At 46.2% G+C, this 258986-nt stretch overlaps 1 protein-coding gene and 1 long non-coding RNA gene across 3 annotated transcripts; one reads left to right on the forward strand and one right to left on the reverse strand.

Annotated features, from left to right (window-relative positions):
- Positions 1-23578: 23578 nt before the first annotated feature.
- LOC115085272 lies at positions 23579-49370 on the reverse strand. Its single transcript, XR_003854774.1, has 3 exons — positions 49195-49370; positions 47448-47550; positions 23579-23738 (listed from the first exon to the last, which is right to left on the reverse strand). It is a non-coding gene; the product is annotated as an uncharacterized LOC115085272 (long non-coding RNA).
- THOC1 (THO complex 1) lies at positions 49294-240773 on the forward strand. 2 transcript variants are annotated; one of them, XM_029591099.1, is made up of 21 exons: positions 49297-49527; positions 57041-57114; positions 57203-57263; positions 74394-74460; positions 85205-85323; positions 93665-93713; positions 94747-94842; positions 103699-103781; positions 108871-108947; positions 124993-125101; positions 126172-126303; positions 127778-127878; positions 147265-147331; positions 147626-147676; positions 172319-172389; positions 174337-174432; positions 205535-205600; positions 215015-215098; positions 216530-216677; positions 238284-238359; positions 240359-240773. In XM_029591099.1, the coding sequence occupies exons 1-21, from the start codon at positions 49480-49482 to the stop codon at positions 240649-240651; spliced, it is 1968 nt and encodes a 655-aa protein (XP_029446959.1). In that variant the 5' UTR covers positions 49297-49479; the 3' UTR covers positions 240652-240773. The 2 variants fall into 2 exon arrangements, 1 of the variants encoding a protein (XP_029446959.1); XR_003854773.1 differs by lacking the exon at positions 216530-216677 and having other exon boundaries at positions 49294-49527; positions 240359-240495.
- Positions 240774-258986: the final 18213 nt, after the last annotated feature.

A 258986-nucleotide genomic window follows, 5' to 3' on the forward strand; every position in this document is an offset into this window, starting at 1 on the left:
TGACTTGGATTGGCTACTGTTGGAAACAGGATACTGGGCTTGATGGACCTTTGGTCTGACCCAGTATGGCATATCTTATGTTCTTATGTTCTTAGAGTGTGCTGCTTGATAGCACAGACTAGACCTGGACTACCATTCTTAATCACAAAGTCACAGGATACAGTGATTTACTTACTATGCTAACTCAAATCAAATCAATAAGAAAGACTGATTTCCTCACACCACCAATTTTCTGCAGTCTACAATGTTGCTAGTGTATGTCTCAAAATCTAATTGTTGCACCGGAGGTGAACCCTTGGGCCGAGGTGGGGTTGATGCAACCCGTAGGAAGGGTCCTACGGGTACCCACCTTCGGCAGGCAAAGTGGGCTGATGGACAGAGGCTGGCTGGTGCTTCACCAATACCAGGCCTCGTTCCCCATAGGTTGAGCCTTTGGGTGCCAGGGCCGACTGGACTTAGGTGGGCCTCCATATGTTGTCGTTGATGGAGGGATCGCGGTCAGCCCAGAGACAGCAGCAGAGGTATGGTACAGTCTTGGGCATCGAAATGGCAGATGAAATTTAATGTGGATAAGTGCAAGGTGATGCATATAGGGAAAAATAACCCATGCTATAGTTAAACAATGTTAGGTTCCATATTAGGTGCTACCACCCAAGAAAGAGATCTAGGCGTCATAGTGGATAACACATTGACATCGTCGGTTCAGTGTGCTGCGGCAGTCAAAAAAGCAAACAAAATGTTGGGGAATGGTGAATAAAACGGAAAATATCATAATGCCTCTGTATCGCTCCATGGTGAGACTGCACCTTGAATACTGTGTACAATTCTGGTTGCCGCATCTCAAAAAAGATATAATTGCAATGGAGAAAGTACAGAGAAGGGCTACCAAAATGATAAGGGGAATGGAACAGCTCCCCTATGAGGAAAGACTAAAGAGGTTAGGACTTTTCAGCTTGGAGAAGAGACGGCTGAGGGGGGATATGATAGAGATGTTTAAAATTATGAGAGGTCTAGAACGGGTAGATGTGAATCGGTTATTTACTCTTTTGGATAATAGAAACACTAGGGGGCACTCCATGAAGTTAGCATGGGGCACATTTAAAACTAATCGGGGAAAGTTCTTTTTTACTCAACGCACAATTAAACTCTGGAATTTGTTGCCAGAGGCTGTGGTTAGTATAGCTGTATTTAAAAAAGGATTGGATAAGTTCTTGGAGGAGAAGTCCATTACCTGTTATTAAGTTCACTTAGAGAATAGCCACTGCCATTAGCAATGGTAACATGGAATAGACTTAGTTTTTGGGTACTTGCCAGGTTCTTATAGCCTGGATTGGCCACTGTTGGAAACAGGATGCTGGGCTTGATGGACCCTTGGTCTGACCCAGTATGGCATTTTTTTTATGTTCTTCTTATGTTCTTATGGACGAGGTAGAGTCCCAGAGACCTGGGCACCAAAGGAACAAAGTCAGATGGGGGCACCCGAGCAAGAACAGGCCAAAGCCTAAATAGGCCAAGTCCAGGACATAGGCTGAAGAGGTGTCATAGAGCAAGCTTGAGTCAGGGCTGGCGGAAATCTGGAAGTGGTGGCAAGCAAGGCTGAGGTCTGGGCGCGGAGATAGTCAATGTAGTCAGGCAAAGCAGAAGTCTGGGTCTGGAGAGAGGCAACGAAGTAGTCAGGCGAAGCAGAGGTCCGGGTCTGGAGAGAGGCAACGAAGCAGAGGTCCAGGTCTGGAGAGAGGCAATGGAGTAGTCAGGCAATCCAGAGGTCCGAGTCTGGAGGAGGCAACGGAGTAGTCAGGCGATGCAGAGGTCCGGGTCTGGAGAGAGGCAACGGAGTAGTCAGGTGATGCAGAGGTCCGGGTCTGGAGAGAGGCAACAGAGTAGTCAGGCAAAGCAGAGGTCCGGGCTTGGAGAGAGTCAATGGCGTGGTCAGGCAAAGCAGAGGTTGAGATCCAAGAAGGCAATCCAAGCATAGGTTGGAGAAAAGGAACGAGGAAACCAGGAACAGGAGTCAGCGAGGATCAGGAACACAGGAACGAGAAGAATCTCTCAGAAGGCAACGAGTACTCGACCAGTGAGAAGACCTGTTGCAAAGGCAAAGCTAGGGAGCGGAGCCTGGGCTTATATACCAGTGCTCCGCTAACATCATCATCCGGGCCTGCGGCTCGGTTCCCGCTGAGGGCCCTACTTAGGTTTCAGTGATGCGCGTGCCTAGGGAGGGGCACAGCGCCAAGTAGCAGCATCTCTCCGCGGGCCACACGGAGAGGCCTGATGCGGAGCAGCATGAGCAATGGCTGGACTGGAGACACCAGGGTCTGTAGCTGAGCTGGAGGCACCAGGGCTGGCCAGAGGACGGAGCCGACAGTCTACCACCACCAGAGACGAGGGACCAGGCACTGGAGTCACTTGAGAGAGGTGAGGGGGCCACGCCACGGGTCTGCCGCAGACGGCAAGTGTAACACTAATTGAGACTGGAGTTCTTACTAACAGAAATCAAAAGATAATTATATCAGTCCTGTCTGATTATGAAGCTTTTTGAGAATTTATAGAATAAGATAATTAATGATGACTCTCTCTTACAAATTCCACAATTATAAGTTTGCCAGTAAAGACAGGAACAAGTTCTGGGATTTTTACAATCCAAATTCCAAAGATTTTTCCTCTAAGGAACAACACAGAAGTGCCTTTACCTACAGGTCCTGTGATCAATACTGCAACACCTTTATCCACAGGTGGAATGTACATAATTTAAATATTTTGGATTTTATGAAATATTTTTTTCTGAGGTAGAATGTATTTCAGTTAAGTAAATTAAGAATCAGATCAACAATCAATCATCCACTTTACCTCACATTCACTTAGCTATCATAGCTGACAAATACCACAGGCCATCTATGAAATTAAATTTACTTATACTAATTCTTACATCTGTCAGCAATAAAGTTACACATACTGTCATACACTGTCATACACAAAACTAGTGTTTCCTGAGGTATTTGATTGCTCTTCCACTTAATCTAGGCCTCTGTGACAGGAACCTGCAACCTGGCTCTCCTCTTTAGTCTTCAGCTCAGCTCTGCCTATAATTTCATAATGTACTCAGTGAAAATCCTCAGCAGAGATCCCCACTCGTCTGATATCATTTTTAGGAAATAGCACTTATCTACTTCAGGAAACCAGCTTATCCTCCTAGGAACCATTTTTAAAAACCCTTAGCTAAGGAAAGCATCCTCAAAAATAATTTTTAGTAAGCTCAGAGCTATCTTTTTAGGTAATTTACTTCTCAAATCTTCCTGTGCTTTGGCTTAATTTAGTATTGTTACGCAGACCTGATCACTTAACTGCTTTTCATAAACACTGAGATGGTCTAGCAAAACTATAGCATTGCTACGGCACTGCCTAGGGGATGGCTTAAAGAGTTTTTTTTCCTCTAAGAACTGAATGGATCTTATTTTTGACCACTGAGGCTTTGACTACTGCCCCGACCCTGTCTGTCCCTTTCATTTTGGAGTGGCAGCATTCTCGCGGCTGCCAGTGCCTTCTGGGCACAGCTGCATTGAAGCGGCACTGATTTAAAAAATAATCAGGGGAATGTGGGCGTCTTCTTCAGGCCGTCAGGAGCTCCACAGGGCCCTCCTGGCAGTGGCCCAGTTGCTCACTATAGTATTCCACAATGTGCAGTCGAACTGCCAGCATCATGGCTCCCCAATGCTATTTTTATTTGCAACTTGGCGCTACCAGCAGCAGGAGGCTACCTCTGCTCCAGGCCACACTTTAACCCTCTGGGGTTAAATGTGTCTTGGTGCCACTGGCTGCTAGAAACTGCCTCTCCCTCCAGGCCCCAAAGAAAATTAAAAATAAAACATTGGGGAAACTTTCCCATGGGCCTCCTCTGTCCTGGCAAACACTGGGCCACTATTGCTGGGTTTCCCTGGCCCCAGAACCACTGGGCAGGTAATAATTTATTTTATTATACCCTTATTTACACTTGAATGCAAAGGTTTTATTTACAAGACACCAGTTTCTTAGTTTCTTTACAAGTGGTGCTGAACCCAGTCCAGAAGTCTATTACAAACTGTGAAAGTTAATCCGAGTCTGGTCATACCAAGTTGCTTTGCAGATGTCTCATTTTACAGTCCAGGCCTATGGTGCAGCAAGAAAGCTTCGCCTTCCCATTCCCCTGTTTAACCCTCAGCCAGAACACTGGGCTTTTCCCAGAAACCCCTTTAGGAACCATGAGGATCAATCCTGATCCTCAGGTCAGTGGAGACAATTTAAGGCTTCCAACTAAGCAGAACCTACCAAACACCCTTTTTGGCCTAACCCTCTCTCTTTTCCTTTATTACCAATGCCATACCTCTTTCTGTTTTTCTCTATTTCTCACCCTGCTTCTTCGCCTATTGACACCCCCTAAACCCTCTCTCTTTTCCTTGCTGGCTGTTAGTCTTCCTATCCCATATCTTCCTCTCCATCTCACTCTATTTGACTCTTCCACCCACTTCCTCCCCCTGCACCTCCCAGCCTTCCATTTCCCTTTTTCTAGTTTCCCCTCCACTACTCTCCCCACAACACATACACACCAACATTCCATGTGGCTCCCCCTACTTCTCAGCCATCCATTAGAACATAAGAACATAAGAAATTGCCATGCTGGGTCAGACCAAGGGTCCATCAAGCCCAGCATCCTGTTTCCAACAGAGGCCAAAACCAGGCCACAAGAACCTGGCAATTACCCAAACACTAAGAAGAACCCATGCTACTGATGCAATTAATAGCAGTGGCTATTCCCTAAGTATAATTGATTAATAGCAATTAATGGACTTCTCCTCCAAGAACTTATCCAAACCTTTTTTGAACCCAGCTACACTAACTGCATTAACCACATCCTCTGGCAACAAATTCCAGAGCTTTATTGTGCATTGAGTGAAAAAGAATTTTCTCCGATTAGTCTTAAATGTGTTACTTGCTAACTTCATGGAATGCCCCCTAGTCCTTCTATTATTCGAAAGTGTAAATAACCGAGTCACATCTACTCGTTCAAGACCTCTCATGATCTTAAAGACCTCTATCATATCCCCCCTCAGCCGTCTCTTCTCCAAGCTGAACAGCCCTAACCTCTTCAGCCTTTCCTCATAGGGGAGCTGTTCCATCCCCTTTATCATTTTGGTTGCCCTTCTCTGTACCTTCTCCATCGCAACTATATCTTTTTTGAGATGCGGCGACCAGAATTGTACACAGTATTCAAGGTGCGGTCTCACCATGGAGCGATGTTCTTATGTTCTTAACCGTTCTGTTTTTCTATTCTAACACTGCATACAGAGTCTAGCTTCTTGTGGTTTCTAGTTCAGTTTTTGTCTGCATGTTTGAATTTCTACTTTATGGTCTCTCTATTCTACATTTGGTGAGGGTCTGTGTTCTGCTAGCTTGTAGTTTCTGTATAGGGAGATATTGCAGTCTGACTTGTTCTGTTTTCCTAATAGGAGGCATATTAGGGTTTTAGGGTCTGATGTAATATTTGTAGTGTTGCCTTTTCATAGGTAGGGTTCTTACTGTTTGAGTCAGGGTGTTATGGTATGGTAGTATAACCAAGAGCGATTCTTTGGTTACCAGTATGCCCAGGGAAGCACTAGGTAGAATAGGTTAGTGAATGGGGAGAAGACCCATTCAAATTCCAGTCCCTCCCTTTGAGGGGCCTGGGAATGGCCATCTCCTAGGAGACAGCTTTCTCCTGAGACTCTAGAAGCAGTCCAGTATAGGTTTTGGAGAGTTAGGAGGTAGTGAGGAGTTTACATTTTTGTGCTATTCAGGCCCAATCAGAGGGAACAGGCTAACCCAGCTTGGGATTCCTGACCAGGGTCGGGAGGGTGATCCTGCCAGTCTACTTTCTAGCTGGTTTGTATACCCCTCCGTGTTGTTTTTGGGATTTTGGTTTTGTGATAGGAGCCTCACTAAACACCTGGGTCTTTCTTGGATTCAGGTCACAGGGAACCCTGTGTGTGTGGGATGCCCAGAGATAGGGAAGATCTACCCTCAGAAGTGGTGACCAACTGTGAGGAGTAACTCCAGTATTATATTCAGTTAAGGGTAAAGGACATTAAGTTAAGACATCCAGGAATAAAACTTTTTGGCTGTCCCTTTGTTCCTGCATTGGAGCAGGGTAATAAACCTGCATCCAGGGATCTCTCCCATAAGGGATCCAGAGGAGAGACTGAGTCTGTATAATTCTGAGGAAGTAGAACTGCTAACTGTGAGTACAAGAACTGTAAAGATCCTGGAGGACACCTAGCAAGAGTCTTCAGGCCCTGGGGAAAGAGACAATTTAGTCTCTGTGTAAGGACAACATTTTTGGCCATCCATGGAAGGGGTTTTCCTGACCAGCTTAAAGGTTACCCTGCCTACTGGACCCACTCCTCCCCTAATCCAGGATCCTAATCCTGGATCCCTTGCCTGTTGAAAGATTCCTACACAGATAGAGCTGAAGATGTAACCAAGGAGAGAAAAGACTGTGGTGCTGGAATCATTTATTGTATAATAAACAGTTTGGGCATTTGTGACACAATTAATATTGCTTATTAACTGACATCATAAGCACTGTGTAGTGGATTATCATAACACCCTTAAGTGTGGAACTAATTATTTGCTGTCACACATGCACCGGGTCGTGCATAGTCATTGGTCCTAAATATTTAGAGGAAGAGGTCCTCTCAATCAAGGAAGAGGTCCTCTCAATCAAAGAAAGAAAAAAAGAACATTTTGACCAAAGGGTGAGAGGCTCTCTGAATCAGGGGTAAGACTGAGTTCTCTTAGGGCAAAACCAGTACAGAGGCCAGCATGAATATCAAGAAAGCATAAGGAGAAAACCCCTAGGATACAGTAGACCAATATTTCAAGGACAATTATATATTGGGTTAAAATGAATTGCATCGATTATCTGAAACTCTATAAAGTTCTCCCTGATAGCTCTTGAGTCAGAGGGATCTAGTTCCTGAAATGTGTATATTACTATTTGATGTTTGAGTTAATTTGGCTAATAGCGGCACTTGGATGTGAAATTAAGTTTTTACTTACTTGTTAACCTAACTTTACAAAAGGGCTGATGTTCAGATTGGCTAAATTAACTAACCCAGCTCCTCCCAGTTATGCTCCCAGAATGCCCTTGACTTATCAAGTCAAATTTTAGCTACATAAGTGCCCAAATGTTCCTTAAGCTGGATAACTTTTGAGTTATCCTGTTGAATATGGACTCATCAGGGACGACATTAATTCTTAGTGGGGAGGAATATAAGCCAGGGGCTTATGATATTGTTCTGTCTCTGCCTGGCATGGGGAAATTAAATTATAGAGGAAATAACCCTTGTTTGTTTCTATTTTTTAAATTTCAAAATGCCAGGGGAGAACAGGAAAGCTACTTAAAAGAACAAATGGTGCTTTGCAGTCCTTTCCTTTAGTTTAGAAAGAGAGATGCGAATGAAAATTCTTTCCTTTGAAGCTGACCGAAGTAATTTCCAAAGGCAATTTCTATTGTGGATTGCCAACTGATTAAAAGATAGAAAACAGAGAGTAGGGCTAAATGGTAACTTTTCCCAATGGAGAAAAAGGAATAGTAGAGTGACTCAGGGATCTGTTCTTTTTTTTTTTTTTAATTTGTTTATGCAATTTTACAACCATTATTTGACAGTATACATACATGTCAATATTAGGGCATTCATAGACATAAGTAAACAATACTAATCTTCAACCTAATTAAAGAAATCTCTGCTTAACCCTGTTATAAGGAATCTGAAAATCCTAGATATAATTTCTAAGGGAGCAATTAAGGAATAGTTTCAAGAAAAAGGTGAATTAAATGTCACTTTCTAATTGCCTAAGATCAACCTGGATATATATGTCTTATTTAACCAATCTAGAATCTAAGAATTTTCTAAGCTCAGATGGTTCTAAAAATACAAATCGTTCACTTAGATGTTTTATAGCGCATTTACAAGGAAAATACACTGTCATCTGGGCTCCTAGTTGTTTTACTTCAGGGCCCATCTGGATAAAATGTTTCCTTCTCATTTGGGTGTTCTTTGTAATGTCAGGGTATATCCAAATCTTTTCAGAAAGATATAATTTTTCTCGGTTCCTTAAGAACAGTTTTAAAACATTGTCCCTATCCTCCATTTTTGAAAACCTCACACATAAAGTACCTCTTGCAATAACCTGATCTTCCATAGATTCTTCTAAATAACTTGTAAGATTTTCTAATTGTTGGGATTGATTTACTGGATTACCATCTTCCCTCTTTTTTACAACAATAAAAAAGATTTTTTCTATTAAGGGAATCTTTTCTGGGGAAATCAGGGATCTGTTCTAGGACCACTGCTTTTTATATTTAAATTAATTTTATTAAGCATATGTAACATGATACATATACAGAAAACCCAGAACTGGTATACACTTCCCAGCTCAGATGACACTGAAATTGGAGAAATTACTTACCTGATAATTTTGTTTTCCTTAGTGTAGACAGATGGACTCAGGACCAATGGGAATTGTGCTCTCCTGATAGCAGATAGGAGATGGAGTCAGATTTCAAAGCTGATGTCACACTATATATATCCATGCAGCAAGCTTAGCTCTTCAGTATTCTTTTCGAAAAGCCAGTGTGGATATATGTTGCTTAATACTTAATTACACTTGATTAACCTTGAACTGGTTCAACTGATTATATTTATTTATTTATTTAGAATTTTTATATACCGAAGTTCTTGTTGGGAAACAAATCAATCCGGTTTACATGGAACATCAAAATGCTTAGGGCCTAGAATCATTGCCCATGGCTTTACAAGAAACAGATTAAACAGAACGATTCCCTAGAACAGTAATATGGTAACTCTCTCAGGGTATTGAGACAAACCCGAGGCTTTAAATAAACTGATTAATACAAATTAGTTAAAATTAAAAATGATAAATCCCTAATAGATACAATATGATTAACCTATATATATATTTTTTTTAAACTGGAGACCGCCAGTGCACACAAACAATAAAAGCAGACACCAGACAACTGAGGGTGCCTTGAACTAGGGGTATGCCGTGGGTAACCCGTATCTGCTTAGTCTCGAGATTTATTATCCGAGGGTCTCGATTTCTGGAGCAGCCATGGGCGGGATGTTGAGTCCATCTGTCTACACTAAGGAAAACAAAATTATCAGGTAAGTAATTTCTCCATTTCCTAGCGTGTAGCCAGATGGACTCAGGACCAATGGGATGGACTCAGGACCAATGGGAACTTTACACTGTATTTCATTATATTGTATTTCGCTGTACCAGACACAGTTATTGTTAAATGATTTTTGGTTTTTAGTATCAGTCTCAGTTAATGTTAAAATGTAAAATAGTATGACCTCTAATCTTACTATTCCAACTGTTGTGATGTGAACTGATGTGATGTACGCCAACAAATGTCGGTATATAAAAGCAAATAAATAAATAAATAAATAAATGTACAAAAGCTACTCCCCTACAGGGTGGGAGGCTCCCCGTGGCCCACTTAGTACTGCCCTTGTGAAAGCTGTATCCTCCCTGGCATGAACATCCAGGCGGTAGAACCTGGAGAAGGTATGTAGGGAGGACCATGTTGCCGCCCGACAGATCTCGGCTGGCGAAAGCAGCTTGGTTTCAGCCCAGGAGACTGCCTGGGCCCTTGTAGAATGCGCCTTGACCTGTAGAGGTAATGGTTTTCCTGCCTCTATGTAGGCTGCCTTGATTGCATCTTTGATACAGCGGGCTATGGTCATCCGCAATGCCGCTTCCCCTTTTCTTCCCACTGTGAAGAACGAACAGGTGATCTGTTTTGCGCAAGGGTTCCGATCTTTTCAGGTATCGGACTAGGATTCTGCCGACATTCAGGTGGCGAAGGAGGCATGAGTCTTCCGAGTCCTTGTGCTCATCTGGAGATGGTAAGGATAAGGTTTGGTTCATATGGAACTGGGAAACCACTTTCGGTAGGAAGGATGGTTCCCGAAAGGATAGTGCTTGAAGTTTGGAGATGCACCGAGCTGAGCATATTGCGACCAAAAATGCTGTCTTTAAGATCAGGAGATGTAGAGACAGACCACGTATTGGTCTGAAGGAATCCCCTGCTAGGAAGTCTAGTACTAGGTTGAGGTTCCATAGAGGCACTGGCCATTTTAGGGATGGTCGGAGTTGCTTAACTCCTTTCAGGAAGCGAGACACATCAGGATGAGTTGATAGTCTGATACCGTCCACTTCGGACCTGAAGCAGGCCAGTGCTGCAACTTGGACCTTGAGGGAGTTGAGAGACAATCCCTTCTTCATGCCGTACTGTAGAAATTCCAGGATCATGGGAATCTTGGCTGTCCTCGGGAGGAGACCATAGTCTTCACTCCATGCTTCGAATACTCTCCAGATCCGTATGTAAGACAGAGATGTGGAGAACTTGCGTGCCCGGAACAGGGTGTCAATCACAGCTTTTGAGTAACCACGTTTCCTCAGGCTAGTCCTCTCAAGGGCCATACCGTAAGAGAGAATCAAGCCGGGTCTTCGTGGGAGAGGATTCCCCACCAGTAGTGGCAGAGGATTCCCCACCAGTAGTCTTTGCATGTCACGTACCATGGTCTTCTTGGCCAGTCCGGGGTGATTAGTAGAACTAGCCCCCTGTGTTGCTCTATCTTGTGGATGATCCTGCTCAATAGTGGCCAGGGTGGAAAGGCGTACAGAAGGTCTTCCTCTGGCCAGTTCTGGATGAGAGTGTTGATTCCCTGAGATTGTGGTTCTCGTCTGCGGCTGAAGAACCTGGAGATTTGGGCATTGAGATGAGTTGCCAGTAGATCCATGACTGAGGGACCCCATCGCTTTACTATCAGCTAGAAGGCCATGTCCGTCAGTGACCATTCCCCCGGGTCTAGGCTCTCCCTGCTAAGGTAGTCCACTGAGACGTCTTTTCCCGCGATGTGGGAGGCCAAAATCCCTTGCAGATTTATTTCCCCCCACGCCATGAGGGGGTCTATTTCCAGAGACACCTGCTGGCTCTTGGTTCCTCCCTGGTGTTGATGTAGGCAATGGTTGTCACGTTGTCCGACATGACTCTGACAGACTCGCCTTGGAGTCTGTGGCTGAATCGTAGGCAGGCTAGTCTGACCGCTTGAGCTTCCAGGCGTTTTATGTTCCATCTCACCTCTTCCTTGTTTCATTGTCCCTGGGCCATCAGTTCCTGACAGTGGGCTCCCCACCCTCGCAGGCTCACATCCGTAGTGAGCAAGATCCAGTTCAGTGTGGACAGGTTTACTCCTCTGCTTAGGTGGTCTTCCTGTAGCCACCATTGGAACTGGTCCCGAACCTCTGTCGGTAGCTGGAGGCGAATAGAGTAGTTCTGGGATGTTGGGTTCCATCTTGACAGTAGGGAACGTCGTAGCGGTCACAAATGGGCCCTTGCCACGGAATGACTTCCAGAGTTCATGTCATGAGGCCGAGGACTTGAAGACAGTCCCATACCTTGGGGCGAACAGAGGTCAACAGTTTTTGCAATTAACCCATCAGTTTCCTTCTCCTTGGAGGGGGGAGGCAGACCTTGTTCTGTTTGGTATCGAACCGGACTCCCAGGTATTCTAGTGACTGAGAGGGCTGTAACAGCTCTTGGCTGTGTTCACGACCCATCCGAGTTCCTGTAGTAGATTCTTGACTCTGGTGGTCGCGTGGCAACTCTCCTCCGGAGACTTTGCCCTGATCAGCCAATCGTCCAAATAAGGATGTACCAGGACTCCTTCTTTCCTCAGTGCTGCCGCCACTACCACCATAATTTTGGTGAAGGTTCTGGGGGCAGTAGCTAGTCCAAAGGGTAGCGCCCGGAATTGGTAATGATGACCCAGTATCGCAAAGCGCAGGAAGCGCTGGTGGTCCTGATGGACTGGAATGTGAAGGTAGGCTTTGGATAGGTCCAGGGAGGTTAAGAATTCTCCCGGTTGTACCACCATTATAATGGAGCACAGGGTTTCCATGTGGAAGTGTGGTACCTTCAGGTAATGGTTGACGGCCTTGAGGTCCAGGATGGGCAGGAATGTTCCTTCTTTCTTGGGAACGATAAAATAGATGGAATAGTGGCCAGTATTTTGTTGAAGCGTGGGCACCGGGGCTATTGCCTTCAAGCTGAGTATTCTTGCTAGTGTGGTTTCCACTGCCAGCCTCTTGGAGTGGGAGCGGCAAGGTGATCTCGTAAATTTGTCTGGAGGGATGCTTTGGAATTCCAGAGAGTACCCCTTTCGAATGATAGTTAGGACCCACTTACCCGATGTTATCTCAACCCATCTTTGGTAGAAGAGGGCAAGTCTGCCCCCTATGTCTTCTTCCTGTGGATGGGTCTGCATCTTCTCATTGTGGGGTAGGGCCGGAGCCCGCCCCTGAGCCTGCTCCCCTCTTAATGTGTCTGTTCCGCAAGGAATGAGACCTTCCTGAAGGGCGAGGTGCTTGGGACTGTGTGTTCTTGTAAAGTCTAAAATGCTGTGATCCTCTGCCCTTAGCTCTTCTGGGGGAGGAGCGCTATGTTCTTTTGTTCCTGTCTTCAGGTAGTCGGTGTACTGGAGATTCGCCCCATTTGTTGGCTAACTTCTCCAGTTCACTTCCAAACAATAGAGATCCTTTAAAAGGCATTCTTGTGAGGTTTGCTTTGGATGTCGCGTCAGCCGACCAATTCCAGAGCCATAGTTGTCTTCTGGCCCCCTCTACTACGGCGACACCCCTGGCTGAGGTGCGCACGAGATCTGAGGTAGCATCGGTGAGGAAGGAGCCCGCAGGCTGCATCGTTTCTCCGGGAGTGGTTGCGTCCCTGGAGAGGAGCAAACAGGAACGTACCACCAAAGCGCAGCAGGAAGCAATCTGTAGCGTCATTGCTGATACATCAAAGGATTGCTTAAGGATGGCTTCCAGCCTTCTGTCCTGGGTATCCTTCAGTGATGCTCCTCCCTCCACAGGGATCGTACTGTGCTTTGAGACTGCACAGATCATAGCATCCACTTTAGGGAAACATAGGAGTTCCTTAGCCGTGGGTTCCAGCAGGTATAGGGCTTCTAGGGCCCGCCCCCCTTTGAAGCTGGCCTCTGGAGCATTCCATTCCAGGTCAATCAGTTCCTTGATGGGCTCCAACAAAGGAAAGTAGCATGAGGCCTTACAGAGGTACACCAAAATGGGGTTCTTCTTTGGTTCTGGTATAGGATCCATGACTGGAAGGCCCAGTGTCTTCAGAGTCTGGGACATGAGGGCTGGTAATTCGCTCTTGTGGAAGAATCAGAGCATGGTTCGGTATGGCTCCATCCCTGGGGGAATTCCTCCTTCTTCCAAGGAGTCAGTTTCGTCTTCTGAGGTGTCTGGAGTCCCATCAGGGAGGCTCTTGGTTAGGAGAGGCATGTCTCTAGGAACTTGGGAGGTGCCGGGAAGGGTTTGTGCTTCCGGCAGGGGTTGAGTCAGGTGCGCAGCCCTTTAAAAAATTCCACCCAGGAGAAGGTTCCTGGGTCCATGTTGATCCCAGGAGGGGTTGCAGTGGAAGCCCCAGAGGTACTTTCCTGTGGGGGCACCGAGTTGGAAATACATAGGTCCGGGGTGCCATCATTAGTGGTCCTGGATCCCTCTCCTGGCTGTAGGGGGTCTTGTTTTGGTTCCCCCTGAGCCTGTTTACACTGTTGGCATAGGAGGGATTCCAATTCAGGTTGCACGGCTCTTAAGTGGCAGGCTGGGCAAAGGAAGTGTCCCTTGGCCTTCTTGGATGGCGGTGCCATTGTTTGTGCACATGAAGAGCTTCAAACTCATCTGTGCGTGGAGGTATGCACATGGATGCGCTTAGTTGTGTGCGCCAGATGCGCAGAAGTTATGCGCACGGGTTACGGACTTTGTGCGTCCGACTCCGATGTGCGTGCCGTTGTGCATGCGGCACAGTTATGTGTGCAGCTGTGTGTGCGGTACAGAGAGATATCAAATTGCTGACACACCTCTGGATAGGATAGAATAGACCTCTCATCAGACAACACATGATGTAAAAGATACAGCCCCTTTTGTCCACAATCCCTAAAAACCCAAGATTGTGAACCAGGTGAAAAATCATCATTCCCCACTATGGGCAATAAATTAGAAATTTGCAAATTCATCCCTGCCCTCCTACAATATCAGTACCAAGCTTTAATTGTCGGAGTTAATAGGATATTTTGCTGAAGAGACTTTGGTAAAGTTAAGTGTGAAAGATGCAGGATAAACCATAAGACCTTAGGCCTCACCAAACACTTCTGCATATCCAGGGGAGTGTAAAAGTTTGTCCCCATAATCCAATCTCTGACATGACGTAAATTACAAGATCTATGATAGTATTTTATATTGGCTAATCCCGGGCCCCCATGTTTCCATTTCCTAGTTAACATCGCAAGCTGTATGCAAGGCTTAGCCTTCCACCATACGAACTGTCAAATCTGTCGCTCTATACCTCTAATTTCCCCTGGATTCAACCAAACAGGCATCGTTTAGAGCAAGTACAACCACTTCAGAGTATCATCAACTGGTATAAATTAATTTGCCCCATTAACAAAAGAGGCAAGTCCATCCAGGTACTTAAAAGGTTTGTGGTTTGAAGCAATGTTCATTTATAATTCTCCCTTTGTACCTTGGACACGTCTCTACACAAAACCACTAAATATTTAAAGGAATCCCTTGCCCAACTAAAAGAAAATTGACTCCCATACAAGATCCAAACATCCTGTTGCACTGGCAAGACTACCGATTTATCTAAATTAATTTTAAATCCTGCCAAATTCCCATACTCAGTGAAGTTATCTAGCAATGCTGGCAGGGAAGTCTCTACTTCCATAATGTGGACTGAAATGTCGTCAGCAAACACCAAAAGTTTAAATACTGGAGCATTACCATTCCCTAACCTTATTCCCTTAATGACCAAGTTATCCCTAATCATAATTAAAAGAGGTTCCAAGGTAAGAATGAATAATAAAGGGGAAAACGGACAATCCTGACGAGTGCCTCTCTTCAGTTCAAAACTCTCAGATTGAGCTCAGTTTGCCAACACCAAAGCAACCATATTTCTGTAGAGCAACCTCACCACTTTTTAGAAGTAACCCTCTATTCCCACTGCTTTGAGCACTGCAAACAAACTTCCAAGTCACTCAATCTAAGGCTTTTCAGCACCAAAACTCAAAAGCAATGATGGAAGTTGTTTCCCAGCACTGATCTCCATGGATACTAACACTTTCTGAACATTACGGATTGAGTATCTCCCATTAACAAACCCAATTTACTCATCTTTAACCAAGGAAGGTAAATGCCTAGCCAATCTGTCTGCCATTATTCCTGCTAATAATTTAGTTTCAAAGTTTAGTAGCAAAATAGAACTATAAGAGCCTTGCGTCAAAGGATCTCGATCCCGGTTATGTGTTACCGTTATAAACACCTTGTTGGATGATCAAGGATAGTAACCTAACTCAATAAGTTCATTGAACATAGCCCCCAATGGCAATAATATATTTTTTCCCATCAATTTGTAAAATTCCTTGGAGTAACCATCAGGACCCGGAGTCTTAAGATGAATCTGGCAAATGCCCTGTTCCATTTCATCTAATTGAATAGGGGTGTTCAGTGCTTCTCTATGGAAACTGTTAGTGTAGGCAAGTGAACCCTCTGCAAATAAAGCAGAGTTGCTTACCTGTATTAGGTGTTCTCCCAGGACAGCAGGATGTTAGTCCTCACAGATGGGTGACATCATCAGATAGAGCCCTGTCACAGAACACTTTTGTCAAAGTTTCTAGAACTTTGGCTGGCACACTGAGCATGCCCAGCATGCCACCAACCCCGTGGCCACATGAGGTTTCCATCCAGTCTTGCTTCATAGCGGAAAATGTGAGCAAAAAATAAAATAACAAAACTTAGTCCTCATGAAACCCGCCCGCCACGCGGGGTGGTGGGTGGGTTTCATGAAGACTACCATCCTGATGTCCTGGGAGAACACCTATTACAGGTAAGCAACTCTGCTTTGTCCCAGGATAAGCAGGATGGTAGTCCTCACGGGTGAATAGCAAGCTGCAGGCTGCTCCCAGAATATCCTGGGCCATCAGTCACTCAATATGTGCAACAAGCACAACAGGGGTGCTGTTGGCAACAATCGGGCAGCCTGAATATCACACTGGGTCCTAGGTAGGAAGAGTTGGGTTCTTACTCTGGAAACAGAGGCAGACTGGCCAAAGACGCTGTCCTGTCAACCATCCTTTTCCAGGCAGTAATGGACTGTGAAGGTGTGGAGGGAGCTCCACATTGTGGCCCTGCAGATTTTGGCAATAGGGACTGCCCGGAAGTGTGCCACTGATGCTGCCATGGCACTCACTGAGTGCGCTTTCACTCGTCCCTCGAATGGAAGGCCTGCTTGCTAGTAGGAAAAAGCAATACAGTCTGCCAACCAGTTTGACAGGGACTGCTTGCCCACCACAACTCCGAGTCTATTTTTGTCAAAAGAGACAAAGAGTTGGGTGGACTGCCTATGGGCTGCAGTGCGGTCTAAATAAAAGGTGAGAGCACGCTTGCAGTCCAAGGTATGCAGAGCCTACTCACCTGGATGGGAGTGTGGGCTCTCAAAAAAGGAGGGCATCATGATGGACTGATTTAGGTGGAAGTCAGTTACTATCTTTGGCAGGAATTTAGGGTGAGTGTGGAGTACCATCCTGTCGTGGAAGAACCTCGTGTAAGGTGTATAGGTCACCAAGGCCTGTAGCTCACTGACTCTGCGAACAGAAGTACCTTTCACTAGGAAGATGACCTTCCAGATGAGGTGCTTGAACTCGCAGGAGCACAGGGGCTCAAACGGAGGCTGCATGAGCCGCGTGAGCACTATGTTGAGGTCCCAGGCCACGACAGGGAAGCTTCAGTTGTAGTAAGCCTCTCATGAAGCGCCCCATGTAGGGTTACACCGACACTAGAGCCCTAGGGGAGGCCCGATAGCTTTCCCTGTTCCCTCCAAGGCCGCTCTGAAATCGGAGCGGCCTTGGAGGGAACTTTTTTTTTGGTCCCCCACACCTTTCCCTTCCTTCCCCTATCTAACCCACCCCCCAGCCCTACTTAAATCCCCCTCTACCTTATTTTGTCAAGTTACGCCTGCCTCTGGCAGGCGTAACTTGCTAGCACCGGCCAGCTGCCGGCGCGCCATGCCCCAGCACAGGCCACTGTGCCGGAGCACTCAGCCCCGCCCCCGGACCACCCCGGACCGCCGCCACGCACATAACCCTTTGAAAATCTACCCCATGTGTATATTCTTTCTCCAAAGGGTGCAGTGTGCGCCAAGCATCCACCAGGTGCAAAGTGTTACATACATATGACACACCTCTCAATGGATGATCTCCCGCCATGTGAATACCAGATGACCTGTCCATATTTGGTTCATGAACACAATTAAAATCCCCACCAAATACAAGAAACCCTTGAGATTCACTAGTCAGTAGCTTCACCAGTTTAGAGAAAAAGTAGTGCTGGTAAACATTCAGGGCATAAACATTATATATCATTACAGTCTGACCAAATAAGTATCTCCCTCTGGGTCTGAAATAGTCTTAATGGCTTGAAAAGAAAGTTGTTTCCCTATAAAAATCACCACCCCTGCCTTTTTATTAAGAGATGGAGAAGAAAACACATCCCCGACCCAGTCCTGCTGGAGTTTCCGATGTTCCTTTTCATCTAAACAAATTTCCTGCAGCAATGCAATTTGTGTTTTCTGTCAACGTAAAGCTTGCAGTATTTTATAGTTTTTTTTTAACTCTTTATTTATCATTTTTTAGACAGTTAACAAGTTAAAGCACTTGACAAGAAATGGTATAAAGAGACCAATACAAATTGGAAGAAAAAAAACATATCAAGTACTACATAAATCTCAATAAATCCCTTTTAGACTACCAAAAAGGAAGGTACTCCAATTGAAAATTTGTGAAGAAATTTTAAACAAGTATATATATAAACAACAAGTCACCCCATGCTAAAGTGTTGAGCTCTCTAAATCATTGTGTCGGAACAAAATATTTAAGAGCTAGTCACAATGGAAAATGAATCCTGTCTTATTCTATCATTCAAAAAAGAATTTAGCTGGGATGGATTAAAAAAGACATATTTGACCCCAGCATGCTTGATAATACATTTACAGGAAAATATAACCAGAAAACAGTGTCCATGTTAACTACTGCAGGGCGCATTATCAGGAAACTCTTCCTTTTTAACTGTGTTACTTTAGCAACATCCGGAAACATTCGGATCTTATATCCTAAGAACATTATATCTCTCTTTCGGAAAAACATTTTTAATACAAAGTCCCGATCTGAGTCCAAGGCAAAAGTAGCAATTATTGTTGAAGATGTTATTCCTTCTTCCTTTGAACTCTGTAGGAAGGAGGATAGATGAGATATATCAATTGGAGCCATATCACAGTTACATTTAATTGAGTTTATGAAAGTTCTCTTTTAATAGTTTTCCTGTATACTTGTGTTAATGTATTCTGCCTTGAGGCGACTGTTTTAATGTATTTCCGCCCTGGAGGCGACTGTTCAGTTCCTTGTAAACCGGTGCGATATGTATTCTTTACAGGAACATCGGTATATAAAAATAAATAAATAAATAAATAAATAAATAAATAAATAAATATCTACAGACCTGTTGTTCAATTAAGATGATGTTTTATTCGGCAGGTAATAAGCTTTGGAAATAGGTGGAAGCAAATTATCTTTAATGGATAATACTTCTGAGAAATATCTCCGAAGCATCTCAACTGGTGTTGTGAGCTTTTTCTTAGGGAAATTTAAAATTCTAAGATTGCATCGTCAAATATTATTCTCCAGATTTTCCATTTTATTCTGCAGAAACAAATGACCGGCCGAAATAGTATCTACAGATTTTTGCATAATTGTCCCCTTGGACTCCAAAGCTTCCACTTGAGCTTTAATATCAAAAACTTGGGACTGAGAGGAATTAAATGTATTAGCCAAATCATGTAGTTGAGAGACAAATTGAGAAATTTGGTTTGAGAGATTTGTAATAGCTTCCCAGATTATATCTAAAGTATTATTAGGAGGTTTTATTAAAGGAACAGTTATTACCTCCGAAGCAAGCACTGTAGATTGCCCAGGCGTCGAAATTATCGGGGAAATATTCGGCAGAGATTAATTTCCCTTGTTGAACCGGCAAGCTGCTCCTTCCACTTGCTCCTCCATGCTGGCCCCTCCCGACACTGTTACTGCCGGCTGATTTCAATCATCTCTGTGCGACGGGAGCAGGCTGCTCACATCAGCTTTTCCTGCGGGGGGGGGGGGGGGGGGGCCAGGCTGAGGAGGAACCCGACACAGCTCTGGTGAAAAAGATGACTTAGGGTCCGGGACCGACAGCAATGAAACATCACTCCGCTGTCCTCCCAAGGACGACTCCATGGAACCCTGTGAAAACTCCTGGCTCCGAACAACATGTTGGTCCATCGGGCCTGAAAACGACAAACCATCCAAAGCTTCGGGGAACGCTCTAGCCCTTCCTTTCCTATTCCCCATGTTGCAGGTACTCCAAGAAGTGTAATAATAGAAGAAATTTAGGGGAATAACGAGAGTTTGGAGCATAGCAAATTAGCGTGTGGCCATCTTGGAATCTGCCCTGGATGTTTTCATTTTATAGTATTTATAAACAGACCCTATCTTAGACACATTCCAAGTTGCATATCGCACCAAGGACTGAAAGATTTTAACTATCTATCCTACACTGTAGGTGTAGGACATTATCTGCAGAAAATCCCAATTCACGATTTGCGCCTTCCAGCTTGAACTCGAACCAGCAACTAACCCCTTCCCAATGAGACCTCACTCAATATAATCTTCCTTGCACCTTACCTTCCATTTTCCAGAATGCCCACCCCCAGTCACCCTCCCATTCCCTAAGCCCAGCAACCCCTCCCACACCCCTGCACCACTCTTCTGAAACCCGTCTACTCGCATCCTCCTTTTCTTAATGCCCCTTTATCAAAGGTAAAGAAGACCAAATGTGACCTCTAGATCCCCACCTCCCATCAGCAACCCAATCAAACAATCATTCAGAGATCATCAATGGAAAATATAAAAAAACCCAAAACTATAAATCACTCTGTCCTATCTGGATCCTCCAGATCGGACCAAGACAATATGTCCAGTAGCAAAGTGCAAACCATCCTCTTGTTAGACTGTTTCACACCTGCAGTCCCAAACTGCTAGAGAACCAAGTTACATGCTATCCAGCATACTTAAGACAGTCAATATAAGGAGCTTCTGACACACACTGACCCTCGATATATTCGGCCAGAGCACCAAGAGGCAGTAACGCAAAACTTCTCACCCCACATGGAAGTTGGTTAAACTACAACACAGTCACAAATAAACTTTGCCAAGTAGAAAAAAAAAGCAGAAGAGAGAAAAAAAATGTCCTAGAAACATTTCTCATAAGAGACACTGCTGAGGCTTAACACTCCATCTTCCTGCAAAGTGTCTTGCAAACCATGCTCCCCTACATCTACAGCTGACCTCAACCCAACTATTATATATCGGCCTCAAAAGGCCTTGCATTCTGTTACGTGAGGTCCTCAAAAGGCCTTACATTCTGTTACGTGACGGGTGTTTTAGTGTGCTCTTGGGCCTCTGCCCAACCCCAGATGGATCCAGGACCGAACCGAGGGTTGACGGCGTGTTCCAGCATGGCAGACGGTCTTACCCTCTGCCAGGCCTGCAAGCTCCCAAGGCCAACAACATGATGATGTTGGAAGTTGAATGGTCCTCCGACCATTCCGAGCCCTTTCGGACCCACCGCTTAGATCGGCATGGAGCAGCAGGCCTGGCCTGAGGACGAGGGCAGACAGGCCTTGACACGAAGACATGACACCAAGGTTGATGCAACGGCATCACAGATGAGGATTGAAGCGAAGACATGACACCAGGACTGTAGAAGACATAACACCAAGGCTGATGCGGATGGCATCAGAGATGAGGGCTGGAACAAGACATGACACCAAGGCTGATGCGGATGGCATCAAAGATGAGGGCTGGAACAAGACATGACACCAAGGCTGATGCGAAGACATCACGGACCAGGGTCAACAAGACATGACACCAAGGCTGATGCGAAGACATCACGGACCAGGGTCAATGCAAAGGCATCCCGGACCAGGGTCAATGCGACGACATCAGAGACGAGGAACTTGACGAAGTCCAGACCAGACGAGAAGCTGGGAAGGTGGACATTGGCACTGTCTCTCAGGGTGCCCTACTCAGCCCACCTTCACGGGCGGACCCAATGGGCTGGTCGTGGACCACCCTGTCCCACTGCGCGCCCTACACAGCCCGAGGAGACTGGACGCAGACCACGCGGAGAGTGGGACGAGCGCAGGGAAGAATCCAGCCGAGGCAGAACTTCGATGACGGAGCCATAAGTCATCCGGAGCTCCACAAAGGCTGGCAGGACATGACGGCTCAGGAGCACAGGAACAAATTCCACCTGCAGGCCACTCCACGCTCTGGAAAGACATCAACCGAGAGAACAAGGCCTGACAGGACCAGAAGGCTCAGGAGCGCTGAAGACACAGGAGCAGGACACCAAGGAACCTGGGACATCAGGAAGCGGAAGATCAAGACGAGACACCAGGACACCTGGATGAGGACCTCAGGCACGAAGACTTGACTTGACATGACATGAAGACGAAACAATGAGAAGCTCCACGAAGAAGACCTGATGGAGCTCTGGCAGGCAGGAGCCTCCAGAGTGAAGTAACTCCAATGCAAGGCAAAGACGTAGTACGAAGACAGTCCTTTTATAGGGCTCAAGCAGGAAATCAGGCCATAGATGGGGCCAGCAACACTTCCTGTGGCTGGCCCTTTAAATTTAGTAGAAAGGCGCGGCCACGCGCCTAGGAGGAAGGAAGCTGACTGTGCAGGACCGTGGACAGTGGTCATGCACCGACGATGCTGATGCAGACGCAGGGCTGGGCCTGGAGGCATGCCCCAAAGACAGCAGCGGCTCCAGCCGCTGCAGGAGGCCCCGAGGGCGACTCCAGTTGCTAATCCAGGCCGGGGCTTGCGGCCTCTGGCCGCAAAGATGTAGAAAGTGGCAGCGGTGGCTTCCAGCCACAAAGAGAGGCAGGGAAGTCCGCAGCTCCGGCCGCGGTGAAGACCAGCAGAAAGGGCGGCCTCCGGCCATGTGAAGAAGGCAAAGTCCGCAGCTCCGGCCGCATAAGAAGGCCTGATAATGGCGGCGTCCGGCACTACAGCAGAAGCAGCATGGGGTGAGGTGAGCAGAACCTGCTCGCGGGGGTTAGCTCCACGGGCAGGGCAGGGTTCATAACACCAACTGACCAGAAGGCAGGGAGTTCAGAAAAGGGGCTTGTGTCAATGAACAACATTCAGTTTCACAGGAAACTGTAGCATGAAGTGAATTTTCTTTTCAACTAGATGAACACATATGGGTGCAAAGGCCTTGCGTTTTGCTGCAACTATAGCGGAGTAATCCTGGAATATTAATATCTGGGCACCTTCATATATAAGCGTGCAATTAGCCCCGTAAGCTTGCAAAATATCAATCTTATGCGCAGAGTTCAGCAATTTCACGATGACAGGACGTGGCTTAGCCCTTTACACAAGTTTCAGCCCAATTCAATGCGCTCTATCTATTCTGAGTTTGCCATATTTCTTGCTAAGTTGCAGCACCCGGGGTAGCCAAGCTTCCAAAACACCGGCCAAATCTTAATCACAAATAGACTCAGGAAACCTGATGAAATGAAGGTTATCTCTATGCGATCGGTTTTCTAAATCATCTAAGAGCTTGCTGAGCGCGGTCTCATTTTAGCCTATTTACTTCCGATTCCAGTGTATTTATTTATTTTATTTATTTAAAAACTTTTCTATACCGTCATTAAGTTAGGTACCATCATAACGGTTTACAATAAGGCACAAATATTAATATTGGAAACAGATAATAAATTATATCACTAAACATGTGCCAAAACTTTACGGTAACATAGATCATTATAATTATTCATAATTGGGTGTGTTTATATCATGTCCATACTTTTTGTAACAGGTTTAAAATAGAGAATTTATATAATCTTATCCTTTGGTGGTGCGTAAAAAATTTAAAATACATATAATATATACCCGTATAGTTTGGGGTAGTGTGCTTGGGTGTTCTGCAGATCGCTTTTCTTTTTTCCCTGTGTTCTACTCTCTTTTCTCTTTGTTGAATGCTTGTTTAAATAACCATGTTTTTAAATTTTTACTGAAGGTTTTGATGTCTCTTTGTAAACGGATCTCAGCAGGACCTGCTAGGGAAAGCGCTCTTTCCCTTACTTGGGTTAGTTTAGCTGTTTTAATTGAGGGGATGGTCAGTAAAGCTTTATTTGCTGATCTCAGGTTTCTGTTAGGGACGTGTACGCGAAGGGCTGTATGCACTCAATCCATTAAGTCTGACACACTCGCCTGCATTTCCACAATTTGTTTATTGGAATCCATGAGCATCAGAAAAATATCATCAAATTTGGCATAAACCTTATCAAATTTGCCTCTAAAGCAGCAACCACCACGGAAGCTACCTCCATACTTCTAGCGTCCACTACTTCTGGCGACGGAGGGGCACTAAAGGGAGCCACCATCTTCTGAGTCATCATTTTAGACCATTCCTTTTCGCGACGTTGTGGGTTGGAGGCCATAAAACTGCCAAAGTCCCTTGAAAAACAGACAACACAGGCACTGAAAAGTCTGTGAGACAGGAGCAACCGGCAATACCAATCAAAACAGAAAATAAACCCAGTTTAAAAACCAAAACAGGAGGTGGGGATCCGGAGCTATGCAGGCACATGTCCTACACATCCATAGCATCATGTGACACCCCCCCCCCCCCCCACCACCACTACTACTGCTTTTTAATATATTTATAAATGACTGAAAATGTGAACAAGTGAGGTGATCAAATTTGCCGATGACACCAAATTATTCAAAGTTGTTAAATCACAAGAGGATTGTGAGAAATTAAGAGGACCTTGCAAAACTGGGAGAGTGGACACGCAAATGGCAAATGAAATTTAATGTGGACAAGTGCAAAGTGATGCACTTAGGGAAGAATAACCCAAATTATAGCTATCTGTCACAAGGTTCCATATTAGGAATCACCACTCAGGAAAAGGATCTAGGAGTCATTGTTGAAAATAAGTTGAGATCTTCTGCTCAGTGTGCAGCAGAAGCCAAGAAAACAAACAGAATGCTAGGGATTATTAGGAAAGGAATGGAGAATAAAACTGTTGCGATCCCCCCTGCTGCTGCGCTACAGGAGGTCTCTTGAAGCCAGGGCCTCGCCTGTGTTCCATCCGGGACTTGCTCCAGGGCCTGAGAGGCCTAGCTGTGCCTGTGGCTTGCATGCCTCATCTATTGTGGGTGGGGAGGAGGCGGGGACGGCCAAAGGCCGCCCCGCCCCTTAAAGAAACAGGGAGAAACAGACAACTAAAGAAAGGGAAGGAGAATCCATTGCACCCCAGCGCCCCTTTGCGAGGGCGCCGGAGACCACCAGCACGGGACAAAGGAAGGGAAGGCAGGAGGGGCGACAAAACAAGAGGCCACCAGGACACACGCGGCCGAAAAAGCAAGCAGGAGGCTGGAAGCAGGAAGCAGCAGCAGCCGGAACCAGCAGGCAGCAGCAGCAGCAGGGCCCAGGAGCAGCAGCAGGGCTGGAGGCCCAGGAGACCCAAAGCCACAGGGCCGGAGGCCCAAGAGAGACAGCACCACAGGGCCGGAGGCCCAAGAGAGACAGCACTACAGGACCGGAGGCCCAGCAGACACAGCCCCAGGGCCTGTGTTCCATCCGGGACTTGCTCCAGGGCCTGAGAGGCCTAGCTGTGCCTGTGGCTTGCATGCCTCAGCATTTGGACTTCCTGTTGGGCGACGCCCTTCCCTAGGGGCTGGCCCGCAGCTCTCTACCCTAGTTATAGGACCAGCGGTGGGCGGTCCTGGCAAGCTCCTCCCAGGGAGTTGCCTTCTACCTCCAGTATTTAAGGACTGTCTGTTCATTTGCACCGGGCCTCCGGATCGGGCTCTACAGTCGTCTGTAACTTTGCCGATCCAGGTCCCCCGGTTTCGCCTATGCCTTGATGGGTTCCTGTCCTGTGTCCCTGCCTAGATGTATGTTCCTGTTCCTGCCAGCTGTAAGGACTTCGGATGTGAGTATCCCAGCATCGGAGTTCCTGTTCGCCTGGGTCTTCCCCGCACCCTCCTTCTCAGCGTGGTCCGCGACCAGCCTTCCTGGGCTGTGTAGGGCGCGTCTGGGACAGGGTGGTCCGCGACTCAGTCCCACGGGTGGGCTGAGTAGGGCGCCCTGATGGACAGTGCAATGTTTCCGTCCAGCCTTGTCTACAGTGTCTGCTTCAGCCCTTGCCCGGATGTCTTCCTGTCTCTGCCTTGACCTACGTCCTCGTCTGGTTCCTGAGCCTTCTGTCCTGTTGGGCCCTGGAGTGGCCAACAGGAGGGATTCGTCCCACGGGCTCTTGAGCTTCTGCCAGCCGAGGGGGCTTCGGATGTGAGTATCCCAGCATCGGAGTTCCTGCTCGCCTGGATCTTTCCTGTGTCTCGCTTCAGCCCTTGTCCTGATGTCTCCGTCTTGCTTCAGCCTGCTTCAGCCCCCGTCTGACGTCTTCTGTATAAGGACTCTGTCTGCCCTCGCCTCTGTCCGGCCTGCTGCCCATTGCCGTTCCCTGCGGCAGGTCCGAAAGGGCCGGGAACAGTCGGAGGACCGTTCATTAGTCAACTTCCCCGTGTTGGCTACCATGGGCATGCAGGCCCGGCTGAGGGTCGGACTCCCTGCTTCTGTTCCTGCCTGCCTGGCTCACCATGCCTGCTCAGCTCACCTCCCACGGTGTGGCTGGGGCTCCTCCCTAGCTTTCGCCGTGGCCCAAGGGCTCACCACCCGCCCGAGACGACCGCGCCCGCGAGCGCTCGTAACAAAAACAGAGAATACCATGCCTTCTGGTCACCTCATCTTAAAAAAGATAAAGCATAATTCGAACAGGTACAGAGAAAGAAGACCAAAATAAAGGGTATGGAACAATTCCTCTATGAAGAAAGGCTAAAGAGGTTAGGACTCTTCTGCTTGGATAGGAGATGTCTGAAGGGGAGATATGATAGAGGTCTACAAAATAATGAATAGTGAAGTACGAGTAAACATTAATCAGTTGTACTTTTTCAAAGAGTACAAAGACCAGGGGACACACAATGAAGTTACTAGGTGAGACATTTAAAACTAATAAGAGAAAATATTTTTTTTTACTCAATGCATAATTAAGTTCTGAAATTCGTTGCCAAAGGATATGTTGAAAGCTATTAGTGTAGTTGTGTTTCAAAAAGGTTTGGACAAGTTCCTGGAGGAAAAATACATTAACCATTATTAAGGTAGAGTTGCAGAAATCCACTGCTTGTTCTTGGGATAAGCAGCTTGGAATCTATCTACACCTTAGGATCTTGCCAAGTACTTGTGAACTGGATTGGCCACCATTTGAAACAGGATACTCGGCTTCATTGACCTTTGGTCTGACCCAATATAGAAAGCCTTATGTTTTTATCTTCTCTCCTGTGTTAATGTTAAATTACCCCGTCTTACTGCAGGAGTGGGGTCTGCTATGGCTGGAAGCCAGTGGTATTATCTCCTGGATTGCAGTGACACCTAGTGGACATGCCTGAAATTGCTAGGATTAAATAGATATTTTTCCAGGATGTAAAGTTTTTTATTCAAATTGGAATCAGAACTTGGGTGTGTAGTACCTGCCTAGAGCCAATAAAGATCAGGGAATCGATTGCTAATGAAACTTTTTCATTAGATATAAATATAATGTTGCCTTTTGTTTAAAGTCAGACAGAGAGAGAGAGAGGGAAGGGTAGAGGGACTTAGTGATGAGATGAGGTTTTTGACCAGCCTGCTGGCTGCTATAACGAAGAAAGAAGCCGTTTCAGGTGGCTAGAAATTTCCCTTGTACCCATTTTCTAAACAAAAGTACTTATATAGCAGTACTGAGACAGATGTTTGTCATTTTGTAGTGAGGGGAAGAAATGTGAGTTTAAAATATTTCTTGACTTTGTATTTCTAGCTAGACTAACAGTATTCAGAATAGTATCTGCACACATTTAGTATTAGACTGATTCAGTTGCAAGAAACTTTGTCGCAAGTAGAGAGGTAATTCTAATTTTTCTTTTATATGAGAGTTTGGACATTTTAATCCTCAGGCAAGTTGATCCTGGATCCAACTGATGTGCTTTCCGAGCAGCAGCTGCTTCAGTTATCAGCTGGCAAAGGAGTTCATCGCAAAGATTCAAAGCCATTGCGAGATTTAACTGAGAACTTGTGCTATTATTTTGGCCAGAATTTAGGTGGGAATTTTGAACTATTTTGCAAGTGACCTGAACTGAAATTCAGGGCCAGGTTAGTGATTTTCTTCTATAATTTACAAAACTAATTTTTCAAATTTTCCAGTAGTAAGAATGTTTTGCTTTTACTATAATGCCATGTGTCTGTTTGCTATAGACTATAAGAATCCTGCATTATGTAAATGTGTATGCACTGATTTCATATGAAATACTTGCAATAGTAATACATTGTGGGATTTATGTTATTGTGTGCCATTTTTATTTTCTGCTTCGGCCTCTTCGTCCCATCCCTGGGAGGACCTTTAGTTGTGTGGGAGTTACACGTACCCCATCCTATTTATATGGCCCCTCTCATAGAGGGTGGGAGTTTACATTTTGAACAGAACATACATGGGTTATTTGTGCTTGGGGAAGTGGTTGACCTGTTTCAGGCTTGATTGTTTCCCGCCATACAACACTGTGCTGGAAACTTTGCTTTCCCTTTTCTTGTGCTCCCTATACATAGAAACCACTGGAAATGCTCTCATTCCACCCTAGGGGATAAAACTTAACACTGCATTTGACTTATAGAGCCACTTTCCAACACAGTCCATTTTCAGGCTCCCACAGCTGCAGGGCTCCCCACCAAATCCAATCACCGCTACATGTCTGTGTCTCGCAAAACACATCAACCCTAGGCTTCTGAAATTCAGAATCAGACCCCTGGACCAACTCTCCAGTGCCACCTCATCATCAGCACTTCACAAACTGATAAGAAAACTGCCCCTCCTCTACTCTCTCTCAGGCCGATACAGTACAGTGCGCTCCAACGGAGCGCACCGTTAGCCTGCTCTTGGACGTGCGTTTTCCCTTACCCCTTATTCAGTAAGGGGAGGAAAACGTGCATCCAACCTGCGGCACGGAATAGCACCCTCAACATGCAAATGCTTTTCTGTGCCCTCAACAAGCAACTGCTTTTCTGTGCACCCTCCGACTTAATATCATAGCGATATTAAGTCGGAGGTCCCAAAGAGTGTAAAAAAGTTAAAAAAAAAAAAATTGAATTCGGCCCGCTGCTGTCGGGCCGAAAACCGGATGCTCAATTTTGCCGGCGTCCGGTTTCCGAGCCCGTGGCTGTCAGCGGGCTCGAGAACCGACGCCGGCAAAATTGAGCATCGGCTGTCAAACCCGCTGACAGCCGCCGCTCCTGTCAAAAAGGAGGCGCTAGGGACGTGCTAGTGTCCCTAGCGCCTCCTTTTGCCCGTTTTTACCGCCGGGCCTAATTTAAATACAGAATCGTGCGCACCGGCGGACTTTACTATACCGGCCTGTCTGTGAGCCTCCCCCTGGTCCCCCTTAGCTCTTCCAAGTCCCTGTCCTTGTGCACGGGGCAAATTTGTTTCAGTAGCAGGATCTTATTTAAAATTTTTAAAAATTGAAACTGGGTGGACTGATGCAGTCCATTTTGATCATGCTGGCAGTTAGTGCTGTTTTGTTATGGGAGGTTTATTATACTGTGATTCAGTTTACTCATTGCTTTCTGAGGGTCACGCATGCACTCATCATTTCTTACATTAGACCTAATCCCATATGAGCTCCAAGTGTCTTTTTTGTAGTGATTTCTGGATGGCATCACAGCAATGCTTGTAAATATAATATAAGTGATCTTTTTCCCTCAGAAGACTGTACTGTGTTCTTTTTTTCATGTAAAATCAGTTAAAAATCCATAATTCTTAATTGTGTGCGTGGAGAGTCAGATAGGGGTGTGTGTGTGTGTGTGTACAAAGTTACAAAGGTCACCTAGGGTATCTAATACCCTTGCGCCAGCCATAAGGGGCACTAAATTACATGGGGGCGGGGGGGAAGAAGAATGACTAGCCTGCCCTGGGCACCAGTATGTCTCATCTGGCCCTACATGTCTGTGTCCAGTACTGGGAGCAATACTTGATGTAGGGTGAGTTACTAGTGTGCACCAAATCTGACGGAGCTGCGACCTCTCCTGCTCACCTCCTTTCTTCCTGCACCATCAAGTCTGGGAAGAATGGCGGTCTCTGCTAATCCCCACCAACCTCTCCGGCGTTCCCTGGACAGCGTGGGCGCTGCCGACTGCCATCTTGGATCCGGAATTACTTAGGCACACGCACACGCGCAAGGGCCTCCTTTGTACACGTCATGGCGGGAACCTCGGGGGCGTCCCCTCCCGATGAAGTCAATCCAATAATGTATTTAACCTGACCAGTCCTTGCCTTCTACGAGTTTCCAAGGAGTTCCCTCTTGCTGAATCCACCTCCTTCGAGGACTTCCTGTTCCTGACCTTGGTCTTGGCATCTGACGCTCTGAGTACCTGCTCCTCGGGGGCTCCCCTGTGTTTCTGGCTATCCGCTCCTCAGAGGGCCTTCCTGCCTGACTGCTACCAGACCTGCTTCTCAGGTATCTCTCTCTCCTGGAACAATCTCTTGTGAGTACCTCTACTGACATCTACATTATGAACTGTATTGGGATTCGATCCTCAGGCCACTGCCGCCTCTCCTCCAGTAGAAGCTTTTTAGCATTTCCTTCGCTGCAGAGCATTGTCACACCAACTGCGGGAGCCACTTCCGGGTTCTGACATCTCTACCAGTTCTTCAACATCTAACTGTACAGACATCCTCGGCATACCCCGCTCTGCGGGCCACTACCGTATCTGTATTCCTGAGGTGCCTACACTTGTCAGAGGGGATCCCCAGCCTACCTCGCTCTGCGGGTCACTACCGGATCTTCTCACCTGTGGCAAACCTCTGGGTATCTCCCACTGCTCTGAACTGTACTATTATATCTCCAGCTCTGTGGACATTACTTTTTCCTTCCTTCATAATAAAGTCTCTACCTACAGTTGTGTCCCATGCCACCGAGACTACGCCTGCTGATGGTGAGGCTCACAGGGCTCCTCCCTGTGGGCGGAGATACCTCTCATCTCAGCCCAGGGTTCACATTCTTACAAAAACATAACACTCAGAGCAATCATCTGATGATCTCTAGCTTGCAAAACAGTGCAACACGGCAGTAGTGAGAGCCAGGGAAAAGTCAAAGTGCCTAGGGAAACGTAAAACCAGTAGAAAAAAAAGGAGGTGATAATGCCTCTACAAATTATTGCAGTTTTTTTAAATATTGCATTCAATTATGGCGACTGCATATCCAAAAGAATATTGATATAAGCAATGCAGAGAAGGCCTACCAAAAACATAAAGGAGGTAAAAGGAATTTTCTCCCATTCTGTGCCTACAGAAAAAAAAAAATCTTTATTCAATAAGACCCTAAATATGTATAATCCTTGAGGAGAGGAAGGAGAAAGAGAATATATCAGAGGCATTCAATCACCTCAAATAAATAAATACAAATAACGCAAGCATTTTTTCAGTGGAAAGGAAGTTCTAGAACAAGGAGTCATAATATGAGGTTTAAAGAGGGTGGGAACTGATGAGAAATTAAAGGAATTTTTTTTTTTTTTTTTTTTGCAGAAAAGATGGTGGATTTGCAAAACAATCTTCCAGTGCAGTATAGCCAGAGAGCAAGTAGGATCTGGAGTAGTACAATGAAAGAGAAAGTGGGGCAAACTAGATGGACCTTATGGTCAGTATCTGCTCTCATATTCTATGTTTATGTTTCAGAAAAAAAATAACATTGAAAAGCTCGTAAGCATTCATGAGCAAGAAAGTCCCTAAGCAGGAAAGAAATCTTTAAAAAATTTGCAATTAGACCCTAAGAATACACTCCCACATTCACAGCAGATTTGCATATGACTCTAATAATGTCAAGGCAGTAAAGCGTTGCAGAGCATAAGATGTCAAAACTAAACAGACTGTTTATGGAATCACGGCCTTTTCAATTTGTTCATGGAGTGCCGAGGATGGCGACATCAACTAAAATAAGAAGTATTTCATCTAGCCTTCCCAGTAGACCACAGAAGCAATCTGGCTGCAATGGCTGATTTACTCCAGAGCTGTACATTCCATATGATTTATCCAATAAAGGTGGCAAAGCACAGCCTGACTAAGGCTGACGCTGGCGCTGTTGAACAGATGAGGGGTGACATGCAGGGTTTTATTCTTTGTAACTAATGGATTGAAGCACGTTCTGAGAGCCCTGACCAGTGACCCCTGAAAGAAAACAATTTACTCATCTGAGGTGTCAGTTTGGATTAGGAAGCAGTACAGTTTTATCACAGAAGGGGGAAGGAAAAAAAAACCAAACCCCCAAGCACAAATGCTATGTTTCCAATTGTCACTATAAATCTTTCATTAAGGATACTTTGACATGAAGTTTCCATATAGGCAATCCAAAGTATAGCAATCTATTTCCCACTTCTCTCAGCTGAGGTCACGCTCCTGAAAAAGATACATTGATTACACTGTGAACATTTATCTTCCAAAGACACTGCTATAATAAGAATGTGACGATAGAATGCGTACACAAGGAGCTATAATAGTGAAAAATAAATAATGTGACTCATACGGCCCTCACCAGATGCAATACTATTGGGGGACAGGCCAGGTTATTGTTCTGTTACATATGCAATCTCTTCCTGCCAGAGGTCACAAGCCAGATCTTTTTCCCTCCCTAGCACCTGCAGATATTGCTGCCAAAAATAAAAAGCCCCAGATTCTCTTCTCAGTTTTTTAGATACGAAGTTTGAGCTGCTTCTCACTAAAAGGTTATTTTGATTGCAGGTGTCTCTTGGTGATGTTTCTACTCAGGAAGCTTATGTGCATAGTTTAGGGAGCACCAGTATGAGTCTCCTACAAATAAATGGAGTTACATAGAAATACAGAACATGACAGTAATGACCAAATGGCCCTTCTACATCTCCTGCTCAGCTTTATAGTCCCTACCTCTCCCTCAAAGATCCCCTCTGCTTCTCCCAGGCTTTCTTGAATTCTAATACTAACCTTGTCTCCACCACCTCCACGGGGAGGCCATTCCATGCATCCACCACCCTTTCTGTAAAGAAATATATCCTTAGATTTCTCCACAGCCTCTCCACTTTCACCCGCATATAATACAAAACTCAAGCAGAAATCTACAAGTACAGGAACAAAGATCTAATTAAGCTTAATGGAAAAATAAAAGTAATAAAGCCACACTAGAACAGATCAACAATTTGCAAAAAAACTGATATAATATTAACATGACTAGTTCTTAGTCTTGGTCCCTTTCTAGGATGCCCTTGTACTGTAATATAGAAGATGTTAAGGAAGGTTTAACTGCATTGCAATCATGCAAAGTAATTCAAAGAACACCTTAAGCAAAATTGTAGCAATAAGTCTTCAATCTGGTCTTTCCCTAACTATTCACTTGGTATAAATAACTTTCTGTAACTTGTGGTTTTGTCCTAATGTCTTGGTGACTTGTGCAGGGCTCCATGTACGTACAATTCTACCACTAGAGGGAACTAGACTGATGTTGTCTCAGGTGGTTAGGACTCAGGAAAGATCCTTTATCCATCCTGTAGCAGTAGTGCATGATTCCTGTAGATCAAATGAAACTCAGGAATTGCGGTGCATCAAGTAACTGACTACAGGTCTTGTGAGGGTAGTAGAGCTCACAACAAATTGGCCCAAACACACAGTATACTCCAGAAACCTTACGTACAAGTACAAAATATCAAAAATGGTTTGCTGGTAACTCTTTATATCAATACAATTGGCCACACCAATATTAATTAAATGTAATACATTTTGTAGTTTTGTAGGACCAATACGCAAAGAGTCTGTATGTCAATCAGACCCACCATGGAATGGTCACATTACTTTATTTTATATTTGAACTATTTTTAGAATTTTTTGTATATTATGTCTTAAAATGTTCCATACTGCCACAGGAGACCCAGTGCAAAACAGACAAATAAGCAATTTTGGTCAAATAATCCAGACGTCAAAACAACCCTAATAAAATATCCATTCAAAAGGACACAGTCACAGTACTTAACTCAAGGTAAGATCCCAATGCGATCGCATTTTGAACCAACAATTCTGCTTCAGGGGAAACAAAGAAATCAACACATCTTGCAGAAACAATCTTCTCTTAGTGGCATAGACAGTGGCTGCTTAAGTCCTTCCTCAGCGGTCTGCTTTCAGACCTGCAAACTTAGAAAACATGGCGAACTACAGGGCTTTTATACCTCCTCACTGTAGAGCTCAGACAGTGAGCAGCGACTTTTTCTGCTTCTGTTTCAGACTTTCCACTGGTTTTCAGGGACTACATTAGGATACAGAAGACTGAAGCAGTGAACTGTCCTACTGTCATTCATGGACTCTCCTTTCTAGGGGCCCTCTATAAGAAGCCCTAGTCTTCCAGCTGCCATTCAGCCCAAAAATTCTGGGCTTTTCTAAGCACTTCTCTTTGCACATCAGCAAGGAACCTGTTCATCAACATCCTCCTTTTGGGGTTCTTTTCCTCTTCTTTCCCCAGTCCACTCTCAGCTCTTGCGCGTATCTGAAAAACTGGAGGCGTCACCCAAACAAACGCTGTCACTGCCTCCCTGCTTTGTTGCTCCCTGTAGTCTCTCTCAGTGATGGTAGCCTCACCAGCTCTACTACCCTCCCTATCATGGAGACAAAGGGATAAAGTGAAAGCTCTACAGGCTGCTGCCATTATTACTCTTTCATTAAGCCTGATACTCAGACTTCAGGTTATGGCAGGAAGGTGAGCAAATGTGGGATGTAGGGCTCCTGTATGCTGCTTGTGCATCTGGCTTCCCTGGAGCCCTTCTGATCTCCTAATCATGCTAAATCAACAGGATAAAGCACAAACATTAAATATGTAGTTTTAAAAGTGCTGAGAATTTGGGACATGAGCCCAAAAATCCTACGAAGCAACTGGGACAAATCGAGAAACACAGACACTGTCATGGCACACACAACAGCAGAGGAAGGTGAAAAACTTGTCAGTGCTCTCCGAAGAAATGGTCACACAAATTTCTAAAAATGTAACATTGCACTTGATAAGAAACTGATTAAACTACAAGTGGCTATAGAAGATATAAAGGAGGGCTTGGGAAGGACACTCGAAAAGATTAGAAACTGCTGAATGTAGAATCTCCTCTCAGGAGGAGAGGACCATGCAATTAGAAAGACAAGTTGCAGAATTACAAACCCAAGCCACACGACTGTTAGAGCGGGCAGAAGATCGAGAAAATGGGCAGCACAGAAACAATCTCCATATTATCGGACTCCCCAAGTCAATAAAGGATGCTGAATTGCAAAACATAATTGAAAACCGGCTGCCCAGGGTGAATTGTGAACGCACACATCATGTGAGCACGAAAGACAACAGAGGAAAATCGCCCATGAACTATGGTAGCTAAAACACTGAATTGGGCAAACAAAACAAAAATTTTGAGAACTTACCAAGCAGCTGGAGAGCTGTTTAATGATTACTTGGTGCACGTGGCTGCACAGCGAAGAGACATGGCACCGATCTGCACAGAGCTCTACAAGATAGGGGTGTCATGTGCTTTGTTGTACCCAGCAAAGATAAAGATGCAGCATCGGGGTACGATATGTGGTCTAACGACAAGGAGAGAAGCGAAGAGTTCTTCGCTGCTTTGAACAACAATACAGAGTGATGTTACTTGCTGAGCCAGTATGTCTGTGATTTCTTTTAGACAAGTTTTGCTCTTTTGGAAAATGACACGGAAGCAACAAGGATAGAGAAAGCTTGGCGCATGGTGCTCTTGCTCTTCCTCTATTGATTCTCTGAGCAGCATTGTTGTCTTCGGTTAACGAAAGAACTGCATGCAGCTCAACTTTACAAATGAAAACATTTTTTGCTAACTTGGGGCTTTCTACATTTATGGATGTACACTAGAATTTAAGCCTTGGGCTATTTCTAATGTTGCAATGTTAGTTTGATGGATGCAGAGCGATTTTTGTTAACTGTGCATACAAAGGTATGATTAGCAGAGGTAGTAAATGCTGGGAGTGTTCTAAGGGAAGTCAACAATAATATAGTACTTTTTATATAATCTAGTAGGACAAGAGAGCTTTTGCCTGGGCACAATTCAGTGTGGGAGGAGGAATATTGGGGTGTTGGTCCCTTGGGAAGCTGGGATGTAGGAATGATATGCTTATACTGTATGGTGTGGTGTGCAGTGTGGATGGTATGTATATGCGTGTATGGGATTGATGAAGGAAGCAAGTAAAAATTACAAGGAAGAGATAAATGTTATCAAGCTGAGGGGTGGTATGGAACTTTTGATCAGCACGTTTTCCTCTTGGGGGTCTAGGCTGGGAGGCCTCTGGGAAACTGTTTAATGTAAATAACAATTACCCCCCACAATGTTGGGGTAAACAAATGGTAGCATAAAAAGACATAATGGTAGGAGTTAATGTTATTACTCAAAATGTATGTTGTGACTGTCGAAATCCGGAAGTGGATCCTTGGGCCGACCAACGCAGAAGGACAGTCGGGAGGCAGAACACACGCTGGAAGGACTGAGACTTCACCTGGAAACCCGTGACCCCTCCAGAGGAGCTGTGGGAGCCCGGGTTGCTAGGACTTAGGAGTCTTCGCCCTGGAAGCCCGAGGTCCCCCCAGGAGGAGCCCGTAGGGACCCGGACCGCTGGGACTTAGGAGAAGGAGCCGAAGGACCCAGGAAGCGGAGACACGAACCGGAGTCAAGGCAGGCGGCTGGTAGGCAAAAGCGGAGTCACGGACCAGAGTCAAGGCAGGCGGCAGGCAGGCAGAAGTGGAGTCACGGACCGGGGTCAAGGCAGGCGGCAGGCAGGCAGAAGTGGAGTCACGGACCGGAGTCAAGGCAGGCGGCAGGCAGGCAGAAGTGGAGTCACGGATTGGAGTCAAGGCAGGCAGAATCCAAGAAACCAGGCAGGTAGGCAGGAGTCAGAAATCAGGCAGGCAGGCAGGCAGAGATTCCAGGAACGAGCAGGCAGGCAGAAATCAGGAACCAGGCAAGCAGGAACGGCAACTAGATACTCAGCGAGTGACCACGTTGCAAGGCAAGGTAGGGAGCGCAGGGCTCGGGAGGCCCAGGTTCCAGCGATTCGCGGCGCTCGGAGGGAAGGTAAGGGCCCGGTCACTAAGCCAGTGACCGGGATCGTAACAATGTAGATGGAATTCATGCTCCAGTAAAGGGGAAAAAGCTGTTAAATACGTTCAAAAGGATGAAATCACAAATAGCGTTCCTACAAGAGACTCATCTTTCACATACAGAGCACATTAAGCTAAAAAAAGACTGGGTGAGGCAATGCTATTTTTCATCTTTTTTCTCGGCGACAAAGAGACATTGCTACTCTAATATATAAACTTCACTTTCAATTAGAAAAAGTTTCAAGATGAGGAAGGCAGATATATTATTTTGCTGTGGTCTGTGCTTAATAAAAAATTGGCTTTTTGTAATATTTACACTTCAAATTTACATGAGCATTCTTTTTTCCAAAATGTAGTGATGATCCTGCTGGATCTACACATCATAGCAGGGGGGATTTCAATGCAGTAGCTGATTGGGTTATGCATGGATTGTTAACCCCCTAGGTAAAAAGAATGAAAAATCTATGGGAGCAAATTTTGTATGTGCAGAACTGGGTATGATGGATATCTGGCGTGTCTTCCACCCTGGTGAAATGGATTGCTCATTTTATTCTAATCCTCACGATGCCTACTCCAGACTCGACTATATTCTTAGGGGTAGATTTTCAGAGCCCTGCTCGCCTAAATCCGCCCAAAACCGGGCGGATTTAGGCGAGCAGGGCCCTGCGCGCCGGGAAGCCTATTTTACATAGGCCTCCCGGCGCGCGCAGAGCCCCGGGACTCGCGTAAGTCCCGGGGTTCTCGGAGGGGGGCGTGTCGGGGGCGTGTCGGGGGCGGGCCCGGTCATTGCGGCGTTCCGGGGGCGTGTCGGCAGCGTTTTGGGGGCGGGTACGGGGCGTGGCTACGGCCCGGGGGCGTGGCCGCGCCCTCCGTACCCGCCCCCAGGTCGCGGCCCGGCGCGCAGCAGGCCCGCTGGCGCGCGGGGATTTACGTCTCCCTCCGGGAGGCGTAAATCCCCCGACAAAGGTAAGTGGGGGGTGTAGACAGGGCCGGGCGGGTGGGTTAGGTAGGGGAAGGGAGGGGAAGGTGAGGGGAGGGCAAAGGAAAGTTCCCTCCAAGGCCGCTCCGATTTCGGAGCGGCCTTGGAGGGAACGGGGGGAGGCAGCGCGGCTCGGCGCGCGCAGGCTATACAAAATCGATAGCCTTGCGCGCGCCGATCCAGGATTTTAGTGGATACGCGCGGCTCCGCGCGTATCTACTAAAATCCAGCGTACTTTTGCTTGAGTCTGATGCGCAAGCAAAAGTAGGCTGATCGCGCTTCTTTTAAAATCTACCCCTAATTGCAGAAAGTCTTTTTCCTAGACCTAGAGTGTCAGATTCAGAAATAGGCACTATTTCTATATCTGATCATGCACCAGTTAAAATAAGGCTAGAAATAGGGGGCTCTACGCAAAAAGTGTTCACTTGGGGGCGGATTTTCAGAGCCCTGCTCGCGTAAATCCGCCCAAAACCGGGCGGATTTACGCGAGCAGGGCCCTGCGCGCCGGGAAGCCTATTTTATATAGGCCTCCCGGCGCGCGCAGAGCCCCGGGACTCGCGTAAGTCCCGGGGTTCTCCGAGGGGGGCGTGTCGGGGGCGGGCCCGGTCGTCGCGGCGTTTCGGCGGCGTGTCGGCAGCGTTTTGGGGGCGGGTACGGGGGCGTGGCTACGGCCCGGGGCGGTCCGGGGGCGTGGCCGCGCCCTCCGAACCTGCCCCCAGGTCGCGGCCCGGCGCGCAGGAGGCCCGCTCGCGCCGGGCCTCCTGCGCGCCGGGCCGCTTGCGCGCGGGGATTTACGCCTCCCTCCGGGAGGCGTAAATCCTCCGACAAAGGTAAGGGGGGGGTTTAGACAGGGCCGGGCGGGTGGGGAAGGGAGGGGAAGGTGAGGGGAGGGCAAAGGAAAGTTCCCTCCGAGGCCGCTCCGATTTCGGAGCGGCCTTGGAGGGAATGGGGGTAGGCTGCGCGGCTCGGCGCGCGCCGGCTATACAAAATCCATAGCCTTGCGCGCGCCGATCCAGGATTTTAGCAGATACGCGCGGCTCCGCGCGTATCTACTAAAATCCAGCGTACTTTTGTTTGCGCCTGGAGCGCAAACAAAAGTAGGCTATTCGCGCGCCTTTTAAAATCCGCCCCTTGGTGCATGTATCAGCCTGTATCAGACTGATGCCTTTCAAAACTATTTGCAAGAAGCATGGAAAGATTTTATGGCTAACAATGATCTACTGAACACATCTCCTACTACCTTATGGGAAGCAGGGAAAGAAGTGATGAGAAGGAACCTAACAGCATACACAGCTGAACGGAACAGAGAATTAATCAGGTTAACTAAGCTTCTGAAGCAAGATCAAGATTAACATCTTGATCTTGCTTCAGAAGCTTAGTTAACCTGATTAATTCTCTGTTCCGTCCCCCCTGCTATGATGTGTAGAACATTAAAAAAAATCTTTCCATAGAGAACAAAACAGAAGGTTACCCAAACTAGAAATATGCTAAATAATCTTCTATTTCAAAGAGCTGTGAAATCACTAAGGTATTTTCAATACAAGCTGTACAAATACGGAAATAAGGCAAATAATTGGCCATTTTAGTAAAAGGGAAAGGGAAATGGTCGATCATAGCAAATATAAAGGATAAAAAGGGAAGAGCACAAACCAAAATCCCAAGAATTGCACAAAACTTTATAGACTATTATGTAAACCTATATAGTGCGTGCGTAATGAATGAAGAGCAACAGGAACGTTTTTTTGCAGGCTTCCGTTGGCCGCAAGTTGTGCAAAAGAAGTTGAATAGCTTAAATCTGCCTGTCCAGGATTCTGAAATTTTTCAGAGTATCCAGCGTGTTAAATTAGGGAAGGCAGTGGATTTAGACTGCCTGGAGACAGAATTTTGCAAAATATTAAAATTTTCGATACGTTCTCACATGACAAAGTTTTACGATGATTTTCTTAATCAAAAAGCACTGCCTACTGATTTAAATCAATCAGTAATGGTGATCCTTCCAAAAAAGAATAAAGATCTTCAGGAGAAAAAAATCTTATCGTCCTCTCTCTAATCAATGTGGACTTAAACATTTTTGCTACCATTCTGATGAGTAGGATCAATACTATTCTGTGGAAGTTGGTGCATCTTGATCAAACAGAATTTGTAAAGGGGAGTAAAAAATGTCCACAGGTTGATAGCAGCATTAAGTCAATTTAGAAATAGAGAGGCAATGGTTCTTTGTCTAGATGCTGAAAAAGCTTTTGACTCTGTCTTCTAGGAATACATGTTTTGAGTACTACAAAAGAATGGGTTCCACAGTGAGATGTTGGTCTGGCTTAAACAGTTATATAATGATTCATCTGCACACTTTCTTATGAATGGTAGTTTTATGGTAAAACGTGGAGTACACCAGGTATGGCCCCCTTCGTCTGTTTGTTCTAGCCATAGAACCCTTGGTGATAAAGCTGTGGTTCCTTCCAATGTATAGTGGTATACAGATTGGCAAAATTCAAATGCAATTATAACTTTTTGCATTGTTGTTTGTGGGTGACCCTATAAAAGAAATTCCAATAATACAGTCATTTTCACAGTTTCAAACATTTGCAGGATTAAAAATACATTTAGACAAATTGGAGGCTATGCCTCTGGATCCGAAGACTTCAGAGGAATAGCCAGGTGTCTAACCTTTCAAATGGGCTTTAGATAAACTAAACTTTTAGGGGTGTGGATTCCAAGGACGGTCTTCAACCTGTATAATCTAAATATTTTCGAGGCCCTCAAAGGTGTACAGATGCAGTTGTGTACATGGAAGTATCTCCCGATATCCTTTATGGGATGCTGTGCTCTTCTAAAGATGATTATTCTCCCTAAGATACTGTACAGGTTACATATGCTTCCATGTTGGCTGACAAGAAAAGATCTGAATTATATTAAATCCATGTTTTTCACTTTCATATAGAGAGGGAAGAGGGCAAACGTTGACTTTGATAAATTAACTGCATAAATTAAGAGATCCCATCTCTGGGAGAAGTTAAGTATAGGGCTATGACTTGACACTGGGGGCATCAATTTTAAAATATACTGAAAATTTTTGTTGACACATAAAGACACTTGTTTCATCACAGTTTGCTAAAAAGCAAAAAGACAGGCATATGATGACATGGGGTGGAGTTCTTCACTGTAAAAATTCATTTGGTGAAGCTCCAGGTTTGATGCCATCAAATATTTAAGAGGTTTCTGATACAAATAATTAGTGATTATGTACCCACATTATTTTTATTATCTAACATTACTGGTATGTGGTGAGTCAGTTACTGATTTACTTTAACATTACTGTAATATTGTTTCACCATCATGCGCATGACGCTTTGGAAAGAAAGTTGGGAGAAGTATTGATTGATTTAAATGAAAAGCAGAAACCACTTTTGGTAAAAATTTGGGATATGTTCTCAGCACTACCTTATCATGGAAGAATTGCATGTATGGTGGGTAATGAACTAGAGCTTGCAGATTACTAACTCTTCAAGTAGAAGTGATTACTATGAAAAAAAAGAATCCTTCCAGGTTAGGTACTTTAGAGATGCAGTTTCTAAGGACTCAAATGGAGCTTTCATCAGACAAGTGAGAACTATGTTGATGTCCCAAAGCACCAGCAGTTTCCAAACTGGAGGATGCAAATGTAGTAGACCTTTTATGAATCTTGAGAATAGGGAATGCATGGAAATAGGTGCTCTATTCTCTGGAGAATGGTAAACTACAATAGTGCTAAGATGTACGAACACAGATGAAATTACAAGTCCAAATTGTGAAAGATGGCACAAATAAGACCGGAGATGTTATGGTTCACAACTGAATAGGTTTAGGTTGTGTGAAGCATACCATTCCAACTAGCATTTCCATTTAAAAGAATAACTGCACCTGGTGGCTATGCCATCTGCTTGAGCACAAACTCCTTTCTCTTGATCCCTAGGAGTTGGTGGGGTTTCCTCATCTAACCCCCTAATTAATTGCCTTTATTTACTGCAGCTGAGTTCTAAGGAGAGCTGAAGTGTTTTAAATCACCTAATCTTACCAGGAGGAGATGGTGAACCATACTAAGCGCGTAGGATTCGAGAAGCCGTTGGCGGAGAAGATAAAATGGCGGCGGAAGGCCTGAACACAGATGGCCTCTCCGAGGTGGCGATCAAAGATCTTACCCGGGCCATCTCTGCTGCTCTCGCTGACCAACTGCAACGCATACAATCCTCCGTCGAGATTTGGGAGAAAATGGAGAGTTATGAGTCGGCACTTTCAGCAGTACAGCAGAAATTAAGTGAGCATGAGGAGCGAATGTCAGCCTTAGATTCCGAAGTGGCTGAGCTGGGAGGCACTGCAGGTCCATCAAGGATAAGCTCGAGGACCTAAAAAACTGCAGTAGAAGGAATAACCTGCGGTTCGTTGGTATCCCAGAGGCTGTACACAAGAAGATCTGACAAGACTTTGCAAAAAAAAAATCATACAGGAGCAGTTGCAACTTGATTTAAATATTCATCTGATGGTCATAGAATGTGTGCAATGTCTTGGGGCCGAAGGCCTGACCAGAATCGGCCCCGGCAAGTGATTGTCCTTATTTAAATTATTCGGACAAAGCCAGGAGTCTGCAAGCTTACCAAGCCAAAAAGATCTGGTAATCAATGAAGCGAAACTACTGCTATTCCCCAACTTCTCCAGCAATGTCCAAGCAGCGCAGAGGGAGTTCACACCATATTGTACCCGATTATTTCAGCGTGGGATTAAAATTTCCTTTCAATATCCCGCACGCTTAAATATTTTTCACAATGGTGCACTCAAGCTGCTTTCCTAAGTTCAGGAAGCCAAGGCATTCATGGATCAGCTTCCGGCGTGATGTGGTCATTTGCGCTTTTTTTTCCTGTCACTATATTACTGCATTTCAGTAACGCTCACAGGGCCGGATTTTAAAAGGGTTACGCACATAAGGTACGCGCATAACCCTTCTAAAACGACCCTGCGCGCGCCGAGCCTATATTGCATAGGCTTCCGGTGCGCGCATAAGTCCCGGGGCTTTCTTGGGGTGGGCGTGTCGGAGGGCATGACGCGATCGGCGCGTCATCTGGGGGCGGGGGGGCATGACGCGGTCAGCGCGTCATCCGGGGGCGTGGTTTCGGCCCGGGGACGTGGCCATGGCCTCCGGACCAGCCCCTGGACCGGAACATGGCATGCGGCAGCTGGCCCGGCGCATGCAAAGTTACACCTGCTTCGAGCAGGCGTAACTTGTGAAACAGAGGTGGGGGGGGGGGGTTAGATAGGGCCGGGGGGGTGGTTAGGTAGGGGAAGGGAGGGGAAGGTGGGGGAGGCTGAAGGAAAGTTCCCTCCGAGGCCGCTCCGATTTCAGAGCGGCCTCGGAGGGAACGGGCAGCGCTCGCCGACCCCGGATTTTACAAGATACCGCGGCTACACGCGTATCTTTTAAAATCCAGCGTACTTTTGTTCGCGCCTGTGCTGTCTTTTAAAATGTACCCCACAGTCTTTTTGAGGGTAACCGCCATTTTTAGATCTGCTCCCGGATTGTGTTAGTTTGGATTCTCTCGGGTCTTGCATGATGACAAAGATTTTTTCTTTTCATTTCTTTCCGAGGACCTTCTGAGATCTGTGACTGCTTGTGCAAATCTTGTTTGTCTCCTGGATGATCTGGACTGACATATGTTTTTTGCTGCACTTCTTCGCGAACCTACTCCTTTGGGAAATTTTTCTTTTTCCTCTTTTTTTTTTGTCTCTCCTTGGTGCCCAGTGAGTTGCCGGTGGGTTGGCGGGGGACCCTGCCGGTTCCGAGAGACCTCTACTGAGTGTGGTTGTCCTTCGTCAGTGGGGAAGAAGTGTCTACTTCTTCACTGGAGCAACGGGGATGCACCCCCTTGGGCTGGGGTTTGAGAGTTTGAGTTTCATACATGATGGGGGTTAATCAGGGTGTGCATGGTTTTGTGTGTATGCTGGCCTACTTGAGTTCAACAACATCATTTATTTTGTGTATGTGTGTTCAACGGGGGGGGGGGGGGGGAGCGGATATATGCTATGGGATCCCTCCTCCTAAGTTGTGCAGCTTACCGTTTTGGATTTATGCTACTGTTGATTTTCATGTCTAACCTTGTTTTTTCTTCCATCAATATCAATGGACTTCATTCCCTGATATAAAGGAAGAAACTTCTCAATGATTTGCGTAAACGTGGAGTTCATGTGACTTTCCTTCAGGAGACCCATCTGGATGACGCTGAACACAAGAAGCTGCAGCGTGAATGGATTGGACACTGTTTCTTCTCCTCTTTTTCATCTCGACAGGGGGGGGGATGGCAATATTGATACACAAGTCGATCTCATTTCAGAAGGACAAATGCTATTCCGATCCCAACGGTCAATTTGTCATTGCGGTGGGGGAACAAGGGATAAAAGTGGTTCTGGCCAACAGCTTTTTTTCTACAATCTCAGCTTGGGATGGCTATGCAGTAATTCTGGGAAGTGATTTTAATGTGGTAGACAACCCTTTGGTGGGTTGTAAACCAGCTAAGACGCCTAAGAAAAACCAAGCTGACCTGGGGGTGGGTTTCCTGTCCCAAGAGTTACGTCTAATTGATACTTGGTGTATTTTACATCTGGAGGACTGGGAATTTGCCTTTTACTCCCACATGCATGTGTACTCTCATTTGGATTATATTCTCATTTCTAAATTTCTTTGTAATAAGTTAGTAGTTAGTGAGATTCATGACATCCAATTTTCAGACCATACTATAGTTTTTATTACACTCAATCTGGTCCCATTGCCCCTGGGACATTTTCACTGGTCAATGCCCCCTTATCTATATCATGATAAGCACTTCGCTGTCTATCTTCAGGACAATTGGAAAGAGTATATTGAATTAAATTTGACACCCAGAATTGAGCCTATTCTTTTCTGGAGTGCGGCTAGGGCAGTCATAAGGGGTCATATTTTAGCATACCACACTCGCATTAAACGGGACAGGAACTCTGCTATTCTGGATCTGACTAAAAAAATTGTCACTACACCGGGCTCATGTGAAGGATCTTGGACAGGCCACTAAGGAGCAATTAGATGTGGCCCAGGGAGAACTCAGTTCTTTGTTAGATCTCAAGGAGTGACAGAACATATTATTTCTCAAATACAAACTTTATCAATGGGGTAGCAAATCTGGCAAACTGTTCGCTAGATCGGTGAACTCTACTGGTCGACCCAAGGGGCTTATTACCCATATTCAGGAACAATCATTGAATCTCATTACTATTCCTTCTATATCAAATGCTTTTGTTAGATACTATAAGTTATTCTATACAGCCGGGCCTATGAATGAGCAGGCTTATCAAGCTCTTTTTCGGGGACTGCAGCTACTGCAGCTGAGCATACGAGCATGAGATTTGCTAGAGATGCCCATTAACAAGGTTGAAATAAGTGGGGCTATCTGCATATTGAAGCTTTTAAAGCGCCTGGGCCAGATGGTCTTGGGCCAGAATTTTATAAACTATTGGGTGATTATACTCTTACCCCTTTAAAGAATATATTCCATTCTGTGCAGGATCAGGGTGAATTTGAGAGAGGGCATAATCTTGCTACTATAATTTTGCTCCCTAAATCTGGAAAGGATACCACTCTTACCTTGTCCTATAGTACTATATCCCTTCTTAATCAAGACATTAAACTGCTAACTGTAATCCTGGCCCAGCAGGTAAATGTTATCACGGAGGTGGTAGCACCGGACCAAATCGGTTTTATCAAGGGAAGGCTTTCCATTTCTCACCTTCTAAAAACCTTGATGGCAGATCTTTTTCCCAAGGTTGGCGATCGTAATGGCCTTCTTGTAAGTCTTGACGCTGAAAAGGTATTCAATCACGTGGAATGGCCGTACTTACTTCAGGGTCCTTGATAGTTACAAATTTGTGGATCTTTTCTTGTCCTGGGTCAAATTTTTGTATAAGCTCCCCCAGGCACAGTGTTACGCTTGGGCTCCGGTCAGGAGGCGTGAACACCACCCAGCAGGGTGGCTCCAGGTGGAGAGAGACAGGAAGCTAGAAACAGTGTCTGGTTCCAGGCTGGGTCAAGGCAGGCAGCAATAAGCAGTGTCTAGTTCAGGCTGGGTCAGAGCAGGCGGCAAGGAGCAGAGTCTAAGTTCAGGCTGGGTCAGGGCAGGCGGCAATGAGCAGAGTCTAAGTTCAGGCTGGGTCAGGGCAGGCGGCAATGAGCAGAGTCTAAGTTCAGGCTGGGTCAGGGCAGGCGGCAATGAGCAGAGTCTAAGTTCAGGCTGGGTCAGGGCAGGCGGCAATGAGCAGAGTCTAAGTTCAGGCTGGGTCAGGGCACAGTAAGCAGGGCAAGGCAGGTCAGAAGGCCCGTAGGCCACACACACACAGAAGGCCCGTAGGCCACACACCATAAGCGGGGCAAGGCAGGTCAGAAGGCCCGTAGGCCACACACACACAGAAGGCCCGTAGGCCACACACCATAAGCGGGGCAAGGCAGGTCAGAAGGCCCGTAGGCTCCACACACACAGACAGAAGGCCTGTAGGCCACACACCATAAGCAGAGCAGGGCAGGTCAGAAGGCCCGTAGGCCACACACACACAGAAGGCCCGTAGGCCACACACCATAAGCGGGGCAAGGCAGGTCAGAAGGCCCGTAGGCTCCACACACACAGACAGAAGGCCCGTAGGCCACACACCATAAGCAGAGCAGGGCAGGTCAGAAGGCCCGTAGGCCACACACACACAGAAGGCCCGTAGGCCACACACCGTAAGCAGAGCAAGCAGGTCAGAAGGCCCGTAGGCCAGGTGAGAACAACGAGGAAGGAGGCCCGAAGGCCGCGCAAGGAAAGGCCCGAAGGCCGCGCAGGGCTAGAGCAGGGAGCCCAAGTGAGCTCGATGCCGAAGCACCGAGGCAACTGTCAGACAGGGTTATAAGGACACACCCAGAGCACAGAGTGGACAGATAAGATGGACTGGGCCTGTCCGGAAAGCCAGCACTAGAGGGACCCCTGGTGGTGAGGCGGTTGCACTGCAGCCAAAACTGTAACACACAGCTGCTGGTAAATGGGACTCTTTCAGAAATATTTTTTTTTGGGTAGGGGTACAAGGCAGGTTTGCCCTGTCTCCCTTGTTGTTTGTCCTCACTTTGGAACCGCTGGCAAATTGCAGGCTCTCCGCTCCTTTCATGTTATTCAGAAAATTGGTTAAACTGAGTCTCTTTGCAGATGATCTGCTGCTGTATGTGGGAAATCCTGCTGACTGCTTGTAGGATATTATTGCAATCATTAGTCAATTTGGGTCTTTTTCTGGCTTCTTGATTAATTATGAGAAGTCTGTGGCATACCCATTATCCCCATCTTTGCAGCATAATTGTGCTGGCCCCTTCCCATTAACCTGGGCCGGAACCTCCTTTCGGTATTTGTCATTCAGGTAGCAAGATCCACTGAGAAACTATAGACTTAGCCCTACGTAACATTAAGGCCCTATTGCAGAAGTGGAAGGCTCTCCCTCTCTCCATTCTGGGCCATTGTGCCTTGGTCAAGATGGTTATTCTCCCTAAACGTTTATACCCGTTACAAATGTTGCCGTTATGGCTCAAGTCTTCGACTGTATGAGCTTATCGTTCTATGGTGGGGTCATTCATATGGCACAATCAGTGAGCAAGAGTGGGCTTCGATGCACCCAGGAATGAAGTGGGGTTGCCCTCCCTGACTTACGCATTTATAATGTTGCATGTCTCCTCTGATATGTACAAAAGTGGGTATCCTATCGACCCAAGTTTGATCTGGAGGGCTTGATGACTGATTGGATGGCACCTTACTCCCCGATCAACTTGGTCCATCTAAGCTCCAGTAGACTGCTATCCCTGAAAATTTCCACATTCTGGCTCACTGCTTTGCGTAAAGCCTGGCTGTGGTGGAGGGGGTTAATGGGTCGGAATGCATTGGTCTCACCCTTTTTGTAATTCATTGTCAATCAGGAATTTTTACCTGGCTTGGGAGCCTCTATTTTTCAGGAGTGGGTTGCCAGGGGATTCATAGTCTGGCTCATTTGGTGGATTCTGAATCCTCTTGTCTCTACTCGTTTCAGCAGCTGTGGGAAGAGTGTGATATATCAAGACACAAATGTTTTGCTTATCTACAGGTCCGCCATTACTGCCTGTCTGAAAAAAACAATGTGTTGCTCATCTCTCTAATGGATGCTGAGGATAGCTTTTTAGAGACTTCGCCAAGGTTTAACAAAATTGCCATTTGGGGACACAGCTTCTCTCTGACTTGCCCGCCCCACACTTGATTCGTCTAGCTGTGAAATAGGGTGCAGATCTGGGTATTGAGATCTCACCGCATTTAATGTCCCATGCCTTTAAGCTGGTAAGGCATTACTTAATGGCTTCTATGAAGGAAATTCAGTTTAAATTAATACATAGAACCTACATTACTAGGGTTCGGGGCGTCTTGATGAAATTGTGGGATTCAGATATCTGATAAAATGCAAAGTTGCTCTGGGAGACCTTTGTCATATGTTCAATGGGTGTTCTAAAATTACAGCCTTTTGGAACCAAGTCACGTCTTACCTAGACATGCTGCTGAGTTGTAATATTTCTTGGTCTGGGGAATCTGTATACTTATGCTTCTGGGATAAACGGTAGGGGTGTGCATTCGTTTGCAACATATTGGCAATTCACAACGTATATGCCATATTCGTTGTATGCGTGGGGGTCACGAAACATATGGCGAATCCCCCACCCTCCTGACCCGAAGACTTGCCAAAAGTCCCTGGTGGTCCAGCGGGGATCCTGGAGCAATCTCCTGCACTTGGGCCGTCGGCTGCCGGTATTCAAAATGGCGCCAATAGCCTTTGCCCTTACTATGTCTCAGGGGCTATCGGTGCCATTGGTCGGCCCCTGTCACATGGTAGGAGCAATGGACCGCCGGCGCCATCTTGTGCTCCTGAGACTCGTTTCGTGCCTTGGACCCTGTCTGGTACCCGCTCCTCGGGGGCCAGAGCACACATTGGGGACTCACTCTCCTCACCTACACCGCTCCTCAGGCTGGCTTGGCATCTCTTGGGTTCTACCCACAAGACCTCCCATTCCTTGGGACTATCTCTGGAACATCTCAGCTATTATCCACTATGATGCCTAGATCTTTTTCCTGGGTGGTAGCTCCTAATATGGAACCTAACATCGTGTAACTACAGCAAGGGTTATTTTTCCCTATATGCAACACCTTGCACTTGTCCACATTAAATTTCATCTGCCATTTGGATGCCCAATCTTCCAGTCTTGGAAGGTCTTCCTGTAATGTATCACAATCCGCTTGTGATTTACTCTGAATAATTTTGTATCCTCCACAAATTTTATAACCTCACTCATCGTATTCCTTTCCAGATCATTTATATATATATATTGAAGTGGCCCACACTTCTACACTTGCTTACGAGGTAAACCCGGCCCTGCTCGCCAAAGACATTGGGGCCTAGTTTCCAACTCATCACCGCAAATACCTCAGCTATCGTACATTTGGCAGTTTTTAAACGTGATCGTACATGATATGATGGCTCCAATCATCGCATAAACGCGATAATTATCGTACAGCCCCCATCTCCGTTCTTATATAAAGAATAGCAACACGATGGATCCAGTGACCAGAAAAGCCACGCTCTGTTGTGCATTACATAGTCGCCCAGCCACAAGAAGCCTTCAAACGTTAACATCTAAAAATCCTTGTCCATCACCATTGCACGTTCTTAAATTAAGCGCCTGACACGCCCATCCAGTAATAAATAATACACGTAATTATAATAATACTAGGACGTGCTTACGTCCCACTTCCTTCTCTAAAGTTCGTAAGCAGACTGGCTACGTGAGTGCGTGCCTCTGGACGTCTCCTTCGTTCCCACCCCCAGGCGTAGCAGCGGCCAGACGCTTTGACATCACTTGCGTTCGTATTCGCGCATCCAGTTCCCGGCTGTACGATAAGCGCTGGGAGATGTCGTCATCAGTGGGGGACCAGATTGAAAATGTCTCCTCCGTTATTCAGTTTGCCCGAGGCGCGAAGCCGCTTCACGGTAAGACGCGGTGGGGGAGCGGGAGAGGTTCCCAGCCTCTGTTGTACCTCGCTGCGAGGCCGCGTCACTCCCTGCGTTCCCTTCATCGCCCCCCCCCCTCTCTTCTCTAAGGAGTTCCGAGCTGAGGCCGTCGGTTTCCCGGCGCTGAGTTCCGTGCCGCTGGCGCTCGTGTCTGGGTTATCGGGTGTGCAACTGCGGTCCTAATCTCAGATTCTGAGTCTCGTGGTGGGGGCGCTGTCAATGTGCCAGTAAGGAGCCTGGCGCCCTGTCCCTCCCGCGTAAAATGCTCAGTGTCCCTGATACGCAGCTATTCGTTACTATATAGGAGTTTCCCCCTACTCAAAGTGCTTAGAGTCTAAGCAGGGATTGCACTTTAGATGTCATGTTTGATTACGAATTTGTCAAGTTCACTTATCGATAAGAGTTGGTATTTCTACGGCTCACAAGCTCTGTGACTTAAGGAGTGAGAATAAACCTTGTACTTAATAGTAAGCACAACAGTTTCTTAACTCCTAATGTAATTGTTTTTGTTTGATTGTAAGTGCCACTACACATCTAACGTCCAATTTATTGGATATGTTTTGGGTTATTACTTTCAAATTCAGACCAGCTATTAAAATACTATAAAGTACTTTTTTTTTTTTTTTTACTTTATTGGACACATATAAGGGGGATATGATAGAGGTGTTTAAAATCATGAGAGGTCTAGAACGGGTAGATGTGAATAGGTTATTTACTCTTTCGGATAATAGACTAGGGGGGCACTCCATGAAGTTAGCATGGGGCACATTTAAAACTAATCGGAGAAAGTTCTTCTTCACTCAACGCACAATTGAACTCTGGAATTTGTTGCCAGAGGATGTGGTTAGTGCAGTTAGTATAGCTGTGTTTAAAAAAGGATTGGATAAGTTCTTGGAGGAGAAGTCCATTACCTGCTATTAAGTTCACCTAGAGACTAGCCACTGCCATTAGCAATGGTGACATGGAATAGACTTAGTTTTGGGGTACTTGCCAGGTTCTTATGGCCTGGATTGGCCACTGTTGGAAACAGGATGCTGGGCTTGATGGACCCTTGGTCTGACCCCATATGGCATGTTCTTATGTTCTTAAATTCCAATTTGGAAAAATTGAGCATGATTAGGTAGATAATCAATAATAGAAGTATAGGCTTTAGAACCCGTGAACCGAGAAATCCCTCCCTTGATTTGGTGTTTCTGTATTTAACATGTAAATCTCTGGGCTAGTATCCTAAATGAGCACAGCTCTAATACGTTTTCCTTTTGTTAAAGTCCTCGCTAGGTCTTCTACAGTTTGAATGTCCAAAATTCCCTGATAGGGGAAGATGATCTTCTGGGCCCAGTAGATGTTTTTGTAATTAGCATTAAAGCAAAATTGTAGACAGCATTAATAATCACATCATAAATAGCAATAATAAGCATGCTGGAAGTTGGTGTGGTTTCCAACTTAACTTTTACAGATAATTGATGGAACACTTTCTTACAGCTTTTGTTATATACAAATCCATTCTTATAGCTTTAGATCTTGAATACATTTGTGATCTTATTTTTCCAGTAAAGTTAATTTGTTAAATGTTTTTTTAAATGGATATTTGCCTATAATTGTAAACCAATATATGTGCACATGAATGTCGGCATATAAAAACTAATAAATAAAAACACATTCTAATTGTTCTTCCCCTTTCCAGGCCCTGGACACTATTAAGCTTTTTCCTAACTGCTGGTAATAGGACCTTAACCCAATTTAGTTATAGTAATTAAAAGTCCCACTTTGCAAACCTTAACTGCAGTTATTACCTCCTTCCTTTGTTTTTACCTGTGTGCTACCCTCAGGCATTTTTCTTCCCTTGATGATCATGGATACCCTTGATTGGTGCTACTGGTGTCTTACTCTTCCTTTCCTAGGCATGAATGAGAATTCATTCCTCTTCAAGGATACTAATGGATCGCAAGTTCTATTAAAGGGAGCAACACCTCTTCCTTTAAAATGGTAGCAAAACTGAACCTTTGGGCCCTAAGATGCTCAGAAATAAACGCTAAAGCTCTCTTAAAGGGGAAACCAAAACTAGAGGCAGGAAGGGTGAAGAAAAGAAAAACCTCCCTCCTTATAATAGATTTCCAACAAACATGACAGAATATTTATTTATTTATTTATTTATTTATTTATTTAACAACTTTTAATATACCGACGTTCGTATGGCACATCACGCCGGTTTACAAGTAACTCAATTAAAGGAGGAAATTACAATGAACAGGGGGCAGGGGATGGGAGCAGGCCAGAAAAAAAGGGAGACAGGAGAAGAGAGAGAAAGATAGGTAGCGTGAAAGAGAGTAAGGAACAACTGTCAAAAATAAGAAATAGGAGGAACTTATTTACAGAAGGGACTATTTACAGCAGTTACAACTAGCAATAGATTAATTACATCGGATACAATGAGCAATTTTGTAAAATAGTAGAACGAGGGCGGGCAAAGGAGAGGCGATAAGGAGGTGCCTTAAAGGGCTGGCAGGGTGTGAGGGATTAAGGCTGGGGGGTGTAAGAGAGGAACTAGGGTAGGAGTGACTAGGTTTGATTGGTTTCCGGATAGGCCTTTCTGAAAAGCCACGTTTTTATGCCTTTTTTGAAGGTGGCCAGGCAGGGTTCAAGGCGGAGAAAGGTGGGGAGAGTGTTCCAGAGTGAAGGGCCTGCTATGGTAAAGGCCCTTTCTCTCGTGGAGGTGAGATGAGCAATTTTGAGGGAGGGAGTATGTAGGATACCTGTGTGGGAGGATCTGGTAGGACGATTGGTTATGCGGAAGTGCGGTGAGTCCTTGAGCCAGGGGTTGGATTTGTAGAGGAGGTTGTGTAGTATAGTGAGGGTTTTATACTGTATACGGAAAGAGATGGGTAACCAGTGGAGGTCCTTGAGTATGGGGGTGATGTGGTCTCTTTTTCGGGTGTTCGTTAAGATTCTCGCCATCGCATTCTGCAGGATTTGTAGGGGTTTGATGGTCGACTGTGGAAGGCCAATGAGGAGGGAATTGCAGTAATCCACTTTGGAGAGGATAGTGGTCTGCAAGACTAGACGGAAATCTTGTGTGTGGAGCAGTGGTTTTAGCTTTTTCATGATGTGGAGTTTGTAAAAGCCTCCCTTAAGAATGGATTTAATGTGGGCTTTGAAGTCGAGGCGTTGGTCAAGTTCAATGGAAAAGATACCCTTCTTCTTCTTCCCTGTACCTGGGACTCAGTTCCAGAGACCCAAAGGGCTCCCCCCCAAAAAAAAAAAAATAGGGAGCAGTAAGGGGGCCATGTTGCCCCAAGAGGATCACTTACAAATTCCACAACTCAAAATGGTTGCAGGGTTTTATGTATGCTGGGAAATCACCATCTCTGGTTCCCACATTAGGGCGCTAACAACCTCATTAATTCTATGTCTGTTGTCCCCTTTAAGGATGGACCATTCCTCCTAGTAGGAACTCACAAGGGTCTCAACATTTTGCATGCTTTCTGTAATCTGGCATTACTTTTGAATGTTTTAACAAAAATACACAGTTGGGCCTGTAACCACTGATCAGTAGTGTTGAGAATCATTGTTTTGTAATGCTCTAGTTCAGAAGAAGAGTACAAGTAACTAGATCAAACATGTTGAAATGCTGCAGAGTGGGGTCCTGAGGCTTTCAGTGCAGTAATATCACCACTGAACATTTGTTATCAAAGATAACCTGTCAAAGCAGAATGCTGTAGAAAATACTTTTGGGGAAAGGCTCCCATTTACTTTCAACAGTTCTGAACATTTTGGTTAAACACTTACTTACTAAAAATCTGGTAAATTTATAAAACCACTGGATTTTATTTGCACCAATTTTTGCTAACTTCCTCAAATTTCTTTGCAGGGCTGGTACATAGGGGCTTCATTGCCTAGTAGCGGTACAGAAATGTTAGTTTTCTCAAATTTTGTTCTGCTTCATAGTAAATAGTTGTATTGGAGCATGATTCAATGCATCAAGCTGTCAGAGAGAAAAAGTATACATAGAAACATAGAAATGACTGCAGAAGAAGACCAAACGGCCCATCAAGTCTGCCCAGCAAGCTACGCACTTTATCCATTTTTTTTTTCCCTTTTTCTCTCTCCCACCTGTTACTATTGGCTTCCAGTACCCTCCAGCCCTAATTTCCCTCCACCCAATTTAGAGAGCAGCTCTGTATCTGCATCCAAGTGACATCCAGCTCAATTAGGGGTAGCAACCGCTGTAACAAGCAGGCCACCCCCTTGCCCCATACTCTTACCCACCCCTGTTTTTATTTTTTTGTTTTGTTTTATTTTTTTTTTTGGAAATAGCAGCCCTCCATCCTTCCGCTCTGTGAAGGTGGAACACCAACTACTGGCCACTGGCATCCCGCTCCGTGAATGCCTCTGTACAAAAGTAAACAAGCAAATTCTAAAAAGTGCAGAGAAATTACCCACCCACTCCTTGGGGGAGCAGATACGCTGCCCTTCACTTAAATAGTTTGGGGATCCCTGCTTTAGAGGAACCATCCCTCAAGAGGAGAGAGTAATCTGTCTCTATACCTGTGCACCTTTAGTCTCTCTGCTGAGCCAGCTGGCCACTTAAGTCCCATTTGTGATAATGGCTTTAACGATGTGGACATCTGCTCACTGGGAGTTGAGCTGAAACAACTAACTCAGTGCTTATAGGTGTCAAACATATGACATTCATATATGTGTAATCCTTTGTTCTGCTTCCCAAGGGCTCACAAACAATTTTTTTTCACGGGGGCTGCTCTGGCCAGCGCTTTTCCCTTCTTTGTCCTGGGGGGGGGGGGGGGGGGGGGGGGCCTTAGGTCTATTTTGTGGGGGAAAGCTTAAGCTTGTGGCCCAAGTGGTGGTGTTACTAGCTCCTTATTTACAGCTCGATACAGTAACATTCATTTGAAGATTTCTCGTCTGTAACGAGCTCGCTGCGCACAATTCGGACGCGTAAGGCAAACCAGCGATACAGTCTCCAGTTTCGCTCGTCCGTAGCGCTTCTTAAAACAGACGCGTAACCCTTCCCCACCCGGCATGTAAATGAACGAATTAGCTGTATAATGAAGGAATTAGCTATTCCCCTCCGATACCGTAACGCGCGCTCAGGTTATCTCATTAGTAACGCACTGTTTTGCCGCGGCCGTAACGTGTTAGTTTACCGCCTCCCCCTAGTAGGAGTTAGGACTGTGAGTCTAGTAACAAATCCATCGACACCGCTTAAGACACTCAAAAACAATAAAACACAATAAAAAAAAAAAAGCGATACAGAGATGATCGAGAAAATGTAATGATGTGGGACACATAAAACCTGTCAGAAAAAAAAAAAAAAATTTTTAAATACCTGTCGGAGGGCCGCGTGGGTCCAGGCGGCGGCGGCGGGAGCCGGGTGGTCGCGTGTTAAATCTAGGCCGCGGGCGGGTGGGCGCCTGTTCCAGGCGGCAGCGGCAGTGGGGGGACACGCGTTAGTTCGAGTCGGGCGGCGGGTGGTCGCGTGTTAAATCTAGGCCGGGTCCGCACAGGCGCGCATTCATTCATCCAGGCGGAGGAGCCGGCGGCGAAAGCTGCCGGCTCCGCCTGAATGAATGCGCGCCTGTGCGACCCCTGCGATTCGGCGCTCAAGGCAGTCACATGCCGTGACGTCACGGCATGTGACTGCCTTGAGCGCCGAATCGCAGGGGTCGCATTCATTCACTGCCAGTGGGGGCTGCCCCGGCAGCCCCCACCGGCAGTGAATGAATGCTGTGACTGCCTTGAGCGCCGAATCGCAGGGGTCGCACAGGCGCGCATTCATTCAGGCGGAGCCGGCCGCTTTCGCCGCCGGCTCCTCCGCCTGGATGAATGAATGCGCGCCTGTGCGACCCGGCCTAGATTTAACACGCGACCACCCGCCGCCCACCGACCGTCTCGAACTAACGCGTGTCCCGCCGCTGCCGCTGCCGCCTGGAACAGGCGCCCACCCGCCCGCGGCCTAGATTTAACACGCGACCACCCGGCTCCCGCCGCCGCCGCCTGGACCCACGCGGCCCTCCGACAGGTATTTAAAATTTATTTTTTTTTGAACACTCAGGTTTTTACATATTTTGGTATTTATTTTTTTCACTTCATGGTGCCTGTCATTTGAAATGTCATTTGAAATGACATTTGAAATGACAGGTACCAGCGCACCCTGGTTACTGTATAGGCGCTGTATTAAGCGCCTATACAGTAAAATGGGTTACGCAGGCATAACCCTTCCCTACCGCTTTAAAGCCGCGGCATGCATTTGCATGCGATTAGAGGAGAGTATCGGGGAGTTAGTGAAGAGAACTGTGCGTGCGGGGAGGAAGGGTGCGCCTGACACTGCCGCACTGTTATTACCGCGGCCTTACAGGATCGACCTGTTAATAACTCTTTAATGCTGTTCCTGGCACAAACAAGCAGGACAAGGAACTGGGTGTTAAAATACGTTTATCGATTCTTTAATAGTAAATCAAAGTCCAATTTATCCAATAAGTGAATGTAAAGCTGTGATGTTTATAGATGTCTCTTTTCTGGGTAGCTGTCCTTTCTCTTTTTCCTGGGGTTTTAGTTTACCACTTTTACTGTAAAGTGTATAAACTGTCCTAGTACTATAGGAAAAATCATATGGGGTGGGATCCCCTTTATCATGGAAAAATCAGATGCTCATTCCTGGTTATCCAGCCTGTGTCCTGGTCCCTTGGGGTGGAGATTCTGTGGGGGTCTCCATGGTCTTGATCATTCTCTCCCACATACCAATAGAGGGGACATCTCAAAAGGAAGTGTCAGAACAGGAAACTAGCTATACCAGCCTAATTCCCATGTGAGGAGAGGGTGAAACAAAAAACTTCAGCACAAAACTGGAATACTTTCTTTGTTTCAAAAATATTTGTAGCTGATGTTATGCTGTAACTGGTTCTTGCTTCTTCTAGGGAGTAGAAAAAGACTCACAGGTCTCAGTTTTTGTCCTTTGTATTGGGGGGGGGTGGGGGGTTGCCTGCTCCAAAAGGGGGGAGCTCTTGCTTCTTCGCAGGCTAACTAACTGAAAATGACCACACCGTTCTTTCTTGTTACCTCACTAAGTACCCTGAGACAACCAATCACAGCCCTCTAGATTGGGAGGGGATGGAAAGGAGTGGAAATCTCACTAGGTTGTGTTTCTTGATAAAGGATCTAGGGCCAGGGGTCTGCCACATATGGAAATACATTCAGTCACTGCCAACCTGAGGCATATTTGTAACAGTGACTTATAGGTGAAAGAGACTGTGTAACCCTGTTCCAGGATCTTTTGAGCTATCCATTGTCCTTCTCTTCCCCTCCACCCCCAGTTTCCTCAGATATTAAACATTTTTAATACAGTTGATAATGTTTGTATCCATACCATTCTTGTTTTCCAGGTTGTTTAAAGGTAAATTTTTTGTCAAGAATGAAGCTAGTTTATTTTCTAAACTTATTTGAAGACTTTTTTTTTTTCCCCCCCCTTTTCCTTCAGAGCTCAATCAGAGATGCTTTGACTAGCAAAACTACCAAACCTTTATTGATAGCATTCAGTCAGCTGCCTGGAAGGTAAGGACTGGAAAGTGCCTTTTAAAGTTTTGCTGGAAAATATTTGGGGAAAAATGCAGCCTTTTTTTTTTCTCTCTTCCTTTCATAGTGAAAATGAAAAGAAGTGTACCCTGGACCAAGCCTTCAGAGGGGTTCTAGAGGAGGAAATTGTAAGTACTTCCTTTGTCCAGTATTAGATTGACATTGTGTTTAACAGAGAGCAAGAGGTTTTACGTGGAAGTTAGTGCCTCTGTAAGTTAAACATTGCATAAGGATTTACATGGGGTAAGCAAATGTGGATATTTCTTACTACAGTGCTGAGAATGTACAAGACAATCATAGACAGGACAAATAACAATTGTCATAATTATTAGCATAACTGAAATGCAACTTTTTCCATTGACATTTGGGGCTGAATAAACCATGACATGCGGGTGATGTCATCTGACAGTGCCGAATAGACCCTTCTCTTCTAGCTCATAGACCTTTTGCTCTACTAAGCATGCATAGGAGTTCCTCTGTGATCCCCTCTGTCTTTTTTTTTTTTTTTTTTCTGAGCTCCTGCATGGATATGTACCCTTTCTCTCTCCTAAATTTTTGATATTCTAGTTTTTTCTCTTACGAACTCATTTTTGAGTGACTCTCTGCCTCAGCTGCCCCTCAACAGCACTTTTCAGTACTACCTAAAAAACCAAAAATTATAAACATCTTGTTCAGCTTAAAGAAGACTGCACCCAGTGGCTTCAAATACTGCATGTATAAAGCAGAAAGATGTCTATAACTGACAGCCATGGTATTTGTTATATATTTGGGGCCAAATCACAACACAGCTAATTAAGAGTGTGACTGGATGTCTTTGAGAACCAGGGCCTGGAAGATAGAAAAATTCCACAGGTTGGTGAAAAGATGGAGTTGTTTCCCCTCTGAGTGGCACCTCCATACAAAGGTGAGAAGGAGCTCTTTGAGCAAAACTCCCTCTTGTGGCTCAGATCCCTGAATCTGCTGCTCCTTTGGGGTTGAGCAAAGCATGGAAGCTCAGGGCAGAGTGGTCTATAATACCTTCACATGCCCCGGGGCTCGTTGGCGCATTAAAAAAAAAAAAAAAAGCACTAGAGGAGGAAGAGTCGTTATGCTTCCAGATGTCCGCTTGAAAAGAGCTCTTGATCCTCAATTCTCATCACTGCCATCCCATGATGCTGTGAGTACTTACCTGAGGCGAGGGAAGCCCAAATGATATCTGCCCAAAAAAAATTAACCGATTTTTAAGGGTCCAGAAGTGGTAGAGGCCTGCAGTAATGGCACAACTGAAATATGCCGCATTTTCAGGGAAGCGCTGGCGAAGATTTTAAATAGCTCCAATCAGCTAAAACGAGCTGACTTTCAGTTTCAGAGCTGAGGCAAGACATGGGCACAATTGAGGCTAAGATTTTGGCTCAAGCCATTGATCTCAGAAAAGAACTCACTGAGCTGGGAGCATTTTGTAGAAGAATCAGAAGGCCAACTAGATATGCAAGATGCAGGGTTGCAAAAACAGACTGTAGTGGCTGATATAAAAAAGGATTTACTGATCTGAGTGATCACATTGAGGATTTAGAGAACAGAACAAGGAGGGGAAATCCTCTATATTAGGCGTTCCAGAGGAAGCTGCTTTCAAGGACTGTTCTCAGGTAGTAACAAGCCTATGCATGATGGTCCTCTGTATGGATGAAGAGGCAGACTCTACCTAAAATTGAACTTGAAAGGGCATATAGAGCCCTGACTAAACCCAAGAATAATAGGGATATAATAATCTGCTTTCATAAATTCAGTCTGAAAGAAAGTTCTAACTAGAGCCAGAAAAATGGATGAGATCCAATGGAAGGGACACTGAGTGGAGATATTTCAAGAGTATTCAAAGATCTTTTGCAAATTCTATGAGGAGAGCAAATTTAAATATAGATGGCTATTCCCATTTGGAGTGTTTACTATCAAAGGAGTGACCTCTAGAATAACAGTGGTGGAGGAAATGGATATACACCAGGCAGTGGGGCTTTTGCTACAACACTATTAAGCGCAGGTACACTTCACCAAATACAGTTGTAGAGGAAGTGGTCAGATGGCAGTGCGTTCAATATATAGTAGATAACAGTCAGGAGGATCTTTGTCGAGAGAAGCCTAATCGATTTGCTGAGTGGCAACAATTTTAAATGCTTTAGGGTTGTCTGCAAATAATTGAAGGACATGAGACATTTCCATGAGAATTCTGATTTGATCTGATCTGGCATGGTTAGCAGCAATATTCACAATGGTGGATGGCAACAGCAATATGAAAAAAAAAAGTTTGTGTTAATTTTTTATATCGTAAGTGAAGGGGATTTGGGGCGGGAGAGACTAGTAGGGATTTTCTGAGGGTGTTGACATCATTCCTTAGGAAGGAATTGTACATGGTAAAAAGAAGGGGTGGTGGGATGGAGAGTGGAAGGGATCTAATATCTTGCCTAACCTGTTTCGATTATGGTAGGATACATATTGTCTTATATCTCTATGGTGAAACATTGTGGGTCAAGTGAGGAGAGTTTGGTCAAGTCAGAGACACCTTAATATAAATAGAATTGGATTTCTTTGTACAAAATGACTAGGTTCAAAATAGCTTCTTTAAATGTAAAAGGGCTGAATACACCTTTACTTAAAGAAGCATTGCAAATGAAAGCTGGTATCTTATTTTTATTTTAAGAAACACACTTAAAAAAAAAAAGACATGAAAGTTTAATGATATCTCAAGTTCTCCCAGCAGTTTATTGCTTCTGCCTCTAGTATGTGTGAATATTCAGGAGTGGGAATCTTGTTAGTCAGAAACTTAGTTGCAGAGGTGAGATCTTTGATCAGAAATGTGGAAGGCTGTTATGTACTTGTCAAACTAATAAGAATTTATATACATTGCTCAATGTATCTGCTCCAAGGTGTATCTTAACTTGATAAATGATATTCTTGGAAGATGGGCCGAAGGTCATTTTAATTCTTGGAGGGGATTTTACTGTCTCCAGATATCTATATCTGGATAGTTCTGGAGGTGGGCAGCATCCTACGAAAGCTCATAGAGCTCAGCTGAAATCTCTGATGGCCGAGTGGAGATTTTTTATTTACCCATTTTCTATACCATCTTTCCAAATAAGCTGTAAACCATTACGATCTTAACATACATAAAATATGTATAACATTAAACATAATAAAATATTAGATCTTTGGAGATTGTCATGCATCAGAGTATAATTATACCTACTATTCTGCAGTGCACAAGGTATACATTAGAATTAATTACTTTTTAATAGAATAAGCATTTGTGTCACAAATACATGAAACTGATATTAGCTCAATAACATGGTCTGATCATGCTCCCATATGGGTAACTTTGGATATCTGGGGGGGGGGGGGGGGGGGGGGGGGGGTGGTATGCTGAGAAGCATTTCTGGAAACTCAATGAAAATCTGTTGAAAGATAAGGCATTTTGTGACCAGTTGAGAACAGACCTAACTCAGTATTTGTAGGAAAATATGGGAGATGTGGTATTATGGGACTCTTTGAAAGGGGAAACTTAATTTCCAGGGTTGCATATATTAATAATAGGTTAGATTGACTGCAAAAAAAAAAAGCTATTTTAGAAGTTTGCCATAAGAGGGTGCCAGCAGACTGTGGATTACAATGACTGAAGTTTGGTAAGGGAAGACTAAAAAAAAACCCAAATTGGATCTGGGAGATACTGCCTTTCAGTTGGACTGGGTTAAACAAGAATACTTTGAACACAATAATAAAATCAGCTGGTTATTAGCCTGAAAATTAAAAGGTATCGTAGAATAAGATATTAAAGATAAAGATGGGGGGGGGAAGGCCATACTAGATCCGGAGATTATTCATGAACGTTTTTCTGAATTTTATGTAGAATTGTATTCCACAATCAGAAGATCCAGCAGTAAGATATACAAAAATCTTTCAGATATTGAGTTCCCCATTTTAGGTCCAGCATGCAAGGCAACTGTAGACTGGTAGACCACTTATTAAATGCATGTCTTACAGTGGCTCAGATATGGAAGAGATCCCCCAACGCTTACTGTCTGTAAGATCAAGGTGGAAGACATTGCTCAAATGGACTTAAATATGTGAGCTTTTCCAAGCCGACATGACAGTGGGGTGCTTATTGGTCATGAAGAGGAAAAGAAATGATTTCTTAAAGTTCATAAACTTAAACAAGAACAGAGGTGGAAAGCATAATTAATTGTCACCGTCCAGTGATGATGTACATCCTGGTTCTTTCAGTTTTGTATATGAAAGATGTTAATATCTATTGAATGGTGAACCTAAATATTGTAGTGTATGGTTAAAAATAAAAACATTAAAAAAAAAAAAAAGGAAGTTATAGTGCTCAAAGTGGAGCAGATGATCTCAGATCTTAAAAGAAGCAATGCACCAGGAATGGATGGCTCTTCTTCCAACTTTTATAAACTTGTGCAACCAGTGATTACTGGACTATTGGTCACTATGTTCAGTTCTCTACTATATGATGATGGGATTCAGGCAGATTCAAATCTGGCTGGAATAAGTTTTTGGTGAACCCAGGCAGAGATGCTAATTTGTGTGGGTCATATAGGCCAATTTCCCTAATGTCAACTTAAGATAATAGTGAAAATATTGGCATTGAGGTTGGGAGCAATAGCTCCAGCCTTTACACAATGACCAAACCAGTTTAGCATGAACTAGATTTACATTTGCTAGTGTGAGATGGGTACTTGGTTTGCCTAGCCCAGACTAAATTAATATTCCAGCCATACTGCTGACTGTAGATGCTGAGAAAGCAGTTGATATGGTTCACTGGAAATTCTTGTTTGTAGTAATTTCTAAAATGGGTCTAGATTTGAATTTCACTTGGGTACACAAATTGTATTCTGGTCCTTCTGCTTGTATCAAAATTAATGGAGGGTGTTTACCTTTTCCTGTGTATGGAGGGACAAGACAGGGTGCCCCCTATTACCCCTGCTTGCCTTTTACCTGAAACTATTAGCAGAATGTATCAGATGTTCCCCAGACATAAGGCGTATTCGAGTGGAGAAAGAGGAATACAAACTATCCTTGTCGGCACTCGCGTGCTCAGATGTGTCTCTCTCCATTGCCTGTTTCTGGAAATTGAGGCGATTGGAAGGTTTCTGGTTATAAAATAAATGAAGAAAAAATCTGAGAGTAAATATGTACTAACGGGGGGGGGGGAATGTCACTAAGGTTTTCTTATAAAATGGTGAAGGGGGGAGTTAAATACTTGGGGGGGGGGGGTAGAACTATAGCATAATTGTATCAATTATTTAGATTTAATTTCGTAAGATTGTTGAAACATTATCCCAGTGATGTAAATTTAGCTCAGAGGGGACTTCTCCTGCTTTGGTAGAATAGTGATTATAAAAATGAATATTTTACTGAGATTCCATTACCTGTTTCAAAGACTCCCTATAGATATCCCAGATGTTACTTTGCAGCTGTGGCAGAGAACATTGTTTAGTTTATCTGGAAAAGGAAACCTCCTGGAGCGGCCAGTGAGGTTTTACATCAGACAAGGAGCAGAGGAAGATTGGGAGTACCATGTCTTCAATGGTACTATGTAGCAGTACATTTACATGCCTTATATTGGCATAAAAATTTGGAAACCAATCAATAGGTTCAGTTGGCGAGATGATGGGTGACACTCTTAGAGGGGCTATGCTGGTTAGCTCGGAAGGATTGGTTGCTACCAATAGATACTACCTGTACCAGTTTTGAGGTTGGCTGTATGGGATAAATGGAAACATGAATGGTGGGGACAAAAATTTTCTACATGTGTCTGTTCAGTACACTAGAAGGTTCCTCCCAGGATTCACCTCCGCTGTCTTTGTCAGATGGAAAAATAGTGGATGGTCTAGGTTGGAACACTTATGGGAGAGCAAGGGTATGAAAACGTTTGAGAAGGGTCAGTTGGCATTCACATTACCAAACAGAAACAAGTTTAATTTACAGGTCGAGTATTATATGAAACAAAAGTGGGCAGACAAGACCACTTCAAAGGGAAGTCATTATTGAGGAATTTTGGAATCATGCTGACAGAATGACAAGACTCTCCCCGAAAATTTATTCTGTACTCCATTGAAATTTAAAGTCAAACCTAAACCTCAAGAGGGATGGGAAAGAGATTTGGGACAATTTAAAACAAATCTTGGGAGAACTGTTTTATACATACAGGGAAAAGCTATTTCAGATCTGCTAATGGAAAACAGCTATAAAGTTCTGTACCATTGGTATCCGATGCCCAACCGCTTACGTAAGTTATACCCAACAATAGAGGATACCTGCAGGAGAGGCTGTGGGGGAAAAGGTACATTTCTGCATATATGGTGGGCTTGAACTATTGGGACACAATTGTAGTATTAATGCATAAAACATAGGGATGAGTGCTAAAATATCCTTTGTTCTTATTAAATATTTCTTCTATGCATCAGGATGTGCCACAGTTGGCTCTTCTCCAACATATCCTAGTGGCAGCGAGATGTGCTTTCAGTTGAAAGCACGAGGGAGGTGCCTTGGAAAGAGCAAGTTTTAACAGTGTATTATTTGAACAAGTTGATGGAGAACTTTTAAAACATTTTGAATTGATCTGGAATTCATTTGAATTATGAAGAGTATTATAATAATGACCACAATTTTTAATTTGTGATTGTGCAGCTCAATATGGTCCTCTATGGAAATTATTCTTTTTTTATATATTTGTTCTCCATATTGTTCGTTTGGTCTGTGACACATTTGGGGACCACTTGTGTATAATATGAAGAGACATGGGGTGGAGGGTAGAATATTAAGAAGATTATATAGGGGTCAGGGGAAGGAGATAGGATTGGCAGGGGAAAATTGGGTAGGCTTGGGTCAGCCTATAATTCAGTTTTGATATGTTTGATTTTGATCATTTAGATAATTGTTAGAGCTTTCTTGTAAAGAATGTACAGAAACCAGTGTATCTGACAAATGCTGTACTATTTGAAACTTCAATAAAAATTAATTACAAAAAAGAAAAAAGCAATATGCGTCAGAGCCGGTGGTGCAGTTGGTGCCACTGAATCTGAGGTTAAAATCTGTCCTGTTGCTGCACCCAGCATACCTAGAGCATTAAGCTTTAGTGTTAATGCATCAGAGCCTGGTGCCACAGAAGCATTTGTCATTAACACCATTGACCTACTCAGCACCAGCAATTCACCAGATGCTGTTGACACACTGGCCCTCGGTACACAAGTTCTCAGTATCATCCACTTGGTGCTTCATGCTTTGTTTCAACTGGTGCAGCTGTTACACACCATATTCAATATCTGATCCATCTATGCTCCTGGCCTCAGCACAACCGAAGCATCGATTACTAGTGCTCTGAATGCATTTGAGAAGGCATCAGTCAGCAGGAGAACCCAAAGGGGATTCACTTCACTTACCTACCACCTTCAGTTAGTATAGCTGTGTTTAAAAAAAGGATTGGATAAGTTCTTGGAGGAGAAGTCCATACCTGCTATTAATTAAGTTGACTTAGAAAATAGCCACTCCTATTACTAGCAATGGTAACATAAAATAGACTTAGTTTTTGGGTACTTGCCAGGTTCTTATGGCCTGGATTGGCCACTGTTGGAAACAGGATGCTGGGCTTGATGGACCCTTGGTCTGACCCAGTATGGCATGTTCTTATTTTGAGAGTGATATCTCAGAGACTTCTTGAACAGGGGCTTTGCTTCGCGATGCTGGATCTGATATGTTCCATGGTACCTCTGGTCTTCCTGCATCCACTGGCTAAGCTGGTCCAGTGAAGGCTTATCAAGATAATGAACCTATGTTGGTTTCAGAAAATGTCTTACCCCCCCAGTGCTTGGTCAAATGATGCAGCAGCCCACAAACCAGGAACAGGAATGGATGAAGACTCTACCTTACTGGCAGCTAGGAACAAGGCGATCACTCTTCAACCTCTCCTGTCCAGGGTGCTGGACATGTTCCCTCAAGGATGTTCTATTAAAGGCCCCAGGTATGGCATCTACTCGCTGACCTGCTACAGTGTCTAGCCAGTCTGAGGAAAGAACCCAAGACTACAGCCTAGTGTGCCTGGGAATATTCCCCTCCCCCAATTGCCTACATACACACTGGGGTTCTGGGTTGAAAGGATTCCTTTTGACTTTGTGCCCCCCCTTTTCACCTAATCCACCAGAACATTCTTCATCACTGGAAGACTTCTTATTTCAAATTCTTGGGCAAATTAGGACAGGAATTGGGAGTCAATGTACACAAGGACAGAAACTCTCATGCTGAAGTCTTTGGTTTTCTTCAAATTCTAGAAACTCCCATCTGAGTGTGCAACCATCCACAGTATCCCGTGATTCTATGGGATTTCCAAACAAGGGTCTGGGTGAATCTGGCATCCTGCCTCCCTGGTAGCTAGGAAGCTGGGCCTTTTTAATATAGTGTTCAATAATCTGGTTTTGGGTTAGTGCAATTACCACACAAGTCGGTGGTAGTGGAATTAGCACTGAAATGGGCAAAAGACTAGGATATTCTCCAGCACCCCACTGGGCCAGGACCCTTGGCTGTTGGACAACTTTGGGGGGCAAAAGATCTTTCAGAACTCAATGCCCACATCATGGCCCACCAATTCTACATGGTGCATTACTTTCACAATTACATCAAGAAGCTGAAATCTGTCCGTCCGCTGCATGAAAAATAGATGGAATATCAGCAGGCTCTTAGGAATGCAGAGGAGTAAGAGTGTCATAGTCTTCACTCTCTCTATTCAAATCATTTGATACTGCAGCCAGATTCTTTAGCGACCATTGAAGCATGCTAGATGGCATGATTGAGAACACAGTCTGCGAGAGGACTTGCACAACAAGTTGGCTGATAGATTCTCTTGAACAGGGTAGTTATATTTGGAAACCAAGCTCAGAAAAAGTCACTCAAAGTAAGGAACAGCATGTTGCTGTCGAGTCTCTCTCGACAGGATCTGAACAACTGTCATTTCTGAGGCACTCTTACTTTTTCTTGTATGTGTGCCTATTTCCATAGGTACCAATTTCAGGAATATAGTGTACCACCTGTGATTTCTTAATGGTTTTCGGTTTGCCGGCAACAGCAGAAGGTGCCACAAGCAGCCAAGCCAAGCCTGGAGCTAGTTTATAACCAGACTCGACTTCCACCCCCAGTATGGGAGAGGATTCACCTTTTACCTGGAGGAGTGGTGGAAAATCACAGAAGATTAATTCCTTGATCGTGGACTCTGGTTATTGTTAACACTTTTTTCCTACCCTCCAGTGCTGCACCATTATTCGGCCTTCAATGTGGCTTCATCTCGATGTGGAGACATTTCTCGGCCAGCCAGTGAATGATAGAATTTGTTCCTTTCAGTCACCATGGCAGGCGTTTCTAATCTTGCTATTTCCTTATGCCTTATTCCTTGATTCCTTATTCCTTAGGGACACTAGCGCCTCTTTTTTTTTTTTTTTTGACAGGAGCGGCGGCTGTCCGAGATTGAGCGTCCGGTTTTCAAGCCGCTGGCCAATTTTTTTTACTTTTTTATTTTTTTAATGTTTTTACTTTGGGACTTCCGACTTAATATCGCCATGATATTAAGTTGGAGGGTGTACAGAAAAGCAGTGAATCGCGTGGGAATAACTAATAAGGCCATCAACATGCATTTGCATGTTGCGGGCACTATTAATTTCGGGGGGGTTAGATGGCGTTTTTGCGCGCTATTACCCCTTACTAAATAAGGGGTAAAGCTAGCGCGTCAAGCGCGCATCCAAACACAGGTTAACAGTGCACTCCACCACTCAATCCGCCAATCCTTCTGAGACTGATAAGACTTTCTCTGGAATAGGACCACCTGTAACATCCAAACCTTCTCTCTTACTTGACAGTATGGATGTTGAACACTTGCTAATTTTATCGATGTCCTTACCTAAGCAAATTGAGGATATTGTAATCTTTGCTAGGAAGCCTTCCAGAAGAAGAGCGTACAGTGTTTTAAATGGAGTAGATTTTCTTCTTAGTGCCAAACAAGGTCCCTGTACCTGTGAGCTGAAGGAGTTGCTTCAGTACTTGTTCTTTTCTCCTCGGGCCTCTGTACGTCAAAGTGCATCTCTGTGCCATTGTAACGAGCCGTATCCAAGTAGATGGAAAACAGCTATCCATAGATCCTTTAGTGTCAAAGATCAAGAAAAGCTTATAGCATTCAAATATTCTGGTCGCCAAACCACTTGTTGCCATGGGATCTCAATGTGGTATTGGCACAACTCATAAAGCCACCTTACAAACTGTCGACTTCCTTGAAATTTCTCACCTGGGCAGTAGTATTCTAGTCACAGTTATGTCAGCTAGAAGAGACATTGAGCTTCAGGCATTGATTCATTACTTGCCGTAATGCAATTTTTCACAATAGAGTGGTGCTGCACATCTATCCAATTTTCTGCCAGAAGTGGTTTTGGCTTTCCATTTGAATCAGGCCATTATGTTGCCTACCTTCTTTTCAAGACCTTGTACACACAAAGGGGAGAAGCCTTATCTTCATTGGACTATAAGAGGGCCTTGGCTTCACATTTTGTTTCTTATGATCCTAATAGACTGGGAATAGCAATTGCTAAGCATACATTGTCCAACTGGCTAGTAGATTGTATTGCACACTGCTATAATCTGGTTGTCCTCCAGGTCACACACACTATCAAAGCTCAAAGTAAGAACCATGGCTATCTTAGTGACTCATTTGCAAGCTATGCCCATCGAAGATGTTTGTAACACTGCAACTTGGTTGTCAGTTCACACTTTCATATCCTACTACTGTCTGGGTAATCTATCAAGAAGTGATAGTAACTTAGGAAAGCAGCTTTGCACAGTCTGTTCACCTAGTAGTCCACTCTCCACAGTAGGGTTTGCGTTAGCTTTTCAGTAGTGCTGCGCTGCACCCCTTAATTTGAGACACCCTTCATGTCTTTCTAATTCAGTCCTGCTTATTGATGGAGTAAGCAAGCTTGCTTACGATAAATGGGGTTCTCTGTAGACAGTAGGATGAATTGGCCATACTAAATGCCTGCCTCCCTGGAGAGTAGACTACTGAGTGAAAACTAAATTTTACAGTCAACTCAGGACTCATAAGGCAGTGACTGTACAGGAACTCCCACGCATGCTGAGCAGAGCAAAAGGCCTATAAACTAGAAGATAAGTGTCTGTTCAGTGCCATCTGATAACCTCACCCATGTGTTATGGTTAACTTATCTTCCCACCCCATTTACGATGAGCAAACTTGCTGGTTCTGTTTGGTAAAAGAAGCTTATGTGAAGCCACAGTCTAAACTGTAAATTGCAGCATAAAGTATTTATTTAAGGAGGTAGTAACAGCTGTTTAGCAGCTTCAGGTCTTACCTTGAACACACCTTGTTCTTACCTTGAACACAACTTTGTTCAAGGTAAGACCAAAATAAAGGAAAGTTGTATGTTTTATCTGTTTGAGCATATAGAGGTTAAGCTGTGAGCTTGCTTCATATTACATAAGCCATATGGTCTTTTTCTCCTATCATGTTTCTATCTAGTCTGTCCATCCACACACTGCTCAGTTTTATAATCCTTAACACTCCCTCAGAAGTTCTCTGTGCTTCTCCTATACTTTCTTGATTTCAGATACTGTCCTTGTGTCCACCTCCACTGGAAGGCTTTTCCATGCATTCACCACCCTTTCTGAAATGGTAGGGTTTGATTGGCAAATGAATCCAGAATAAGTGGGTTGTGCACCTCTACCAGCAGATGGAGAAGGAGCAAACTGATGTCACAGTAGATATACCCCTGCAGTGACATGAGCCTACCAGTATTTTCCGTCTCGAGCAGATGATGGATGTGCATCTTCCCATTGGCGATTGCTTCAATTTGAAAAGGAGAAATAAGGAAAACTAATTAGCCCCGCTCTCCGGCGGTGATACCAAATAGTCCCTCCCCCAGTTGAGAATTCATGAGGTGATTTCCATGGTCCCTCAGAGGTGTGCCTTGGTCCGGTAGCTGTTTTTCAGCCGGCGTGGACTTTGCTGTTTGAACAGCTGAAAGGCAGAGGGTGCAGGAAGCCTAGTGTGGTGAGGATGGCACATGCCCTCTCCCCCGCAGCTGGAGACATTCTGTACTCAGCCAGGTAAGGCTGAGCTCAGGTAAACTTAAAAAAAAAAAGTAATAAAAATACAGAGACAAGAGGGTTTTGGTTTTTTGTTTTTTTGTTTTTTTTTTTTGTGTAGGGCTTCCTCTTTCCCTCTGTCTCCATGCTCAGCATGCCATTCTGATGTTTGTCCCGCTCTGTAGGAGGTCAAGGGATGGGGGCAGCCTAGCGGGTTGAGCAGCCTCTGTAGGCTAGGCCCCACTCTGAGGCATTTTCACTGCACAACGTGTGTAGGCCTCAATGGCGCTTTGCGCACTTTCTTTAGGCTGCCCTCTATAGGATTATCATTTCAGTGTGTGCATCTAGCTATGCAGCCAAGTTGTGCATCCAGTTTTGTTTTGCCTTTTTTTTTTTTTTTTTTTTTTTGGGCACTTAGGTGGGCCTAGTAGTCTGTGTGTCCAAGTTAAGCAGCGCCGAAGTGGGCATCCTCTTACCTGTGCATGCAAGTTGAGCTTTGCTATGTGATTTTTTTTTTTTAAAGGCACCTATCCTAGGGATGCCTAAGTCTCTTGGAAGCCTAGGCTTTGGGATGCCTAAAATTTTGGACGTCTTTTAAAAAAAAAAAAAAGCTAGACGCATGCCTCCAGTCACTGGTCAGCACGTTGCCAGCCTAATGGCGCGGCCTATATCTAAGAAAATTAAACGCCTTTCTCTTTGTATGGCATATCATATTCGGGCATCTCAGCCAGGAGTGCCCACTGACTTGTGCCTGCGCTGTTTAGAGGCTCAGGGAGATTTAACTTCCTCTGATCTTACTAGGCCTTGCTCTTTCTAGCCGCATGTAGGTCTGGGTAAAGATGATTCAGGTGGGAACCTGATTTTGGACCTCCCCTAACTGATTTGTCAGCAGGGTACAGTGGCTCAGTAGTGCACCTCTGGTACCTCCTGGTAGAATTTTCCAGGGATTGCTGTCTTTCCCCCAGGGTCAAAAGTAGGAACCTTGCCTGGATCTGCTGTTAAGCACCGGAGGCCTCCTAGAGTGCAACTGTCTGGAGATCCGGATGGCACGAATGATGATGCCAATTCTGACTCTTCTGAGGATGGTGAAGTTCCTCCTGGACTAGAACCATATTAGGACTATGTGATGGTTCTTTCATAGAGATGAATTACTAGCTCTGTTTTCCCAGACTTTGGAAAATGCTCGGGGTTCCTGAGGCAGATTCCGTGTCTGAGCCAAAGAGAAATCCCATTTTGGTTTCTTTGCATAAAGCACTAATGGAGGCCATTCAAGAATTGATTTTTGAATAGGGTACCCCCAGAGGCTAGTTTCACAGGGGGGTCAGAGTTTGGAAGGCCTGTACCCCTTTGATTCGAAAGCAGATGAACTTGTGGGGGGGTGTGTGTGTGTGTAGTCTCTGAGCAGAACACTATTCCTTCCCATGGAAGGAGGAGCGGCCTTGAAGGATGATCATGATAGAAGGATTGAAACTAGCCTTAAGCAGCAGTGGCAACGACTTTGCACATAGTTTCTTGTTGTTCCCTGGTGGCTTTCCCTTGTTTACTTCTCTCTTGAGTTTGCTAACTCTGGGGTGAATTCCAGGGCAGTTATGGAGCCCACGGCCGCCTTCTTAGCAGATGCAGGCTGCGATTGGTCCTCACTTCAGCCAGAGTGGCTTCAGTAATAATGGCCAGGCGTCTATTATTGAGAAATTTGTTGGTTGATGCGACCTCCAAGTCCATTAAAGGCTTGCTCTTATTTGGGAGTGAGTTGGAGAAACTGGCCAGTAAGTGGGGCAAATCACCGGTTCTTCAATTACTGCATGATAAGAAGCAGAGGCCACACTCCTTTTAGCATGAGAGGCCAAGCGTTTTCAAATCTATAAGAGGTGTGACCTTTCAGAAGTCTCGACTTTTTGGTAGGTCTCTGTCCTTTCGTCCCAGAGGGGGCGCAGGCTCGGGTTGTGGATCCTCCTAAGCCTCCCAATGAAGGTTTTCTGATCCACCCCCATGAACAGGAGATAGGGGGGATGCCTCTCTTCTGTTGGAGGTGGGTCGAGATCACATTATCTCATGGAGACCTTGCGCTTAGTGATAACAGCCGTTAAGTCGTGGGAATTTCTGACCTCTTTGGAGGTCCTATCTTCACGTTCCCATTCGACTAGAGCTTTCTGCGGTTTGCAGTTCTGGGATGCCATTATCAGTTTTGGCAGTGCCTTTTAGTCTGGCCACTGCTGCAAGGACCTTTTTCAAGGTAATGGTGGTAGTTATGGCAGAATTGAGAGGATGGGATCTTAGTACATCTGTATTTGGATGACTTGCTGCTTCAAGCCAAGTCGCTGGAAGAGAGCCGCCTGGTGACCTACAGGGTGATCTCCTTGTAGGAGCTTGACTGGGTGATGAACCTGGCCAAGAGCAGTCTTCGGCCTGCTCAGTCATTGGAATACCTTGGGGTTCGGTTTGACAAAAAGCAGGGCACAGGTTTCCTGCCAGAAGCTCATATTCAGAAATTGATGGCACAGCTACGTCTATTGATGGACACTCTGCGCCTGACCATATGGTTCAGTCTGTAGGTACTTTGTTTAATAGTGGAAACCCTGGAAGTGGTACCATGGGCGAGAGCACATATGCATCCTCTTCAGTGCTCTCTGTTGTCTCTGTGGAACCCACAGTCTCTGGACTACTCGATTTGGTTCCACCTTCCAATGGAGGTCTCCTCCCAATGGCAGTGGTAGCTACAGCCGGATCAACTAAGGAAGGGAATTTCCCTAGCACTGCCAAACTGACTAGTAGTGATGATGGATGCGAGCCTCCATGTTTGGTGAGCTTACTGTCAGGAGCTGTTTGTGCAAAGGCGCTGGGATGCAGAAGAGTCTCTCTGGAACATCTGTCATTTGGAAGCCAGGGCAATCTGGCTGGCATGTTTGCAGTTCGGCAACAGACTGCAGGATCAAGCGGTCCAGATAATGATTGTCTGTGGTTTACATCAATAGGCAGGGAGGACTTGAGCCATCGAGCGTCGCAGGACATAGATCAACTTATGAAGTGGGCAGAAGTGCATCTCCAGATGATCTCAGCCTCTCACATAGCAGGAAAAGACAATGTAAGAGCAAACTTCTCAGAAGGGCAAGTCTGGACCCAGGAGAATGGATATTGTCGGTCGAGGCGTTTCAGCTGATTCTGGAATGCTGGGGTCTCCCATTTCAAGGCCTGTTGGTGACTTCTTGAAATGTGAAAGTTCCATGATTCTTCAGTCACAGGAGCAATCTGAAGTCATTGGGGACTGATGCCCTAGAGTAGAAATGACTAGAAGACAAGTTGCTGTATGCCTTTCTGGGTTGCTGTATGCCTTTCTGGCCTAGGACACCATGGTATGTGGATCTGTGGCAGCTCCTGGTGGACTTGCCCCTTTGACGTTCAGCACACAGGAACATGTTGCGACAAGGACCAGTTCTTCATGAAGATCTGACTTGATTTTGCCTTCCAGTATGGCCCTTGAAAGGGCTTGCTTGATGAAATGTGGATTGTCGGCAGCAGTGTTTTCCACTTTGCAAGTTATCCACTTTCTTGGCCTATGTGTGAGTTTGGTAAGTGTTTGAGGCCTGGTGTGAAGATCAAGGTTCTCTTCCTTGTTTGGCCAAAATCCCATTCATTTTGGAATCTTTTGCAGGATGGCTTGGCCCTCAATTGCTTAAAGCCTTTGCCTAATTCAGGGGTCAGGTGAATGGAGGTTCCGTGTCAGCTCATCCTGATGTTGGGTAAAACATCCTTGTCCTCCTTTTATGGTTTCTGGTGCCCTTTAAGGAGTCTTAATTTGGTGTTGGATTTCTTAGCGGACCCTTTGTTTAGCCCGCTGCATACCATGTCCTTGCGGTTACTGACCTAGAAAATTTGTGTTTTTTCTTGTGCAATTTGTTCTGCTCATAGGGTTTCTGAACTGCAGGCCTTGTCTTGCTGTGAGCCTTTCCTCTGGGTGATTCCAGGGTAAGTACAGCTACTTACAGCTCCTTCTTTTTTACCAAAGGTGGTAACTGATTTTCACTTGAATTAGTCCATCTCCTTGCCATCTGGACAGAGAGAGAGATGTCGATGTGTATTATCTGTTGTGATCCTTGGATGTGAAGACACATATTGTCAGGAATCTGGAGGTCACTAAGCCTTATGGAAGACTGATCACCTGCTTGTCCTTCACGGCGGTACTAGGTAAGGAGAGCTGGCTTCAAGGGCTACCATAGCTTGCTGGATTAAGAAGGTAGTTACGGCTGCATACGTTGATGCTGGAATGCAATTACCTAGTTAGTTCAGGGCTCATTCCACTAGGGCTCAGGCAGTGTCATGGGCGGAAGTGATTATCTCCCATCAACATTTGCCAAGCTGCGATGTGGTCCTTGTTACACACTTTTTTTCTAGGTATTATAGTCTGGATGTGCAAGCCCAGGAGAACGCAGCCCTTGCACATGCAGTTTTGACTGGACCGCGGGCAGCCTCCTGCTCTATTTGAGAGTAGCTTGGATACATCCCACTTGTTCTGGATTCATCTGGCTGTCCTAAAGAAAAAAAAATTATCAGGTAAGTAGTAATTTCTCATTGTTTAACTTTCTCAACTATGTTTGTGCACTTTACATAAATATGCTTTTGAACGTTTCATGCTAGGTGCAGAAATCATGTATAGTACTTTGAATAAATATGTTGAGCAAGTTAAATAGGACATTTGCCAAACAATCCCTACCACTTCAGAAAGGGTGGTAAATGCATGGAACATCCTCCCAGGGGAAGTGGTGGAGACAAGGATAGTATCTGAATTCAAGAAAGCATGGGACAAAAACAAAGGGGCTCTGAGAGGAGTGATAGTGATTGTTTGGAAAATGTTTAGCTTGCCCAGCATATTAGTGCAAAATACTGTATAATCTGTGCATATATATATCTGTTGAACAAACATTTTTATATTTTCTGAATATATGTTAGAGAAGCAGTACTGGAATAACTTGACTGTGTAACCTTCAGATTACAAATTCCTTTCAGCCTAAAATTCTGCATGCAGCAGCATGATCATTAACCAAAGATTACCACCACTCAGCTTTCTTGTATAAATTGTTAGTGATTTTCTTTAACCTCAATGGTATCTTTTTTTTTTTTTTTTTTTTTTTTTTTCCTGTTTTATACAGATAATCCATGCAGCTTGTGAGAACTTCTTGGCCATCATTTCTCTTGCTATAAATGGAGTCACAGAAGGTGAATTATTAGGGATGAATGCCCTGTTTTAACATATACTGTAATTTTTCATTCTCCCACTCCAGTTTGCCCACTGAAGCCAGCTGCCATTATGTATCTTTTGGCTGAGCAGTGTTGAAGGCTTGCCACAGGGAAGCTGTAAACCCACTTTGGTAGCTTCCATCTGTGTAGCACAACTCGTGTCTTTTAAAGGTTGCAAACCAGCCTGGTTTTTATGCTCTTTGTAATAAGAATTCATTAGACATGTCTGTATACATTTTATCTGTGAGCAGGCTAATTCGTACAATTTGGTTATCCTGACCACCACAACTGTTTACCCCAGAAGATTTTTTCATGTCCTGGTGCATATTCTACTTTGCATGTGCCTGCATCCTTCTCTAGACACTTCTTAGTGATTACATTTTCCTCATTGTAACTTGCCTTTACTCAAATTGGAATAAATCCTTGAGCCATGCTAGTTGTAACTTGTGGTGGCTCTATTGCTGCTGCAAGCCATAAATCCTGTTGGGGTATGATCAAGAGATCTACAACAAAAAGCCCCTATATCTCAGAAATCTGAGGAAATCATCATGAAGATTCCAAAACACCACAAAACATTCCTCAGTATAAATATTTAATACTTATTGAAAATATATATGTAGGACCTTCTTGAGCACAGCTTGAAAGTGTAGACAAGCTGTATTCCCCTCGAGTCTACTTTTACTTTATTTATTCATTTATCAAAACTTTTTACTTTTTTTGTTTTGTTTTTCCTAAAAACAGTCACAGTCCATGAAGGTCCCTACCCGGGTCATACGTTAGAACTGTCTTATTTGAACACATTCATCAGAGCACAGAAATCAAACACACTTATCTTCAGCACACTTATCTTCGGGACTTAGCCAGACAAAAACCCCACAGTTTAAAAATCCTGCCATGTTGACAGGTTCTGAATTATGTAGATATGTTTTATCTGGCTAAAAACATAACTGGATAAATTGGAGATGTTTTGGATTGAGGCTATCTTAACTTGGTACATTAAGTTAGCCAGATACATTTTCTGGTTAAGTCTGATTGTGCCATAGAGTAGTCCTAAAGTTGGCTAAGTTTATCTGGCTGACTAGGACTTGGTCTGGTTATATTCAGTTTTTCCTGCAAATTTTTGCTGGAAAAATTGTCTACTTTCTGCTTTGAATAGTAACCACAAATTGAAACTAATAGTCTCAGTAATAACTTGCCTCATTGTTAATTTAATTCTAGGATTTATAGTTTGGCTAAAACCTATTTCAAGGAGGATTATATTCAGGAAAAAAATTATATATAGATAAATATATTATACAATACATTTTTATGTAATATATAACATGATAAAAATATAAATACATAATATGCAATGTGTGTTAAAAAAAAAAAAACAAACAAAAAAACAACCCTAATCCGATTATCGCCTAATATTGTAATCCGGATATAGCTTCATTTCAGTACTTGAGATACAGCCAATAATTACTTGATTGTAGAGGCAAAAACAAAATGGACAAAGGACGGGGACTCTTTTTTTTTTTTTTTTTTTTAAAGCTTTGCAGCTTGCCCCCTTTAATCATTTGGAAGCACTTCTGGAAACCTGGATCAGTCCAGACAGTGGGTTGAGCCTCCTGTCCAGCAGATGGAGACTGAAAAACTGAAAGGGTATCCTATATCAGGACAGAGCCCACCCTGCATCCCTTCAGTATTTCTCTGTCTCTAGCAGATGCAGGCAGCTGAACCTGCGGTTCCCTTCTTTTCCTCAATTTCTCTTTCCATGTGTTTTTCTTCTCAGATTTTTGCAAGATCAAGCAAGTATTCACAATCCTTTTATAATTTGAAGAAAAAAAAAAGAAAAGGATACAAATTGTTTTTATGCACAGTTTCTCTGATTGCATTCAAAACTTCTGCACTGATGGAGACAGCTCTCTCCTTGCTCTGCTGGGAGCCTAGGGGGGCTTGCCCCTTGACTAATCAGCCTAGGCTACCTTTCCTGGTGACCTGATTGTGGTTTGGGGTAATATTGGTGGTCCAGTCACTCCCCCTTTCTGGCTGCACTGACCTTGAGAAGCTAATTCCTCAGGTCTCCCAGCAGGAAGATCAATTCCCCTGCAATTGCTCCAAAAATAAAAACAATTATTTGGCAGACAAAGCAGGTTTAATTTCTCCCTGCTCTGATTAAGTAGAGGTTGCGTGCAGGGTTCATTCGCCTGCATACGTTTACCCTTGCAGCCCGGCTCAGCTGATCGTCTTCGCGGCGGCTCCCTTTGATCATGCCATGTTCTTCTGCCTGCCTAACCTGCGGGGAGCCTGCCTTGTGGCTCTCCTGTGACGGGCTCTGCTCCGGGTGCCTGCTGGCTGGGGAGGGTCCCTCTGCGGCAGGACAGAGATAGACGGCCCAGGGTCGGCTTTCCCAGCACATGGCTAGGCTGTTCCCTGCCCGAAAAACTGTGGGAACGGTGGCCATTTTGGGGGAGGTTTTTACTTCAGATGTAGGGCAGGAGGAAGAAGGAGAGTAGGAGAGTGGATTTAACTGTTTCCTCGCCAGCTTTAAGCCCCATTCTCCTCAGAGGGGATCTCTGACGCTACCTCCTCCCCCCCCCCCCCCCCCCCCCCTTACCCGGGAAGCCTAAACCTAGTTTCTCAATGGAATTTGTGCTTTTAATGCACAAATCCTATTTAGCTAGCCTGCAGGAAGAGGATTATCCCTCCCCAGCACCCCCCCCCCCCCCCCACCAGCTAAAGTCCCTCGAGTATATGCTCCACAGCCCCCTGCTGTTCCGGATGGGCAGGGCTCCATCAGGGTGGTGCCGTCTGCAGAGGCGGTGCAGGCAGAATGACTGGAGGCAGCAGTGGCATATGGGCTGATGCCCTATACGATTTGCTCAGAGTGCAGGCCAGAGCTATGGTTTCAGCGGTGTCAGCCAGGCATCTCCTCTGGTTGCATAGTTGGTCTGCGGATTCCTCCTCTAAGTGGCAGTTGGGCACGCTTTCCTTCAAGGACAAGTTGCTTTTTGGTGAGGACCTTGAACAGCTTATCAAATCCTTAGGAGAGAACAAGGTTCATAAGCTGCTGGAGGACCGCCCGAAACAGTCTAAGTCCTTTTTTCCTTCATGTTCTCGTTTTAGAGGTCAGCGCCAGTTTAATAGCAGAGCGCGGGGTTCATTTCCTAGAGGTACCTCCTCCAGATCCCAGTCCTGGGCTCATTCCTTTCGTGGCCGACGTCCCTTCTGGGAGGGAAACCCACAACACTCGGCCACAAAGTCCTCTTCCCAATAAAATACGGCCGACCCGTTCCTCCGTTCCCAATTTAGGTGGACGTCTGTCCCTGTTTCTCGAGGAATGGGTCAAAATCACGTTGGACCAGTGGGTCCTCGAGGTGATAGAAAAAGGTTATGTTTTAGATTTTGCTCGGGATCTCCCAGACCTCCACATAATCTCTTCCTGTGGAAACCGGAAGCATCCAGCGGTCTGCCAGACTCTTGTCAGGTTGCAAGAGCTCAGAGCCATAGTCCTGGTGGAGGAACAAGGATCCAGCCAGTATTCCATCTACTTCGTCGTGCCCAAAAAGGACAGTTCTTTCCGTCCAATCTTGGACCTCAAGAGAGTCAACCGGGCCCTCAAGGTTCCCCATTTTTGAATGGAGACCCTGAGGACAGTGATAGGTTCGTTCAGGCAAATATCTGGCCTCACTCGACTTAACGGAGGCTTACCTGAACATACCGATGCGTCGCGACCATCAGAAGTATCTCCAGTTCAAAATTCTGGGGCAACACTTCCAGTTTCAGGCTCTTCCGTTCGGGCTCGCCACTGCGCCATGCACTTTTTCCAAGGTCATTGTGGTGGTGGTGGCGGTGGCTGCTCTCCGCCGGGACGGTGTCCTGGTTCATCCTTATCTGGATGATTGACTCATCCAAGCCAAGTCGGAGGCTCTCTGCAGGTCGGCAGTTGACAGTCTTGGCTTTCCTCACCTCCCTCGGGTGGATAGTCAACTTTTCCAAGAGCAATCTCCAGCCCTCCCAGGTTCTGGAATTCCTGGAAGCACGCTTCAACACCCGGGTCGGCAAGGTGTTCCTGCCGGACGCTCAGGCGATCAAATTTATGGATCAAGTGCGCGATTTACTCTCACTCTCGCTACCCTTGGCCTGGGATTACCTTCAGGTCCCTGGAGTCCATGGCTTCCACTATCGATCTGGTTCCTTGGGCTTTTGCGCATATGCGTCCATTACAGAAAGCTTTGCTGTCCTGCTGGAAGCTGGTGTCTGAACAGTTTCTGATGCTCCTCCCACTCTCCGACTACACCATCGCAGACATACAATGGTGGCTCTCGCTTGCACACCTCCTGAAGGGGATGCCTCTACAGACGCCTCAGTGGATCATTGTCACGACGGATGCCAGCCTCTCCGGCTGGGGAGCAGTGTGTCAAACTCAATCTACGCAGGGATACTGGTCCCCAGTCCAATCCCGCTGGCACATCAATTGCCTGGAGGCCCGAGCAGTCCGTTTGGCCCTCAAGGTCTTTCTTCCTCTGATCCATCGCAAGGCAGTGCGAGTTCTCTCGGACAATGCCACCACTGTGGCCTACATCAATCGACAGGGAGCACCAGAAATTGCCTGATGGCTCTGGAAGCCAGCAAGCTGTTTGCCTGGGTGGAGCGTCACCTGAATCGCTTGACAGCTTCCCACGTTGTGGGGAAGGAAAATGTTCAAGCCGACTTCCTCAGTCGTTAGCGTCTAAATCCCGGAGAGTGGGAGTTGTCCGGAACGATGGCTCTGATCGTCCGTAGGTGGGGTCCCCCCCACCACTTAGACTTGATGGCCACTCTGAACAACGCAAAAACTCCCAGGTTCTTCAGCCGCAGAAGGGAGCACTGCTCGGAAGGAATGGATGCCCTGGTTCTTCCTTGGCCTCACAATGTTCTCCTGTACATGTTTCCCCCCCCGTTGGCCCCTGGTGGGAAAAGTACTCAGAAGAATAGAACTTCATTGAGGACTCGTCATTCTTGTGGCACCCGAGTGGCCCCGCAGAACATGGTACACGGATCTAGTGAACCTCGCGACAGACTGTCCTCTTTGCCTCGGCCATCTTCTATACCTACTCAGACAGGGTCCAGTATTTTTCGATCAGGCGGATTGCTTCTGGCTAGCGGCCTGGCTTTTGAACGGCAGCGACTAAGAAAGAGAGGATATAAAGAAGAAGTTATATTCACCCTGTTGCGGGCCCGTAAGCCTTCTACGTCTCTCGCTTACGTCCGGGTTTGGAGAGTATTTGAGAAGGTCTGTGCTGACTCCGGAGTGCCGGCACACAAGACTCCTGTATCCCAGGTCCCCTCTTTTCCCCAGAATGGCCTTTCTAAGGGACTGTCTTTCAACTCCCTACGGGTACAGGTTTTCACACTCTGGTCCTTCTTAGGCAGTGTCGATGGTTATGCGGTGGCGGCTCATCCGGATGTCGTTGGATTCCTCAAAGAGGCCAAGCATTTGAATCCGCCTGTCCGGGCTACTTGTCCCTCGTGAACCTTAACTTGGTGCTTCGAGGGCTCTGCGAGGCGCCCTTCGAAACCTCCGGCAGGCTACACTCAAGGATCTGACTCTTAAGACCATTTTCCTTGTCTCTATTTGTTCCGCCAGGAGGATGTCTGAGCTCCAAGCGTTGTCTTGTAGGGAGCCCTTTCTACGATTCTCTGATTCCGGAGTCTCTCTTAAATCAGTAAAGTCATTCTTGCCGAAGGTTGTGTCGTCTTTTCACATCAGTCGGTGGAGCACCCTGTTTTTCTCCTGAGTACATTGTGAACACGCCTGGTGGTGATCTGCGGCGCCTTAATGTGAAAATTGTGTTACTTTGATAACCCTTGCTGTAGTTACATGATGATAGGTTCCATATTAGGAGCTATCACTCAGGAAAAAGATCTAGGCATCATAGTGGATAATACTTTAAAATCATCGGCTCAGTGTGCTGCAGCAATCAAAAAAGAAACAGAATGTTAGGAATTATTAGGAAGGGAATGGTTAATAAAACGGAAAATGTCATAATGCCTCTATCACTCCATGATGAGACCGCACCTTGAATACTGTGTACAATTCTGGTTGCCGCATCTCAAAAAAGATATAGTTGCGACGGAGAAGGTACAGAGAAGGGCAACCAAAATGATAAAGGGGATGGAACAGCTCCCCTCTGAGGAACGGCTGAAGAGGTTAGGGCTGTTCAACTTGGAGAAGAGACGGCTGAGGGGGGATAAGATAGAGGTCTTTAAGATCATGAGAGGTCTTGAACGAGTAGATGTGAATCGGTTATTTACACTTTCAAATAATAGGACTAGGGGGCATTCCATGAAGTTAGTAAATAGCACTTTTAAGACTAATCAGAGAAAATTCTTTTTCACTCAACGCACAATAAAGCTCTGGAATTTGTTGACAGAGGATGTGGTTAGTGCAGTTAGTGTAGCTGGGTTCAAAAACGGTTTGGGAAAGTTCTTGGAGAAGTCCATTAACGGCTTTTAATCAAGTTTACTTAGTGTTTGGGTAATTGCCAGGTTCTTGTGGCCTGGTTTGGCCTCTGTTAGAAACAGGATGCTGGGCTTGATGGAACCTTGGCCTAACCCAGCATGGCAATTTCTTATGTTCTTATTTACAGGTTACAAACTAGTTTTAAGTCTCTGATCATTTCTTTGTCTTATGGAGTGGTCCAAAGAGAGGAAACAAGGCTTCTAAGGCTACGATTGCTCCCTGGATAAAGGAGGCAATTGCGTTGGCATATATCTGTCGGGGCCGGACAGTTCCAGAGGGCTTAAAGGCCCATTCTTTGCGTTCACAAGCTACTTCTTGGGCAGAGAGTCAGTTGGTCTCTCCGCAGGAAATTCGCAGAGCGGCTACTTGGAAGTCTCTGCATACTTTTGCTTGTCATTATCGCCTCTGTGCAGGCGCCAGTCTTTGGCTCCTTCAGAAGACAGGTGCTTCGAGCGGGACTGTCTCGGTCCCACCCTGTTTAGGGAAGCTTTGGTACATCCCACTGTCTGAACTGATCCCGGGTATGTACAGGGAAAGGAAAATTGGTTCTGACCTGCTAATTTTCGTTCCTATAGTACTACGGATCAGTCCAGATTCCCGCCCGGGTACTGTTGCTATGTCCCCTCGAAGTTCTTTCTCTTGTTTGTTTCACAGCATTTTGGAGGATCTATCTGCTTCCTATCAGAATTTCAAGGCACCAGAATCATCTGTTAGATGAATATGAATATATATGTAAGAGCAGTTGTTTACAGAGTTTTGAATTGTTCAATTTCCCACTTACCTGTTGCTTGCTTGATCTTATGCTGGTTATATTTCTATTTCTCTGCTTTGATAACATTTATACTGAAGGGATGCAAGGTAGGCTCTGTCCTGATATAGGATACCCTTTCAGTTTTTCTCTGTCTCCATCTGCTGGACAGGAGGCTCACCACTCTAGACTGATCCATGGTACTACAGGAACGAAAATTTGCAGGCAAGAACCAATTTTCCTTATCCATGATGGCTTTAGGTGTGTTGAAGTAAGCTAATACAGGGTGGCCGATGGAAAAGTAGCCCCCCCCCCTCCAATACCAGTGCATTGAAGGCAGGTTACTTTTCCATGGGCCACTCTGTAGTATTTTAATGCATCTGGAAGTAAAAATGCACAAACTGTAAAATGGGTGCAAAGAAAAGCTTAGAGCACACAAAAACATGGTGTATGCACAAATTGTTTTCCGCGTGTAAAATATATTTATGTGCACAAAAAATGCTTTCTGCATAAGAGAGCATTTTTGCGTATAAATCATACATAGGATGTGTTAAAATACAGAGTACAATTACTAGCACCAGAACTCCAACTTCTGCCTATAGATTAACATTAGCCCTGGAAACCTTACTCCACCTCAGACTGTGTAAAATATCCAGTGCTAAAAAGAAACACCAGGTAAGCCAGCAGATTTCTTTGAATTGGGAGGTTAATAGCTATTGCCATTATCAGCATGGAATTTCCATGCCAGGGCACTAACTTACACACATGGTTATGCATATTTTGTGTGCACAAAACTCCTTGCAGCATCGGCTATTAATGAGTAACATTCAGTAGAGCACGGTTTATCTTATTGCATCAGCTAGTTTTAACAACAGGAAGCAAGTAGTATATGCCACATCTTTTTGTTTGGATGGATGAAATTTTAGAAACTGGCTCATGCAGTGTTCTTAGCTAGATGTAAATTGTACCCTTTTGGATAACTGCACCCTGCTAGCCATCTGATCACTGCTAGTCACAGCCCAACCTAACCAAGTGGAAGCAAACACGCAGGCTGACATCGCCAAACTAGAAAGCTTTGATTTAAATAATTGAATTTAATCGTGTTATCCATTTATGCTTTATATTTGTAATTTATTTTTAGTAAGCTGTATTTGTATGAAATGTCAAACATACAAAAAATTATACTGAACAGCACTTCAGTACATCAGATTACATTACTGTATGACATTGATGGCCTTATGTCAAATCATGTAGAAACACTACTTTTGTATTTTTTAAACAATGTATACTTATAGGTTTGATATAGCCATAAAAACTTGCTATATCATTTGTTTCCCTAGAAGATACCCTATAATTTAAATTTTTAAGAGCTTGCAATTTTAATTGCACAGTAAATCGAGAATTATTAAATTTAAAAATCCTTTTGTACTCATATCTTTGGGATATACCTGGAATTTAATTAAACATGTAAATATGTATTTTAAAACACTCTCAAATGATTTGTTTGAATTTCTATATACATGTGCAGAAAGATAAAACAGTCATTTCCCTGAAGTAGCTAAACCTGATGACTGAAGTTTCTGAGCTGCAGTGTAAAATCATACATATTTGTAACTGAATACTGAGCAAGTAGACTTCCCATATGGAGAAATAATCTGGTGGGCTCTATGAGACCTGATGGCTCTGTTAAGTAGAACAAAGTCTACCGCCAGTGGCTGCCATCACTTCATTTGCTTCTTTATTCTGTCCTATGGTGCGGTGCTTCTATAAGCATTTAACTCAAGTTAAATGAGTTCGTTTTTGAGCCTTTGTATCAGAAACTACCTTTAACTCAGAAGTTTTAATACACGCATGAATTCTGTGTAAAGATTTTTATTTTAAGGTTTTAATAGATACAATTAAGTGTCGATTTAAGAGAAACTAAAATATGGAACTCCCTCCCAAAAGATTTGAGAACCCAACCTAACCTCAAAACTTTCAAAAAAGATCTTAAAACGTGGCTGTTTTACAAAGTCTACAATGACAATCAACCATTACACCTTCCAAACACCCAATAGAACTACCAACCGAATGCACGAAATAACTTGTCACCAACCAGCACCAAACAAACCCTTCTCACTCAAAAATGATTTTTCTGGACTGTAAAAAAGATTAACTTTTCGTTTATAATATGTATCCTGTTATACCTTAATTCACAATTGTTAAGAAAATATCTTTTGAATCTTGTAAACCGTTGTGATGGCTTCACCGAATGACTGTATATAAAATTCAACAAATAAATAAACAATTGCTATGTAATTGATTTAAACCAGTATTTTGAAAGAACTATAATTTTTTAAATATTTTTTGCTATAAATATATGCCTTCTGATAAATAGCCTCAAAGGTTATCCATGGCAGACATTTGGAAAGAAGGCTCTGCATAATAGTGTTACTGTAATATACAATTTTGTTATATGCCTGTCTATAGTATTCTCAGTTATGGTGGAAGATTCTCATGTCAAAACAAGCCTCAACTGGGCCATGCACCACAGAGTAGGATTTCACCTTATTGCTAAGCTTAATACACACCACAAAAAAATACAGCATTCAAAACTGTTCATTTATGCAGCATATATGAATTGTTGAAGAAAAGGACCTTCACATCAGTAGCACAGGGCAATTCATATATGCTGCATAAAATGAAAACACAGTTTTGAATGCTGTGTTTGTGCCACTTGTACTGCTGTCTAACTTTTAGACTCTGAATTGTAATGGGCTAATACACAGCCAGCTGCTGCCTGCAGTTTTATTAAGAATTTTTCCTTCAGCTTGGTGAAAGTGATTCTCTTCTGTTGTCTGTCTAAGAGTGGTTTTCAAAATGTTTCTTGGAACTCAATGGAAAAGAAAAACCTTCTTAACCCCCAGTTCCCACTGCTCATGAAAACTTCCCTCCCCGATCCTTATTAATGTCCATTTCAGACACTCGTGCTGTCTCTGTGCAGCTCTTGGTCATGTTTCGCTCCGCGATGCCTGTGCTGCTCAGCAGTCATGAGCACAGTGTAGAAGTGTGGTTAATGCAGTACTCCAACTTCCTGAGAGCCACACAGAGGCCCAGAATCAGTAACACAATGCTGTACACCTGGCGAAGTTCTGGAAGGGGAGGGGGTGACCCAGTAGTGGGTTGCAGCCTCCAAGTTTGAAAACCAGTGGTCTGTGGATATGTAACGATTGCTTTTTTTTCTTTCTAAAAGCAAACTCTTTGCTTTTACACAATACATTTGTTTGTTTAATTTTACCCTTTTCTGATAGTTTATTTTAATTTTGAAATTAGTTATCCTGCACTGGCCCTTCAGCTATAGACTGAAACCAGTAATGTTTTCACACTTAAATCAAAAACTAAGTACTGGGGTGCTGTCTGCTCTCTGCTTTATTCCATTATGTCACAGTGTGAGGATGATATGGAGGTCTGTGAACAGTTTATTAAATGGAGCTTGTTTTCATGTGAAGGTATCTGCACAGCGTCCACACCTTTCGTGCTCCTGGGGGATGTCCTCGATTGCCTTCCCCTTGATCAGTGTGACAGAATTTTCACTTTCGTGGAGAAAAATGTCACCACCTGGAAGTCAGTAAGTTCAGTATTGATCATTTCTTCTTTTGTTCTGTCAGGGTTTTCTAAATAAGTGAAATAAATGGCATTGCTTATGTTCGTTCCCCCCCATAGTGTAGAAGAGGTTTACTTTCTGCAGGTTGCATGTTCTGCATACAGCAGGGGAGCCAGGTTTCTTTAACATCACAGAAGCTCTTAAGCACAATATTTCAAGAAACGGTCAAGTCCTGTGTTTAGCCTACTTTCCAAAGTAAAAGAAGGTTTGAGATTGCTTTGTGTGTATCCCCTTAGTTTGTTTCATGTCCTGTCAACACATTTTTCAGGACATGTTAGGGAGTCAAGAGGAATTGGATATTTTTATTTCAATCCACATTTTATTCCATAAAACTTAATTATACACTTCTCATCAAATATAGAACAAAGTGTGACACAGTAGCAATTGCTGAGTACTGAATCCCATCAAAACCCTTCCCTAACTATCACATAATGTGTAAAACCAGAGATCAAAATCCTTGCTCATCTCCAACGTATACAGAACTAAAACCATAAAATCATCAAATGAATAATCTGTCCTATTAAACTCCAGCTGCACTTCTCCATACATCAGAAGGTCATCAAATCTTCACAAGAGTGCACTGTTCTGTTTGTACATCGCACTCTGAATGTCAAAGTGACCCCTAACCCCTACACTAATACCTAAACCTCACCTCGAGTAACTAGGTGGGCCTCATACAGAGGTATAAATACCTAACTATTAGGGCCTTATAGCCCTCATATGAGGGCCCTGATAGCTTGGCTAGCTCTCTAGCAGCTTAAAATACTAAAAACGGTATTTGCGAGAACATCACAAAGCGCGATAAAGCCATATCGCACGACTTAATGTAAATGAAAAAGGTGTAGTCAAAATATGCATTAAAGCCGTGCGATATGGCTTTGCAAATTACGAAGCCAGTCTACTTGGTCACAAATCCTGCCCCAAACTCCTCCCCTTTTCATAATTTGCATTGTGCTATGCCTAATGGTGTTTTCGCATGCATTAGATGTGTTTTCTACACTAATACCTAATCCTCAGCTCAAGTTACTAACGGGCCAATACAGTAAAGTCCGCGGGAGACAGCTTTCTACTTCTTGGCAACCCCTTTTTAACTGAGCCCCAGCCAATCCCTGATACCTAGAGGTGTGGCTTTGAAGGCTTTCTGAAGCAGTTGGTGTTTTTTGGGCTTTTTTTCCCTACTGCTTCTGTTTGCTTCAGGTTCTCAGCTGGTCTAGGACTCCATCCAGGCTCCACTGGCTCAAGCCCCCATTGGTGTTTTGCCTTTACAACTGGCATAGCAATTTCATTTTAACATCAAAGAGCCTGCATCCAGTTTAAACATTTTAACAGGCAAACCAGTGCAGCTTACAAAAATTGGAGTGATGTGATCATGTTTCTTGAATCCTGTCACTAACTGTGCTGCAGTATTCTGAATCTGTTTCAATTGGTGTGAATTCACTCCTGCTAAACCCTGAAAATTACTATTAAAATTTGCGCAAGGTGGCTGTATGGGGGTATATTTTATGTCAGAACACTCCACACACAATCTGGTAAAGCAAAACTTAGTTTACTAAGGCCTGGATTTATCAAAATGCACTAAATATCACATGCAATAGAAAAAGGGGCGTGTTTTATGGTAATAGGCAGTTTATCGCAATTTGCGTTAATACCTATGCGAAGTGCTGAGTTACCGCAAATTGCGATAACTTTTTCACACTTCGAGATAAGTGCCAGAATTGTGGTATTTCCTACATACAACCACTGGGGGGACCATGTTTACTATCGAGAGGAGAGACTAGCCATAATGCACTCACACTAGATATAAATACCTCTCTCTATGGGAGGCCCAATTATGGGCCGATACAGTACAGTGCGCTCCAGCGCACTGTTAACCCGCCATTGGACGTGCATTTGATGTGCTAGCGTTACCTCTTATTCAGTAAGGGGCCGAAAATGCGCATCCAACCCCAATAGCGACCGCAACATGCAAATGCATGTTGATGGCCCTATTAGGCATTCCCGCGCGATTCAGAAAACAAAATGTGCAGCCAAGCCGCACATTTTGTTTTCAGAAATTAGCGCCTACCCAAAGTTAGGCGCTAATTTCTTCGGGCACCCTCCGACTTAATATCATAGCGATATTAAGTCAGAGGTCCCAAAAGTAAAAAAAAAAATTTGAAGTCGGCCCACGGCTGTCAGCAGGCGTAACTTTGCGCTCGTCGCCGGCAGCCCCGCTCCGTCCTCCGGTCCCGGGGGCTGGTCCGGAGGCCTCGACCACGCCCCCGGGCCGGTGCCCCTCCCTCCCCTTTTCGAAAGCCCCGGGACTTACGCGCGTAAATCTGGAAGGATTTACGCTCGCGGGCCTTTTAAAATCTGCCCCTATATGTATTTCATTGAGCAATTTATATTGCCTTTAGTTTTTTACCTCCTGAGTTCTTTTTTTTTTTTTTTTGAAGAGTATATCTTTTTTTATATGTCCTTTGCCATAAGCACCTGGTTTACTAAGGTTTGATTTTTGAGGCCAGTTCTACAAATTATTTCTGTCACTTGTGCACACTATGCCCTTTAAATTTTCTAGATTTGTCCTGCAAAGAATTCAGTTTTTAAGCACTGTTATGAGCTGGTTTTCAAAATGGCTTTTAAGTAGATCTCAGCCCACAGTGCTGTAACATGACCTGCTGCTTTAAGTATACGCAGCCCTTTTGATTTGTATGTGTAAAAGCCATTGTCTCATTACATGTACTGCCTGCATGACACATGTGCAGCCAGAGATCTATAAATATTGGTTCATCATCAGGTGATGGTGAAATTTTTTGAATAGCACATTTTCACTTTTTTACCCTTTTAGTATTCTTTGTTTTATTATAATAATTTACAATTCAAGTAAAACCCAGACCTTATTCTATTTATAGGTTGGTTCTTCCCTCCTTTATTTGAGAATACAATAGCACAATTGAAGCATTTATAAGATTTTTAGAGTTCTCATAGATATTCTGTGTCTGTTTTACAAATATGCTACAGTTGCGGATGTTTTATCAAGAATTTATGTATTGCAAGTAAGATTGGTTTAAGACCATACTAGGTCCAAACTCATTAATCAGAGGTAATTCATTGTCTAAAACTTTTTTTTTATATAGTAATTCAAATAGAGAATTTTTATTGAAATATATTTAATTCAAAAATCTTTTTTACATAGTAATTTCAATAGATAATCATTTTACTTAAATTTATTGAAGTTAAAATTATTTTTTAAGATTCTTGCAAGACATTTACTTAACATCTTACTTCATGACGTATATAGGTTTTACACTTACCACATTTTAGACATATGTAGTTGCTCTAGCTCTTGATCTCCTTTATATGTTCTGTTTCATGTCACCATTTTAAGTGTCCTTTTATGTTTGTATATTAATATTTTATAGGGATGTGAATCGTTTTTTGACGATTTAAAATATCGTCCGATATATTTTAAATCGTCAAAAATCATTAGGGCCACGATACAATACCAATTCCCCCGATTTATCGTTAAAAAATCGTAAATCGGGGGAAGGGGGAGGGCAGGAAAACCGGCACACTAAAACCCCCTAAAACCCACCCCCGACCCTTTAAATTAAATCCCCCACCCTCCCGAACCCCCCCCAAATGCTTTAAATTACCTGGTGGTCCAGAACGGCGGCGGTCCGGAACGGCCCCCTCAATTGAATCCTTTTGTCTTCAGCCGGCGCCATTTTGCAAAATGGCCGCCGCAAAATGGCGGCGGCCATAGACAAAAACGATTCGACGCAGGAGGTCGTTCCGGACCCCCGCTGGACTTTTGGCAAGTCTTGTGGGGGTCAGGAGGCCCCCCCAAGCTGGCCAAAAGTTTCTGGGAGTCCAGCGGGGTTCAGGAAGCGATTTCTTGCCGCGAATCGTTTTCCGTACGGAAAATGGCGCCGGCAGGAGATCGACTGCAGGAGGTCGTTCAGCGGCGGTCCCCGCAGCAGATCAGTCTCATCTGCCACAGCTTTGCCTGAAAGTCCAATCGCTTCTGCAACATCAAACGATAGAGCCAATCCCTGCATATCCACATGTATAGGGTTCTATTCCTGATGTTTCCTTATTTCCAAGAAAATGCGGAGGATTTTGACCCATTCTGGACTTGAGACATCTGAACAAACACATCCTGCGATAGAAATTCAAAATGAACTCCCTTAGCACAATTTTCCCTTACAATTAGAAAGATCAATGGATGTGTGCCCTAGATCCGAAAGATGCATGTGCTTACGTAACATCCACTCTCTGCTGCCCATTACCTGTACAAAATACTCTTATTTTGGACTGTCGTCAGCCCTAAGGGTCTTTACAAAATGTCTTGCAATAGTGGTGGTTCATCTATGTCTCAAGGGAATACAAATATTCCTGTACCTGGATGATTGGATCATTGCAGCAAAATCATGATTGAAAATACTCCACTCTTTGTGCATAGCGATATGTTTTCTGTATCACCTAGCTTTTTTGGTAAGCTTCAAGAAGTTGAGCCTAGAGCCTATTCAGAAACTCTAGTTAATCTGGACTTGTATAGACTCACTACAGGAGAGAACATTCCTGCCTTCCAATCGGGCATAAATCATGACATTGTTCATTCTCAAACTACTGTACTCACCAAGCTAGACAGCCAGAAAGCTCCTTATTCTCTGTTAGATGGCTGCCATCTATGTGGCTCTGCTGACCTGGCTTCATATCCGCTATCTCTAGTGGGGTTTATGTACCCAGTGGTATCAATCACTCTCCAGTGCAAATAGCAACAATGAAATGGGAGCTGCATTGGGAGATGCATCCCAGTTTTTTCAGGAAGGATCCCCTCTTTGCTCACCCCCCTATCACGTGATACTGGTGATGGGTAGCGCATACGCTGTCACTTGAATCCAGGTCATATGGTCTCTTTGAGAGAGTGGTTATCAAATTTAATCTATTGGAGCTGAGAGCAATCGGACATGCTCTATCAGTGTTCGCATCTCTTTCAGGAAAAGAGCATCTGGATTCAAATTGACACCTAAGTTGTCATCTTTTACATCAGCAAGCAGGGAGGAACAGGATCATGGCATCTCTGCCAGGAAACCCTAAAAATCTGAAATTGGGCAGAAAGAAATCAAATTATTCTATAGGTCAAACTGTTCAGCTTATGGGGTCTACCATTGGACCTATTCACATCACAATAAAACACACAAAATTAAATCCATTCTGCCAAGCTAGGACAGACTAGCTCAGGATGCTTTCCTCCTCTGCTGGAACCTTAAGCCTCATGAACACTTTTCTGCAGTTACTGCCTATCACCAGAATAGTGCGAAAGGTTCATTAGGACTGTGCTTGGCTAATCCTCATTGCTGCAGCTTGGAGCAGACAGGTTTGATATGCATATCTCGTAAAACTTTCCAGTAGTCCTCCCATATATACTAGTGCGAAGGTGGCGGTCCTTGCGTGTTGCCTAGATAGGATTTTAGACAGTACTCGAGAGGAGTCGGGTGTTGTGGTACATATGGGCACCAACGACATAGGAAAACGTGGGAGGGAGGTACTGGAAGCCAAATTTAGGCTCTTAAGAGGAAATCTGAAATCCAGTACCTCCAGAGTAGCATTCTCTGAAATGCTCCCTGTTCCACGCTCAGGTCTTCAGAGGCAAACATGGCTCTGGAGTCTCAATGTGTGGATGAGACGATGGTGCAAGGAAGAAGGATTTAGTTTTTAAAGGAACTGGGGAACCTTTTGGGGAAGGAGGGAGTCTTTTCTGAAGGGATGGGCTCTAACTTAACCAGAGTGGAGCCAGGCTGCTGACGCTAACCTTTAAAAAGGAGAGCAGCTTTTAAACTAAATCAAAGGGGAAAGCAAATAGTTGCTCAGCAGCGCATGGTTTGGAGGGAAGTATTGTCAAAGGATACTAATGAAGCATTAAAGTTAGGGCATCCCAACAGAGGTAATAAGAAAAAGTAGCTCATGTGCCTATAAGTAAAAAATCACCTGAGCTAAAAGATTCCAATTTATCCCTGTCAACTGAAAAGCAGAATATTAATAGAAACAAAAAACACACTTTCAAATGTTTGTATGCTAATGCCAGAAGTCTAAGAAGTAAGATGGCAGAGTTAGTGTATAGCACCGAATGATGACAGACTTATTTGGCATCTGAGGGTAGAAAAAGGATAACCAGTGGGATAGTACGATACTAGGGTACAAATTATATCGAAATAATAGAGGAGCAACTTGGTGGAGGGGTGATGCTTTATGTCCAGGATGGCATAGAGTCTAAATGCACAGTTGAATCTTTATGGGTAGAAATCCCATGTGTGTTGGAAGAGTATAACGATAGAATAACATCCAATAATTAAGAACTCCTATAAAAAAATTTTTGTTTTTAATTATCCAAATGCCAATAAAATGTTTCAAACCAGCAGACGCATCAAACGACTAAGGAATTTAAAAAATACCCCTCTCCATGCCTCTATCTCTGTCACACACACAAGCACCCATGCATGCCCTCTCTCTCACGCTCGGCGCAAGCAGCCCTGCATGCTTTTTCCTTCTCCTGTTCACGTACGTGCCAGGCCTTCTTTCTTAGGACCATCAACAGAAAGGGCAGTGCTGATAGGTATGCAGGGCTGGTCTGAGAGCTCTGCCAATGCCAGGCCTGTTTTGGGGGGTTTTGTTGGGGTTTTTTTGGGAGGGGGGGGGCTGCTGCTTTGGGCAGCCGACAGGATGGATTCACCAGCCTTGCAGGGCTGCTTCTTTCCTTCTGCCAGCACTAGACCTCTCTTGTTCTTTGCACCCATGGCACTGAGGGGCCTCTCTTGTTCTTTGGCTGATGGTGAGCAGCCACATTCTCCACCAGGCAGACCAAAGCATGCCTGCAGTAGCAGATGCAGCAAGAAAAAGCTTTGTGCACAGCAAGCAAAGGGAGCATGGGAATGAACAGCCCTGACACAAAGCTCCCTGTACAGCCACAGAAGACTAGACGGTGTTTTCACCACCTCTCTCATCAAACTGTGTGGGAAAAACCCACAGCAGATAATGCATAGTCCAACACCAAGAAAAAACATTCAGAGGACTAAAATCCAGACTATTTCCAGACATTTTAGCTGTCCCTTTGGATTCCAGACAAGAAACAAAAACTCCATACAGTCCAGAAGAAATCCAACAGCTGGTAACATTGTTGGTTTGGGACTCCACACGTATATTGGCTAATTCAGGCTGCTTATCAACGGAAAAAGTAAATTTGCTTACCTTTTAAGCAGTGTTTTTTGTAGATATTACGATGATTTAGCAATAGCATACCTGCCCACCTCCCTGGAGACTTGACTACCTAGCTAGATTTAGCTCTGATATAGACTGAGGAGGTTCACAAGGCAGCGCCTGCATGAAACGTCCTGCACATGCTCAGAGCTTAAAGCTCTGCTATCTTGAGAGAGAAGTCCAATTCTGCTGGATGATGTCACCTGCATGTAATGGCTATTTCATCCTATCACCTATGGAAAACACCGTGACAGTAAGCAAACTTGCTTTCTATAGGAACACTGTGGTGGTTAGAACAGGATCTGCATATGCTAAGAGAAACTTTCATCAGTATTCATACTGGTGATAAACATTGGTGGGAGATTGTGCTGTGAATAATACATAGTGCATCCACATGGTGTGAAATACTGTTTGTATTTTCACGTTCCCCCCTTTTTTTTTTCTAATTTAAATTTTATTGTTCAACACAGAAATAATACAAAAGTTCGGGCTACAATAATTGCCCAACTGTAACAAAGAAGAAACATCAGGAAGCCTCGTGACGACAAAACTAATGCGCACATCAAAAACAAAGTATCAAATTCTGCATGAATTTTTATCGCTGTATACCACCCCACCCTCCTTGGTTAATTCACTAAGTGTATCGTGTAACTATCCTTACAATAAAGGAGATTATGGGAAGTAAGTAGATTTCACGTTCCTTTTGACGCTCTGAATATATTTTGATCCTGTTCTTTCAAGCCACATGGAGGACAGGTATATTTATTTGTTCACACTTTTGCTAATTTGCGCTGCCTAGGTACACATCTCAGTCAGTCTGGGGCTAATTTCTTCTGAAGCCAGATTTATTTCAGCTCAGAGGAGAAGGGTACTTTCTGAGACTGAGCTTTAGTGCAGTGTCTTTAGACCACCTTGGCTCTTGTGGGGTTTATTCTATGTGCACAGAATTCACACGTCGTCATGTCATGCTTTCCAGATTTTAAGGTTCTTGTGTGTTTCATTATTGCTGGTGATTTGTATCTGTAAGAAGAGAGCAGTTGGAGTAACAGTGCTCTTTTTATTACAGAGTACATTTTATTCAGCGGGGAAGAACTACTTGCTGAGAATGTGCAATGGTAAGATTTAATGTTTGTTGTTAGTGTCATTAGGAAAACTGTGACAAGCAACAGTGTTATTGCGGTGATTGTGAAAGAACTAAAAACTGCAGCAAGACTGCCAACAAACTAAAGCAGCAGCAGTTGTACAGGAGGCAAAACTAGCTCTGTTTTACTGCTGTGGCCTCTGAAGACTGTGCCCATTGTCATCTCCAGCTTTCTCCACTGGCCATCAGTAAGACCTTGACGGCCAAGAGAACCTAGAATGTTCTAACCTCAAGGAAACAGTTTAAAAAAAAAAACCAAAAAACATTTTGCATAAAGTCAAGTTTCATACCTTTTTGATTTTGTGGGAGGTTTTTTAGCGGATAATTGGAAGTAGTTATTCATGCTCTTGCGGCAGGAAAAAAATCATCTCTGAGCCAATTCAAACTATTGGTAGCTGGATCCCTGTGTGTTTGAATGCAAAGGCAGACTAAGCCAATGGGAAAATAAAGGTAACAGGCTTGGCTGTGTATCAGCCATGCAAATAGTTTGAACTGTTCTTCCTAATCCTCCTCTGTGCTAGTGTTTTGTAGTCTGCTGCTTTAATAACAGCAGCGGCCTCAGGGAAGAGAACATTGCATAGCACTGAGACTAGTACAGATGGGCCTTATGTCTGGAGCTGCTTATTCTGCTGCTGACACATGATTGACAACAGGTTCCAAACTGCTTCACTTTGGCATGAATGTAGGAAAGAGATTTCTAGGCAACTTCTTAACAAGCGTATCTCACCTGCGGTCAAGGATGAAAGATTCCCATGTTTTGAATTGTGGGCAGGGAAATTCTTATAATAGAAGTCTGGAGCTTAGAGCAGCAAAATGTGCAAAAGGCCTGAAGAAAGAAATCAGTGTTCCTGTCCTGTGGAAGCATATTTCGTATAGACTGACGCCCCAATTATGGAATGTTTTTTGTTTCTTTGCACTGAATGCCACAGTAGAAAAAGAAAAGGTAAATACAAAATAAGTGTGATTAGAGAGATTCATGCTCTGTGTTTTTGTGTTTTGTCCTCTAGATCTCCTGAGAAGGTTATCAAAGTCACAGAATACAGTGTTTTGTGGAAGAATACAGCTCTTCCTTGCCCGGTTATTCCCACTATCTGAGAAATCAGGTGAGGTATATTTTATCTGATGCTAGCATTTATAGGTCCATGTAGAATAGTATGTTAGTGGGACAAGACTGAATGGATAGTTTTTTCTAGGACAGGGCGGTCCAGGGGCATATAGAAGATAGCACTGTTCCAGTTAGTATGGTCTTGTTCAGTGGGACAGCAACCTCTCTGAATATCACAGACAAGAAGTAGAGATTTAATGGAGGATAACACAAAATTGCTATGAAAGGGGAGGTACCATTGCGGGAGGATTTCAATCTGCCAGATGCTGACTGGGACATTCTGGTTGCAGTGTCGTCTAAGAAGCATGGAGATCCTGGATTCTCTGCAGGGAGAACTGTTCTGGTAACAGAACCCACATAGGAGGGGCCAGTACTGGACCTGGTGCTTACCAATGGGGGGACAGTATCTCTCTTGTAGTGGATGATCATTTGGGATCTAGGAACACCGGTTGGTGTGCTTCAGTATTAGAGCACAAGAGATGACGGCTCATTCAAAGGCGAGGGTCCTAGACTTCAGGAAACCTAACACACAGTTAGCCCCTGTTTGGCTGTGCGTTTTTGACACGCTATTATTACTCCTTATACAGTAAGGGGTAATAGTGTGTGGAAAATACATGGCCAAACCCCCGAAACTAATAGCGCTCATCACATGCAAATGCATGTTGATGAGCCTATTAGGTAGTCACCCGCAATACAGAAAGCAAAATGTGCGGCCAAGCTGCGCATTTTACTCTCAGAAATTGACTCCTGCCAAAGGCAGGAGTTAATTTCAGACGGCACCGGGCAAGTGTACGGAAAAGCAGAAAAAACTGCTTTTCTGTACAATCTCCGACTTAATATCATAGTGATATTAAGTCGGAGGCCCCAAAAATAAAAATCTTCTTTTAAAAAAAAATAAAAAAAAAATATCTACCTGCGGGTGGAAAACAGACGCTCAATTTTGCCGGCATCCGTGTTCCGAACCCCTGGCTGTCAGCGGGTTCGACAACCAACGCTGGTAAAATTAAGCGGCGGCTGTCAGCGGGTTGCTAATATTAGCGCGGGCCCTTATTTAAATACTGAATCTCGCACCCAGGAGAGGTGCCAGGGCGCGCGTTGGGAGAGCAGGCACTCGCCTCGGCGCCGGCTCTCCCGCGGAATTTACTATATGGGCCTGTTTGTTAAAATAAGGGAGTACTTCAGGGAGGAGTTTTCTGGATTGGAAAATCTAGGGAAAGTAGAGCAGTGGGCAAAACTAAAAGGAGATGATATAAGGGCACTAATCTTATTGTTAGGGAAATAAAAGGTAAGAGGGAAAAAAGGCCACTATGGTGTTCTAATGAAGTAGCTAAAAAAGTAAGGAGAAAAGGTTCGCATTCAGAAACTACAGGAGATCACAGAAAGAGGAAAAGTGGCAACACTACCTGAAAAAATTGGGAAAGAAGTCAGGAATGCAAAAATACCAAACAGAAGAAATAGCAGATATGGTAAAACAAGGAGCTAGTTTGTTTTTTTTTGTTTTGTTTTTTGTTTTTTTTTAAATATGCTAGTGATGAAATTACAAAAGTGGCATTGTGAGATTCCAAGGTAAAGGGGAGCAATATGTAGAGGCTGATGAAAAAAAATTGAAATTGCTTAACATATATTTCTGCTCAGTGTTCACTGTGGAAAGACTAGGAGCAGGACTAAACAAAACAAATTCAAATAATATTGGAAGTGAGGTAAACCTCTATCAATTTTCAGAAAAGTGTGTTCATGAGTAGCTAATTAATCTTTAAGTAGATAAGGTGATGGGGCCAAATGGGATACATCTGAGGGTACTAGGAGAACTTAGAGAAGTCCTGGCAGCTCTGCTGGCGGACCTTTTCAATGCTTCTTTAGAATCTGTGGCATTTCCGGAGGACTGAAGACAGGCGGATGTGGGTTCCTTTCATAAAAGTGGAAGAGAGGAGGAGGCTGGGAACTACTGACTGGTTTTTCTGACTAGACTAGTTTTTCTGGAATTGCTGCTAAAACAGAGGCTAGTGCAGTTTCTGGAATCCAGTGGATTGCAAGATTCAAGACAGCATGGCTTTACTAGAAGTAAATCTTGTCAGATTAATCTGATCAATTTCTTTCACTGGGTGAACAGAGTTGGATCAAGGGAGAGTGTTAGATGTAGTGTACTTGGAGTTCAGTAAGGCCTTTGACGTGGTTCAGCATATAGGCAACTTGTAAATAAATTGAGTGCCCTTGGTATGGGTCCTAATGTGACAGACTGAGTTAGAAACTGAGTGGGAAGTGACACAGGGTAGTGGTAAATGGAGTTTTATTAATATTCTACTTCAGGGTTTGGTCCTTGGACTGGTTCTTTTTAACATTTTTGTGAGTAACATTGTGGAAGGTTTGGCTTTTTGCTAAAGATATAAAAATCTACAACAGGGTAGATAGCCAGGAAGTTGTGGAAAATATGAGGAGGGATTTTGCAAAGCTCAGGGATTGGTCTGGGGTCTGGCAGTTAACTTAAATCTTAATGTAGAATTATGCATTTAGGATGCAAAAACCCAAAGGAAAGTTACAGAAATTCTTCTAAGCAGGATTTTGGGGTGACTGCATCTGATCCTAAGGCGGCCAAACAGGTACATAAAGTGACAGCAAAGCCAGAAAGATGGTTAGCTGCATAGGGAGAGGAATGGAGGGCAGAAAGAGGTGATATTGCCCCTGTTTAGGTCTCTGAGACCTCATTTCGAATACTGTGTACAATTCTAGAGACTGTACCATCAACAGGATGTGAATCCAGAGGATGGTTACTAAAATGGTCAGTGGCCTTGGTTGTAGAGCATATGGGGACCAACTTAAAGATCTCAGCATATATACCCTAGAGGAAAGGTGAGAGAGGGGAAATATAGTAGAGACATTTAAATAACTCCAAGGTTTCCATGCACAGAAAGTGAGCCTTTTTCAACAGAAGGCTTTAGAATGAGAGGTCATTGGATGAGGATAGATTCAGAAATAATCTTTTGAAATATTTCCTTACAGAGAGTATACTAGATGCATGGAACAGCCTCCCAGTGGAGATGGTAGAGATAAGAATTTAAGAAAGCATGGAATAAACTCGAGAGATCGGAGGTAGCGATGGGAATTGTAAAGCTAAATTAGTTGGGCAGATGAACATACTAGATAGGCCATATGTTCTTTTTCTGCCATTATATTTGATTTTGTCTGTCCGTGTCTCCCCCCCCCCCCCCCCCCCCCCCCGGCCCATATCCATTTCTTCTACTTCATCAGTAATGCATTGAAAATAGACCCAGCTTCTTAATGGTTAAGCTGACAGAGTCTCCATATGCTGACCTTTGAGCACCAGGGTGGGACGCAGGAGACAGCATGTATACAGGTTTCATAGCTGTACTTGGAGCCAGAGGAACTGTTATACTAGCAGAAAGCTCGGAGGCTGGGCTCCATTTACATAATCTGCAAACCTATAAACAATTAGAGGGCTAAAGAAGTTTGGAGAGGAGCATTTGAGGGGAATATTTCCTCCAAAAGAGAATCTATTACCCTAGGGTCCCTGATTTCCAGCAGTGCCATAGCAAGGACTAGAAAATCTGACTCTTGCCATGGAATCAGGGGAGACTAGGTTGGGGTGGGTTGGCGGCTGGCTGGATGTGTGAATGAGATCCAGCAGCAGGAGAAGAGCAGCACTTCATACTGTGTCCTCCTGTTACCTATTCGAGTGAAAGGCAACAGCAGACAATGTTAATTTGACTCCATCCCTTTTTCTTTGGAGTTGGTGCTGTTCGATATTTGTATAAGTGATATTCCACAGGAGTTGGGAGGGAAGGTTTTGTCTTTTTGTCAGATATCTACAGCAGGGTGGATATGTCACATTGTATAGAAAGAGAAGCATGGTCAAGAATTTGACTAAATACACTAGAGACATGCATTATCAAAGAAGTATAAGATGGTGGGTGAGCTATTGTATACAAATCAACAGAAAGACCTTGGGGTGATTGTATCTGATCTTATGGTAGCAAAACAGAGGAATGGTAGGGCACTTAGGGAGCGGTTTGCCAGTAGAAACCAGGTGCTGCCTGTGTACAAATCATTAGTACCCCATGTAGAGTATTATGTGCAATTCTGGATATATACAGAGGCTGTCCAGAAAGACTACCAAAATGGCCTTTTCTACATAAGCCTTATGTAACTAGACCTAACTAACAGGGCCGATGCAATACAGTGTGCTCAGCTAATCGCACTGGCTAACCTGTGGTTGGACGCAGGTTTTGGATACGCATCCACAATCCCTTATTTTACAAGGGGATTAGCGCATCCAAAACGTGCATCCAACTCCCTGCAAAGCTAATAGCGCTCATCACATGAAAATTCATGTTGATAAAGCTATTAGCTATTTCCCCCTGATGCAAAAAAAAAAAAAAGTGTGCCCGATACACACATTTTTCTGTCCAAAATTAACACCTGCCCTGGAGCAGTCGTTAATTTTTGAGGAGCCCAAAATGTGTATGGAAAAGTAATAATTTCTGCTTTTCTGTACTTCCTCCAACTTTCATCGGAAAATTAGAACTGTCAAAAAAAAAAAAATAAAAATGTGCCGGCGGTCAGGTTAGGAAAAGGGACGCTTGTAAATATGAGCATCCGTTTTCCTAACCCGCAGACAACCACCTCTCCTGGGCGCCCGCTGCTGAGGAGGTACTAGGGGTGCACAATTTCCCCTAGTGCCTCCTTTTTACCACGGCAGCCTATTTAAATATTAAATCAGGTGCCCTGGAGAGGTCGATCCGCACACATTAGAGCAAGCACTCAATCATGAGCGCCCATTTTCTGTGTGCTGACATTGCATCGGCCTGTAAATATGGTAGAGGCATTTGGATACCTCAAAGGTATATATAATGCACAAGAAGCAAACATTTTCTAGTGCAATAGAAGTTCTAGAATAGAAGATCATAATATGATACTCAAAGGGGCCAGACTCGGGAGTGAGAATATTTGCACCCAGAAAAGATGGTGAATACACGGAATAATCTGCCAGTGGAGACGGAGGAGGCCAAAATATTAGCAAAATTAAAGAAAGCATTGGATAAGTATAGAGGATATTTAGATTTGCCAGCATGTAAGTCTTGATGTTGAATAGGTGTGGTGGTATTGTATGAGATCCCTGAAGTCAAGCAGTTCCCTAAGTCACATGTAAGACATTGGCTGTGCTCTCTGTCAAATGGACACACATTTTCCAGTAAGGACATTAATCATTTAAAGAAGTTAACCACACAAACTACTCTGAAATTTTAAATGGTTAAAACTGTTTAAACAATGTATACCTGGAAGAGCTGCCTGCAGCTTCGAGGAGTGCTGGTGGTGGAGTCAGGATCCCCTCCCTTGGATATGGCCGTATGCTCTCCAGGCTGGCAATTATCTGTTCAGTCTGCCTCAACATGGGGAACTGTGCAGCATTCCAGGAAGGAGGAACCTGGAAGCTAGCTGTGGGCTGTATGTGATGAATGTGTCATCTGATTTTGGGGTGTTAACTGCATAACAACAAAAATCAAGAACTATATAGGTTTTACAAATGGAGGAAAAAAAAATCCAAGCTGCATTGGCTGAAGGTAATCTCTGAAATGACTGACCTGGCTGAATTAATACTCAGTATTAAATAATAGGTACACCTTATCATCTATTATAAATTAATTGGAGATTAGCTACTATATATTTTTGTGGGACCTCTCCTCCCAGGGTCATGGTATTTTTACCAGACTCTTATTTGTGGTCTGTGGTCCATTTTACTTTATATTTTTTTAAGTATTTTTATCCATTTATATCACCACACTTTTACCCTTAAAAACTATTATTAAACATTTGTTAAATTTTTGTCAAAAAACTAATGAAACTTTCAAACCACAGTCCAATTTGAAAAAAGTCACTTTAGCTTGGTTGCGGGAAACGCTGTATTCTGCAAAAGTACTTATCTGCATCACCCAACGCGATCGCGTTTCGGACCCCCTCTCTTAAGGTCCTGCTTCAGGGGAGAAACATTTCCATTTTTTCTGTGACAAAAAATTGGTAGGTAGAGTTCAATAGCTATATTCAATCCTTCTGCTAGTTGTAGCCGCGATCCCAACGTAGACCGCCGTTGTTTGAAACATGGCTCACTCTGGACACAATTTAAGGAACTGAATGCGGAAGTACCTCCCTCGTATTGAATTCCTGATAGGTCAATGAAAAGTGTCAATCAAGTTAAACCTCACCCCAGGCTCTCTTCAGCATAGTTCTCTCTCACGTCGTCACGTCATTCAGGATAATCGGGAAAAGTGTGTGCCCTTGAAATAAACTGTGTGTGTTACGAATGAATGAGTATGAACAAATAGGTGGGAGACGACGTGAGAGAGAACTATGCTGAAGAGAGCCTGGGGTGAGGTTTAACTTGATTGACACTTTTCATTGACCTATCAGGAATTCAATACGAGGGAGGTACTTCCGCATTCAGTTCCTTAAATTGTGTCCAGAGTGAGCCATGTTTCAAACAACGGCGGTCTACGTTGGGATCGCGGCTACAACTAGCAGAAGGATTGAATATAGCTATTGAACTCTACCTACCGATTTTTTGTCACAGAAAAAATGGAAATGTTTCTCCCCTGAAGCAGGACCTTAAGAGAGGGGGTCCGAAACGCGATCGCGTTGGGTGATGCAGATAAGTACTTTTGCAGAATACAGCGTTTCCCGCAACCAAGCTAAAGTGACTTTTTTCAAATTGGACTGTGGTTTGAAAGTTTCATTAGTTTTTTGACAAAAATTTAACAAATGTTTAATAGTTTTTAAGGGTAAAAGTGTGGTGATATAAATGGATAAAAATACTTAAAAAAATATAAAGTAAAATGGACCACAGACCACAAATAAGAGTCTGGTAAAAATACCATGACCCTGGGAGGAGAGGTCCCACAAAAATATATAGTAGCTAATCTCCAATTAATTTATAATAGATGATAAGGTGTACCTATTATTTAATACTTTGTTTACAAGTGGGGTACCCGGAACACAGAAAGTGTAATAGAGCCTATTTAGTTTGTGAATTAATACTCAAGCATACAAAAGAAATTCAAATTCAATTGTCATCTCAGTAACTGTGATACAAATTCCCTTCACTACCAGACACTTTTTGTGAAATAACATGAAATCCTAAAAATTGATCACATTTGATTTGAACACATGCAAATAAAAACTGAACTTTCTTTGCTCTGCTGTCCACTCCAGCCTCAACCCCCTCCTTTCCTGATCTCCCCTCATTAGGGTGGGGACATAACAGGAGGGGAAGAGAGAGATTGTCTCTTCCTTACTCTCCTGCCTCTCCTCCTGTTCCCTGCACACTGGCGGGGAGGGGCAGGAGCAGAGAGCTGTTTTCTGCTGCTGGTGGTTTGGGGCACTCGCCAGTAGTCATTGGTGTACCATCCTGTGTGCTCATGCCTTGCAAAGTCCCATGGTGTTGCCGTCAAAACTGGTATTCTAGTCAGACGCCTAGTTTGTGTAATGGAAGAACCAGCTCTGTAGATAGGTAAATTGTAGTCATGGTTCTGATATCCCTTGTCCTTGTGCAGCAAGACCTTTAACCTCAGGCCTGGTTTAAATAGAAATTCTAGGTCCATGGCTCCTATCCAGTTTCACAGGAGTTCCCAGTGGGTTACTTAACTTTGCCACTGCCTCTTGGATCTCATGGTTTCTGGTATTCTCAGCTTGCATCCAGCCAGTGCTGTGCTCACTTGGTTCCTTAGGCTTACAGCAGTACAGGTTTCTCCTTCTTTGCACATAGCCAGTTCATGGCTCAGCCACATGCAGCTTCTGGTAGCTTGCAAGCTGAGGCTTAAACTTTCTGGCTAGCCACACCCCCATTCCTAGCTGGTGGCTAGGAGGTACTTCAGTCCCACCTCAGTTTGGAGAGTCGTGCTCTCAGGCATCCAGTCAGACTCTGGACTGGTTCTTGACACCTTTTCTTGATATTTTTCTTTCTCTGCATTTATGCAGGGCCTTCAAGCCCTGCCACAAGGACCCATGTATATGACTCGTGAACTGCTGTCTTCAGAACCCATTTTTTTTGTGTCTACGTATAGCAGTTTCTAGTTCAACCTGGGCATTTTTGTTGGAATTTTTATATTTATGCTTTTATGTAAGGTGATTTTGTACACAGCCACGAACTGTGCAGATTATATATTTTTAAATAAACACTTATTTCAGGAGTCAACTTCACTAAATGAGCAGGCTAGTTGAGGCTTGTGGGCCTTCTCTGCTGTAACTTTTTTTAGTTTTGAGGAACAACTTTTATTTTATTTATTTTTTAAGTGGACTGTGTCCAGTTTAAGTCCTTGCATCTGACTGTGTTGGGGTAAGTTAGCAGAGCAAAATAGCAAATCCCTCTCATCTTGAGTTCTGCTGTGCCACCTTGTATCGGTATTTCTGAAGAGCAGTTTGTGGTGCTGTTCCTTAGGCTGTAAGCCTAAGGAACAGCACCACAACCTAAGCTCCTTAGGCTGTAAGCCTAAGGAACTTCAACTGGATTCAGGAATGGCATGCAGCCCTTATCTTTACTGTGTAAGCTAGACTCTTGGCAGTAGTAGCTGTTCTGTTCCTGGAGAATAGTTGGGTGCATTGGTGGTAATCGCTTTTAATGAATGAACATGGATTTTCTGTGATACTGTAGTTACCTCCAAATAGGTTTCAAAAGCTTATATAATGCAACATCTTTGCATGCTCCAGTGAAAGGTGTCAGAAACCTACCCGTGCCTCCAGTTTTCTCCAGCTCTGGTGCAGCTGCTAGGAGACTGCATTCATTTAATCAGATTGTCTAACGGGCACAGACTTTTCATGCTGTTAATGACCAATGTCTCTCTCTTCACAGGCTTAAATTTGCAGAGTCAGTTTAATCTGGAGAATGTCACAGTTTTCAATACCAGCGAACAGGAGAGCACATTGGGGCAGAAGGTGAGGTGTGCAGGAGAAGGCAACTGGAACTGTTTAACACTAGTGTGTTGGATAATATATCTGTGTGTGTGTCTGTGTCCCTTGTAGTTTGTAGGTGTTCTGTTTAGGCTGGAATTAACCATGTGGCAAATCTAGATGCATCATGTCATGATGAGATGGATCTCGGCTAGGAAGGAAGATGATGTGAGGATGGAAAACTTCCATGTAATGTGAAGCACTTATTTACTCTCCCTTTTAGAAATGACTAGGGAATGTCTTTTATTCCCTGTATAGGTGAGAGGATGTAGACTTGATTAAAGGCTTCCCTTTGAGCATAAGGAAGCCTTAGGCCTTAATTTATCTTTGGATTTTTCTCAAAATCTATCACTTTTGTTCTATCATGTGAGCTTTCTGACTTTCCTTTTGGTCAATACCTTTTTATTATGGTTTCAGAAATTGGAGGGGGGTGGGTGGGAAGGAGAAGGCCTCACCTTTTGATACTCGTCTTTCTGTGTTGCCTACATATAAATGCATCTGTTCTTGGAGTACAAGAGGATGTTTTAATGCTTTTAAAAACACTAAAAAGATTTGAATATAAAGAACCCTTTTAAATGAGATTATTTCTTGTGTGGATTGCTCCCTTAGAAACACAGATTTTAAGTCTGAATTCCAGTGCAGTGCTCCTCAGTGAGTAGAGGTTACCGGAAATATGTATGTCACTGTATCGTGTGTTGGGGCATCAGTCCCCATGTGAACACATGTTAGAGCTTTATAATCGGAAAGTGCTGTGCTCATTAATATTAATTGGCATGTACCCAGGTGTTTGTCCCAACATGAGCAAAGTGTAAAGGGAAAGCACTGGTATAGCAGGAGGTCTGTGTCAGGGCCTTATGGTGAGTCCAAACTGCATATTATCTCCGGTTACCCAAGCAGGAAGGAGGCAGTCTGCACACAGGTCCTTGCTGGACTTCAAATAATACACTTGCTCTCTTGAAGGACATTTTCACAATCTTAAATCCGATCCGAGTACTTTTTAACTTTTTTAGTTGTGATTTACTGACATGAGAGAGATGCTGAACCATTCACGCTTGGCATAACAGCCCATTATTTGTAGTGATACAGTGAACTCTACATTTTGAGCGTTGGGCACTGAAGTAGTGCTGTGGCATGGGAGAACTGTGCTGAGGCCTCGTTGCTTACACATATTAGTGGTTATGCACATGGGTGCTGGAAAAGGATAGGCCATTCTTTGTAACACATTCTCCCCTCTTATTTATGGGATAACAAGCCTACAGTGGCCTCTGAGACTCCTCATCCCAACCAGTCTATCTAGGGCCCAGGTATGGATATGGTGGGCTTGTTGGAATTAGGTTCAGAAGCAGACAGGAAATAGAGGGTACCATTTAGTCAGTTTCAAAATGGGGGAAAGGTCATTGGTGGAGTACCACAGGGATTGATACTGGGACCTGTACTGTTTTAATATATTCATAAATGATCTGGAAAAGGGAACACTGAGAGGTGATCAGATCTGCAGATGACACACAATTATTCAAAGTTGTTAAATCACAAGCAGATTGCAAGGAACTGCAAAGGCCCTTGCAAGATTGGGAGACTGCACATAAGGAAAAATAATCCCAACTATAGGCACACAATATTGAATTCCTTATTCTGATTCGCCACCCAGGAAAAGGACCTTGGAATCCTTAGCTCATTGTGTAGCAGTGGTCAAAAAAGCAAATAGAATGTTAAGAATGGTCCGAAAAGGAATGGAAAATATCATAATGCTTCTGTATGGAGTTATAATGTGACTGCATCTTAAATATTGTGTGCCGTTTTGGTCACCCCCATTTAAAAACAAAAAACCATAGTGGAACTAGAAAAGGTGCAGAGGAGATCAACAAAAAGGATAAAGGGGATGGAACGGCTTCCCTGTTGTGAGAGGCTTCACAGATTAGGGATTCTCAGCTTGGAAAAGACGACTAAGAGTGGGATATATGATAGTTTATAAAATCATGAGTGGGTTGGAACAGGTGATTCCTCTTCAGCCAGCCAGACCAGTCCAGACAAACAGGTTATGCCTCCCAACCCCAGCATATGGAGACAAACAGTTTTGCTGACATCACCCCGTGCTGCCCTCAGCCTGCCAGTATTTTCTGTCTCCAGCAGATGGCAGACAAGTATCCCATGCTGTGAGGTGAGACCTGGTGAAAATGATAAAAATTTGTATGGCAGCTCCTGAGGTGAAAGTCATTGTACTCCCTCCCTCGCTTGAGCATAGCCAGTGGATCAGGGGGCTTCCAGTAGTTTAAAAAGGGTTCCCCATACTTTTCTCTTTCCTCTTCTGCAGTGTCTCTTCCCCTTAAGAAATAAAATAAACCAGGTTCCTCCCTTTGTTTGTTTTCCTCTTTTCTCCTGAGCCTGGAGGCGGCCTGGTTCCTTCTTCCTAAAGCTGTGTTTAAAAAAATTAAAAAAAAAAAGAGAATGATTTGCTGTGTGAGGAGCTGTGGACTACAGGGAGGACACGATGGCATATCTTCAGGAGCATGGCAGTTGTTTAGCACTATCCGCATGCACTGCAAAGGACTATCTGGCTTTGGAATGGGGAGACGTCTGTAAATCTTGTGGGGAAGAGAGGGCAGCATACGGCGTTGTCTGCCCTGGGAAGGTCTCATCAATGAGATCGTCTGCAGGCAGTTCCGCTGGCATGCTTGCTGCCGTGGCAGAAACTGTGATCATATCTGAACCACTGGAAGGGAGTAGCTCAGAGCAGGAGCCTGCTATGCTGAATTCCAGCGGTCTCAGACACTGCTTCGGTCTGGTTCCTCTGGGTGGGGTTCCAAGAAGAACAGCTCCCATTTCTTCAGATGGAGATGTGATTCCTGGGCCTCTTCCTGGCCCTCTGTGAAGTGCTTGCACAGGTCCTTTTCTAGAAGGCAGAGTAGAGCTCTGGGCTTCTCCTGTAGGACCTCCTGGAAATTCAAAGGAAAAAAATGAAAAAAGAAGTAAGGGAGAAAGTCCTGAGATTTTGGATCTATCACTTGTGGACCGTTTTTAAGCAGAAGGGGTAGTGAGATTGAGTCGAAGAGGACTGATCCTCTAGGGGAGAATAATTCAGCTATGGTTCAGTTCCACAAAAGAATTTTCACCCATAGTTTTGCAGTCCCTAAGAATGCTGGACACAGCAGGGAGTGGAGGGGGCAGAACTCAGAAGATCCGTGGCATAGATAAGGATTTGATCTCCCAGGGTTAAATTTTAAGCTGGGTAAGACTATGGTGAGGCTGTATCCTTCCTGGCTCTCAGGAAAGGGAAACGTTGATGTAAGGATGCTTTGAGGGGGTTCTCTGTGAAGACAGATCAGTTGGTGGCATTGAAGAAGCAGTGATGGATCAATTTAAATTGCACCTCCCATAAACTGATATCAGTGGAGTAATGATGAAGTGTCTTGAAGCAACCTTCAGAAATTCTACTATAACACTCTCCCAAAGCAGAGGACCAATACTTGGCAAGAGGCTCCAGACATTGGAATTTCAGCAGCTGTTTACATAGTCTATGCCATCCCGCAATAGTGTTATGCACGAGAGCAGAATCCTTCAAGGTGTTTGCAAAAGTAACTTCCTGTTGGAAGGTACCCTGGGCTCATTGCAATGAATTTAAATAGTGCCGGACTTGGAGATATGCAAAAAACTGGCACTGGGGGATATGGAACATTTGGCCTAAGTCAGAGAAAGAAATAACATCAGTGTTATTCCCAGCGTATAATTGTGAAATAACCTGCACCCCCAGTTTTTCCCAGCCCCGAAAAATAGCATATTCCACCCCGGGGAGAAAACCTCTACTGCCCACAAGCGGAAGCAGTAGAGACTGAGATCCTCTCAAGCCCCATGTGTTGCGAAGCCATCTCCAAGCCGATATGCATGGGTTAAATAAAATTCTAGGATTAGAGGGGGACTTGGATCAGATATAGTGGCGACAAAGGAGCCACCAACCCAGTCACCAGCCCCAGCTCACAACATGAATATTTGTCAGAGAGCCATTCACCTATGAATCTCAGCTGGCAAGCTACATTATATACCCGCAGGTTAGGCAGATCTAGCCCCCCCCCCCCCCCCACCTCTTTGACACATTCCAATTTGCCATGATTTATACGTGCTCGTTTGCCCTTCCAGAGAGAGGCCAAAAAGGAGTGCAATTTATTCAAATCCCATAGTAAAAGACAGATTGGCAACATCTGCAGTTTGTATCGAATTTTTGGAATGATCATTTTGAGAAGCTCATTTCTGCCAAAGAGACAATGGCAGGGATTGCCATGCTGCCAGCTGTGTCTGTATCTGTGAAATAACCTCTTTAGTATTTAACTCATACAGCCTAGCTAAGTCCCTTGGTATCCAAACCCCCAGGTATTTTATTTTGGAGGGAGCCCACGCCAGGGGAAAGGGTCCCTCCCAGCGTGTCATCAGCTTAGGGTCTAATGCCAGGGCCTCGGACTTAAGAGAAATGAATTTTTAAACCCGCTATCATTTGAAACTGAGAAAATGTATAATGGCTGGAATGCTTCTCCGGAGGTGGTCCACAAACAGAAGGATATCGTCTGCAAACATGGCGATCTTTAACAGGTGATTACCAATATAAGTTCCCTGAAATTTCTCTTCCTCGCGCAGCTTAATCGCCAAGGGTTCTATATATAGCCAAATAAAAAGTGGGGAAGGTGGGCACCCCTGGCGAACACCACATCGTAGCATAAAAGAATTGCAGCGAGCTCTATTAATTGATATATGAGCACTGGGGTTTTTCTATTCTTAAGGTGAAACCTGTGTCCACTGTGTACATAGTAGGCCATTGCATATATGGGTTTTTGCAGATTGTGCTGTGCTTAGAATTCCAGTATAGACTGACACTCAGTTCCATCCTTTTTCTCTCTTCTCCCTTGTACTTTGAGCCAGATGCCCTGGTTTCTAGTGTGCAGAGCTGCTGCCAGGTTAACCTCTCTGGAGGAATTTTGTTCTAAACCCAGTTTTATTTTAAACTGGACAAATGTGAATGTAGTGATTAGGCATGTAGTTTAAAACAAAGATCTATGTGTAAATTGTTAAAATACCTTTTTATTATCAGCACACAGAAGAGAAAGATGAAGGAATGGATGGGATTGAAGAAGGTGAAATGGGAGATGATGATGCTCCTACAAGTTGGTGAGTATAAATCTGAGTTATGGATCTTTACAGTTTAAAGGCAGGTTCTTGGTTCAGTGATTTTTAGGTTTTTTATCAAGAAGAGCCATTTTCCGTTGATAAGCAGGCTGAATTAGCCATTATGTGTGAATGAGGTCATCTGGTGACACTAAACAAACTTGTCTATTAGAGCTTTCAGCTCTACTGAGAATGTGCGGAAGTTTCAGTGCGGGCATTGCCTTCTGAGCCTTATCAGTTATTTTTTTGTCTGACATAAGCATGGGCATGCACTCATTCTCTCCTCAGAAATTTTTCTCTATGCTTTTACATTTTGATTTTATCTCATATCTTATAACTGCTTGTAGTTGCCTTGCAGTCTCAACAGCATTCTCAACAGCATTTTTCATTGCTACCTAAAAAAAAAAATATATATTTCCATAGGCCTTGCTGCCTCAATATGTTGGGCCAGAAGAAAAAAACGGTAAGCGGTTTTAACATTTGTATTTATGGCAAGGTAATGTCCCTCACTAACGGTCATGAGCTTTGCTATTGGTGCTTTGGGTTGGAACATGAGCAAGCAAATCGCTATACCTGTAGACGGATGTTCCCATGGGCCCAACATTCCAGGTCTTAGAATTGAGGAGCTGTGTAAATCATTTTGGAGTCAGCTCAGGCTGAAGTTGTAGGGTCCTGCATCAAAGCAGCGGCATCAGTCATTTAGAGCCATCAGAGTTCATGTTGAAGAAACACAAACGCTCCAAATGCAGCAATAATCATTAGTGTCATCAGCACACCCAACATATGCAACATTGAAGTATTCAGACTGCGCACCAGTATGCTCGGCGCATAAAATATTGTACCCCCAGCCTGCACTTTATCGATGCATCTTGAATCCACTATGCACAAGAAACACAATGCAGTCGACGCTATCATTAGGACAACATCCTCCTCCTGCACAGCTTCCTCAATACAATTTACTAAACAGCTGTCAAAGCATTCCACTCCATTAAAGCTATCTGCATCATGCCCACCGCCCAGCCCATTTGGCTGCTCTACCAACACACTTTATGCAGCCTATCCTAGATCTGCCTGCCCCCCCCCCAAAAAAAAAACAAAAAACTAAAACCCTCACTCCAACAAGGATGCTATTGGAGGGTCTTCATTTTTTAAACACCGGATCCGATATCCTCCATAGTTCCTCTCGCCTCCAATAAATCACCAATTCAGATGCAGGAACCTATAATGGTCTCTTGAGGATGTACCATCTCCCATGCCAGGTCAAAGGGACATCAGCTAATTGACCAGATTGAGGGTTTGGTGAGAAATATCTTTGCCTCTCTTACTAAAGAGATAGAAGGAACCTCTCCTCTCCTCTCCTCCATTTCTGCGGGTGCTTTCTCATATCAGTCACAGTCTCACTTATTGACCTAAACCCATCATCGGAATCTGTAATTTGGGGTAGTTCATCATTGCGCTCTCTAGTAGCAGGAGTCCAGTCAATCAAAGGCAATTGGTTAAGATGTATCTCTCTGGGGGTAACCAGAAGAACTTCCTGGTTCATCTTTTTTGTCATTGGTGTCCTGGCTGTGTGATCCCCTGTCAGTAAGTTTAGAGAGAGTCTCTATAAGTATACCTACTGACCTTCCAGAACCTCCTGACCATGCCTTGCTGTTGGAAGACCTCACTCTGTAGAAAAGATGGGGAGAGTGGGAGTCTATGGCCATAAAGACAGACTCCTGTTTGGAATTGATCTGCTTCAAATTCTAGATACCCTGTCGGAATTTGCAGCCCTTCCCATTCACAACATCCTAAACATCTAATATGGGAAACTCCTATTTAAGGTATTCCTATGGCGAGAAAACTTGGCCTTAAATACAGGGTTAAGTTGTGTCTCGTGTTTGGTGTCTTTCAACTTCCACACCAGTCTATAGTCAAGTCTGCTATGAAAAAATCAAAAAAGAATTCATTCAGACTTGCCTCCAGGGAAAGATCATAGACTACTTAAAAATTTCAGCTAGAAAATCTTTCAAAGTTCTGGTTTATTGCTATCCACTAATTTTATTTGGAGCAATATATGCATGACTACATTCAGAAGCTAAAGCCTTTTCTACAGCTGGCAGAAGCTGCTACTTATAGCCCCCAGCTATTTCTGGATGCTGACTAGGGCATCTGTCACATTCTCAGATCTGTGTAAGTCGTTTGATTCCATTTCTCATACCTCCTCATCCTCCGTCGAGGCTTAATGTAATGCGAGCAGCTTACAGGAAGATGTCTATGAGATGTTTGCTGACCTATCTTGCTTAGGTGACAACCTGTTTGAGATGCTCAGAGAAATGGTCGCTCTGATTAAAAATCAGAACATAGAAATGCAATCTCAAAGGCTCCTGAAAAGCCCCCTGCTTTGAGATGCTCCTTCACACACTAGCAATCGTATTTCCACAAACTTCCTTACCAGTCTTTTCAGCAATACTGTCTTCCGCCTCTTCCAACCCAGGGTCAGCAACCACTTCTAGCCAGACCTAGATAATGGGGACATCATTAAGAAAAAAAAACCTCGGGGGGGAGAATCCAGCCCTTCTTAGAAATGTAGCATCAGGAAACAAAGGACATCTGGGTTCTCAATCATGCAGTCTGGTTACTAGTTGTTTCTCCCGGCTACCATCTCTCCTGATTTGTGTGCCTCTCAGTCCAGATTCGTCTCACCTGCCACAGATTTACCTGGAAGTCCAATCGCTTCTTCAGTGACAAGTGATAGAACCAAACCCTGCATTCCAACATGGACAGGGCTTCTACTCCCAATATTGCCTCATTCCCAAGAGGTTGGAAGGATTAAGACACTTACATTTTGAATTTCTCTCGGAGAAAAAAAGTTTATTCCCTCTGCACGATTCTCCTTTTACATACAGAAGGACGAATAGATGTGTGCTCTGGACCTGAAGGATGTGAATGCTCACTTACCCATCCACTGTTCTTATTGGCAGTACCTTTGCTTTCAGGTGGTTTCTTCCCACTATCAATAAAAGGTACTCCCATTCTGGCCTATTGGCAGCTCCGAGTCTCACTGTAGTAGTGGCACACCTACGTTGGCTAATCATAGCAAGTTCTCAGGAGGAAGTACATCATTTCCTGCACAAGACAATTTCTCTTTTGGGTACTAGCCAGGTTCTTATGGTCTGGATTAGCCACTGTTGGAAACAGGATGCTGGGCTTGATGGACCCTTGGTCTGACCCAGTATGGCATTTTCTTATATTCTTATGTTCATAACAGGCTGGTTCTCCATATTCACCTGAAGTTTCTACCGAAGGTAATCTTGGCTTTTCATATGAAAGGTTCACAATGGATTGATCAAATCTTCTATTCCAGACCCCATGCCCATGAAGGGGAGAAAACGCTTCATAACTTGGATTGCAAAAGAACCTTGGCTCATTACAAAAAAAACGAACCATGCCACATCGTAAATCTTCTTGCCATATGACCATAACAGACTAGGCATACCAGTCGCCAAGCAGATTATGTCCAACTGGATAGCAGAATATAGCACACTGCTACATCTTAGCAGGTGTGATGATCAATGACTGTCAGTTAATCAAGTGTGAGCTATGGCCTCTTCTGTTGCTCATCTGTGAGAAGTGCCTCTTGAAAGCTGCAACTTGGACATCAGTTCACATCTTTATGCCCTACTACTGTCTCGACACCCTCTCAAGGATTGACAGTAAATGCAGGCAGTTCTGCGTAATCTGTTCTTGCAGTAGTCTACTCTCCACGGTGGAGTCCAGGTTGCTTATTCATTAAAGCTCTGCTGCAACCCTCGGCTTGGGACTCCCCACACATAATAGCTAATTCAACCTGCTTATCAATGGAAAAAGCAAGTTTGCTTATCAAAAATGTTGTTTTCCATAGATAGGATGAATTAGGCATGGAATACTCACCCATCTCTTTGGAGAGTCAACTACATTGCTAGATTTAGCTCTGATGTAGGCCGCGGAGGCTCATAAGGAAGTGTCTGTGCGGGCTTTTCCATACCTGCTCAGTATAGTTCAAAGCTCTACTAATTTAAAAAGAAGAGTCCATTCAGTGCCACCAGATGACGTTGCCCACATATAATGGCTAATTCATCCTGCTATCTATGGAAAACATTGTTTACGGTAAGCAAACTTGCTTTACAGAAAACTCATTCTTGTTTGAGCTGGACATAATTTTATTTTATATACATTCCTTGCCTTTTTGGCTTGGATTACAGCCCTGTCTACTGCATGTAGAGGACAGGTTCAGAAGATGAGATATTATGGACCTTCATTCACAGCCACTAGGATGGTTAGGCCCCACCCTTTTCATAATCAAGCCAACACATGCATATCTTACATCTTATCGCAGTAAATGGGAGTGGCCATGGCTTGGGGAAACAGCCAGGAGGACAGGAGGAGGAAGACTCCAGCTGGTTTGCACACATCAAATTTATTTAAGACAAAAATTCAGATCACAAAATGTCTGCTCACCTCTGCAGTCCTTGTAGCAGTTAACACATCACACAAGTCATCTTTCCTTCCTGTTGGCAGCTATTTATTATTTAAAAATCTGGTATCTCACATCCTGCTAAACAATTGTTCAGTGTAGGTAACATGTATAACATTCATAAACATGACATACATACATTAAATATCCTTAAAACACAGAACATAATTTATACTAATTAATACAGCATTATAAAAATAATTTTAAAATCCCAAACTGGATTAAAATCAATTATCCAAAGGCATTTTTAAACAATGTTTTTAGCCCCTCTTTAAAATTCTTAGATTAGTCTTCTGCCTTAAATCCTTTGGAAGAGCATTCCACAAGAAAGGAGCTGCATAAGACATAGGCCTTCTCTGAATCATTTCCAACCTATATTCCCTGTTTGGAGGCCTTAAAAGACCTGCTCCTTCCAAGAACATATATATAGGTTCATATTTTTGAAATTTACAATAATTCTTAGAATATAGCAATTTATGCAATAGAACTATCAATTTAAAGTGTGACATTCTTCACAGGCAGCCAATATAGGGTATATAACCCCTTTCCACTAATAAGATTAGTGGCAGCTTGATATACCAACTGGAGAGCTCAAAACAATTTCTCTGGTAGGCCAACTTAAGTACTGTTGCAGTAATTCAACTGACCTAAAACAAGAGTCAGAAGAACAGATCTGAATAAATTGGGTGGCAGTATGGCCTTTAAGGGCTTTAATACTTTTAATTTAAGGAAGGTTGGTTGCTAAAACATCCCGATATGGAATTGCAAAGTAAACCTGGAGTCCAATACTAACCCTAAATGTCTTGCCTCCAATTGTATTTCTGAAATATTACCTTCATAAGTTACCAATGCTTTCAGCTGTGGTGCCGATTTACCAATCCACGGTAATGTTGTCTTAGCAATATTCAATGACAGACCTCTCAATCCCAACCAATTTCTAATACCAGAAAGGAAGCGGATGGAACCATCAGTCTCATCTGTGTAGATGAAATACACAATAACCAGGTTTCTGAAATCTATCTCTCATCTGGCAGCTAAACAGCACTGTGAGACAATCTTAGCTTCTTGACAGGTGAGGGAGTCGGGTAGGGACGCATACAACAAATACTTTTAGATTGGTGTTTCAGTTTGTGGACCATTTCCCAGTACGTTATCACTTTAGGGCATCCCCACCATATATGCAACATATCCACTTTTCCACATTGATATCAACAGGGATCCTTACTGCCAGGATAAATCTTACTTAGTTTATATGGTGTAAGATACCAATGAAAATAGATTTTATAACTGTTTTCAATAAGGTTAGCTAAAATGTACTAAGGTTCCCTATAATACCTTTCTAGTCTTAATTCAACATCCCACGATTATATGGAAAATTGGGAAAAGGGCTTTGTTTATTCTTAGATATGTAATTGTTTGATATAATTTTGAAATAAGCCCTTTAGTAGACTGCCCACTCCTACATAATAATTCAAAAAAGGTCTTAACCCTGAGCAAATTAGCCCCCATCCTCTTTGCTGGTCAGGAAATTCCTAAGTTGAATATAACCATACAAGTCAGAAGGTTGAAGCTGGTATTTCCTAACTAGGGCTTCAAAAAGCAAAAATTCTCGTAAAAATAAAATTGTCCTAGCCTACGGATTCCTATGGCTTCCCATCTCTTAAATATCAATGGCTGCTTATCTGGAGGGAAGGATGGGGTATAACAAAGAAGAAAAAGAGAAACATCTGTTATGAACTCCTTACAATGAATTAATGCTTTGTATAATTGAAGTGAGTGTCAAAAATAAGAATTTATGGAATGTGATAGTCCAATTCTAATGAAGCAACCATATAAGGTATTTTAAAGGTACTTATAAATAATTGTTTAAATGGATATTCATTGTTTTACCCCAACATCAAATTGCCACTCTATTATGGTTCATAGCTGTGATAAATTAATTCTTAAATAAGGAACTCCCAATCCACCCTATGTGAGACTGAAGGCCTACATTTCAAAATATAGTGCAAAACTTTGTTCTGTAAGCTTCTAGAAAATTTTATCAGCAACTGGAATAGGATATGTTTGAAAAGGTAACAAAATCTAGGTGGAATATTCTTCTTGATGCCATGATAAATGAAAACACATCCAAGGTTGTAGCTCTTTATCCAATGTATTAATAAGTGGAGAGTAAGTGAAAATTGCAATTCACTGTAATATTTATTCCCAGGTATTGTATATGGGATTTAGCCCAGTGATAATAGGAAACTCATTTGTAAATTATCAGAACATAACCAAGAGAGGTTAAAACTCAAAAGCTTCAAGCTACTTATTGATCTTGAAGCCTGAGACCTACCCATAAGCATTCAACTTATCGATCAGAATAGGCAAAGATAACTGTTAGAAATTGAGAACATAACACCACTATTAACTCTTGCAGACTTCTGTACTGTACTGCAAATGCTAATTTGGTTAAACCTTGATTACTGCAATTCCCTACTACTAGGTCTTCCAGCAAGTCATTTAAAACCACTACAGCTACTGCAAAATCTGCAGCAGACTGTTACTAGGATCTAGGAAATATGATCATATTACACCATCACTGATATCACTTCATTGGTTACCAGTACAATCCAGAATCTACTATAAAGTATTAACACTAATATTCAACATCATTCATTCCAATAACACCAGCATGTTAGGAGTGACACTACAATCCCCCGCAAACACTATGATCTCAAAATAAAGAACTGCTGACTATTCCCACAATACAGAGCACACATCTGATGCAAATAAGAGATCAAGTGTTTTCCATAGCAGGTCCAAAGCTTTGGAATTCTCTTCCTGAGATGTTATGTATTTTACCAAATAGATATGAATGTGAATTAAAAATGCATACAGTTTAACTTAACATTAGAATATACAGAACCATAAAAACAAGGACCACATCAATGTTAATATGGACTAGAAATTTTGACTTGATAGGTAAATGCCTTCCTCTGCATACCTCCTCTGTAACCAATCCCTACTGTCTATTCGTTGAGTTACAATTATGAATGTCACTTTGTAAACCGTTGTGATCTATAAATGGAACGACAGTATATAACATGTCAAAATAAATAAACCAACTGCAAATAGAGATTTTATAAATGTCTTGCCCTACAGCAACCCCTAATGTCAAGGTTACCTTTAATCTCCATGCCAATGGTTCCATAACCAATGCAAATAAAGGGGACAAAGGGCACCCTTGCATAGTAGCCCTGTAGGGCAATTTGCATAAACTATCTTACTAGATAAACGAAGCTTGACCGACGTGCCGCAAATGCGCAGTAGAGACCAGCTCTACCGCGCATGTGCGGGCAAGCACGTCGCTCTGAGCAAGCGTCTGAAAGAAAACAATGGCGGCGTTCAGTGGCAGCAGCGGGCGGCGGCGACGGCGGTAGCGAGCGGCGGCGGTACCGGCAGCGGGCGGCGACAGCGGTAGCGGCGACGGCGGTAGCGGCCAGTAGCGAGGGAGGGAGAAGAGAGAGAGGGAGGGACGGACTGAGTGGGAGGGAGGGACGGACTGAGTGGGAGGGAGGGACGGACTGAGTGGGAGGGAGGGACGGAGAGAGAGAGTGGGAGGGAGTGACTGAGTGAGAGGGAGGGACTGAGTGGGAGGGAGGGAGTGGGACTGAGGGAGAGTGAGTGGGAGGGAGGGACTGAGTGGGAGGGAGGGACTGAGTGGGAGGGAGGGATTGAGTGGGGGAGGGAGTGAGGGGGAGGGACTGAGAGGGAGGGAGGGAGTGGGACTGAGGGAGAGAGAGGGAGGGAGGGAGGGGGACTGAGGGGAGGGGGACGGAGGGAGTGGGGACAGTGAGTGGGACTGAGTGAGAGAGAGGGGGGAGGGAGTGAGTGAGACTGAGTGGGAGGGAGGGACTGAGTGAGAGGAGAGGGAGAGAGGAGAGGGAGGGTGGGGAGGAGTGGGTGAGGGAGGTAGGAGGTGGTGAAGAGTGAGGGGAGAGAGAAAGAGGGGGAGGTGAGAGACAGAGGGATGTAGCCCGTTTTAACGGGCTTAACGGCTTGTAATATATAAAATATACTTTATATGATTGATCGAAATTTATCAAAGAATAGCTTGATTGTTTGTCTTAGATAATGGATGTTCTTAGGTTTTCTAATACTGTCCTTGAATTTATCAGAATAAACTTAAGGATTGTCAGATGTTGAAAGGGTTACATATTAGCAAATATTTCACATAGGAAAATACTCTGACCTAATAAAATCAGTAAGAAACTAGTAGATCAAATTAAGTTCAAACTTGTACTTATAAAGTTAAGTGTCTGACTTCTTGCAGATGGGAACTTAATATGCCCAGTCTTTTACAAAACGCAGCCTATGCTGGAAGGCTGCTGTTACACGGTCTTACTGCTGTCTCGATATCTAGATTCACGGTTCTGCCTTGAAATTACAGCACTTATAGAATGGGGGACAACCACAGCTCCGTGAAGGAAACCAGGATTGTTGAGCCCCAGAGGCCAGGAAGTAGCAGGGATGAGATATGTCTGCTGTAGTTGGTACACATGGCTCTCCCCTTGAGTCTTTTTGATCTCGCCCTTTTAAAGGCATTAATTTGGATTTCTTAGTTCATTAATACAAATCAGTTAACTTCAAAACCAGCAAGGCAATTGGTTCAAATCCTTTTTCCCCAGCAGTTGGATCAAATCTCAGCCAGGCGATTTACCACAAGGCTTTTGGTAACATTTCTTTTAAGTCTACAATGTCTGGTAGGTGGATTTGTATGGAAGAACCATAAAAAAAAACAGTGTGGCACTAGGCCAAATCTGTATTACCAGGAAGTCTTTTTGTCCTTGTTTTTTTGTGCAGAGAATAGTCCTTTGTCCATACTATATTGCGTTGTGAGAGAGACTTCATCTTGTCAACGTACCCACAGAAAGTTTTTCTGGGCCTTGCTTCTACACCCCTGCCCAACTGGAATGCATCAGAGTAATTTCCATTTCCCTGTACGTACCAGGATCAGTCCAGGACACCTGGGTTGTGAATCCGCACCAGTAGATGGAGACAGACTAAAACTTGTGGGCGGAGCATATATGCCCCTGTGCCAGTCACAGCCCCTCAGTCTTACTCTGTCTCCAGTAGATGGTGCAGGTCAGGTCACAGCTCCTTCCTGCCCTGGTTCTGGTACTCCGTCAGGGTCGGTTCTTTTCTTTTCTTGGTTTTAGGCCAGTTTAGTGTTTTTAATTGGGATTTTGAATTTTGTTAAATTGTCCCTGAGGTCCCGTCCGCCCTGTCTCCCAGGGGGGTTGTGAGGTCCTGAGGGGACTACCCCCCCCCCGGTTGAGGCCGCTGCTAGGGTCGAGGACCCGGCTTTCCCAGTAGCAGCGTCAGGGGTGACACCGGGGAGCCCGGTTCACTCACCCCTGCTGGACTAGGGCTCCAGGACCGTGGACAGCGACAAGCGTTGTTTGTAAAAAAAAAAAAAAAAAAAAGTTTTACTTTTGTTTTCGGTTCTCTCTGGCTTCAGCTCTCTGCTGCTTTGCGTCGCCGCTCCGTGGGGTCTCCGGGGGGGGGGGGCGCCGCTGGCAGGGGGGAGGCCAGGGGGGCCGGTTTCGCTAAATTTAATTTTTCTCCCGTTGCGCTCTTCGCCGCAGCTCGTCGGCATGCCTCGTGGCTCGGCCTGTAGGGCCTGCGGCTCGGCGCGTGCGCGGCTTTCCCGCGGTGCTCTGTGTGCGGCCTGCTTCCCGGGCGGAGAGGGGTCATCCGGGGCGCCTCGGGGGGCTCGATCCCGCAGCGCACGATCGCCGCCGCACAGGGGGGGGCTCGGCAGAGCGGCCCCAAGACTTTTTCCTGCTGAGCGCGGGAGTGGCGGCCATTTTGGCCTCGGACCGTGAAATGGCGCGGGAAACGACAGGAGCCTCGGGCCTGCCTCCCGCGTTTTCTCTTCAGCGGATTGATACAGGGGGGGTCCCCTCGGGAGACCCTTGGTCCCCGGGGGTTTCAGAGAATGATTCTTCAGCCTCGGGGTCCTTTTCGGAGGATTTGGCGCTGTTGTTGCGCAAAGTCCTAAAGTGTAAGAGCAGTAAGCGCGGCCGGGGGGGACCCCGCAAGGCCCCCCCCAGGGAAGACGTCATGCAATCCTAAAGGCGCTGCGGAGGGGTCCCAGGGCCCTTCCCGAAGTACGCGGCTTCCTCGTGGCGTCCCACAGGAAGCCGATTCCGATTCCCCCCCTGGGGTGGACTCTGATTCCCCTGAGAAGCCCCTGAAAGGGGCCGACGGAGATGGGACGGACGAATCCGCTCAGCCAGGCGCCGGAAAGGGATCCCAAGCAGTGGAAGGTGATGATCCCAAGGTGGTCCGGCTCTTCCGCAGGGAGGAACTGCCACCCTTAATTCCGGCCATTCTCCAGGAGCTGGGAATAGAAGCTCCTCCGGTGGTAGTCCGTCAGGAAGCAAACATGGATCCGGTCCTGTTAGGTCTCTCGGGTCCGGCAGTGGCTTTCCCGTTTCATTTCTCCTCGACGAATATTCTGTCCCGGGAATGGGACACCCCGGAGTTAGGGAATGGGACACCCCGGAGTTAGGTTTGAAGGTCAGTAAGGCCATGGACAAGCTGTACCCGCTTCCGGAGGATGCGCTGGACCTTCTCATATTCCCCAAGGTGGACTCAGCGGTCTCCACGGTAACAAAGAGATCTACCATTCCGGTCACGGACGCGGCAGCTCTCAAGGACCTTCAGGACAGGAAGCTGGAAGTGCAGCTCAAGAAGATTTCGAGGTTTCCGCGCTGGGAGTGCAGGCCGCCATCTGCACGAATTTCGCTATGCGGGCCAGTCTGCGCTGGGCCCAGGTTCTTCAAGCCAATGCGGATTTATCCGCAGACGAGGCAGCGCAGGCAGATCGTTTGGAAGCTGCAATAGCGTATGGCGCGGATGCGCTGCACGATTTGCTGCTCACGTCGGCTAGGTCCATGGTAGCGGCTGTCTCGGCACGCCGACTTTTGTGGTTGCGCAACTGGGCGGCGGATGGTTCTTCCAAGGCTCATTTCGGGGCACTACCATTCAAGGGAATTTGCTGTTTGGCAAGGAATTGGACGAGTTAATGATTTCCCTGGGGGAAAACAGGGCCTTCTAGCTTCCCGAGGATGGATCCTGGGCGAGGTCCTCGTTTTCGGCCAGATCTCGTTTTCGGGGTCCCAGGAGGTCGCGTCCTCAAAGGTCGTCCGGGCGCTCGTATAGGTCTTCTTCCTCCCGTACTCCGCAGTGGCAGCAACAGTCCTTTCGAGGTAGGCGCTTCGGTAGACAAGGAGGTGCTCTGGCAATCACGGCGCCCAAGTCTTCGCAATGAAAAGGGGTCGGCCCATCTCTCGCCGCAGCCTCGGCACGCCGTTCCCAACGGCGGGGCACGGTTGATGTCATTTTACGAGAGATGGGCCGGTGTAACGTCGGACCAGTGGGTCCTCACGGTCATAGGACTCGGCTACGCGTTAGATTTTGCTCACACCCCAGCGGCCAAGTTCCTTGTCTCGCCTTGCAAAGCTCCCGAGAAGAAGGCAGCGGTGCTCGACACCATCCAACGCTTAGAAGGCTCGGGAGCTATTTCCCCAGTCCCGGTCAGCCAACACGGCAAGGGCCGTTACTCCATCTACTGCATCGTCCCAAGGACAGACGGCACGCCCAGACCCATTCTGGATCTCAAGGGGTGAACCGATGCCTTCGGATTCCTCACTTCAAACTGGAGGCGATTCGTTCAGTCATCGCTGCGGTAAGGCCCGGCGAGTTCCTAGCCTCCCTGGATCTCACGGAGGCATATCTTCACATAGGCATTCCTCCATCGTTCCAACGCTTCCTCAGGTTCTGCGTTCTAGGGCGGCATTACCAGTTCCGAGCGCTCCCGTTCGGGCTCGCATCGGCCCCAAGTACATTCTCGAAGGTGATGGTCGTGGTGGCGGCGCAGCTGCGCCGAGAAGGTCTCCTGGTCCATCCTTACCTGGACGATTGGTTGATTCGGGCAAAGTCCGAGGATCAGTGTCGGATGGCGGTAGCCAGGGTCCTCCACCTTCTGCAGTCCCTAGGATGGGTGGTCAACTACAGCAAGAGTCATCTGACACCCACGCGGACCTTGGAATATCTGGGAGCTCTTTTCGACACGAAGCAGGGCAAGGTGTTCCTGTCACACAAACGGAGGTGCAAACTGCAAGCTCAAGTACGTCGCTTATTGTCTCTCCGCCAACCGCGGGTCTGCGACTACCTTACGGTCCTAGGGTCTATGGCTTCAACGCTGGCACTGGTTCCCTGGGCATTCGCTCATCTGCGTCCATTACAGTCATCCTTACTATCCCGCTGGAAGCCGGTCTCGGAGGAATTCCATCCACCGCTTCAACTCAAGGGACACGCGAGGTCCATCTACCGCTTCCACTCAAGGGACACGCGAGGTCCAGCCTGCTGGTACATCCCAGGTGTCCTGGTGGCTGGATCCCAAGCATCTGTCATCCGGGGTCTCTCTTCAGGTGCCCAACTGGACAGTGGTGACCACAGATGCCAGCCTCTTCGGTTGGGGAGCGGTCTGCCTGGGGAGCTCGGTCCAAGGCCTATGGTCCGTGTCGCAAGCCCAGTGGTCTATCAATCGCCTAGAGACCAGAGCGGTCCGTCTGGCCCTGCCAGCCTTCCTGCCGTTGCTGCGGGGGAAGGCAGTTCGAGTGTTGTCGGACAATGCGACCACAGGGGCATACATCAACCGCCAGGGCGGGACAAGGAGCCCCCAGGTGGCGGAGGAGGCTCAGCGCTTGATGGCCTGGTCGGAGCTACATCTCAGCAACATAGCAGCGTCTCACATTGCGGGAGTCGACAACGTGCAGGCGGATTTTCTCAGCCGTCATCGTCTGGATCCCGGAGAGTGGGAGTTGGGGGACGAAGCTTTTCTGCTCATTTGCAAAACGTGGGGGGTTCCCCACATGGATCTGATGGCCACGTGGCACAACGCGAAGGCCCCGTGATTTTACAGTCAATGTCGAGAACGGGGGGCAGAAGGCGTCGATGCGTTGGTGCTTCCCTGGCTGACGGATGTGCTGCTCTACGTGTTTCCCCCGTGGCCGATGATCGGCATGATTCTACGGCGCATAGAATTGCACCCGGCCAAGGTAGTCTTGGTGGCACCGGAGTGGCCGCGCCGGCCGTGGTTCGCAGACCTCGCCCAGCTGGCGGTAACGGCGCCCCTTCGGTTTCACGGAATGGCGGGCCTGCTCCTTCAGGGCCCCGTCTGGCATATGTCCGTGTCTGGGTGGTCTTTGAGGACTGGTGCGTGCAGCGTGGGGTGGTCTCCACTTCGGCTTCCGTCTCCGACAGTCTGGCGTTCCTCCAGGCTGGTCTGGCCAAAGGCCTGGCGTGCAGTTCCCTTGGCGTGCAGTTCCCTTCGGGTTCAAGTGGCAGCGCTCGGTTGTTTGCGGGGTACGGTCCGTGGTACGTCCCTAGCGCTCCACCCGGACATTGCTCGCTTCCTCCGGGGTGCCAAACGCCTTCGTCCTCCCTTGCGTCTTCCTTGTCCGGCTTGGAACCTCAACTGGGTTCTCTCCTCCCTATGCACGGCGCCTATTGAGCTTTTGAAACGCGCGACTCTTAAGGATCTCACTCTTAAGACGGCGTTCTTGGTAGCGATCGCCTCAGCACGGCGTGTTTCCGAGTTGCAGGCCCAGTCCTGTAGTGAACTCCTTTTGCATATTTCCGATTCCGGAGTTTCTTTGCGCACAGTTCCTTCCTTCCTACCGAAAGTGGTGTCGTCTTTTCATATGAATCAATCGGTGGAACTGCCCGCTTTGGCGGGCGGGGAGTTCTCTGTTCCGGAAGAGAGAGAATTGCGGAAGCTTGACGTGCGGAGATCCCTCCTCCGATATCTGGAGGTCAGTAATCCTTTTCGGGTCACAGATCATCTGTTTGTCCTGTTCTCTGGTCCTAAGAAAGGGGTGCGGGGAAAACCGCTTCCCGTGGGCCTGAGGGCTCGCTCGACTCGTGCGCAGGCGGCATCTTGAGCGGAGGCTTCTCTGGTATCGCCTCAAGAGATTTGCGGGGCGGCTACCTGGAAGTCGTTACATACCTTTATCAGGCAGTACCGGTTGGATGTCCGGGCTACCGATCCCGGGGGATTTGGAGAGAGGGTACTCCGAGCGGGACTCTCTGCTTCCCACCCTCGGTAATTTAGCTCTGGTACATCCCAGGTGTCCTGGACTGATCCTGGTACGTACAGGGAAAGGAAAATTAGTTTCTTACCTGATAATTTTCGTTCCTGTAGTACCAAGGATCAGTCCAGGATCCCGCCCGCAGTGCTACGCTGAAGTAATGGAGAGTCCGCTCTTTGTTCTGAATTATTTTGTTCCGCTTGTTTAACTCTCTCGGTTGGAGAGTCTGTTTCCAGGAGGGGTGTTTTCCCCGTTCTATTAGCGGTTTCTAGCTAGTTTAGTTCTCTGGTTGTGTTCTACTTTGACATTACGTATGACTGAGGGGCTGTGACTGGCACAGGGGCATATATGCTCCGCCCTCAAGTTTTAGTCTGTCTCCATCTACTGGTGCGGAGTCACAACCCAGGTGTCCTGGACTGATCCTTGGTACTACAGGAACGAAAATTATCAGGTAAGAAACTAATTTTCCTTTACTTTAACTCATGCCTCAGAAGATACATACGTGTGTAATCCATTTTTAAAAATTACTCCCAGTGCCATTTTGCTTAATGTTAGCCTTCACTAGGATTTTATTATTCAGTTGAACATTTTTTCAGGTTCAAGAGCTAACAATATAGTTGAGGTCTCTTCTTTCTGTGCCAGTCATATCAGATTTAGAAACCCATGGATAGTGTCTGAAGCTTGCCTATTATGGATAAATCCCGATTGATCAGGATGAATTAAGCTAGGTGTACAACGTTAGATATTCTTTTAGTGCCTGTAGAACACTTGGCCGCCGCTTTCCAGTATTGACCATATTTTAAGAGTTGAAAATTCACATGACCCTAGACAATGGCCAGAATAAAATAATGGACCCCAATTTTATCCTTTCCTCTGTCATCCAAAGCAGGGAAGCAGCAGCCAGCACAGGGCCTGTGAGTCTGTATGCAATTACAGGTCCTTTGCTTGGGTTTCTCGTTTGACAGAAAGTTTGCACAGGAGGAGGGAACAAGATCCTGTGCTAACTACCAGTGGCAGATGAGGGTGGGAGGTGGAGCAGCCCTCTTTCTGTGACTTCTGCCCATTCACTGACTTTTTTTAACAAGTCCATTTAGGAATTGCTGCTCTAATAAAGAGCAATAGAAAATCATCCATGACAAGTAGTCTGTGGACACCTCCAGATAACTCTACCTGCAATTTATTTATTTGATTAATATATCAACTCTTCAGGCACTTGTGTGCAGCTTGCCCCAAATTTCTGAAGCTTTTTAGCAATACCCGCTGCACCTTGTTTAGAAGAATTATGATGAACAGAATTGTATGAGTTCTTCCATTCTTGTGTGTTCCAGTTTTTTTAAGAGCAGAGTTGAGTCTGTCCTCAGTGCCTTATATTGATTATTATTTTTTTATGTTTTTTGTCTTTTGTTAGCTCCATTCCTATAGACTACAACCTCTACAGAAAGTTCTGGTCACTCCAAGATTACTTCCGGAATCCTGTGCAGTGCTATGACAAGAGCCTCTGGAAAACATTTCTCAAGGTAGCAGTGTGCCTGGTTTCTGCATGGCCGCCTCAAGTCGCATGTGTCTGAAGCCTAATGATAGTAGGCTTGTGTTCAAGAAACTCCCTACCTTAAAAGCTGAACAGGGATGAGGGGGGGGGGGGTGTTTGTTTCGTATCATGTTTCCTAGCAGAGAAAATAACTTTTTCAGCTCAAATTGAACTTGGAAAGCCTGATGTTGTAGCTTTATTAGTAACACTAAAATATGCTTTGCTTTTTTTCTTTTTCACTTGATCTATTGACATTAACTAGAAATAAGTGTCATACAATTGCAAATAAAAATATCTAACTTGAAGCATTAATTCAAAATACTAAGAGCATGTTGTATTAATGGGTAGACGTGCATACTGGCTGACCAGCTTATGGTAGAGGCCTGCCTTCTGTAACTTGTTACCTTATAGAACTGGAGCTGATAAAGTAATTATGCAGAAGCATTCTGAAGAGAGGTAGCATATAGCTTTGACACAGAAAATGAGTGTTGAATGGGGGGCAGAATATAAGGCAGCATGTTCTTGAGTAGTTGGATCGAATTACTCAGGTTACGGCATTTGAAAAAGCTGTTGCACAGCATACAAAGACTGACCAGTTTCACATGGTTTGGTTCTCTTTCCTTTCCTTGACAAAGATTTCAGAAGCGGTATCTGACTAGTATATATGTGAGGATTATTTATCTATACCATCATAATATGAGGTGGGCACATGACACTGGGATGGGGAAGAGTATGATTCAATGCTGACTTCCTCTTCATCCAGTAAGGCCAGTCCGTCACAGATGGGTTAAGCAAGCCAACCAGTAGATGGAGACAGAGATCAAAGCTCACTGATGTCGGTGCAAAGGTATATGAGGAATGACATCAGCCTGCCAGTATTCTGTCTCCAGCAGTAGTGTTGCAGGCTGCCAGTTTCATTCTCACTGTTATGATTTAATGTAGTGTTCAAAATGCAATAAAAATATTCAGTGCTGAAAATGTTACTCCATTAGCAATTAAATAAAAGAATCTCTTCCCACCCTTGCATCTTCCAGTAAGAGATGCCCTTTTGAATTTCAGTATTCTGATGAGGTTTTGGCTGTGTTTAAAAGCTACAAGTTGGATGATACACAGGCCTCTAGAAAGAAGTTGGAAGATCTGAAGGCTGAAGGAGAGCATGTATATTTTGCTAAGTTTCTAACCAGTGAAAAAGTAGGTACAGCCTTGGCTTACTCATTTTGGCTTTTGAGGAATGAGTGCTCAGCTTAATTCATGTTAGGTGAACATTTTAGTTATGGTTGGTTATGTTAACTTTTATGTACATTTTTGTTTTTATTAGTTTATGTAAACCACTTTGAACTTTGCCTATAGTGGTGTATAATTTTTTTTAAATAAAACAGTTGGCATGTACAGTACAAGTGGGTACATGACTTGGGATTTTATTATATCTGAAAGGCCTTCACCCCTCCTCCTACCTCCGACCACCCCCAAACTGCATGAACTGCAGAGTTTGGCATGGGGACTGCCACTCTGGCCTAGGGATGCATGACAGCTAAATTTGGCCCTGGCTGCTCATGTAAAAGCTATTGCTGTACAGACCGTGCAGCATGATATGACTTTCAATACAACTCATCCTGGTTGGTCCCAAAGCACACAAACCTCCCACATGAAGCAAAAGCAACAGATTTCACTTCTTGATTGACAGTGGGAAAACATCTCCATGATTTCAGGTATACTTGTGGATGATAAACTAACATAAGAACATAACATAACATGTTCACTTTCATTTATTTACAATTGTCTATTACTCTCTTCTAACATGTTCACTTTCATTTATTTACAATTGTCTATTACTCTCTTCTAAGCAGGCACATATAACAAGTGATAAGAAATATAATTCATACTGAAACTTAGTGGAAGATATTGGTCATTAAACATGTTTCCTGGGAAAACATGCCAAACCTCTGGAGCAGGACCCTAATATGTGGTGTCCCATGGGATTACAGCATGCTTCAGCCCACCAGAACCCCTGCAAATACCCAGAATAACTTATACTAATAGCTTTCCAGTGTCCTTCCTGCAAGAATGCTCATTACCGGTCACTTTTTAAAATCATGTACCCGGTTGCTTTTGATATTTTTGTTTGCATGTTTTGTTCCTGGGAAGCTTCATATTTCATGCTGAGCAACAGAAAACAAACTGCTTTTTCAACTCCAAAAGGCACACTAAAAGTTGTAAATAGATTTTTTTTGTTAATGTGTATGTAAGAGACTCCCTTGTGTTAGGAATTTCAATAGAAAGGGATCAAGATTTGTTTCAAGGAGGAAGGGGGATCAAGGTGGATTCTGGGGCTGTTGGAGTCAGAAACTCAAAGGGCATAACCAGGTTAGACATCTAATGGAAGTCAAACACAGTGAGCGAAACACATGACCTGTAGCCGAATATCTGAAGGGTGATAAGTGATGTTGGTTGTATATATTGTTTACTTTGCTAATCAGACTTGAAGGGTAATTATTTTATTATGAATGAATGAATTAAAGATCCTTCTACATGAATACTGTAAAAACTAGAGTCCTATTATATCATAGAAAAACCCATCCTTCTCATATGGGCTGGTCCTCAGAATGATGTGGTTATAGGATACATAGTGCTTAACAGTTGTCATGTTTGTTTTTTTGTTTTGAAGCTCATGGATTTACAGCTGAGTGATAGTAACTTCCGCCGCCACATCCTGCTACAGTATCTCATATTGTTCCAGTATCTGAAGGGACAAGTCAAGTTTAAAAGGTGAGTGCAGGAGTGTGAAGCATAGGTTGCATGTGAACGCAGAGTAACAGGTTATTAAGCCCTAACATGCATGCACAGATTATTGCAGTAGTACAGAATGACTGATTGGGGGAAATTGAAGTGTGACTTGATTTCTTCATCAAAAAGGAAGATGAATTGGCTACACAAGTGGGTGTCATCATCCAACAGCATTGACACAGGAAGCTCTCTCAGAAAACCCTAGAAGGGAGTCCTCGTGCATTGCTACCTCATTGGTCCTCTCAGTGTTTGTCATACTGGGTCAGACCAAAGATCTGTCAAGCTCAGCATCCTGTCTCAGATAGTGGTCAATCCAGGTCATAAGTACCCAATAGGATCCCAAAGAAAAGGTCCATTCTCACAGGACAAGCAGGATGGTAGTCCTCACATATGGGTGACATCACAGGATGGAGCCCAATCACGGAACACTTTTGTCAAAGTTTCTAGAACTTTGACTGGCACCTACTGGGCATGCCCAGCATGGCACTAAACCTGCAGCCAGCAGGGGTCCCTCTCCAGTCTTCTTTATTCCGCGCAGCAGTAGCCACGCGGGTTAAGGAGCTCCACAGAGATTCCTGACAGGAATTTTCCTCACGGAAGTACTAAAAACTTTCATACCCCACAGGGGTCCCTCCTTCAAATTTTTGATTCCGCGGTACTCCGGTAAGTTTTACCCGTTTTCGGTCGATTCCCATCGAGTTTGGCCCTCGCGGCCTACTGGCCGTCGACCGTACCGCGGCTAAATTTTTCAAAGGCCATGGCATCGGGGTTCCGTCGGTGCCCAGACTGTACTTGTACCATGTCCATTACAGACCCGCATAAAGTCTGTGTAATGTGTCTCGGATGCGAGCATGATGTCCTGACTTGCACCAAATGTGCCTTAATGACACCAAAAGGTTGCAAAGCCAGAATGGAACTTCTCTTCTGTTCTCAAACTCCGATGCCGTCTATTGCATCGACGTCGTCTGAACCGGCACCGTCCACTTCGCGCCAGTATCGGCCGGTGACCGTCCGGCGTTGACGACTTCTCGGCCTTCAACTACCTCTACCCCCCCTCAGGACCGAGGGGATCATAGAGAGAAACATCGGCATTGACACCGCAAGTCTCGGACCATCGAGGAAGGAAAATCTTCTACCTCGCCATCATCCGAGCCGCCATTGAAGAAACCCCGTCCAGAAAAGGCACTGACCTTTTCTGCGACCGGGTCACCGAGGCAACCCTCACCCAGACGGGTATCAGGAGCCGCGACTCCGCCTTTAACGGTGGTCCCTCTTGCCTCGACAGCAAGCTCTCACTCTCATCTCCCTCGCACACCAGCTACAGTCTCAGCAACACATGACTGCACGCCACTTCCTTATCCTACTAGGACACATGGCGTCCTCAGTACAGGTTACCCTAATGGCCCGCTTGGCCATGAGAGCCATGCAGTGGACTCTAAGGTCACAATGGACTCAGTCCGTCCAACCTCTATCAACCACAGTCCACATCACCGACGCACTCCATCAGTCTCTAGCCTGGTGGAAAAATCAGATCAATCTCCTCCAAGGCCTGTCCTTCCAGGCTCCTGACCCTCAAATAATTCTCACCACCGATGCTTCCAATCTCGGCTGGGGAGCCCATGTGACCGATTTGCAAACACAAGGAACTTGGTCTCCAGAGGAAGTCAAACACCAACTCAGTTTCCTGGAGCTTCAAGCAATCAGATATGCTCTCAGGATATTTCAGGATCGCCTTTCCAATCAGGTCATCCTGATTCAGACGGACAACCAGGTGGCCATGTGGTACATCAACAAACAGGGAGGGACGAGCTCCTTCCTACTGTGTCAGGAAGCTGCGCAGATATGGGCGGAGGCCCTCTCCCACTCGATGTACCTCAGGGCCACCTATTTGCCGGGAGTGGACAATTTGTTGGCGGACAACCTAAGTCGCGCTTTCCATCCGCACGAGTGGTGCCTCAACCCCTCAGTAGCAGACGCAATATTCCAACGTTGGGGTCTACCTCGCATAGACCTCTTTGTGTCACCTCAAAACCTCAAGGTAGAGAACTTTTGCTCTCTCACTCGCAGCCAACACGCACAGCCAAGAGATGCGTTCTCCCTCTCATGGGCCACCGGTCTTTTATATGCATTCCTTCCACTTCCACTTCTCTCGAAGACTCTCATGAAGTTACGTCAGGACAAGGGACGCATGATCCTGATAGCACCTCACTGGCCTCGCCAAGTATGGTTTCCAATACTTCAGGATCTCACCATTCACAGGCACATTCCCTTGGGAACAGACCCGCTTCTGATCACTCAAAATGATGAGTGCCTGCGCCAGCCCAGTCTTCAAGCTTTGTCCCTGACGGCCTGGATGTTGAAAGATTAATTCTTCAGCCACTTAACCTTTCGGAGCCAGTTTCCCGTGTCCTGATTGCTTCACGGAAGCCTTCCACGAGAAAGTCTTACCTCTACAAATGGAACAGGTTTAAGTCATGGTGTTCTCCTCAATCCCTTGATCCCTTTACCTGTTCCACCACGACGTTTCTAGACTATCTCTGGCACTTGTCAGAATCAGGTCTGAAAACGTCCTCCATCAGAATGCATGTCAGTGCGGTGGCCGCCTTCCATAAAGGTGTCAGGGATGTTCCTATTTCAGTACAACCCCTCATAACACATTTTCTGAAATGCTTGCTTTACCTCAAGCCTCCACTTACGCCCTCCGACCCCCTTCTTGGGACCTCAATCTGGTTTTGGGTCTGCTCATGAAACCACCATTCGAGCCTCTCCAATCCTGTGATCTTCGCTATCTCACAGAAAATGATTTTTCTTTTGGCGATCACATCTGCTCGCAGAGTTAGTGAGTTACAGGCCCTAGTTACCTATCCGCCTTACACTAAACTTCTGCAGATCCGGGCAGTACTCCGTATTCACCCTAAGTTCTTACCTAAGGTAGTATCAGAGTTTCACATTAATCAATCCGTTATACTACCTACCTTCTTTCCCAGGCCTCACTCCAATCCAGGAGAACGGGCTCTGCATACCCTTGACTGCAAATGGGCTCTAGCCTTCTATCTAGACCGTACAGCTGCCCACAGGAAAAGCACTCAATTGTTTGTCTCTTTCCATTCTATCAAATTGGGGCAACCTGTGGGTAAGCAGACTCTCTCCTCCTGGTTAGCGGACTGCATATCCTTTTGCTATCAGCAAGCAGGAATTCCACTTCAAGATTGTGTTAAGGCACACTCTGTGAGGGCCATGGCGACTTCAGTAGCACACCTACGATTGGTGCCATTTCCTGACATTTGCAGGGCTGCTACCTGGAGTTCTCTCCATACCTTTACAGCCCATTATTGCTTAGACAAGGCTGGAAGACAAGATTCCATCTTTGGCCATTCTGTCTTGCGAAACCTTTTTACAACTTGATGTACCAACACCCTTCTGCCTGCCCCTTAGGGTTCAGGATGCCCTCTACCAAATTCCACCCCAGTCCTTGTGCCTATTGCACATCTTGGGTACATTTGGTGCATTTCTCTGACATCCTCAGCTCTGTACTCACCCATATGTGAGGACTACCATCCTGCTTGTCCTGTGAGAAAGCAAATGTTGCTTACCTGTAACAGGTGTTCTCACAGGACAGCAGGATGATAGTCCTCACGAAACCCGCCCGCCGCCCCTCGGTGTTGGGTTCATTACATTTTCTTATTTTATTTTTTGGCACTTCCTGTAGCTTTAAACAAGACTGGAGAGGGACTCCTGCTGGCTTCAGGTTTAGTACCATGCTGGGCATGCCCAGCAGGGGCCAGTCAAAGTTCTAGAAACTTTGACAAAAGTGTTCCGTGATTGGGCTCCATCCTGTGATGTCACCCATATGTGAGGACTAACATCTGCTGTCCTGTGAGAACACCTGTTACAGGTAAGCAACATTTGCTATCCTTCTTGCTCATATCCAGGGGGAGACCTTTTTTTTTTTTTTCTATGCGGCTAGAAGTGGTTTATAGTCTTCTCCAGGATCTTATTTAAACCCAGCTACGTTAACTGCTTTCACCTCAGATTCCCACAGATGGCTTTCTCTCTAACATTTTTATACTGCCACAGTTAGATTCCCTATTTCCTAGCATATAGCCAGATGGACTCAGGACCAATGGGTTTATGCTCCCCTGCCAGCAGATGGAGATTGAGTCAGGTTTCAAAGCTGACATCACCCTAGATACACTCCTGCAGTGAACGCAGCCCTTCAGTTTTTCTCAGTCTCCAGCTGATGCAGACATGCTTTCCCTATGAGGATCACTGTACCTTTTAGAAGAAATTCTACTTTTAAATTGGAGGAAAGATTGAGCCCCGCTGTCTTGCGGTGATACCTAAAGGGCCCTCCCCAGTTGAGAATTCCTGAGGTGATTTCCGAGATCCCTCAGAGGTGTGCCTTGGTCCAGGAGCCAATTCTGGTGTGGACTTTGCTGATGAAGCAGCTGAAAGGCAGCGGGTTCAGGAAGCCGAGAGTGGTGATGGCCAAAGCCCTGGCTCCCCGCAGCCAGAGACAGTCTCTGTACTCAGCCAATAAGTGCTGAGCCCAGGTAAGTTTTAAAAAAAAAAAAAAAAAAGAGAGAGAGAAGAGGATTTCCTCCTGATTCAGAGATGTTGGAGGAGTTTCGGTAAGACTTCCTCCGGTCTCCTTGTTCGACGTGCCATACCAACGTCCTTCCCGATCCCGTTGGGGTAAGGGGAAGTGGGCTTCCGAGCGTGTTAAGCGCCCCCCCTCAGTGGGCTAGGCCCCAATTTAGGCTTGGTCGGCAAACTGAGTGGTAGGCTGTGGTGGCGCCATCTTGCAAACGTTTGTGCTTGTATTGCCCACCATAGAGCTTCAGTACACGCAGTGTGTGTCGTCTCTGCGCATGCGCTTGGTGCATAATGTTGCGCCCAGCCTGCGCGCAGCACATTGTGCGCATACATATGCACATAACTTACCAGGCGTAGAATACAAGTAAATCCAGGCGCATGGGCTGCGTGCACCTCACTCTGGCCCGCGTAGGTGCCCAAAATCTGTGTGCATAAAATTTTAAGCGTGAGCCATCTGAACACAGTTACCGTCGCCAGTGGCTCTGGCAGCAAAGAAACATAAACGCCTTTCTCTCTGCACTGCTTTTTATGTTAGGGCTGCATAGTCTGACCTGGATTCTTGCTTATGTCAGCACTGAGGAAGCCCAGCTCCTCCCATTCAGAGGATGGGTCAGCCACAGCTTTAACCGGAAGTACCCTGGATCTGAGTAACCCCGAGACTGGATCATCCATGGGAGAGAAATTTAGCGGCACCTATCCCAGTACCTCCTGGGCTAGGCATGGATGCAGCCACCTTCTTTTGGGTGTAATACATTCAAAGCCTTCATGCAGGCGCAGTCTGCTACCTCACTTGCTCCTATCTGGACAGAACCTCAGCCGGTAAGCCCTCCCTCTCCCAGTCCTATCGGCAGACCTCTAGGCATGCCTCTGCTCACCAAGGAGGGACTCGGAAATCCCCCCTGGTTTAGAACCATATCGGACCATGTTATGGTTTTTACATAGATGAATTGCTGGCCCTGATTTCCCAGACCCTGAAGATGCTGGGAGCTCCTGGGGTGAACTCTATCATGGAATCAAAGAAGAATCCCGTTCTGATTTGCCTACGGAAAGCTTCTTGCTACTTTCCAGTACTCAAAGCCAACCAGGAGTTGATTGACCTGGAATGGGAAGCCCCAGAAGCAAGTTCTAAAGTGGACAAGCATTAGAAACTCTATACCCACTGGATCCGCAGTGAGAGAATGTTTGTGTTTCCCTAAAGTGGATGCCCTGTCTGTGCCGCCTCTAAGCAAACAACTATCCCATCGGAAGGAGGAGCGGCCTTAAAGGATGGGCACGATAGGTGGATGGAGGCCATCCTTAAATAGGCCTTTGATGCGATAGCTATGACCTTAGATTGCTTCATCTTGTCCTGGTAGCTCGTTCCTGCCTTCTCCCCTCTCGGGAGGTGGGTGACTCTGGGGCAAATTCCAGAGCAGTTATGGAACCCCCCACGCCGGAGAAGTGGCCTCAGTGGTGGCGGCCAGAAAACAGCTATGGCTGCGGAATTGGTCAGCAGACACAACCTCCAAGGCAAATCTCACAAAGATGCCTTTTAAAGGATCATTCCTCTTTGGAAGCAAATTGGAAAAGCTGGCCAGTAAATGGGGCGAATCTCCAGTACCCCAGCTTCCAGAAGAGAGCAGTTACAGTGCCCCTTACCCATGAGGGGTCAATCCAGGGGCTCCCAATGCTTTCACCCCTATAGAAACGACGTTTTAGAGGTCTCTGTCCTTTGGGAGGTCTCAGTCCTTTCAAAGTTGGCAGCCCAAAAGAGGTTCAGGCTCATCCCAAACCCCACAATGAAGTTTTGCCGACCCACCCTCGGAACAAATTGATAGGGGGTCAACTGTCCTACCAACAGTGGGTCAAGATCACTTCGGACAAATGGGTACTGGAGGTCGTACGAGAAGGATATCTCCCTGCCACTCCCAGCACAAGAAGCAGGTGGTAAGGCTTCTCAGGATGAGGACTATAATCCCAGTATTTGCACCCCAGGAAAATACGAGGCATTATTCCATCTATTTTATCGTACCCAAGAAAGAAGGTTCCTTTAGCCCTATCCTGGACTTCATGAGCTTCAACCGACATCTACAAGTGATTCATTTACACATGGAAACCCTACGCTCCATGATAATGGCCTTATAATCAGGAGAATTCTTAACCTCCCTAGACCTATCCGAGGCCTACCTTCATATTCCAATCCGGCAAGAACATTGTTTCCTAAACTTTGTGGTACTGGGTCACCATTATCAGTTCTGGGTACTGCCCTTTGACCTGGCCACTGCCCCCAGAACATTTTCCAAGAATATGGTGGTCGTAGTGACAGCGTTGAAAAAAAGAGGAAATCCTGATGCACCTGTACTTGGATGACAAGTTGATCCAGGCAGTCTGTGGAAGAGAGTCTCTGGGTGATGACCTTGCTTCAGGAACTCAATTGGGTCGTAAACCTGGACAAAAGCAGTCTCAACCTCTCCCAGTCCTCGAAATATCTGAAAGTCTGGTTCGAAATCAAGCAGGGCAAGGTCTTCCTCCCGACCACCCGGATAAGGAAGTTGATGTCTGAAGTGTGTCTGAACACGATATGCCAGACAGTATGGAGCTATATTCAAGTTCTCTGTTTAATGGCAGCGACCTGGAAGTAGTGCCGTGGGCCAGGGCACACATGCAACCAATTCCACGCTCCCTGCTCTCACGTTGGAACCCACCTTCTCAAGACTATTTGATTTGCCTTCACTTACTGATGAAAGTATGCTCTCGGCTCCAGTGGTGGCTGCAGGAAGCTCATCTGGGCAGGGGTGTACCCTTGTCCCCTCTGAACTGGCTGGTCCTCACAACAGACATGAGCCTCTGGGCTGGGGAGCTCACTGTCAGGAACTGACGGACTAGGGTGTTGGACCAAGGAAGAGGCCCTCTGGAACACAAACTGCCTAGAAACCTGAGCAGTCAAATTGGCTTGTCTACAATTCAGCCACATGCTCCAGAGTCAAGTGGTCCGCATAATGTCAGACAAAGCAACAACGGTAGCCTACATCAGCTGCCAGGGGAGAACCAAAAGCCAGCAAGTGTCACAGGAGATAGATCTCCTTATGATCTCAGCCTCCCACATCACAGGAAAAGATAACGTTAGAGCAGACTTTTAAGCAGGGAGAGTCTGGATCCAGGAGAGTAGGTGTTATCGGCCAAAGCCTTTCAGCTGGTAGTATATCACTGGGGGTCTCTCGTCCATCGACCTGCTGCCGCATCTCACAATGCAAAGATTCCCCGATTCTTCAGTCGTAGAAGAGATCAGTTTACCCTGGGGATTGACGCTCTCATTCAGACCTGGCCAGAAGAGGGGCTGCTATATGCCTTCCCTCTGTGGCCCCTCCTAGGCAGGGTCATGCGCAGCACCACGTGGAATTAGTCCTACTAGTAGCTTCAAATTTGGCCCAGGCGTCCGTGGTATGTGGATATGCGGACACTCCTAGTGGAGACAAACCCCCCCCCCCCCCCCCCCCCCCGTGCCTCCCACCACATAGGGACTTGCTCCAGCAGGGACCAGTCCTTCACAAAGATCTAACTCTATTCTCTCTTATGGTCTGGTCCTTGAGAGGGCTCGCCTGATGAAGCAAGAATATTCGGCAGCAGTAATTGCCACCTTACTCTGCGCGCGGAAGTTCTCTATATCCCTAACATATGTGCGGGTCTGGAGAGTATTTGAAGCCTGGTATGAGAAATGCGGTGTTCCCCCTCAGATGGTCAAAATCACACTAATTCTGGAATTTTTGCAGGGCGGCTTGAATAAAGGTTTAACCCTTAACTCCTTGAAGGTCCGGGGCGAGGTGAACGGAACCTGCCTGTCGGCTCATCTGAACATGGCCCATTTTCTGAAAGGAGTGAGGCACCTCCAGCCACCCATAAGGTGGCCGGTTCCCTTGTGGAATCTGAATCTAGTATTGGAGTTTCTGACAGGGCCCTCCTTTCAGCCGCTGCGCAGTCTTTCTTTGCATTTATTAACCCTGAAAACTGAGTTCCTGGTGGTTATTTGCTTTGCACATCACATCTCTGAACTACAGGCATTGTCGTGTCGGGAACTGTTCCTCTGGATGACTCCAGGAGCGTTACAGCTTCGTACCGTTCATCCTTCTTGCCCAAGGTAGTCTCGGAGTTTCATTTGAATCAGTCCATTTCGTTGCCATCCCTAGATAAGCCCAAGGACATGGAAGAAAACCGCCTCCGCTATTTGAATGTCAGTAGGCTTTTGGTGTGGTATCTGGAAGTTTCAGAACTGATCCAAAAGGAAGCAGGGCAAACCAGCTTTGCGGGCTACCATAGCTCGCTGTATTAAGGAGGTGGTCACAGGAGCTTATGTGGAGGCAGGAAAGCCATTACCCCTTCAGGTTAAACCTCATTCCACTAGGACTCAGGCAGTCTCATGAGCAGGAAACTAGATTGTGGTCTCCTGTCGACATCTGCTGAGTGGCAATGTGGTCCTCCTTGCACACCTTCTCCAGGTTCTATCGCCTGGATGATCAGGCCCGGGAGAACGCAGCCTTTGCAAGGGCAGTGTTATCTGGACCACGGGCAGCCTCCTGCCCTGATTGAGAGTAGCTTTTGTACATCCCATTGGTCCTGAGTCCATCTGGCTACATGCTAGGAAATGGAGAAATTACTTACCTGAATTTAGTTTTCCTTATTGTAGACAGATGGACTCAGCATCCCGCCCATGGCTGCCGAAGGGGGAGGGGGGGGGGGGAACTATCAATAATACCACTAAAGATTTTTTTTATAAACTACAGGTCCTTAAGAAACTAAGACCCCCTCCTCCATCACTATGAATTCCGAACTGTCCTCCAAGCCATTATATTTAGCAAGATTGACTACTGCAACACCCTACTTTTAGGCCTTCCCACAATTTCCATCAAACCTCTCCAAATGCTGCAAAATGCAGCTGCTAGAATTCTCACCAACTCCCGCAATATAGATCATATTACGCCAATCCTCAGAGATCTCCATTGGCTTCCGAACCCCTCCAGAATACTTCACAAGACCTTCACAATTATCCACAAAATGCTACACAACTAGAATATTCACTGGCTTAATGACTCCCTGCACTACCACACCTCCAACAGACCAACCAGAGCTGCCTAGAAAGGATCCATGTCTATACCCTCTCACAAACTCACTCATCACATCTCCACTAAAGATTGCACCTTCTCCATAGCATGACCTACTTTATGGAACTCAATGCCCCCCGAACTATGCCAAGAACACTGTACAAAGACCTTAAAAAAAAAAAAAAAAAAAAACCCAACAAAAAAAAACTACTACAAACTTGGCTATTTAAACTGGCATATACATAACAATACCCTCTCCCAAAAAACATCCACCCTCACCCCCCCATTGAAACCTTGGACCCTAATTCTATTTAAACTTTCAGTTAATTTTTTAGAATATAGTTTCTCTTCAGAATTCTTGTAAATAGTTTTTTTTTGTTTTGGTTTTTTTTTAATCTCTTATCTAATCGCCCTTCTCAAGGCCTGTGGACCCTTTCTCTTCCTCTACTCTCCCATCTTCTTCCTTCACTTCCCTGTTACATGTAACTTTAGCGGACAACAAATTAGCAGACAACAAACTCGTAACTCCGAGTTTGTTGTCTGCTAATTGTTGTTTATAATTTATAATTTTAAATTTTGTTGACTCTTATTTTTGTTATTTGTAATAATTTTAAATTTTAAGTCTTCCTCAGCTTTATCTATAAGTTCTCACGAAGTTAGCCCTGTTTTCCCTGTACGTACCAGGATCAGTCCAGACGGTGGGTTATGTCCCCCGTCCAGCAGATGGAGTCAGAACATAAGTCAGTACACCCTCTGCTGGAGCTCAGTATCTTTCTGACTCCAGCAGATGAGAGTTGGGGAGCCTGTAGCTTCCCCAGGGTGACAGGGCCTTAGAGTTTTCTATTTGTCATCGTCTTCTGTCATTTTCTTATGCTTTGGATCAAGTTTGTTAACAACTGTTAGAGTTTTTAAAAAAAGGTTAAAAGAAATAATTCCTGAGGAAGGCATCGTGCCGAAACTTGTACAAGTCAACATCGTTACCATTCAACATCTTGGACTCTCAGAATATTATATTTTCAAGAGGAGGAAACAACTTAACAAGCTAAGTAAAAAAGAAAAATATAAAAAAACCATGTTTTATTGACGGGGATAATAATCAGGAGGCAAGTGCGCACTAGTAAAATAAAAAAGTAATAAAGTTAGTTACTAGTATCAAACAAATTTTATTGCCATATTCTTCAATAAAAAATACTTTGTTAGTAAATGGGAGGTAGGAGGAGGTGAGTTAATGATTAAAAAATCGAAGTGCTAAGAGGCAACATGGAGAGTGCCCACTTAGTAAAATATGAAACCACCACCCTTCCTCACAATAATTAAGAACATAATTATTAAGAACATAATTAGAACATACTGCCAACATAGAAACGAAGCTTACAAACCTGGAGACTACTTCTCCTACAGAAGTCGAGACTATAATGAAAAAAATTAAACCAGCACTGCACCCCGCAGACGTAATGCCTACTAAAACTCTACTTTCAATCCCCACTACTATAGCAAAACCCACTGCAAAGATCCTCAACAAATCGATTTTATTGGGCACTGTTCCTTCTCAGCTCAAACATGCCATCATAAAACCTACCCTTAAAAAACCAAACCTAGATACTGCTGATCCAGCGAACTATCATCCAGTTTCAAACCTCCCCTTCCTATCCAAAATAATGGAGAGAATCATCAATAAACAACTCACCGAATACCTCGACGAGCATCAATTACTCTTCCCATCCCAATATGGATTTAGAAAGTACCACAGCACGGAAACGCTTCTACTATCCCTATCAGAGTCGATCCTAAAAGCCCTAGACTCTGGCCACTCATACATTCTTGCCCTTCTAGATATATCTGCTGCCTTTGACACTGTCAATCACAACACCCTCATCACCCGCCTCACTGAAATAGGTATTACCGGCACAGCTCTACGCTGGTTCCAATCATACCTGAACAATAGGACCTACAGTGTTAAAAGTGGACGATGTGAATCCAAGCCAAGAATCCTCGCACAAGGAGTACCCCAAGGATCCTCACTTTCTTCAACTCTGTTTAACATTTATCTCACACCTCTCTGTCGACTACTCTCAAAACTGGGTTTTCAACACTTCATTTACACAGATGATGTGCAGATCCTCACACCTATAAACAGCTCTCTCACTAATGCACTGGACACATGGAATGCGGCACTCACGGAAATAAAAAAACTACTTACTGACAACTACTTGGCCATTAACACCAACAAAACTGAGCTGCTCGTCATCTCACCTCCAAACAACTCCACTCTGAACACAACTTCCTTATCCAAGTCTGCCCACCCACAGCACAACAAGTCCGCAGCCTTGGTATCATCATTGACAACAATCTCACCTTTAAAAAATTCATCACTGCCCCTGTTAAAAATGGATTCTTCAAGCTCCATACACTAAAGCGTATCAAACCTCTCTTACACTCATACGACTTCCGCACAGTGCTACAAGCTACAATCTTGTCAAAGCTTGACTACTGCAACGCATTACTGTTAGGCTTACCAAAAAACACGTTACAACCATTACAAATGCTACAAAACGCAGCTGCCCGCATACTCACCAACACACACCGCCACGATCACATCACTCCTCTTCAGTCTCTGCACTGGCTACCCGTTGCATCCAGGATTATATACAACTCCATTACACTAATACACAAGGCTATTCATAACAGAAACATGCAATGGTTTTCCGAACACCTGTATTTCAAGAAGACAAACCGACCAACAAGATTGCTGCATCAGGCCAGACTGCCGATCCCCTCCCCTAAACTTACCAAACATGCATCTACAAAAGAACGCTCTCTCATCAAAGCAGGATCCACAATATGGAGCAGTATGCCCTCTGAACTATGCCAGGAACCATGCCACAGAAAATTTAAGCAAAACCTAAAAACCTGGCTGTTCAAAAAACCATACCCATGACTGACTGGGCCCCATATAGGCCGCATACGTCGCTCTTTAACCTCCATCCTGATTCCCCCTCCCATCCTACCTGCACTTGTTCCCTAGAAACGCTCGCTACTGTATAATGCTATATGTAGATCAAATTCTCGGTAATCCCTGTTACTCTTACGTCAATGACATTTATTTGCTTAGTTAACTGTTAAACATGCTGTTTGTTCTTTTTTTTTCTTTTATTATTTTTGCTCCATTTAATATTTGATTGTAAAGCCTGTTGCTGCATTACTGTTTGCTGTAAACCGAGGTGATGTGCTGCACGTGCCACAGTATATAAAAAATCTCTAAATAAATAAATCTCTAATAAAAAAAAAATATAAAATATAGAATACGCAATAACATTTGATTAAGGATAGAGAGAGAGAGAGAGATACCAGGTGATTTCTTGGGGTTAGGTCAATTGATTAAAACCTGGGTGAGTAATCTTTAAGATAAGTAGTGCCTCCAAAGTATCCCCGTGACGAGGAGTGCCAGTCCTCCATCAGTGCCAGTAGTCCACAACAGTTTCCATGGTCCAGATGCCAGTCACAGATCCTCCCCTCCTGTTTCAAAGAGGATCTGGTCACACCTCCTTCCTCCCAGTCAGTGTTGGCATCAGAGGAGTTTGAGAGGCGAGTTCAGCCGGCAGGCAATGCAGGACATCAGTCCTGTGGCACAGACAGCATCAGAGCCGGCACAGTCAATCTCGGAGTTGCTATTGGTGAAATTCCATGCGCCCATTTGCGCATTACCAACCCAGCTGGTGTCTGTTTCCAGGTTGGCATTGATGCCTGTTGAAAACGCACCCTCCCTCTGCCAATACAGTGTTTTTAGCCGGTTCCTTGGAGGAGTAAACTCCTCCTAGGCCAGTTGAGATGCCAGGGCCTGCAGCCCCTCTGTCCAGCCTCACCAGTGCTTACATCTCTGGTCGAAGGCCAAGCACCCAGGATTTCCTGCCCTGTTGGTGTCTGTGAGGATGAGGGCCTCTATGACCCCTGGGGAGATGACCCTATGGAGTTCTCCACCGATGGCTCTGAAGGTCTCTTCTCAGACCTTTTCCTTCAGAGTAGCAAAGGGGATCTCCACCTGAGGACCTAACCTTCGTAGGTTTTGTGCTGGTGATGATGGAGGCAATCCCTTTTCAGTTGCTGACAGAGGAGGATGCCAGGCACAAAATGCTTGAAATCCTCCAGTTCATGGAGCCTCTTAAGGAAGTTTTGGCAGTCCTGGTGCAAGACATTCTTAAGGAGTTACTACTGAGGATATGGGAACAACAAACCCTCATGGTGCCTCCCTTGAATAAGAAGGCTGAAGGGGATTTACCTCATCCAGAAGGCTCCCGGGTTCAATAAGCCATAGCTTCCCCTCCAATCAGCGATAATCAAATCCGCTCTCAAGAGAGCCAAGTGGTCTCTGAGCCATTCCTCGGCACCCTCTGGGGAAGGATCACAGAGCGATGGATGCTCTGAAGAGAGTTTTTCAGGGAGCCATGCTCATTGCATGCATAGCTTCCTACCAGCTGTACATTTATTTATTTATTTAAAATTTTTATATACCGACATTCATCCAGGATATCATATCGGTTCACATTGTAACATAAACTGGCACCAGGCATGAGCCAGTACTCACGGGACATCTGGAAGGAGGTGCAGGAGGTGGCCGAGCAAGTGCCTCAGCAGCAGCAGGATACCTTTATGTTGCTTGTGCATAAGGGCCTAGAGTGAGGGAAAACAGGTCCAAGCAATCTACGATGTTTTTGTGATGGCTTCAGGGGTCTCTGCAGTGGGAATCGGCACCCACAGAATGGCATGGCTGCAGGCCTCTGATCTCTGACTGGAGGTAAAGGAGACTTGCTGATGTGCTGGGTACTGGGGAGAATCTCTTCAGAGGTAAGGTGAAGGATGTGGTGGCACAGCTTCAAGACCATTATGAAACCCTCTAACAACTTTCTGCCAGCACTCCGGATCTATTGTTGTCCTCTCCTAGGAGGTCGGTGAGATCAGGGCAGAGGAAGTCTTTCACCAGAGGAAGTAATATCCTCCACCCCCTTGTTTCCATCAGCAGCATCAGGGCTCCCACAGCTATCTCAGGCAGCAGAGAGCTCCCAAGGCTCAACCAGTGCCTCATTCCACTCCAGGGACAGGGTTTTGACTGGGTCGTAGGGAGTGCAGTCCAGTTAGTGGTACCCAGGGTGATGGATCCGCCAGTCAGGTGCAAGCTGCAGTACTTTGCAAACCCAGAATAACCTCAGACCAGTGGGTTCTTTCCATCGTCCATCAAGGGTACCAATTGAACCTATTGGGTGCCCCACCAGTTTGCCCTCCAAGCCTGTTTTGGGGGCCGGTAGTGCATCAGGAGATACTACTGAGCTCTCCTTCCTATTAACTGCCAGAATGGTTGAGCCTGTTCCACCAAAGCAAAGAAGGCGGGGACTTTACTCCAGGTGCTTCCTGATTCCAAAGAAACAGGAGGACTCCATCTCACCCTAGACCTAAGGGCCTTGAACAGATTTATCAGAAAGGAAAAGTTCAAGATGGTTTCCCTGGGCACCTTGATCCCCCTTTTACACAAAAAGGGGCTGGCTATGCTCCCTCACTCTGAAGAACATGTACACCCACATCGAGATCTTCCCAAGTCACCGGAAGTATCTCTAATTAGTGGTGGGAAAACAGCACTTTCAGTATCATGTGTTTGGGCTTGTAGCAACTCCACAGGTCTTTACAAAATGCCTGACTGGGGGGGTGCATGTTTTTTTCCCTTATCTGGATGAGTGGCTGGGGCCGTCAAGTCCATGCACTTGACCTTAAGAACATAAGAAAATGCCATACTGGGTCAGACCAAGGGTCCATGAAGCCCAGCATCCTGTTTCCAACAGTGGCCAATCCAGGCCATAAGAACCTGGCAAGTACCCAAAAACTAAGTCTATTCCATGTTACCATTGCTAATGGCAGTGGCTATTCTCTAAGTGAACTTAATAGCAGGTAAACACCGCTATACTAACTGTACTAACCACATCCTCTGGCAACAAATTCTAGAGTTTAATTGTGCGTTGAGTAAAAAAGAACTTTCTCCTATTAGTTTTAAATGTGCCCCATTCTAACTTCATGGAGTGCCCCCTAGTCTTTCTACTATGCGAAAGAGTAAATAACAGATTCACATCTACCCGTTCTAGACCTCTCATAATTTTAAACATCTCTATCATATCCCCCCTCAGCCATCTCTTCTCCAAGCTGAAAAGTCCTAACCTCTTTAGTCTTTCCTCATATAGGAGCTGTTCCATTCCCCTTATCATTTTGGTAGCCCTTCTCTGTACCTTCTCCATCGCAATTATATCTTTTTTGAGATGCGGCGACCAGAATTGTACACAGTATTCAAGGTGCGGTCTCACCATGGAGCGATAGAGGCATTATGACATTTTCCGTTTTATTCACCATTCTCTTTCTAATAATTCCCAACATTCTGTTTGCTTTTTTGACTGCTGCAACACACTGAACAAACTATTTCAATGTGTTATTCACTATGACGCCTAGATCTTTTTCTTAGGTTGTAGCACCTAATATGGAACCCAACATTGTGTAATTATAGCATAGGTTATTTTTCCCTATATGCATCACCTTGCACTTATCCACATTAAATTTCATCTGCCATTTGGATGCCCAATTTTCCAGTCTCACAAGGTCTTCCTGCAATTTATCACAATCAGCTTGTGATTTAACTACTATGAACAATTTTGTGTCATCTGCATCTGCATCCAGGTGTTGGAGTCACCAGAGTTTGTCAACTACCTGAAGTCACTTCAGTTGGACTTCATAGGAGCCCTGCTATAGAAATGACTCGGGCCAAGGCCTTCCTACCTTATCAAAGGGCCACCATCATGGCAGAGATTCAACAGAGCTAGCAGGTGTCAGCCTGGCACATGTTGAGGTGGTTGGGCAGTATGGCTGCAACCGCTCATGTCACTCCCTTGACAGTTATATATGCACAAAGCCCAGTGGACCCTGAGGTCACAGTGGCACCAAGCCACTCAGAACCTCCAGGATCTCATCTGAGGCACCTCGCCCCTCCAGGACTCCTTGTGCTGGTGGCAGGCACTTTCAAATCTGGAACGGGAGATGTCTTTCCAACATTCTCCTACCCAAATTGTTCTAAACATGGATGTGTCCACACTGGACTGGGGAGTTCATGTAGATGAGCTCAGCACCCAGGGTCTATGGTCTGCCCAGGAATGCTGTGCCAAATCAATTTCTTGCAGCTTCGGGTGATCAGGTACACACTATGGGCTTTCAGAGAAGAGCTGTCCAACAAAGTTTTCCTGATCCAAACAGACAACCAAGTGGTGATTTTGTGCTATGTCAACAAGCAGGGGAGGTACATGGTCATACCTCCTGTGTCAAGAAGCGGTTCAGATCTGGTCATAGGCCCTAACCTAGGGCTTTGTACCTGGCCAGAACGGACTGAGTCAGGCCTTCAAACCCCATGAGCGGTCTCTGGACCAAGGGGTTGCGAATTGGATATTCCGCCCCTGGGGGAGCCCAGATGTGGATGTCTTCACGTCCCCTTGCAACAGAAAGGTGCCTTTGTTCTGCTTCTGGTACAGGACAGATGGCAAACCAGCCTCAAACGCCCTTGCCTGGCATTGGGGTGAAGATAATTCTGTATGCAAATCCTCCGGTTCCCTTAGTAGTGAAGACTCTCTTGAAGCTTTGTGAGGACAAGGGGTCTATGATCCTCATAGCCCCTTATTGACCAAGACAAGTCTGGTTTCCACTCCTGTGGGAGTTATCCATTCGGAGGCCAATCAGTCTGGGGACTTCCCCAGCTCTCCTCACGTAAGTTCGAGGCAGGTTGATACATCCCAACCTCCAGGCCCTGTTGCTCACAGCCTGGATGTTGAGAAGTTAGTTTTGCAACCACTTAGTCTTTCAGAAGATGTCTTTGGTCGTGGTGTCTTCTAGAAAGTCTTCCACTAGAAAGTCCTATGGACTGAAGTGGAGGAGGTTTTCTGTGTGGTGTGAGCAGACGACGCTAGATCGTTCTCCTGCCCCAAACAAAACTGCTTGATTACCTTGTACACTTATTGGAAGCTGGCTTGAAAACCAACTCCATTAGAGTTCATCTATGTGCAATTGGCGCATACCACCATGGTGTAGATGCTACACCCAACTCTGTACAGCCTATAGTTGTACATTTCATGCTTCAATTGAAGTCTCCCCTAAGGCCTCCTGCTGCGTCTTGGGACCATAATGTGATGTTAGCTCAGTTGATGAAAGCTCCTTTTGAGCCACTGCGCACCTGTGACCTGAGGTACCTGACCTGGAAAGTCATATTTTTGGTGGTGGTCACCTCAGCATGCAGAGTTAGTGAGCTCCAGGCCTAAGTGACTTATCCATCTTACATCGGTAAAGAAAAGCCTTAAATAAATAAATACACTAAGTTTTATCATGATAGGGTGGTCTTTGCAACATACCCTAAGCTCCTGCCTAAGGTGGTGACTGAATTCCATCTTAACCAGTCCATCATCCTGCCAACATTCTTTCCCAAGCCCCATTTGAACCAAGGCAAAAGAGCCCTGCACAGTTTGGACTGCAAGCGAGCTTTAGCCTTCTATCTGGAGCGGACAGAAGCTCATAAACTGTCCACCCAACTTTGTTTCTTTTGATAGAAATAGGTTGGGCATTGCTATTGCCAAACAGATACTATCAAATTGGCTAACAGATTGCATCTCCTTCTGTTATGTCCAGGCAGTACTGCATCTTGGGGCTTATGTCAAGGCTCATTTTGACCAAGGCATGGCAGTGTCAGTAGCTCACTTGTGAGCAATTTCCGTGGAAGAGATCTGCAAAGCTGTGATGTAGTGTTCTCTCTACAGATTCATATCTCACTGTTGCATGGATAGGGACAGCCGACATGATAGTAAGTTTGGCCAATCTGTCCTTCAAAATCTGTTTGAGGGTAGAACCCAACTCTCTCCCACCTAGGGCCCGTTGTTTGGGTTCAGGCTGTCTCCCCCTCTTGTTACCCTCAACACCATTGTTGTGTCTGTTGGCACCTAGTTGAGTGTGTGTTAGTCCCCTTTTATGTTGGGGAACAACCTATAGCTAGGGCTTCACCCATGTGGGAGGACTACCATCCTGCTTGTCCTCTGAGAAAGCAGCGTTGCTTACCTGTAACAGGTGTTCTCCAAGGACAGCAGGATGTTAGTTCTCACCAAACACGTCCACCACTCTGCAGAGTTGGATTTCTCCTGGTTTTTGATTTATCTCTAATTCTGTGTGTTAAGACTGAAGAGGGACCTCATGTGGACACTTAGTATAGGGCATGCTGGGCATGCTCAGTGTGGCTGGTCAAATTTCTAGAAACTGACATAAGTTTTCCATGTTGGGACTCCATCTGATGATGTCACCCATGTGTGAGGACTAAACTCTTGCTATCTTTCTAACATATTGTAACTCTGATAAGGTAAGCAACTCTGCTTTATCATCCATTTGTGGGTCTGATTTTATCCTGCAGTCTGTGAAGAACCTCAATTACAGATAAGCAACCTCACTATATTTGGTTTTTGGGGGGAAAATGACAACTTTGCCATTTGGTCTCTTGTTATTTATTGGCATCTAGTGCAAGTCCAACAAAGCTTTATCTGATGGGATGAGCAGTATAATCATAAGTTCAGTATGGGGGATATGGTAGGTTGCTGCTGTATTGCCTCTTGCTGAAAGAAGTTTACTCTGCAATATTTTCTTTCAGTTCCAACTACGTTCTCCTTGATGAGCAGTCTCTCTGGATCGAGGACACCACAAAACTAGTTCATCAGGTTAGTAGTATTGAGGAACTATTCAGTGACTGCTCTGCATGCTGACATACGGTCGCATATAGGGGTTCAGTCTCCCATTCCTGCTGTCTACAAATATTTTTGCTTCAACTGCGATCTCCCCCGTCCTAAAGAAACAGAGCAGCGACATGTTGACAGAAATAAGAAGCTGTCTGATTTATCTTTGAACAGCAGGATTCTTTTCTAGCTTTGTATTATGTAAATGTTTGAAATGTTCAACCATAAATATGCTTGTGAGGGCCTAGAAACTGTAACTATCACCTTGTTTCCAAACAGCTGCTGTGTGAAACCCCTCCAGTTGGAGACAAATTTTCAAAGATGATAGAGGTATGCTTTTTTGTATTTGGTAAGTGTGTGTATGTTCTCATGATATGGATTAGTGTATGCCCAAAAATTCAAGGGCAATACTTATATCTTGTCTGTCTTCAGGCTTAATTTTACTGGTGGCCACTGTGCCTCGCAAGCTCTTGACCGATTGATTTTTTTTTTTTAGATTGTAATCCACTGCAGTTGAAATATATTTTAATAGCTGTAATACTTGAGTTTATAGTTGGAAAAGACAGTTTCGGTTTTTTTTTGTTTTGGGGTTTTTTTTTACCTTTCTGTGTTTTATGCTTGTAAAGCTTATGTTTGGCATAGAGTGGCCCAGCTTATGTTGTACTAAAAACTTTAAACTACTTCACCCTCCTCCTTGCCCCACATATATCAAATGTTTTTATTAAACTATGACTGTGGAGTCATATGAGAGGAATTATACTGTTTCCTCTCGTATAACTGCACAACTCATGAAGGGGAGTCTCTTCTAGCTCATGAAAATCTAAACCCTGAACATTTCTTCAGTTGAAGTGTTCTCTATATGTAGCCTATATGTACATATGGTGAATTTGGTAATAGATCCTGAAGGGAGGGCAGAGTAATTCCAGAACATTCAGTTGATGAAACTGGAATGCAGGATATTTCGTTCTTCCAGGCCCATATTTTTCTTCATGAGGTGAATGCAGCTGCCTGGTTGACTTATGAAACTTAAAAGGTAATTTCCTAGCGTGTAGCAGATGGACTCAAAAGAAATGGGTATTGTGTGCTCGTGCTAGCAGTTGGAGACGGATCTGACGTCAGCACGGGTACATATACCCCCACAGGAAGTGTAGCAAATCAGTAATTTCCGTTTCCAAAGCAGTTTGTAGCTACCCCACGCTCGCTGAGCGTGTTTCCAAATTCTAACGACGAAATTCATAGAAGAAATCTACTGAAGACGAGCCCCGCACTCCTGTGGTGATAGCAGGCGGTCACTTACCCAGTTGAGTTTCCCGAGCTGACTTCCATGGTCCCTCGGAAGTAAGAGCCTCGGTCCGGTGGCCAGTTCGCGGCAGGGACCCAGCCCCCGAGTGAGAAGGGCTTGGGCGCGGTTTGGCCCCAAGCGAGACGAGTTGGGGCGCGGCCTAGAGGCAGCCTCGGTCCCGGCATGGACTTGGCCCCGGAGCGAGACGAGTTCGGGCGCGGCCTGGAGGCAGCGGGTGCACTTCCTTAAGCGCAGCGGTGAAGGTATTCCCCTCTCCCCCCGCAGCCGGAGACCAGCCGGGAAGCGCCGAAGACAAGGTAAGGCGTACATCTTTACTTGGTCTCCGAGGAAGTGTGGACTAACTGGGCCTGCCTACGAGGCAGCCCGCCTAGGAGGTCGCCATTTTGCCTGCCTACTCATCTCCATTTAAGCGCACTAAGCGCACGCGATAGGTGCCCGTTGTTAGCGCACACGATAGGCGCCCGTTGTTAGCGCACGCGATAGGCGCCCGTTTGGCGCACCTACTAAGATACGCGCACATATTCTAAGACGCCCGTCATAGGCGCACGTTTATAGGCGCATGCTGTTAAGCGCACGTGTTAGGCGCACATCATTGGGCGACACCGCATTTCAGGCGAATGGGAGCATAAGAGAGCCCATGTGTCCGCAGAGCCGGCACCTCCAGAATCAGGCATAATCGCTCTAAGCCTCTTCTCAGCATGCAACCTCAGAGCCACACAGAGCGAGGAAGCAGACTCCCTCTGTGCCCAATGTGAGGAAGTCATGGGAGTTCCAGGACAAGACCGGTCCCAGCCCAGTGGTTCCTCAGGGAACACACCGGATTTAGCAGGCCGCGGCGAGCAGCCAGGGAACCCAAGAGACCTGGTACTCCTGCGGCCAGATCCGGCTTCGCTTTCCTAGGTGGAATTATTTAAGGGGATTCACGCCTTTGTCCAGATGCAGTCTGCTCCTCGTATGGGTCTTTCCGTCCTGGTTGATCCGGCCCCTGGACCCTCAAGACCTAGGCGCGGCCACTCGCCACCCGACAGCCCCGATTATGGGGATTCGGATTGCTCCGAGGACCATGAGGAGCCCCCCGAGAAGGGTGAACTTCCCTCAGAGATAGAACCATATCGGACCATGAGACGCTTCTTTCGGAAAGAAGATCTTCCAGGCCTGGTCTCACAATGCTTATCGGAGCTGGCCATTCCGGGCCAGGACGCCCCAGGGGACCCTATAAAGAACCCCCTGCTAGAGGGCCTGTGCCAAACGGCTCACCACTTTCCCCTCCTACAGGCAGCACAGCAGCTAATAGAGCTGGAGTGGAAGGCACCGGAGGCCTCATTCAAATGGGGTCGGGCCTTGTCTGGCATGTACCCTCTGGATCCGACGTCCAAGGAGCTGCTGGCGTGCCCCAGGGTAGACGCCGTAGTTAACGCAATTGTGAAGCGCACCACCATTCCGGTGGAGGGGGGAGCGGCCCTCAAGGATACGCATGACCGACGCATGGACACCATTCTGAAACAAGCCTTTGAGGTAGCAGCCATGCCCCTTCGAATCGCGACTTGCTGCACCGTGGTGACGCGCTCCTGTTTATCACAGGCAAGAAACAACACCCCGGGAGAAGACATGGAATCAGCTCTCGCATTTCTCACTGACGCAGCCTCCGACCTCGTCCGTACGGCAGCCAAGGGAGTGTCCTCCTCAGTGGCAGCCAGGAGACATCTTTGGCTACGCAGTTGGGCGGCCGACTCGTCCTCCAAGACACGACTCACAAGAATGCCTTTTAAGGGTTCCCTACTGTTCGGCAGCGACCTCGAGAACTGGGCTACTAAATGGGGTGCCTCTCCATTACCCCGTCTACCAGAAGACAGGTCAAGGAGGAACCAGCGTTCGGTTGCTAGACCATCCAGAGGTAGAAACTCGTAGTGTTTCAACCCCTACAAGACTCGCTATCAAGCACCTCGTTCTCAGGCCAGGAACCAGCCCTTTCGGACTAAGCACACCAAGAAGAGAACCGGCCCGGGTTCTGGCCCCAGCCGTAACCCACAATGACAATCAGCTGACCCATCCGAGGGTAGCAGCCATAGGGGGCAGGCTAACCCTCTTCTACCGCAGGTGGGTCGAGATCACTTCGGACCAGTGGGTCCTCGCCATCATCCGGGAAGGATATTACCTGGATTTTCTTCGGCTTCCACCGAACAAGTTTGTGGAATCTCCCTGATCAAGAAAGCGGCACTAGAAGTGACCTTACAGAGGCTCCTGGCACTAAGCCATAATCCCAGTACCTGCAGAGGAGATAAATTCTGGGCATTATTCCATTTATTTCATAGTACCCAAGAAGGAGGGCACTTTCAGGCCCGTCCTGGACCTCAAGTCAATCAACACCTACGGGTCCCCAGCTTTCACATGGAAACTCTGCGGTCGGTCAAGAATTCAGTACAGCCAGGGGAGTTTCTCACCTCCCTAGATCTGTCGGAAGCCTACCCATCGGGATCACCAGCGCTTTTTACGCTTCAAAGTCCTGAATCAGCACTTCCAGTTTCGAGCTCTACCCTTCGGGTTAGCCACTGCGCCGCGGATTTTTACCAAGGTCATAGTAGTAGTGGCGGCAGCACTCAGGACGGAAGGGATTCTCGTCCATCCCTACCTGGACGATTGGCTGATCAGGGCAAAGTCACCGGAGGAGAGTCACCGGGCAACCAACAGAGTTATAGCTCTTCTGGAAAGCCTAGGATGGGTAATCAACATAAAGAAGAGTTCCCTACAGCCATCCCAGGCGCTGGAATACCTAGGGGTCCAATTTGACACCCAAGACGACAAGGTCAGCCTGACCTCCAAGAGACAGTTAAAACTCCGGAATCATCTGCAGGTCCTGCTGAGCGCCAGCCGGCCCACAGCTCGGGATTACTTACAGGTCCTCGGCCTCATGGCACCCACTCTGGAAGTGGTGCCTTGGGCGCGGGCTCATATGAGACCATTGCAACGCACCCTTCTATCTCGATGGAGTCCGCGATCGCGGAACTACACCATACACCTACCTCTGCCGGCCAGAGTGCAGAATCAGCTACGGTGGTGGTTACAGCCCGGCCACATAAGCCGGGGGTCAGGAATGTCCTCCCCAACCTGGATTCTGCTCACCACAGATGCCAGCCTGATGAACGGATGGGGAGCACACTGCGAGGAACTCACTGCCCAAGGGCGGTGGACCAGAGAAGAGTCAAGGTGGAACATCAACAGACTAGAGGCACGGGCAGTCAGGCTTGCATGCCTGCGATTTGCCCACAGACTTCGCAACAGAGCGGTCAGAGTGATGTCAGACAACGCCACCACGGTGGCATACATCAACCGACAGGGCGGAACCAGAAGCCAACAAGTGTCCCTAGAAATAACTCCCCTGATGATTTGGGCAGAAGCAAATCTTCAGGACATCTCCGCCGTCCACATTGCTGGGAAGGACAACACGATGGCAGACTTCCTCAGCAGAGAAAGCCTAAACCTGGGAGAGTGGCAGCTGTCACCCAAGGCCTTTCAGATAATTCTGGATCACTGGGGGACGCCAGCCATGGACCTATTAGCAGACAGGTCCAACGCTCAAGTTCCCAGATATTTCAGCCGCAGGCAGGATCCTCGAGCTCAGGGGATCGATGCCCTGGTACAGCCGTGGCCTCGGGGGATCCTGCTATACGCCTTTCCTCCATGGCCCCTGCTGGACGCCATTGTACACAGGATTCAGCGACACAGAGGTCTAGTTCTTCTAGTGGCCCGGACTGGCCAAGAAGACCCTGGTATGCAGACATGAGAAGACTACTGGCAGGGAATCCTCTACCTCTGCCTCCATACAGGGACCTGCTACGGCAAGGCCCCATCCTCCACGAGAATCCAGCTCAATTCTCTCTTACGGTCTGGCCATTGAGAGGGCTAGACTGAAGAAAAGAGGATACTCTGAGCCGGTAATAGATACACTCCTCCGAGCACGCAAGTTCTCCACATCACTAACATACATCAGGATCTGGAGAGTTTTTGAAGCCTGGTGCGACTTTCACAGCACCAATTCACATGCCGCTAAGATTCCTCTCATCTTGGACTTCCTACAAGATGGACTTCAGAAGGGTCTGTCCCTCAGCTCCATCAAGGTACAGGTAGCAGCGCTGTCTTGCTACGGTCCCAGGTGTGGCGGCAACTCCATTGCCAAACACCCAGACGTTTCACGTTTCCTGAAAGGAGTCAAACACATTCGCCCGCCACTGAAGTGGCCAGTGCCCTTGTGGAACCTCAACCTAGTATTGGAATTTCTAGCGGGATCTGCCTTCAGGCCCCTTCAAGGCCTGTCTCTCCGTTTGTTAACCTTGGTGTTCTTGCTGGCCGTATGTTCAGCACGCCGCATCTCAGAGCTACAAGCGCTGTCCTGCCGTGATCCATTTCTCAGAATCACTCCAGAAGCTATCCATCTGCGCACAGTTCCATCCTTTTTACCCAAAGTGGTTTCACACTTTCACCTCAACCAAACCATATCCTTGCCTACCACGGAAGGTTTGAAGAAATCGGAAGAAGGTCGAATACTATGTTATCTCGACATCGGCAGACTGCTATCCAGATACCTGGAAATGTCAGAAGCAGTACGAAAGACGGACCACCTGTTCGTCCTGCACAGCGGGAAGAAGCAAGGGGAAGCGGCCTCACGGCCGACCATCGCCCGCTGGATTAAAGAAGTTATCAAGGCAGCCTACGTAGAGGCGGGTAAACCACCGCCTCTGCAGGTTACGGCTCATTCTACCAGAGCACAATTGGCCTCTTGGGCAGAAGCTAACCTGCTGTCGCCTGCAGAGATATGTAAAGCGGCGACGTGGTCCTCCCTCCATACCTTCTCCAGATTCTACCGTCTGGATGTCCAGGCCCGGGAGGACACAGCATTTGCGAGGGCAATCCTACACGGTCCTCGGGCAGCCTCCCACCCAGTCCGGGAGTAGCTTTTGTACATCCCATTTGTTTTGAGTCCATCTGCTACACGCTAGGAAATGTTGAGATTACTTACCTGATAATCTCCTTTTCCTTACTGTATGCAGATGGACTCAGCATCCTGCCCGGCTGCCGGTATACATGGGGATTCGCCGTCTCACGGTAAGCCATGTTTGCTTATAGGGCATCCACCCTGCTGGGTATCGATGCCTTCCGGCTGAGTACACTGGCGGTCTCCAGCTACCATCAATTGGTCAGGGTAATCCTGTTGATTAATCGATCGGTCAGTTACACATATATCCTTAAAAGCTTTTGCAAGGAAGATTACTGATTTGCTACACTTCCTGTGGGGGTACTGACGTCAGATCCGTCTCCAACTGCTAGCACGAGCACACAATACCCATTTGTTTTGAGTCCATCTGCATACACTAAGGAAAAGGAGATTATCAGGTAAGTAATCTCAACAATAAAGATTGTTTTTCAGAGGCAGGGTATTATGTGATTTCACAATCTTTGTTCTCAGTTCTTTGTTCTATTTGTGCTACCATTCTTAAAGGGATGTACGCTTGAGATTCCACACACAGCCTTATTTTCTCTCCTTTTCTTAACTACCCATACAAGTAAGAGTCCACAAATGTCAGCTTTAAAGCGATCCCAGATCATCAGAAGACCAACTTCACCTGTGGCTTTATTTTGGCTCCAGACTCCTACATAATGCTTCATCCTTCAATAGGCTACCATTTAGCCTCCAAAATTACCTCCCATTATCCTGATACCTAACCAACAATCAATCAAGATAGGAGCATGCAATAGTTTCTCTCAGCTTGGGACTATGCTAAACACTAAGGATTTACTTATTTTAAAAAAAAAAAAAATCTATTTTGCCAAGACAATGGAATACTATTTCTTTGGAAATAAATTTGATGAATGATTATAAAAGCTTTAGGGAAGTGCTAAAAAATTATTTGTTCAGGGAAGCTTTTAAATGTGTTTGCTGGATTGTTTAATTTTATGCCTTTTATATTGTATTGTTTTGATTTTGATGTGTGATATATTTTGACGTTTAGAATATTTTCAGTTTTGTTTAATGTTGATGTATTACGCCTCAAACAGTTGTTTTGGAAAGAGTGCAGAATATTAAGATTTTGTAAATATTTGTGAGTACAGCTGGTGTGGCTTAGAGCAAAAGATGTAGTTGTGAGTAGATAAATGCAAAATTCTCCAGATATCCACTAACTCCAAAGAGGTGACTATATCAGTTTCATGCAATGAACTTGAGGATAAAACTGTCTCCCCCCACCCCCCCCCCCCCTTTGATTAATTATCAGTGGGAGGTAATATGAGATTAAAATCTACTCCTAAAATTACATAACCTCAAAACTGTACACAAATTATAGAATGCCCCTTAATCCATGATAATATATATATGCTCTTGTCATATATATCACTGAATTATATTTTGATTAAGATGAAACTTATCTGCCATTCACATTTCTACGTACTTCAAAAACATCTACAATAAAAGCTTTCGAAATTAGAATACCCACCTCACCATACTTGTTCTTTTGAGTATTAGATGCAAAAAACATGAGAGAGAAAATGTATTATATAAAACACTCCTCTCTTTTCTTTAGATGAGTCTCCTGAAGCAAGAGCACTTCAGCTTTCAAGTGCCTGGCTTCTTTAAACAAAAGCTGCCTCTTCATTGGAAAGTTTAGTCCTTTAACATTCAAGTATAATAACCAAAAATATGGTATTGCATAGTCAAGAGAAAAAGCCATCAGCCATATCCCAAGCATATGTGATCAAAAAAACATGAGATCCATGAACACCTATGTATAGCAGAGCACCACAATGTAGAAACTCCCCACTTTAAGATTAAGAAAAGATTGATAAATCAAATGCACCCAAACCTCAACCCATGCGCCTCAAAACCCAAACCTTCCAGCCTTTCCATCTCCTTTACTAGGATCTGGAAAAAAAGAAATGTAGCCCAGATCCAACTCCTATGGAAGAATGAAGCCATCCACTGGCAGCCTATGAGTCTCTCTCCAGCGACAACCCAAAAGAGATTAAAAAAACAAAACACTGTAGTGTCAGTGATCTGCAGTGGAAAAGGTTTGTCCAACAAATACAGTAAGGATGCATTGTTCCAGACTATCACCACTCCATTGTTTCACTTTTATTCCATCAGTCCTTCATCTTTATGTAGAGGAGATATTCCAAATATAAAGTGTTCAGCTTGGAAATGAATCCCCTGAGATACGGCATAGCCTCTTGCCCTGCTTAGTCACCGACTGCCATCAAGAGGACTCAGCATATCCCTGCCAGACCCTATATAGCTGAGGAGGGTTTAAATGATAGGCCTGCCGTGCTTAGGGCCACCGCAGCCTCAGAGACAGATTTCACTTGAGTTGACACCCCCCCCCCCCCCCCCCCCCCCCCCATTATTGAAAGCCAAACCAAAGGGAAATAGCCAGTGTTACAGGAGAGAGATCATTATACAGTTCAATGGTGTGGCTTTCCCACTGCAGTTTGCCCATAGAACGGGCACACAGCATCACACTTTCCTTCACTGGAAAGTCGTAACAGGCCACTATGTCCTTAGGGAAAATTCTGCCTTTCAGGGCACCCAAAACCTGATGAACACTATCAAGCAATATTTCTGTAGCACCATGAAGGTTCTTCCTGGTGGCCAAAATTGCTTTGCTGATAGTTTAAAAAAAAAATCTCCACACTGTCTGCAAAATATTTGGTTTCAGGCATCATTCTGAATCTTAAAATGGCTCAGCAAGATTGGTTATTTAGCTCTTCTAATTTATCCAAAACATTTTGAGTTCGCCTGTTCCAGATCACCCACTGTTTTTTGCAGTTGCAGTGTCGCATCCGCTTGCTCTCCTATTTTGTTCATGCTGTCTATGTGATTGCCAATATCATTAAATATTGCTTCTCAACTCCACCAACATGCTTAAAGTCTCTTCTTGGAACACGGCTGTGTCCAATTTCAAATCTTTAAACCAAGCCATCAGCTCAGCACAGAAAGCACACTGTACGCGGCCCAACACTTTCTTGGTCCCTAGAGCATCCTTGTGTCCTCATCCTGAAGCTCCATGCATCATGTTGTCCTGTTTTTCAGTGCCTTAACAGCCATAATATTTCCTGTGTAAGAGAAATCTTTCAAATCCACCACTTTCCCTGTACGTACCCAGATCAGTCCAGACTGTGGGTTGAGCCTCCTTTCCAGCAGGTGGAGACAGACTAAAACTGAAAGGATATCCTATATGAGGACAGAGCCTATCTTGTAACCCTTCAGTATTTATCTGTCTCCAGCAGGTGCAGCAGGTCTCCCTTCGGTATCCTGTTCTAGGCTAGTCAGCCTTCTTTTCTTCATTTCTTCCGGCATCAAGCAAGTACTTATTCCTTAGGGATATTGTGTTTTTCTTCCTGTCAAAATAAAAGTAAGTTAGTCATAAAGTTTGTAGATTTTGAATTTTTCTTCAGGAGACTGCTCTGTCTCCTGGCTCTTGCCGGACTCGGGGAGCTTTGCCCCTTGTGCAGTGCATAGACTGTGTCCGTTATTGCTTCCAGGTGTGGGGTCAGAGTCTGGTAGTCCAGTTCTCGTCTCCCCCTCCTCTGGCTGCCGAGGGGTCATAGTTTTCCGCTGCTGTGCTCAGTCTGTAAAAAAAAAAAAAAAAAAAAAAAAAAAATTATTACATAGTGCCAAAGGAATCAGGTTAAGTTTAAAAGTATTTCCAGTACTTTTATTACTTACCTACAGCATCAGACCCATATTCTTTATTTTTGGTTCTCTCAGGGCTTGAACCGGCAGCCAGACAGGCAGGAGTCAGCAGGTTCCCCCCCCCCCCCCCCCGCGTACAGGTCTTCCCTCTCGGCTCTCTCCTGGGTCGGGTAGAAGGTCATCACTTAGCGGGCCACCCAGATGTGATTCGGTGCTTGAAGGGTGTCCAGCTTCTACATCCACCTTCTCGGCCCACTTGCCCATCGTGGAGTTTTCATCTGGTACTTTGGGCCCTCTGTGCGGCTCTGTTCGATCCTCTCCGTCGCACTACCTTCAATGATCTTACACTTAAGACTGTCTTTCTAGTCTCTATCTCTTCTGATCGTCTGATCTCGGAGATCCAAGCGTAGTCTTGTCGGGAACCTTTTTTGCGATTTTCCGATTCCAGGGTATCCCTCATGACGGGCCCTTCCTTCTTACCATAGGTTGTTTCTAACTTCCATGCCAACCAGTCTGTAGAACTCCCTGCGTTTTCCCCTGTGACTGGGGCGATCTGCGTAAACTGATGCCAAACGGGTTCTACTTCGCTATCTCCAGGTTTCCAATGGCTTTCGGGTCTCGGACCATCTTTTGTCCTCTGGAGTGGACCCAATTGGGGTAAGCCGGCTTCTAAGACCACTATTGCGCGGTGGTTGAAGGAAGCGATCTCCTCTGCCTATCTTTGTCACGGTCGGGCGGTTCCTGAGGGCCTAAAGGCTCATTCACTGCGTTCTCAAGCTACTTTCGGGACGGAGAGTCAACTGGACTCTCCGCAGGAGACTTACAGGGTCGCCACTTAGACGTCCTTGCATACTTTTGCTCGTCACTACTGCCTGGATGTGCAAGCTCCGGTTCCTGGTTCTTTTGGGATATAAGTGCTTCGAGTGGGACTGTCTCGGTCCCACCCGGTTTAAGGAAGCTTTGGTACATCCCACAGTCTGGACTGATCGGGTACGTACAGGGAAAGGAAAATTAGTTCTTACCTGTTAATTTTTGTTCCTGTAGTACCACAGATCAGTCCAGACGCCCTTCCCTGTTTGTCTTTCTTCGAAGCTTGTTTCTCTTGCAGATTCATAGATTTCCATACATCATTTTTGTGCAAGAATATTGAGCAAATACACCGGAAGCCTTGGTTGCTCAAGCACCAAGTATATGCAAGAGCGGTTAGTCATACCATATTTCTTTCATTGTTCTACAGTTGCTCCATTGACCTTTATGGTTACTTGCTTGATCCTATTCTGGTTTTGTTATTTTCTGCTTTGACAATGGTTATACTGAAGGGTTACAGGATAGGCTCTGTCCTCATATAGGATATCCTTTCAGTTTTAGTCTGTCTCCACCTGCTGGAAAGGAGGCTCAACCCAGTCTGGACTGATCTGTGGTACTACAGGAACGAAAATTAACAGGTAAGAACTAATTTTCCTTTGTCATGTGAACATCGGGACCAGCTTCTAGAGTACAAAGATACCAAAAAAATTAAATAAAACTTAATTCTGGGCTAAGAAGTGGCAATAGTGCAGTCTATAAATTTTATAGATAAAACAAATAGTTCTTATGTCTTGGTAGGGAGCTCACAGACCAACAGCCATCCTAGTCAGTAGCATTAAATCTTAGATCATTCCTCTAGCTTTGCTAGATCTCTCCTCATGTTTTCCATACCTTCCTTGCTCTTGAATTTGTATCAGCACAAAGACAGACCTTTCCCAACATTCCTTCTGCAACATCACTCATGAAAATGTTGAATAGGACTGATCCCTGCAGCACACAGCTAGTAACACCACTCTTCCTTGTATGTACCCGGATCAGTCCAGACTCCTGGGTTTTGCCTCCCTTCCAGCAGATGAAGACAGAAGTTTTAAACAGACTCTGCCCTATATCCTAAAGTGCCACCTACAGTCTGGCAGTATTTCTCTGACTCCAGCAGATAGTGGAGGTACAAAACCTACAGTCTGTCCTGATTGCTTAGGGTTTAAAAAAAAAAAAAAAAAAGTTAGTCTTAGGGAGTTTGTCTCTTTTAAATTTATTCTTTGTTTAAAAAAAAACAACCCACCAGAGGACCAAGGCAGAGTTCTTCAGCCTCCCAGGGGGTTGTGAGGTCCTGAGGGGACCACCCCCCCTGGTGTGTGGGGCAGCTGCAGCACAGGGTCGAGGACCCGATTACAACATCCTAGCAGCTCTGGGTGTGATATTGGGGAGCCCAGCTCACTCACCTCAGTTGGAGCAGGACCCTTGGACGGCTGATGGGAAAGTTTTATTTCAAAATTTTATTTTATTTTTTTAAAGTCAGGGCTTTTCGGCTGAAGCTCTCTTTTTCCTATTGCTGTCGTGGCTGTGCTTTTCGCCGCCATTTTTTTTCTCGCACTCTGACTATATTTTCTTGCCTGCCCAATGTTGCAGAGCTCTGCGCGCTCGCGCCTGTCGAGGAACGGACTCTGCTCTTGTGTGCCTCCCTGGGAGGGAAGGAACCCTCCGATGGCCAGAAAAATGTTCGGCAAGGCACACGCAAAGCTCCTCCGGGGGCTGGGGCATTGCGGCCTTCTATCGATCCATTCCCACTGAGTGTGGGAACGGACACCATTTTGAGCTCTTTCAGAGCTTCCACACAAGCCGCGATAGGGGCAGTGGGAGAATCCCTTTCCCCTTCTCCACAACAGAGGGCCCCTGGGGGTGGCAAACCATCAGAGCAGGACTTGCCTGCAACGGAGGATAGCCCTGAGGGGGCTTCTGATTCCTTTTCTTCCTCCTTCTCATCAGAGTTTATTTTGTTACTTCACAAGGCCTTTAAGGCCAGGAAGTCAGGAAAGCAGCAGGCTGGAGGGAAAGCTACCTTACTGGGTCCAAGGCCCAATTCACGAAAGCGGGCTAAGCCTAAAGATAGCACTGGCTCCTCAAAGGTTAGGAGCCCATTGAGGTCAGGAGCGCCCATCCGGATACGGATTCTTCAGGACACATTTCTGACCCGCAGGACCAGGACCTACAGTCCAAGCCCCTGCTGGGAGTAGATGTGGACGCTGATCCGCAGCAAGATCCAGGTCGAGGTTCCCATGTTGTGGACAGGGATGACTCAAAAGTGGTCCGCCTGTTTAGAAAAGAGGAATTGGGTCCTCTGATCCCTGCTATTCTAGGCGAGTTAGGCATCGACGGGCCGCCAGAGGTGCCCACACTGGGGGCCATGGATCCGGTATTGTTGGGCTTGCGGGATCCGACTTCTTCTTTTCCTTTTCATTTTTCCGTCACTGACTTGCTGTTCAGAGAGTGGGACACCCCTGACCTGGGGTTGAAGGTTAGTAAAGCTATGGATAAGCTATATCCTCTGCCAGGGGAAGCTTTTGGACCTCCTTCGAGTTCCCAAGGTGGATGCGGCGGTGTCACCATTCTGGTTATAGGAGCGAAAGCCCTTAAGGACCAAAGGAAAGAAAGTTGAAGCTTCAGCTCAAGAAAATTTTTGAGGTCTTGGCACTGGGAGTTTGAGCGGCCATGTGCAGCAGTTTTTTTGGGTTTTTTTAATGGTATCAGAATCTGCTCAGGGCGTTACTAAATGGGTTTCCCCGGTCCAGAGGTTGGGAGGTCCTCCTCAGGGGGACTGTGTTGGGGCGAGTGAGAATTCAGTGGATTCCTCACCGGGGACAGGGGGTCCTTCTGGGCATGAGTTATCAGTGGATCCAGGTCCCCGAGGTGACTATCTGGGGGATGATCTGGAGGAGAAAGTATATGACTGTACGAAGAGCATTCATAACTGTCTCAGAGGGTGATGACCCTAAGGTGGTCTGTCTCTTTTGGAAGGAAGAGTTGGGGCCCTTAATTCCTTAGGCTCTGCAGAAATTACAAAAAACAAGGGAGGGGAAAACGGGGAGAGCCAGGGTACATAGAATATTGTATCCTTAATTAACAATAAGTGTAATAGAAAAAACAAAGGAGAGTAATGTACAAAGGAAGAACAGGGCAGTCTGGAATTATGTAAATAGGGGATGGATGGTACAAAAATGGAACATCATCATAAAATATAATACAAAATATTGCATATATGAAGTGGAGCAAAATGGATGGATGGTTCAATGAGGTAAAACATAATTCAATATAATACAATGTAGTGCATATACGGTAGATAACAATAGTATGAGGTAAAGATGGAAATAGTGGAAGGAGGAATGCTCTAGGAGATATGGGGAGAGAGAGTAGGGCTAACCAGGGTTTGTACGAAGTAAGAAGGTGTATATTATATAATGTGATGTCTGCAGCGGGAAACAGGGCAGGGAGGTTGGGGGGTGGGGATGAAGGAGCAGGGTCGGGGCCGGGGGGGGAAGGGGGAGAGGAGGGGGGGGAGCGCTGAGGAAGACTGATTCTATTCTGGGTATGCCTGTTTAATAAAAACCATGTCTTGAGTTTTTTTTCTTAAATTTTTGAGTACTAGGCTCTAAGTGAAGGTCAGGGGGCATGGAGTTCAAAAGGGCGGGGCCTGCAGTAGAAAGGGCTAATTGTTTTGTAGAAATGAGGTGTGTGGTTTTGGGAGGGGGGGGGTGTATATAGGCAACCTTTGTAGGCGGATCTAGTAGGACAATCGGAGGATAGGAAGTGAAGGGAGTTTTCAAGCCAATGGATGTTGTGAGTGTGTAGTGTTTTGTGGATAATTGTGAGGATTTTGTAGGTTATGCAGGAGGAGATGGGGAGCCAATGGAGTTCTTTGAGGATAGGGGTTATATGGTCGGATTTACAGGTATTGGTAAGAATTCTAGCAGCTGCATTTTGGAGCATGTAGGGGTAGTGAAGGGGAGTCCAAGGAGGAGGGAGTTGCAGTAGTCCAGTTTGGTGAGGATGGTTGCTTGGAGGACAGTGCGGAAGTCATGGAGATGAAGAAGGTGTTTAATCTTTTTAAGAACCTATATCTTAAAAAAGCCATGTCTTATGGTGGCGTTGATGTGTTTTTTTTCAAATTCAGTTGTTGGTTGATGGTGGCACCGAGATCCCGTACACTGTGGGAAGGAGATAGTAGGGGGGAGGGGATCATTGCATAGGGGTGGCTTTATGTTTTGTTGTGAGGAAACTATTAGTAACTCAGTTTTAGACATGTTTAAGGCCAGGTGTAGATTGGTGAGGAGGGTGTTTATGGATGAGAGGCAGTTTTCCCAGATTTTGAGTGATTTGGATAAGGATTCTTATATAGGGATAAGGATCTGAACATCATCAGCATAGATAAAATGTTTGAGGTCAAGGTCAGAGAGGAGTTGGCAAAAGGGCATAAGATATATATTGAAAAGGGTGGAAGATAAGGAAGATCTTTGGGGGACACCTTGCATTAATTGGATGGGGGTGGATTCCGCATTACCAATTTTGACTATGTAGTCTCTCTTATCGAGACAGGATTTAAACTAGAGATGAGCTGAACCAGTGATGCCTATTTCTGATAGACGGTTCATAAGGATATTGTGGCTTATGGTGTCGAAGGCAGACGAGATATCTAGTAGGGCAAGAATGTAGGATTGACCCTGGTCAAGGCCTTTAAGGAGGGTGTCAGAAAGGGAGATTAAGAGGGTTTCGGTATTGAAGAACTTGCAGAAGCCGAATTGGGACGGGTATAGTAAATTGTGATTTTCTAAGTAGTTGGATAATTGTAAGTTAACTACCTTTTCCATGACTTTGGAAAGGAAGGGAAGGTTTGAGATGAGTCGATAGTTGGCAGGATCAGTGGGGTCAAGGGTGGTTTTTTTGAGGAGGGGTTTGACAACAGCCTGTTTCAATGAGTCTCAGACTTTGCCAGTGGAGAGGGAGCAATTGATTATTTCATCTAGGTGGTAAATTTCTGCAGGAAGGTTGGTCAGGGGTTTGGCTTTAAACTCTCTAAAGGGCCAGGTGGCAGCTCTCTATTGTCTCCAAGGCAAGATTGAGGGTTCCTCTATGTTGTCTTATCCGGATTTGGTACGTTTTCGTTGGGGGGGGCTAAGATCAGAAAAGCAGCTCTTAAGGATTTGACTCTTCCTGGTGGCAATATGATCAGCTAGGAGAATATCTAAGTTGCAGGCTTTGTCTTGCTGTGATCCATTCCTTCAGATTGCAGACTCCAGAGTTTCCTTGTGTACGGTACCTTTTTCTTGAAGGTGGTTTCGGCATTTCGCATGAATCAGACTGTGGAGCTACCAGCCTTCCCAGAGTTGGATGCCTACACTCTTCATACAAGGGAGCTTAAGTTGTTGGACATGCAAAGGGCGTTGTTTTTATCTCAAGGTCACTAATGTCTTTAGAAGGTCGGATCAACTCTTCATTTTTGCTCAGAGGTCCAAGAAAAGGTTTTCAAGCATCTAAGGCGACTGTTGTGAGGTGGCTCAAGGAGGCCATTCAGTCGACATATATATAAGGGTTGTCTGGTTCCTGAAGGTTTGCGTGCTTATTCTGCGCATTCCCAGGTGGCCTCATGGGCAGAGGCTCAGCTTGTTTCTCCACAAGAGATGCAGGGAGGTGACTTAGAAGTCACTGCATACCTTTCCCACATCTAGATGATAGTGTCTTGCAGATGCAGGTTCCTAGTCCTTTGAAAGTGTTTTGTGAGCGGGGCGCTCCAGATCCCACCCAGAGTTAGGGAGCTTTGGTACATCCCAGGAGTCTGTACTGTTCTGGATACATATAGGGAAAGGAAAATTAGTTCTTACCTGCTAATTTTCGTTCCTGTAGTACAACAGATCAGTCCAAAACCCTCCCAGACTGTAGAGGGGAGAGTTGTCCACTCATTCTGTTTTTCTTGGTTTGGTAAAGGCAGTCTAGTTAGAAAAACATTTTTTATTTCGGTTTTCTAGTTTGTTAGGCTTGGGTACAGGAAGAGCTGCAGGTGGCATACTGGGTTATGGTGCAGTGTCAGAAAAACTTTCTCCATCTGCTAGTAGGGAGGCAAAACCCAGGAGTCTGGACTGATCTGTGTTACTACAGGAACGAAAATTAGCAGGTAAGATCCAATTTTCCTTTGTCTTACCATTAATTCTGCAATTCATTAATATAAACAATTCCTCAAAATGGTAGTCTCCAAAAGATTCCTAAATCGAGCATCACCACAATGTCTTGATTAATATTCTCCAGACTCTGCCTCATTCAGGCATAATAATGCCAATTCAACCTGCCATTCCTGATGCAGTGTACCTAAAAACGAATATGCCACTATTTATACAACAATTACAACAAAATTCCAAAATTTAATATATGTCACATAATTTGAATTGTGTATATTAAAACTTATACATTTTTTATTAAAAAAAAAATGTAATGAGTTTGTAGGTTCCCTCATTTGTGATTTTGCAAGAGATAATAGAGCAAGAATTGATAAAATTTGAAATGTATTTGCATATCATTAGTATAAGAATTGGTTTAATTTTTATATTTTGACTGAAAATTGTTTGCGGCTCTCCAGAACCAGAATTCAGAACCCTTTCTGCGTTAAAGTATTTAGATGCTGTTCTAATATAGTTTTCCTAGCGTGTAACAGATGGACTCAGGACCAATGGGTATAGTGTACTCTTGATAGCAGTTGGAGACTGATCAGATTTCAATCTGACATCAGCCCCTAGTACATATACCCCTGCAGGAAGTGCAGCTCTCCAGTATTTTCCGTCTCCATAGCAGTTAGGGACTATCTGCACGCTCTCGCAGTGTTAGAACCAATTCAAGAAGAAAACCCAAATTTGAAGACAAAACCTACCTCTGAAGACAAGCCCCGCTCTCCTATGGTGATACCCTCGGGTCCCTTCCCCATTTGAGATTTCCCGAGGTGATTTCCGTGGTCTCTCAGAGGTGAGCCTCGGTCCAGCAGCCAAATCGCGGCGAGGACCTAGCCCCCGATCCCGGGCGCGGCTGAGAAGCAGCAGGTGCCCCCCCCCTCGAGCGCGGCGGTGAAGGTATTTGCCCTCTCCCCCCGCAGCCGGAGACTGCCCAGAACGAAACAGGGAAGTGCCGAAGACAAGGTAAGGTAGGAATCTTCAGCGTCGACTCCGATCTCTGAGGTTCGAGGAGTCGCACAGGTCACTGACCTGGACAAGTGTCACCAGGTTGATCCACCCTAGTAGGGCCAGGTCCCGGTTAGATACAAGGGTCTACCCACATGGAGACCCTCCGAGGTGGTCGCCGTCTTGGCCCTATTCGCTGCTCCGCTTGTAGTCTTGGGCCAGGCACACAAATTACATGTGCGCATAAAGTTACACACACATATTCCTTGTGCGCATAAGTTACACGCACAAGGGCCGCGCGCACAACATATAGGCGCGCATACCGGGCTAAGCGCATAACCACGACTTGGGCACACATCTGCGCGCACAACTGACACGCATATCTAGACACGCCGGAACGCATTAAGATTTAGGGACCGACGACCATGGCACCACCAGAAACGGAGATAAAGGCTCAAGGTCTCTGCCCAGCATGCCATATCAGAGCCGCACAAAGCGAGGAGGTCGCCCTGTGCGCTCAATGCGAGGAGGCCCTGGGAGATCCAGCCCAGGGCTAGTCCCACTCAGGAACAAGTAATAGCTCCTCAGTGGGTACCCGGACCTTGCAAATCCCAGCAGGACACCCCCACAAACAGGGACCCCCAGGGGCCCAGCACCCCTCAGCTTGGATCCAGCGTCTAACTCATGGGTGGAGTTCTTCAAAGGACTACACACCTTTGTTCACATGCAAACGGAACCCCTGGCTGACCAGCCATATCCTCTTCCAGAGGACCTTTATGCCCCGGGCCCCTCGAGGCCTAGACAAAAGTTACCACCACCCAGGAGACCCATCTATGGGGACACAAATAACTCTGAAGAGGAAGCAGAGCCCCTAGAAGAGGGGGAACTCCCCCCGGGGACAAAGCCTCACCGAACCATGAGACACTTTTTCACCAAGGACGAGCTCCCTGACCTGGTCACCCACAGCCTGAGGGAGCTTGCTATTCCGGGCCAAGATGCTTCGGGGGGGCCCAAGCCGAATCCCGTACTGGAGGGCCTCCGCCAGATCTCCCGCCATTTCCCACTGTTACAAGCGGGCCAGCAGCTAATTGACCTGGAATGGAGCGCTCCAGAGTCCACATTCAAAGGGGGACGAGCTATGGCAGCCATGTTACCCCCTGGACCCGGCAACCAAAGATCTTCTCACATACCCAAGAGTCGATGCCATGGTCTGCGCGGTTTCGAAACGCATTACTATCCCAGTGGAGGGAGGAGCAGCACTCAAAGATGCACATGACTGGCCTCTGGAATCCATCCTTAAACAGTCTTTTGACGTAGCTGCTATATCCCTGCTGCACTGTAGTGACATGTGCCTGTTTATCTCAGACCAAGAGCAACACCCCTGGAGAAGTCATGGAACCAGCAGTGTCATTCCTTGCGGACGCTGCTTCCGATCTGGTACGCCGCGGCCAGAGGAGTGCCATCTGCGGTGGCTGCCAGAAGGCAACTCTGGCTCCGAAGCTGGTCGGCCAACGCATCTTCCAAAACTCTCCTCACAAGAATGCCCTTCAAAGGATCCCTCCTGTTCGGCAGCGAGCTAGAGAAACTGGCCAACAAATGGGACGAGTCCCCATTGTCGTGCCTACCGGAGGACAGGACGAAGAGGAACCAGCGACCCTTCCCCCGGCCCTCCAGGGGCAGAAGTTCACAGTGCTTCAATCTATACATAAGCAACTATCAAGCGCCCCGCCCTACAGGCAAGAACCAGTCCTTTCAGACCTAGCACAACAAGAGGGGAACCAGCTCGGGTACAGACCCCAGCCGTACCCCACAATGAGATTCAGCCGACCCATCCAAGGGAAGAAGCCATAGGGGGCAGACTAGCCCTATTCTACTACAGATGGGTCGAGATAACTTCGGACAAGTGGGTCCTAGCCATCATTCGGGAGGGGTACTATCTGGATTTTCAACGAACCTCTCCAGACAAGTTCGTGGAGTCCCCTTGCCACGACCTCGCCAAGAGGGTAGCAGTGGAAGCTACACTAACCAGACTACTGGCCCTCGAGGCCATAACCCCAGTGCCTCCACAAGAAATAAATACTGGGCATTATTCCATTTATTTTATCGTCCCCAAGAAAGAGGGGACGTTCAGGCCCATCCTGGACCTCAAGTCGGTCAACTGCCACCTGAGGATTCCCCGCTTCCGCATGGAAACCCTACACTCAGTAATAAGGGCAATACAACCAGGAGAGTTTCTCACATCCCTGGATCTTTCGGAGGCCTACCTACACATCCCAATTCATCAGGAACACCAGCGCTATCTACGCTTCAAAATCCTGGACTGTCGCTACCAGTTCTGGGCACTACCCTTCGGGTTAGCCACAGCACCCTGGACGTGCACCAAGGTCATAATGGTGGTGGCAGCAACATTGAGGAAGGAAGGAATCCTCGTACATCCTTATCTAGACGATTGGCTGATCAGGGCGAAATCCCCAGAGGAAAGCCGCCAAGCAACCAACAGAGTCAAAACTCTACTGGAGAGCCTAGGATGGGTGGTCAACACAAACAAAAGTTGCCTGCAGCCCTCACAGTCTCTAGAGTACCTAGGAGTCCGATTCGACACCAAAGAAGACAAGGTCAGCCTGACTCCCACAAGGAGATCAAAACTGTGGAACCGGTTACAAAGCCTGTTGAGCGAACCTCTACCCACAGCATGGGATTACCTACAAGTCCTCGGTCTGATGGCATCCACACTAGAAGTAGTGCCATGGGCGCGAGCTCACATGAGACCCCTGCAGCGCTCACTTCTATCACTATGGAATCCGCTGTCTCAGAACTACGCCGTATGTCTATCACTCCCGGGCAGGGTTCAGACCCAGCTACGGTTGTGGCTACTGGCCAGCCACCTGAGCCAGGGAAGAAGACTATCCTCCCCAACCTGGACCCTGCTCACTATAGACGCCAGCCTACGAGGATGGGGAGCTCATTTGCGAGGAATTAACCACCCAAGGGCAGTGGAATGCAGAAGAGGTGGGATGGAACATCAACTGCCTAGAAGTGCGGGCAGTCAGACTAGCCTGCCTACACTTCGCCCACAGACTCCGAGACAAAGCGGTCAGAGTAATGTCAGACAACGCCACAACAGTGGCCTACATCAACCGTCGGGGAGGAACCAGAAGCCAACAGGTGTCTCTGGAAATAGACCCCCTAATGACGTGGGCGGAAGTAACCTCCAAGAGATCTCGGCCGTCCACATTGCTGGGAAAGACAATATCACGGCGGACTACCTCAGCAGGGAAAGTCTAGACCCAGGAGAATGGAAGCTGTCGTCCGCAGCGTTCCAAATGATAGTGAACCGGTGGGGGACACCAGACATGGACCTTCTGGCAAACTAGTCCAACGCCCAAGTACCCAGGTACTTCAGCCGCAGGCGGGAGCCTCAGTCCCAGGAAATCGATGCCCTGGTACAGACCTGGCCAAGAAGACCGTGGAATGCAGACATGACAATGTCTGCATACTACTGGCAGGGAACCCCCTACCACTGCCTCCACACAGAGACCTGCTCCAACAAGGACCTATCCTCCACGAGGATCCAGCTCAATTCTCTCTTACGGCCTGGCCATTGAGAGGGCTAGCCTGAGAAAGAGCGGATACTCGGGGGCTGTAATCGACACCCTGCTCCAAGCACGCAAATTCTCCACATCTCTAATGTACATTTATTTATTATTTATTTTTAATTTTTATATACCGAAGTTCTTGTAGGGACTACAAATCACTCCGGTTTACATAAAACGTAGAACTGCTCAACAGAGAGCGGAGCTTTACATGGAACCGTAGAACATATGGAACAGTATAACTGGTTAACAATTTAACATAGTGCTAAATAAAGTAATAACAGTTTAACTGGTAATAAATAAAGAAATATAATATTTTATATAAGAAGTATAACTATTTTTTTTTTTTTTTTTTTGTAACTTATGTTTATTTCCAATGAAACATACAAAGATATGCAATACAGTTATTCCACGGTTAATAATACAGAATATAGAGAAAACATAAGCTCTCAAACAGTAAAGTCGACAAAGCATATCTTGAACCGCTCTCTAAGCCGATAGCTATCTAATTTTCTAAATAACATCAACGTAATCCCCTTCCCACCCCTCCCCTCCCCCCTCCCAGTAAGCTAACCATCAAAGACCTCCTACTGTTCCTAGTCCAACGCTTAAGGGATAGTACAGTTCTTGACACAGGCTTGCATGGTGGATGTCAGAGTGTTCCAATATTAACGTAGCAATAAATATATATATAAGCAATGCCAAATATATATATGAAATAAAGTGAATTTTTGTGCTCAAAGATAATTGTCCAGTTGCAGATTCTTGAAAGTAGTACTTGATACAGTGTCCATAATTAAGGGATACCTAGTAATTAGGAAGTCTGTCCGTCACAGTAAGATTAAGCGTCTGGGAAAGCTTGTTGGAAGAGAAATGTCTTCAGTCTTTTTTTGAATTCTTGATGACTGGGTTCTAGTCTAAGATCTGGGGGAAGCGTGTTCCACTGGTGTGGGCCTGCTGAAGATAGCGCTCGTTTGCTCAATGATGATTTTATTTGTGGAGCATGCAGTGTTCCTCTGTATGTGCTTCTTATTGGTCTGGAGGAAGTGTGCGGTTGGAGTTGAGAGCTTAATGTGATGGGGGCTAGTTTGTTTGTCGCTTTGTGGATGATAGTGAGTACCTTATAGAGTATCCTTTGTTTAATGGGGAGCCAATGTAAGTTCCGAAGGATTGGGGTGATATGATCTTTTTTGTTAGTGCTAGTTAGAATTCTAGCCGCTGAATTCTGAACCATCTGTAATGGTTTGATAGTGTTGGCGGGTATACCTAGTAGCAGGGAGTTGCAATAGTCGAGCTTAGAAAGAATGATGGATTGTAGTACTAGCCTGAAGTTGGAGAAGTGAAGGAGGGGTTTAAGTTTTTTGAGGACTTGCAGTTTGTAAAAGCAGTCCTTTGTGGTATTGTTTATGAACTTTTTTAGGTTTAGATGATTATCAAGCCATGCTCCAAGGTCTCTGACGTCAGATGAGAACGAGTTGTTTGTGTTTGGTAGAGAAAGGCTGGAAGAGATTGTGCGTGGATCCTGGGAGACAATGAGCATTTCGGTTTTGGATTTGGAGAGTTTTTGAAGCCTGGTGCGAAGATCACGACATCAAGTCACGATCAACTAAAGTTCCCGTGATCCTGGAATTCTTACAGAACGGACTACAGAAGGGGCTGTCCCTCAACTCTATCAAGGTACAGGTGGCTGCATTATCATGCTACAGCCCCAAGAGCGGGGGGCGACAGCATAGCCTTTCACCTGGACGTGTCATGTTTCCTGAAAGAAGTCAAACACATCCGCCCACCACTAAAGTGGCCGGTACCTTTGTGGAATCTCAACCTGGTCCTAGATTTCCTAGCAGGAACCTCATTCAGACCCCTCCGAGGTCTGTCCTTCCGTTTGTTAACTTTAAAGACAGCTTTTCTGCTGATAGTTTGCTCATCCCGCCGCATTTCAGAACTACAAGCACTGTCCTGCCGTGAGCCGTTCCTCAGGCTCACCCCGGGATCCATCCAGCTACGCACGGTCCCTTCGTTTCTTCCCAAGGTGGTATCACACTTCCATCTTAACCAAACCATCTCGCTACCATCGCTGGATGACTTGAAGAATTCGGAAGAAGCTTGGAGTCTACACCACCTCAATATAGGCAGACTCCTGTCCAGATACCTGGAAATATCGGAACCAGTACGAAAAACGGACCACCTTTTTGTCCTTCACAGTGGAAAGAGACAAGGGGAAGCGGTCTCGCGGGCAACCATAGCCCGCTGGATCAAGGAAGTCATCAAGGCGACCTACGTAGAAGCAGGCAAGCCTCCGCCTCTACAGGTCAAGACCCATTCTACCAGAGCCCAGGCAGTATCCTGGGCAGAAACCAGAATGCTGTCACCCGCCGAGATCTGCAAGGCGGCGACATGGTCCTCCATCCATACCTTCTCAAGATTCTACCGTCTGGATGTTCAGGCTCGGGAGGACACGGCATTTGCAAGGGCAGTACTAAGTGGGTCACGGGCAGCCTCCCACCCAGTTTGGGAGTAGCTTTTATACGTCCCATTGGTCCTGAGTCCATCTGCTACACGCTAGGAAATGGAGAAATTACTTACCTGATAATTTCGTTTTCCTTAGTGTAGACAGATGGACTCGGCATCCCACCCTTGGCTCCATTACGCATGGAATTTCAAATGATTCAAGGGTAAGCCATGTTTTCATTCACCTAGGGCACCCACCCTACCAGGTGTCGACACTTTCCGGTTGAGTAAACTGGCAGTCTCCAGCTATAGTCGTTCCAACCAGTTAAGTTAACCAAGTTATGAAGTTAATCAAATTAGTCAGTCACACATATATCCACAATGCTTTTCGAGGAGAATACTGAAGAGCTGCACTTCCTGCAGGGGTATATGTACTAGGGGCTGACGTCAGATTGAAATCTGATCCGTCTCCAACTGCTATCAGGAGTACACTATACCCATTGGTCCTGAGTCCATCTGTCTACACTAAGGAAAACGAAATTATCAGGTGAGTAATTTCTCCATTTGTGATTTGGATTCTGTGTTTGTGTTTTCTCACTGGGGTCTGTGAGTTCGGTACCCTGCATGGTAGTATTGGAGGTGACAGGAGGATCATGGACCTAAAGCTTGTGTGCTGAAATGGTGACTGATTGTGATAGGTCAGTGATGGCGAATTCCAGTCCTAGAGTGCCACAAACAGGCCAGGTTTTCAGGAAATCCACAATGAATATGCATAAGACAGATTTGCATGCACTGCCTCCATTATATGCAAATCTATCTCATGCATATTCATTGTAGATATCCTGAAAACCTGGCCTGTTTGTGGCACTCAAGGACTGGAGTTCGCCATCACTGTGAGGTCATGTAACTTTCTATGTTCCATCATTGGTGCTTGAGATAGATCAGAGGTTTCATATATAAGTATTAAACATGGCACTATTATTTTTTCAGCACATATTAAACACGGAAGAAAATTGGAATGCCTGGAAAAATGAAGGCTGTCCAAGTTTTGTGAAAGAAAGGTAAAGAAAATCAAGAGAACAGTGGGGAAAGCATCCATGCAGATTCCAGTGTACACTTGGTGGCAGCCCCTCCATAAATGTGTAAATGTCAGAGCAGGGCTTTTGTGGCAGAGGTGGGGATGTATCATCTATGTGCAATGTTCATTCTCAACTGTCTTCTCATCATAAATGGGTCTCTTAGTTGAGAATGTGGTTTTTTTGTGAGTAGGAGGAAGATTTAACCTGTTGGCTTCCTCTGACTGAATTGTTAACATTTTCCTAGTACCAGTACTTAGGACACTTCATTTAGTGAACTTTTTTATTTATTTATTATTTAAAGAATCTTCTATACCGAAGTTAGTCGAAACATCACCTCGGTTTACATGGAACAAAAGCAATGGAAATTACAAGTAACAGGGGAAGGGTAGGGGGTACAATAAACCAAAAGGAGAGCAGAGAAGCATAGGAACGATATGAACAATTAACAAGGGAACTATAAAGTCATAAAAAACAAGGTCATAGTCAAATTCAGATCATGATCTATCACAAATCAATATTCGTCAAGGGTTTTGGGGAAAGGCTTGTTTGAATAGCCAGGTTTTGAGTTGGGCTCTGAATTTGGTGATGTAAGGTTCAAGTCTGAGGTGGGTTGGGAGTGAGTTCCAGTGCACAGGTCCAGCAATGGAAAGCACCCGATCCCTTGTAGCTGTGAGGTGTGCTTTCTTTAGGGATGGCACATGGAGGGACCCTTTGTTTGTGGTCCTTGTTGGTCGATTCGAGCAGGCGAATTGAAGGGGGTCTACCAGCCAGTTGGAGTGATGGGAGTATAAGGCTTTATGGATAATGGTCAGGGATTTATAGAGGATACGGGAGGGAATAGGGAGCCAATGAAGGTCCTTCAGGATAGGGGAGATTTGGTCGTATTTGTGAGCGTTGGAGAGGGTTCTGGCTACAGCGTTCTGTAGCATTTGGAGGGGCTTTATGGAGCAGTAGGGTAGGCCAAGAAAGAGGGGGTTACAGTAGTCCATCTTGGATGCCAGTGTAGCCTTTGACGACAGTGCGGAAGTCACTAGCATGAAGGAGAGGTTTCAGGTTTTTTAATACTTTAAGTTTGAAAAAACCCTCTTTGAGTGTGGCACTGATGTGTTTTTTGAAGTTCAGTTGTTGGTCAATTAGGACCCCCAGGTTCCTTGTGCAGGGCTGAGCATGAGGAATCTTGACAGCAGAGTCAGTTGTGAGTGCGGGGTTGATAGGGAGGTGATGGGATATGAGGAGGAGTTCAGTTTTGGCAGTGTTTAGAACAAGATGGAGGTTGGTAAGTAGGGAGTTGATGGCAGCGAGATAGTTTCCCCAGGATTCAAGGGCGTCAGATAGGGTGCCTTGAATGGGTATGATGATTTGCACAGCATCAGCGTAGAGAATTTGAGGCCAAGTTCTGATAAGAGTTTGCACAAGGGGGTGAGGTAAATGTTAAAGAGGGTAGAAGAGAGGGAGGAGCCTTGGGGGACTCCTTGGGCGAGGGCGTAGTGGGAGGACTCGGCATTGCCTCTTTTTACGGTGAATTGCCTATTGTCAAGGTAGGATGAGAACCACTTAAGGTCTGTGCCGGAAAGGCCAATGTCAGTTAGGCGGGCAAGGAGATGGGTGTGATTTATGGTATCGAACGCTGCTGAAATGTACAGTAGGGCAAGAATGTAGCTGTGACCTTGATCCATTCCCCTGAGTAAGTAGTCGGTCAAGGAAAGTAAGAGGGTCTCAGTGTTGAGGTGTTTACGGAAGCCAAATTGGGAGGGGTGGAGAAGGTTGTGAGTTTCAAGGAATTCTGTAAGTTGCGAGTTGACGACCTTCTCCATGACTTTGAGATGAACCAGACCAGAAATAATAAATTCAGAATAATGTGCTGGAAATTCAAGTCTTACAACCTTTTATCAAACTAGAAGCCTAGTTTTCTTTTCTTTTACACTTTAGACCATTGGATTCCAAGCCTACAAAAATCGTAAAAAAACGACCAGCTCCTGAGGAATTCCTGGGCAAAGGACCCAACAAGAAAATTATCATGGGAAAGTATGACTGGTTTTTGTTCCTTTATCACTTTTGTGTCTTGCTTTACACCACAATGCTTTGTCAGTTACAGCATCAACATTATATAGCATAAAACATAAAATCAATAAAACACAATCACATCACAACATATGAAGACACAAAAAAATCAGAAGTCAGAATTACAACCAACATAAATTTTAATTTACAAATTTATATTCTGACTTTTCAAGTACATACTTGTACAAGGTGGATTACAGCAGCTTTAAAACCATAGGCATACAAAACAATGCACAAACACTTTATATTGTAAAAAAAAAAACAAAAAAAAAACTATACAATCAATGTGCCTGTTACAGAGGGTGGTTTATTGGGGATTTATTGGATTTATATATTTTACTGTTGCTTGAAATGTTTTTTAATTTTGTAGTTCCTTTTCTTTATGTAAGTCACTTAGAACCTTTTTTTGAATAGGTGACTCACAAATCTTTGGAAATAAATTATACACAATAAGGTTAAACAATGCTGAAAGTGACAAAAAGGTTAATCTCCATACCAAGGAAACTTGTTTAGTATTGTATATATCTTTATGAGAAAAGAATACTCAAAAATCAGCCAGGATTCTCTGGAACTAATTCAAAGTAATTTCCCAAAGACATAAAATGACATTAATACCACCATCTCCATCCCCCGACTAAACAATCATGTGTTTGCTTTTGCCTAGAAAAAGGGTAGTCCTTAATTCTCCAGTATCAATGGAAGTGCATTGGGCACCACTCCTGTAAAAAGTCTTCTCTCTAATTCTAACCAAGTGAGCTACTGTTAATGATTGTATCCCAAGGGGTGAATTGGTTGATACAGTGAAAGATTTTTGTTTTAATATAATGAACAATGATAGCAATATTCAGAAACCTAAACATAAAAACTAGAAACACTAACAATAGTACAATTGCCCATAAGGGCAGGAACCATCCCAAAAAGAACAGTTCAGCCCCTCCATTATCCAAGAATAACTTCTTAAAAGCCCTGGAAACATTCTAAACTCTCAGATCTAAAATCCCCATTAAACCCCAAAATACTAAACCCCCATACCCCCAATCATAAATTCATTAATTGCTTAGAGTCTACCATCTAGGTTGACTTAACTAATTAAAGCAAGAAAATAACTTAAACACCTTCTTGAATGGTCATCTTAACTCTAACGCCAGGTTATGGAATATGATCAGAGCCTAAGAAGCCTAAAAGGTGAATACATTTTTTTTTTTTTGAAAATTTAGTTTTTAGATGTTTATCGCTGACTCCCCAATGTACCGTATCACTTTGTCCATTAATTATTACAAATGGTTTGGTCTCTGTGCTTTTAAAAACTGACAGGGTCCAAACAAATCCCCGCTGGAAGCCCACCTGAATGGGGTTTCCATTAGTGGCTAACTTGCATAACACCCAGTATGCCAATCAGACTTATGCTTCTGATTGCACAGATGACTCAGCAATGGATGTCAGGATATATTTGAAGTTCACCATAACCCCAGTTTTGTTATGCTGTGCTTAGAAGCAGGAAACAGAACCTTGCTTTCTCACAGGACAAGCAGGATGGTAGTCCTCACATATGGGTGACATCAGGATGGAGCCCAATCACGGAACACTATTGTCAAAGTTTCTAGAACTTTGACTGGCACCACTGAGCATGCCCAGCATGCCATTAACCCTGCATCCAGCAGGGGTCCCCCTTCAGTCTCTTTTTTTTTTTTCCGCGTTGCTTTAGCCACGTGGAGTGAGGAGCTCTCTCACAGATTCCTGACAGGAATTTTTTCCTCAGGAATTAATTTCAGAATTTTCAAAATTTCTAGCCCCATTCGGGGTCCCCCTGTCCACCGTCGATACCCGCAGCCGTAAGGTAAGCTTTACCTCTATTTTCGGTCTGTTACCAGCGGTTCCAGGGTTTAGGCCTGACTGTCACCGACCGCACTGCAGTCTAAATTTGACGGCAGCGATGGCGACGGGTTTTCGTAGGTGCCCCGACTGTCCTCGGACAATGTCCATCACAGACCTTCACCAGGTTTGTGTGCTCTGTCTGGGCCCTACCCATGACGTGGACACATGTACCAACTGTGCCCAAATGACCTCTAAGGGGCGTCAAGCCAGGTTAGAAAAGATGGCTTTGCTGTTTCATACCAAACAGCTCCCTGCTTCTAAGGCCTCCAAGTCATCAACACCATCGCTTGCCAAGTCTCGTCATTGATCAGACACCGATGACTCTCGATTGACATCGAAGACTTCAACTTCTACATCCTTGACACCGGGCACGGGCAAGGCCGAGCATCGGGACAAATATCAGCATCGAAAGACGTCTCCGTCTGACCCAGGCGCACCGGTGGCCTCGACTTCAACATCGACCGAGCCACCGAAGAAGAAGGCCTGTGTCGAGGAGCCCCCAACCTCCTCCGGGCCGGGTACACCGAGGCATTCCCCGCCTTCGGTGGGGGCGGCAACCGAGACTCCACATATTCCGGTGGACCCTCCGGCAATGCCTGTCCAGCTTCCCACTCCGGAACTGGTCTTAACACCAGCTTTCCGTGAGGAATTGAACCAGATGGTTCAAGAGGCAGTGGTGCAGGCCCTCCATGGACTTCCGGCTCCATCGACGTTGATTCCGATCCCGACTCCGGAACTGATGCCGCCGATGCTCACACCATTACTTGACCAACTGGATGCTCTCATCGGTGCTCTGCCATCGGCACTGGTGAAAACACAGATTTGTCAAGATCCATAGACTCCCATCCATATCTCCTCGGAGGAGGAGGGAACATCGATGCCGGATCTGATTCCAAGGCCTTCTGGAGTAGTTTCACCGAGGCATCCACCGAATTCAGAGTCCTTCGGTGCCCACCCTGCCTCGAATACCGCATTGACCTTTACCGATGCCACCGGTGCCTCCTCCGATACCTTCGGTGCCCCGATCTCGGGCCAGAGAAGGCCCTTCCCTGTACGTACCAAGATCAGTCCAGACGGTGGGTTATGTCCCCCGTCCAGCAGATGGAGTCAGAACAGACTTCGAGGGACGTCACCAGTAAGAGCCAGTGCTCCCTCTGCTGGAGCTCAGTATCTTTCTGACTCCAGCAGATGAGAGTTGGGGGGGATCACAGCTCCCCCGCACTGACAGGGTTTCAGGTTTTCTTCTGTCTTCTTTGCTTTTCCTGTCAACTGGTTTGAAATGTGTCTGTGTTATTTTTGAATCAAGTTAAAGTTTAAAAAAAAAAAAAAAAAAAAAGTGCCCTAGCTTTGGAGGCGTGTCTTTCTCTCTGCCTTCTTTGCTTCTGCTTGCTTCCTCGCGGCTGGTAAGTTTGGGGGTTTTTCTCTGTTGTTGGTTTTCCTTTTTCAGGTTTTTTCTTCGATCCGGCAGCGTTTTTGGAGCCCCGTGGCTGCCGGGGGTCCCGGCACCGCCACGTGGTGGCAATCGATCCCGCGGGTCAGAGGCTTTTTTCGCGGGCTTTCTCGGCCTGACAGGGTGGTTTTCGCGGCGCTGCAGGGATTTTGTGGAGCGGGTTGTGCAGGCCCTCCGGCCCCCCCGCGGCGCCTCGTAGTGCCTTCAGGCGCCCCCCCCCCCGAGCCCTTTTTCTTTGGTTTTCCCGGCGTCTTGGGTCATGCCGCGGCCGTCCCGATGCGCGGCCTGCGGCGAGCCAGGATCCCGAATTTCGCGGGAGGGGATTTGTGCGAGGTGTCTCCCGGGTGGGGAAGGCACCTCGCAGCTGATTACTGATTTTTCGTCCCTCCCCTCCCCCCGGCAAGGGCGGCGCGGGCCGGCCACATCGCCGCCATTGGCGGGAACGGCGGCCATGTTATTGTCGCGGCATGTTGCTGCTGCTGAAGCGGTTTTGGAGCGGAGGGATTTTCGGGAGGTTTCACCCCCGAACTTATCCCCGGAGGGGGGCTTACCTGTTCCTGAGCCTTCGGAGGTTCCCTCCTCGGACCCCCCTCCCAGCTTCCTGCGTTTCTCGCCGGAGTTTATTCTACTTATGCACAGCGCATACTTGCAGGGGCTGGGGGCTCCCAGGGGTGTTTCTCCCCCCCAGGCCCCCCACCAGCCAAGACCCCTCGGGTCGCCTTGGCCCCTCCTGGTGCGCCCCCCGACCCAGTGGCCCCTCCTGGTGCGCCCCCCGACCCGGTGGGGTCGCTGTCAGGGGCCCCGGGGCCGCTCCTGCGCCCTCGAGCGGATCAGGGAACTTCGGGAGCGATCTCGCCATCGGGGAGGGCTTCCCCGGATCCTCTGGACCCTTCGCCGTCGGAGTTGCCTCCTGAGGGGGACGACCCGCTGGCGCTTCGCATTTTTCAGAAGGATGAACTGAATGACCTGATCCAGCAGATCCTCCTGGAACTGGATCTGGATCCTCCCCCGGATCCACCGCTCCCGGTGGCGCCCGCAGTCACCATATCGGCCAGAAAGGGGGATCCGGTTCTCGCAGCGCTTCGTCCTAGGCCTCGGGCCTTTCCCATCCATGAGTCCTTCCTGCAGCTCCTCACCAGGGAGTGGGATGCTCCTGAAGCCGCGTTAAAGGTCACTCGGGCCATGGAAAAGTTGTACCCGCTGCCGCAAGATTTCTTGGACCTGATAAGGGTCCCCAAGGTGGATTCGGCCGTGTCGGCGGTCACCAAGAGGACGACGATTCCAGTCACTGGTGGTACGGCGCTCCGGGACACCCAGGACCGCAAGTTGGAAGTCTTCCTGAAGAGGGTGTTTGAAGTTTCTGCTCTGGGTATGCGTGCGGTGATGTGTACCTCCCGGGCCCAGCGGGCCAGTCTCCGATGGACGCAACAACTGCTCACTTCACAGTCGTTACCCCCGGGCGAAGCCGCTCAAGCTGACCGCTTGGAGTCCGCCATAGCTTACGGGGCCGATGCCCTCTACGACCTTTTCCGAGTTCAGGCACGGACTATGGTTTCGGCGGTGGCGGCCAGACGGCTTCTTTGGCTACGCAACTGGGCGGCGGATGCTTCCTCCAAGTCGAGCTTGGGCTCTTTGCCTTTCCGGGGCAAGTTCCTTTTTGGCGATGACCTGGACCAGCTCATAAAATCGCTGGGAGAGAATGCGGTACACAGGCTCCCTGAAGACAGGTATCGTCCCTCCAGGGCGTTTCCTGCTACACGGACCAGATCTAGAGCGCAGCGGCGCTATCGATCGTACAGGCAGCCGGGGACCCGCGCTGCCTCCTCTAGGCCTCAGCCTTGGTCCCGGTCCTTTCGAGGGCGGCGGCCCGCACGTGACGGCTCTGGGCAGGGTAACCCCCCGCCTAAGTCGTCCCACCAATGATGCCAGCTGTGCCCACTCCTCCACTCCCCGGATAGGGGGTCGATTAGCGGAGTTCTACGAGGAGTGGGTAAGGATATCCGCAGACCAGTGGGTCTTGGACACTATAAGAGAAGGTTACGCATTGGAGTTTGTCCGTCCTCCCAGGGACCGGTTCATCTTCTCCCCCTGTGGATCGGATCTCAAGAGAGCGGCAGTACAACAGACTCTGGACCGGCTGCAGAGCATAGGAGCCATTTCCACCGTCCCCTTCGGCGAGGTGGGCTCGGGACATTATTCCATCTACTTCGTCGTACCGAAAAAGGACGGCTCCTCTCGGCCCATCCTCGATCTAAAGGAAGTCAACAAGTCTCTGCGAGTCAGCCGGTTCTGCATGGAGACTCTTCGATCAGTGATCGCGGCGGTTCACCGGGGGGAATTCCTGGCCTCCTTGGACTTGACAGAGGCATACTTGCACATTCCTATCCTGCCGGCGCATCGTCGTTTTCTCCGCTTCAAGATCCTGAGTCAACACTTCCAGTTCACGGCCCTCCCGTTCGGCTTGGCGACAGCTCCTCGCACTTTCACCAAGATCATGGTTGTCGTGGCGGCAGCCCTCCGCAGGGAGGGGATACTGGTCCATCCCTATCTGGACGACTGGCTGATTCGAGCGAAGTCTTTCAACCACGGGCAGGAATCGGTAGCCCGGGTGGTCCAGGTTCTGCAATCTCTGGGATGGGTAGTGAACTTCTCCAAAAGTTTTCTGGTTCCCTCTCAGCACCTGGATTTCCTGGGGGCCAGCTTCGACACGCGGCAGGGCAAGGTGTTCTTGCGTCCGGACAAGGCTCAATCATTGCGGGAGCATGTCTGTCGTTTTTCAGCTTTGCTGGAACCCACCTCCTGGAATTACCTACAGTTACTGGGAGTGATGGCGTCCACCATCGACATGGTGCCCTGGGCTTTTGCTCATCTGCGCCCTCTGCAGGCGTCTCTTCTCTCCAGGTGGAAACCAGTGTCTCAGGATTATCAGGTGATCCTTCCTCTCCCCACGGTCGCCAGGGACAGTCTGGACTGGTGGCTGGTCCCGGCAAATCTGGCTCAGGGAGTCTCCCTCGAGGTCCCCAATTGGGTGGTAGTCACCACCGATGCCAGTCTCGTGGGCTGGGGCGCTGTCTGCGACCGAAGCGCAACGCAGGGGACGTGGTCCCCAACGGAGGCGACGTGGCCGATCAACCGTCTGGAAACCAGGGCGGTGCGTCTGGCACTACAGCGGTTCCTCCCCCTGGTACAGAACAGAGAAGTGCGGATCCTCTCCGACAACGCCACCACAGTGGCCTACATCAATCGACAGGGGGGCACAAGAAGCAAACATGTCTCCCTCGAGGCGACACTTCTAATGGATTGGGCGGAAAGGCATCTCGTCAGGATCGCAGCTTCTCACATCGCCGGGGTGGACAATGTCCAAGCGGACTTCCTCAGTCGTCAACAACTGGATCCCGGCGAATGGGCTCTCTCCGACGAGGCGATGCGGTTAGTGATTCAACTGTGGGGCACACCACACTTCGATCTGATGGCTACGTCCACCAACGCCAAGGCAACGCGTTTCTTCAGTCGTCGGAGGGAACACGGCGCGGAGGGGGTGGATGCCCTAGCCCTCCCTTGGCCGGCTCATCGGCTGCTCTACGTATTTCCTCCGTGGCCATTGGTGGGCAAGACGCTCCGCAGAATAGAAGAGCATCGAGGTCCTGTGATTCTCGTCGCTCCGGAGTGGCCGCGCAGACCTTGGTTTGCGGATCTCCTCCAGTTGGCGGTGGACGGTCCGCTTCGTCTAGGTCATCTTCCGCGTCTGCTACACCAGGGGCCAGTATATTTCGACCAGGCCGAACTCTTCTGTCTTGCGGCATGGCTTTTGAACGGCGCCGCCTCAGACGCAGGGGATACCCTGAGGTGGTAGTTGCTACTATGCTGCGTGCCCGGAAATCTTCTACTTCCGTTGCGTACGTACGAGTTTGGAAAGTTTTCGACGTCTGGTGCTCTTCCAAGGGGATCCGACCCACGGAGGCGTCGGTTCCGTCGATTCTACAGTTCCTTCAAGATGGTCTGGATAAGGGACTCGCTTATAATTCTCTACGTGTCCAGGTAGCGGCCCTGAATTTTTTCACACGAGCGGATGGCTCTCTTCTTCTGCAACCGGACGTTGCCCGTTTCCTCAAGGGAGTCAAGCACATACGCCCTCCAGTGAGGGATCCTTGTCCCTCCTGGAGTCTCAACCTTGTGCTTCGGGTTTTGTCAGGGGCACCTTTTGAGCCGATACGTGGTGCGACCCTCAAGGACCTGACTCTCAAGGCGGTTTTCCTTGTTGCCATATGCTCAGCGCGTCGTATCTCGGAGCTACAAGCGTTGTCCTGCAGGGAGCCTTATCTCAGATTCACAGATTCCAGAGTCTCCCTGCGCACCGTACCTTCTTTCCTGCCGAAGGTAGTCTCGTCCTTTCACTTGAATCAGACGGTGGAGCTTCCATCCTTTGGACCCAGCGAGCCCCGGTCTCTGCGTCTCTTGGATGTTAAACGTACTTTGCGTCACTATCTGGAGGTGACCAATGACTTCCGGCTCTCCGATCATCTCTTCGTTCTCTGGTCAGGGCCGAGGAAGGGGTGCCAGGCTTCAAAGACAACGATCGCACGATGGCTGAAAGAAGCTATCTCAGCATCCTACATTGGAGCGGGACGAACTCCTCCTAGCGGGGTTGTCGCTCACTCGACCCGCTCACAAGCTGCTTCATGGGCGGAATCTCGCTCCGTCTCCTCACAGGAGATCTGCCGGGCAGCGACATGGAAGTCTCTGCATACTTTTTCCCGGCATTATCGACTACACCTGGCGTCGTCCTCCATGGGACATTTTGGCGGCCAGGTTCTCCGAGCAGGGCTATCAGGGGCCCACCCGGTTTAGGGAAGCTTTGGTACATCCCACCGTCTGGACTGATCCTGGTACGTACAGGGAAAAGAAAATTATTCCTTACCTGCTAATTTTCGTTCCTGTAGGACCAAGGATCAGTCCAGACGCCCACCACTTTGGGATCTTTTGCTTCTGCTCGGGTCTGCTCACTGTCGATATATTCAGTTTTTGTGTCTTATCTCTGTTTCACAGCTCCCTATAAGTTGGGTGCCTTACCGCTCGTTGACGGCTTATTATTATTATCTATAGTTAATGCCTGTTTTTCCAGGTTCGTTTATGTAACTTGATTCAAACCCTTTCGGGTCTTTGGGCTTTGCTATACGTGCTACTGAGCTCCAGCAGAGGGAGCACTGGCTCTTACTGGTGACGTCCCTCGAAGTCTGTTCTGACTCCATCTGCTGGACAGGGGACATAACCCACCGTCTGGACTGATCCTTGGTACTACAGGAACGAAAATTAGCAGGTAAGGAATAATTTTCTTTTTTTTACCATCTGGAGGCCCATTGGATGCTGGGGATCAACCCTACCAGCCTTGGACCAATGATTCCTCGGACTCCCAGGACACCAGGGATATCCCATCTGAACCTTCTCCTCCAGAGGAGAGGCGAAGATCCCTGCCGGAAGACCTCTCCTTCATAAATTTTATCAAGGAGATGGCGGAGACCATTTCATTTACCCTCCAGACGGAAGAAGACTCCAGACATAAAATGCTAGAAGTCCTTCAGTTTGTAGATGCACCTAAGGAGGTAATGTTCATCCCGGTTCATGAGGTCCTCCTTGACCTTCTTCAGCGCAACTGGGAGCACCCAGGGATGGTCCCACCTATCAATCGTAAGTCTAATGCTACTTTTTTAGTCCAATCAGCACCTGGCTTCCAGAAAACTCAACTGGCCCACCATTCAGGGGTGATCGGATCTGCCCAGAAGAAGGCCGGAAGACCACGGCCTCATTCTTCCGCACCTCCTGGGAAGGAGCAGAAATTCCTTGATGCTTTTGGTCATAGTCTTTCATGGTTCTGTGTTAATTTCCCGTATTGCTGCCTACCAACTATATATGAAGCAATACAACAGGAATCTATTTAAGCAGTTGCAGGAATTTTCTGATTCCCTTCCAAACCAGTTCCAGGACCAGCTCAATTCGATCCTCAAAGACCTTGATGCTGGCAAGCATGAAGTGTGGGCCGCTTATGACATCTTTGACACTGCTTCCAGGGTGTCAGCAGCTGGGATAAGTGCCATGAGGTGGGCATGGCTGAAATCCTCTGATCTGCGCCTAGAAGTTCAGGAGCGGTTAGTGGACTTCCCCTGCATGGGAGATAATCTATTCGGTGAGAAGATTCAAGAGACCATCACACGGCTCAAGGATCATAATGAGACTTTACGTCAACTCTGCTAGGCACACGGATTTCCCCTCCACTTCCAAACGGCTGTTCAGAAGGGAGGCAAAAAGATCCACCTTCAAAGCTCGTAGATACTACTCTCCTCCAGCTCGGTCTCGTCCAACCAGACCATATTAAAAGGCTCAACCTTACCAGGCCTGGCCTCAGAAGACACAGCCACCTCCGCAACCTGGTCCTCCTTCGGGATTTTGACTCCCCATTAGAGAGCAATTGTCGCCTTCCACCTCTGCCGTCTCTGCCACTTCACCAGCATGTGGCACACGATCACCATGGATCAGTGGGTCCTGTCGGTTGTAGCTCAAGGTTACCATCTAAACTTCTTCTCAGTACCTTCGGACTCTCCACCTCAGCCAGGGTGGAGTTCCACCGACCACTCGCCACTTCTAGAGGAGGAAATAAGATCCCTTCTACAAGCCAATGCCATAGAACAAGTTCCCCTTCTACAAAGGGGAAAGGGCTTCTACTCCCGGTATTTGCTAATATCAAAAAAATCGGGAGGCATTCGTCCAATCTTAGATGTTCGTGCCCTAAACAAGCATCTACGAAAGAAAAAGTTCCGGATGGTAACTTTAGGCTCTCTACTCCCTCTTCTTCAACAGGGAGATTGGCTTTCCTCTCTAGATATACAAGACGCATATGTGCATATAGCAATAACCCTGTCTCACAGACAATACCTTTGGTTCCTCGTCGGAAGCCAGCACTTCCAATACAGAGTGCTTCCGTTCGGTCTCGCATCGCCACCTCGTGTCTTCACGAAATGCCTGGCAATAGTAGCCGCATATTTGAGGCGGCTAGGCACTCACGTCTATCCTTAGCTGGACGACTGGTTACTGAGGGCTCCGTCTGCGGAGGCAGTTCTTCACTCCCTCCATCTCACTTTGCAACTACTACTGTCATTGGGATTTCTAGTTCATTATCAAAAGTCCAATCTGACTCGGTCTCAACTCCTCTCCTTCACTGGAGTGGTTCTCAACACTATCCAAGCAAAACCTTTTCTTCCAAGGGACCGCGCGTATACTCGTGCAATGCTTGCAAACACTATACAAACTCTCCGAACCACAACTGCTCGTCTTCTCATCTTGTTGGGCCACATGGCGTCCTCGGTCCATGTTCCACCAATGGCTCGCCTTGCCATGAGAAGTAGCGCAGTGGACATTAAAGTCCCAGTGGTCTCAGGCCCACCATCCATTGTCCATGTCACCAGGCAGCTTCGTCTCTCGCTAGCTTATTGGATCCAGGAGTCCAGTCTGGGCAATAAGGTGTATGCCCTTATAGCCTTCAAGGATCTAATTCCTTTGATGTGCACCATGAGGAAAACCTTTTCCATTTGTAATAAGATTGCCTAGTAGAAGGCTTTTGTGAAGCTACCAATCCTAATCAAAACAGACAACCAGGTAGCGATGTGGTACATCAACAAGCAGGGAGGGACCGGCTCTTACCTGCTATGTCAGGAAGTAGCACAGATCTGGGCTTCAGCGCGCTCTCATTCCATACTACTGAGAGCAACCTACCTGGCGGGCGTGGACAATGTACTAGCGGACAAACTCAGTCGCACGTTTCATCCCCACGAGTGGTCCCTGAACCCCACGGTGGCGGAAAACATATTCCAGAAGTGGGGGTATCCGAGTATAGACTTCTTTGCGTTGATTGACAACCGCAAAGGAGAGAACTTCTGCTCCCTACACCTCAGTCACTGAACTCCAGTGAGGGACGCCTTCGACCTCTCTTGGGCAACAGGTCTCCTGTATGCCTATCCCCAACTTCCATTCATTAGCAAGACTCTCGTGAAGTTACAACGGGACAAGGGCCTCATGATTCTCATAGCCCCTTACTGGCCACGCCAGGTGTGGTTTCCCATCCTTCACGACCTCTCAGTCCGTCAACAAATTCATCTAGGTGCAGATCTGTATCTGATTTCTCAGAACAGCGGATAGCTGCGTCATCCGAACCTCCAGGCCCTGTCGCTGACAGCCTAGATGTTGAAAGGCTAATCTTACAATCCTTCAACCTCTTGGACTCTGTATCCCTAGTCCTGGTAGCTTCACGAAAGCCTTCTATTAGAAAATCTTATCATTCCAAATGGAAAAGGTTTTCCTCATGGTGCATATCAAAGGAATTAGATCCCTTTACCTGCCCCACAACGAAGTTTTTAGACTACCTCTGGCCCCTCTCAGAGTCTGGTCTACAAACTTTATCCATTAGAGTTCATGTCAGTGCAGTGGCTGCCTTCCATAAAGGTTTCGACACAACCCTTAGTGGTACGCTTTATGAAGGGCTTGCTACACCTCAAGTCCCCTCTCCATCCCCCGGCCCCTGCTTGGGACCTTAATGAGGTATTAGCACGACTCATGAAACCTCTGTTTGAGCCTCTGCACTCCTGTGAGTTATATCGTCTCACTTGGAAAGTGCTCTTCCTTCTTGCTTTGACCTCTGCTCGCAGGATCAGTGAGCTACAGGCGGTGGTAACATACTCTACCTTACACGAAATTCCTTCATGATTGGGTGGTCCTTCGCACTCATTCTAAATTTTTACCATAGGTAGTCTCTGAATTTAATTTTTTTTTTTTAATTTGCACTTTATTTTTTCATTTCAAAAAGTAAGACAATTCTTACTAACAGAAAATAGGAACACAATATCCTGTAATCATCCCGTACAAAAGAAATGCATAAAAATTACGAAATCTTTAACATTGGTATATGTTCCTCCTTTAGGAATTACTGATGCTGGGGGTGAATATAAGGGAGATATAATTGTAATAAACATTACACTCTATTTATACAAAGGTGATTGGCATAACGTTACTGACAACCTTACTATCTCATCTTAATCCCGCTCGGTATTAACTAGGGGTTATTACTGTAATCACCCTAGAATTTACAAACGATTTAAGTTGCTCTGGATAATAAAATACAAAGCACTCTTTCTGTTTCACTATACATTTGCAGGGGTATCTAAGCACAAACGAATAGCCCAAAGATAACACTTGCCCCCTAAGTTGCAAAAACTCCCTTCTTCTTTGTTGCGTAAGCCGAGAGAAATCTGGGTATATTCTAACTGCCCCATAAAAAGGTATCAAAATATTCTTGAAAAAGCTTCTCATGACAATACCCATTTCCTGCTCTGAAACAAGTCACCAGAAGGGTAGCTCGGTCACATAACTCCACAGCGGAATCCTCAAGATATTGAGTGAGATTTTCCAGCATCTGTACTTGATTTCCTGCCTGCTGTCTGTCCCTCCGTGAAACTCGAAAGAAAAACATCTTGGCAATACAAGGCATTTTTGACTCCTTGAGTTTCAAATTTTCCAGGAAAAATTTCTTTAAGGTAATTTCCAAATTTTGCCCCACAATTTTTGGAAAATTTAAAAATCTCAGGTTAAGATGCCGTGAATATTTCTCTCTCAATCCTTCGTGAAGTACTGGTTAGATCTTTAATTATTTTAGTATTGCACTCACTGTTAACTTTTAGTGAGGCCTCAACTACTTCAATCCGAGGTTCCAAACTGCAGGTTTTTATTTCCAAATCAGCCACTTTTATGCTGATTCCCTCTACTTTTGTATTAAAGCCTTGAAAAGCTAGACTTAAACCAGATACCAAGTCCCAGAGTGTCGAGAGTCACATTAACTGGCTTAGGTGTTATCTTAAGTTGGCTAAACTCACCAACTTTCTTTGCCAGTTATCCTCTGCCGGAACAGGCACACTTTCCCGGGTCTCCTTCCCTCCTCCATCGGGGGTAGACGTTCGTGGTTCAGCCCCAGTTCCTCTTTCTCCCACCTCAGAGGCTCCATCAGGGGGCACGGGGAAGCTGAAAACTTCTACTCTCTGCTCTCCTCCAGCCGAGAATGCATTCAACACTTTGGTAGGCTGCCCCTCGACAGCAGCTAGGAGACCAGGCGGGGACATCATCACTGAGTGCCGAGATTCTGGAGGACTCAGTCACATCCCCCAAGGATGCCGAAGCTCCCTCCTCGATCGCCTTAGCAGGGGTATCGCCTTAGCAAGCGAACCTTAGCAAGCAAGCTGAGTAGGTAGCTATTAGGCGTCCCACCATCCGGGGGGGGGGGGGGGGGGGTCGGAGGGGTAAACCCGCATTTTACCCTTATGTTTCGCAGGCATTATTTTAAACTCAGGAAACAAGTCTCGGGAACGCTTTCACTCAACTCCTGCACACCACAATCTTGCCCCCCCCCCCTGAATTTCATTTAAATCAATCCGTTGTACTGTCTGCTTTCTTTCCAAGACCCCACTCACATCCCGGTGAGCGGGCTCTGCATTCCTTGGACTGCAAGCGTGCGCTAGCCTTTATTTGGAACGCACTGCAGCCCATAGGAAGTCCACCCAGCTGTTTGTTTCCTTTGATAAAACTAAACTGGGAATCCTGGTGGGCAAGCAGACCCTGTCCTCCTGGCTGGCGAACTGTATTTCTTTCTGCTACCAGCAAGCAGGTCTTCCACTCCAAGGACGCGTGAAAGCGCATTCTGTTCGAGCAATGGCAACATCTGTAGCGCACCTTCGTTCTGTACCTCTTGAAGACATCTGCAGGGCTGCTACTTGGAATTCTCTCCATACCTTTGCAGACAAGATTCTATCTTTGGCTAGCAGACAAGATTCTATCTTTGGCCAGTCTCTTCTGCACAATTTATTCTCAGCTTAATACCCAACTTCCTTCCAATGGCCCGCTGGGAATTTCAGCCTGCCCTCTTAACCAAACCCACCCCTGTTGTGCCTGTTGCATGTCTTTGGGTGCTTTTGGTACATTACTCGGGCATCCTCAGCTCGCTATTCACCCATATGTGAGGACTACCATCCTGCTTGTCCTGTGAGAAAGCAGAGTTGCTTACCTGTAACAGGTGTTCTCACAGGACAGCAGGATGTTAGTCCTCATGAAACCCGCCCGCCACCCCACAGACTTGGGTTCGCTTGCGATTTATTTTATTTTTCGCACATATTTTTTACTATAAACGAGACTGAAGGGGGACCCCTGCTGGATGCAGGGTTAGTGGCATGCTGGGCATGCTCAGTGGTGCCAGTCAAAGTTCTAGAAACATTGTCAAGTGTTCCATGATTGGGCTCCATCCTGATGATGTCACCCATATTTGAGGACTAATATCCTGCTGTCCTGTGAGAACACCTGTTATCCCAGGATAAGCAGGATGCTAGTCCTCACATACGGGTGACATCAGTAATGGAGCCCTATGTACGGAAAAACTTCTTTCAAAGTTTCTATGAAACTTTTGACTGGCACCAGAGTGCCTACTGAGCATGCCCAGCATGCCATGATATTCCCTGCCACAGGGGTCTCTCTTCAGTCTTCTTTTTTCCACGGAGCCGTTAGCCTCACGGTTACTAGGAGTCCTGTGGAGAATTCTCCACAACTTAAACCTGTAGAAAAAGTTGGAAAAACTTCAGCCACAAGGGTCTCCCCTTAGTATACCATCGCGGTAAGTTTTTCTCCTTGATTCGCGGTTCCGTACCGTTTTTGACCGTGTTTTTCCCTGGTCATCGGTCGCCGACGGCTGTCTGACCTGAAAATGGCTTCGGGATTCAAAAAGTGCCCTAAGTGCACTAGAAATATGTCGATTACCGACCCCCACCAAGACTGCGTTTTCTGCCTTGGTGAGAACCACGATGTTAGGGCCTGCCCCTTGTGTGCCACCATGACATCGAAAGGACGTCGACTCCGGCTGGAGAAGATGGAACAACTGTTCAAAATTCAGCTTTTACCGGCAGCATCATCCTCAACGCAATCGTCTCCGGCTGGATCGATTCGTAAGGTGGTGTTAAAGAAACGAGTCCCAGGTGAGTCGGGAGATGCTTTTATTTCCTCCCCCTCTCCATCGTCAAAGGCATCGACATCGGTAAGCAAAAAGGCCAAGGAAAAAGAAAAGCATCGGCATCGTAGGTCGCATACGTCGACCACCGACCCGATACCCGTGGTGCCATCGACAGAAATCGAATCGACGGCTAAGAGACCTCGGCTGGACGTACAGGCTCTGGAGCCATCGATACCAGGGCGATCCCCGCCGATTTTGGCGCAGAGAACCGTACCCTTTCAGGGCTCTGAGGAGGTACCGGCATTGCCAATACCGCCTCTCCCCATGGGTGCTCTGTTTTCACCATCCATGCGGGCGGAACTTGATGTTTACATACGTCAAGCGGTACGGGACACATTCCTCGAAGCGATACAGAGGCCACAACCTTCAACACCAGCGATGCCATCGACGCCGATTCCGGTACCGACGGATATTTCGCCCTCGATACCGATGTCACCGGCCATTCCGGCACCGATGCCCTCGATGCCGATTCCAGCCATTCCAACACCAGTGCCGTCGATGCCGATTCCGGTGCCAGCACCGATGAAACCATCGATGCCCATTCCAGAAGTCTCCATTTTTCAGCCTCTCATGGAAAAATTGGACACCCTAATCCAGGCTGTATCCAATAAACCTCAAGATGTGGATCAAGGCATGCTTCCAGAACCACTACCTGGTCCTTCTGGTATTCTCCCACCTCTGAGACCACAATCTCCACCAATTCCTGCCATTCCATTGAGACCTGTCAGACCATCAGGTCATCCAGCAGACACTGCATCTGAGTCTGACACAGATGTCTCTACAGATGAAGATCTGTTATCCCAACCTTCACCTCCAGAGGATAGGAGAAAGTCACCCCCGGAAGATCTTTCTTTCTCCAATTTTGTTAAAGAAATGTCAAACGATACCTTTTCCACTTCTCTCTGAACTTGACACCAGACAGAAGACATTAGAGGTGCTAAGGTTTGTAGATCCACCTAAGGAAATACTGGCTGTACCAGTACATGAAGTGCTGCAGGAGCTCATGTACAGATTGTGGGAGCACCCTGGATCAGTAGCATCGGTTAACAAGCAAGCAGATGCTACATATCTCGTCCAGCCTATTCCTGGATTTCAAAAATCTCAACTACCACACCAGTCAGTGGTAGTTGAGTCAGCCCAGAAAAAAACTAAAAGGCTCAAGACACATACTTCCACACCACCAGGAAAGGACAATCGATTCCTGGACAGTTTAGGCAGAAAGATCTTTCAGGGTGCAATGTTGGTCTCAAGAATAAATTCTTATCAGTTATTCATGAACCAATATCAACGCAACCTCTGGAAACAGGTAGAAGGCCTTACCCAGGATCTTCCAGAACAATTTCAGGAAGCATTCTCACAACTCGTGCATAAAGGCCTAGAAGCAGGCAAGCACGAAGTAAGAGCTACATATGACAGCTTCGAGATTGCTTCTCGATTGTCAGCCTCAGGAATCACGGCTTGTAGATGGGCTTGGCTGAAATCTTCTGAGTTTTTGTTTGTTTATTTATTTATTTGAAAGTTTTTTATATACCACACATGGGATCACTTACGTGTCTGTCTAAGCGGTTTACAAATTTACATACACAATAAAACAGAGTTTACATATTTAGTATAACCAAAATTTACATACATAGTAGAGCAAAGTAATACCTAATAATAGCGGAAACAAAGGAGTATGAGAGAGTTTAAGGTGTTGATTTAGGTGCAGGTACTGTAATTGTACGCATCGTTAAATAAGAAGGTTTTAATCATCTTTTTGAAATCATTTCGATTGGGTGTCATCCGGATATGGTCTGGTTAAGGCCAGAAGTTCAAGAGAGATTAGCCGACCTTCCTTGCTTGGGTGAAAACCTATTTGGGGACAAGGTCAAAGAAGCAGTGGCCACCATAAAGGACTACACTGAAACTCTCAAGCAACTATCACTGATTCCTCAGGAGTCACAACCACCTTCTAGAAGACCTCCTAGAAGGGAAGTTAGGAGGCCTTACTACCGTCAACGACGATACTACCATCCAACAAGCCGACCAAGACAAGCTCGTCCAACTCAGCGCCCTCAGTCTCTGCAAAGGCCTGCTAGGCCTCAACCACCTGTCCAGACTGCATCTACCTCAGGTTTTTGAAATACAACCAGAGAGCAGAACCCCCTTTCAAAATCCACTTCCAGAATTACCAGTGGGAGGTCGCATAACCTTTTTTCATCACACATGGACCTCCATAACCACAGACCAATGGGTACTTTCCATCATAGCTCAAGGGTACCAATTGGATTTTCTCACTGTACCAAAAGAAACTCCACTAATCCCATCTTGGACAGTGAACCAACACTCAAAAATTCTAAAAGCAGAATTATCCACCCTTCTGAGAGCCAGGGCCATAGAACCAGTTCCCAGGCCTCAGCAGGGCAGAGGATTCTACTCCCGTTATTTCCTCATTCCAAAGAAAACCGGAGGCCTTCGTCCCATCCTAGACCTCAGAAATCTCAACAAATTTCTCAGGAAAGAAAAATTCAGGATGGTATCATTAGGCACCATGCTACCTCTTCTTCAAAGAGGAGATTGGCTCTGCTCTCTGGATCTTCAAGACACATACGCTCACATTCCCATTTTTCCTCCTCACCGAAAATACCTGTGACTTCTGGTAGAAGGACAACATTTTCAATACAGAGTGCTTCCATTCGGCCTAGCCTCAGCACCTCAGGTATTCACAAAGTGCCTGGCAGTAGGGGTGGCACATCTCCACAAACAAAAGGTGCATGTATTCCCCTATCTAGACGATTGGCTCATAAAAAGTCAGACACAAAAAGGAGCTCTCAATTCCCTCAAGCTCACAGTCAACTTGCTTCACTCCTTGGGATTTCTCATCAACTACCAGAAATCCAAATTCACACCATCTCACCTGTTGCAATTCATAGGTGCAGATCTAAACACAACCATAGCAAAGGCTTTTCTTCCAAGAGACTGGGCTCAAACACTCATTCTCCTGGCACACTCTTTCCGGACTCAATCTCAAGTTACAGCTCATCAGTGCCTCACCCTACTCTGTCACATGGCCTCCACAGTTCACGTCACTCCCATGGCCAGACTGACCATGCGACTAATGCAATGGACACTCAAAACTCAGTGGATTCAAGCCATTCAACCATTGTCCACTCCTATTCAAATAACACAGGAACTGCGTTCCTCCCTCCTCTGGTGGACATCCATGAACAACTTGCTCAAAGGTCTACCTTTTCAGCAACCAGTTCCACAAGTGACATTAACTACAGATGCGTCCACCTTAGGCTGGGGAGCACACATTGGTCATCTAAAGACACAAGGGACGTGGACAAAACTCGAGGCCTCTTTTCAAATAAACTTCCTAGAGCTTCGAGCTATACGTTATGCGCTACATGCGTTCAAGGACTGCCTTTCACAAAAGACTGTTCTGATCCAAACGGACAAACAAACAAGGAGGGACAGGTTCCTATCTCCTTTGTCAAGAAGCAGCTCAGATTTGGGATTGGGCCCTAGCACATTCAATTCTTCTACGGGCCACTTACCTAGCGGGCATCCACAACATAGTGGCCGATCGCCTAAGCCGTCAGTTCCAACCACACGAGTGGTCCTTGGATCCCGCGATAGCAACCAAGATCTTTCAACGCTGGGGTCAACCAACAATAGACCGTTTTGCATCTCACCTGAACTGCAAAGTGAACAATTACTGTTCTGTGCTCTGGCAGGAGAACAGCCTACCAAAGGATGCCTTTGCTCGCCATTGGAACTCAGGCCTGTTATATGCATATCCACCGATACCACTCATAACCAAAACTCTAGTGAAGCTACAACAGGACAAAGGGACCATGATACTCATAGCCTCATACTGGCCTCGACAGGTATGGTTTCCCACACTGCTAGATCTTTCAGTCAGGGATCCCATTCACCTGGGAGTAGCTCCCAATCTCATAACTCAGGAACAGGGTCAGTTGCGCCATCCCAACCTTCAATCCCTGTCCCTGACAGCATGGATGTTGAAAGCTTGATCTTACAACCACTCAACCTTCCAACCACTATATCTCAAGTGCTGATAGCGTCACGTAAACCTTCCACTAGAAAGAATTATTCCTACAAATGGAAACGGTTTACTTTGTGGTGCACTCAGAAATCTATAGATCCTTTCACTTGCCCCACTACCTCACTACTAGACTACCTATACCATCTTTCAGACTCTGGTCTTAAGACCTCATCTGTAAGAGTCCATTTGAGTGCAATCTCAGCTTACCATAATAAGCTAGGAGACACTTCTATCTCTTCACAACCCCTCATAAGTAAGTTTATGAGAGGTTTGATGCACCTAAAACCTCCACTACATTCCCCTAGCATACAATGGGACCTGAATGTAGTATTAGCCAGGCTCATGCGTTCCCCATTTGAACCCATAGACACCTGTGACCTGAAATTTCTTACATGGAAAACTGTATTCCTCATTGCCATTACATCAGCTAGGAGAGTCAGTGAACTACAAGCACTCGTCACATATGAACCTTTTACAAAGTTCCTGCATGACATGGTGGTCCTCCGTACTCATCCTAAATTCCTCCCAAAAGTAGTCACGGAATTCCACCTGAACCAATCTATAGTTTTACCAACATTTTCCTAGCGTGTAGCAGATGGACTCAGAACAAATGGGTATAGTGTGCTCGTGCTAGCAGTTGGAGACGGATCTGACGTCAGCACGTAGTACATATACCCCTGCAGGAAGTGCAGAAGCTCAGTAATTTCCGTCTCCAAAGCAGTTTGGAGCTCCCTCACACTCGCTGAGCGTTTTTCCAAATTCTAAATTCATAGAAGACTTCTACCTGAAGACGAGCCCCGCACTCCTGCGGTGATACCCTCGGGTCCCTCCCCCAGTTGAGTTTCCCGAGGTGATTTCCATGGTCCCTCGGAGGTAGGTGCCTCGGTCCGGTGGCTGAATCGCGGCAGGAACCTAGCCCCCGAGTGAGAAGGGCTCGGGCGCGGCATAGAGGCAGCCTGGGTCCCGATCCGTTCGCGGTGAGGACTTGGCCCCCGAGCGAGACGAGTTCGGGCGCGGCCTAGAGGCAGCGGGTGCACTTCCTCGAGCGCGGCGGTGACGGTAATCACCCTCTCCCCCCGCAGCCAGAGACCGCCCGGGTCGCAGCCGGGAAGCGCCGAAGATCAGGTAAGGCGTACATCTTTACTTTGCTGGTCTCCGAAGAACGAGGATTAGCGGGGTCTGCCTACGTGGTAGCCCGCCAAGGAGGTCGCCATTTTGCCTGCATGCTCGCCGTCGCCATCTGCCCTGGTTCACCGCCTCGATCTAGCGTTCAGACAGACTAAGCGCACAGGCAACGGGCGCGTATGTTAGGCGCACGTTCATAGGCGCACTTAATAGGCGCACGTCTTCGCGCATATTACAAGACACGATGGAGCGTATGAGAGCCCATGCGACCGCAGAGCAGGCACCTCCAGAATCAGGCATGAGAGCTCTAGGCCTCTGCTCAGCATGCCACCTCAGAGCCACACAGAGCGAGGAAGCAGACTCCCTATGTGCCCAATGTGAGGAGGCCCTGGGAGTTCCAGGCCAGGGCCGGTCCCAGCCCAGATTAATTGCCAGTTCCTCAGGGAACAACCTAGAGACCTGGTGACCCTAAGGCTAGAACCTGCTTCGCTCTCCTGGGTGGAATTATTCAAGGGGATTCACGCCTTTGTCAAGATGCAGTCTGATCCCCGAACGGACCCGTACGTACCGGATGACCCTGCCCCTGGACCCTTAAGACCTAGGCACGGCCACACGCCACCCGGAAGCCCCACTTATGGGGACTCAGATTACTCTGAGGAAGAAGGCGAGCTCCCCGAGGAGGGAGAACTTCCCTCGGGGATAGAGCCGTATCGAACCATGAGACACTTCTTTCTTAAGGAGGATCTCCCAGACCTGGTCTCTCAATGCCTGTCGGAGCTGGCTATCCCGGGCCAAGGCACTCCAGGGGAACCTAGAATGAACCCCCTGCTAGAGGGCCTGCGTCAAACGGCTCACCATTTTCCCCTCCTACAAGCAGCACAGCAGCTAATCGATCTGGAGTGGAATGCGCCGGAGGCCTCATTCAAAGGGGGTCGGGCCTTGTCTAGCATGTACCCCCTGGACCCGGCAACCAAGGAGCTGCTGGCGTGCCCCAAGATAGACGCCATAGTTTGCGCAATTGTGAAGCGCACCACCATTCCAGTGGAGGGAGGGGCGGCACTCAAGGATGCACATGACCGGCGCTTGGACGCCATTCTGAAACAAGCCTTTGAGGTGGCAGCCATGTCCCTACGAATTGCGACCTGCTGCACCGTGGTGATGCGGTCCTGTTTATCACAAGCCAGGAACAACACCCCAGGAGAAGAAATGGAATCAGCCCTCTCGTTCCTCACTGACACTGCCTCCGACCTAGTCCGTACGGCAGCCAAGGGAGTGTCGTCCTCAGTGGCAGCCAGGAGACAGCTCTGGCTACGAAATTGGTCGGCCGACTCCTCCTCCAAGACGTGCCTTACAAGAATGCCCTTTAAGGGATCCCTCCTGTTCGGCAGCGACCTCGAGAAACTGGCTAACAATCTCCATTACCCCGTCTACCAGAAGACAATCTCCATTACCCCGTCTACCAGAAGACAAGTCAAGGAGGAACCAGCGCCCTTTTCCTAGGCCATCCAGAGGTAGAAGCTCTCAACGCTTCAACCCCTACAGGACTAGCTACAACCACCTCGTTCTCGTGCCTGGTCCGAAAGGACTGGTTCCTGGTCTAACAAGAGGGGAACCGGCTCGGGTTTGGGTCCCGGCCGCACCCCACAATGAGAATCAGCCGACCCATCTGGGGGAGGAAGCCATAGGGGGCAGGCTAACCCTATTCTACCGCATATGGGTCGAGATTACTTCGGACCAGTGGGTCCTCGCCATCATCCGAGAAGGGTATTACCTGGATTTACTTCATCTCCCTCCGGACAAGTTTGTGGAATCTCCGTGTCACCCCTCAAGAGGGCGGCAATGGAAGCTACCTTGTGGAGGCTCTTGTCCCTAAAAGCCATAATCCCAGTGCCTGCATGGGAGATAAATTCTGGGCATTACTCCATTTATTTCATCGTACCCAAGAAGGGGGGGCACCTTCAGACCCGTCCTGGACCTCAAGTCAGTCAACCGGCACTTACGGGTCCCAGGATTTCGCATGGAAACTCTGCGGTCAGTCCGAAGCGTAATACAGCCAGGGGAGTATCTCACATCCCTGGATCTGTCAGAGGCCTACTTGCATATCCCAATCCATCGGGATCACCAGCGCTACTTACGCTTCAAAGTCCTGAAACAACACTTCCAGTTCCGGGCTTTACCCTTCAGGTTAGCCACCGTGCCGCGGACCTTTACCAAGGTAATTGTAATGGTGGCGGCGTCACTCAGAGGAAGGAAGGAATTCTCGACCATTCCTACCTAGACGATTGGCTGATCAGGGCAAAGTCACCGGAGGAGAGCCTCCGGGCAACCAACAGAATTATATCTCTTCTGGAAAGCCTAGGATGGGTAGTCAACACAAACAAGAGTTACCTACAGCCTTCGCAGTCGCTGGAATACCTAGGAGTCCGATTCGACACCCAGGAAGACAAGGTCAGCCTGACCTCCAAGAGGAGATCAAAACTCCGGAATCGTTTGCAGAATCTGCTGAGCACCACCCGGCCCACAGCTTGGGATTACCTACAGGTCCTCGGCCTAATGGCCTCCACTCTGGAAGTGGTACCATGGGCACGGGCTCATATGAGACCATTACAACGCGCCCTCCTATCTCTGTGGAGCTCACGATTACAGAACTACACCGTGCATCTACCTCTACCGGCCAGAGTACGGAATCAGTTACGGTGGTGGCTGCAGCCCGGCCACATGAGCCGGGGGTCAAGGATGTCCTCCCCAACCTGGACCCTGCTCACTACAGATGCCAGCCAGAGCGGCTGGGGAGCACACTGCGAAGAGCTAACCGCCCAGGGGCGGTGGAACAGAGAAGAGTCGGGGTGGAACATCAACCGACTAGAGGCACGGGCGGTCAGGTTAGTCTGCCTGCAATTTGCCCACAGACTTCGAAACAGAGCAGTCAGAGTGATGTCGGACAACGCCACCACGGTGGCATACATCAACCGACAGGGCGGAACCAGAAGCAGACAGGTATCCTTAGAAATAGCCCCCCTGATGGCTTGGGCGGAGGCGAATCTTCAGGACATCTCCGCCGTCCACATCGCCGGAAAGGACAACACCACGGCAGACTTCCTCAGCAGAGAAAGCCTAAACCCGGGGGAATGGCAGCTGTCGCCCACAGCTTTCCAGATGATTGTGGATCAGTGGGGGACTCCGGGCATGGACCTACTAGCGGACAGGTCCAACGCTCAAGTACCCAGATACTTCAGTTGCAGACGAGATCCTCTCTCCCACAGGATCGACACTCTAGTACAACCATGGCCTCAAGGGATCCTGCTATATGCGTTTCCTCGCTGGGCGCCATTGTACACAAGATTCAGCAGCACAGAGGCCTAGTTCTTCTAGTGGCCCCGGACTGGCCAAGAAGACCCTGGTACGCAGACATGAGAAGACTGTTGGCAGGGAATCCACTACCCCTGCCTCCACACAGGGACCTGCTGCGGCAAGGTCACATCCTCCACGAGAATCCAGCTGAATTCTCTCTTACGGTCTGGCCATTGAGAGGGCTAGACTGAAGAAAAGGGGATACTCGGGGCCGGTAATACACTCCTCCGAGCACGCAAATTCTCCACATCACTAACATATTTAAGGATCTGGAGGGTATTTGAAGCCTGGTGCGACACTCACAGCGCCAATCCACATGCCACTAAAATCCCTATCATTTTGGATTTCCTGCAAGATGGACTTCTGAAGGGTCTGTCCCTCAATTCCATCAAGGTTCAGGTGGCAGCGCTATCCTGCTACGGTCCCAGGAGTGAAGGCAACAGCATTGCCACACACCCAGACATTTCACGTTTCCTGAAAGGAGTCAAACACATTCACCCGCCACTGAAGTGGCCAGTGCCCCTGTGGAACCTCAACCTAGTTTTGGAATTTCTAGCGGGACCCACCTTCAGGCCCCTTCGAGGCCTGTCCCTCCGTTTGTTAACCTTGGTGTTCCTGCTGGCTGTATGCTCAGCACGCCGCATCTCAGAGCTACAAGCGCTGTCCTGCCGTGATCCGTTTCTCAGAATCACTCCAGAAGCTATCCATCTTCGCACGGTTCCTTCCTTCTTACCCAAAGTAGTCTCACACTTCCACCTTAACCAAACCATATCCTTGCCAACCACGGAAGGTTTGAAGAAGTCGGAAGAAGGTCGAATACTGCGCCATCTCGACATCGGCAGGCTGCTGTCCAGATACCTGGACATGTCGGAAGCAGTACGAAAGAAGGACCACCTGTTCGTCCTTCACAGCGGGAAGAAGCAAGGGGAAGCGGCCTCACGGGCAACCATCGCCCGCTGGATCAAAGAAGTTATCAAGGCGGCCTACGTAGAAGCGGGAAAACCATCACCTCTACGGGTCAAGGCTCACTCTACCAGAGCGCAGGCAGCCTCCTGGGCAGAAACTAGGATGCTGTCGCCGGCAGAGATATGTAAAGCGGCAACGTGGTCCTCCTTCCATTCCTTCTTCAGATTCTATCGTCTGGACGTCCAGGCCAGGGAGGACACAGCATTTGCGAGGGCAATCCTAAACGGACCTCGGGCAGCCTCCCACCCAGTCCGGGAGTAGCTTTTGTACATCCCACTTGTTTTGAGTCCATCTGCTACACGCTAGGAAATGTAGAGATTACTTACCTGATAATCTCGTTTTCCTTAGTGTATGCAGATGGACTCAGCATCCCGCCCGGCTGCCGGTATACATGGGGATGTACCGACTCACGGTAAGCCATGCTTTCTTATATAGGGCATCCACCCTGCTGGGTGTCGACGCCTTCCGGTTGAGAACACTGGCGGTCTCCAGCTACTATCAATCGGTCAGGGTAATCCTGTTCATTTAATTGATCGGTCAGTCACACATATATCCATAAAGCTTTTGCAAGGAAGATTACTGAGTTGCTGCACTTCCTGTGGGGGTATATGTACCCCGTGCTGACGTCAGATCCGTCTCCAACTGCTAGCACGAGCACACTATACCCACTTGTTTTGAGTCAGTCTGCATACACTAAGGAAAACGAGATTATCAGGTAAGTAATCTCTACATTATACAAAATATTAAAATACGGTGTTCTGCAATCTGGGCTCTTAAAAACATTGCATCTAAATACAAGCATTGTAATTATACTGACAACTAGGGAGCATTCCCCGCACTTAAAACTGTAAATGGATGTCATCCAATACACCAAAGACAGAGGTGCAGTCCCCCTCCATCAATCACTGCTTCTCACCCTCCCTGCACTCCAGCTAATTCTTTCTACTTCCATCTGCTCTAGAGGACATCCTTCCCCCAGCATATCCCCTCTCTCAACCTCCTCTCACCTCCCCAGGGCATCCAAACTATTTTGCATCCCCGGAACTGATCCTTTCTCTCCCCCTAGCCCCTCTTTTTTTTTATATCCTGCAGTTAATCCTCTCTCATCCTCATCCCTTCTTACCTCCCAGCATCGCCTGATCTTACATTCTACCCAGCTTATCCCCTCTTACTGTCTACCTCTTCTGTCATTCCTCCCCTCCGCAGCCAAACCCTCTTCACTTTATTGAACCCTGAAACCTCTCCTGTTTCTTATCAATCCCTTCAAACAGCCCTTTCTCCAAACATCCCCCTGGCCAGGGTCAGTGGCAACATCCTGGACCAAAGGTGAATGACAACTGGTAGGCATAGAGGGCAAGCAACATTTTACTCTTGGGTAGATTCAGTGGTGGCTGAAGAGAGGAGCAGAGGCAATCTCCTTCCCCCATGGCTGGTCCCAAGCCCGACTGATCTGCAAGTGGCAGCATCATGACTAATTAAAAAAAAAAAAGAGCCTGTGAGCTAGTACAAGTTCATAGGGCCTACAGCAGCCCTGATCCCTCCTTGTGAAGGGCTTTGTAAAGCAAAGGCCTCATGCTGACTTCCATTACTAATGCTGACATTTGAGTTACTTGTGACCCCATTTGGGGTGCCCACTCAGTTTGGGAAGCCCTGACCTAGACTCCCAGAGGATAAGTCCAAATGATCGTTTCATCCAATACCAGTTCACAGTAAGTTTAGAAATTCTAGGAGGTATAAGCAAGGGAGGTCTCCAAAAAGGGAAGAAAAGATGGAATCTTTGGATCATCTGGCTCCTTCCATGTTTCCCATTGAAGTTTTGAAGGCCCAGAGGCTGGTTTAGATGATAAGCAGTCGTCTGTCAGAGGTGAGTTCAGAATACCTCAAATCAGTGGATCCTGGAGTTCTTTCAGGACAGATATGCTTTTGAATTTTCCCATCCTGTTTTAGATGCTTTTATGGTTTCCCCTTATCTTTCTGTCCAGAAGAGAGGCTGTAAGGACAACACTTGATCCTATTACTAGGTTTTTACACTAACTCATCTCTCCTCTAGTATTCCTTATAAGAATATAAGAATATGCCATACTGGGTCAGACCCAAGGGTCCATCGAGCCCAGCATCCTGTTTCCATGTGGCCAATCCAGGCCATAAGAACCTGGCAAGTACCCAAAAGCTAAGTCTATTCCATGTTACCATTGCTAATGGCAGTGGCTATTCTCTAAGTGAACTTAATAGCAGGTAATGGACTTCTCCTCCAAGAACTTATCCAATCCTTTTTTAAACACAGCTATACTAACTGCACTAACCATATCCTCTGGCAACAAATTCCAGAGTTTAATTGATGACTGAACCATTTTAATAGCCTCTTTCTGAACAGTCCTTCTGGAGATGTGACCTCAAACTAGAGTCAATTCTCTTCCAATACCCAGGCATCCCACATTCTCATCAGATTGTTCCACTTTTTGGCACAATAACTCAAGGAGAACTCGTAGATCCCCTCAATAAACATACAACCCAACACACTAGGGAATCCTACAGGTATTAACACTAATTATTAATATGACCTTATATCATCAATAAGTTTTCATGAAGTTTATTATTCCATTCTCAAACACATACACATTTTATTATATGACATTTAACATCAAGTACATACAATATTTTAAATACATAATTTTATAGCAGCATTAAACCCAACAATACACATATACTAATACATAGCACCCATCATCATAAACATATATCATCACATTATATATTATAATAGATTTAATATGCACATAGTCCGGACATGTCCTGAATACTAATAACCCATAGCCACAACCCTAACCCCTAATAACACATAATCACATTCACTCATAATAACACATCAGTAATATATTTCAATCAATTAACACAGCAATGCATTGGGAGTGTTGTGTTAATTAATTGAAATATATTACTAGATGATACTGATAAGATCATTATAAAGAGTATTGTGATATTTTTATGGGGAATGTAGTTTTAAGATGTGAATGTGATTGTGTTATTAGGGGGTTAGGGTTGTGGCTATGGGTTATTAGTATTCAGGATATGTCAGGACTATGTGCATATTAAATCTATTATAATATATAATGTGATGATATATGTTTATGATGATGGGTGCTATGTATTAGTATATGTGTATTGTTTGGTTTAATGCTGCTATAAAATTATGTATTTAAAATATTGTATGTACTTGTTAAATGTCATATAATAAAATGTGTATGTGTTTGGGAATGGAATAATAAACTTCATTTATTTATTTATTTATTTTTAAATTTTATATACCGATGTTCCTGTATAGCATACATATCGCACCGGTTTACAAGGAACTGAACAGTCGCCTCAGGGGCGGAATACATTAAAACAGGATACAGTAAACGGGATACAGTAAAAGTCGCCTCAGGGGCGGAATACATTAAAACAGGAAAAACTTTTAGGGAGACATTCGTAAACTCGATTAGATGTAACTGGGTTTCAAACTCGAAAACATAATACAGAGGTAAGTATATTGTCTATCGCTTCAACCGGTTTTTAGCTCTCAGGGAAAGCTTGGGTGAATAGCCAAGTCTTTAGCTTCTTTTTGAATGTCAGAAGGCACGGTTCTTGGCGGAGGTCCGGTGGGAGTAGGTTCCAAAGAGGGGGACCTGCAGTGGACAGGGCTCGTTTCCTCAGGGAGGTTCTCGCCGGTTGGGTGTGAAGCATGTTCTGGTATGCCCTTCTGATTGGTCTTTTGGAAATGTGTTGCTGTATTTGGAAGGATAGGTTGAGGGGGGAGATGTTGTGCAGAGCCTTGTGAATCATCATGAGTGATTTAAATTGTATCCTAAATTTTATCGGTAGCCAGTGTAGATATTGGAGGATAGGGGTGATGTGGTCCCGTTTTTTGGTGTTAGTGAGTATTCTGGCTGTCGCATGAAAACTTATTGATGATATAAGGTCATATTAATAATTAGTGTTAATAGCTGTAGGATTCCCTGGTGTGTTGGGTTGTATGTTCCACTTTTTGACCAGTGCATCGAAGCACAAGGTCTCCCTCATCACACATTCGTGCAAGATATACCTTACTCTCCTCAGTCAAGACAACTTTATCAAATTGCGTGAAGAAAACCAGTAAAGGTGAAGGGGTAAAATGCTCACTGCTGTCTTGTTTTCCTTGTTTACATAAGGGAAGGAGGGCCTCAACTATTCTGTAGATTTGCCACATTTAGAAACATGATGGCAGAAAAAGCCCATCCAGTCTGCCCATCTGTCCAACTAATTTAGCATTATTATTATCCTCACTTCCTTAGAGATCTCCTGTCATTATCCCTGAATTCAGGTGCTGTTTTTGTCTCCACCACTTCCCTGTGTAAAAAATTATTTCCTAAGATTACTCCTGAGTCTACGTCATCTCATGAGCCCTCGTTCTAGAGCCTCCTTTCCATTGAAAAAGGCTAACTTCCTGTCAATGGCAACCTCTGAGATATTTGAATGTCCCAAATCTTGCCTTTTCCTCTATGGTATACATGTTTAGATCTTTGTCTATCCCTATATGACCACTGACCATTTTAGTAGCCACTTGCATTACAGGAATCCCATATTTCAGAAGTAGAGGGAAGAACTTTTAAGCATTTAGGCCCCAAAAAAAAAAGGCTGGAATACCAAACATACACACAAGATGTCTTCAGAGTACAAATAATGCACAAAAGGCATTTTTTTAATGGGAAGGAAGATCTTACTATAGGGCAGGGGTCAGGAACCTATGGCTCGGGAGCCATATATGGCTCTTTTGATGGTTGCATCTGGCTCGCAGACAAATCTTTAATAAAAAAGTAAAAATCTAACAAAATCCCCCACCCTCCTGAAGCCCCCCAAGACCTCCAAAATTAATTTACTACAACCCCCACCCTCCTGACCCCCCCCAAGACCTGCCAAAAGTCCCTGGTGGTCCAGCGGGGGTCCAGGAGCGGTCCGGGAGCAATCTCCTGGACTTGGGCTGTCGGCTGCCAGTAGTCAAAATGGCGCCGACGGCCCTTTGCCCTCACAATGTCACTGGGGTTGACCAATGGCGGCAGTAGCCCCTGTGACATAGTAAGGGCAAAGGGCCGTCGGCTGCCAATAATAAAAATGGCATCGACGGCCCTTTGCCCTTACTATGTCACAGGGGCTACCGCCGCCATTGGTCGACCCCAGTGACATAGTGAGGGCAAAGGGCTGTCTGCGCCATTTTGACTACTGGCAGCCGACAGCCCAAGTCCAGGAGATCACTCCCGGACCCCCGCTGGACCACCAGGGACTTTTGGCAGGTCTTGGGGGGGGGGGGTCAAGAGGGTGGGGGTTGTAGTAAATTAATTTTGGAGGTCTTGGGGGCGTCAGGAGAGTAGGGGGTTGTAGTAAATGAATTTGGTAGGTCTTGGAGTCAGGAGGGTGGGGGGTTGTAGTTAGTATGGCTCTCACGGAATTAATTTTAAAATATGTGGCGTTCATGGCTCTCTCAGCCAAAAAGGTTCCTGACCCCTGCTATAGGGTGTCATAAGAGGCTGGAGGGGATAGACTCGGAGTATTTCACACTCAGGTGGTGGGAACAGTATTAGATTCCAAGAAAATATGAGATGAGCACTGAGGATCTTTAGTGATGGGGAAGGAGAATTAGAGCCAGAGAACAAGTAAGATCTGAGGTCCTGTGGCAGGAAAGGAAAGTAGCAGAGCAGCTGGAACTTACCATCTTTACCTGCTCACATGTTTTTTGCTGTGAGGTTTTATGCAGCAGCTCTCCTTTGTCAGGTCCTTGCAGGACAGTGATAAGGCTGCCTGCTGGAGCACAAGTGATTGTACCCCTCTTGCATTTCCTTTCCATGGGTCCCGTCATATTTATTCTCTATTTAATAAATGCCATTTACATCTGGGAATTGCTTATACCAAATATATGCCTGTTAAGATTAGTTCCCTGGTATGGATAAAAGGTTTTTTTGCCGTGTTTTTTGGGTTTTTTTAATTGATTCCTTGCTTATGTTCCTCATTGTTTTTATCTGAATTGTATTCTGTCTGTCCCATGTTGTGAGGTGTTTGGGGTGCATCTGTCTGAGGGTCACTCGAGGAATGACTAGGGCAGTGCTTCAATTCAGAGTTGAATTGGCAGTGTTTTGTGTTTGTTTTACAGTGAGGAGTTGACGAGACTCTGGAATCTGTGCCCTGACAATATAGAGGCGTGTAGAGCAGACAACAGGTAAGCTGAAAGAGAGATTCAAAACATAAACCGTCATTTAAAATGTGGAAAGGCCTGCTGTCCTGATCCATTCCCTGAAAAAGTTTTGAGATCAGAGGTCTGTATTCAGTAGACCAGTCCATGGATAAGTGTAAACTTACGCTTTCAGCGCTGCCTCTGTCAGAGTAGCATGGGGGCAGAGGGTCCCTTGCTCCCAGCGATGAAGAAAAAAGGTATCGGCAGGGATGGGGATGTGGTGTGGGAGCCACACTTTATCCTAGAGGCGGGGGGAGGCAGTCTGAACTACTTTTAAAGGTAACATCAGGATGGGGGCCTGGCTTCCAGAACAGGGCAAATCTGTCCAATTTAAAAAGGTTTAGAGGCCGGAGGTTTAGGATACAATGTATAAATTGACTTATGCTGGGGGGGGGGGGGGGCAGAAGGGGGGGGGGGATGGGACAACTTATTTTTTCTTTAGTAAATGTCAGCACTACTTAGTAATGCATTGTCCAGCCACACGAGGCTGCTTAAATTTAGGCCTGCTCTGATGCAGATCTAAAGTTATCCAGATAACCTAGCCAGATATACCCAATATTTGGCTAGGTTAGATGGATATCTCTCCCCCTCCCCTGAAATGCCCCTTTTTTATCTGGCTAAATTCTAGTTACCCAGCTAGAATTTAGAGCCAGATAAGGGCTAAATATAGCTGAGTAAGCCATTTAGATGGAAAACTATTACATTATCAGTCTAAATGACTTTTGAATATGGATCTCAAAGCTTTTAATCTCTGTAGATTCAGTTTGTAAATCTTTCCTGCTGATTGTAAACAAGTCTAATTCCCCAGCCCTGAGAGTGCCCCTGGAAGAGTGCGACAAAATATATCACTTTACTACCAGAAATATTTCTCATAAATTCTACAAGCCTCTGTATTTATTAATAAAACTATGCTTCAGGATTGCATGTAGCTAGTGGGAGGGGAGACTGGAGAAGACTGATGGCTATAGTGCAACTTGTGTATTTCAATTGCAGTTGTAAATCAAAATAATTATTTTTATCATGCGTATGTAGATTTATATATGTCTTGGATAAGATGACATTGTGACCCACATTTTGTCAGGTATTAATAGACAGAATTAACTCAGAGCTTCTTTTTAGGTGAAATTCCTTTACCAATTTTCTTTAAGTATATACAATGGCTATAGAAAGTCTACACCTTGAACATTTCAGATTTTGTTGTCATACATTTACATACATCCAAGTCTGATGCATTATTTGGCCTTTAAGGGCCAAAACTGAGTTTTTTGGGGGGGTACAAAGCATATACCGTATTTTTCGCTCCATAAGACGCACTTTTTTTCCCCCAAAAGTGGGGGGAAAATGTATGTGCGTCTTATGGAGCGAATATAAAAAAAAACAAACAAAAATCTAACACACACACCCCCCCCCCCCCGACTCCCCCAAGACCTGCCGACTTAGTTTACCGCAACCCCCCACCCTCCTGACCCCCCCAAGACCTGCCAAACGTCCCTGGTGGTCCAGCGGGGGTCCAGGAGCGGTCCGGGAACGATCTCCAGGGCGTGGGCCGTCGGCTGCCAGTAATCAAAATGGCGCCGACGGCCCTTTGCCCTCACTATGTCACTGGGACCGACCGCTGCTATTGGTCGGTCCCAGTGACATAGTGAGGGCAAAGGGCCGTCGGCGCCATTTTGATTACTGGCAGCCGACGGCCCACGCTCAGGAGATCGTTCCCGGACCGCTCCTGGACCCCCGCTGGACCACCAGGGACGTTTGGCAGGTCTTGGGGGGGTCAGGAGGGTGGGGGGTTGTTAATTTAAAGGGTTGGGATGGGGTGTTTTTTTTGGGGGGGAGGGGTTCCCAGAGAAAGAAAAGTTTTCTGATCTGGGGAGTGGACCGAAATGACCCTCCCCAGACTTGAAAACAAAATGGGGAGGAAAAAAAAAAGCTATGCACTCCCCTAATTTGCTCCATAAGACGCCCAGACACAGAGCCGGTTTAGCACAATTTTTTTTTTTTTAATTTTACCCCTCTGAATCCTAGGTGCGTCTTATGGTCAGGTGCGTCTTATGGAGCGAAAAATACGGTACATATCCAACCACCAAAACTGAAATCCAGTTGAATAAGTCTCCACCCCCTCGAGTCAGTGCTTGGTAGAAGCATCCTTAGCAGCAATTAAACTGTGAGTCTGTAGATAGGTCTCCACCAATTTTCCACACTTAAATTTGTCAGTATTGGACCATTCTTCTTTCTAAAACTGTTCAAGCTCTGTCAATCTCCTTGGGAAGCATTAATTGACAGCAATCTTCAAATCATGCCAAAGATTTTTGATTGGATTGAGGCTGGGGCTCTGACTAGGCCACTCCAGGACATTGACCTTTTTGTTCCTTGTCTACGCCAGTGTTGCTTTGGTTTTGTGCTTTTGGCTCTTTGCAAGAAAGCTGAAACTGGGACAAGAGATCACCTTCTGCATGACAGACGGTTGTAGGTTTTTTTCAGTATTGACTTCTTATCATACAGGCCAAATTTGTTGAGTGTTTGGATATTGTCCCTGCACACTTTGACTGGTCTCTGCCATTGAAGCCTGTAGCTCTTTTAAAGTTGCCATTGGCTTCATGATTACCTCCCTAATCAGTCAGCGTCTTACTTGGTCATCTAGTTTGGAGAGATCTGATCTAGGCAGGGTCTTGGTGTCATACACCTTCCACTTAATGGTCTTGACCGTGATCCAAGAGAGATTCAAGGACTTTGCAATTCTTTTATATTCGTCCCCGATCTGTGCCTTTCCACAACTTTGTCCTGGAGTACTTTTGATAGCTTATTGGTGTTTATGGTTGTCTGTTTGAAATGCCGTATCCGGCAGGGAGAACAAACAGGAACTGCTAAACTTATCCTATCATCATGTTACAGTACCATTTAACACAGGTGTGACCAATTCACTTGGTGTATGCTTTTTGAAAGTAGTTTGTTATATCAAAGCTTTAAATTTCAGGATTGCTGCAGAAGTACAAGAAGGAGGTGGGGGATATAGACACACATCCAACCAAACTACTTTTATTTTTATTTACTTTATTTTCTAATAAATTCTGGAATATAGTTTCTCCAAGGAAAAGCAAGATGGTAGTCCTCACATGAGCAACATCATCAGCTACTAACCACGCGTCCATGTAGGGTCCCTCTTTAGCCTCTTTTTTTTTTCCGTGGAGCTGTCTCCTCATGGTTTTGGAGCTCGCACTTCTTCTTTTTGATAATTTGCTACTGCAAAGTGATTTTCTTGGCCTTCCACATGTCGCATAGGATCCCTCACCCTTCTTTGCCTCTGTCGGTAAGTTTTCAGGTCATCATGGTCGATCACAGACAGCATTCCAATCATCAACCTGCCAACCATCAACTGCGCATCACACTCTTCTTTTCCTGTGGCGTCAACTGGCTTCCGCCAGTGCCCTCAGACTATGTCCATCATGGACCCCCAAGAGGTCTGTGTCCTCTGCCTGGGGGCTTCCCGTGATGTCCATGTATGCGACCTCTGTGCCCAGATGACCCCTAAGGGTCGTAGGGCCCGTCTCGACAAAATGGAGAAACTCCTCTGGTCCAAGCAATCAGAGCCGTCCTCAGCATCGGGAACCTCCACCCCGCTTGCCAAGGAACCCTTGGCCCTGGTCCATCGGGTTCTCCTGCCCCACCCTACTGAGTCCCGAGCTCGGGGCAGGGGACCGATGGCTGTCCCTGTTGTCCTGTTCCCGATCAGGTTCCTCTACATCAGGCAAGGACTGTGGTGATTGTCAAAAGGTCCAAAAAGCACCAGCATCGATTAATCATCTTCCTCCAAACTAGACCATGAGAAGGCATCGGCCTCTGTGCCTCCCACGAAGCTGTCAAGGGCGGATGAGGCCATTCCCTCCGACACCAACGAGGCCTCCAGGCAGCCTGTACAGGTGCAGAGCTTTGTTCCCCTTCAGCCAGGGATGCACTAATCTCGCCAGCTTCTCCTCAGCCCATTTTATCCTCGCAGGTTTTTGAGGAGGAGCTAGAGAGGCATGTGTGACTGGCGGTCGGCCAGGCCCTGCAGGGCCTCGAGCCTCCGGTTCCCTGGGTACCGCCTCCACCTCAAGAGCCTGCTCCACCGGTGCTCACACCCTTGCTGGAGCAGCTTGATATGCTGCTCGGTGTCCTACCTGTGCAGCCGACTCAGGTGCCCCAAGACCCCCAACAAGCCTCTGGGTGCTACTGGCCCCCATACCAGTGAGCGACTCCTCTGAGAAGGAAGGGCCATCAGGCGCGATGGTGGGCCAGAGACATGCAGTGCGACCTCAGTCTGGCTCATCCAGGGCCCTTTGGGTTGATTCCACCAATTCCTTTGGTACCCCCAATCCCGTTGGCACCAGCGGATCCCTTGTGGGCGTGAGGCCCTCCGGTGCCTCTCTGTGCCTTTGGGGGCACAGGCCATGCACACCGATGGGTCTTCGGCCCCCCTGCATCCCCGGAGGGTCACAGCGAGGGTGAGGCCCCCTACGATTCCTGGGAGGGTAAGGCGTCTGTATCCTCCTCCTCCGAGGAATCGGAGGATCTGCCTTCTGAACCTTCTCCCACTGAGGGACCTCTCCTTTGAGGGGTTCATCAAGGCCATGGCCAAGTCGATGCCCTTCCAGTTACTGACAGAGCAGGACTCCAGGCACAAAATGCTTGAGATCCTACAATTCATGGATGCCTCGAAGGAGGTGGCAGTGATACCAGTTCATGACATTTTCAAGGAACTGGTAACCCGCCTGTAGGAACATCCCATCTTGCTGCTGCTGATTAATAGAAAGACTGATACGGTATACCTACTCCAGCCATTGACTGGGTTCGATCGCCATCAACTCCCCCCACCAATCGGTTGTGGTGGTCAGCCATGAAAAAGGCTAAGAGGGTTCGTACTCATGCCTTGGCTTCGCCAGGGTGCAAACATAAAGCCCTTGATGCATTGGGACACCAAGTATTTCACGGCGTCATGCTCATGGTCCGTATAGCTTGCTGCCAGCTTTACATGGGGCAATATTCTTGGAATCTGTGGAAGCAGGCCCTGGAGTTCAGTGAGCATCTGCCTCAATTCCAGGAGGCTTTTTGGCTATCGTCCAGCAGGGCCTGAAGTGTGATAAACATGAAGTCCGCTCAATTTATGATGTCTTCGAGACAGCCATTAGATCCGCTGCAGTGGGCATTAGCGCCTGTCAGATGTCTTGTCTATGAGCCTCCAACTTGCGCCCTGATGTACAGGACCGGCTCACCAACTTGCCTTGTACAGGTGAGAACCTGTTTGGGAACAGAATTAAGGAGGCGGTAGCTCAGCTGAAGGATTACCAAGAAACCCTTCAGCAATTGTTGGCTAGCACTTCCTACACGCAGCCTACCAGGAAGCCCTCAAGACAGTATCAGAGATGACCTTTCTATCAGCCTCATAAGTATTACCGGCCCTCACAGAGGGCCAGGGCTCAGAGGCCTGTTCCCAAGGCCAGACAGAGGCATCCTAAGCCACCTAGAGCGCCCACAGCTCTGCCACAGAACCCCCACCACGGGATTTTGTCTGGCGACGAGGGTGTATGAACCATCCTTCCCTGTGGGACCCTGTCTCCAGCTTTTCACAAATCAATGGATCTCGATCACATCTGACCTCTGGGTCCTATCCGCCAGGGTTACCGGCTGCATTTCCAGCAACTTCCACCCCGCTCCCCCATCTCCCAAGTGGAGAGCAGTAGGTGACGTACGGATACTTCGGGTAGAGCTCTCGGCCCTCATTTCCGCTCAAGCGGTCGAACCTGTTCCAACTAGCCAACGGGGCAGAGGGTTCTACTCCAGGTATTTCCTAATTCCCAAGAAAATGGGTGGCCTCAGGTCCATACTGGACTTGAGAACTTTAAACTGCTTCTTGGTAAAGAAAAAATTCAAAATGGTCTCGCTGGGCACCCTGATCCCCCTTCTCAGGGTAGGGGGACTGGCTCTGCTCCCTTGATCTACAAGATGCGTACGCCCATATCCCTATTTTTCAGGCAGATCGGCAGTACCTAATATTTCTGGTCACCGGGAACCACTATCAGTATCAAGTTCTGCCCTTCGGCATGGCATCTGTGCCCCGAGTTTTCACCAAATGTCTGGCAGTTGTTGGTGCCCATCTTCAGCAGGGAATTCATGTGTTTCCCAATGTCGACAATTGGCTCATCAAAGGCAACTATCGTCAATCGGCTCAGAGTGCCACGCACCTCATGATCGAAACTCTGGAGAACCTGGGATTCTTGGTAAACTATCCCAAGTCCCACCTTCAGCCAGCCATGCAACTGGACTTCATTGGGGCACACCTGGACACTCTCCAGGAGAGGGTCTACCTACCTCAGGACAGGGCAGAGACCTTAGCAGCTCTTGCATGACATATATCTATATGCTCACATGTCTCTGCTCGTTAGTTGCTCCAGCTGCTGGGCCATATGGCAGCAACTGTGCATGTCACACCATTTGCTCGGCTATACATGCGCCATGCACAATGGACGCTGCGCGCTCAGTGGTGTCAGGCATTGCAGGACATGCATGCTCGCATCATTGTCACCAGAAGATTGCGGCAACCCTTCCTATTGTGGACAATCCCCGCAAACCTAGATTGGGGTTATCCCTTTTGGAATGCTCAGCCCCAGGCCACACTCGCCACCGATGCTTCTCAGACAAGGTGGGGAGCTCACATTCTGAATTACTGCACCCAAGGGTTTTGGTCAGTTCAGGAGGCTCGGCTACGAGCAGTCCACTATGCCCTGTGGGTGTTCAGAGAGCTTCTCATGAACAGAGTAGCTCTGGTTCAGACAGACAAACAGGTGGTCATGTGGTACCTGAATAAGCAGGGAGGAACCGGGTCATTTCTCCTCTGCCAGGAGGTGGTCCAGGTCTGGACATGGGCCATCGAGAACAGGATTTTTCTCCAGGCGGTGTACCTTCCACAGGAGTGGACAACATCCTGGCTGATACCTTGACTTGGACATTCAGGCCCCACGAATGGTCCCTCAATCAAGAGGTAGCGAACAGCATCTTCTGCTGCTGGGGACCCCTGACATAGACCTGTTTGCCTCCATGGAAAACAGGAAAGTGCATCGGTTTTGCTCCCTCACAGAGGATCGATAGTGGATGCCTTCTCGATCCATTGGGGAGCGGGCTCGCTGTATACCCAACTGCCCCTTCCGCTCATATCCAGGACACTAGGCTGCAGCAGGATCGAGGCTCCATGATCTTGATTGCTCCCTGTTGGCCCCATAAGGTCTGGTTCCTGGCCCTTCAGGACCTAACTGTGTTAGAGTAAAAACAATAGGAATCGGATGATCAAACGAAGCCCTTTATTATTATTTATTTATTATTTATTATTATTTATTTATTCATTATTATTATTTATTTTTACTCTAACACAGCCAACTGGATCGGCTTCCGCTTTGCTTTTTGGGTCCTTCAGGACCTAACTGCACACCCCCTAATCCGTTTGGGAATGGCTCCGGACCTCATCATCCAGGACCAGGGCAGACTGTCACCCCAGTGTGCAATCCCTGGCCCTCAGGCTTGGATATTGATCTGGTGACGGTGGAGGCCCTCAGCCTACCAGAGGGTGTATCCTGTATCCTCCTGGAGTCCAGAAAACCTTCCACCAGAAAGTCCTATAATCTGAAATGGAAACTGTTTTCTTCCTGGTGCAAGGGTCAAGGTTTGGATCCCTTCTCTTGTTCCCCTCCTGGACTACCTGTTGTCCCTCTGAGTCTGGTCTGCAGACCATGTCAGTGATAGTTCACCTCAACACCATAGGGGCATACCATCGGGGCTTGGATGGTTCCCCAATTTCTGGCCAGCCGCTCATTGGCCGGTTCATGAGGGGTTTGCTTCAATTGAAGCCTCCCACTTGCCCTCCGGTAGTTTCCTGGGATCTGTGTGGTCCTTTCGCAACTCATGAAACCTCTATTTGAGCCGTTGCATTCTTGTGATATCAAGTACCTTTCATGGACGGTGATCTTCTTAGTTGCAGTCACATCGGCTCGCAGGGTAGATGAGCTGCAAGTGCTGGTGTTGTATCCACCTTATCAAAGTTTTCACGACAGGCTGGCCCTGCGGACACACCCCAAGTTCCTACCCAAGGTGGTTTCGGAGTTCCATCTCGACCAGTCCATCGTGCTGCTGTCATTTTTCCCATGATCTCATGCTCACTGCAGTGAACTTGCTCTGCACACCCTGGATTGCAAGAGGGCGTTTGCATTCTACTTGGAACGGACAGCACCTCACTGCGCCTCTACTCAACTGTTCGTTTCTTTTGACAAGAACAGATTAGGAGTCGCAATCTCCAAGAAGACACTATCCCATTGGCTAGCGGATTGCATCACCACCTGCTACGTGCAGGCGGGTTTACAACTTGGTCACATCAAAGCTCACTCTATCTGAGCCATGTTGGTCTCTGTGGCTCACTTGCTTGTGGCTCCCATCCACGAGATCTGCAGGGCGGCAACCTGGAGTTCCCTCCACACATTTCGCCTCACATTACTCCCTGGACAAAAGTTGTTGGCAGGACAGTCGTTTTGGACAGTCTGTCCTCCGTAACCTCTTCCAGCCATGAATACCCAACTCTCTCCTCCGTGGGCCCTATCCTTGGGTGCAGGCGTGCTCCTCTGCTTGCTGCAGCTCCAGTTGTTGTGCACATTGGCACCTGTTCTTTGCTGCTTTAGTTTGGAGAGGCCTGGATCTACTTAATCACCCATGGTGAGGACTATCATCCTGCTTGTCCTTGGAGAAAGCAGAGTTGCTTACCTGTAACAGGTGTTCTCCAAGGACAGCAGGATGTTAGCCCTCATGAAACCCGCCCGCCATCCCGCAGAGTTGGGTTTTTTTTCTCACACTTTGTTTTATTTTTTCGCAAACTCTGTTATAAGACTGAAGAGGAACCCCGCGTGGATGTGTACCGGGCTCCATCCGATGATGTCACCCATGTGTGAGGACTAACATGCTGCTGTCCTTGGAGAACACCTGTTACAGGTACTCTGCTTTTCACGTCTCAGTTGTGGAGTAGGATGTGTGGATACATAGAGCAAACACGAGTTTAATGCATTTTACTCCTAGGCTATAAGACAGCTAAAAGTGAATGATTGGAAGGCAGTGCAGACCTTCTACAGAAACATTTCTATGAAAAATGTATCTGGGCCAGATAAATTGTAATGTTGTGCCCCTAACATATGTAAGTTTAAAATTAAATTGCCAAACCCAGATTTTGTTCCTTGGGCTGTCTGGGGATGTTGCAGACCAGTATTCACAGTCCTTGGTGGAAGCGGTCTCTGCCATCAATATAGCTCTAGCACCTACTGGCCACACTTGAAGTGCATATGTATTGGTTTCCAGAAACATTTATAGACACTAAAAAAAAAAATTATTTAATAGGGAATTTATGCCTACACTGGAGGAATTCTTTGAAGAAGCTATTGAACAGGCTGATCCTGTGAACATGGTTGAAAGTGAATACAAGTAAGTGTGTATATTTTGATGGTGGGGGTGGGGCCAGTTAATAGAATGCCATCATGGGCTATTAAGTAAAATGAATCTAGTGCTCTTTGGCCATTGAGGAGTGTTGAGAGATACTTTAGACATATGTTAGAGCAGAGCTTTGCAAATGTTCTGAGGGCCCCACAGCCAGTTGGGTTTGTGCATGAGATTTTTTAACAAATACTGGGTTTCCAGTATGTAGACTTTATCTCATGCATATCCATTATGGATATAATGAAAACCCAACCAGCTGTGGGGTCCCCAGGACAGGTTTTGGGAAGCCACGAGTTAAAACCTACTGTATTGGAGCATGTAATCTATTGTAAGGCCACAAGGTGGCACTGTTCTGTTTGGGGATGGGGGTTCAAGTAATAGGGGGATTTGTTTTCATGTTCCTTTCCTTTGTATTGTTAAGTTACTTTCATTTCAACAGCTGTTCTTAACTCTTCCTTAAAACGACTCCACTCACTCCATCTTAAGTTTTAACAAGATAAAAAGCCCTATATAATAAAGTACTGTTTCAGATGCCTGCTACATCTTCTGCCTGTCCTAGCCCAGCTCAGTTCTCTGTCAGGAGTCCCATCTCCATGATGTCATTGGAGGCAGACTATAAGTGGAACTCTGCTGCTGGGGGTGGGGCATCTCTGAAGGAGCATACCAGATGAGGTCCAGCCCATTGGGAGGGCTCTATGCTTTTGGCTGGATGTGTTTTTTTCTTTTTCGCTGCTTGTGGGTTTCTCTGTATTGGTTAATGTGGATGGCTGTTGGGGGCTTTGTCCTTGAGGATTGTGTTAACTTTTTTAATGCAAGGGTTTTTTGGGAGGGAGTGTATCTTTTCATATTTTAGGATATGATGTGGGTGTTTTTCACTCCCCAGTGAAAGTAGTGGGTGAGTCAGTCTTTTTCAGGGATTGTTTCATATTTTAGATGTTGTATTTTTAATTGATGTAAACCAATTTTGGTCTCATTTTTGAGAAAAAGGTGATACAGAAAAATGTGATGAATTCCCTTAGGTTTTCTGTATGTTCAGCAGCAAGCAAGATGCTGTAAGGAATGTAGTTAGTCACCAGTAAGGTTTACATTCCTCCATGTTATTACCAAAGGGGGAAATTCTCACAGGAGGGTGTACTTCTGCAGGTAAGATTTTCTGAAATTGCCTTATACGTGTGAGCCTTACAATGCACAATAAATAAAGGAGTGTAAACCATGCTGCTCATTGTATTGAAGGCTGTGGTTTTGTAAAGTTTCAAAGTAACTTGAGCTTTTTATTCTAGTCTCTTGCTAAGGTGTCCTTATCTTCCACAGATTTCATTTCACAAGTGTATAATAGTGTCCATATAATCGCCATCATACAAATGTCATCCTCTCCTTTTAGAACATCACCCACCTATTAACTGACATTCATGTTTACAGGGTGGTGAACAATTCAAATTACGGCTGGCGAGCACTGAGACTGTTAGCACGCAGAAGTCCCCACTTCTTCCAGCCGACCAATCAGCAGTACCGAAGTTTACCAGAATATCTAGAGAGCATGGTCATCAAGTTGGCTAAGGAGTTGCCTGTATGTAAACCTATGTTAAAATGTTGAGGTGCACTTGAAGAGCTCATTGTATTAGAGAGGTACTTGTAAGATCACTCACTGAAGTGTCTTCATTGCTCACTGGTATTACTAAGAAAATAGAAACAGGTAGTTTTAGTAGAAATACTAGCTCTAATTATTTGTCTTGGCTGTGGTCAAGACACTCCGGAACCCATTCAATACCAAGTGCCCAACAATATTTAGGAGCTTAGGAAGGCTAGGAATTGAAACATAGAAACAATGCAGCAGAAAAAGACTGTATGGCCCCACAGTCTTTCTTCATCCATAGACAAGTCCCAGTCTCTCAAATTGAACATAGGAAGTGCATGCCTACAGAGTATGAGTGACAAATAGGGAACTGATATTAATCCACATATACCTTCTATTGTATGTGTTTTTATTAGTGTTCTCTTTGTTGGGCAAGGTACTTCCTGATATCCTTGATAGTTCAACTCTTCTCTACTCTGTCAACTACAGGCCCGCATTTTGATCTTTTTGTTTATTTTTCTCATTGTATAGCCAGGTATACAACATGCTGTAGATTGATATTGCACTCATGTTCATAGCCCATGCAGTTAGCCCCAGACCCTTTCTAGTACTGTCATTAGTTTTCTCTTCTCATCTAGCACATACACAGTTGATTCTTTTACTGTATAGACTAGATCAGCAACTGCTGTGAAATTCGTACTACTGTTAAAGGCTTTGAGCTCTGTTTTTGAGGTTCTCAGTTGACAAGCAAGCATGAATTAGCTGTTACTTGGGGATGATGTCATCCAAGAGCACCACCATGGACCTAGCTCTGAGCTCGGTAAAATTTTTAAGGAACATGTTCATGCTACCTCGTGAGCCCCACAGACTTTCTTCATCCAAGCTACTGCATAGACAGGGGCTGGTGTCTGAATTTTTTTTTCAGCTTTTGGCCTTGGACCTTGTTACTTTTCTATTTTCTTGCTACTACCTCAGCAGCCCTCAAACAGAACTTTTCAGTTGAGATTTTTTTTTTGTTTTATTTTTAAGATGAGCATGGTGAAGCCTATGCTCACCTGCTTCAAGACCTGTATCTTTGAGCATTAGATGTTTGTTTTGGATATGTGTGCCATCTTGGGCCTGGACCATGAATTCTTCAACTGCTACAGCTGTCTCCTGATGTTCCTATGGCACAGCAGCAGTGTACATGGAAGATGGAGGCCTTAAGGAGAGTGCTGGCAAACAAGAGCTCCAAGCCTTGGCCTGCGGCTAAACAGCACAGTTTCTCCTCATCTAGGAACTGAGGTGTTGATGGGCTCTTGACAGATCTATAACCCACCTGCATGGGAAGGTTCCCCCCCCCCACACACACACATACACACACACAACCACCACCACCCCAATTTCCAGATCCACCTCAGGTCAGAGATTGAGCATGGCATTGAAGCCTGTGCTACTTAACAAGGTGCCAAGAAGAGCACCTAAATAAACTGAGGGACCCTCCCCCCCTTTGAGGTTATCCTTAGAGCCAAAGAAAAAATTGATGCTGTTGTGGAGCTCCACTGCAATAGGTCCCTCTGTGCCAAGGCAGGAGATAATCTCATTGGCACAAGTCCCTTCATGGTTCTGTTAATGGGGAAGGAGGACCCCTGCCAGCACAGCCTACTACTTTCTCTGCCTGCAGGCCTTAGGTTGGGGATCCCTGCCAGTTGCTGTGAGCTGCCTTCTGGTGGTGGAAGCTGAGGAGCCCACCAGCACTATGTGCTACTCCCACTGCTGCATGGTGGGGGTTCCCAATCACTGTAAGTTGCCGCCTGCTGGTGGTGGTGGGGGAACCTGGACTACATTGCCCACTACCATGGCTATGTGAAACTTCCCTAGTCGCTGCCAGAACTTCTTCTGCCACTGTGTGAAACTACTTTTGCCAGTGGGGGCTGGATACCCAACCAGTACTGACAATTGCTCCTGCCACTACATTAAACTTTTGCTGCTGGGGGACTCCAGACTCTACCAACATCTGCAACTCCTGCTGCTGATGGAGGGTAGCTGGAGATGCTGCCAGCACTACTTGCAACTCTTGCAGCAGTATGAACTACCTTCTGTTGGTGGTGGTGGTGGGAACGACCCTCCCTACACTGCCAGCTACTTCTGCGGCTGCATGAGACTACTGTTGCTGGCAGCGGCTAAGGACCCTGCCTACATAGCCCACTGCTGTGAGAGTTCTACTGGTGGGAATTCTCAACATCTGCCTGCAACTGCATGAAAATTCTGCTGTCAGCTGGGGCAGAGTGTAGGCAACCTGCCAGCACTGTCTCAACTCCTGCTGCCAGTGGGGGGGGATGACACTTCCCACTACCTCTGTGGCTGCAGAAGACTTCTGCTGGTGGAGATCCCAATCCCTGCCAGCAACTTCTGCTGATATGTGAGACTAGTTCTACTGGTGGGGGGTTAGGGACCATGCCTCTGCTGCCTGGTACACCTGCATGACTACATGAGCTGCTGCTGGTTGGAGTGGGGGGGGGGGGGGGTTTGCTGCTGCTGTGTGAGGCTTCTGCTGGTAGGGTTTGAGGTCCTCTGCCAGCAGTTCCTACTACTATTTATGGCGCTGCTAGTAGGGGTTTGAGGACCATGCCAACACTGCGAACTTCTCATGCCTCTTCTGCTACTTGGCGTTGGGAACACCCACCAGCACTACTTGCTACTTTCGCCCCAGGGATTGGGGACCCCACCAGCTTGTCCTGCTGTTTATTTTTTTTAATCAAACTTTGCTCCAAGGCCAGTTTATCTACAGAAGTGTTTGTTGTACCAGTAAAAACTGCACTGTGGGCTGGATGCACTGTGGGCTATGCTGCTTTGGTTGTTGGTCCACACTTCACATCCCACTGTTGTCTGGATAATATGTCCCAAGGTGACAGCAACTTTGGAAAAGCAGTTCTGCACAACCGGTTCTCCCAGTAGTCCACTCTCCACTTGGTTGAGCCAGGTTGTCTTCAACTAAGTGCTTTGCTGTGCAACCCTCAGCTTGGGATTCCTCATGCACATCGCCACTGTGTAGAGGTGGTGCAGTACAGCGAAATTTCAGTATTCTCCAAGGACAAGCAGGATGGTAGTCCTCGCAACATGGTGACATCGGATGGAGCCCGGCCCAAAAAGCTTTTGTCAAACTTTGACTGGCACACCAAGCATGCCCAGCATGCGACTAGCCACACGTCCACGCAGGGTCCCTCTTCAGTCTCTTTTCCACAAAGCTGTCACTAAGCGGTTCAGGAGCTCATGCTATTTTTTCTTAAAACATTTTTTCCTCACTTCTTCATGTCTCATAGGGTCCCTCTCCCTCTTTTCGGAGATTGATAGGCTGCAAAGACCTGAGGAAGCTTATCAATGGTGCTGCCTCCGGATACCCGCCAGCCATCGACTGCGCGTCACTTGCTTTTCCGATGGCATCTGGTTTCTGCCAGTGCCCGCAGACTGGGTCCCTCACAGACCCCCATGAGATCTTTGTCCTTTGCCTGGGGGCCTCCCTCGATGTCCTTGTTTGTGATTTTTGTGCCCAAATGACTCCAAAGAGTCACAGGGCCCGCCTCAACAAAATGGAGAAACCGTTGGGCCAAACGGTCAGAACAATTCCTGGCGTCAGTGACCTCCGCACCGCTCGGTAAGGAGGCCCAGGCTCCAAGTTCCCCTGTGCTTGTTGGGCCTGCTCCTGAGGTGGGCACAGGAGACCGTCCATTGTTTGTCGCTTCTCGCTCCCGTTCAGGTTCCTCGACGACCCCCTTGGCTTTGGGGAAGGATTGCATGGACCAGTGGGTCCAGGAAACATCGACATCAATCTTCCTCCTCTTCTAAAAAGGACCGTGAGAGGGCATCGACCTCTGTGCCTCCCATGAAGTGGTTGAGGGCAGAGGCCGCCTCCAGTGGTTCTGGTGGAGGGATCGGTCCCCCTCCAATCAGAGGTTCTCCCGATTCTACCTGCTTCTTCTCAAATCATGCTCTCTTCCCAGGCATTCGAGGAGGAGCTTAAAAGGTGTGTGCAGATGGTGGTCAGCTGGGCCCTGCAGATCCTCAAGCCTCCGGCTCCCAGGAACCGTCTCCACTGCAAGAGCCTGCTCCACTGGTGCTCACACCATTGCAGAAAAGGCTAGATATGCTGCTCGATATGCTTCCTATGCAGCCGGCATTGATGCCTCAAGCCCCTCAGAGGCTCCTGAGCACACTGCTGCTGTTGCCACCAGCTCCCATACAGGTGAGAAACTCCTCAGAAGAATGCAAGCCATCGGGCTTGATGGCGGGCTGGAGACTCGCGGTGACCCTTCACCATCCAGCTTTCCCCAGACCCTCGGGCTCGATTCTACCGGGTTTTTTTTTTTCCTTCGGTGCCCCTGAATTCGAGGCTCTCCAATGCCCCGTTGCCTCCCTCAGTGCCATCGAGGCATGGCCCCCGCATTCAGGTGAACTTCCCTCCTCCTGCTTCCCCAGAGGGCCACAGTGAGGGTGAGCCCCTCTTATGACCCCTGGGAATGGGAAGCATCTGTCTCTTCGGATGAGTCAGAAGATTTACCTTCTGAGCCCTCCCTGCCAGAGAAGCAGCAGCAATCCCCTCCAAAGGATCTCTCCTTCTCAGGGTTCATCAAGACCATGGCCAATTTCCGTCCCCTTTCAGCTGTTGGCGGAGCAGGACTCGAGACACAAAATGCTTGAGATCCTACAGTTCATGGATGCACTGAAGGAAGCAGTGGTGATGCCTGTCCATGACGTTTTCAAGGACCTGGTAACCCACTTATGAGAGCATCCGATATCTGTGCCACCAGTCAACAAAAAGACAGACAATGGTGTACCTGGTTCAACCCTCCAGCGGGTTTGACCGCTGCCAACTCACACCAGTCAGCCAGTAGTAGAGTCAGCCCTTAAAGCTAAGAGGGTATGCGCCCATGCGTCATCGCTGCCGGGAAGTGAGCACAAAGCCCTAGATGCCTTGGGTTGGCATGTGTTCCAGCGTGCCATGCTGATTGCCCACATAGCATGTTATCAGTTCTACATGGGGCAGTATCCTCCAAACTTGTGGAAACAAGATCAAGAATTCAGTGAGCACCTGCCTCAGCAGTACCAGGAGGAGTTTCAGAATGTTGTTCAGCAGAGCCTCGAATGTGCCAAACGCGACATCTTTGCAGCATACGATGTGTTTGAAATGGCCATGAAATTAGTTGCAGCGGGCATTGGGGCCCGGCGCACAGCATGGTTATGGGCATCTGACTTGCGCCCAGAGGTCCATGACTATCTAGCAGACCTACCCTGTATTGGGAGAACCTGTTTGACTGGATCAAGAGGCTGTGGCTCAGCTGAAGGACTATCAAGAGACCCTTCAACAATTGTTGGCTAGTACTTCCGACACCCACCCTGCTAGGAAGCCCGCTCGTTCATATCCAAAGTGACCTTTTTACCAACCCCGCAGGTATTACCCTCCCGCCGCAAGGTCTAGACCTCAGCGGCCAGTGGTGAAACCCAGAGACAGTCTATGGCCCCACCGCAAAACCCCGCCACTGATTTTTGACTGGCGACAGCTGCAGAACCCTGGCCCCGCAGTTAGAGGCCGAGTCTTTGTGGATCATTGGAATTCGATCACTGGGTCCTGTCCATCGTCCGCCAGGGTTACCAGCTTCATTTCCAGCAACTTCCACCCCACTCCCCACCGTTTTCAGGATGGGGAACAGTAGGAAACCATAAAATACTTCAAGAAGAACTCTGCTCTCCTTTCCATGCAGGCAGTCGAGCCGGTTCCTGCTGGCCAGCAAGGCATAGGGGTCTACTCCCAGTATTTTCTTAACCCCAAGAAAACGGGGGGGCTTCCGGCCCATACTGGACCTGAAGCCCTAAACAGGTTCTTGGTGAAAAGTTCAAGATGGTCTCACTGGGTGCACTAATCCCCCTTCTCAAGGAGGGCGACTGGCTCTGCTCCTACAATCTGCAAGATGCGTACACCCATATTCCCATTTTCCATGGGTACCAGCTGTAACTCCATTTTCAAGTGGGCCACCAGCATTACCAATACTGTGTCCCGCTTTTCAGTCTGGCATCTGCCTCCCAGGTCTTTATCAAATGTCTGGCAGTTGTCTGTGCCCATCTTCGCAGGCAGGGTGTTCATGTATTCCCTTACCTCGACAACTGGCTCATCAAGGGCAGCTCAATATAGGGGGCTCGGGCAGCCATGCGCCTCACAATAGACAAATTGGAAACCTTGGAATTCTTGATCAATTATCCCAAGTCCTGCCTTCAGCCAGCCAGACAACTGGACTTCATTAGGGCACACCTGGACAATGTTCGGAACAAGGCCTACCTACTTCAGGACAGGGCAGAGACCTTGGCGGCTTTTGCACATCATATTTCCAGCCACATCCAGGAATCTGCTCACCACTTGCTCCAGCTGCTTCGCCATATGGCAGCAACAGTACATGTCACTCCGTTTGCTTGGCTACACATGCGCCGTGTGCAGTGGACACTGTGTTCCCAGTGGTATCAGGTGCCCCCGACCTACATGCCCCCATTATGGTCACGGATGAGCTGTGATGTTCTCTTCACTGGTGGACCATTCCCGAGAATCTGCTATGGGGGTCCCCGTTTGTGGCAGCTCTGCCCCAGATTTTGCTCACCACAGATGCTTCTCAGACAGGGTGGGGAGCACACGACCTTGGGGTATCTCACACAGGGTTTCTGGTTGCCACAGTAAAAGTGGCTCCAAATCAATCTTCTGGAACTGAGGGCAGTCTGATATGTCCTATGGATGTTCTGGGAACTATGGGTGAACAAAGTAATCCTGATGTACACAGACACTCAGGTGGCCATGTGGTACCTGAACAAGCAGGGTATTTCCCTCTATACCAAGAGGCAGTCCTAGTTTGGACATGGGCCACCACAAACGGTATAACTCTCTGGTGTACCTTCCAGGGGTGGACAACACCCTGGCTGGACATTCAGACCACACGAGTGTCCCTGAAATAAGCAGGAGGTGGTGAACAGCTACCGGGGGACCCTGGTCATGGACCTGTTTGTCTTGAGCGATAATAGGGAAGTACGCCACTTTTGCTCCCTCCGCAGGAGGGGAAAGGGTCATTGGCTGATGCATTCTCAATTCTCTTGGGGACGGGTTTGTTGTACGCCTACCCGCCCCTTCCCCGTATCTCCAAGATACTTCAGAAGTTGCAGCAGGATCAGGGCACAATGATCCCAATCGCCCCCTTGTGGCCCCGTTAGGTCTGGTACCCAACCCTTCGGGAGCTTGCGATGCTTCCTCCAATCCGGCTGGGAACAGTACCAGACCTCATCGCACAGGACCAGGACAAACTCCGCCGTCCCAGTCCCTGGCCCTCACAGTGTTGATGTTGATTGGCTGACAGTTGAGGCCCTCAGCCTACCAGTGGCAGTGTCCCATGTTCTTCTGGAGTCTAGGAAACCTTCCACCAGAAAATTCTGCGATCTGAAGTGGAAGCAGTTCTCCTGGTATGAAGGTCACGGTTTAGATCCCTTCACCTGCTCCCCCTCTGCTCTTCTGGACTACTTGTTCCTCTCTGAATCTGGCCTACAAACCACCTCAGTGCCATAGGAGCATGCCATCGGGGTGTGGCTGGTCATGCTATCTCTTGCCATCTACTGGTGGGACATTTCATGAAGGGTCTCCTTCAACTAAAACCTCCTACTCGTCCCCCAACTGTTTCCCAGGATCTAAACGTGGTTCTCATAGCTCATGAAACCTATGTTTTGAGCCATTACACTCCTGTGACCTAAAATACCTTTCCTGGCAAATACTTTCCTTAGTTGCAGTCACAGCTCGCAGGGTGAGTGAACTACAGGTGTTGGTGTCGTACCCGCCTTATATGAAGTTCTGTCATGACAGAGTGGTACTGCATACACGTCCCAAGTTCCTATCCAAGCTGGTTTCAGAGTTCCACCTCAACCAGTCCATCATCTTTCCATCTTTTTTTTTTTTCCCCCAAGGCCTCACACTCATCGAGGTGAACGTGCCCTCCATACCTTAGACTGTAAGAGGGTGCTCACCTTCTACCTAGAACAAGACGGCGCCTCATCAAACCTCCACTCAAATTTTAATTTCATTCGAAAAAAATAGGCTGGGTATTGCTGTTTCCAAACACATGCTTTCCTGCTGGTTGGCCAACTGCATCGCCTTCTGCTATGCACAGGCAAGGCTACAGCTTGATGGCCCTATTCGGGCTCATTTCGTCCGAGCCATGTCAGTTTCGGTAGCACACCTACGAGCAGTTCTTATACAAGAAATCTGCGGAGCGGCAACCTGGAGTTCAATCCATACCTTTGCCTCTCATTACTGCTTAGTCAAGGACGGGCGGCAGGACCCCCGTTTTAGGCAGTCTGTCCTACAGAACCTTTCCATAACCAAACTCACCCTCTTGAGTGACTGCCTGCTCCTCTGGTCTTCGCAGCTGCAGTTGTTCACATTTGCACCCATTTTTGCTGCTTATAGTCGAAGAGGCCTGAAACTATTTATTCGCCCAGTTGTGAGGGCTACAGTTCTGCTTATCCTTTGAGAAAGCAGGGTTGCTTACCTGTAACAGGTGTTCTCCAAGGACAGCAGGATGCTAGTCCTCACAGAACCTGCCCGCCTCCCTGTAGACTTGGGGTCTTTTTTTTTTAAGCAGGATTTTTTTGGATGTTCATTGTCTCACTCACTCTTTGTTATAAGATTGAAAAGGGACCCCACTTGGACGCGTGGTTAGCAGCATGCTGGGCATGCTCATTGTGCCAGTCAAAGTTTCTAGAAACTTTGACAAGCTTTCTGTGCCAGGCTCCATCCAATGGTGTCACCCTGTTGTGAGGACTAACATCCTACTGTCCTTGGAGAGCACCTGTTACAGGTAAACAACTCTGCTTTCTCTGGCTCCAGCAAATGCTAGGACTCATGGATGGGTGCAGAAGGATTTCTAAGACTTCAATATCACTGCTAAGGGCCAGGCCCCCTGGTTCATCCAGGAGAGCGAGCCCACTGTTGAGGTTCCCAGAGGGGTCATTGTAGAGGCTGGGGGTGGGGGAGCACATTTCTGGAGAGAAAAAAATGTGGGAGTTTCAAATTCAGTTGAGCCTTTTCAGCTTTTAAGTGCTGTGGAGAGGATTCCCCAGCCTGCCCTTCTCCTTTCCTAACTTGGTCTGCAGCTTTAAGAGAAAAAAAGGGAGGGGTAAGGAGTGTTATTTTCAGCTCCCGAGCAAGGTCTTCTATGCAGGAACCTCAGGTTAGTGACAAACTGGATACCACATGGTAAGTGTGCTGCACTGGAGAGCGTTTGCAGGCAACGTCTGACTTGTAAGTGTGCTGGGAGGGGATAGGGCCTAATGGAAAAAGCAGATTGTAACTGCTGCTATGGCTCATATGGCAGCAGGAGGTCAGCATCTGCTACAGGGCCCTTATGCACATTTGTATCCATGCAGGGGAAAGTCCAGGTATTTTTGTTCCCAATAGCATCCAGTTCTCTTCCATCTGACCAGAGATCCACCAAGGAAACATAGAAACGACGGCAGAAGACCAAACGGCCCATCCAGTCTGCCCAGCAAGCTTCGCACTTTTTTTTTTTCTCATACTTATCTGTTACTCTTGGCTCTTAGTAACCTTTTGGTTCTATTTCCCTTCCACCCTTACCATTAATGTAGAGAGCAGTGTTAGAGCTGCATCTAAGTGAAATATCTAGCTTAATTAGTTAGGGGTAATAACCGCCGCAATAAGCAAGCTACACCCATACTTATTTGTTTACCCAGACTATGTAATACAGTCCTTGTTGGTTGTTGTCTGTATATAGATCCACTTTTCTTCATTTCCCCCTGCCGTTGAAGCAGAGAGTTATGCTGGATATGCATTGAAAGTGAAGTATCAGTCTTATTTGGTTTGGGGTAGTAACCGCCGTAGCAAGCAAGCTACTCCCCGCTTTTTGTGAATGCAAATCCTTTTTTCCACATTTGCTCTTGCCATTGAAGCTTAGAGCAGTGTTGGAGTCGCATTAACCATGTGTATGTTTATTGAATAAGGGCACCATCTCCAGGCGGTAGCCGTATTATCTCCAGGTAGTAGCCGTCATTCCCGCGAGCCACCCACTCTTCATTCACGTCCTTTAGACTTTATGGATCCACAGTGTTTATCCCACGTCCCTTTGAAACCTTCAGTACAGTCTACTGAGGAAGCCTCCAGCACATCTTTTGGTGGGAGTATTTGCCATCTTAAATCAGCTTTCTGTGGATTTGTCAGCTCTGTAGCAGCTGCATTGATGCTCTGATGGGGTTTTTGGGGATTCCCCAGCTCTATCCATTGTGGAGAAACCTCACAATTGAGTTGCAATGAGCCAGCCTAATGTAGATGGGGATTTCTCACTGAACTTTTTTTCTACATCATAAGTTGTCGTCTTTGTTCCAGTTTGTGGGTTCTGTTCTTTCCAAGCAATCTAAGGAAATAGCAGATCCAACTTTTTGCTGTTACAGAGAAGTCCCAGGGGGACCCTGAGGGTCAGGTCTCCTTGAGGTGTCTGTGCAGAGGAAGGTGAGAGGTCATTTTGGACAGGAAGGGATGATGCTGTGATTCAATTATTTTGCAGCGACAAAATTATGGCTCTCATGGATAAGGATTTCTCTTTTTCAGGATAGCAGATCTTAAAGTGGAGGAGCCTATGATTTGGGACACCATTATTAAACTGAGCCACAGAACCTAATGAGCTTTCCCTTTCCACTCTGATGTGGAGAAGATGGTGCTGACTGAGTGGGAGGCCCCTGAGCAGTCTCAAGGGGTTGAAGAATCTTAAACTGTACCCGCTTTCTTCGGATGTTGTAGAGCATGTATTTGTTGCCTTAGATAGAGGCTGTAGTCGGTGGTTGCCACAGTATCAGAGAATAGAGCTTCTGTTGAAACTTGTTTATTTCTGTGGCTCTGGTGGTCCAGACTTCCATGCATAGAGGTTTTGTGATCAGCACTCTTGCGCTGGATTCAGCAGCTCCCAGAGAGTAAAGAGGTGGCTAAAATGTAATCTGCAACAGCCTTCTTGGCTGATGCCTTCTATGAACATCCTCTAAATCAGTGGCTTCTTGGCCAGGAGGTTTCTTTGGCTTTGTAACTGGTCTGTAGAGTCCTGGTTCACGTGTCAGCTAGGAAAGCTCCTTTCTGGAACAGCTGGTTAAGAACCTGGGGAATCCAAAACCCCAGAAGTTCCCTGACGATAAGCTCTAATTGGTCTTCCAGTCTAATAGAGGTTGCGGTCAATTTTATGACTCTAGACAGTATAAGCTGGGTATAGTTGGCCTCCTATCCTTTTTGGAGTTTGCAGAGTTCAAAGGGGGGAAACGTCAGCCTTTTCATAGCTTTCGAAAGCAGAGAGTAAACTCACCCCCCACTTCAGGAGCTGGTCTTTCTTCTCAGTGAAGCTCGGTGGGTCCACTCTTTTTATGCCAGTAGGTCACGTGCAGTGATTTTACCAGGAGTAGACTTTAATTATTTCAGCTCACTGAATATTAGAGATGATCTATCTTGATTACGCTCTAGTATTGCATACGCCCATTCCCAACACTTTTTTAGTTTCTCCTTATGCCTCTCCCACCAAGCAAAAGGCTGTGCACGATACCCTCATACAACTTCAGCTGTTATACTGTGGTTCCAGTTCCATTGGAGGAGAGGGGTCTCGGCCAGTAATCAATTTATTTCATGATTCGCAAGAAAGACTACACTACACTTGATCTTAGCCAAAAGGCCGAGAAGCAAAAGGCCCATTCTCGATCTCAAGGCAGTAAACAATATCAGCATCTCTCATTTTAGAATGGAAATTCTTTCCTTTGCATGTTATGGTGGTGAGAGAGGGTGAATCTTTTCCTCCCTGGATCTGTTGTAGCTTACTTCCATATTCTTATTAGGCGGGAAGATCAGAGGTATCTGTTTTTGTATTCTTCTGGACACTGCCCTTTAGTCTATTGATGGATCCGTGAACTTTCACTAAGATACTGGTGGTAGAAAGGGACTTTTTATGACTAGATAGGGTCTTAGTTCATCCCTACCTGGATGATTGGTTGATCAGAGCAAACGTTTTCAGGAGGGGGGGTTCAAGGGTCCACCAGAATAGGTCAAGTTCTAGAAAACTTGGGTTGGATAGTCAATTTTACAAAGAGCAATCTTTCTGCTTCTCAGTCTCTCGAGTACTTGGGTGTGTGCTTCAACACCAGTTAGCTTGTGAATATCCAATGTTGGAAAAGGTGTACTTCAGCAAATACAGAAATTCATTACACTGGCAAGTCAGAGAGCCTGGGACTATCTACAGCTACTGTGATCCATGATGGCTGCTCTGGATCTAGGGCCAGAGCTCACATGAGACCCCTGCAATTTTCACACTCTTTATCAGGGGTCACCTCCCTCCCAATGTTACAAGCTAGTCTCCATCTATGGGTGTTTGTGAAGGTCAGTTTTCCGTGGTGAATGATACCTTGACGTGATGTGAGGGGGTCATCTGTCGACCCCTTAATGGGCTCCCAGTGGACAGACTTGCATCCATCATGACCAGAATCCACAGTTTAGATCAGATGGCTCAGGAACTCACCACAGGAGGTGTCTTCTTCTATTAGGGTGGCCCTTAGTTGTATATGATTTTGTGAACTGAAATATTTTTCATATTCCAACCCCCAAAATTGTTCCACTCTGTGTAAAATTTCAGCTCAATCAGAAATTAAAATGGCCCCCAAAGGCCCTGAAGTTTCAGACTTTAACAAAATAGATTTTTATATTAAACTGTTTTTTGCCTGTACAAATCTTGAGAAAATGTTTGATTGTGATTTACTCTACCTTCTGTGTCAACATCACATCTTCGAATTAGTCTTGAGAAGTAATTTGGATGCAGTAATGGGTGCAACTTCTGGACAGATGTGAATTTGTTTATAAGATTTAGGGAAACCTGGTCTGTCATAAACGACAAAAAATACTGTAGTGGGGTAGAAGATGTCACCGAAGATGGTTGTCAGTATGCTGGAATTTCTACAAGAACAATTACATCATAAACAACATAGAGATGATTACCTCAGATTATTAGAATCAGTGGTACTCCCCCAAAAGAAGTCTCATTTTGCGTTCCTAGAGCGGTGAGCCACGCTCGGTAGATGGCAAAGGCTATTTATGCCTTTAAAATCTATTTATTCCAAGATCAATTTAAACTGACACAAAAAGAGAGTGATTCAATCAGAAGCACATGCATTTTTCTTATCAGACTCTAATTACGAGCCTGGTTCCTAGTACCACTGGCTCTGAAAACTCCATACCTAGATTACAAGTTTTTACTGAAATTAATAGAGTATAGGGATGTAGATCCAGAAATTAGTAGTGCTGCACTGAAAAATTTCCCAAAACATTTATGGTATCTATCACCAGAAACTGTGGCATTCGCATTCTTTGAAGTTTCACTAGACATTAAGCAAAAAATGGCTACTATAATGATTACAGAAGAAAGCGATGCAGAAAATCAAATAAAATTATATTGTTAGTAGTGAAGACCTCAATCGTTTAAAAGAAAAACACTTCTTTGATTTTATTTCCACAGAATCGAAGATGTGCTTCTCAAGATTTTCAATAAACATAAATTTTCTAAAAAACTGCCCATCTACTTGGAAAGATGTCAACTTCCAACGAGGGTTGGAAACATTGAAAAGCATTGTAATAGTTAACGACATGGCTGAGAGAGGAGTGAAGCTAATCCAAGAATATCAGAACATTCTGACCAAGAACGAAAAAGAAAAGCAATACATTGTGCAGATCATTAGTAAACACAGAAAAAAAAATACCCAGATGCTACCAAAACTGGCCTAATGAAGCAGTAAAATCTGGTATCTTATTATTTTGGTTTCCATTTTAGATGTTATTTTGCAATGTATTTTTCTTTTGGTTTCGATATTTTGCTCAATATCTTGGCTAACTTTAATTTCATGTAAATAACTGTATGAAGAAAATAGTTAAATAAAATTCTTTCGATTATGCTTGACTATAATTTTCCCAAACAACATTTGAAAATGAAATACAAAAGTTTTAAATAAGAAATACAAATTTTCGGTGAAATTTGAAACTTTAAGGCCTTTAGGGGCCACCTTAAAATAGCTCAATTGAGCTGAAATTTGGCAAGGAGCACTTTTTCATATATTGTAGCAAGATTAGGGGTTTGGGAGCAAAGAATTTCAAAGGTTGGAAAATAAGGGCCACCCTATTGTTCCAACAACTGACTGGAAACCAGGGCAATGTGGTTGGATCTCTGACCGCTTTGCCCTTGAGCAAAGAAAGAAAATAAGAGTTCTATCTGACAATGCGACCACAGTAGCATATGTGAACAGACAGGATGGCACCAGAACTCTGGGTGTATCGGAAGAGATAAATCTTCTGTTTCATTGGGCAGAGGAGAGTCTGGAGCTCTTATTGGCAGCTCACATTGTGAAGCAGGAGAATGTTCAAGTGGCTACCTGAGCAGAAATCTTCTGGATCTAAGAAAATGAGAGCTGAGTTGTCACCTTTCACTGTGTGGTTCGCAGGTGGGGGTTACCTCAAAAAGATCTGATGGCGACACAAAAATGCCAAGGTCTGTCTGTCTTCAGTCAGCACAGTGTTTGGTGCTGAGGGCACAGACTCTCTGGTTCAGCTTTGACCAAAGGAAATTTTGTCTTCCCCTTGTGGCCACTGATCAGTAGAGTGTTGTGCCAGATTGATGCCAAAAAGCAGTCATTTGATTTTAATAGCACGTATTGGCCTCAGAGACCATGGTATGCAGATGAGATTTTGGATTGATCTTTCTCTGCTTGTGCTGGGTGACCAGGACTCTTGGTGCAAGGACCAATCATCATGGAAGATCCTTCTCTGTTCTCTCTTGCAGCTTGGCTCTTGAAAAGTTTTGCTTAGGAAGGAAAGGCTACTCTCCCTCCCCTCCCCCAACCCCTGTAATTTCCCCCTTGTTTGAAGGCTCATAAGTCTATTTTGGCCAACATCTGGGTTTGGTGCATGTTTATGGCATTTTGCAGGAATCTGTCAACTTCTCTTTGGCACTCTGATTTACCTTTCTGCATGTGAGTCTGGGCTCGAATTATTTGAAGGTTCAAGATGTAGTGATTTCCTATTACAAAGTTCAGAGGGTTTTGGTGGTGGCCCATCCTGATGTGGTCAGTTTTCTCTGAGGAGTTGATGTTGCAGCTCGCTATCAGGCCTTTGGTGCGTGAGTGGATCTCAGTTTTAAAGGCATTAGTTGCTTCTCCCTTTGAGCCCCTGAAACAGGTTTCTTTGAAAGAACTCTCCTTGAAAACAATATTTCTTATAGCAATTTGTTCTGCTCACAGTGTCTTGGAGATTCTGGCTTTGGCTTGTAGAGACCATTTCTTGTTTATAGCTTCTGATTTGGTGTCTTCCTGAATTGTCCCTTCCTTTCTGCCAAAGGTAGTGTTAGGCCAGTTCAAAAGAGGATCTGCCAAGGCATTTTCTAAAGAAGAGTGCCAAGGTGTTAACAGGTCTCTGTTTCTGGACATTTGCTGGGTCCTCATCCACTACTTGGAGGTGACCAATTCTTTCTGTAAGTCTGACAGACTGTGTTTGGAGGTCTGCTTAAAGGCGAGGCAGCCTCTAAAGGTATTCTAACCTGATGAATCACACTGTTTCTTCAGTGTATCTGCATAGGGGTTGGCAGGCTCCTGAGATTATTCACACCCATTCTACAAGGGCACAGTCTTCTACTTAGAAGCAGTTGTGATAGCTCCAAAGGACATTTACAGGATAACTATTTGATCATCCTTACATTCCTTGATGAAGCTTTACTGTCTAAATGTTTTTGTAAAAAGGGAACACAACTTAATGGAGCTGGGTCCTCAAAGTGGCCCTTACTCACTCCCATCCCTTAATAACTGGGCTTAGGTACTTCCCACCTGTTTGGACTGGACTGGTATAGCAGGACAAAATGGAAGGAGAAATTTTCTTCCCTGTTAATCTTATCTGCTACTCTAGTCCAGGATCCTCTCGGGAACTTGGGCTGCTGTTTTTGTGGTTCCACTATATGTGTGTATATTTTTCTGAAGACCAAGTTCCCTCTTTACCTGTTCTTTTTCTCAGCCTGTCCTAATCATGTTACCTTTTCTTCTGTGGTTCTTGGACAGAAGGGTAGGCTTCGGGGTTATTTCTCTCTAAACAGAAGGACAAAGTCTTTTTCCAAACGGGAACGATCTCTTCTTCCTATCCGGATTACAGCCAATGCTAAGCTTATGACTTTAACTGTATTATCGCTGTCTCTGTCAAAAAAAAAAAATTACCAGTGTTGATGGACCATCTTTCGGAAGTTAAACCGGACATTTGTGGAATAAGAGACATGGCTTAAAGCCACTGATTCTGTATTAGTGAACCAATTATCACATGATTCATGACATTTTTGCTATTCCAAGGCCCAAGAATAAAAGAGTGGCTTAATGCTTTTAGTTAATAAGAATTTACATGTTATCCATCAAAACATTAGTATATCTCCTCACTATGAAATAGCTGTCTTCAAGTCAAAAATTATTCAAATCTATTTAGTTTATATGCCACCTGGTCTCCTAGAACATAATTGTTGTCCATTAGTGGAATTAATATCCACAACTACTGATCCTAATATCCCCACCATTGTATTTGGAGACTTTAATTTACACATAGACGAGTTACCCATGACCCCTACTTGTGATTTATTGTTATCCAGCCTGGAGGGTCTAGGCTTCTCTCAGAAGATAAAAACTGCCACACTCAAAGCTGGTCATTCGTTAGACCTTTTATTTATTAATGATGCCTTTGATATGAAATATTCACCTAGTTGTGCACCAGTACCCTGGTCTGACCATTATTTAATAACTGCTACACTATGCTTTAAAATACCTCCGGTTCAAAGATTTACTTCCAAGATAGAAATTGAAGTAAAAAAAAACCTTGTAGTATAGATAATTTGATCACAACATTCCCAGAAGCTCTCACTCATTTAGATACTTCTTCTGCAGCAAATTCCTGGGAAGAGATTACCTCAGGCTTTTCTAAAACTCTCTGCCCAACTATCAAGAAATGGATTACCCCATTTGCAAAACACAAAAGGGTAGATTTAAAAAATTGCGCGATTGCGTACTTTTGTTCGCACACCAGGCGCAAACAAAAGTACGCTGGATTTTATAAGATACGCGCGTAGCCGCGCTATCTTATAAAATCCAGGGTCGGCGCGCGCAACGGGGTGCACATTTGTGCAACCTGCGCATGCTGCCTGTTCCCTCCGAGGCCGCTCCGATTTCGGAGCGGCCTCGGAGGGAACTTTCCTTCGCCCTCCCCCCACCTTCCCCTACCAAACCCACCCCCCCGGCCCTATCTAAACCCCCCCCCTTACCTTTATTCCACAATTTATGCCTGCGAAAAGCAAACGTAAATCTGTGCGCGCCGGCCGGCTGCCCCGCTCCGTGTTCCGGTCCCGGGGGCTGGTCCGGAGGCCGCGGCCATGACCCCGGAACGCCCCCGGGCCAAAACCATGCCCGCGTCGCCGCCCCCAAAATGCCGCGTCACGCCCCCGAAAAGCCACGTCATTCTGCCACGCCCCCGACACGCCCCTCCCACCCCTTTAAAAAAAACCCGGGACTTGCGCGCGTCCTGGGGCTCTGCGCGCGCTGGCGGCCTATGCAAAATAGGCATGCCGGCGCGCGCGTAAATCCGGCCAGATTTACGCGCGCAGGGCATTTAAAATCCGCCTCAAACTTCCTTGGTTCACCGACCATTTAAAAACTCTTAAACAAGTTGACTTGAAAGATCCTGGCGTAAACATCGAAATCCCAGTGCCCTGACGCAATATAGAATAGCACTACATAAGTATAGATCCGCCATTAATAGTACTAAGCGCAACTTTTCCGCTGAAAAAATCCATAAATTTCAATTTAACCCGAAAGTTTTATTCGCATATGTTGCAGATCTTACCAAGTCAAAACAACCCTCACAATCTTTGGAAAATTGTAAAGATAAAGCCGATAAATTTGCTAATTTTTTTAAGGAAAAGATTTCTATTTTAAATAAGATAGCTGCAATACCTAAACAAGTGATCTCGCTTCCCATAAATCCGTCTGTCAGTTGGTTCTCTTTCGAAACTGTTTCATCTCTTGAAATTGTAAATCGGGAATCCATCCACAAGACAGGATTCCAGTAAAAGCTCTCCAGGTTATTCCAGATATAGTTGCTCGCCCTTTAGCTGACATTGTCAGTAACTCTTTGGAAGAAGGCATATTTCCAGATTCTTTAAAATGTGTGGTCATTAAACCATTATTTTAAAAACCTCAGTTAAATCCAGAGGACATTGCGAATTTTCGGCCCATATCAACTCTCCCTTTTTTAGCTAAATTAATAGAGAAAGTTGTAAACATACAATTAATGGAGTATTTAGAAACCAATCAGTTACTCGTCCCGTCCCAATTCATGTTTCAGAAACATCATAACACCGAAACTCTCCTTATGTCTTTGCTAGACACTATTAAGAGAGCTTGATCACGATAATTCCTATCTTTTAATTCTGCTTGATATTACCGCCGCATTTGATACTATCAATTACGAGTCAATGATACAGACGTCAAGAAATTGGCCTTAAGGATTCTACTTTAGCCTGGTTCAAAACTTTTTTTCAAAGTCAAACTAGGGTCCGCGGAGTCAGTTAAAATTCCAATCAACTCTGGTGTCCCTCAGGGTTCGTCCCTTTCCCCAACCTTGTTCAACACTTACATGGCTCAACTTTGTAAATTGTTGACAGGCTTGGGGTTATTCCATTATATTTATGCGGACGATGTCCAGATTCTCTTACCAATAAAAGATTCCATACAGAATACCCTAAAAATTTGGGAAATTTATTTCAGCTCTATTAAGCAACTCCTGACTCAAATGTCCTTAGCTGTTAATGACTCTAAAACTGAAATTCTGATCATAAGCAATAAAATCACTGAAAAAATTGAATTCACTATCTCTTCATGTCTTCCTTCCTGTCGAATTAACTATGAAGCCAGAGATTTAGGCTGTATCTTAGACAGTGAGCTCAATCTCAGAGCTTTTATAAGAGCCACAGTCAAAGATGGCTTTTATAAACTTCAAATATTGAAGAAATTGAAACCCCTTCTTCATATGAACGATTTTCGGACGGTACTGCAGGTCTTAATATTGTCAAAACTTGACTATTGTATTGCACTCCTTCTAGGATTGCCATCAATAGCCACCCGCCCATTACAACTTCTGCAAAACGCAGTGGCACGCCTTCTCACCAACTCAAGGAAGTTCGATCATATTGGGGTAGATTTTGAAAAAGTACGCTGGATTTTAGAAGATACGCGCGTAGCTTCTAAAATCCTGGATCGGCGTGCGCAAGGCTGCCGATTTTGAGCAGCCGGCGCGCGCCAAGCCGCGCAGCCTGCCTCTGTTCCCTCCGAGGCCGCTCCGAAATCGGATCGGCCTCGGAGGGAACGCTCTTTCGCCCTCCCCTCACCTTCCCCTCCCTTCCTCTACCTAACCCACCCCCTACCTTTATCCATGGATTTACGCCTCCTGAGACCGCCCCCAACACGCCCCCTTCCGAAAACCCCGGGACCTACGTGCGTCCCGGGGTTCTGCGCGCGCCTATCGAAAATAGGCGCGCCGGCGCGCAAGGCCCTGCTCACGTAAATCCGGGCGGATTTATGCGAGCAAGGCTTTGAAAATCCGCCCGATTACCCCTGTACTGGCAGAGTTACATTGTTTGCCAATTCATGCCCGAATCCATTGTAAGTGTTTGTCATTAATTCAGAAAACGGTTCATGGAGAAAACACTGGTTAAATGCATCCTTACAAATACATACACCTGGTCGTAATCTAAAATTTTTAGGCAAGGCTTTTCTTTCCATACCCTCTCCAAAATCTGCTCATCTGAACTCAGTGAGAGAGAGAGCCCTTTCACTGGCTGGTCCAAAACTTTGGAACTCACTTCCACTAGATATCCGACAAGAAACAAATATACATTCTTTAAAAAAAAATGCTAAAAACATGGTTATTTGAGCAATCCATTCCCCAACTGATTAATCCTCTGAATTGCTGACTCTCCCATTATTTATTTGGTTTTAGTTTTGATAAAAAGTTAGTATTTTTAGTTACTGGTCTTGCGCAGGTTTTATAAACACGTTTGTATTTTATTATTTTGTAATTTAGTTCAGTTAATTTTACATTTAATTCAGATTTTTACTGAGCTTATTCTATTTTTTTATTTTTTCTTAAGTTTTTATATTTTATAGTTAATTTTATATTGTTAAGATTTATTTGTTGTATTGGACTAGGATTAAGACTTGGTCCCATTATATTGTGATCCAGCATGAAGTGATAAACAAATGTTCGGTATATAAAAATGTTAAATAAAATAAATATTTGAATTACTCTAGTTTTGGGCAGTGTTTTGTCATAGTATGCTAAGTTCCTCTGTGCTGTACCACTTCTCCATAGTGGTGGTGATTTCATGGAGAGAGTCTGTGTGCTCTGCCTCCATCTGCTGGTAGGAGGACATAACCCACCTGTTTATTCTGGACTGGACTAGTATAACTGGATTCATGGAAAGAAAATGAACAGATAGAAATTTCTCCTTTATGCCTGCTTGTTGATGGAGAAGGAAGGTTTGCTTAGCTATAAATAGGGTTTGCAGTAGACAACATGATGCATTAATTATGCTTAATACCTGCCTGCCTCCCTGGAAAAGCTGACTACTTCAATAAAGCTTAAGCTCTGTAAGAAACAGAGGACTCACAAGCCACACGTGTGTGGGAACTCAAGCTCCATGCTCAGCTGAGTTTTTACTGAACCCTAAGAGTTGGGTCTGTGTAGGTACTGGCAGATGTCACTGAGCGTAATGGCTAATTCATTCTGCTGTCTTTGGAGAACCCTGTACCAATCTCCTATGTCCTTATACCTAATCCAAGAGTGTTGTGTATCATCCCACAGTACCACTGACACTAGTAAAGTCAAACAAGTCTTTATAAAATGTTTTGATGCTGGGAGAGGAGCCCTGTGTACAGAGAAGGGCGACCAAAATGATAAAAAGAATATGGAACAGCTCCCCTTTGCGGAAAGAGGTTAGGACTTTTCAGCTTGGAGAAGAGATGGCTGAGGGAGGGATATGGTAGAGGTGTTTAAAATCATGAGAGGTCTAGAACAGGTAAATGTGAATCGGTTGTTTATTCTTTCAGAAGGACTAGGGGGCACTCCATAAAGCTAGCATGTAGCACATTTAAAACTAATCTGAGAGAGTTCTTTTTCACTCAACGCACAATTAAACTCTGGAATTTGTTGCCAGGGGATTTGGTTAGTGCAGTTAGTGTAGCTGGGTTTAAAAAAGGATTGGATAAGTTCTTGCAGGAGAAGTCCATTACCTGCTATTAATTAAGTTGACTTAGAAAATAGCCACTGCTATTACTAGCAACAGTAACATGGAATAGACTTAGTTTTTGGGTACTTGCCAGGTTCTTATGGCCTGGATTGGCCACTATTGGAAACAGGATGCTGGGCTTGATAGACCCTTGGTCTGACCCAGTATGGCATGTTCTTATGTCAATTACACTTATATCTATGTTTCTCTATTTTAGCCACCTTCTGAAGAGATAAAAACAGGTGAAGATGATGAGGAAGATAATGATGCTTTGTTGAAGGAGAACAGTGAAAGTAAGTAGTCATTTGTTCTGTTGATCTGTACTGTAAGTTTTTTGTCTTGTTTTTTTTAAACTGGACTTTTTGCTGTTGGTTCTTCTTATCCCTATCCTGTACATTTTAATGGAGACATACTGAAGTGTCCCTTATGCCTTCTATGTTATGTTGTCTTCTGAAAAACAGATCTTAAATGTGTTCCTTCCAGCTTGCTTTTCGTGTAACTGAGTTACTACTGAAGCTGGAAATAGTCATAGGGATGAACTTTGCAAGATTACTTGTAAAATACTGTCCCATTTTCATTTTGGAATGGGTTCTAAAAATATATATATATTGTATTCAGGGCGGATTACAAATCTTTAAACGTCCATAAAATTTTCAACAATAAAAAAAACCAAATACATTAGTAAAATGCCTCAGCAAAAAAAGTACAGCTTTCAATTTCTTGTGAAATACTTTCACATCTGTCTCCCATGAATTTCAGTTGAAAGGCTGTTCCAGAGGACTCTAGTTTGAGTAATCATGAGTTTATAATCGTTTAAAGAAGGGCAGCATTTAGTACCTTGTGAATGCATTGTTCTCCCAGGAATGTACTTAAATAATTTACCTTCCAAAGAGCAGGGGTTCTCCCTATAAAGCAGCTTATGAATAAGAATTAACACCTTAAGCTTTATTCACCAATTTATGGGTAACCTGTGTAACTCCTTCAGGATTGGGCTTATGTGAGCATTGAGGAGTATGTTAAACACGCCACAGTATTTTGAAGTAGCTGAATGGACCCGATCACATTTTGAGGAAGCAGGCACAACAGTTTGTTACAATAATCAAGCTGTCCATGAAACGTTGCTTGCAAACACGGTCCTGAAGGAGTGCATGGACAACAGCTTTTTTAAAAGATGTAAAAGCTTCAAAGTGTTTCAGATGACTGCTCTCATGGTTAAATGGTGAGGTGAAAGAAGCAATTAAAGTCAAAAGGACATCTTTTAGAAAACTTAAAGCAGACCCAAATGAGGGAAATTAGAAAGCTCATAAGAACTGGCAAGTTAGATGTAAAACAGTAGTAAGATGAGCCAAGAGAATTTGAGAAGCTTGCCAGAGGTAAAAACTAATTAAAAAACAAAACAAAAAAAAACTTTTATTGTCCTCCTTGATTGTTGTTCCCTGTCTTGTTTCTTCTTGATTCTGTATATACATAAGTGTATATGCAGGGCATGTCTGTACCTGCTATGATTTATTGTGTAATGGTATAAAATATTTTTTAAATAAGATAATGCAGGAAGCCTGTTAGGAAGTCAGTTGGATGCTGGAGGACCAAGGGGTAAAAATGGTGCTCTGGAGCGATGGGGGTCTTAGCAGAAAAACTAAATGAATTCTTTGCTTTGGTCTATACTGAGGAGGGTGGTGGGGAGATCCCATACTGGAAGTGTTCTTATAAAGAAAGGTTAAACAGGTTAGGGCTCTCCAGTTTGGGGGAAAAAGGCAATTGAGAGGGATCTAATAGGTTTATAAAATCATGAGGGGCATGGAATAGGTAAGTAGAGAACAGTTTAACCTTTCAAATAGTCTTAATACTAGAGGGCTTTTCCATGAAACTAATAGGTGACAGATTTAAAACAAATTGAAAAACAAAACACTTTATCCACACTCAATGCACATGCAAGCTGTGGATCTTGTTGCCTGAGGATGTGATGAAGGCATCTAGCATAATTGGGTTTAAAAGGGGTTTGGACAAGATCCTGGAGGAAAGGTCCATAAACCATGATTAGCCAAGTAAAGTTGGAAAAGCTATCACTTAGCCTTGGGAGAGAGCAACAAGAAATGAATCTACTGTTTGTGATCTGCTGTGTAAACTGTGATTCAGAGTGCCCACTGTCAGACAGGATGTGGGGCTGGATGGACTCAGCATAGCATATCATGTTCTTCTTCATGAGAGAGAGCATAGATCTTTATCGCAGTGGATGGCAGTTCTATACGATTTTTATGAAAGTCTCTTTCTTTTTTTTTTCTTTATGTAAAGGCCCAGATGTACAACACCAACATCCTGTGACTGGAGAGCAGATTGAATCATTTGCAAATAAACTAAAGGAAGACTGGAAAATTCTGGCCCCTTATTTGAAGATGAAGGACTTGGACATCCAAGAGATTGAGTCAGACAGTGAAGATGTGAAAATGAGGGCCAAACTGCTGCTTGTTGCCTGGCAGGACAGGGAGGGACCAAATGCAACTCCAGACAATCTGACTGCGGCATTAAATAATGCTCGATTAAGTGATCTTGCAGAAAGCTTGACAAATGAGACAGAAAACAATTAACTTCTTTCTGATGAATGTTTAAAAATAAATGGGAGAGGGATTTTCTTTTTGTTAGATGGCATTTGTATACCAGATTTAGTTTACGTAGGCGTTATAAAAATAAACTTTTTTTGTAAATATCATTTGTTATGCACTTTTTTGCTACAGGAAAAAAAATGGTTTGAGCACAAGCCTCACCTATGGCAAAATACTTTCTCCTAGAACAAGCTGGATGGTAGTCCTCACATTTGGGTGACATCATCTGATGAAGCCAGGCATGGAAAACTTTTGTCAAAGTTTCTAGTAACTTTGGTCAGCATCCTGAGCATGCCCAGCCTGCTGCTATCCGTGTCTACGCTAGGTCCCCCTTCAGTCTCTTCTTTTCCGCAGTGCAGTTGCCTCTGTTTGTAGAGCTCCACTTTTTTTCAAATTTTCTCTCGATTCCTTCAAGTTTTTGCCCTACTCTTCAGGTCTCCCTTCACAGATGGTGCCCTCCCAGTACCATAGGTTATTTTTCGATTCTTACTCGATCGTGCGGTCAATTCCTGACTCCCCACCTCCTGGTGCTTGTCAGCCAACAACCGCATGCCAGGGTTTTTTCTCATGGTGTCAACCGGTTTTTGTTGGTGCCCTCAGTGCCCATGGACTATGTCCATCACAGACACACATGGGGTTTCCATTCTCTGCCTGGGGGCCTCACACAATGTCTGTGGCTGTCATCTGTGTAACCAGATGACACCCAAGGGGCGTCATGCGCAACTCGACAAAATGGAGAAACTTTTTGAGAACCCAAAATCCTCCACCTCTGCGTCTGTTTCCTCCATGCCCAAGGATCATGGGGAGCCTGCAATGCCTCCGTTCCCCTCCATCAGTCCTGACCAATCAAGACTTCCAGGAGGAATTGGACCGGAGGGTGCTCAAAGTGCTACAGGCCACTGGCCCCCATGCTGGTGCCCGAGCCTCCACCATCAATGCTGGCACCCTTGCTAGAGCGTCTGGATGTCATGTCATTCTTGGCACCCTACCAATGCAACCTGTGCCCGAGGCGCCATCAATGCCCCTCCGGCCACAGATGTCCTCAACCGGACAATCCTGGGTCCTCCAAGGAGGATGAAGCCTCCGGAACCGGGCACCCTCACCCACTGTTCCCCAAGCCGCTAGTGGGCCCTTCCGGCTTACCATGGCTGATGACCCCCTCGATGCCAGGGGATCCATCAGAGCCGTTGGTGTCCCTCACGGCCCTCGCACTCAACGTCCTGGCCCAAGTGAGTAGGAGGGTACCTTTTGACCTTTTGGGTGATGACTCCACAGATGAGTACTCTGACAACCCGCTCTCGGAGTCTTTGCCCCCAGAGGAGCAGCACCAGTCACTGCCGGAGGACCTGTCGTTTGTGGGATTTGTTAGGGCTATGGCTGAGGCCATCCCCTCTCAGCTACTTATGGAGGAGGATGCACGCCATAAGATACTGGATGTTCTCCAGTTCATTGATGCTCTGAAAGAGATTTCAGCAGTTCCTATCCACCACATTTTTAAGGAACTCCTCCTGCACTTGTGGGAGCACACCATTTCCGTCTCCCCAGTAAACAGGCCGATACCACCTACTTGGTGCAGCAAGCCCTGGGGTTCGAAAGGAGGCAGCTCCCCCACCAGTCGGTGGTAATGGAGTCCGCCCTTAAGAAGGCCCGGCGCTCCCACACCCATGCCTCCGCTCCTCCAGAAATTGACGCCATAGGGAGAAAGATCTTCCAAGGCACAATGCTGGTCACTCGCATAGCGGCTTACCAACTTTACATGACTCAATATAACCCCAGTCTCTGGAGGAGAGTCCAAGGTTTTGCCAAGGGACTCTCCCAGCAACAGCAGGAAGCATTTGCTGCCATTGCCTCGCTGGGTCTGGAAACAGGAAAACACGAGGTGCACTCCACCTATAATGTTTTTGAAATGGCAGCCCGCTTAGCTGCCGTAGGCATCGGTGCCAGATGGATGGCTTGGCTCAGGGCCTCAGACCTTCGGCCAGAGGTACAGGATAGGCTCGCTGATCTCCACTGTGCAGGTGAGAACCTGTTTGGGGACAAAGTCTGGGACACGATGGCGCAGCTGAAGGACTATCATGACACTCTCTAACTGCTGTCTGCTAGCCCCTCAGAGGAGCCATCCTCGGCCAGAAAATCCTCCAGGCCAGGCTCTCGTAAAAGCCCTTCTACCAGCAACTGAAGTATTACCCTCTGGCAGCTTGGACTTACATGCCCCGGACCAGTTCTAGGGGTCCCCCCCTGCCAGCGGGCCACATACACCAACTAGCCCCCCAGCAAACCCTGGCCACAGACTTTTGACTGGCGGAGAGGGAGCAAAAGTCGGTTGGCAGTTCCTCTGGCACCCGATCCACCAGTCTGTGGCAGGCTTCTCAGCTTTGCCAGGCGCTGGGAGGAGATCACGTCGGACCACTGGATCCTTTCCATCATACGCCAGGGGTACCATCTGCACTTTAGCCAGCTCCCAGAGACCTCTCCCCCATGTCCATCATGGGGTTCATCTGCCCACTTGGTCGTTCTTCAACAAAAACTCTCCACCCTTCTTACAGCAGGCGCAGTGGTTCTATTCAAGGTATTTCCTCATCCCAAATAGGAATGGCGGCTTACGCCCCATCCTCGACTTCAGGGTGTTGAACAAGTTTCTCAAAAGAGGAAAATTCAAGATGGACTCCCTGGGCATGCTGATCCCTCTTCTCCAAAGAGGGGACTGGCTTTGCTCCCTTGACCTGAAAGAGGCATACACACATATTGCGATGGTCCCCAACCACAGGAAGGACCTCCGCTTTGTGGTGGGGAATACACATTTTCAGTACAAAGTGCTGGCATCAGCCCCTTGCGTCTTCACCAAATGCTTGGCGGTGGTGGCTGCCTACCTCGGGCATCGCTCGGCCCATGTGATCCCATACCTGGACAACTGGCTGGTCAGGAGTGACTTCCACTCCGGAGCCTTGCAAGCTCTGGCCCTGATGGTTCAGACCCTGCAGCCTTTGGGGTTCATGATCAACTTCCCCAAATTGCACCTCTGCCCGTCCCTGCAGCTGGACTTCATAGGCACCAGGTTGTACACAGCACAAGCGAAAACTTTCTTGCCCTCTCCTTGCTGGCCACCCTCATCTACAGCAGCGGAAGGATGTCAACCTATCTCCTACTACACGTGCTGGCCATATGGTGGCCTCAGTCCATGTGACACCCTTAGCCCACCTCTGCATGAGGACCACCCTCAGTGGGCCTTGCGATCTCAGTGGCAGCAGGCATTCCACGACCTGGAGGCTCTGATCATGATCACGGACCCTCTCAAGCTAGCCTTGACTGGTGGCAAGCCCTCCCCAATCTGGAACACAGTCTTCCCTTCCACCCCACGCTGTCCCAGGTGACCCTCACCACGGATGCTTCTCAGAGGTGGGGAGCCAACACAGGTAGTCTGCATTCAGGCCTCTGGACTGCCGCCGAAGCACATTGCCAGAAATTTTCTGAAGCTTCGGGCAGTTCGGGATCAGTTGTCTATCAAAGAAGTTCTGATCAGAACGGAAAATCAGATTGCAATATGGTACATCAACAAACAGGGTGGCATGGGCTCGTTCCTCCTTTACCAGGAGGCAGTGCAGGTTTGGAACTGGGCACTCTCTCAAGGGATGTATCTCCGAGCAACCTACCTGTCGGGTCACTTCAACACACTGGTAGACCTCCTCAGCCTGTCCTTCCACCCACACGAATAGTCCCTCAATTCTGCAGTAGCAGCTGAATTATTCCGCCGCTGGGGTATGCCGGCTGTGGACTTGTTCGCCTCTCCTATCAATCACAAGGTGAGCAAATTCTGCTCCCTAGCAGCGGGGAACGGTCTTCCAGCCTATGATGCCTTCTCCCTTCACTGGCGGCAGGGCCTCCTGTACACGTACCCATCTCCCCCACTCCTCTCGAAGACTGTCGAAGCTTCAGGAAGATGGGAGGACTATGATCCTCGTGGCACCCACCTGACCTCAGCAAGGCTGGTTTACACTACTCCAGGACCTGTCTATCCATGCGCCCATTCTGTTGGGGACGGCACCCGACCTATCACAAAGCCAGGGCACCCTGCGCCACCCGAATCTCGGGCGCTAGCCCTCACGGCTTGGATGTTGAGTGCATGATTACTCCAGCCATTACAGCTTTTGGACTGTTTCTCAGGTCCTGATCGAGTCCCGGAAACCTTTCACTAGGAAGTCCTACACCTTGAAGTGGAAACACTTTTCCATTTGGCATGGAGGGCATGGATCAGATCCCTTCTCATGCTCTCTTCCCCGGCTTCTGGACTACCTGTGGTACCTGTCAGTCTGGGCTGTCAGGTGTACCATCGGAGTCACTGGCACAACCGTTTCGGTCTAGCCTCTAGTAGGCCATCTCATGTGGGGTCTCCTCCAACTGAAGCCCCCCTTTTCGGCCACCGGTGGAAGCTTGAGACCTCAATGTGTTCTTGGCAAGACTGATACGGCCTCCTTTTGCTCCCCTGCAGTCTGAAGTTCCTCACCTGGAAAGTCATATTCCTGGTGAAGATCACTTGTGCTCGCAGGGTCAGTGAGCTTCAGGCCCTGGTTATGTACGCACCATACATGAAGTTCTTCCATGACCGTGTAGTCCTGCATACACATCCTAAATTCCATATCAATCAGTCCATCGTTCTGCCCACCTTCCATATCAATCAGTCCATCGTTCTGCCCACCTTCTTTCTGAGACCACATTCCCACCCAGGGGAATGTGCTCGCCATACTCTGGACTGTAAAAGGAAGCTGTTTTTTTACCTAGACCGCACAATGAACCACCTAGCTCTTTGTGTCTCTTGACCCCCAACAAGCTGAGGGCAGCGGTGGGTAAGCAAGCCCTATCGAACTGGCTAGTGGATTGCATTGCCTTCTGTTATGTGCAGGCAGGTCTCCAGCTGGCCAGCAGCTTGAAAGCTCACTTGGTGTGGGCCATGGCAGCATTGTGGACCATATGCATGTGGCCCTCATTGAGGAAATTTGCCAGGCTGCGACCTGGAGTTCCCTCCACATGTTCACAGCTCACTACTGCCTTGACAGGGATAGCTGTTAGGACAGTGCCTTTGGTCAGTCCAACCTGTACCGGACATGAACCTAATACTCTTCACTCGTGCTCCTTGTGGGACCTGACCGCCTCCTGTTTTTTTTCCCCACAGTGCCGCAGTTGTGTTGTGCCCATTGGCACCTTGTTCGACTGCTGTTGGTCTCTCTGCTTGAAAGGAGTGGTCTGGAGCTCTGTACTCGCCCACATGTGAGGACTGCCATCCTGCTTGTCCTAGTAGAAAGCACAGTTGCTTATCTAATAACAGGTGTTCTAGGACAGCAGGATGGTAGTCCTCAGGAATCCCACCCACCTCCCTATGATGTTGGATTCACCTTTGGTTTGTTTTATTTTTTCACTCTTTAGCTTTGCTATGTTATGAGACTGAAGGGGGACCTCTCCTGGATGCACGGATAGTAGCAGGCTGGGCTTGCTCAGTCTCCTGGCCAAAGTTTCTAGAAACTTTGACAAAAGTTTTCCATGCCAGGTTCCATTGAATGATGTCACCCACATGCAGCAGCGGACTCACGATGTCAGACCGGCCTGGGTATTTGCCGCCCAGGCCGGCCCAGGACATGTCATATGGTCTGTCGAGCGCGGCTCTGCACGGCAGACCACGAGACTGGAGCGATCGGCCCACCGGGAGATGCCTGATCCCCAGATCGTCTTCACATGTGGGCAGGTGCGGATTGGCCTAACATCCTGCTGTCCTAGGAGAACATCTCTTACAGGTAAGCAACTGTGCTTTCTCTGTGGACAAGCATGATTATATCAGCTACGTCTTCAGGTGTCCCTAACACAAAGTGTGCTGTCACAAAGCTCAGAAAGATTTAGACATCTCTTCTGACCATGCATGTATTCCTGCACAGCTACTCTGCGAGTCTCCTTTTTTTTTTTTTTACCTCTTCTGCCCCAGTGAAAGTACCCTCTGCTCTAATGCATTGAGCCCCTCTTATTTTTCAGGTTTTTTTTTTTGTTCAAGTGTTTTTATGAAAGAATTATACAGAACCAACAATCTTCACAACATCAGAATACATAAGTAACATATACCCTTGTAATACAAAGAAAAAGGGCAGACTACCAACCATTGCTAGGGAATTGCATACATAAGAAATCCCATAGAAATTGAGTACAAAATAAGCGGTCCCACATCTTCTTCCTGAGGAGAATCAGAGTGCTCTTCTCTGCTGCTGCAAGTTCACACCTAGAATAGAAAACCAAAATATTCCACCACATAGCTATGAATAAGGAGTTATTTTCCCAGTTATTCAATATAAGTGTAAAAGCCACAGCGAGCATAAAGTCCAAAAGTCACTGCTCAGAGCTAGATAAAGAAACATCCAAAGCCAAGGACTTAAAAATGACTATGGTATAAGAAATTGGAACATTAATCCACCAAACAATAGATGTTCTTGTAGGACAAGCAGGATGGTAGTCCTCACATATGGGTGACATCACAGGATGGAGCCCTGTACGGAAAACTCTTCTGTCAAAGTTTCTACAAAGCTTTGACTGACACTGGCACACTGAGTGCAGAGCATGCTCAGCCTGCAATTATCCCTGTGAGCCACAGGTGTCTCCCTCAATTTCTCACAGAGCTCCTAACCACTATGCTTACTGCAGAGCGGAAAAAAGAAGACTAACACTTTTTCCACACGGAAACACTAACTTTTACTTCACAAACACTTTTCCCTGCATGGGTCTCCCTCCGCATACGTTTATTCGACGCTCTGTGAGTACTATGCCCTGTTTTTTTGGTCTGTTCCTGTCACCTTTCTGGCCTGCCAACCGACTGTGGCCTTCCCTCTCCCTGTTTTTTCAGTTAGCTACACATAGCCTGCGAGTGTCCCTCTGTGACACTCTGCTTGGTTATTAGCGCTAGTGGGACAGGGACTTCCATGGTTTCCCTTGCCGCCAGGGCCCTTGTAGATTCAGGTCCTTTGATTTTCCTCTGTACCCTCGCGCAGTCGATACCCCATCGCTACGTCAGTACCCTCTTCAGACCTGGATTCTTAGATGCCATCGGTACCCCCTCCCCCCACGGTACCCTGATGCCATCCTCCCTGCATCGTTTCTATCAGTGCCATCCATGGCACTGATTTTTCCTTGGGTTCCATCGAGGCCATCATTGCCTGGATGGATGCCATCGAGGTACACCTTGTCTCGTCGGTGCCATTCATGCCCTGGTCGATGCCACCATCGCCCGGGGCATTTCCATCAATGCCGGGGTCATTCCATCGATGCCATCCTTTATTTTATGGATGCCATCAATGCCCAGGGCCGTTCCATCGGTGCCTGCGTCCGTGGCCATCTGTGTCTATGGTGTCGGTGCCCGCGTCCGTGGCATCAATGCCATGGACGCCATTGCTGCCAGAGTCGATCCAATCGATACAGTCTACGTCTGTGGCCATGCCACTGATGCCCTCGGCGCCCACCTCCATACATCGATGCCCTCTATGCCCACGTCGCTTCCAGCGGTGTGGTCATCGACTCAAGTCTATGCCGGTATCGTTTTTCCGATACCAACGATGTTTTGGGGTTTTTTTTCGATTATTCAATGTCACATCGTTCCCATAGATACCTACGCCGATGCCGTCAGTGCTCCGTCACTGTCGTCATTACTCTGGCCGAGTCAGACGTTTTTTCATATATACTTTTGGTGATACTCTTGAGGCCGCTGAGGCCGCCATCGACACAGTCAACACCGACATAGCACTGCCACGTAATGCCCTCGCCTAAACTCAGTGCTCCATGCTTTGGGTTCTTATTAAAGCCCCGTTTTAGCCTAAGACACTACATAGTGCCAGGAGCATTGCAGGCATGCTGACAGTCCGCCATCCAAGACAGCGAGGGCATCATCTCGGCGCTGGGGAAAGACTGGGCCGAGCACCATGCATAGTCACCGACACAGTGACCAGACGCCATCCAGCACATTGGTGCTATCTTTCTAGATGCTGGACGGTGCTCGGGCCGAGCAATGTCACCACTGCCATCGGCACTGTTCCGCACAGTTTTGGCAGTCCTTGGTGCTCCAGAAACACCGGATTGAGGTCTGAAGAATTCTGCACTGGCGTCATGAGACATCGAGCCGCTGCAACAAGGGTCAGGTTCAAGAGCTTGTTAATCTGTTCCCCTGTTCCCAGCGTGCCCCACCATCATCGGTGCGGGATTGTGGCCCTCCGCTAATTACGGTGTAAGCACCAGCCACGCTCAGCCTGTCTCCTCTACCTGCGCCATCATACCAGGCATCAGAGTTGAGACTGACTTCTACGTCCACAGGCTACCCCTCGGACTCCTGAAATCCACGGAGCCAGCAATCTTCACCGGCTCATCCTTCGGTTATCCATGTCGGATGGTAAATACCCGCTTCTGCGGCATTCCCATTAAGATGTGTTCTCTAATTCAGGCCACATGGTTCGAAAAGTTCTAGGTCATGTACCTACCAAGAACCGTATTAGTGTCACATATTGCTATGCCAGCTATGTCAGCCACAATACCAGGAGAACCTCTCTATCATTTCTTTGTGATTGCATCAGGGCTTCCTCCCTTTTTCAGCAACGAGGCTCTATACTGATTAATGCTCTGGCTTCTGGCTCCTGCTTCAGAACCAAAGTTCCAGGTGCATTCGCTGATCTGTTAAACACCATATTCAGCAAATACTGCCTCAAGTGCAAGTCCACCTCGAAGCCTGACGCCAGGTCTCGATGTCTCCTTGTACAGCACACAGAAATGCGGGTAAGACTTTACCGCTCACACTCCTGTGGGAGGTTACATGATATCCAAATTACATCAGCCCCTCCAGTGAGACACCTCCTGGTCTCCCATCTGGCCGGATATCAGAGCGGCCACCCCACCTTGTACCAAAGTTCCTGGTACACTCCCCCAGACACTACAAAGTGCAGAGGGGGGAAGTGGGGGGGTTTGGGGAGTTTTAATTACACTATTCTTTCTTTCAACAGAAAGTAGTTACTCTCCGCCCATCCTGGACCTCAGAAATACCAACTTTCTTCAGAAGGCACAGGTAAAATTTTTTTATTTTTATTTTATTTAAAATCTTTTCTATACCGTCAAGCGGGCGCCATCACAAAGGTTTACATTGGGGCACAAAACTGTATTTTGTATAAAATGTCTAGGATTCTAACAACTAACAGGTGCCATCAAAACACTGTGGTATCTCTCGTTACCATGCTTCCATATCGCAGTAAGTACATTACTCTAACCTTTCTATGTGCTTTATAGTGAGTCAACAATATTACAATCCCAAGCTCTGCTGTTTGCACCAGCTTCGGCAACTGGAGTATTTCATTGAATTACTATTGGTGAATGCTGTTTCTCTGCGGAGTGCAACATCATTCACGCTTTTCCTTGCATGGACAGCTGCATAACCACAGTCAGTCCCCACGCAAGGAGTTCTAACTTCTTCATGACTCACTATACATTTACTACCTGGGATTACTGTCACTGCCATAAATCCCTTATACAACACTTCTTGACACCACAATTACAATGACCTTCCTCTCCAGCATATGCGCAGACTTTCTAATAAATTCTTACATGTCCCTGCGTGCATTTTTTCCATAACCTCAGCCCCTCAATTCTTTCATTGTCGGGCCATGGGTTTTTTTTTCACTATGCATTTTCCTCATAGATCCAAAACTCTATGGGTTAGGTTCAGTGAAATTTTATTATCAGTGGGTCTAAGCTGTTCAACTGCTTTCGTCCCTCATCCATCTTGCAGATCTAGAACCAAAACCTAGTCTGCTCCTGCTAATGCTTGCATTTACTCAGGGTTGTAAAGTTTAACCTAAAATCTTCTCAACCCAATATGCATCTATTCCACTCCAGGCACAGTTTCACATGAACTTCCTGGAGCTTGAGGCCATGAGTTATACCCTTATGCCTTCCAATATTGCCTCTGCAACAAATCTTTGTGCATACAGAGAGACAGTATAGGGACAATGTGCTTTCCAACCCACAAGCATGCACAGCTGCTCTGCAAGGAAGCTCCGTAGCTCTACCCTTGGCCCTTGCTCACTCCATGCATCCTCGGGCCACTTATCAAAGAGACTTACTGAATGCACTAGCAGACCTTCTCCATATAGGTTTCCATCCTCTCGAATGGTCTTGGACTACATGTATAGCAGGGAAAAATCTTCTATCGCTGAGGTCAATTGAACCATACAGTGCACAGATTCTACTCCCTACACATGTTTCCAATGCGTTCCCATAGACTCCTTTCTTCCATCAAGGGCCTCTTAAATGTCTCGTCTGCTGCCTCTCATAGCCAGCACTCTTCTAATGTTGAACCGGGGCAGGGTTCACTGTTCCTCAGACCCACATCCTGGCCAAGACCAGTATGCTCAATCTATCACACCAGTAACCAATTCGCCTTCTCACCAGTCAGTCACAAATCGTAGACTAACTGATGTTCTCAGGTACTGATAGCATCACAAAACCTTCCACACCTAAATCCTACCATTCAAAATGGCATGATTTACCTGATGACGCATACAAAAGGGTATTACCCTTTTTTCTTTTTCTATACCACTCTCTCTCTTGCTCCCTTGGATTCTGCTCCCCATACATCCTCCACATAGGTACACCTCTGTTCCAATTGGTGTATCGTTTGGGAGTAGGTGTAGAACTATTTATATATAAACTATATTAAAGCGGGACCAGGGTATTGGGCTCTTCTGCTAGCAGATGGGAGACAGATTTCAAAGCTGACATCACTCTAGATATATCCCCTGCAGTAACATCAGCTCTTCAGTATTCTCTTGGAAAAGCGGTTGTGGATATATCTTTGCTTAAATAACTTGGTTAAACCTGACAACTAATTTCAAAACTGGAGACATTCAGTGCACTCAACTAATCAACCAAAATGATAAGGGGAATGGAACAGCTCCCCTATGAGGAAAGACTAAAGAGGTTAGGACTTTTCAGCTTGGAGAAGAGACAGCTGAGGGGGGATATGATAGAGATGTTTAAAATCATGAGAGGTCTAGAACGGGTAGATGTGAATCGGTTATTTACTCTTTCGGATAATAGAAAGGACTAGGGGGCACTCCATGAAGTTAGTTTTAAATGTGCCCCATGCTAATCGGAGAAAGTTCTTTTTTACTTAACGCACAATTAAACTCTGGAATTTGTTGCCAGAGGATGTGGTTAGTGCAGTTAGTATAGCTGTGTTTAAAAAAGGATTGGATAAGTTCTTGGAGGAGAAGTCCATTACCTGCTATTAAGTTCACTTAGAGAATAGCCACTGCCATTAGCAATGGTAACATGGAATAGACTTAGTTTTTGGGTACTTGCCAGGTTCTTATGGCCTGGATTGGCCACTGTTGGAAACAGGATGCTGGGCTTGATGGACCCTTGGTCTGACCCAGTATGGCATTTTCGCATGTTCTTATGATACCGGACAAACTGTGGGTCTCTTGAACTAGGGGTAGGCCGCGGCTTACCCGTATTTGCTTAGTCTAGAGGTTTGCTATCAGAGGTTCTCCTTTTCTGGGGCAGCCGTGGGTCAGATGCTGAGTCCATCTGTCTACACTAAGGAAAACGAAATTATCAGGTAAGATAGTGTATTTATTTCATTTAAATCAGTCAGTCTTCCAACTTTCTCTCCAAAGTTCACTCCTTCAGCTGAGCAGTTTCTTCATACATTGATCTCCAGAACAGCTTTGTTATTCTATTTAGACAGAGCAAAGCCATTTAGAAAATTTCAATTTCTTTCATATGACATCAACACCCAAAGCTTTCCTAGCGTGTAACCAGATGGACTCAGGACCAGTGGGAAATACAAAAGCTACTCCCGGACAGGGCAGGAGGCTGCCCGTGGCCGACTCAGTACTGCCCTTGCGAAGGCTGCATCTTCTGAGGCTTGAACGTCCAGGCGGTAGAACCTAGAGAAGGTGTGTATGGAGGACCATGTTGCTGCCCAACAGATCTTGGCAGGCAACAGTAACTTGGTTTCTGCCCAAGAAACTGCCTGTGCCCTCATGGAATGAATTTTAATCTGTAGTGGTAAGGGCTTTCCTGCCTCTATGTAGGCTGCCTTGATTACTTCCTTGATCCAGTGGGCTATGGTCGCCCGCGAGGTAGCTTTTCCTTGTTCCCACAGTGAAGAACAAACCAGCGATCCGTTTTGTGCACCGGTTCCGATCTTTCCAGGTACCGCACTAGGAGTCTGCCGACATTTAAATGGCAAAGGAGGCGTGAGACTTCAGAGTCCTTATGTTCATCCGGAGTAGTAGTGAGATAGCTAGGTTCAAGTGAAACTCGGAAACAACTTTCGGTAGGAAGGAGGGGACAGCACGCAGCTGTATGGTTCCAGGCGTGAACCTAAGGAACTGTTCCTGACAGCATAGTGCCTGTAGTTCAGAGATTCGACAAGCTGAATATATTGCCACCAGGAATACCATTTTCAACATTAAGAGGCGTAGTGACAGACCGCGTGTTGGTCTGAAGGAAGCCCCAGCTAGGAAGTCTAATACTAGATTGAGATGCCATAGAGGCACCAGCCACTTTAGGGGTTGTTGGAGTTGTTTAACTCCTTTCAGGAAGCGGGTCAAATCCAGATGGATTGATAGCTGGATACTGTCCACTTCGGCTCTGAAGCAGTGCGGCTACTTGGACCTTGAGGGAGTTGAGTGACAACCCCTTCTTCATAGCATCCTGTAGGAACTCCAGAACCTTGGCTGTCCGAGGGAGTATCCCGTGGTCCTCGCACCAGGTTTTGCATACTCTCCAGATCCATATGTAAGACAGGGATGTGGAGAACTTGTGCGCTCAGAGTAGGGCGTCACTCACTGCCTTTGAATAGCACACTTCTTCAGGCGCGACCTCTCAAGGGCCAGACCATAAGAGAGAATAGAGCTGGATCTTCATGGAGAATCGAGCCCTCTCTGAGAAGGTCCTTGTGTGGAGGTAGGCACAGAGGGTTCCCCGCAAGGAGTCTTTGCATGTCTGTATACCATGGTTGTCTTGGCCAATTCAGGGCCACTAGTAGAACTAGTCCCCTGTGATGTTCTCTTGCGGATGACCTTGCCCAGTAGTGGCCGGGGGGGGGGGGGAAGGCGTACAGTAAGTCTTCCTCTGGCCAAGTCTGGACAAGAGTGTCGATCCCTTGGGAGTGTGGCTCTCGTCTGCGGCTGAAGAACCTGGGAACTTGGGCACTGTTGGAAGGCTGTGGTCAATAGCATCCATTTTCCCGGGTCCAGGCTCTCTCTGCTGAGGAAGTCTGGTGAGACCTTGTCTTTTCCTTCAATGTGGGAGGCCAAGATCCCTTGTAGGTTTATCTCTGTCCATGCCATGAGAGGATCTATCTCCAGAGACACCTGCTGGCTCCTGGTTCCTCCCTGGCGGTTGATGTATGCAACCGGTCGCGTTGTCCAACATTACTCGAATCGCTTTGCCTCTGAGTCTGTGGCTGAATCGTAGGCACGCTAGTCTGACTGCTTGAGCTTCCAGGTGGTTTGTGTTCCATTCCGCCTCTTTCTTGTTCCATTGTCCCTGGGCCGTCAGTTCCTGACAGTGGGCTCCCCATCCTTGCAGGCTCGCATTTGTGGTGAGCAAGGTCCAGTTCAGTGGGGATAGGCTTACTCTTCTGCTTAGGTGGTCTTCCTGTAGCCACCACTGGAACTAAGAATGTACCTCTGCTGATAGTTGGAGGCGAGTTGAGTAGTCCTAGGACAGTGGGCTCCACCATGACAGTAAGGAGCGGTCACATATAAGCCCTTGCCCATGGGACGACCTCCAGGGTTGATGCCATGAGACCAAGGACTTGAAGATAGTCCCATACCTTGGGGCATGCATTGGTCATCAATCGGCTTAATTGTTCCATCAGTTTCCTTCTCCTCGGAGGAGGGAGGAAGACTGTTCTGTTTGGTGTCAAAACGGGCTCCCAGGTACTCTAGAGATTGAGAGGCTGTAGACTGCTGTTGCTCGTGTTCATGACCCGAGTTCCTGCAGTAGGCTCTTGAATCTGCTGGTCACCTGCCGGCTCTCTTACTAAGACATTGCCCTGATCAGCCAGTCGTCCAGGTAAGGGTGTTCCAAGATCCCTTCCTTCCTCAGTGTTGCCGCCTCGACCACCATGATTTTGGTGAAAGTTCTGGGGGTGGTTGCTAGGCCTAAGGGTAGCACTCGGAACTGCAAATGGTGACCCAGTATCACAAAGCGTAAGAAGCGCTGGTGATCCTGAGTGACTAGGATGTGAAGGTAGGTTTCGGAGAGGTCCAGGGAAGGTTAGAAACTCTCCTGGTTGTACTGCCATTATTACAGAGCAAAGTGTTTCCATGCGGAAGTGTAGTACCCATAGATGACTGTTGATGTTCTTGAGATCCAAGATGGGTCGGAAAGATCCTTCCTTCTTGGGAACAATAAAATAAATGGAATAGCGACCCATATTTTGTTGGGGCGTGGGAACCGGAGTTGTTGCCTTCAGACTGAGTAGCCTTGTTAGAGTGGTTTCTACTGCCAGTCTCTTGGTGTGGGAGTGGCAGGGTAACAAATTTGTCTCAAGGGATGCTGCGGAGCTCCAGAGTAACCTTCTCGAATGATTGTAGTTCCGATGCATTTGTCTGACATTATCACGACCCATCTTTGGTATAAGAGGGCAAGTCGACCCCCTATCTTCTCGGATGGGACATCTAAAGCAAATCTCACAAGAATGCCCTTTAAAGGATTTCTCTTTTTGGAAGCGAATTGGAGAAGTTAGCCAGCAAATGGGGCGAATCCACAGTGCCTCCTGTGGATGGGTTGGCCCATTCTCATTGTGGAGCACAGCTGGAGCCTGCTCCGGGTCTGTCGGTTCCGAAAGGGCTGGGGCCTTCCAGAGGGATGAGGTGCTTGAAACTGAGTTCCTGTAGGGTCTAAAGCACTGCAAGCCTCTGCCCTTGGTTCTTCTGGGGGAGGGACGCTGAGATCTTTTATTCCTATCTTCCGGTAGCTGAGGCACTGGGGATTCGCCTCATTTGCTGGCTAACTTCTCCAATTCGCTTCTGAAAGAGATCCTTTAAAGGGCATTCTTGTGAGATTTGCTTTAGCTGTCCCATCTGCAGACCAATTCCGTAGCCATAGTTGTCTTCTGGCTGCCACTACCGAGGCTACGCCCGTGGCTGAGGTGCGCACCAGGTCTGAGCTTGCATCCGTCAGGAAGACTGCTGCAGGTTCCATCATCTCACCAGTATAAGTTCCAGAGTTATTTGCCTCTCTCGAGAAGAGCAAGCAGGAATGTGCCACCAGTGCGCAGCAGGAAGCAATCTGCAGTGTCATTGCTGTTGCGGCAAAGGCCTGCTTAAGGATGGATTCCAGTCTGTCTTGAGTATCCTTCAATGCAGCCCCTCCCTCAACAGGAATCATTCGCTTTGAGACGACAGAGACCATAGTGTCCACTTTCGGGAAACGCAGGCGTTCCTTGGTCACTGGCTCTAGAGGGTATAGAGCTTCCAAGGCCCAACCCTCTTTGAAGCTGGCCTCTGGGGCATCCCACTCCAGGTCAATCAGTTCCTGGATGGCTTCCATCATTGGAAAGTAGCATGAGGCCTTACGAAGGGACACCAAGATGGGGTTCTTCTTTGGTTCCACCATAGGGTCCATGCCTGGAATACCCAGCGTCTGGGAAACAAGGGCTGGTAATTCGTCCTTGTGGAAGAAGCAAAATCATGGTTCGGTATGGTTCCATTCCTGGAGGGATTTCTCCTTCTTCCAGGGAGTCACCCTCATCATCTGAGGGGTTTGGGTCCCTGTCAGGGAAGTTCTTGGTTAGGTGAGGCATGTCTCGAGGCATTCGAGTAGGGGCGGGAGGATCTTGTGTTTCTGGCAGGGTTTGAACCCGGGGCACGGCCAGGGCTGATTGCGCCTGAACAAAGGCTTGGAGGCTCTGGAAAAATTCCAACCAGGAGAAGGTCCCTGGGTCCATGTTAATCCCAGGGGGAGTCGGAATAGGGGCCCCAGAGGTGCCCTCCTGTGGAGAAGCCATCTCGGAGTGGGATAGATCCGGGAGAGCTATTGTCTGTAGTTCTGGAACCATCTCCTGAAGTAAGGGACCAGGTTTTGGTTCCCCCTGGGCTTCTTCGCAATGTTGACATAGGCAGGACTCCAGTTCAGGCTGCACCACCCTTATGTGGCAGGCTGTGCATAGAGAGTGCAGGTGCCATTGCCTGCAGCTTCAATACACGTGTGTAGCTGTAAATGAGGCTGAGTGCATAGTTGTGTGCATGGGGTGTGCTCACTTATGTGCACGACTCAGTTGTGCACGCGGTTATGCGTGCAGCGGCTGACCGGCCTGCTCCGCATGTACCGCCGATCGAGAAGGGAAGATGGCACTGACGACCCCCACGTGTAAGATGGCGCCCCCAAGGGTCTCCACATGTGGAGACCCTCGCACCGGATCAGGGCCTAGTCCAACCCAGTTGGGGAATGGGTGCTCTCTCAATTCTGTATAATGAAGGACTTCTGTATGCTTTTTCCCCAATTCCACTCATAAACCGAGACAATTCAAAATTTGAGAAGGGGAACAATTATTCCAATAACCCCTTTTTGGCATCGAGATTTGGTTTCTGTGACTACAAAGCTGGCTGTTCAGCATCCAGTAGGATTGCATATATTCTCATCCGTGGTTACTTGATGCTATGGAATTGTCTATACATCTACCTTCAATCTTTGCCTCTATGGATGATTAAAGTCAAATAGCAACTTCTCTGCAGTAGCCTAATGAAGTGAATGAAGTTTTGCTCTAGCAAAAGATCTTACAACTTCAAATGGAGAAGGTTTAAAGACCTACTCTGATTAAAGATTAACTATCAGAGTTTCTCAGTGTTATAACAGCATACAATGCAAATTCAGAATTCTTCTCTCTCACCAACCTATTGTGGCTTCACTCATGTGAAATCACCACTAAAAGAGTTTGAGATATGTGGGTCTTGTTCAGCTAATGAAGCCACCATTCAAACCTCTAGTAAAGGCAGAACTAAAGTTCTTTTCTTGCAAACATTTCTAATAGCAGTTAGTTCCACTAGAAGAATAAGTGAATTACAAGCATTAGTTTCCTACTTTCAATCTTCAATTATTTCACAATAGAGTAGCTTTAAAAACTCATCCTAAATTTCATTTAAATCATTATCATTCCAGCTTTCTTCCCAAGACCACATACCACATAAGGACATACAGGCTTCATTCATTGGACTGCGGGATAGTTTTACTCTATTTAAAAAAAGGACAGAATCCTTCAGAAGTACTCTCAACTTTTCATCTGTTTTAACTTTCCACTTAAGAAAAGCCTCCAACTTAGATCTCAGATTAAATTATTTTATAATCAGGTCAGCGCTTTCAAACTAAAGTAAAAACCCATCAAGTCAGGGCTATATCAGTTACTTTAGCCAATCTTTGCTCTGCATTCACACATCTGCAAGACTGTCATTTGGTCTTCCAGTCATACCTTTACTGCCGAAAAATGCCTCACATCAAGACAGCAGTTTTGGCCAGGCACTTCTAAGATGACCAATTGATTTTGTCAACTCTTCCCTCCAGCCTCTGGCATAAATACAGGTTACATATTCCATTGATTACATAAAAGCCTAATAAACACCCTCAGCTTGGAAGTCCTTTCTTGTGTATCTGAGCTCTTGTCCTGCTTGTCCACAAAGAAACCCAAGCTACTCACTCGTAACACAAGTTCTCTATGGACGGCAAGACAGTTCAGCCACCCAGATCATTCCACTCCCTCCCCCCTAGAGTTGAAGTTTAGCTTGCTACAAAGCCCAAGGAAACTCATGGAAATGTCTGAGAATGCTCAGAAATAAAGTTTTTCTGAGCTATGAGAAAGCTTTTCCATCACCCCACTAATGTGGCTGATCTCCCCTGCTGTCTATAGTGAACACCTGTTACAGAGGGGCAGCATAGTTTTCTCTACACCAGTACTTTTTTTTTTTTTTTTTACTTTTTTGTCATGCTTTTTGATAATCATGTAAATCCCCTTTGAATGCCATCTAATGATATACATAAAAGTCAAACAAATGATTGATTTGTTTGGGGTATTTTGGCCTGGCAGTTTCTTCTGTCTTTAGCCTCTCTGCTGAATCAGAACCACCAGCCTGTTGACCTACAGTGCCATGAGTGTTTATTTCACAACTTTCCCTTATTTTGCATCTCATTCCCTTCTAAACCAGCCATCACAGTGCCAGAGACCACAAACTACAGTAAATATGGTCCTTAGTTGTTGCTATTGGGATAAGTGCCTCCCCAGCCAACAGGGTCTAAACCCTGCC

This window comes from Rhinatrema bivittatum, chromosome 2 (genome assembly GCF_901001135.1).
Source record: "Rhinatrema bivittatum chromosome 2, aRhiBiv1.1, whole genome shotgun sequence".
NCBI lineage: Eukaryota > Metazoa > Chordata > Amphibia > Gymnophiona > Rhinatrematidae > Rhinatrema > Rhinatrema bivittatum.

Coding starts and splice junctions, on each gene's coding strand:
- THOC1 (XM_029591099.1), top strand. CDS start 49,480: ATGTCTCCTCCGTTATTCAGTTTGCCCGAGGCGCGAAGCCGCTTCACG. Junction 57,115..57,202: donor TTCAGTCAGCTGCCTGGAAG/GTAAGGACTGGA, acceptor TTCCTTTCATAG/TGAAAATGAAAAGAAGTGTA. Junction 172,390..174,336: donor CCAAGTTTTGTGAAAGAAAG/GTAAAGAAAATC, acceptor TTTACACTTTAG/ACCATTGGATTCCAAGCCTA.